The sequence below is a fragment of the Anolis carolinensis genome, chromosome 2 (genome assembly GCF_035594765.1).
Source record: "Anolis carolinensis isolate JA03-04 chromosome 2, rAnoCar3.1.pri, whole genome shotgun sequence".
Classification (NCBI taxonomy): Eukaryota; Metazoa; Chordata; class Lepidosauria; order Squamata; family Dactyloidae; genus Anolis; species Anolis carolinensis.
The window spans coordinates 268,793,710-269,082,067 of record NC_085842.1 but is presented as its reverse complement, the minus strand read 5'-3'; the positions used below and the strand labels follow the sequence as shown (position 1 = coordinate 269,082,067).

The window sequence follows — 288,358 nt, the reverse complement described above, 5'->3', positions numbered from 1 at the left end:
ACACAGAATACTATTTGAGAACACAAAAATGCTGGACCATTCTAACAACTATCATGTCAGACTACACAGAGAAGCCATTGAAATCCACAAGCATGTGGACAACTTCAACAGAAAGGAAGAAACCATGAAAATGAACAAAATCTGGCTACCAGTATTAAAAAACTCAAAAATCAGAACAGTAAATAAAAAGCAATACTCTGAAAACAGAGGATTTCCAGACATGAATCAACCTAGGGCAGTTAACGACTCTAAACAAAGGATGCCCCAGAGGCAGGAAGAAGACAGCAGATAAGCTTTTCAATGCTAATTAAAGTGATTAACTACACAACATTCACACTGACCTCTCTCACCCTAGACTTTCCACAGATATATATTAACCTCTTTGCTTAGTTTTCTCCATACCTCAGAACCTCTGAGGATGCCTGCCATAGATGTGGGCGAAACGTCAGGAGAGAATGCTTCTGGAACATGGCCACACAGCCCGAAAGACATACAACAACCCTGTGACCCTGGCCATGAAAGCCTTCGACAACATCTTGTGGCTGTTCCTCCTTCTGGTTCACCATCCAACCCACAGATTCCTAGCCACTGCAGTAGAAACCCATCAGACCACAAGGGGCTGCTGCTTAGGGCCAGGTCAGAGAACAGAAAGAACTGTACGAATCCAACCAAGCACAGCTTAAGGCCCAATTTAGAACCTACTTTATAGCAACGGGGACAGCAAAGAAGCAAATCTTTGCTGTGTCTATTACAACTGCTCAGTCTCATCAAGTTCTGGGTATTACATCCTAGACCTCAAGACTGCTGATGAAGAGCACTCAGAAAAGTCCTGTGATGCATTTCCTTTGTGAAGAAATTGCTTAAATTCCTTCTGATTCAGATTCCACGCTAAATGTAGAGTCTGAGAAGGTAACTGAGGTACATAGTGATCTGTTTTTGACATGATAATTTGGACAAGTTGCTTAGAAAGGTGAGGCCAACCAGTTATTTGTTTGACCCATGTCTATTCTGGCTAATTAAAGTTGCCTAGAGGTGACTGGTCAATTGCATGGTTGTAAATCCTTCTTTGAAAAAGGGCTGCATTCCATCCCCTCCAAAGGAAGCAATGGTAAAACCTTTGTTTTAAAAGAAAACCCTCCAAAAGTGAGTAATGGCAACGCAATTCCAGTATTACTTAGAGACATTCCAGTCTGGATTCAGGCCTGATTGGTTATGGGACACCTTAGTGCACGATCTACAGTGGATGTTGGACAGTGAGTGAGTCCCTAGTGGTTCTTCTGGATCTTTCAGCAGAATGCAATACATTTGGTCAAGGCATCCTTCTGTGTTTTCTTGCTGATTTGGGACTTGAAGGCATTGCTATGCAGTGGTTTCAGTCTTTCTTAGCTGAGCATTTCCAAAGGGTTGTTCTGTGGGACTGTTGTTCAGTCTTTGGGGCATTAGCCTTTGAGGTTCCACAGAAGTCAATACTGTCCCCTTTGCTTCATATCTAAACAAAGCCACTGGAAAAGGCCATCTTGATATTTGGCATTGGGTTCATCAATGTGCCAATGCCCAGCTCTGTTTCTTCTTTACAACGAATGCCAAGGAGGTTGTGATAGTACTCAGTTGTCTGGAAAGAAAGTTGTCCTGTAGTGAAGGACCAGATGTGAGTGAAAATGAGACTTGATCCAGACAAAACCAAAGTGATGCTGGGTAATAGAAAAATCAACCTGAGATTAGGATCACAGCCTGTTCTGGATGGAGTTCCTCTCCCTCTGAAAGGTCAGGTTCATAGCTTCAGGGTGCTATTGGCCCAGTATAGATGCACCCTGGGTTAAAATTGGAGTACTTTTAGGAAGTACTCCCCCAATCCCCAAGGCAGTATGTGGCCAATCCAAAAGAGCAAATTTCCCAAACCCTAAACATAATCTGCCTCAGATTTTTTTAAAAGTTGAAGGTTAACTCTCTTGAATTTGTTTCAAAATGCTGAAAAGGCATGCATCTTATTTATGGCTGAATAGCCTTAATTATTTATGTCCCAGGCATTTCATCAAATTTCAGTTCCACTGACATGTGTTGGAAAATAGAAGGCCAGGCCAGTGAGGTTGGGAGGAGGAACTAGGAAGGAGATGCCAGGCTTAATTTGGACAATCCATCCTGTTATATTAGCAAGCTTTCATATCCATTGTGTCACAGTGATCTTTTAGAATTAAGCATACACAAACAGACTTAATTCAGTTTGGAGGTCTTGCTGCATCAGTGTCTTTCATGTAAAATGTTAATATGACAGGGATGAAATATTAATCCAGTGGCAGATATAAGCCATAAAACCAATTTGATCCCAAAATATTAAAATAAATATGACACGATTAAAAATCTGCTAAGGAAATACAATGGTTTTCTCATAAGGATGAGTTGCTCAGGTGTATATTTAGGACTTCTTTGAAATGTCACCACTGGATGATGATGTGGTAGAGATGAAAGTATTAGTTTGATGGATGTACTTTCTGCCTCCTCATCATTTCAGACATTAATGTGCATTTTAAATGTTCCCTCAACCCAATTCTGTCTTTCGTTCTGACTTCCATCCAGCATATTTTGTGGATAATAACTAGCTCTGAGAACAATTGTTGATCTGCCAAATAAGTACCCATAAATAGAAATAAAATAGTATATATATGAGCCATTTTCATACACTGACTTGTCAATGGGGCTCCTTTCAATTTCCATCAGTTTCACAAATGCCAATGAAAATAGAGAAAGACTTAATGTAAATATCTCCGGTCTCTGGCACCTTTCCAATGAATGAAGCAGGTCACACAGGGAAGCCTCTATTTTTGTGTACCCTCAAGGCATCAAATCCCATCTGATCTTGCTTGGAAGCTAATCAGGGTCAGCCCTGGTTAGTATTTGTATGAGATACTGTTATCGAACAAAACCACCCTCATCCCTAATAAAAAGGAGACATAGTTCTACCCCCAAGGAAGACATAGTTCCCCAAGGATGGAGGGCCAAATGAACTACAATGGCCCTGTCCCTCCAGCCTCCCTCCAGCCTCCTGGAACCAGCAGCACAAGTGACTCCATAGCTCCCAATTCCCCACACATGCATGCACCCCGGCTCAGCTGTTCAGCCTACATAAACGTATAAACTCGAATTATATCTTGAGCAATCTCAACCCTTCAAGATACTCTTTCCACAATCTGCTGGACAAAGAATCTTCCTACATGCCAATGGGAGGCCATCTGCCTGCCACCCAGAACTTCCTTTTTAGGGATCTCGGCAATCCGCTGGAAAAAGGTTTAGGAAGAAACTTTGATTGCATCCCCATAGACATTTCTGGGACTTTTTCTTTGACTTCCCAGCGTGGGAAGATGTCTGAGAACCCGTCACTCATGGTCTTTGCATCCAGGACCTGGTATCTGCCTAATCCTAGCATTCATCTTCTTTGTCTTCAGCATTCCATTGCTACACACCCAGGGGTTGGCACAGCCCTTGGAGACCTCTCTGCTCCAGAGACCACCTCCTCTCATAGGAAGCCCCAGGACTTCTCTGCTCAGCTGGGAGGACATCCCCAGCCACATCATTGCCTCCTCCACCAACCAGCATGTGCACCAGCTAAGGCTTGGGAAATGCTGGCCAGCTTTTTGGCACTGGCCAACCAGGGAGATGGGAGGGAATTTTGAATTGTAGCAATGTTACTGCATGAAAACTCTCATCTATAAAATTTCCTGCTTTTTGCTTATGATTTGCACTTGTACCCTTTGAGCACCCGTTGCAGTACAAGTGTCCCTTCTGCATAGTTTGAACAAATGCTTCTTTCTTTGCCTTCAACCTGGTGAGATTCCTGATTCTTGACTTGAAATATTCACTGTTAGCGAAGCTTGCCAGGCGTCCCTCAGTATCCACGGGTCTTTGAAAAACCTCAAATTTCCGGCATCAAATCTACCAATGAATACCTGGTATTTTAGGCTACATTTCAGATGCAGACACTGACAAAACCACCTCTTAGTATTTTCTCTTGCCTAGTAAAACCTTATGAAATTCATGGGGGCACCATAAGTCAACAAGGTTCTTGAAGACATATACACATACATTAGATGGTTCCCTTTTGCCTTGCTGGTGGACTCAAAGCTGGTTAACTTTATTTGTTTGGACTAAAACTTCAAGAATCTTCCAACTGACATGGCCAGAGACCACTCTGATGGTCATTTAGGTACTTGTTTAGGTAGTATACCCCAGGCATGGGCAACCTTTGGCCCTCCAGGTGTTTTGGACTTCAACTCCCACAATTCCTAACAGCCTACCAGCTGTTAGGAATTGTGGAAGTTGAAGTCCAAAACACCTGGAGGGCCAAAGGTTGCCCATGCCTGGTATACCCCCATTGTTAAAAAATGGAACCCAAGACAGGCATTTTAAGGGACCTCCTCCTCACGAGCTTCTTAGCCTGTTGTCAATGTTAATGTAAACTTTGGGAGGGGAAAGCCAATGGCCAAAGTATGTCCATAAACAAGTTTTTAGACTAATTTATTTGGAACACCATAATCATAGATCGTATGTAAGCCCTGGATAGGGATTCTGTGGATTGCTGTTTAAACCACTATGTTTCTAAGCTATAATGAGGCAATATCTTTCCCAGTCCAATCCTTCCTATGCAAAGAGTAAGGATGAATCTGCATAGCACACCTACTGCATGACCCATGACCATCAGAGCATGGACACATCTGCAAATGTTTCCCCTGCCCTTATAGTAAAATCAAAAATCAATTGCTGGAGTGTTTTCCAGAAGAGTGAACAATTTCAACTGAATATAAGGGATTTTATGCAATTAACTCATATTTGGGTGCTCCCAGAGGCAGGAACTAAGTGGCTAAAATCAATTAAATTATCAATTCAGTTGGATATTCTCTAATACAAGGAGCAATTTAATCCTGCTGAGTTTTTAACTAAAGTCATAGACACATTTGCATTTCAGCATGAACTTACTTACAAAATTAACCATTGGTTTCTATATATAGGCAAGATTTTAGATCAGCTACTTAGGTAAGTTGGCCCTCCACATTTGCAGGTTTTGCAAATTTTATTATTTGCAGATTTGATTAATATGTTCATACTAGGAACATCTAGGTCCTCCAGGGCTATTCTATGGTCAACTTCCTGTCTTTTTAAATATCTGGTTCTCCCACTTTTGAAGGGGTCCTGTTCTCCTAATCCTTATGAAAATGGAGGGCCTACTGTAGTTAAATATAATGTACTGAAGTATATCAAGTATACAGTATTGATGTATACATCTCCTGACGTCTCCATCCTACTTTAGTATATATTGTGAGTGATAGTAGTCTCTTCCCCAATTGATCAGGGCACAGCAAATGGACATTTCCGCACCCTTCTTCCAATGATCTACAGTGTAACAATCAGAAGCAATGATGAGTAATTTCAGATAATTGCAAGAACTGTGTTCGGGTCTGGCATGCTTTGCTACTTCCAGTGAGCTAGATTCAAGGCACGAACCTGGTTTGAAGGCAACAAAAAGATGTTTGCTAAATCTAGCCAGATAGGATGTCAGTACAGAGTCTGCACTCAAAAGGAACCGACATATAGCATACAGGGAAGTGCAGAGCATTTGATCCTCTTTGACAACCATTCAAAACACCCGTGTCCTCCCCTGATTGGTCAGAAAGCTGGCCCGGTTTTGATCCAGGCTCCTGTTGGCTGGGGAATTCTCCTGACATCACTGGCTGAAGGAGGTTCCCTCCATGGCAGGAAGGAGGAACAGCTGTGGTTGGTAGGTTTAAAGTCAAAATTCGTTTAAAGATTCGCCCTCAAGAGGGGCATGAGTCCAGAAGTGTGTTAATGCCAAATGCAAACTGACCTAAAGAAACAATCCAGAAAACTTTGGGATTACTTGATGAAGCAAAGGCTGGATTTGGTCGCAGCCAGTCTGCTCCTATCAATAAAAGCCAGGAAGGTTCCTAGCACATGTAAACAGATTTGTGAGTAGGGAAGATGTTTTTACAATGAAAAAGAGTTGTAGTTCACATGCACACAATGGAAATCCCACCAATGAGGATTTGGGCTCCAGGCTTGCATACATTTGCCATCTTAGCCCATTTCCTGTCCGCAGGCATATGATTAAGTAAAACAGATTTATACATTTGCGGTTTCTGCTACACTTTCATTTGATTCCATTTCATATAGTTTATATAATTTCATAAGGGTGGATTTCATGCACAAGAGGAGATATAACTGGCCGGACTCTCCTGCAGTTGAAGCAGAACCGCACTTAGTAATTGCAAAATTGGGAAAAAGGGAAAAAATTAAATAAATTCATATTTAATTAATCTCTGTTCCTTTGTGTCTAATCAGGAGGGTGGTCAATTTTTCGATAACATCAAGATCTGTGTCACAATTCCATTTTGCACCAGAGATTGCTGGCAGGAGAGGAATAGACATGTCTGTCTGGTGGAACCCGACTGATATGGAAATATGCCTCCATTGCTCACAATGGCTACTGTTGGGTAAAGCAGGTTTAGGAGTTTTTTGTGATCATTGCAATAGTACTAAGTTCATGAATACACAGGGACCGTGAATATAAATTAGTTACAGAAGGGTAACTGTTATGCCTCTATAACACTGATAGTGAATTCCATTATCAGCTTTTATCAATTACATAAGAGATAGTGTTAAAGGACAACACTTTTCACATTTCCTGGTTCTTTATTCAATGCTTGCTTCTCTTACATTTTTACATCCTTGATTTTGTTGGTCCTTCAGGGTTGGTAAAGTCAAAACTGTATGATAACAGTGTGAAAGTTAAAACACAAGATTAAAATACTTGAAGCCGGGCCAAGTCCTTGAATTGAGCCTTCCTATTTATCACAGGAAAAGAAATATCATTAAGTGATTGTTAGGAAGCTTTCTTTTTTGTATAAAAAAAACCCTCCACCTCTGATTCAATTGTATTAGCATTATAAAATGGGATCTGTAGCATACATCAATTTTAAATCTATTTAAGACAACTTAAAATTTATACCTTTCCTTAATATCATTCCCCATCTGCATTAGTGGAATCTTAAGTAACTCTGATGTTTTTAATCCAGGTTGTAATGAAGAATATAAGTACAAACCATGCCATGTTTTAAAGATTTTATTTATAGAAAGAAAAAAATCCGTAAAAATCGGGGATGACATAAACGTTATAAAACTTGGTGGGCAAAGAGTGGTAGATGTGCCCTCCATGTGTGGCAATTTTCACCTCTCTAGCCCTAAAACTGAGGGGAAGAGGAGTCTGGGAAGGATGCCCATGTTGGCCAATGGTCCGAAATTTTTTGTTCTCTAAACCGAGAACAAAAAAGCTCATTGGAAAGGCACCTGTTTTTGGGAGAGGCACTTGAAAATGAAAACGGGGCCTTAAGAAAGAAAGAAACCAAAACAGATAGTTGATTCTATACAAATGCTCAAGACTAGTTCTTACCCACTTCATTAAATACCTTCTCTCCCAACCCCATTCCCCTTCTTTAGTTTATTATTTCTACACCAACCTTTCTTTCGTTTACTAATTTCCACATAAATCACATAAAGTGTCTCATGTTAAGAGCTTCAACATTCATTTTCTACTCATCTTCTTATCTCTGGATGGTCCATCTCTGCATAGACACAGCAAAGGTTATACAGGTGACTGGGAGAAGGCAAACTTGTAGTCCATTCAGTGAGACAGATTAGTGGATCTAGCCCACTGATTGGTGAATCTAGCCCAGTTGATTAACTTTTAGTGTCCATTTAGGCATATGAACTAAATGGATTAAAATATTAAAACGTCAGATCTGGTATTCTTGACTGCATTTTAATTATGACTTTGGAGAGGTGCCGACCTCATCATCTTCTGAATTTTTAGAAGCTATTCACTGCCTGCAGAACAGAGGGCATATCGCACTAGCTTTTTTTTTTTTTTTTAATGAAATCCAACACTGCCAGGCTTCATTATGATTCTTTGATAAGAAGGAACAGTATAAACATAGTTTGCAGTGTTTTCAATATCGGCTTTACTCTATTAAACGTGAAGCAAATGTACTATGAATGGAGAAAAGGTAGATTGTTCTGTAATCCAGAATTAATCCTACAGAAACAATGTGAGATGACGTAGTCTTGAAACTATTACAGGTATTTGCTCAAAGAAGTTTGAAAAATGATACAGGTTTTATAATAATTTAATCTTATTAAAAGAAAAAAGCAATTATTTCATCCTTAATTAAGATATCCTGTACTTGAAAAAAGCAAAAACCAATTCAAATTAATGATTTTCAAAATATTTTTCAGTAATTAAACAGACATCAGCCACGGGCATTTCAGTATTACAGGTAGCCCTTCAAATTTTCTGGAGGTAGGGGTACAAGACCCCCATGAAAGTGGAGGACAATGAATATAGAAATAGAAGTTTCCAGACTATCCTTCATTTTGGGTTTCTCTTGAACAATATAGCTTCCCTCTGTGGCTTAAGAATAACAAATTAACAATTTCATCCTGATAGCTCATTTATCATATTGGTAGCACAATTAGGATAGGATTTCATAGCAGAATTCTAGGGGCCTGGTGCCTGGAGATGCTTAAATGATATATCAAAACCTCCTAGTGATTTAGGATATGATAGGACCAGTAGTGAGCCATAAGATCCTTTAATACACTGCCAGATGCTCTAGAGACTTGCCATTTTCATTTCTATAGCATGGCTCCAGGAATCCTGGAATCCAAAGTATAATGTTTCCAAACTCTGGTTCTCAGGCTCTATCTTGACTCAAGAGGTGCCACTGGAGATTTCACTGAGATGTCAGAATCATGGACAGAACCATGGACTGTTCAGCAGTTACGTGATTGTAAACTGGAGTTATAATATTGTAGGTGCCAGTTATTTGTGTTTATGATAAATATAGTCAAATGTGTCTGTATAACCTACCTTTGAAGTCTAGAAGCATCTCAACTGAAGATGCTTTTTCAGATGAAAGCAATAGCCCCTTTCAGATGAAGTGATAAGAACTATAAACAGTTTTCTGGACCTATTAACACTCTGGGTTTGTATAAGGAAAGTAATTTGGCCATTTTAGGGTTTCTTCCTTCCTTTTCTAAGGATGCCCCAACATGACTTTTATCCTTGTTGCAGTAGCTGCACATTGGCTCAAAATTTCTGCTAAGCTGCCTGTCACAACCCCAAGATCCATTTCTTTAGGATTCATTGTCAATGCAGTCAATGCAGCCCCCACCAGTATATGTTTTTTTGACTCACTTTATATTTGGATTGTCAAATCTCATTTGTCATTTTAAGCACATTTGTAGACCTTTCAGAGCATTTTCTTGACCCTTTTGTTTTCCTCCACCTTGAATATCCTGGGGTTATCAGTTCTGCCCACTCAATTGTTTTGATTCTTAAACTCTGCCTACTCAATTGTTTTGATTCTTAAACTCTGATAATATATCTCAATGACACTATATTATAGTGGTTTTTATATTGCATTATTCTAAGATGGCCAGTCTCATTTTAATATGGGTTAATTGATTAAAGCTTCAAATAACTTGATTTTATTGTTCAAGTTGCATAGGTTTGGAACAGGGGACTTAAGCTCAACAAATATTGGTTTGGGCTTTTTTGAAAGGAAATTCTCACAAAATACATTTGTAACCACTGTAAATTGTTATTCCAATTATCCATTTTAATTAGATCACTAGAAGTCAACATTCTTTGTCAATGAATCCTCCTGATCAGAGGAGAACTGGTTCTTCTTATTTTTCTTGGGCATTTGTCCTGCTTGATGGTGGGGTCCACTTTACTGGTTTGTTGGTGCTATTTCACTCGGTTGTGCACCTAGTCAGGGTGTATGCCAGGAGACTTCAGATTGTTGTGTCCAGCCAGTGTTGCTTCGGTTGTCCTTTGGTCTCTATCCGGGCATTTTGAAATCCAGAGCAATCTTGAAAATGGACTCATCTTTACCTTCGAGGCATGATTCTCATAATTTGTCCACAATTGGAGCAATGCCAAAGCGCTGCCGGATGTCATCGTTGCGGATATAATCAAGGTGTGTGACACCAGCTGTAAATCGTAGCATCCTCATCTCTATAACATCGAAGCAACGTTCTGCTTCCTTTGTTGCAGGCTCCATTTTGGCTCCATATATTGCAGCAGGCCTTACAACAGTTCGATAGATTTTTTATTTTAGGTGATTTCACATCTTCAAAGGAGAACTGGTTGATCTAGATAATATACATCAAGCTAATTTTTCATCAAAAGCTATGTATATCATTATCAAAAAAATTCATAGAATCATAGAATAGTAGAGTTGGAAGAGACCTCATGGGCCATCCAGTCCAACCCCCTGCCAAGAAGCAGGAAATCGCATTCATAGCACCCCCGACAGATGGCCATCCAGCCTCTGTTTAAAAGCCTCCAAAGAAGGAGCCTCCACCACAGTCCGGGGGAGAGAGTTCCACTGTCGAACAGTGAGGAAGTTCTTCCTGATGTTCAGGTGGAATCTCCTTTCCTGTAGTTTGAAGCCATTGTTCCGTGTCCTAGTCTGCAGGGCAGCAGAAAACAAGCTTGCTCCCTCCTCCCTATGACTTCCCTTCACATATTTGTACATGGCTATCATGTCTCCTCTCAGCCTTCTCTTCTGCAGGCTAAACATGCCCAGTTCTTTAAGCCGCTCCTCATAGGGCTTGTCCTCCAGACCTTCGATCATTTTAGTTGCCCTCCTCTGGACGCTTTCCAGCTTGTCAACATCTCCCTTCAACTGTGGTGCCCAGAATTGGACGCAGTATTCCAGGTGTGGTCTGACCAAGGCAGAATAGAGGGGGAGCATGACTTCCCTGGATCTAGACGCTATACCCCTATTGATGCAGGCCAGAATCCCGTTGGCTTTCTTAGCAGCCGCATCACATTGCTGGCTCATGTTTAACTTGTTGTCCACAAGGACCCCAAGGTCTTTTTCACATGTACTGCTGTCAAGCCAGGTGTCCCCCATTCTGTATCTTTGCATTACATTTTTTCTGCCGAAGTGAAGTATCTTGCATTTGTCCCTGTTGAACTTCATTTTGTTAGTTTCGGCCCATCTCTCTAGTCTGTCAAGATCGTTTTGAATTCTGCTCCTTTCTTCTGGAGTGTTGGCTATCCCTCCCAGTTTGGTGTCGTCTGCAAACTTGATGATCGTGCCTTCTAACCCTTCGTCTAAGTCATTAATAAAGATGTTGAACAGAACCGGGCCCAGGACGGAGCCCTGCGGCACTCCACTCGTGACTTCTTTCCAAGATGAAGACGACGCATTGGTGAGCACCCTTTGGGTTCGTTCGCTTAGCCAATTAACGAACCAATTAACAAAATTCTACTAACTTCCAGTATATTTGAATGCTCTTAAACAATGAACATATTCCTTCATTACATAATTATGCAGAGCATCTTGCTTGCTATTTCTATTCTCATTTGGGAATGGTGGCTTAGTCTCTTCCAAAAGGTTAGTGATGTTATCACACAAGTGCTTTAAAGTGGCAACACCCCATTTCTGCTGCCTGCAGAATTCTGGGAAATGTAGTTTAGGGTGGAGCCTTTTGAATTCTCAGCTAGAGGTCCTTGCCTTCCCAAACTACATTTCCCAGAATTCTGCAAGCACAGAAATGTGGGGCTGCACACTTTAAACTCTGGTGTGATAATGTGGTAAGCCACCATTCATACAGCAGGATGCAAGAATTTTTGTTCTAGTTCATTAGATACTGAGTTAATAAGATTTTAAAGTTTGCCTAAATGCAAATATATTTGATGGTGCCTTAATCTGACAAGCACACAATTGATTTAGACCAGCAGGGACAGAAATTTAGCAAACTCTTTAGTTTTCACTAAATTTAAACAAATGGCTGTAGGGCATGGAATATATGCATTTGAAACTATTTGAGAGGACAGGGAAGTTTTTGAAGCTTGTTGACATATGCCAGAGATCCACAAGAACAGGGAATTTAAATGCAGAAAATGAAGGATATTTGAATAGAATTACCAGAAAATAAACTGCAGGACAGAAGATTTTAAAAATCACTATTTAAACTGGATACCTGTCCACAAACTTAAAATGTGTGCTGTTGTATTTACTCCTCGCATAGTAGAGTAAGAACAAAAACCCTAATGAAATGTAAAATCAATTAGAAATTAGGAAAGCTAAATTTTAGATGACATATCTCAGAATCTTCTAGGCTGCACAACCAATGTCTATGCTTGTTGAGGAATCCTGAAATTTATTCTCCACTGCAGTAGTTTTCTCATGCTGTGTAATCAAAACTCAGAAGAGAATTGAGAGAAGCAAGTTCTAGACTAGTGACGCAGCCATTTCATACAATATGAATTTCAAAGGTGGGAATGGTGCATCCCTCCAAATGTTGTTAAAATGCAATACTCAACAACTTTAGCCAGCATAACCATTGATGATGAATGCTACACATTATCATGCAGACAGACTTGCTGCCTGTATGTAAGGAGTGAGAAAGCTGTGTGAAGTTGTACAGGTAAGGTTGAACTTTAGGGGCTGATGTCCATGGGACCCATAGCCAAGAAAACCTCTAAATGACCACCCAAAAACTAAATAGTGATGTGGACTGTGGCAAATAGGACTGGCATAATCACCTGGACCATTGTTGATATGGACTTGCCCACCAAGTCTGAAACATATTGGCATAATTGCTTTTCCTTTCGCTCATAATTAAATCAAATGTTATAGTTATGCAATCCTGAGTTATAGAGTCAGGCATGTGTGCCTTCATGCTCCTTGCCATTGTAAACAGTTTCTAGTACTTTGTGGCTCCTGTAGTCTAGTAGTCAGAGATGTTTTTCAAAATATTTGGATATTTGAAGAATTAGGTGACGGGATTTATGAGGATGTCATTGGGCTACCTGAGCAGTAGAGAATAGGAAATGAAAGCAATTCAGATGTGGGGGGAAATTGCCAACCTCATGTGTGTGTGTGTGTGTGTGTGTGTGTGTATGTGTGTGTAAGCCACCAAAACATATAATTCTCCTTTAACATAAGATGGTGGCCTCAACCTGCCTTATTTTAAGATAGCTGAAGGGTCTTTTTTATTACACTGAAATTAGATTTCTGGTCAAGGGCTCCGGCCCATAATGTACCCTGGAAAAGGAAAAATGGCTCCTAGATGAGTGTTGCTCATTAAAACCATCAAATTGCACCTGAAGAATCTGGATTTTTTGCTGATAGGAGCCATAAAGGAATACTTTGATGGTTTAAATTCAGTAGAACACACAAAAGTACATTTTCAGTTTGTTACTTGATTTTTGAGAGAGTGATATCAAATAAGACCCAATGTTTGAATATTTTTTAGAGGAGTATCATGGTAGAAAACAATAGTAGCAGGGAGCACAGTGCAAGGAATTCACCTGTTCTTTGCCTCGAGGCTTTGCGTAGCAGTAGCAGCTGGTGGCTTCCATGATGGCAATGTGGTGAATTCTTTCTGAGTTTTAGCCTGGACAGATTTAAAGAGCTATCTACAACACTGAATCCATTCCCCCCAAAAGTGATTCAGTACCATGGACAGTACCTTTGAAGTTCAATCTGAGGCTCTGTGTACATGGGCCAAATAAAATGAGTGAACTTTCCAATCACTTTGCGCAGTCCAAACAATGTACTGTCAGTTTCACAGCAGAAGTGCTGTTTCCAGCCATTTAATATAGCACAAAAACCACAACTTACTTTAGAGCTTCCAGGAAGCTCCACAACAACTCCAATGTTTTTGAGGCATGGACAGCTGAATCAGACTCAATCCAGGGTGATCCAGTGTTCACGTATCCAAAAGACGCATAGCTGTGACACCAACTAGGAGCAGCTCCTTGGCAGAGACTTTTTGCAAAGTTGCTTCTGGTTGTCATACAGCTGGGCACCCTGTTGTGACCCCACCAAAAGTGATACCACCAGTAAGGCTCTGACAGGGAGGTGCTTTTGGCTGATGAAACAGTGGCAGCATCCCAAATGTGCTGTTGGCTTGGCTGACTCTCTGGAGGAGCTCTGGAGCATTTTAGCCTAGGATACTTTGGCAAGCATAGATGCAACTTTAGACTCAGAATTAATTCATCATTCACCTGACAGGCCGCCGGCTGCCACTAGTCAAAAGGGTGGAAACTGAATGTGTTGTGGCAACATGGTATGGGAATAGAAGCATTCTTCCTGTACAGAGTACAAGAGCACCAGGGTAGCTAAGGTCATGCTGTGAAAACATGAAAATCCAAGGAAAATATAGTGATCTCTTTTAAATGGCTTAGTTCAATGTTTAAAAGTCAGTGAGTCCAAATGCATAATTTCATACATACGACTAGCCATACAGAGTCCCATTGATACTGCAGTGCTTCCAGATTTGTCCCTCCCTGTACCAACAGAACAGAAGCCTTTTACACTACACAATGATCACATTTTGATTCCATTTTAATTACCATGGTTCCATTTTCTAGAATCCTTGGATATTTAGGGAAGAGGATTTAGCATTCTTAACAGAAAGCTCTAGTGGCTCCCCAGACTACAAACCCCAGGATTCCATAGCAGGCAGCCATGGTAATGAAATTGGGGTCATAGTAATATCATTGTATAATAATCAGGATTACGATTATTGGGATTATTGGGATTATTATATTTCTTACCTACCTCTCCTCGTGGCTCAAAGATGGTGTGAAATGGCCCCAGATATATCAGAGGAAGGGTTGCAAAAAGCTGTCATCTGAAAAGCAAGCAAAGCAGAGAAAATGAACTGGAGCTGAGAGACAAAACTTAGCAAAGAACAAGCTAGAAACTGGTGAAGTCAACAAAATGGATATCCGAATTCTGCAGAAATATTAGGGACAATTATAGAATGGGGCCCAAACTATAGTCAAGGTTGACATTGGATTTTTTTTACTTGCTTATTTGCCATAAGTCTACAGTGCTGTTTTTAATTTAAAAAAACAACAACATTAAATGCAAGCTAAACTTTTAGCTTGTTGAAATGTTGAAATTCTGCTTTTGCATTGGGTGTATGCCAGGCCTTTGACTGGAGTCAGGGGAAGGTTTTTATTTTTATTTTTAGGAAAGGTATTAATTCATGCTATTTTATTGGAAGTCCCACAGACAGCAAAATCAAACAGGCTCTCCTGTCAGTTACTACAGAAAGAATATGGGAAGAGAGACAGGGTCAGGGAGAAAATGGTCAGAATAGCCAGCCAATTTTGCCTAACAGTTCCTTCTTGACTTCAGAAATGACATCCAGTTCAACCAAGGTCATGAAAGTAAAGCCGACGAGAAAATCTCCTTGTCTGATCTTGTTCAGTATCATATACACATGAGTGATTCCACAGATATCAGTTTCTTAACACTGTAAACTGCTTACAAATATGCAATGAGAAAAAACTACTGTTCTCTCTTGTTTTAACTAAAAGCAGCCTTTCATTTCAATTCTCATGAATGTAATTTCTTCTTTTTGATGAAGAATGATGACAGTGGACACAAATGACTGCTTGACCATTAAATAAATAATGCTTGCCTTCCCTTCAGGGCTGTGGATAGTAGCAAATGTATATGCTCAGTTAGCCATCAAATTGCTTACCTCCAAATAACCAAACTTAATGAGTGAAAAGGACAATAATGAAATGTCCACAAAGCCAATAGACCAGAATGAGTTATAGGAAGTAAATGGAACATACAGACTTAGCCATGTCAGTGAAACACTTATCTTTTTTTAAATACACAAATAAAGGAATTGTCTTTAAAGGAAAAAGGTTGGATTTTTTCAGGGAGAGTAGAATGGATAAAATTCAAATTCCATGTAAATTATATTTTTAAATCACAGAAATAATTGAAACTTTGGACTTTAAAGGTAAAAATGTGAAGTAGTTTTCTATTTAGCATCTTCACAAATGCTAAGCAATGGGAGAGGCCAAATACATATGAAACTGAAGAAGTTACTGTTTTGAGTCACAGTTCCCAAAATCCCTAGTCACATGGCAATGGTTATGTTGGTAAAGGGTTTGGGGAATTTAGTCTTTTTCAAGCTCTGCTAGAAAAAAAACACAAAGTTGTTCCCCATGTTGGTAAAGTAAGAGCTACTTGCTTCCTTTTCCATATTTCTGAATGAAAATTCATCATAATTCTGTCTGTTGAATTGTCTACTCAGAGAACTTGGTTGTCTTGTTTGCTGTTCATACGTCAATAGATTTGTTTTCATGTGAGGTACTAAGATCTCATATTCAGTGTGTGTGTGGGGGGGGGGGGAGATGGGAGACTAGGCTTCTTGACTGGGATAACTGCAAGATGTTTTATTATCTGAAGCAAATGGGAAAATAACAAAAGCACCTCTTCCAGTCCATTTATCGAAGCAGACTGAAACAGCCATTGAACCTGGCAGCTGAATTTTAATTTTAATCTTCCAACAATTACTCATTTTAGAGAGGCAAGATAGGCCTCTCTACCTATTGGCCCTCTTCCACAAAGAGAAGGGGGAAGGCCAGTGGGCTCTTGCTACCTTTTCAACATCTTCCTCCTGAGAAGGTTGTTTTATTCTAATGATTATGCTGATCCTGTTGTTTTCCCTCACCCTTCCCCCCCCCCATTCACATGCCTATCTAACCCCAACTCATCCATGTTTAATAAAACATCATGAAGAGGAACCACATACAGTGCACAGCTTCCAGTTTTTGACGTTCTGCTCAGATTACACATGTCAGGAATGGAAGGCATGTAAGTACTGAAGGGTTGTGCCCAACATGCCTGATGTCAAACTGGGGTTCTGCAATGTGAAAATGAGTACTACTGGGAAGCCAAGTTGTTCTACATCAACTACCATGAGCAATAGTTAGACTCTGTGGAACATTGCTAGAAATATTTTAAGACAATTCCTGGTTCTCCAGATATTAGACTGCTGCTCTCAATCATCCCCTTTGACTGCAATGACTAGGTTCTCTCCAACAATATCTGGGAAGTCACATGCTTCCATGTAGACTTATAGGACAATTCAAACAGGACCAGTCTTTCTGTAATGAATAATAATTTGTTCATTGCCAGAGTTCCCTCCTTTCATAGACTAATAGAATAATAGAGTTGGAAGAGACCTTGTGGGCCGTCCAGCCCAACCCTCTGCCAAGAAGCAGGAAAATCGCACTCCAAGCACCCTTGATAGATGACCATCCAGCTTCTGTTTAAAAGCCTCCAAAGAAGGACCCTTCACCACACTCCGGGGCAGAGAGTTCCACTGCTGAACAGCTCTCACAATTAGGAAGTTCTTCCTAATGTTGTGGTCGAACCTACTTTCCTGTAGCTTAAAGCCATTGTTCTGCATCCTAGTTTCCAGGGCAGCAGAAAACTAGCTTGCTCCCTCCTCCTTATGTCTTCCCCTCACATATTTATACATGGCCATCATGTCTCCTCTCAGCCTTCTCTTCAACAGGCTAAACATGCTCAGCTCTTTAAGCCACTCCTCTTAGGACTTGTTCTCCAGACCCTTGATCATTTCAGGACACTTCTGCCTCTTTTCAACCAAGGAGAGCTATACAGGACGTCCGGAAGTAGTTTAACTCGTGTGATGAGCTCAGTGCCTCTCCATGCTTGAAAGGAGGTTGAAGTGTTCTACAACTGGAAATTTCTCAATATGATAAGGTGGTGACACCATCCACATTATATAATCCATAGTGCAGGATTATAACAGCCTGACATCCTATAGAATGCTAGGATTTGTAATTGGTTGTGGCACCTGGGTAAATATCTCACAAAACTACAAATCCACAAGTTCCATAGCACTGAGCCATGTCCGTCAATGCGGTGTCAAACTGCTATAACTGTGAGGTGTGAATGTAGCCTTAGAAGATGATACAAAATTCTCCAAGACTTTTGTTCTCAAAGAAGCACACAGAGGCTCTGTAGCAGATGGAAACTTATGGAAAGTGTGTTCCCAAGGTAGGGAGTCTGAACTTATTGCTATAAGTGAATGTGACTCACCACATTTCATGTTCAGTCTGATGTATCTTTTAAAAAGAGAGAAAATGATCTAAATATAAGTTCATTTAGACAAGCATCTCTTGTGCAGATGCTTCTAATTGCCAAGCTGGATATATATATTCCACCAGCATCTAATTAGCTGTTTAGCACTTTTACATGCAAGAAATGTAATGTTCAAGCAGATCAGTTGTTAACACTAAACAGCTAATTATCCAGTTCTGGTGAAAGCATAGAGAAGGATAACACAAACAGCTGATTAGCACAAGAAAGCTGATTATTGCTAAACCACTGTTTATTGTGTGCCCTCTCTGATCTGGAGACTCCTCTTTTATGGGCACTTTTCACTAGCCCTGTGGTTTGGGACCCAAAAATTACTGCCCTGTGCTGCATATCTTCCCATTAAAAGTCAATTTATATGTAAGGTTTTAGTTTTCTCTGCAGAACAAGGAAAAAGTTTATACAGGAGAATGATCACAGCCTTCTGCTTATTTTTATCACCTCTCCCTAAAAAGAATAGAACTCAGCTCACCAAACATCTCTGGAATTGCCTAGGACTCAGTAAGATATCGTTTCACTACAAGATAATGTAGCATTTCCTTTAAAACGATGGGGCAAAGTGGCAGGGCAATATCAGGAGGTGAGTCTAGGTTATAGACTAACAAATCACTCTGGAGAGCTGGAAGAATGTAAGGTTAATCCAAAGAATGGTGCACATGTTGTTTCATGGAGAGAATAGCAATGAATAACAGAGTATACATAACATTTTCCCCTGTGGTATCTTTGTGCATTTAATTCTGCAAAGGAGAAGAAATTTGCAAGAAAATATGGAATGTAATATCTGTAGTAAATGACAAAGTATAAGGATATTTTCTTTCCTTTGGATCATTCCTGTGATTACAATAAATCCTAGCTAGATTCTTTCTTGTACTTCTTCTGCCACCCTGGCACAGAATCATAGCTACAGAGCTTGGAAATGCATACTCTTCTGTGTTTCACAGATGAAAATCAGGACACATATGCAGGGGTGGTTCAAACGTTAGGCAGACTACACAGTTGCAGAAGGCACCATGAGTCGTAAGGGCACAGCCTGCCTGCCTCCCTCCCCCTCCCTGGCTCCCCCACCCTCTGCGGGTGCGGCCTGGCCTGCCTCCAAAAGCATGCCTCGGAAGCGAGGGGCCAGGCTCCTGCCTGGGGCAGAGGAGGCGGGAATGGCAGTGCCACCTCTTGCACCCCACCCCCTTGTCAGGAAAGGAGAGCGCGAGAAGGCAGAGGGAAGCCCCCGTGGCTGCTGCCAGGCATGCGTGGCACCCCAGGAACATGGCGAAGGAGGCAGAGGCAGCTTGAATTCCAGTGCAGTTGCTGCCTCACCGCCACTGCAGCAGCCTTCACACCGTGAGGGGAGCGCGGGAGGAAGTGCTTGGCGCCGAGGAAGAAGGAGAAGAACCAGGTGAGGAGGCTTCTTCCTCCTCCTTCTCCTCCTCCTCTTCCCCTTTCTTGGAGAAAGTGCAGGCAGTGGAAAGAGAAGCGGTGCGTTAAGGAAGGCAGGCAGGAAGAAGGCCAGGCAGCTGTTCCTCCCTCCCCCTCTCTCTGTCGGTCCCTCTCTCTCTCTTTCCATGAGGGAAGAAGCGGTGCCGTTCCTTCCCCCTCCTGCCTTGTCCTCCTCCCCACCTCTGTGCCCACCTTTCCTGCTATCAAAAGGGAGAGGAAGGGGGATCACATTCCTCTTCGGGGAGAGGCTGCTGCTTGCTGGGGGGCTTTCTCTTCATGCTCCTTTCCTTCCTCTAAAAAACCCTCTCTTCTTTCTCTTGCGTGCCTTAATATTCTGGCTTATATGGCTGTGTGCCATATAACCCAGAATATCAAGGCAGAATAACCCACAATATCTGCTTTGAATTGGGTTATCTAAGTCCACACTACCTTGGCAGCCACCTCTCCACAAAAGTCAACATCGACACTGAAATACAACACCGCCTGAGCTCGGCGAGTGCAGCATTTTTCCGTATGAAGCAGAGAGTGTTTGATGACCGGGACATCCGTAGAGAGACCAAGGTGCTTGTTTATAAAGCTATTGTCCTCCCAACCCTGCTCTATGCCTGCGAAAGGTGGACTGTGTACAGACGTCACACCAAACTCCTGGACCGTTTCCATCAGCGTTGCCTCAGGAAAATCCTGCAAATCTCTTGGGAAGTGTCAGAACCCTGGCTGCTGGGCACCAAAAACCATACACGGAGGCCAATCTCTATCTAATATCTTTATTAAGGAAATATATAAGAGCAATAAAAACAAGTGAAGAATATAGTTCAGAAGCAGACCTTTCAAATGAGGTCAAATATAGTCCAAAAATGTATTGTCCAATAATTGATATTAGAGTTCAAAGTTTTAATCCACTTCACCGAAACACATACTTTGCCAAGCAATAGTGTGGGGAAATGTCAGAGTCTTAGAGTCCAATGAAGCTTGACAACAAGGCTGGAAATAAACTTGGTTCTCGGCTAGCTCCGTGACTGGAGACAAGGCAAAACATGAAGCGTGGAGCAGGGTCCGTGGTTAAACAGCAAGGCAAGGCAAGGGCTTGAAGCTTGATCCGGGAAGCAAGGAACTGGGGTTACGAAGTCCACACACGATCTCTCTCCTGAAGCTGATCAGTTGACTCCGCAAAGAATCTCCCGTGTCAACCACCTATATTGGGTCTCGTTTCCCGCCAACAAATCTCTTTCCCTAGAGAACAAGAAATGAAACCCAACTCTGTCCAGATGCAAGACTCCTTAGATTTTCCCAAGGGAAGCAGGCCTAATCAGTCTGTTGTTTGGCTGCAATCCGCAAACTCCTCCGCTGGGCTTCTCTGACTCCTCTGTCTTTAGAATAAAATTCTTTCCTGGGAAACGGAGGGGAGTTCTGCCCAAGGCCTGTTTTACTGAATTCTTGAGGGCAAACATCAATATCCGGCAGGTGAAGAGACTCCAGCTCTTGTTGAACCGGCGAAAACCCCATGTTTTCGTCTTCATCTGTCACAATAGTACTAGGAACAGGACTACAGGGCCCATGAGGCATCACACTATCCCCTCTCCCAAGGCCCTCCTCATTCAGGGCCCGTCCCCGAGAGCCGCGGGGCCGCGGCTTGGAAGGGTAGGCCTGATGGAAGCGGCGGACCAAATCAGGGGCATGGACTGTGGAAGCGTCTTCCCAGGAGCGTTCTTCGGGGCCAAAACCCACCCAGTCAATGAGATACTGAAGGCGGCAGCGATGGAAGCGAGAATCCAAAATGTCCTGAACCTCGAACTCCTCCTCTCCGTCCACTAGAACAGGGGCGGGGGGCGGCCGGCTCGCTTCGGGACGTACACCATCCGCCGGAAGGAGCAGGGAATGGTGGAACACCGGATGAATGCGCATGGAGCGCGGAAGTTGGAATTTGAAAGTCACGGGGTTAAGTTGCGCCACCACTGGGTAGGGACCAATGAAACGGGCATCTAACTTCCGGCAGGGACGGTGGGAGGGCAAAAAACGAGTGGACAGCAGAACCCGATCTCCTACCTTGATCTCGGGGCCCGGCTGGCGATGGCTGTCAGCGTGGCGTTTGTAGTCCTCCTTGGCTTGATCCAGTTGCTGGTGCAAGAGTTCTTGTACTGCTGTGAGTTCCTGCACCCAATCCTCCGCTGCAGGGACTTCTGAGGTTTCAATGACAGAAGGAAAGAAACGTGGATGTAAACCGTAATTTGCAAAGAACGGGGTTTCTTTAGTTGAATTCTGGACACCATTGTTGTAAGCAAATTCTGATAGAGGCAATAGTGAAGCCCAATTGTCCTGTTGGTAGTTTACATAACAGCGAAGGTATTGTTCCAAAGTGGCATTGGTGCGCTCAGTTTGCCCATCTGTTTGGGGATGGTGAGCTGAAGATAAACGAGAGTCTATGCCCAATAGTTTTTGTAGTGCTTTCCAGAAACGAGAGGTGAATTGAGATCCACGGTCAGTGACCAAACTCTTGGGCAATCCATGTAGTCGAAATACATGCTGAAGGAATAAATCTGCAGTCTCTTTGGCCGTGGGGAGGCCATCGCAGGGGATGAAATGGGCCAACTTGGTAAAAAGGTCCACCACTACTAGAATCGTGGTGAATCCAAGGGAGGGTGGTAGATCAGTGATAAAATCCGCAGAGATTATCTTCCATGGGCGAGAAGGAGTGGGAAGGGGATGCAGTAGCCCTGACGGCTTCTCCCTTCGTGTCTTGGAACGCTGGCATACAGGGCAGGTATTGACATACTTCTCCACATCCTTGCGGATCTTGGGCCACCAGAAATCTCGCAGGATCAAGTGCATGGTTTTAAATAACCCAAAATGTCCTGCTGGCTTGCTGTCATGACACAGATGAAGTGCCTTTTCTCTGCCGGGGCCTGGAGGGATGTAAACATGATTCCTGTAGCATAGTAGTCCGTTCTTAAGTGAGAATGGGAAACGTAGTCCTTGGCGAATCTGTTCTTGAGCCCAGGCATCTGTCTGTTGACTGGCTCTAATTTCTTGAGTGAAAAGGGATTCTGGGTTAGAGGGAGTTGGCTCAGTTGAAGTGGATTTGATGTTTCCAACTGTGAGCGTGGCAAAGTTTTCAGGTTGCAGCAATCGAGATTCTGAGGTCTCTCTGCGTCCTGCAGCATATTCTGGTTTCCGTGACAGGGCATCTGCTTGCTTGGTCTGAGCTGGGGTCACATAATGGATCCGGAAGTCAAAACGTTCAAAGAACAAAGCCCAGCGCTGCTGCCTTTGATTTAACTTTCGTGCGGTCCTTAGATGCGCTAAATTTCGGTGATCAGTGTGAACTTCAATGGGAAATTTGGCCCCTTCTAACCAATGTATCCAATTTTTAAAAGCTGCCTTTATGGCCAAAAGTTCTTTCTCCCAAATAGTGTAATTTCTCTCTGGGGCTGTTAGTTGACGGGAGTAATAGGCACAAGGATGGAGATGTTCTCCCACTGGTTGCATGAGTACAGCCCCAATTGCCACATCGGAGGCGTCAGCCTGCACAACAAAAGGGGTTTTAGGATCAGGGTGCTGTAGAATTGGCTGGGTCGTGAATAACTGCTTTAGCTGGTGGAACCCTTTCTCTGCTTGTTCCGTCCAGTGGAAAGGCTGTTTCCCTCGGATGCAACTGGTGATTGGGTCAGACCAGCGAGCGAAGTCTGGGATGAATTTGCGGTAGTAGTTGGCAAACCCCAAGAAGGGCTGTACTTCTTTTTTGTTGGTTGGCGCCCGCCATTCCAATATTGCTGAAACTTTTGCCGGGTCCATGGAGAGCCCTAGTGGCGAGACGCGGTATCCCAGGAAGTCTACCTCTTGCAAATCAAAGGCGCATTTCTCTAACTTGGCATATAGTCCATGATCCCGCAATCGTTGTAGCACCATTCTGACGTGTTGCTCGTGTTCTGATTGTGATCTAGAAAACACCAAAAAATCGTAGAGGTATATGATCAAGAACCGATCTAGATAATCTTGGAAAATATCGTTGACAAAATGCTGGAATGTTGCGGGGGCTCCGGATAATCCATAATTCATGACTAGGGACTCGAATAATCCGAATTTGGTCTGGAAGGCGGTTTTCCATTCGTCCCCTTCTCTTATGCGAACTAGGTTGTAAGCCCCGCGGAGATCCAGTTTGGTGTAAACCTTGGCCCCTCGGAGTCGGTCCAATAGGTCTGAGATCAATGGCAATGGGTAGCGGTTCCGCTTCGTGATGTTGTTCAGTGCCCGATAGTCCACAACCAAGCGTAGGTCCCCTGACTTCTTTTTCACAAACATCACTGGGGAAGCGGCTGGGGATTGAGAGGGTCTGATGAACCCCTTGCGAAGGTTTGACTCTATAAACTCCCTGAGAGCTTCTTCCTCTGGTTCAGTCAGGGAGTAGAGATGTCCTCGCGGAATTGGGGCCCCCTCCACCAGGTCAATGGCACAATCATAGGGTCTATGTGGGGGTAGTTTCTCGGCTTCCTTTTCATTGAAAACATCCCAAAAGTCCGAGTATTTCTTGGGCAGGGTGATGATGGGTTCTGCGTCTGTGGCATGGCAGACCTTGGCTACTAGACAATGATTTTGGCAAAACCTTGAGGCGAACTGCAGTTCTCTGTTGGTCCAGGAGATGTTTGGGTCATGGAGTGTCAGCCACGGGATACCCAAAATCACGGGGAAATGGGGAACCTCGGTAACGAAGAAGGAGATTTCTTCCATGTGTTCTCTTATCCACATTCTGGTGGGCTCGGTCCATTGGCTTACTGGACCTGTCTTCAGGGGTCGGCCGTCTATGGCTTGCACCACCCGGGCGTTCTTGAAATCATGATATTGTAGTCCCAGAGAGTCAGCATAGTCTCTATCGATGAAGTTGTTTGTTGCCCCTGAGTCTATCATGGCATGGATCATGACGGGTCCTTTTTTCACTGACCACAGCGTGACCACCAGGAGAAATAGGACCCCCGTTTGCGGCTCTTGAGTGGAGTTTTTGACCGAGTTGGCGAGCCCATCTACGCCCGGTCGCTGGCTTCCCCCGCCGGCTTTGTTCCAGCTGCCTCGGCAGCCTCCGCCTCCGCGGAGGACGCCGCCGCCAGACGGGCGGCGGGCTTCTTTTTGGCTGGACATTCTCTGGCGAAGTGGCCCCCGTTTCCACAGTACCAACACAGATTCAAACGTTGGTGGCGGGCCTTTTCGGCAACATCTAGTCTGGGGCGCACGTTGCCCAACTGCATCGGCTCCTCCTCGCTTCCCATGGGGCTAGGGGCTGGTGGTGGGGATGTCCATACTGGACGCGGCTGGACACTGGCAGAAGTGGGGGGTTTTACTCCGGCTCTTCCACTCTGCCCCCGGAGCCACTGTTTTTTGTTGGCAAGCAGGACTTCGGCCCGTAAACACTGGTTGATGAGTCTTTCCAGAGTCCCTGGGGGGTCCACCTTAGAGATTTCTTCCTGCATCTCGATGTTGAGGCCCTCGCGAAACTGTCCTCTGAGGGCTATGTCGTTCCAGCCGGTGTTCTGAGCCAACACCCGGAACTCGGCTATGTACCGGGACAACGGTCTGTCCCCTTGGAAGAGGCGTCGGAGTTTATGACCGGCCGCCTCCTCGTCGTCCTCGATCCCCCAGGTTTTCCGAAGGTGATTCAAGAATTGCTGCATGGTGTTTAGATGCGTGGAACCCGCATCGTATAGTGCCGTCGCCCAAGTGGCCGCAGGCCCATCTAGGAGACTGAAGATCCACGCCACCTTGACATCTTCTTGGGGAAACTCGGCTTGGCGGGCTTCTAAGTACGCCTGACACTGGCGACGGAAAACATGAACCTTGGAGGCTTCTCCAGAAAACTTGGTTGGTAGCGCTAGGGCAGGGAGACGGGCTCCGCGTTCCTTCAAGCCCCGTATTTCTCCCTCCTGCATTCGGAGTGTGTCCCGGATCCGATTGAATTCATCTTGGGAAATGGTGTAACTGGGTGGTTGAGCTGGGGCGTCCGCTCCGGTTCCTGTAGACATTCTGGCCTTAGGTTGTTTGGTGCTTAGTTGGCGGAGTCAAACTGTCAGAACCCTGGCTGCTGGGCACCAAAAACCATACACGGAGGCCAATCTCTATCTAATATCTTTATTAAGGAAATATATAAAAGCAATAAAAACAAGTGAAGAATATAGTTCAGAAGCAGACCTTTCAAATGAGGTCAAATATAGTCCAAAAATGTATTGTCCAATAATTGATATTAGAGTTCAAAGTTTTAATCCACTTGACCAAAACACACACTTTGCCAAGCAATAGTGTGGGGAAATGTCAGAGTCTTAGAGTCCAATGAAGCTTGACAACAAGGCTGGAAATAAACTTGGTTCTTGGCTAGCTCCGTGACTGGAGACAAGGCAAAACATGAAGCGTGGAGCAGGGTCCGTGGTTAAACAGCAAGGCAAGGCAAGGGCTTGAAGCTTGATCCGGGAAGCAAGGAACTGGGGTTACGAAGTCCACACACGATCTCTCTCCTGAAGCTGATCAATTGACTCCGCAAAGAATCTCCCGTGTCAACCACCTATATTGGGTCTCGTTTCCCGCCAACAAATCTCTTTCCCTAGAGAACAAGAAACGAAACCCAACTCTGTCCAGATGCAAGACTCCTTAGATTTTCCCAAGGGAAGCAGGCCTAATCAGTCTGTTGTTTGGCTGCAATCCGCAAACTCCTCCGCTGGGCTTCTCTGACTCCTCTGTCTTTAGAATAAAATTCTTTCCTGGGAAACGGAGGGGAGTTCTGCCCAAGGCCTGTTTTACTGAATTCTTGAGGGCAAACATCAATATCCGGCAGGTGAAGAGACTCCAGCTCTTGTTGAACCGGCGAAAACCCCATGTTTTCGTCTTCATCTGTTACAATAGTACTAGGAACAGGACTACAGGGCCCATGAGGCATCACAGGAAGAGAGGCGGACAAATGTCAGCGTGCTTGAGGAAGCAAAGATCACCAGCATTGAAGCGATGCTCCTACACCATCAACTCCGCTGGACTGGCCACGTCCGAATGCCCGATCACCGTCTCCCAAAGCAGCTCCTCTACTCCGAACTCAAGAATGGGAAACGGAATGTTGGTGGGCAGGAAAAGAGATTTAAAGATGGGCTCAAAGCCAACCTTAAAAACTGTGGCATAGACACTGAGAACTGAGAAGCCCTGGCCCTTGAGCGCTCCAATTGGAGGTCAGCTGTAACCAGCAGTGCTGCGGAGTTCGAAGAGGCACGAACGGAGGGCTTAAGGGAGAAACGTGCCAAGAGGAAGGAGCATCAAGCTAACCCCGACTGGGACCACCTTCCACCTGGAAACCGATGTCCTCACTGCGGGAGAATATGTGGGTCAAGAATCGGTCTCTTCAGCCACCTAAGAACACACACCCAAGATACCAAGGTTGGAAGACTATCGTCCTCGAACGACGAGGGATCGCCTAAGTAAGTAAGTAAGTAAGTACTAAGTCCACACTGTCCTATATCCCTGTTCAATGTTTGGTGCTAAATTCACAAATATAGTAATTCCTACATAACATTACAATGTATTGAACTGCTTTTTCTATTGATTTGTTGTAAAGCATGGTATTTTGGTGCTTAATTTGTAAAATCATAATGTAATTTGATGTTTAATAGGCTTTTCCTTAATCCCTCCTTATTATTCAACATTTTCACTTATCCAATGCTTTTTTTCCCCAGTGATTGGTTTGGGGGGGGGGGATTCTGTTCGCCTACACTTGAAAATTACCTAGGGCCGGCCCTGCACATATGACCAAGCAACCTCAGAGGGTGAACAAGATTTGTTACTGATAAAGAACTCCTGAACTGTGTGAGGTTGCAATAGTTTGCTTTTGTTTGAACCATTTGGAAAAGACAACTCTCAAGCTGCTGAATTAACTAAATGCAAACTACCTTTGCACTTTGAATTCAGCTCACAGCAATTGAAATAAGTACAGGACAAGTGGGAGAAGTGGGAGAAGGGAAAAAGCAACGGAAAAAGTAGAACAATTGAGGATTAATTGAGGGCAGTTCCACACAGCCCTTTAACCCGGAAGCAATCGCATTTGAAAAACGTGATTGTTGCCGGGTTCTAGTCCAGAAAGCACATACTTTTCAGGGTGAGTGTCCACCTGCCCTGCCCGGCTTTCCAGCAGAAAACCCCTTTTAAAAGCCTTTAAAAAGGAAATTAAAGGAAATTAACTCACCTGGCCGCCATTCCCCCTTCTCTGGATATCTCCTGACGTACCAAATGATGTGCCAGAAGAAGGGGGGCCAGGAGGTATTTTCCTTCCCCTCCCCATTGCATAATTTGGTATGTACCAGGAGAACCCTAGAGAAGGGTAATTTTGGCCAAGTGAGTTATTTTCCTTGTTTTAAGGCTTTTAAGGGGGTTTGGGGAGAGGGTGGGGGCTGTCTCAGGTTTTTTGGACTTCAAGAGGCCAAGAAACATGAGACAGATGTGTAGATGGGCACTGGAAGACATGCGGCATGATCCCTGATCCCATCTGCACAGCCCACTCACCTGGACAGACATGGGTCTTCTGAAAGACCCAGGTCTTTCCAGCAGACAAATTACCTCTGTACAAAGCAAGGTTTTCCTGCTTTGTGCCAAAATAATTCATTTTCCCCTAAGACATCGTCTGGATGCTCCAAGGGAAAATGTGGGAGGGCGCACACTTTAGGTACTGTCTGGATGCACCCTGGGACTATTGCTATCAAATCAGGCTTACTGGAAGCTATGGAAATAGGATAGCCACACGAGTCCTTGAGAATTCAATTCTAAAACCTAAGGCTAGGGCTATCCGAAGAAGATTTATTATTATTATTATTATTATTATTATTATTATTATTATTATTATTATTATTATTTAATAATCCAAACATGGTTGGATGATGTTTTCTTCAAGTTTGGGACTGGGGTTGGTCTGGGAAAAGTTAAGTAGTTAAATATAAGCTGGTACAGGACTTTTAAGATACAAGTCCCACAGCACACTCATATCAAAGGAGAGGGACTATAAGCATGTCTCTCAAAAATACAAAGGGTGTATTTTTCCTAGACCAACCTCACATTCCCAAACTGAGGGAAATGTGCTCAATCAAGCTTGACATTTGTAGAGATGGGAAAGTCCTTTATCTGCCTGAAATCCTTGCCATTTGTTTTCAATCAGAGTAGTTGACGCTGGGCTGAGTGGATGAACAATCTGACTTGGGGCCCATTCACAGTATGAATAATGGTGCTGTGATTCCATCTTGAGTGCCATGGTTCCATCCTATAGAATCCTGAGATTGTTAGTTTGGAGAGGGTCATTTGGAGTTCTCAGCCAGAGAAATCTAGTGTCTCACCAGATTACAAACCAGAGGATTCCATAGAATGCAGCTGTTAAAGTGAAATTGTAGTGCAATCATTCCATAGGGTGAATTGGCCCTTGGTGTAAGACAGATGTTGAGGCTTTATCTTGCATCTGCCATTAAACAGTATAATTTGTGTAATTCATCCAGCTTCAGTACTCCATCTTCAATCTAAAGATGATCCTATTGGCCTGCCTTATATAGTTGTTGTAAGCACTGCAGTTTGATAGCGATAATGAATGTGAAGTGTCTTAAACACTCAAGTGCTATGCAAATTGTTGTTAAGAGCACAACAATAAAAAAGCAAACTAGTCCATCTGAAAGAAATTATTTATAAGAGAACCAATTGCTTCTATCATCCCTTGTTCCAGTATAATTTTCTCACCAAAACCTTAGAGCTTGTGGCCTATTGTGTTTATGTGTTTCACAAAGCTGGCATTTTAATTGGATTTTTAGAAGTAAGACTACAAAAGAAGATATTAATATAAACTCATCACATTTCGAAAAATGCATTTTCTTGAAGTTGGTGTCTATAAAATACATATTCTGAGTAAATGAAGTAGTAAGGTTTTCTGACTACTGAACATTAGGTTTATATTTCCAGCCTTGGATTATAAATCTTCTGGCAGCAGCATTCAGGAGCCAACAATGCTGACCATCACTCTGATTCTATGGCTCAGGCATATAATTTAAAATAACATGTATAGCTGAGATCCTGGATCAAACGCATCACTATATTATGAATATATGGGTTCCTGTTAAAAACCCTGTATAGAGCAGGCATGGGCAAACTTTGGCCCTCCAGATGTTTTGAACTTCAACTCTCACGATTCCTAACACTCTACCAGCTGTTAGGAATTGTGGGAGTTGAAGTCCAAAACACTTGGAGAACCAAAGTATGTCCATGCCTGCTATAGAGGCTGAAAGAACGGCCAAAATAGAGGATTTGTGATGCATAATAAGATGCTGGTAAAAGCAAAATCATTAGCACACAGAAGCAAAGAAAGTTTGAATCTGTTGCTTTGCAGAGAACTAAGAACGGTCAACATGATGAGGCTGTATTGTCAAAGGCAGTCACAGATGCAGGCAAAACATCAGGAGAAAATGCTGCTAGAACACGGGCGTACAGCCGAGAAACCACTCAACACTCCAATGATAAGAATGGCCCAGTGATAAGAAAGAATAGGGTCATCTTGTTCAGCCTTGAGAGCCAGAACATTATTAATGCACACCAGAGAAACTTTGTGGCAAAAGGTTTGACATTGATGTAGGGACTTTCAAAACCTGGCTGTGTGGACTTAATCAGTGCTGCATTGGACTACCCAGAACGTCTTTCTGCAGCCTGATCAACTTTAGAAGAGGGTCATGTATGTGAGTACTGAATGAAGTGTGTTTGAGGCCTCTTGTATTGTAGTAAATGTCTTAATAAATGTTACATACATCGTGTTTAAACACAGATCTGGTGTCTATTGAGTTTGTATTTCAGTATTCCTAAAGCTGGGACAATTGTTTGCTCTGGATAATTTAAAAGAACCAGTTACTAGGCAAAGGCCACTTTTGGTAACAACTATGATGTTGCAGTTATGCTGTAACTCCCTATATGACCCTTGAAACTCACCTTTAAAGCGAGTCAGCTGTCCCAAAAGATGGAGGTTTGATCTGTTGGAGAACAGAGTGACCAGCCCCTTCCACCAGTGAGCAACGCTGTCACAAAGAGTTGTACCATTCTTCTCCTCACAGCATCACACACTGGCAAGAGAGTAATCTCACCCATCAATGTAAGACTGTTTGAAAGATTGGAAGTCATTTATGGAGAAAGGAGATTGGTAATGAGGCAATAATTTGTGGATTTGAGTCAGACGAGGTGACTCTACTTGATTATCCATATGTAACTAAGTAGGCAGTATAGACTATGGGCCTTCTCCAACACTATGTAACATGATGGTGCAATATCGCTGCCTTGCAGCGTTTTAATTTTTGTATACTTTTTATCATGTTTTTATCATGTTTTATCATGTTTTAATTGTTTTGTTTTATAGTATATTTGTTGCTGGCCCTCGTGGCAGAATGTAAGCCGCTCTGAGTCCCCTCGGAGAGAAGGGCGGGGTATAAATGCATGTAATAAATAAATAAATAAATGACTTTTTCCTGTATTATAAATGTTATTTCCTAATAGGTTCATCATAAAAACATGAGAAAAAGTTTATTAAACTGCAAAAACTTTGTTTTTGTGGGACATCCTGCAGCACATTTTGCTATAGTTTTTCAATGAATATCTCATAGAGCCTTAACCAATTCAGCATAGTTTGTGGCAGCCACAAAAACAAAGCTTTGGAGTACAACAATTACTTTTAAAGTAAGTACCATGCAATTAAACAGGAAATAACACTTTTAAACCAGGAACATATTTGTTTAAATTTTGTTAGACAGTATAATTAAAAATAAACTGCACCCAACTGTTAAATACTTTTAATGGAAGCCCAGCTTAAATGCAAACTCTTGTCTTCCTCTCCTTACCACATGTGGCACTAGGCTGAAGAGCAAGATGGCCTGATGGTCCTCCTTTACAAAGGGACAGTTATTTTCTTTGTTTTGCTATTTCTCACCTCTAGTGATGGCCATTCTTGTTTTACATCTCTCATGCCACCTGATATATGTCAGGAAATAGCAGCCTGTAATGAAAGGATCAAGGCATTGACATATCTGGCCCATCCTCTGTTTGGATATCAGCCAGCAAGCCAACACCTTAAATCAAGAAATAGCTTCCTAAGTTCTACAGAGATACTTGCAGGAACATGTCAGCAAGAAAAGTCCAAAAGTGACAGGCTAAAACCCAGAACCTCAATCAGTGGCTGACACTGGATGAGAGACTCCCTCTTGGGCACACAGAAGACAGGGTGACTTGGAAGGTGCTGGACAGGCTGCACTCTGGCACCACAAGATGCAGAGCTAACCTTAAGAACTAGGGCCACAAAGTCGAGTCCACGACATGTGAGTGTGGAGAAGAGCAAACCACAGACCACCTACTACAATGCAGTCTGAGTCCTGCCACATGCCCAATGGAGAGCCTCCTTACAGTGACACCAGAGGGACTCCAAGTGGCCAGCTACTGGTCAAAAGACATTTAGTATCATGCCAAGTTTTTAACTTTGTGGTTACTCTATACATTATAACTGTATTCTCAATTCACTTCTGACAAGATAAACAAATAAATAAATAAATAAATCATGAGTTTATATCACATCAGCATTTGGGTTCTTGGGAATAAGAAAGAATTCTGCCTCCTTCCTCTTCCTTCAGGATCCTTCTCTCCATATGTTGGCATTTCATAAAGCTGCTACATTTTCTCGCTCTATTCAGTATATAAATGTCATTATATATGTTTAAAATAAGAGGAGATGCATGTGCATTGGTAATTAGAAAGGGTTTCGGGATATTAACTGCCAACATCTGGATAGACATATGTGATGGTGCAGTAAGATGTGTGACTGACATTGATCAGTTATCTTGGTACTGTGAGTTTATTCTCTCTTTCTTGGCAATAAAATAATGGAGTCATTGCAATCAAGACTGTGCATTTACTCCCTCTTGGAATATTTGTGGCTCAGCTAAAACATGAGAGTTTGGGAGGAAATTGCATGCTAAGTTAAATGCAGAATGTGTATTGCAGCTTTTGCTTCTTTTTGCATTGGAGCAAGCAGGTGGGGACTCCAAATGAAACTGGCCCACTGTCTATAGCTAGGGTTGGTTAAATCTTCATCTCAGTTAATGCTTTCCCTCATTACATTCACAACCACCTTTGGGCCTTCAGGTGTTTTTGACTTCAACTCCCAGAAATCCCAGCCGTCTTACCAGCTGTTAGGAATTGTGGGAGCTGAAGTTCAAAATACCTGGAGGCCTTAAGGCTGAGAACCACTGGCTTTAAAAAAGAGGTGAGACAGTTAGTGATAATTATCATTATCGTTGAAATGTAGTTATCCCTTCACATTTGTGGTTTTGCTTCTGCAGATTTGGTTATTCACAGATTTGATTTAAAATGGCCGTCTTCCTGGTATTCTTTCAGCAGCAATCTAAAACCTTTCTTTTCAGGCAGACTCTTAAATAAGTAAGTTTTTAAGATTGAGCCAAGGGGTGCTGTGTTTTATGTAGTTTTTCATTGGCTTTATTGGTTTGAATTTAATTCGATTTTAATGTTTGCATACTCTGGATTTTAATTTATATATTGTGTGATTTCTAGTGTTAGCTGCTTTGAGTCTCCTTTGGGAGAGAAGTGAGGAATCAATATATATCATCACCATCATATATTATTGCTAGGAATCTGTAGGTCATCCAGTGTGACTCTCTGGTCAGTTTACAGCAGAACTGACCACAGAGTCATGCTGGAAAATTTAGAACTCCTTAGGTGGGATGTCTCAGTTTACACCACAGCAATGTCTTTATTTGCAGTTTTTCACAGGGTCCTGTGCTCCTAATCCAGGCAAAGTTGAAGCCCTTACTGTAGTACGGTTTAGAACAGTGGTTCTTAACCTGTGAGTCCCCAGATGTTTTGGCTATCAAGTCCCAGAAATCCTAACAGCTGGTAAACTGGCTGGGATTTCTGGGACTTGTAGGCCAAAAAACCTGGGGACCCACAGGTTGAGAACCACTGGTTTAGAATAATACAGGATCTCTTTTAAAGCCTTTTTCTTAAAACATTTAATTCCAAAACTTGTGAGCATAATAAGTAAGGAGGGGGTTTATTCTAACTTTCCTCATGAGAGCATACCAGGGCATAGGGGAAACTACCAAGAAGGCCCTGCTGAGTGTCCCCACCAACCACCCCTGTAAGATTGTGGAACTAAAAGAAGAGTCTCTTCTGAGGACTTCAGAACACAGACAGGTTCATACAGGGAAGTAAAGTCTGTTGGCCTGGACCTAAGCTGCACAGCTGTATTGTTTGGTTTAAATTTAGATCTGCAGTGGACTTTTAGCCAAAAGAAGGTGAAAAGCAATGTGTGGGAGGTGACTGGTTTTTTTTTTTTTAAAGCAACACATAGACAGGTAGGTCAGTTACAATTCTGCTCTATTTCATTTTCTGCTAATTTCTGTTTAAAAACTACACAAATATGCATTTAAATTGTGTGTATTCTTTTATCTCTCTCATCTACCTATCTGTGTTTCCAATCACGCTCTCTATCTAGCAAACACATAAGTTACAAGGCAATTTAAAACAATCATAAAACCTTATCATAAAACTAAAACCCAGAGGAGTTAAAAACATTCCAAACAATGAAATCCAAGAACATTAACATGCAAATAGAAAAATAACAGAAAGCCTGACACAGGACTTCATCACACGAGAGCTGCAAGTTCGTAAAAAGCTTCTTCCTCCGTTGATTGATGGAGCCCCATGCTGCCCATCAAATGATGCACACTGACTTCCGGTGGGGCTCCATTGATGAACTGGGGCAAAAGCGTCCTATGACGCTGCACCCAGAACACAGGAGGTTTCCTGTGTTCCATTTGGAACAATGGGGCCAGCACAGGATGAAGTGTGATGGGAACTGCATCACTGCAGGCAAGGTGGGGTGCAAGGAGCCAGGGTTGCCATGCAACCCTGCCAATTCACTGTGGAGACTGGCAAATCACCTTGCGCAATCTCATCAATGTGAGAAGGTCAACAGTTTTACATGTCCAACAGAAGAGAGCACCTTTATTGATCATGAAAAGTCCACCTCAGCTCTTTTAGGAGGAAATTCCCAACAGGAAGCCCTCCTAACAGAGCAGCTGTGGCCAAGGTACCACAGCTGTAGTAGCTAGTAGTCTAGCTTTTTTAAGATGGTGGCACATAGTGCCCCCAATTATGGGAATAAATTATGAGCAGATTCATGTTGAAGGAGGTGGTTCTTTAGATATTTTGGCCCAAAATATATAAAGCTTTGTAGGTTGGGCTCAGCACCATGAATTGTGTCTTGGAAGCTACAAGCCACTGAAGTTGATCCAAGATTATTGTTATGTAATGTGCTTTACAAAAAGAAATTCGGATAAAAGTTTCTATTGCGTTCTCTTATCTTTTAGTAAATTCTAACTCATGGCAAGCCTTTCATGGGATTTTCTTGGCAAAATATATTTGCCATTGCCTTCCTTTAAATCTGAGAGAGTGCAATTTGCCCAGGATCTTTTATTGGATTTCCACAGCTATCTTAAAGTCTCATTTTGTCTTTCTTTCTAAATATCCAAATGCAAGCTTCCATTTTCTAGCAAAATCTTTGTTATTTCATCCCTGAATACCATTGGAGAACTTAGCCATATGAATATACTCGAATAATTTTCATCTCCAGTTCTTTATAAGTAACTCTTTTTCCCCTTTCCATAATTTTGCTGTTGTTAATCTCACAGCAACAAAATTGTATTGACAAATTTCAATATCTTCTTTACTAGTTCTTTCACAGACTAAATCTAAGAGACACATTTCTGGGTTTTTCTTAACCTCTTTAGTAATCATTTTGTTTGTTTCTTTAATTATCTTTTTCAAAAAAAATTGTACCAACCTACAAGTCCACCAAGCATGGAAGAATGTATCTTTCTGTATTTTGCATCTCCAATATTTCCCCTGGTGGGATATATCTGTTTTGGCTATTACCTGAGGGGTTATGTAACTTCTATAGAATATTTTGTACATATTTTCTCTAATGGATCCAGCTATTGAAAATTTAAATCCTCTTTTCCAAATATTCCCAGTTTTCCAAATCAATATTTTCCCCTAAATCTTTAGCCATGAGATCATTGCTGTTTTTAGTTTATTATCTTCTAGGTTATACTCTAAGATGTATTTGTATAGTCTGGAAATTAATCCCTCATTTCTCTTCTCCAAAATGTTCTCCAATTCCAATTTTCTTTTGGGTAATTCTACCTTATCTTTCATAAATGTATAATGTAATTGATAATAATAAAACTAATCATTTATCCCTAACTCTTCTCTCCCTTTTATTTTCCAATGCTCTTTTTCTTTGATTAGTGACTCCCTTTAGATTCTTGTTTCCTCATTAAATACTGGATTTAATGCTGCTTCCAAAGGATGCCGACATAAGGGTTTTTTGTTTTTTTTGTTCTAACCCCTCCTTGTATCTCTTCCAAATTGCTGGGAGGCTAGCTCTTATGGGATGTCTATTGAAGTCTTTATTGGCCTTATTTTTTCATACCATGAAAGCGCATGCCATCCAAATTTTAAGTTATATCCCTCAATTGAGTAAACCCACTCCTTTAGTCAGCTAAAGCCTGCAGCTTCATAGTAATACGTAAATCTGGTTTCTTGATTCCTAGTCCAACGTTCAAATTATTCTGCTCTGCTGGCTCTTGACAAAAGCCTAACCACTGCAGTTCAAACAAACAGGACACCTTGCAAGGGCAGCCACATAAAAAAGAGGCAGTAATAAGTTACAATTTGCATATTCCTTAAGAACATAGTATTGAGCTTTCCTCATCTTAAATATAGATTTGGATAAAATTTTGAGCCTAGAGCTGCAATGCAAAATTCAGAAAAGTTGTGTGCTGATCCACTTACTGGTTCAGGAATGAGAAATTAAGTCAGCTTATTTAAAAATGCAGACTGAAGAAAACCCTTTAGCATCCATCTGCATAATACACAGTCTCTCTCATGTCTCAAGATGAGAAGTACAGATCCTTTAATATAAAATCATCTAATATCTTGATGTAGGAGATAATGCTTTGTACAAAAAAGTAGTGATATATCAAGACAAAAAGTGTCGAAGGAGAGCATTTGAAAGCCAATGCAGGATAATTCAACTGTCTGGTCCAGCTCGGGAGGTGTCCGCTTAGCTTTGCCCATCAACAATAATGGAATTGAGTTCTTTGCTCTACATAATTGCTTCAAGTCATTCTCCAGGCACAGGGAAGGTAAGATTAATAAAGAACATTTGTTATAATTTTGCAACCAATTTATGTAATGGAACACATAATAAATAACCACACTGAATGCAAGCATTTATCACAGCCAATTTCTACATCTATTTGTTCACTGTGTATTAAACCGGCCACTTACATGAATAAGGCTTGCTCTCTCACTATTCCTTTTTTTCCTCAGTGTTAAATAAGGAAGGATCACTATTGTGTATGTTGTTTGTTTGAATATCTGTGATAACTAGTACTGAAGAATAATGTGCAGAGTTTGCTGGAACATAACTTCATGTATTTGGTGGCAAAAAACTCTTTCAAAGTTGAAACAAGATAGTTCTATGGTCAGTAGAAAAATGAGTCTGTTCTGTATTTTACTCTGAACTATAAAGGAACTGTCCAAAGTGTTAAATCCATTCTGTTGGTTCACCATCTTGGATAATTTCTCAAAAGCACTGATCTGAAACAAAGCAGATTCACATGCCCATTGCCACTGGGATACTGCCATTTCCTGTACACTTGTTTGCCATTTCCTGCCAAACAAGTGTGAACCTCTGGATTTGCATGTTGGAAAGGCAAGGGGATTGAATGCCAGATAAACAAATTTATTTGGAAATAGTGGTTTTAGTGAAAACACCCATAGTGCTCACCAGGTATTATATTATGAGCCTCTTTCACACACGCGCGGTACATCAGGGAATTTCATCCTAGTTGGGATGGGAGCTATGAGGTCAGAAAAAATTAAACTTCCCATTACTACTTATGTTCATTGCTTTATCTGGTGGCAGGACGTTTATGTGACAAGCAAGACATTTGGGAAGGGTTGGAGTCAATAATGTAATTGTGAGGATTTTGAATTTACGTTAATCTAAACTGTTCATTAATGGGGATATCATTCCTTGCTAATTTTGTTCTTGAAGCAACAAGTAATTTGAGGAATTTCCCTCCATTGCAATTTTCAAAGACTATTCTCTGTGACTTACTTTGCAAAATTCATGTGGGGTTTTTTTTTTGCAAAGAAAATAGAATGTTATGTGTAGCAAAAAGTTCTATGCAAAAAATAGCATTTCTGTGTAGATCAGTGGTTCTCAACCTGGGGTCCTCCAATGTTTTTGGCCTTCAATTCCCAGAAATCCTAAAAGCTGGTAAACTGGCTGTGATTTCAGGAAGTTGTAGGCCAAAAACATATGGGGAGCCCAGGTTGAAACGACTTGTGTAGATGTTTATGTGCAGAAGATACTGTATTCTGTGCAGAAAGTTCTGTAGCTTGTGGCCTAGCTGCAAAATTCACACATGGCTTTTTATGCAGAAATAACACTTTCTGTATACAAAAGGACTGAAATCTTTAGCAGATATTTTATCTTCTGATGCTACTCTCCAAAGTAATATCTGGGCTGTCAGGGGTTCAAAACAGGATGAAATTCCCCTGATGTACAGCGGGACTCTTCACTCCTGTCATAGAGCCAAATACCTTCTTCCTGTGAAGTGGTCTCTTCAGGAACAAGTATAACACCGACACAGAGCTGTTCATTCCAACTGGAAGGCTTTTCTTTCCTTAGTTGCAACAATAGTACAAACAGTACAAATACAACACAGTATTTAAAGTATGCTCAAAAAACTCTCTCTCTATCTTCACCAAATTCCTATCCTCATCAAAACATCATCAAACTAATATGGAGTTACTAGAACCTAAATACTACAGTCTCAGCACTGGCCACCACACCCAAATTACAATGACAACTGTGGTTAAGCCTGAGACACTGATACTATTATTATTTAAAGAAATGCTGTGTAACTTACAAATCCTGACATCAGCCAATGTACTAGGCTCAGAGATGTAATGATTAAAATACTTCTTCTGGCAGAAGAGCCATTAAATCAATACACACAGAGCATCATATTGGCAAGGACAACTGTTTAGAGATGTCAAAGTGCTTTGTTACAGTTTTCAAAGTCAACTCCAACTCCAATGCTCTCAGAGGGTTTTCTTGGCAAGATCTTTTCAGAGACAGTTTGCCATGGCCCTCTTGAGTGTGTGTAACTTGCCAAAAATCATGTAGTAAGTTTCCATGCTTGAGTAGAGATTTGAACCCTAGTCCTCTAGAGTCAAATCAGTACACTGACCCTTTTACTGCAATACTATACCGCATAAATGACATTTCACACACAAATATGTGGTTTTAGTCTTACTATTCAGAGCTGTACTCAAGCATCTCTTCAACTTTCTTTCCATTTTTTATATTGAGAATTATGTCTACCCTTAGGCTGCCATTAGGTCTACTGTGTTGTAGCCCAGCCTGCACCTGAGCTGTCAGGGGAGCCTGAGGTTGGGCCTGTCCAGCCTGTGATTGTCCTTGCTTCTGACTCTATGATTGATCCTGCATTTGACTTGTCAAAGGACTCTGGGTTTGGGCCTGAGATTCCTATGCAGCTAGAGTTGGAGGAAACTGCTGTCCCAAGCTAGCCAGAGTTTGGTTCGGAGGATTTTGGAAACAGGCACACAATGGTTTCAAGCCAGCAGTTAGAATTGCATTCCTTGAAGGATTTAAGGCCGGGCCTTCCTTTGCCAGATGGGCATTCTAGTGAGGATTCTAGTGATAAGGCTAATGAACTGGACAGAAAGAAAGTGATTTATCAGCAGGGAAGAGAAAGGGAGGGTTTCAGGCGCAGTAAGAGATTGTTATTGAGAAAGAGTAATGAACAGACTTCCCATGGGAAGAGGCCTTGAGCTTACTCTTAAGAAGAGCTGCTTCTGTGAAAGATTCAGAGGTGGTAACTTTGCTCATCGAGAGAGATCCCTGTTTCAAGAATCCTGTTCTTTGTTCCTGTGGATTTTCATGTCAATTTATGCAGGCTTGTGCCTTGAGTCTTGTTCCAGTCATTATTGCTGCTCTTGTGTATTTTTGAATTATCCAGTTATTGTTCCTGTGAGTTTGCAGTTTGGATTTCCTGCTCCAGTCAAGATCCTGTCTTGTGTTCCTGCATTGATCATGTTCCTTGGACTAATCTCGGTGCTTTAATTCCTGCATTCCAGTTTGATCCTGTGCCTTGGACTGATTTTGATACCTTATTAGGACTAATTTTGATATCCTGTTTGGACTCTAATCTTTTGTGTGACTTTCGTAGACTCTTGCTTCAAGATTCTCAAGTATTTTGTACCTTGTGGACTTAAGCCTTATTTCATTGACTTTGAACTCTGACTTGCTACTGCTTGCATATAATCTTCAATAAATAGCTTGCTTTGCTTATATTCTGGGGCTCCAGTGTGATTTTGAGGTGCCTCCGCAGCCTAGGTGTGCAACATACTGCCACTAGAATGACAAAATCATTTTAGATTTGACTGCTACATTTTCTGCAGATATTCAGGGTTAAATGGGTGTTCTGCTGGTACCAGAACATGTTCCAGTAGCGGCAGAACTTCCATATAACTCATAGGAACTGCAGGAATAAGGGTTGCAGTAAAATATAGAATGGGTTCTATTGGCTGTCCCTGACCTTTTTGTTCTCAAGTCAATCAAACTGAAATCCTAAGCCGATACGCATCTTATCAAAAATAGATTGTACAGGGGATATTTTTTGGCTTGAGTGAGACTTGCCAAGTAGTGTTGGATCCAAGTTGTTATATGGGTTATGGATTTGTGGTGAAAACCAGTGTTCAACTGCTTGCTCCACTAGCTAGGCCAAGGACTTTATCATAGGAAGCTGTTATACTGCAGATGTCATGTGAGCACTGATAGTAGATATTTATTGGCATGAGCACCCTCATAATCACACCTCTTTGAGTTGACACAATAGAGCTGATTCACTAAACTGAGGTTCCACAGTCATACTTCTACATACTCTCATAACCCCACCTTCCTACACTTCTGCTATGATGTATTTTTATTTTTAAGCAATTGCAGTTCCAGCAGTATTTTTTTTAAAAAAACAAACTTTAAAATAACTAAGTTTAAAAAAAAACAGCTCTAGAATAGTGAGGGGGAAAATGGGAGAGTGGGAGAGGAGGAGAATTCTGCTTCCTGACATTACTTCAGTGCCGGCATGCTGGTGCAGAAGTGGGACAGCCCGATTGTGTAATGTAGGTGTCAGACCTCTGTCAGCTGGGCACCAAGAACCATACACGGAGGCCAGTCTCTATCTAATATCTTTATTAAGGAAATATATAAAAGCAATAAAAACAAGCGAAGAATATAGTTCAGAAGCAGACCTTTCAAATGAGGTCAAATATAGTCCAAAAATGTAATGTCCAATAAATGATATTAGAGTTCAAAGTTTTAATCCACTTGACCGAAACACACACTTTTGCCAAGCAATAGTGTGGGGAAATGTCAGAGTCTTAGAAGTCCAATGAAGCTTGACAACAAGGCTGGAAATAAACTTGGTTCTTGACTAGGTCTGTGACTAGAAACAAGGCAAAACGTGAAGCGTGGAACAGGGTCCGTGGTTAAACAGCAAGGCAAGGCAGCGCTTGGATTCTTGATCCGGGAGGCAAGGAACTGGGGTTACGAAGTCCACACACGATCTTACTCCTGAAGCTGATCTGTTGACTCCGCAAAGAATCTCTCGCACCAAACACCTATATTGGGTCTCGTTTTCCCGCCAACAATCTCTTTCCCTAGAGAACGAGAAGCGAAACCCAACTCTGTCCAGATGCATGACTCCTTAGAATTTCCCAAGGGAAGCAGGCCTAATCAGCCTGTTGTTTGGCAGTGATCCGTAAACTCCTCCGATTTGCTTCTCTGACTCCTCTGTCTCTAGAGTAAGATTCTTTCCTGGGAAACGGAGGGGAGTAATGCCCAAGGCCTGTTTTACTGAATTCTAGAGGGCAAACATCAACATCCGGCAGGTGAAGGGACTCCGGCTCTTGTTGAACCGGCGAAAACCCCATGTTTTCATCTTCATCTGCCACGATAGTACTAGGAACAGGACTACAAGGCCCATGAGGCATCACAGTAGGTGACAAGAATGTTACAAGATTGGTAACTCTTTACAAGTTAATCATCATTAGAAGGCAAACCAACAGTCCTGCTTCAATGCTATTTGCCTCCTTCGAATGATGATATCCTAAGAGATGGTGCTTTGTGAAGGCCCATACAGTTAGTTTGGTGGTTTAGCACTCAGTTTTTTATGCTAGCACTCAATGTACTGCTATGCTTCACTGGTTTTCTTTAGGGTGCTCTTTGTTTTGCTTTGCTTACTTTTTCTTTGACTCATAGCAGTGGCCAATTATATAGATAAATATAGCATTCTTTCTGCCTCCCTTCTTCCATACTACCTGAAATGTAATTTCACCCCGACCTCCCGTCTATCATTCAAAGCAGTGCTGTGATTTCTTGGCCATAATCCAGGGATCTTCAACGAGAGCAGAAGGAGTAATTTCCTCCTTGCCCATAAGACACTAAATGTATTGTTGTGGGATGACAGGTCTCCAGCAATACATTATGCATTGACATAATCCCATTTCCTTGGCTCCAGCCACAGGATGGAGTGCCCTCATTTTATCGCCACATTTGATCAGTAATGTAGACAGCCAATGGAAGGAAGGAGTCTGAATTTTGTTTAGATTGAGGCAAAAGATTTAATTCTGTGAAACATTCCTACCTTAATAAAGAGCTAATAAATATTGTGTGGTTTTATTTTCAACAGTGGGGCGAAAGGGTGGGAGGAACTTAAGGGCTGCATTGGTTGCTTTGTTAAAAAAATGCATTTGTATCTCACCCAGAGTGTGTTTAAGATTGTTTGGACTATTTCTTATGTTGAGCATACTAAATGAACATAAAACAGCCCATTGAACTGGATAACCAATACAAATGCTAATTTGTTGCTGCATACATCTCTGAGGGAGAAAACATCCACAGCATATGAGCAGCTTTAGGTTGTGAAATCTAATTACAGTATAAATGTTACTGCTCTCCAAAACATTCCTCCGGGGTGGGACTGTGCCTGGCCTCCTACTGTGTGCAATCTAAAAATATCTTCCAGTTATTGACAAAAAACCAATAATGACCAAAGAAGTACCCCGGCTGTCATAATACTTTCCCTTCTATTTCCTAATAGCAGTAATGGTTTAGATATGAGTCCCAGTTCAGCAGTGTGGAAACATTTGCTGCTGTTGAAAAAACGTGTCCACTCACACTCCTACCCCCACTGGATTTAAATACAGCTGATGTATTTTGTAACTACCTGTCCAGAACAACTGAAGCTTGGCTAATGAATCTGAACATGGACATCTATCTCAGGCCCATGGGTACTTGCTTTAAAATAAGGCTACTACTATTGTCATGTGTAATAAGAAGAACGAAGAATGATTAGCAATGATCCCAAGCCAAGGATTAAGGAGATGTCTTGCTTCATGGTGCTGTTCCCTCTCATTCTTCAGAAACTGGTGTTTCGCTAGCTATCAAATATACCTCTTTGTTGAGTGAAAAAAATTGCAATTCACCGATTGTTCAGCACATTGTCCAGTGTTGAAAAATACCTACAATGTTAACAAGCAGTGGTGCCTATGACAGGGCTTCTTAATTTTTTTCCATTTGCAACTCCTATTCACTCAATAAATTTTTATGTGATCCTAGGTAGATATTAATATAAAATAGGTATAAAAATCAAACATTTACTTATAACAAATCAGTATTTGCAAAAAAATACCCATGCACCCAGAAATATTCCTACTAGGAATAACAGACACATCACTGCTGAAGCCACATGATAAACTCTTCACTTTGATGACAACTGCTGCGAGAATAGTTTATGCACGAGCCTGGAAATTGGAGGAAACACCAGAAATGGAGGAATGGATCGTGAAAGTGACAGAGGTGGCTGAGATGGACATTCTGACAGGGTATCTCCAGTCAAAAGACCCTTTCGAGTTTAGGAAAGACTGGGAACCCTTCAAAAGGTTTTTAGAAGGAAAGACTATTTCAACGTGGGGGTTTCAAATTTGACTATTATAAATTTTAATTTTCACCACTCGTTTTACCTCCTTTTGTAAAAAAAAAAGTCATGATGAAGAAAAAAAGAACTAGAGTTCACAATTGCTGGTGGCTTGTGAACAGGTTGTGAAACAGTGAAAATAAGCAGATAATTCAGGTGTATTTCAAGGGATTCTGGACCTTGTGCAAAATATTTATTTATTTATTTATTTACAGCATTTATATTCCGCCCTTCTCACCTCAAAGGGGACTCAGAATGTATCACATTACACATATAGGAAACATTAAATGCCTTTTAACATAGAACAAAGACAAGACAAACATAGGCCCCGAGCGGGCCTCGAACTCATGACCTCCTGGTCAGAGTGATTCATTGCAGCTGGTTGCAGCTGGCTTGCTCTCCAGCCTGCACCACAGCCTCGGGATAGAAAACTAACTGAGCATATTTATGGAGAAATTGTTATATTCCTGGGAATATCTGAATAAGCATGGATCCCTGGGATATCTTACTGGAGTGCTTTACTGGAAAAGCAGGGAGCTAGACTGTTTAATTGATGACCTCTGGAACAATACCGTGTTTCCCCTAAAATAAGACCTCCCCAAAGAATAAGACCTAGTAGGGGTTTGGGGGGATTGCCAAATATAAGGCCTCCCCTGAAAGTAAGACCTAGCAACTAAGAATAGGACCTTCCAGGCTGCAGCAGAGTTCCATTGGGAAGCATGGCTGCAGGACAGAAGCAGCACTCATATGCACTAGTGGAAGGGACAGAAAGTGCTTGCTTTCTGTGCCTCCATGGCTGGCCTTGCATTGTCTCCCGCCTGTCCCCCAGCTTGAAGAACTTTCCCTCGCTGCCGTTTCTTCCTTCCGAGACAAGGCTCCGTCCTGGCCATGCTCCCTTCGCTCCCAAGGCTTCTGAGGGCGAGGGAGGGTGGGAGGGAAGAAAGAGGGCTTGAACACCCTTTCCACTCCTCCTGCTCCTTCTGCTTCTTAAAGGCACAGGACGCATTGGGATTCTCCTCCCATTCTTATTCCTATGCCATGAAACTTATTATTTTATACTATTATTATTATTACCATATTATTATTATCATATTCTGTTATTATTATTATATCCCATTATTATATTATCCTATCAATATATTTATATCATATTATATTTTTTCTATTATTATATCATTATATTATTATTCTATTATATTTTCATATTATTATTATTATTATTATTATTATTATTATTATTATTATATTATTAGCATATTCTGTTATTATTATATCCTATTATTATATTATCCCAGTAATATATTGTATATCATTATATTATTATTATTATTATTATTATTATTATTATTATATTCATCATTCATAACTACATTGAAACTAGAATAGAGAGAAATCAGCGTGGAAACCTTGTGAAACCTAAACTGCAAGAGGTACCATAGATTGTTGTACATGTAAATAATGGTAGTAACAAGAAATTCTTGATAGGATTCACAGTTTGTCTGGTTATGCTGGTTTGTGATGACAACTACTTTACAGTATATAATAAATGTTCATTTTGTTGTTCAACATTAAATGTGAGCTCTTCTTCATGGAAAAATAAGACATCCCCTGAAAATAAGACCTAGTGCATCTTTGGGAGCAAAAATTAATATAAGACCCTGTCTTATTTTCGGGGAAACAGGGTAGATAGTATAATTAGAACAGGATGGACTCAACACTGGTATTTTCATTAAGACATCCTAGTCTATATATTTGTAGAAATGCTCTGACTCACTGCCTGCATATTATAATTTATTATGCTTTATTTTATTTAATAAAAGAACATTCCTAAAATAAAAAAAGTGATACAACAGACCATAGGATAATTCTTCCTGAAATGCAGGCATTTATATTCTACCATCTAAGGAAATATTTAAAAAGTATTCTTAATGTACTAAAAAGCAAAAATATACTATTCTAGGAGTAAGAACATGATTTATTACTAGCCTTAATGAAATATAGACTTATCCTAAATGCACATTATATTATTCTTCTATATCTGTTAACCAAATGATGACATACTGCTTGGAAATCCTGACTATTAGTATTACTACTACTACTACTACTACTACTATTATTACTATTATTATTTTCCAGCTGTCGTACTGGAACAACAATGATTGTTTAGTTTAACTTTAACAGTTTTTGGCAGTTCTTTCTTAGAACATTACCAATGTCAGCTGCTTCTAACCTAGCGATTTTATTCGAAGTGTTTAATGCCAGTGCTAATGCTTTTTGCTTTTGCTTTTTGGTGTGTTTCTTTGCCAAGTACTTTTGCATTTTTATATTGCCATTTGTTCAGATTTATTTTTTTATTTTTATATAAATATGGACACTTTAGCTTTGTTTTTGGTTTTTGGTTTTTTTTCTCTCTCTCTCCCTTTTTGATCCTTATTAAATCTCAGTTTTCCTACTTTCTATACAATCAAATGTTCTCTCTTTCGATGTTAATTTACTCTATCTTATAAGGTAAAACTTCAATAAAAATATATATTTTTTAAAAAGAGAGGGTCAGACCTTTTCCACTATGAGCTATAGCATATATATTAAATAGATGCTTTCTTTAACATCTGGTGATATATCTGGCTGGATAAGTATATGCATATAAAGAAAAACATATATGCTTATCAAATGTGAAAGCAACTACTGAATGATAAAATAAAAAACCAAAACCCAGACTTAGAAAACCTTTATTTCCTACAGCTTTTGCCAGGTTCCTATCATTTTTGCTGGAACACGTATTCGTGTTCTTCCCTGCCCAGCTTCTTCTCTAGGTGAACTCTTGGCACCTAGAAATCCAATTTTGCAGAGGGAATGTAAGAGCCATCAACTCCTTGAACATTTCAGATCTCTTATTTTATAACTATGCTGTGAAGTGGGTTTGGAAAAGCAAATGTTTCTGCTGAAGGAAGTGATTATAATAGGATGTCACAGAGAATTATGCTAATATAGATAAACTTGAAGTGACGTGAATCTAGTTTTATACCCAACTTTTTATACAGAAGATATAACACAATGTAGTGCACAGCAATTGCAGAATTGTACAGACACTTAGAGAAAAATTGATACATTTTCTTGCACTCAAGATATATTTCACAATCGGTTAAATTTTCAGTATGCAACTCAGTTATTATCCACTTTGGAGTCTTGTGATCCGAGTCAAACTTCCTATCTAAGCTTTGTATGGGTATCCCTTGCCTGGCTTTATTCAAGTGACAGATATTTCCCAATATTGCTCTGACTTTGTTTAGAGGAATAAGTGAGAGAAATAAATCAGAATTATGCACATGAAAATTGTTTAGAAATCAATGTTGATACAAAAATGAGAAACTTAATTTCTGATGGGGCCAGGTGAGTGACAGTTATGATCATATGTTCAGAACATGGTTTCCAGATACAATTCAGAGTGCCAATGTTCATCTATAAAATTCTAAAAATCTTTGGACACTCTACTTTGACATCTCTGTAGTAAGATCCAACTCAGATCACCTTCTCCTGGTTCTATGGCCATCAGAAATGAGGCGGTTGAACCAAAATAGGGACTTTTTGTGCTGGGTACATGGCTGTGAAAGAGTAATCTTACACACTGTAAACAGTTTACTTTTGGGATCAGTTTAGATCCATGTTGAGTTTCCTCATTTACATGGTAACCAACATTTAAGACGTTTTGATCACTTGGAATAATTTCCATGAGCACAGTAGATTTCGAAAAGGTATGTGAGGGGTGATCCTCATGCTAATCTAATTCACTGTTGGAAAACACAGTGAAAACAGCAAATGGCCATTCATGTCTTTGTGTACACCTGGGGCTGAGTTGCTTCTGCTTTAAAGAGACTTATTATTATAGATTTATTTGTACATAACAACATAGTGCACAAGCATATTATGTCCAAGTGTCTGAGATTCATCTCTGAATATCGGGCTCTTCCCAAGGGTCTAGGATATTAGAGGTATTTTCACAGAATGTGTGCAGTTCCAAAAAGTGCTGCCTTCTGCAGCATGTGGATTGATATTCTGCCCAAATTAAGGCTTTTCCAGCACTTTTCGAGGTTTCTTGGAATGCCTCCAAGAGAATTGGCACCACTGTTGTTCTCTTTTGCCACAGTCATCCAATTTCAATTTGTAAGTCCTTGTATTTTGTGATCTTTTCCAGCTCTTTGTCCTCTACTCTCCTGTCTCCTAGTACTGCTATGTCTATAATAGAGACATGTTTCTTTTCCACAACCATTTTATTTGGTGTGTTATGTGGCAGACATTTATCTGTTTGGATTCTAAAATCCCAAAATATTTTTGCTTCTTTGTTTTCTGTGGTCTTTTCTGGCTTGTGCCCATACCAGGTTTTACTGCAGAGTAAGCCATACTTCTTGCAAAGGTTCCAGTGCACCATTGCTGCTAGCTTGTTGTAACATTCAATATAATCAGTCTGGATTATATTTTTGCAACCACAAATGAGGTGCTCCACTATGTCATCACTCTCTTTACATAGACAGTACTTTGGGTCATTGTAGGATTTTCCAGTTCTTGTTTTTATTGCATTTGTTTGTAAGGCTTGTTCTTGTGCAGCAAAAATCTGGCCTTCTGTTTCCTTTTTTAAAGGTTTCCCCTTCTAAGTCACTCTCATGTTTTCTTGTTGTCAATCTTCCCTTCAATTGTTCTTAAAATACTGCCCATGGAGTGGCTTGCTTAGCCACTGCTTTTTTTGTGCTGCAAACTATTGGGTTTTATACTTTCCTTTTGATTCTTTGGCTTTTAGCATCTCACCCTTATGGACTTCTTTCAATGGCTTTCTTGAATGTATTTTTGCAGTGTCCATGCTGAAGATACTTACTGTGTTCAGTTGTGATTCAATGTTTGCTTTTGATTTTCCATAGAGCTTTAGGTCATCCATGTATAGAAGGTGTGAAATTTTCAATGAATTTCTTGCTGTTTGTTATCTTTGACCAGTTTTCTTCAGGATTATAGAGAGTGTAATCATTGCAACAATGGAGAGTAGGGGGGATAGGGAATCTCCTTGGAATATTTCCCTTTGGATGTTGACTTCCCCCATTATTTCTCAATTGACTACTAATTGTGTTTTCCAAAGGTGGGTTGCATTCTTGACCAATTTCTTGATGTTTTCACTGACTCCAATCATTTGCAGACAATGTAGCTGTGTGGCAATGAGTTGAATGCTTTCTTGTAATCAATCCAAGCTACAGTACATGCAAGTTAGTTTTTCTTCTTTTGTAATTCTCAAGGATCATTTTATCTATGAGCAGTTGGTTTTTCATTCCCCTGCTATTTTGTTTGTTTCCTTTTTGTTCAGAAGGCAACAAATTCTTCCCTTCCAGATAGTTTTGTACTACATCAGCTAATATGCTTGTAAGCAGCTTGAAGGTTGTTGGTAGGTAAGTGTTTGGCCTGTAATTGCTAGGAATAGCTCGCTTTTCTTGGTCTTTCATTATCAGCAATGTTTTGCCTGTTGTCATCAATTCTTCAATTTGGCCTGTTTGCAGTATCTGATTCAACTGTTTGGTGATTCTTTCATGCAGGTTGGTTAGTTTCTTGAGCCAAAATCCATGCAGTTCATCACTGACTGGGGCCTTGCTCGTCTGCTCATTTTTCAGCTATTTCAGTTGTTATTGCCAGGTTGTTCATGCTGTCACTGGTTAGTTCAACCTCCACATCTTTGGCCCATCTGGCATTTTGGTTGTAGCTTTTTGGGTTGTCCCAGATATTTCTCCAGAACTCGACCAGTTGTTCTCTGTTTGGCACTTCTGTGTTTCTTTTCACATCTCCACTTACTCTCTGGTAGAATCATTTCTTGTTGGGGTAAGAAAAGTTATTTCTGCTTGAATTGAGCAATTTTGCTTCAAATCTTGCAATCTTCTTTGAAACCACTGCTAGCCATTGTTTAACTACTTCCAGTGCTTCACTGAGTTTCCTCTTGTCCAGGTTGTATCTCTTATTTAGGTCTGATTTGATTTTGTCATTTTTTTAGCTTTTTCTCCTTTATGTTTTTTAGTTTGCTTGTACCTGATCGTAATTTGCTGATTTTTCCTTCCAGCATGATTTTCCACTTTGGAATACCAATTTTTGGCCTGATGAAACTTCACTCCTAGCTCTTTAGTAATCACTACTGCAGTGCTGTACATAAGCTGGTTTGTTTCATGTAGTATTATTGTCTGGATTCCAGCAATGGCCTTGTTCGCATCTCTCAATGAACTGAGCAGATCTTTCCTTGGACCACTCTTCAGTGATGGCATTAATTTGCATTGTTCATGTGCTCTGGGATCTTCTGCTTCAGTTCTTCTTGTTTTTTCGTCAATTGGGAACTTTGGTTTAGCTCCATTGATTCTGTTGCTTCATCTGTGATTACTGTTTGATCAGCAAGTCTTTGCTAGGTAATTTCTGTGTTTGGGTGTATTTCTTTCCAAATTTGGTGCATTCATAATCTCTATTCTGTGCACACGTGTATTTCCAACATTTATTAGACACTTCCATAAGCACTGCAATCTCCAGCCCTGGTTGCTCAGCTGAAGATCCTGAGTCCTATAGCCCATTTTCCGCCAAGTGCCCAGGTACTCCAGCACAAGATGTGGTCCTTATTGACCTGGGCAACAACTGATCCTGTATACAGTTTCTTTTTATTGTCATCACCAAGGTTTTTGGTCTTGAGCACATTTAGCCTGGTTCCTCATGATAGGCCTCCTCAGTTTGAGTGGCCCTCCAGCTCAGCCCTCTGACATTTTACAGCATACAAGCCCCACCACCACCACCATCACCACCACGTTAAGGTGCTTTTTATAATCTGCTTTTTCTCTCCACAAAAGATACTAAAGCAACTGCCTCAGGCAGCATACTCTGAAGGTAGTTGCACATACAAGTGACAGTTGCCTGGCAACTCTTCTATCCTGAATAAATAAGCTGTGTGGATCACCTAGTCTGTTCACTACTCACAAGGATCTGCTGTCCTTGGATGTGAGGAAAGTTATGTTGTTGCCACTGGCAGAGTAAGATTTAACTGTGATTTCTGTTTATTGAGCAGGGAAGGGAGAAGAGGAAACCTTTTTATCCTTTGCTCCCGGCAGCCAAATATCTTGAGTCAGTCCTAGGTATGGAAAATTTGAGAATGCTGGCAATTAGTTTCACTTATACCATCCAGGAGTTGCATAAGGGTGGGCATGGGCTAGAATGAAGCTTGTATAAACTCCCAGTGGCAAAGAAACAGGTGCCCTAGACAGTTTGATCATAGTGATCCAACCTTGGATAGCCTCCAATATACTGTACATGGGGATGCCTTTGAAAATGTTTCATAAACTGCTGCTAATTCAAAATGTGTTATGGGAAATATCTCCCCTTTACTGAAATGTCCTGAGTCCCTTGGGTTTTCCAGAAAGATAGTGGCATAAGGTGGCTCCCACATCATTGAAGTGAGACATCTATTCCAAGCTTGAATCCAAACTGTTTAGTTTATTTGTTTTATTTATTTTGTGTCAAAAGCATTGCATAATAAATAAGTTTAAAAGTGATGAAATAAAGGAATCACAAGCAGCTAAATAGTTTTAGACCAAAAGCAGGCAACAGCGACAGCATTGTCTGTAGCTTTAAACAACAACTCCTCCGTACATGAGGCAGGACATTGTGGGCAAGCATACATATGCAGAGTTGTTTGTTCTGCTCCACAGTCACACAAGGTGGAGGATTCCTCCAGGTAGTGCCATCTTGCCAAGTTGTCTTTTGATCTGCCCACTCCGTTTCTGAGTCTATTCAGGGACTTCCAAGTTGCCCATTCTTGGTTTGCCCCTGGAGGCAGACCCTCATGGGGGGCCATCTAGTTGGGATTGCCTGGTTTAGCTGCCCAGAAGGATACTCTTGCTGTTGCTGGAGGAACATTAAGAAGAGTGATGGTTCCCATGAAGCTTTTCCTTGATTTGAGTCTAGTGGGAGGAGGCTGATAGTCATGCAGTGGATGGCTTTTGCAATGTCTGACCTTATTTCTCTCACAGTTAGCAGCAACTTCCCGTCACACATCGGGGGGGGGGGGGGGGGGGGCAATGCCAGCTAACTTGTAGAGTTTATTAACAGGTGTAGTTTTAAGGCATCCTGTGATTATTTTGCATGTTTCATTCAGTGATTTGTCCACCTGCCTATTTATTTGTAGCTTTTTTATCTGCTGTTTATTTGTTGTAGGTGTAGTTTTAACAGTGTAAATCCAGGGAAGAATATTCCATATTGCAACATAATTGTTTTGCTGTTGTAGACAACACTTATGGGTTGTTGTTAAAATACAGTTTTGTTTACACAAATTGCCCATATAGACTACTTGATTCGGTTTGAGACCCTAGTGGGACTGATATATCTGGTGCCAGCTTCCCAACTACAGTTCTGTACCCATAAATTTAATGGTAAAAAACACACACACACCTTCCCATTGCTTTTCTTTCCAGTGCAAATTGCTGATGTGGTGCCTTCAAGGAAGACTGGAGCTGTAATGGAGTGGCAAAGGTCTGAAACTCCCTACATCTACCCCCTGCTTGCAAAAGACTGATTGAGGGAACTGCACTGAAGGCAGAACTATGCTGTTGAGGTCAGTCATAATTCTGTCCCCACCAACAGCATCATCAATTTTGGATTCTGCTAAGGTCTTCTTAAGCTCTATGAACCTTTTAAACTGTCATGTACATTTTAAATCCAGTTCGTTCTGCTCTTTTCTTAATTTTTATGACTATCTGTACCATTTTTCCTTTTTTTAAAATCACCCTAAGATAACTTCTGAGAGGAAAGAAAAGGATAAATAAGGAACAATATTAAATCTCCCATGTGCTAGGCAAACATGGTTTCCCCATATAATGAGAAACATACAAATGTTTTAAACAAACCATTGATTTTTTTATCCAGTTCCTAGTTAATCCCACATTAATGCACACTTGCTAGCACTGCCTATGACACAAATATTGTCACAGGGTTTTTTCCCTTTCCTCTCACAGATCCACAAATAAATAAAAGCAAAAGGAGAGTAGAAGGAGCAAAACGAGTGCGGCATTTTCTATCTGCTGAAGTTCGCCAGCAGCACAGTAAACATAATGGTCCAGGTTTAGTCAATGGCATGACATCCGTGATGTCAAGCGAAAAACATGTTTTGCACACATCCTGAGACACCTTATAAGATGTCACAGGCTGTGCACAGCATGTTTCTTTTGTTTTAACTGACAAGAACAAATCACTACTCCTATCTGAAAAGATGTAGCTGCCTGTTTTCTTCAAGCCCCTTTGCTTAAAGCAGATGCTACTTTGCAATGAGCGCAGACACTTGGGACCTGCAGAGAACTGAGAAGGGAAGGAAGGGGAGACAATGGATTATTTTCTAAACTTATGTTATCTTCTCCATTCCTCATCCTAAAAGAGATTGATCCGTTGAAGGCTCAATTGAGCTCAGAGATATCTTTCTCTGTCCCTGTCCAACCCCGTATTTCTTAGGAATTTTCTCACAGCTATTTGGTATTGGTGGTAAACATCATAGTCCACCTTTTTCCATGGGAAGGGGGTGGGAAATTTATGCTCTGCCAGATGTGATTGGACTCTAACTCCTATAATCCCAAGCAAGAACTGCTAGTGATATGGAAGTAGTGGTAAGACTTGGATATCATCTGGAGAGCCAACAATTGCCCATTTCTCCCTGATTCACACAATTTTCTAGTTCAGTATTCCAAACAATATATCCCGGACAAGTGCCAAAATACCAGGTTGGCACTTGTCCAGGAAACAGACATAATTGTCTCTTGCTTTATTAAATGTTTCTCAGAAAACATTTTGTTTACAAGTTCCCTGTTAAGAGACCTATAAAATACAGACCTACAGTCTGGTTTTTCTCTAGGAATTTAGAGAACTGGATTTTGTTGCCTTCCTTCCTCTGAAATAAATGATAATAGTAACAGCAGCTATAAACATTTTAAAACAATCAGGCATATATATTCAGTAAGTGAAAATATGAAGTAAAAGGTGAGATGGAAATTAGTCCCACAGCTAAAGCAAGTGAATAACATTGAATCTAAATGATCTCCCAAATCTGTTGTGTTTTCTATGAAGAATGCATATTGATCAAAAGTAACAGAGTTGTCAATGGAATGTGCAAAACAATGCAAATATTTGAATTTGCATTAGAGAGTCTGACAGTTCCAGATTTGCTTGCTGTTGATAAATAAAGTTCCAAACGCACTCAGTATAACAATGAAGATGCTTAAAATTTCCCAGTGCTTTAAATCTCAGATGTCTTGCCTGTGGTTTACACAGGTGGAACGTGGGCTGAATCCACGCCCCCCCCACCCCCAAAATAATTCCTCATATGCACAACACAGCTATTTACTAGATTAACATTTTCCCTTCTTCCTTTTTGTAGTTCAACAGATAATCAAAACCAAAGCTGTATTCTGACAAAATATTCCAAATTTAATAAATGTGTGTCTGCTCCAATTTTTAATAGATGGCAGGAGGATTGCACATGAATAATGTGTGTAATATGGTTGTTGGTTGACTTTCACATCCCAGAGAAAGAGAAGAACATCCGTTCAATTTGAAGGCAATTTCCCACCAAGATTATCTCCTCACTGGTGCAAATGTAAAACTAAGCATATTGGAGACATTAATATGAAACATTGGCAGGGGGAGAATACCCTCAGTTAAGGCACATTATGCCTCCTACCCACCAAGACATGAAAGATAACAATAGCAAAAGGAAGGGTGGATTCCTACTCTGTACTATATTCTGCAAATCTCAAAACAAAGCAGTTTGCTATTTTTACAACCATTTTTCTGCAACTATGTATTATGGAACAGTTGAGTTATTTCTACATTATTAATGCCCCAATTCTGTGATGACTCAGAATTAATTCTTTTGGACTCACCTTGAATCCACATCTCTCACTGGGTGAAGGGTGGCATTAAAGAGATGCAGATGTCATCGTGACTGAATAATTTTTGAACATGCAAGATTCTTTATAAATGAATCTAGGAATTAGTGTAGAAACCAGTCCATATCAGTGGTGGAAACTGTTCAGTCCTCCAGATGCTTTTCATATAATTCTAGCAGCCATAGCCAGTAACATCTAGCAGCCTTAGCTAACTTAATCAGTGGTGAGGGATACTAGGATCTGCAATTCAACATTTGGAAGATCACACAATTCCCACATCTGCCTACATTCATACACTGTTTTCAATTGTTTCTCCTATAGGAGTAAGCTACAGCAGCTAAAAATTAATACTCATCATCATCATCATCATCATCATTTAATTACTTATTAATTACCCTCCATCCAAGATGCTCTAGGCGATTTACAAGATAAAATTGTAAAGGATAAAAACATACATACAAATATTGATAAAATTAACATAGATCAAAAGCTCTAGTAAAGAGCCAGGTCTTGAGTGCTAGGATAAAAGGCCCTAACTCACGCATGGTTCTCATATAGGGCGGCAAGGCATCCCATAAGGCAGGGGCAGAAATAGAAAAAGCTCTGCATCTGGTCCTTTCCAAGTGCACTTCTCTAGGACCCGGTATATAAAGTAAGTCACGTTGGGATGGTCGTTGCGACCGCCAATGATGGGAGAAGGAGAGACGATCCCTAAGGTATGATGGGCCCTGGCCGTAAAGAATTTTAAAGGTCAGAACTTATATAGACCACGGTAATCAGTTGGAAGCCAATGCAAATGCTGCAGCACTGGTGTTATATGGCATTTCATGGGTGTTCTTGTGAGTAGCCTGGCTGCTGCATTCTAAACAATATGGAACTTTCGGGTCATGGACATCTGAAGGCCAACATACAGGGCGTTACAATAGTCCAGCCTAGACGTGACCGTGGCATGGATGACTGTTGCCAGAGCCTCATCAGATAGATAGGGTGCCAGTTGCCTCACTTGTCGTAGATGGAAAAAGGCCTGTTTGCTAGCAGCAGCGACCTGAGCTTCTATTGTCAGCTGTGAATCCAAAACGACATCCAAGCTCTTAACGGTAGGCGAAGGAGATAGGGCAGCACCATCAAAGGTGGGTAGCAAATGGGTCAGACCAATCAAGCGGCCATGCCAAAAAATCTCAGTCTTCGCCGGGTTCACCTTCAGTCTACTAGCACGTAGCCAGTTCAACAGAGCCTCCAGACATAAGGTGAAATTGTCTGGTATTGATGGTGCTCCAGGATCCAAGTGCAGAAGGAGTTGGGTGTCGTCCGCATATTGATAGCAATCTAGGCCGAAACTCCGAGCCAAACTAGCAAGGGGTCTAATGTAGATGTTGAAGAGAAGAGGGGAGAGAATTGCACCTTGGGGTACCCCACATAGGAGGGAAGATCTTTCAGAGACTTGATCCATATACTCCATGCATTGGCTCCGGTTTCGGAGAAATGAGTTAAACCAATTGAGGGCCTGACTGCGAACTCTGGACATTGCGAGATGGTGAATCATTAGATCGTAGTCAATGGTGTCAAACGCTGTGGTAAGGTTGAGAAGTACCAGTAGCGCTGATCCGCCGCTATCAGACTGGCGACGGAGTTCATCTGTAATGGCAACCAGGACTGTCTCCATCCCATGGCCAGGGCGGAAGCCTGACTGGAAAGGGTCCAGGCCCAGTACAGCCCGCTCTATCATCTCACCCAAGAATGGGAGGTTGGAGACAGGACGATAGTTGGCAAGGGTCATGGGATCCAAGCTAGGCTTCTTTAGCAAGGGACGAACCCTTGCCTCTTTTAGGTTGTCCGGGAAGACCCCTTGTTCAAGAAAGCCATTGATTATATTACTCAACGGATCGAGTAGACCTTCCAGGCAGCTCTTCACCAGCCAGGAGGGGCACGGATCAAGGGAACAGGTGGTTGGATCTAGCAGAGGCTACTAAGGAAGAATTGTAAGATTTTTTAGCGTCCTTGATGGCTGATTCGTAGGACCTGCGAGAAGCCTTGAAAGCGGACAGTGACACTTTGTCGGGTTTCCATCGCCACCAACGTTCCAGCCGCTTTCGTACTTGCTTCATCGTCCGTATGTCATTAGTGTACCGGGGGAGTGATTCCGGTGAGGTGAAGGAGGCGTCTGGAGGCAATCTCATCCAAGGCAGGCAACAAACTGACATTCCAGGTGTTGACTAGCTCATTGAGAGTGATGCACACAGTTCCCAGGCCCTTAAGGACATTCAAGAACCTAGCAGGTTTCATGAGTCTCCTAGACCGAGCAAAGATTGGTTTGGCAAGATGGAGAGGAGGAGATGGAATCTCAATCCGGGCCTTCAGGACAGCGTGATCAGACCAGGGAACATCAATTACCGAGGATAGAGATGTTCGTACTCCGATATTAAAAATCAAGTCTAGAGTGTGACCAGCCCGATGAGTAGGGCGAGTCTTGAGTAATGAGAGCCCCAAAGCTTCAAAGGTTGGTACTAGGTCCTTAGTCACTGATGAAGATGACAGTGCCTCGACATGTACATTAAAGTCGCCCAGAACAATACGTCTGGGAAACTTCAGGACCCAGTCCGCCACAAGATCTAATAAATTAAGCAGACTCTCTCCCAGAGACCCAGGTGTGCGGTAAACTACAAGAATGGTTAGGGATTCCCTACTAGCCAAGACTGCACCAGCACACTCAATACCGGCTATCTTTGGCGTTGGAATAACTTTGATGGTGAAATAATCACGGGCAAGTATTACTACCCCTCCACCCCTGAATGCGTAAAATCCATGGTATCTTTTAAACTACATTGTTCAGATGATTTCGTTCACAACTGCTATCAACCCTACCAAATATGGGCAGTGGTAATGGATTATAGAAGCTGTAATCCAAAACATCTGGAGACCATATATGATAGAAAATGATGCTCATTGAAGTTACCAAACTGAGGAAGTCTTTGGAAGGATGTTCTCCAGGACTGGAGAGACTATGAACATGAGTCCACACATAGGCATGCCTTTTTCCATTAGTTGGTCAATGTTTCTAAATAGATGCCTGTCATATACAATTTTGCAGCATATTTTCTTCTTATAAACAACAGGTGCAAAAGTGCTACATCAGATCCAAAGTTCTGAAAAATGTTGGGCAAGCCCAGTGATCAGTTTTAATCAGTCTTAAGATTAGTTGAAATCTATCTCCTTCACTTAGCACACAGAAGTCAACCCATATGGTTTATCCATAATAAGTAGCCATTCCTTTTTCCTTCATTCTAAAAGCCAAAACTATAATGTTGCAATCAGCAATGCTAATAATTACAGCTAAAGATGCCACCCACATTTATTTTTGCCATAACTTAATGGCAGACAAATACTGATGCTGGGAGGGGGTGGAGATGTTGGAAATTCAAATAACATTTTGAGTAGGTCTGGCAGGTCCTAAAACGCTCCTAGTTCCAACCCTACAAACCAGCACTAAGCTAAACCAAACTCTGCTTTACTCCTAGTTCAAAGAAACACATTGAAATCTCTCAGAGAACTGCTGTGAATGGAAGTGAGGGTGACCTTGTGAAAAGTCATGAACTTTGAAAAACAAGTTGAAATAATTTTTCAGAGCAGATCAAAACACTTCAGAAACATCTTACACTTGTTCTCTCAAGTGATAAATGTCTGATATCTGACTGGTGACTTCCTGTAAATTCAGGTTATCAGCAGTTCCATCAACATCAATCTGTTTACTAAATGTTAAAGCATCTCTATTAAGAACATGATTTAGCTTATTTGTAATGGATCACAAAAGCATTTTGATGAAGGTGATTATATGTCTATTGCAGTCTACGGGTGTCAGGATTTTAGCTTCTTGTTTCCTGGGCCAACTCAGAATGCAGAATAATTTTATGCTTAGGTTTTTATGACACTGTGATGTTGTTTTATCTTGTGTTGCATTGTTTTTAATCTTATTGTTTATTAGATTGTGTGTATTGTAGTGCTATATTGTTGTTCTGTGTGTGTGTGTGTGTGTGTGTGTGTGTGTGTGTGTGTGTGTGTGTAAGCCACCCCGAGTCCCTTCAGGGAGATGGTGGTGGGGTAAGAATAAAGTTATTAACTCTTGGTGACATCATAAGGACTACAGTATGTCCTGCTAACCTCAAGCTAAAATTAATTATGAGATTAAGTGACAAAAGGCAAGTTGTTGCAACATATTATTCCCTGCTTCCCTGAATAATTTCCAAAAACAAACCACTGGAATGAATATGAAATTTACTGTTTTAAAATGTTTGTTGTCACTCCACACCCCAGTCTCTGCGCTGTATATACATATTTACATATTCTCTTCTTCATTCACTCAGTTGTTTCCAACTCTTCCTGACCTCATGGACCAGTCCACGGCAGAGTTCCCTGTCGGTCGTCGCTGCCCCCAGTTCCTTCAAGGTCAAGTCAGTCACTTCAAGGATACCATCCATCCATCTTGTCTTTGGTTGGCCTCTCTTCCTTTTTCCTTCCATTTTCCCCAGCATCATGATCTTTTCCAAGCTTTCCTGTCTTCTCATGATGTGGCCAAAATACTTCAGCTTTGCCTCTAATATCCTTCCCTCCAATGAGCAGCCGGGCATTATTTCCTGGAGGATGGACTGGTTGGATCTTCTTGGGTCCAAGGCACTCTCAGGATTTTACTCCAGCACCAAAGTTCAAAAGCATCTATCTTCCTTCTCCCAGCCTTCCTTATGGTCCATATTAGTTTGATGCATATTTTTTTCAGTCTGCTAACAGGGGTATATAGGGATGCTTGTTCTGGTAAGAAACAGCTCTGTCCTCATGTTTATTTCCAGTTGGAGAACATTGTCTTTCCTCAATGAATCGGTCATAACTGTACTTACCAGTTATTGGCTACTAAATCACATTTGTTTGGTAAAAAAAAAAGTGAATTATTTATTTCTAAAGAGTAAAGTGTGCCGTGTGATCATATATGTCAAAAACTGAATTGGAAATACAGTAAGATCCCTGTAATCGCAGAACCTATATCCATGCTTTCATTTATATGCATCTGTATATCTAGACATTTGTCCAGCCCTCTGGATGATTCTATGATAGGCTTCTCCTGAAAATTCCTAGAAAGTATACCTCCCTAGGTCCTAGGCCTAAGTCCTCTAGCACAACTCTATGGTATGCTAGGACTGGATGTAAGCTATTGACCAGCGTTCAGTTATAACATGGTCTGGCTGGGAAAATAACCCACAGAAAAATGGGGTGTGAGGAAGAGGATTCAATCCATTTTCTTAATAATTCAATCAAAAGCTTACAGAATTTCTATACATCAGTTGTTAGAAATAGAGATGACATGCAGATGCTTCAGTTACTGCCAAATATCATGATTCCAGTGGATAAGATACAGAGAATCTTGGAACTTGCCTTTCAGAGTTTTTAGTTTGCCCAATTTACCAAATCAAATTATTGGAATGATAATGTGAGCTGAACGAAATTAAAATGATGTACTACCTTTTACAGTTCAGTGATTACCGGGATTATTTACCAGATCCTATTTACTATGCCACAGCAAAACTGCAAATACCATTTCAAGGGACTATAATGCTAACACAAAGCACTCGGATAATTACTGGCTAAGAGAAATGTTGGGTCAGATCCTTCTACATCACACAGAGTCTTCGGTGAAGACTACACAATATGATTCTGCTTTAACACAGCTGTGCATTCAGATGTCAAAGTAAGTCAAGAATCAGTAAATTATGTTAAAGGAGGAAACAATGGAAATGTAATAATGTATACAAGGGAGAGATAGAGAGTAAACATAGGTGATGCAGATAGCAGGAGAAAAAACGTGATGAGGTAATGGCAGCAGCAGAGACATGTGATAGCACTGGGCATCTTTAGTGTGATTCTGTTGACTTAGTGCTGAACTAAGAAGCAAGTGTGTGATGCACTCCAACAGCACAAAATCTCAACATTGATAACTACAGCAAACACTTTCCAATAAAGATTGTTTTCAGGAGATGAAATTCACTACCAATACCAATAATATACAAATGCATATTAGGAAGCTTAATGCCGTTTTTGTTGTTTTTATTGAAAATCAGTCCCAGAGAGTTGGATTCTGAACAGAGGATAAACGAGATGGGAGAACACTACTGCGACATCACAAGGGCAAAGAAACTGAAAAAGCAATCAGCAGGAGCATCCTTTCCATCCTAACACAGGCTTTTTCATTTTTATTTTATTTTAAAAAGGGTTAGGCTTTGTTACACTTATTTTTCAGTGAGGGGGGAGTCTCTAAGAGGGATGATGTCCAAGTTTGTGACAGCTGGGCACCTGACCAGCTGAGTGCTGCTTGCCTTAGTGAATTCTTCTTTATCTTCATGCCTAAAAGGCAGCTCATAAGGTTTTGTTGTCTTGTGCAGTTTCTCTAATCGCCATTTCATTACTTGCTTGAAGTGCTCTTCTGCCAGATTTTGTTTCTGTTTAAGTTCTAGTTCCAAGAGTTTTTCTTCTAGCTTAAGATGGAGCAGCAATTCCTTTTCCCACTATTGCAAAACAACAATAACGTTATTAAACAACATCAGGAGAGAATATTTCTGGAACGTGGCCATACAGCCCAGAAAACATACAACAACCCAACAATAATATTGACACAAGTTAATTCATTAGAGAGCTTAATAAATGTTTTTAAAAACATACTTGTATGTTGACTCTGCAGGAAATACAAATCCTGAAGATAGATTGAGAAAACTGAGATAGCCTGGACTAGTGGGCTACACCCTATATAGTGGTTTTGTCCTCTTAGTTGCTGCTGTGCGGGCTGCAAGTTCTTGAAATGATATTGTACTTACAAACTCCGTTTTCTCTGTTTAAAAGTATATGTCCAGCATGTTACAGTGTTAACTAACAATTGTATCATATATATCTCTATCTGTCTATCTATCTATCTATCATCTATCATCTATCTATCTATCTATCTATCTATCTATCTATCTATCTATCTATCTATAAGGGGGGGGGGGGCACAATCATCCAGCTAGCAACCAGGGTTCTTAACCATTCCAGCTAGCTAGGAGACTCAGCTGATACAGAGGAATTGTCATGCTTCCCAATATGTCAGAATGTGCTATCTGAAAGTAAAATACCAAAAGACATGAGGTCAAGAAGCAGCCAGCTTTCATGCCATCAGCATCACAAAAGGGAAGCAACACAGTCACCAGCCATGACCTAGCAAACACCACATGCATACAAATCATACACAGGTTACATAAATTTTATGCAAATTAAAATGTGTAAATCATCTGCTACCCTCTAACTCATCATGCAATTCCACAGTGGCTTTCAGTGCTGAACTTATTATTCTTCAAGCCTTTATTATTTTTCAAACCAGAAACATGTTAATGTTCAGAGAGAAAGCAAAGTTCCACTCAGAAATACATTTTATTTTGACATTATCCTGCCCAAGTTTTAAACAGAAAAAAGGCCATCCTATAGTTTTGGAATCTCATTCAACTCAAGAACATATCCAATTTAAAAAGTAACCTTTTTGAATGATAGCACAGAATTAGATAAAAGAAAATTACAGATGACAGGTACAAAAATTCAGGGGGGGGGGGTTAAAGGGAGTAACAGTGCATTTCACATTAATCCCCTCAGCACAGACTATAATTACTAATAATCTCTATTGCTCTTTCCTACACAAAAACATTTTCAATTTTACTTCATTTCCTCCCACAACTTCATTTCCTCCCACAAAGCACTAAGAGCTAGTGACTTGAATTTAACACAATAACCTCAAGTGCTAGAACAATTTGATGGCAAAGACTTTTTCTTGAAGAAATTAATGTGTAACCTGCAAACTTTAGTCAAAACTGGGAATGGCTTTTTTTCAGCTACAACTTCCAAAATTAATCAGAGCCCCCATAACCAGTTCACAAACTGGCTAGAAGATCAACCAACCGGCTTCATAAAAGACACTACAAATGGAGCAATGGGGAGACCCAAGAGAGGGAGGGTCAAAGAGGAAAAGGACAGGGCATGTACACATCCTGAGAAGTGATAAGAGGTCAGGTAGATTGTGAATTGAGAATAAGAAGGAAGAAGGGAGTAAAAGGGAAGAAAAACACCAGTCCAGTGTTGGGCAAGAAAGAAGGAGGGCAGTAGTTTTGCAAGAAAGATGTTGAAGAAGGGAAAATACCAGTAACCAGCGCTTAGCCAAAATGTATATCATGTTACTCTTGGGGTTCCCCACTGCATTATGATTTCTAATTCAAGCTCAGTTTTCAACAGAAGTATGTGTGTGAAAGTGTGTGAAATAAAGTACAATCTTTTTTTTTTTAAACAGTTTCAACTGTACAAATATTATGCAGGGACTAAAAGTGTTGCAGTATAGGAGAAGTTCGTATCTCTAGTTCTGAGCCTCAACAACATCATTATTGCATTAATGGAGGCCCTGAAGGGGTAGCCTTATGTGTAGAAACTGCAGCTCAGAGTAAAACAGAAATAATAAATGTGTTGTTTACTAAAGAAGAAGTGCAGCTTAGGTTTCGAAAAGAGGATAAAGGAGAATAGATCTGGAAATAATGGCCACATAAAAAGAAGTGATAAGGCTTTGAAGAGCAAGGACAGGGGCTTCAAATTCAGAAAAGCTGTTTGGAAGAGGTGATTCATTTTATGGGATGCCCCTGATTATATTATGGACTGGTTAATCTTAAATAATAAAATGTTCTCCTTCTAACAAAGCACTATAAGTTAACTAGTAGCTCCTGGGCATTTTTGCCAGTTGCCATTATTATCAGCTGACAGAACTTCCTTGAATGATAAAATGTATCCCAATGCACTTAGTATTTTGCTGCCTCCAGAGTCAGAACTCAATAGTGAATTGATTCTAAAAGCTTGCTTAATGTATTGAAAACAGTATATTCCTTTCATTCCCAGAACTGGTTCAATAACATCATGAATTTTAAGAACTTTTCAAAACACAGAATACTCTGGGTATTCAGAAGATGGCGAAAGAAAGTCTCAAATCCCTAGTGTTTGTGGAACAGAACCGAGTTGTGTGTGGCTATTACTATTAATAAGGATGTTGATAGCACTTTCCAATGTTTGTCTGTACCTCAGTGCTATGCCGAAGGTAAACAACTTGCCCTACACAAACCAGTGAGCTAGCTTCAAAGATGAGTGGGGATTTGAAGATTTTCTTTTTCCACAACTAAATCTCTAGCCTCAAAACATGAAAGTCTGAAAGAAAAATGCTTTAAAACATGCTAGTTTTAAAGGAGCGTACTATCTTCCATTTGATTGTTTCTAGGACTGCCAGCTTAACATCTCCAAGGGAAAAAAGACAGTGAAAGTATTCAATACAGTGGACTGGGAAGGATCGAGGGTGGCAATTACATGCTTTGGAACGCTGATTTCTGGTGAAGTCCTTTTCTGTAGCTCCCCATATTTCAAACCCTCACATCATGAATTTGTTCAAGTCTTTTGGGGCATTTCCGCACTTTTCACCCCCAGCAAATTCAATGGGCCTGGAGACTCCCGAATCAGCAGGTTACACACATACTTAAATAGCTCTGCCCTCCCCACCTGTCACTCCCCCTCCCACCCCCACCCCACAAACAAACAAAAAAACAAAGGATTTATATTTGTTGGAAGCAAATAATGAGAGGGTTTTGTGATTTTCATGCCACTTCTGTTTTTGGTCTACAATTCATATAACCTCTCTTTATTTGCTGCAGATTCTCCTTGTCTGTTTCTTTTCACTAATCGTTTTTGTCATCTTGGTCACATATGTCACAGTTTTTGTATGAGAAATATTGGAGGGTATGAAATTATTGCTTTCATGACCACTAACACCTGCTGAAATTTCCTATTTTGCACAACCTTTTAAGGGACAAGAACACTGTCTCTTAACCCTAGAGACCAGTCATTTTCCTTCCTATAGTGCCAGGGACTGGTGCCATATTTGTATTCATTGGCTACAACTGCAGCTCTCCCCTACTTCACCCAGAAACGCTTCGCAGATCAGCAGCTAATAGACTGTAGATTGGCATGAGTTCAGGGATCATCACTTTCAGTAGATCTTCTCTAAGCTAGAGGAAGATGCAAGAGCTTTCTTCCGAGCTGTTTTCAATGAAGGTCCAGGGAAGTCCTCTTGAATTAGCCCCATCTTAGACATTTGTAAAGGCAGGAGGAGGGGAGTCCAGGGAAACAAAAATTCACTACTGAACCTGAGCTCCTTGCTCTCTGCTCTAGAGCTCTTTAGCATTATTCAGCAAGAACACAGGAAAAAAATCCATTTTGGATGGTCATGGCAGAATACAGGACAGGGGCTTGAAGAAGTTACTTTTGAGAAACACAACTCCCCAAATCCTCCCCAACCATAGTGCCCACCGACCATACTGCCTGAGGAATTCTCAGAATTAAAATTCAAAAAAGTAATTCCCCCAAGCTTTATACAAGGCAACCCAATGATTTGGTTCCAGTTCTTGAAAATATACATCGAAGATATCAGGTCTTCATCAGATGGAGTCATGCCTCAGCCAATGTATAAATTAACAATATGAAAGTATATGCCCCATAACTCAGAAAAGTAATTAAAGGATTAATGAAATCTATTTGTTGATAGCACGAAACTGCAGATTTCAAATATATAACACTGCATTTGTGCAAGTAATTTTTTAATGTTTGCTCTTACCTGAATCTCAACAATTCTCCTTAGTTCCATATCTATGCGGGTAAAATAATCAGCATAGGGAGATTTGGGTATTCCAGCTTGCAAAAGTTCTTCCCTTAAGGAAAAAAGAGAGAGAAATCTATTATCCACTCTTGGAATTGCAAATTTCCAAGAAGACCCATTCTAATTGAAATGATGAATGTCTAAAGCTATCAAAATGTGCAAATAAATACCTGCAAATGTTTACAGATACCATATAGTCTGTACATAGTTTCATTACTGTTGGAGCTTTGGGGTTTTTTTTTCCCCAACCAGACAAAATACACTGCTGTTTTGCTATTTTTTTTTACAAATGTGCACTTTTGTATATGTGCTTTGAACTATATGCCTTGGTTGAACACATTCTCTAAATTGAAAGAAGCATTCTTTAACTACTATATCCTCTTGAGATGTACATTTTTCCATGTGCACTTTTCCAGTGTGCACATATTTGAATGCCTCCACATTCACCCATGAACATGTAGATTGTACAACACAAATTACAAGAAAAAAAACCCATATGTACTGATTCTTCACAGGCATCACTAAATAGGGCAGGCCTTTGGAACACTGCTGACTACCTCAGTGGGCAGGCAAAATCATAAAAGAAGAAATGGCTCTATGGCTGTCCTGATATGTAATCACCAAAGCTAGAAAGGTAAGCCTTGTTCATTCTGAGAGCCATTTAGCTTGCACACCAAATGCCCCAATTTGGCAGGGACACTCCCAATTAGCCCTCTGACTTCCCACTTTTCCAACTCCTTTTAAAATATCCTGGTTGATCTCTTCCTACATTCCTCTTTTGCCACCAGCTTCCTTCAGTTGCTGAAAACTGAGTTCAATTTGCAAAAGTAGTGTGGGCTCAACCCAAGAAGGGGAAGGGTTGAGGAGGGACAAGATTTATTCCTTCCAAGAAGACTCAGACAGAAGGAAACTACTTCAGTGTCTCCTAGCTTGTGTGTTCTTCCTCACTGGTAATGTTTGCCATCTTGACCATAAATATCCCACTTTTCATCTATGAAATGCTGGAAGAAATGCACAAAATGTCCATTATAAAGAATGAATCAAATCACCCTTTTCTCCTTCTATCTATGGGCACATTCAGTTTGCACAAGCGCGTTCAGTGAATTGGTCTCACATCCACAAATGTGAAAGTGTCTTACTTACAGGTCTGTATGCAACCCCTTGATACAAAGGAATATAATGATGATTGTACTGCTATTGCAACTGTCAGCCCTGTATTTTCAAACGAAATCATAAAGACTCCACAAACAATCTTTTTTTAAAGGCCGCTTTACCTTTTCTGTCTTGACATACAAGACAAAACAGTGGTGTAAAAATTCATCTTATCACTGTCTGATGGGCCTTCTGATCAATGTTTGTTCTGGCTCTGACTTCCCAGTTAGTTCACTGCTTTTAGTTTGTGTCACTGCTCTCTAAATTTGGTGCACTATCATTTGGGCAGAAGAAAGCATTTGAAACACTTAGAAGGATTTTCCCTCCAATGGCATTGATTTTGTAGCACCCGAAGAGCCATTGGTGGCTTGCTAAGTGTACACACAAAATCGTTTTGAAATAATTTCAAATGACCCAGTGCATCATAACCCAAGAGGCGAAACAGGGGAGAATTGCAATATTTCAAGTGAAGCAGAAAACAGACATTGTTTCTCTATTAAAACCCTCTTCTAGAGTTCCATTCAGAAGGATTCATTTTGAATGAAAGCTGAAACTTTTCCTGAAGATTCCAAGGTACAAGCCAATTGCCGATGATGATGATAGGGGATATAGCACTTGCTCTTCCATTTTAGACCAATAATATATTGGAAATCTGACTCTTGGCCACAGGAAACAGTAAAACCAGGAAGAAAATATCTCTTCTGCCTATGCCCAATATTTCTGCAATTAAACAATGGAAAGCAATGACTTTTCATCCATGTTTTCTGTGTGAAGGAAATTGTACCACACCTCTACTAATTTTTCGCTACATTTCAGCTTTGTTCAAAGCTTGGACTAGTTCTCTTTTTGACATACAACTTCTTGACTTGCTCAGGCAGAGCCCCCAGTGGCGCAATGGGTTAAAACCTTGTGATGGCAGGACTGCTGACCAAAAGGTTGGCAGTTCTAATCTGGGGAGCAGGATGAGCTCCCACCTGTCAGCTTCAGCTTCCCATGTGGGGAAATGAGAGCAGCCTCCCAGAGGATGCTAAAACATCAGGGCATCCCCTGAGCAACGTCCTTGCAGATGGCCAATTCTCTCACACCAGAAGCTCCTGACATGAAAATAATGCTCAGGCAACACACCCCAATGCAAGGTCTGGCCCTATTTATTACATAAACAAGACATGTTTTTTTTTTCGTGTCAGGAGTAACCGGAGTTGCTTCTGGAGTGAGAGAATTGGCCGTCTGCAAGGACGTTGCCCAGGGGACGCCCGGATGTTTTGATGTTTTTACCATCCTTGTGGGAGGCTTCTCTCATGTCCCCGCATGGAGCTGGAGCTGATAGAGGGAGCTCATCCACACTCTCCCCAGGTGGGATTCGAACCTGGCAGCTTTCAGGTCACCAAACCAACCTTCAAGTCACTTAGTCCACTACGCCATCTGGGGGCTCCTAACAAGACATGTTTAGAAGGAGAGAAATGATAAACCCATAAGTTCAGCCTAATGTTTTGGTTGCCCACTGCAAACAGAGAGCAATCTTTTTAAAAAGAAAGGCTTTGTTTGTTTGTTGGGGCTTTCTCCATGATTTAGAAATTTAAACCAAGTAGAGGAAGCTTTTTCTCCATTTCAAAAAGCTGCCGCTCACAGGAAAAGACAATCTAGTACCTTCCTTCACATTTCCCTTCCTTTGCCTATATTTAGGTTTTATATTTAGAAAGTCTGACTAGAGCTATTTTGTGCCCTACTTGTTTATCCTTTATGTTATTGTTTTTAATGTTCTGCAGGGAAGCAATGTGTTACTCAAGAAAATCAATCAACAATCAACCAACTATTTTCTCTGTAAAGTTTTAAAACAGTATGATAAAATGCAATAATTATATTGACAATGACTCCAAAAGTTGTGTTGTGTTGGAGTTAATTTTTGGTATCCCCATTTATATAATCAGTCAGTCAGTTAGCTAGGGACAAGAGAATCATAGAGGAGGTAAAACTGGGGGCCGGATACACATGGTGTCATGTGTTAGGGAACACCAGTTGCAATGCCATTTTGCCTGTCTCATGTGATATAGTCTTTAGTCTTCTATTTGTTTTGAATATGTACTATTTTATACTGAAAAGCTGCCATATATCACCAAAGGATTCCTGACTTCTTCCTCTGTTTGTAACCAGATTTCCCCCTACACACACTTTTGAGCTTTTTTTTTTTTTTGTATATTTGTTGTTCTTTCCCAAATACAATCACTCTAATGATCTTAATTACAATCAGTGCTGTGTATTATACTTCTAGGCTTTCTTCTCATTTCTGGATTTAGACGCTTGATTGTTTCAGCTGGACTCGTGCCTATAAATTAATGCTTCCCTGAGTCTCCCTTGATTGCTTCTTGCAACTGGATCCCACTGTATGAGGGTGCTTTTGTTATTGTTTTTTGTAATACCAAGAGATTGCTGGATTGTAATTTTTTTTAATTTCAAGCAAGGACTTCATATTGACTTCCTGCTAGGTTGGTAATTGAAGTCATTTTATTTATGTTAAAACTGTCAAATAATAACTCTTTCAATCTGTACTATAGTGCTTTGCACACACAGTATGAGGCTAATGCACATTAAACAATATGGGGGTGATGAGGCCTAACAATGCCTAATGTAAAGGGATACATGCCTCGGTACAAATATTGGGATTTTAAAAAAAGAAAAACAAACTCTACTGTTTGCTTTAAGTGGACAGAAGCAGATAGGTACAAAGCCTTGAAATCTTTAAAATTTATTTATTTTGTCAATAAGCCTTGTATAAAATGACACAAAAAGCAATAAGCCTTTGAAACATTGCCAACTTTTTCTGCCATTTCCCGCACAGTCTACCACTGGGAAATGTTATTTAGGTCGCCATACCTAACATCACTAGCACTGTCATGTCTACCTCAGCCTTAATTGCAGGTTCAAGTGCTCCCCAGCTGCACTTTAGCTATTATAGGACTCTGATTAGTCACAAGCATTCCTTCAATGGCAGTCAACTATAGATGTTTCAGCCTATTTGAAAAAGGGCAGCTCAGCTTTGCTGGCAACATAAGACACATTAAAAGAGGAATCTTGCTCTCTTGCTATCCTTTGTCATCCAATCGTTTGTGATCCATACACCGTAACTTTCATCATTCGTTTCTGAATCTTGGAGTACAGTTGCAATTGTTATTTACATAAAAATCACTACAAAGATTGCAGTGTGAACTATCACAGCATTTAACAGTGCATGCTTCACAGCATGATCCAAGTTCTAGCCAAACATTTCAAAGCTGTTTGTGATCTTCAGTGATATGAAATTGAAAATACATTTAATTTTCTATAGCCCAATGCTAAAATTCACATTCCAGAATTCTGATTGACTGAGGGCAGTTTCAGATTTGTGCATACCCTTTTTAGGACATTATAATACAAGACTGATAAAGTGCAATTATGGCAGGATTAAAGTGCCATTGGGTGGAGCTAACTGCATGGTCATGTCTCTCCTATAGTCGCATTGTGCTTGAGTTTTGATTAGATCATCTCTTTTCATTGATAGGAGAAAACCCCATCAATAAATCCAATATCGCTGTTGTACTATCCCTCTTCCTTGTGCAATTCCATTCTTCTGCTAAAGTCTTTATATTATGACGTGATGGAAAGTTTCATAATGGCAAAACTGCCATATTGTGTAGTTCTGTTAAAATGGGGGATATTAAAAACTCACAGCATGCATCCGCTGGGTGGGGCAAACGCAGGTAGGAAACCTCTGAGAAAGACCGATCGTGGGGATTCACATCAACAAAGTGCCAACATTGTGCAACTGCGGTGAGGTGTGAAAGTGATTGTTCAAATGATTGTATGTTTCTATTTACTTAAAGAACACAATCGCAATGAGACAACAGGCCGGTTTGATAAAGTTCTTATTCTAAGGGCCGGGCTGTGGTGCAGCTGGCTAGTAACCAGCTGCAATAAATCACTACTGACCGAGAGGTCATGAGTTCGAAGCCCGGGTCAGGTTAAGCCCCCGACCATTAAATAGCCCGGCTTGTTGTTGACCTATGCAGCCCTGAAAGACAGTTGCATCTGTCAATTAGGGAAATTTAGGTACGCTTTATGCGGGAGGCTAATTTAACTAATTTACAACATCATAAAACTGCCAGCAAAACACGAGGAAAGGAATGAGGAAGTACAGCCACTAGTGGACAGTGAAGCAACAGCTCCCCCTGTGGCCAGAATTGTGAAGCTGAAAAAAAATGTTAAATGCCTCTGTGTCAGTCTATATATGTTGTTTGTCTGTTGGCATTGAATGTTTGCCATACATGTGTTCATTGTAATCCGCCCTGAATCCCCTTCAGAGTGAGATGGGCGGAATATAAATACTGTAAATAAATAAATAAATAAATTTTCCAGATTTGGGTCATTGACTAGGCAAGAAGAAGACCATCCCAAATGATATAGCACCAGGGAAATGATTTTTTTTATTACAATAAGCATCCCTCAGTGCCTCATTCCTTCCTTTTCTGTCTCCCATTACCTGTGATGCCTCATGGGCCTTGTAGTCCTGTTCCTAGTACTATCGTGGCAGATGAAGATGAAAACATGGGGTTTTCGCCGGTTCAACAAGAGCCGGAGTCCCTTCACCTGCCGGATGTTGATGTTTGCCCTCAAGAATTCAGTAAAACAGGCCTTGGACAGTACTCCCCTCCGTTTCCCAGGAAGGAATCTTACTCTAGAGACAGAGGAGTTAGAGAAGCAAATCGGAGAAGTTTACGGATCGCTGCCAAACAACAGGCTGATTAGGCCTGCTTCCCTTGGGAAATTCTAAGGAGTCAAGCATCTGGACAGAGTTGGGTTTCGCTTCTTGTTCTCTAGGGAAAGAGTTCTGTTGGCGGGAAAAGGAGACCCAATATAGGTGTTTGGCGCGGGAGATTCTTTGCGGAGTCAATTGATCAGCTTCAGGAGAGAGATCGTGTGTGGACTTGGTAACCCCAGTTCCTTGCTTCCCGGATCAAGCTTTCTAGCCTTTGCCTTGCCTTGCTGTTTAACCACGGACCCTGCTCCACGCTCCACGTTTGCCTTGTTTCTAGTCACGGACCTAGCCAAGAACCAAGTTTATTTCCAGCCTTGTTGTCAAGCTTCATTGGACTCTAAGACTCTGACATTTCCCCACACTATTGCTTGGCAAAAGTGTGTGTTTCGGTCAAGTGGATTAAAACTTTGAACTCTAATATCATTTATTGGACAATACATTTTTGGACTATATTTGACCTCATTTGAAAGGTCTGCTTCTGAACTATATTCTTCACTTGTTTTTATTGCTTTTATATATTTCCTTAATAAAGATATTAGATAGAGATTGGCCTCCGTGTACGGTTATTGGTGCCCAGCAGCCAGGGGTCTGACATTACCTTGCTTACCTTCCTCTCTTTCTCCACTGTTCCAGGACAGAAAAGAATGTTCAAATAACAACAACAACAACAACAACAACAACGACAACAACTTTATTTTTATATCCCGCTCCCATCTCCCCAAGGGGACTCGGGGCAGCTTACATGGGGACAAGCCCAATATCAACATACATTAAAACACTATAATAATTTAAACCAATATAAAACAGTAAAAACAATATAAAACAGCATAAAACAACATAGAAACATATCAGGTCCTTAGAGCCTGGGCATAGTATGAAATGTGTAGGGGTGAGCTTATATGGACGCTGCGTGCGGCTCAAGGATAGTAATATAGTCACCAGCCAATCCCTCTGCAATGCCAGAAATACAGCTTAATGGTGTAATGTTAGAAAATATTGACCATTTCTGCTACCCTGTAAGCCACCTCTCCACAAAAGACAACATTGACACTGAAATACAACAACACCTGAGCTCTGTGAGTGCCGAATGTTTTCAAATGAAGAAGAGAGTGTTTGAGGATCGGGACATTCATAGGTATACCAAGGTGCTTGTTTGTAAGGCTATTGTCCTCCCAACCCTGTTATATGCCTGCGAAACGTGGACCGTCTACAGACGTCACACTCAACTCCTGGAACAATTCCACAGCATTGCCTCTGAAGAAGCCTGAAAATCTCTTGGGAAGAGTCAGAAAATCTCTTGGGAACAGACAAATGTCAGCATGCTGGAAGATGCAAAGACCACCAGCATTGAAGAGATGCTCCTACACCATCAACTCCGCTGGACTGGCCACATTGTCCAAATGTCCGATCACCATCTCCCAAAACAGTTACTATACTCCCAACTCAAGAACAGAATATGGAATGTTGGTGGAAAGGAAGAGATTTAAAAATAGGTTTAAAGCTAACCTTAAAAACTGTGACATAGACACCGAGAACTGGGAGGCATTGCCCCCTGAGCACGCCAACTGGAGATCAGCTGTGACCAGTAGTGCTGTGGAATTTGAAGAAGCACGAATGGAGGTCAAAAGGTAGAAATGTGTCAAGAGGAAGACGCATCAAGCCAACCCTGATTGGGACTGACTTCCACATGGAAACCGATGTCCTCACTGTGGAAGAACATGGGGGGTCAAGAATAAGGTTCTACAGTCACCTACATATCCACCACCAGGACACTACACCTGGAAGACAATCATACTCGGACAACAAGGGATCACCTAAGAAGAAAATTCTTTTTTGTAGTGCTAAGTAATTTTCTACCTACAATCAGAAGTGGTACATAAAGCTTGTTTAACTACAGTATAATTGTGACTACATTGTTCAAACCTTAAACATGCCAAATCCTGCCTATATCTACCTGAGCAAAGAAACTGAAGATGAACAGCTCAAGTCCTATTGATTTCAAGGGAATATAATTCCCTTCATTGGATTTTCTCCATTTGACAAAGTGCAAAAATGGAAAGCTGAAGACCTGCTTTTAAAAAGCTATATACTATTATTTTTCAAATTTCTATCACAATTTTTTTCTGATTCAGCTAGCTAGCAGACTACATTTGTGAACCATGAGTACTCACTGCTTCAGAGGGTATAAAGTCAGCAAGAATTTATATTTTCTTAAGTTTCATTTTATGGATCAAGAAGTTGCCATTGCACGTTTAGGAATACAAGATATATTGTTCTCACAGATATTTCCCTAGAGCAGCAGGTTGATGATTTACTGAAGGCTGGTGAGAATCAATTCTGGGGGCCTTGCACTCACTTTAGAGAAGACTGTTTCTTATCAAAATTGTATTCTTACTTTCTGCAACAAAACCATTTAATCTTCCTGACATGGAAACGTGGATATTTAGCCTTTGTGACTCCTAGCAAGTGTGTTTACATCTTGCAATACAATTTTTTCCTCACATTACACCAGCTGGACAAAGAAAAGAATAGGATATCTCCCATGCCAGCATAAGGTCCATGTCTTCTTGCTGCTGTGAAGTTATGGGTGCACAAAGGTGACATTATACAACTTTAAGTCACTAACTGCTACAGTAGTATAACTATGATTGCATTACATTACAAGATAATAACAATGATAACACAACTGATAAGCTATTGATGTTGTGATGGGTACCTCTGAAATCAGAGGCAGCATGTCTCTGATATGAGAACAACCATGACAGAGGATTACTGCAGTTGTACTTTGGTTCCCATAGACATCTAGCTGGTTATTATGAAAAACAATACAGGAGCTGATAAGTTCTTAGCACTGAGATCATGTAGTAATTTATACTTTCATATTACAGCCACTGTGACTTCCTCTCTGTAGTGTTTGGAACTATGATAAATGTTTTTGTGGCCCAAAGAGAGATCTCAGTGGACATGAAACATAAAACTAGTTTTTTAAAGTTTTAACTATTTGTCTTTAATAGTCCCTTGCTTAAATCTATTTTAGTATTTATATGTTTCAGGTTTTAAGTTGCATACTGTATTATTTTTGTATTGTTTAACACTTTGAGTCTATTTTAAGAGAAAAAAGTGGGAAATAATAATAATAATAATAATAATAATAATAATAATAATAACAATAATGATAATAATTAGTAATTGACAAAATCATTTTCAGTAGATTTCAGACAAAGGGCACATTGACACTGACTACTTATAGTGGATTGAAGACAGCTCAAAAATGCAGTGTATAAATTATATGTGGCACAAACCTGAGAAGAAACACAAATTAAAGCCGTAAACTAGGATAAGCAAACTCAGGGGATACTCGAAAATATGCCCTGTAATAAATCTGTGCATATAGGTGTAAACCACAGCACATGGCAAATGCAATTAAGGGGCATGTGCTCCAGTGATCTGCTTAAGCGCATTGCGGAGAGGGGTGGAGCTGAAAAACAATCTCGACTCCTCTATGGCTGTGAAGCTGCTCCTGGAACCAGGCTGAAGTCAAACACTCCTGTGTGTAGAAACACTGCCCAAACCTCAGCCCAGCTCCTGCACTCCACTTTCAAATTGCTTCCTCCTCTTTTACTTTCATCCTACATTACATGATTACATTACATGTTAAAAGGCATTGAATGTTTGCCTATATGTGTAATGTAATCTGCCCTGAGTCCCCTTTGGGTTGAGAAGGGCAGAATATAAATGCTGCAAATAAATAAATAAATAAATAATCAGTGTAGATGTGCCCAAATTTCTATAACTGATAAGGCTGTGTCAAAGTAGAAGACAATACATAGCTGGAAAACAACTTGTTACAACCAGATGGTTACCTTTGGTTAACCAAGTTCCTTGGTAATAAATGTATAACAGAAGATGCAGCTCCACTGTAGAATTAATGCAGTTTGACACCACTTTAACGACTATGGCTCAATGCTGTGGTATCATGGGAGTTGTACTTTTAAAATATCTTTAGCATTTACTTCCAAAGAGTCCTGGTGCCTCACCACGTTTTCTTCTCAATTTGCTTCTCACACGATAAATAAATAAACCAAACTACAAATCACTTCTAAGTGTAGATGCATCCTTAGTTACATTATGATTAATTTAACAAAATATATTTTCTCTTCTTTTGCAGAATAATTGTCACTTAATTACTCTCACCACCTCATCACAAAAAGCTAAAATTGGTGGCATGCACCGATTTTAGCCCAGGTCGCCCATTGAGTTGGTCAGCTTTCATCACATGACGCCATGCCGGCTCTGAGGGTGTAGGAGGGCAGAGCCGGGGCACGCAGCTGGCAGGGCAACACGAGAGAGCTCCCATGTTGCCATACATTATATGGGAGGAAGCCATGTGCACCATCTGCACTCACGTTTCCTCCAAGTGATGTGGGACGTTGGGTGCCGAATTCCCCATGCCCATCTACGAATCAGAGAACCACCACCACAGGCCATCTGATGAGGTCGTCAGAGAATGCAGCAGTCCTGCTTATTAAGCGAGCTCAATGAACATAGTTTCAGTCATATGCAAAGAAAAACAATGTTATGCAAAAATAATGTTACATGAAGGATCCAGGAATTGATTCTTCACATAATATGTGGTCCTACTGTATATGGTGATATGGGTTCATTATAATAAATGGTGGAAATATCACATGGTTCACATGTGGCTCACCATGTCAGTCTTATGCTGCAGAATGAAAATAATTTAACTTCTTTTTCTTAAAAAAAAGAAAATTTAAAAATAAAGTTACTTTATAAAAATAATGATAATGAACTACTTTCGGACCATGGAACTACAGATAAACTGTTTCAAAAATAACTTCCCAAGATCTGCCAGTGTCATTGAGATCTCTTCTCCCACTTCCTCTGCAGCCACCAAACATGGCAGGTATTTCTTTAGTTTAATTCCTTGACACATACATAACTTCAAACACTGAATGACACTGTTTTGAAATGTGTTTCTAGGGAGTAAATGTAGTAAGGTACTTTAAAAACTATTGAGTCTCTAATAAACTAGACCGCCTTCTGTTGTTATTACAGTGAAAAACTCGGGAAAGTTAAAAATATGATGAACAGTTAGTTGTTAAGAAATATGATTAGCTGACATAGACTTCATTCTGAGCACTTTTCTGATTAATGGACTAAAATGTGATAAACAAATGCTTATACAATAACCTCATTTTCAGCTTTGTTGAGCAGGAATAATAAATAATCATTCTGCAAAATAACAAAAGATGCAACTCAAATGGCACTGCTGCTTTTCAACTTCAACGCCTTTCAACAGGGACTAAAACACATGGGGATAGGTTTCTAGTACTGTTTGATAGATGATAATTTAATGCTCATATCCCTACAAGCAAGTAAAAAAATTACAGTCATCCTTCTACATTTTTGGTTTTGAGTTTTGCCGATTCGATTATTCATAGATTTGTTCTCTCTAGGAAACTCTAAGTCTTTCAGTGAAATTCAACAGTCAATTTCCAGCAGCAGTCAACCACATAGTTATGCCGGAAAACCAAAACATTCCTAGAGAGATGTTTTCTCAGGTTTAAAAAGTAGCAATTTCTTTATTTGCATTTTTTGACTTTCACAGGGATCCTGTTCCCCTAACCACAGTGAATATGGAGATCTGACTGTATATATTGTCCACATTCAACAAATATGCATACATTTGTGCTGGGGAAAGGTGAAGTAAAATTCACACCTGGAAGACAGAGAATAGCTTTAGACTTCACTGCTATGCCTTTACTGTTTAAAACCCCTCATAAAATTTAAGTGCTTTCACTTTGATCTCACATCTGTGATTAATTCAGGATATAGCTTTATGTCCTATGTGATTCACAGTATGAAACATGTAATTTCTTCTGAAGATTTGGATATTTTTTTAAAGTACAGTAGTCATTTTACTAGTTAGGATGGAGCTGGGAAGGTTCACTTAAACCCCACAAATGTTACAGGGCACAACCTGGAAATAAGAACCAAGCTGGGACATGCTCTGATAATTCCATTCAATTTTCTGTTAGTCGGCTGTTGCTTCATGGTTAGAGTTGTTATTAGTTGAAACGGAGAAAAAAATATTGTCAATATTCACTAAGGAATAAGGAATGGTTGAAAGCAAGGACCAATCTGCAAGTTCAAAGAGGCTGGAATAGCAATTACTACAGGTTCTGCATAGCTTTGGGAGTTTTTCTTTCAAAAAATCTCTCTTTTTAAAAAAGGGATACATTTGACTTCAAAAGGCAGATATATGAGTTTTTCTACTTTAATGTCGTTGCCATGCACCATCTACTTATGGCTACATTTGCATATAAATCCTATGACTACTCATGAGCAGACTTGCTGGTACCCAAGGGATTATTTGTAAATGAGTACTTTCTAGCCTGCTTTGACAGTACGAGTTTTTCCTCCTTTTTTTTATAAAGGAGGTTACAAAACAGCATCTTGAACAGAAAATTTTCTGTGGTAGATTTTCCCAAAGCAAAAAATGACACATTGGCTGCAATCCTATAACAATATACATGTGAGTAAGCCCAGTGATCTCAATAGGATTTCCTTCCAAAACTGCAAACTGTAAACATCAATGGAAACTGCTGTTGCATACATTTTCCTCACTGCCTCCTTTTTCTCTGATGATAATAATAATAATAATAATAATAATAATAATAATAATAATAATACTTTATTTGTACCCTGCCACCATCTCCCCGAAGGGACTCATAGCAGCTCACAAAAAGCACAGAATAGTGCAAAACACACAAAAGACAATAAAATACATAACAAATAAGACAATAACAAAAGAAATCCACAAAACAATAATTGCATAAAATAACATACAACCCTACCGATTAAAATCCAGCAATGCCGCAAAGCTGCAAGTATAACAGGCTGTGAACTGTCTTAGTCCATAAAGTGATAACAGAATAAATCACTAAGGCCTCAGGTTTAGTACATAAGGTGCTAATCATGGTCCAAAGGCTTGTTCAAAAAACCATTTTTTCCATTGTGTCTGGAAAGGCTGAAGAGAGGGGGCTTAGCTGATCTCCTCAGGAGGGCATTCCAAAGCCGGGGAGCCACCACCAAGAAGGCCCTCTCTCTCGTCCCCACCATTTGAGACGGAGGTGGAACCAAGAGGAAGGCCTCCCCGGCAGATCTTAAAGCTTGCAACAATTCATAAAAGGAGATACAGTCTCAAAGATAGGTAGCTAGATAACAAACCTATCAACTGATTTCTGCAATTCCCACTGAACTCTATGCAATGACATTAAAATAATGATAGAGTCAATCATTCATTATAGAATAAATATGGAATAAAAAGATCTGTTTGGCTTCCAAAGCCATTCTACCTAAAGCAATACAACTTTTGCCTGTGCCATCTACCTTTGAACTACGATTCTTTATGCGGCAATGGGAAGAGAAAGCATTAGTGATAATCCAGGCATTTTGTTTTAACTGAAACTTGTTAAGGCTGTATTGCCTATGACAATTTAGATTTTAGTCTTTCAACTTCCACAAGCCCCAGCTAGCATAACCAAGGATTTGTGATGATGGGAGTTGTAGTTCAGTGTCTGGAGAACCACATATTCCCCATCTCTTTCCTCCGCAATAGTGCTCCAGTGAGGCACAGCATTGCCACCACAGTCTTTTTATATTATAGATAAAATGAAATATGAAGATTTGGAGATTATGGACACATTCAGCTCCAACTTTGCCTTTTTCTCTAAGGGCCAAAATAGACAGCAAGTTTGTTGTACGACTGCATTTTAATATGTCAGTGATCTCTCTATTTTAAAAACAGTAGCAGTGGTGATGTACAGGGCTGGAACCTCTGATTGTGGGTGAAGAAAGGATGTTGTTATTTTTTCTTATGCTATTACTTCTATTGGCCTCAGATGCAAGTTGCCATTTATATTGGTAGAGACCCAGTTCCGAGAATACCAATATATATGGTAGGAAGTAGTACAGTGCAGAAAATATGTTGTCAAACTGACATTTTAATGTTATTGTACTGTATTAAAAATGAAGACTCTTTGCATCTCATTACATGGTTCTATTGCCTTTTGTCCTCCAAAATTTTTGAACCCTGACTTCTAGAAACTTCAGACTTTATGACCAATAGTAAGAGCTTGTTATGCAAAGCATCCAAAGGGCCAAAGATTTCCAACCCTAATATAGATTTCATTTTATACTGTCTTTTTGTCTGGTCTACTTTGCACATTTCCTGTTATAAAGAAAAATAAATTACACATAATATGCTGACAATTAAATTGTACATATTTGGAGAGGAGGGATAACCTTCTTCCAGCTATTTTCCCCTGCATAATAGTTTCAGCTATTGTCTCATGATCGTCTTTGAAACTTTTCTATATTAGACTTTCCCTTCCTTCTATGTCATTATCTACCTGAAAAGTGCTCACATGGTCTTCAAATATATCGGGTTTATTTTTTAAAAAACATATACAATTGAAATTCATAGTTTTGTTTTCCTAATAATCTGTTTGAATGCATACCTCACTCTTTTCTCATACTCCTTAAGACAAATCTTCCTATGGCTGTAATTTAAAAAGCCTTTTTGCAGACAGAAAAAATGATTTTTGCATCTGGTTTGAAGTGACACAAGAATTAATTACTCTGTGTTTGAATTAAAATGTCTTTATTCATACAATTTATGAGACTCAGGGGTGTCTATAAAGATCTTGGCCCAATATAAGATTTGGATAATACAATCCATGTTCTATGAATTATTCAAGTCATAGTTATATCCTTATATAATAAAACACCACTCAAATGGGGAGGAAGCATATCTAACGCTATATCCCTGCCCTTCCCCAAAAGTAGGAAACTTCACTTAGAGAACTGCACTGCAAGCAGTTTTCAACTGAATTATTTTCTAATTATAAAATGTACAGGATTGGTTAGGAAATTATTATTTTTGGCAGAATTATCTGGCCAGAAACAAAATTGATGATCTTTTACTGGACTCCATGTATTTGGGTGAAAGAAACTTAAATGCTTGCATATGTCCACCAACCCTACAAAAATATTTTAGTATACTTGACAAGTTAAACAATTATTCCTGTTGCATTATATGAATAAAACCAATGACAGAAGTTGAAAATGTTAATTTGAGGTCTAAATCCTTTAGAATCAGCTAATCTGCTCGTTGCTTTGACTTTGGAACTCCCTCCCAAGGGAAATTAGACAAACCCTTACATTGCCCTGCTTTTGCAGGAACTTGAAAACCTGGATGTTTCAGCTTGCATTTGATACGCCTAGTCCCTAGTTATAAATGCCCAGTCCCTAGGTTCCAAAATAATATTCTGATCTCTGCACTTAATCCAATATCCAGCCATATGATATGCTGTTTGCACTATCCCATGACCAGCCCTTTTATAGCCCGGTCATGCCTACTGTCCTATGACAATTGGTTTTGTTGAGTATTGTTTTGATTGAGTTTAACACTGCTGTTTTATATTCTTATGTTGTTATTGAATTGTGTTTTTATCTGGATTGTTATATTTAACTATGTTTTATTTTAATTATGTTTTTGCTTTGATTAATTGTGTATTGTGTCTATGGGCATTTTTCCCATATGTAAGCTGTCCTGAGTCCCTTCTGGGAGATGGTGTTGGGGTATAAAAATAAAGTTATTATTTAATATTATTGTTGTTGTTATTGTCAGGCTCTGACTTCATGCAAGACCTATCCGTGGAGCTTACCCTCGAACATTTCACAGAGGACTATCAGGGTACATATGACCCAGCAACATCAGAGTAAGGTCAAGATGACAAACATTATTAATGAGGAAAAATACACAGGTTAGGAGAGGCTGAAGCAGTTTATTTTTTCTGAGCCTATAAGGATGTTTACTTATACCGCACTTTTTCTCTCCACAATTTAAACTCAAAGCCGCTGCTGGGAACAGCAAGATTTTACCTCCTCTCTTTCCAACATAGTTCACTGAATTCAAACTAGATTTGTACTTTGAACTCAGTTTGCAGCAACTGAAGCAAGCTGAGGGCAAAGTGGGAGTAGGATGAGCCCAAGAAACAAGGGATGGCAGTGGAAACAGTTTTGACCAAAATAGACAGCCCGAAAGACATACAACAACCCTTTGACCAGATCCATTACAGAACCAGCTCAACTACTCAGACAAACCCAAAATCCAGAGATAATCTGAACTCTGGTCCAGAATCTGCTGACTTTGGTTAATATGGAGCAAAAACCACATTACAGTGGCTTTTTCCCCACATTACCCCAGATCAGCTTCATACAGCATTTGGCCACCACAGAGCTGATCCAGCCCTACACCAAAGTGTTTATTATATATGCACCCTGAGTTGCAGCAGAAGCCACGTATCCTGCCTAGTTCTATCAATTAGATTTGAAGCATATGAACTTGGGACAGATCATATGAGCAACGAGAATAGCAGAGCTCAGAAATATCAAAGACACCTGACAATCCCTGTGGTCTGAGCAAAGATATTGAAAGATATTAGGTAGGTGGTGGTGGTGATGGTGATGATGATGATGATGATGATGATGATGATGATGATACTGTATTTATATACTGCCCTATTTCCCCAAAGGGACTCAAGGAAGTAAAGACAAAAGGAAGTTGTTTTCTGAGAACATGCCTTCAAAGAAAGCTAGCTTGGTATTACACTATATTCTCAATGGTTTTATGACCATTACAAACATACAACAAGAGAGACAATTGAAGTAGAGTAGCTCATAGCAGGATGCTGGGACAAAATAAAAAAGCTTTGCAAATGCCAGCTATCATGTCAATACTGACTCCAACAGTCCAACTGATCAATAGGGAAAATAAGTACTTATTAGAAAATAATGATATCAGCAGCTAGGAATTTCACCTCATCTCTGTAGTCTCACTTGAATGTTTTTCTAAAAGTACATAATGTAACAGAAAAGTTTTATTTGTAGTTTTTAAAATTAAGTTTTAATACTGGTGGCCAGTGACAATTTTGAATAAATATTTATTCAATGTTTTCCAGTGTTTATGGAAAGAACCAAGTGTTTTTGGTTCTATTAAACAAGTAGTCTCTGTAAACAACTGATACTTGAGCAGATATATACATAATCTTAGCAAAATAGTGAGACTCCTATATGTTTTTAAAAAATAATTCACACATATTCACTGTATTTATGTACAACTTATGTGAATTTGATCAGACTTTACCGATTATATTTTTATTATATCTAACTGATGGATGCTGCTTTGAAACCTTTCTTCTTGTCCCTTTTTTAAAGTTATATTTTTCTCACCTGTGTGGAATTCTCTTTGGAGATAGAGGTGATTTATTTATTAATGGAGACTTTATTGTTAAACATAATAATTTAACATGACTACACCAGAATTTTGCTTCTTAGATATGTATTAATGTCCATCTGTTGTCTATTAGCATATTATTTTTAATGCATAGTTCAGAATTATTCAGCGAGACAGCTGTTTTAATGTTGGATGTTAGAAACCAGGAGAAATGCTTTTAATATATCACCTCAGATCTCAGCTCCGTGGGAAGGCAACTGCACAGTCACTTTCAATTTGAATTAGAGACATGCTATAAAAACGTAATTGCATTCATCCTGCTAGAAGTCTCCATTTGTGGTTTTGTCATCATATACTTTTTATTGTGCTGACATCCATTTATATATATATATCTCTTGTTCCAAAACATTTTAACTCTAGAATGTAATAGAAGTAATTTTATTTTTACCTGAAAGGGACTTCAAGCAGAAACTATGGCTTGAAATGTAAAACTAGTCTTGCTAAGTTGTTTGACTAGAGAGATAATGGTGTAGCCAGGGTTAAAATATCTGTACAGCCATTAACTCAATGAGGCAGGATCCACACTACAGAGTTTTAGAATTTTGACAACACACTAACTAACATGGCACAATGCTGTGGAATTAAGAGTTTTTTGGTTTTATGACATACTAGAAGAAGACGTTGTTTGTTTTGGGATGTGAGGTAATATCACTTAAGCTTGGTCCAGATCCATTATTGCTGTCTGGATAAGGGTGAACTGCAACATCCAGATTCCCAGGGCATTTATCCCCAAACCCTGCCAGTATTCACAGTTGGCCATGTTGGGTCTGTGTGCCAAGTTTGGTCCAGATCTGTCACTTGCTGGGTTCAGTGTTCTCTAAATACGTATGAACTAAAACTCCCAGATCCGAGATCAATCACCCCCAAACCAAGCCTATATGCACAGGTGGCCATGTTGGGTCTGTGTGCCAAGTTTGGTTCAGATCCGTCACTTGCTGGGTTCAGTATTCTCTGATTACGCATGAACTATAACTCCCAAATCCGAGATCAATCACTCCCATACCAGGCCTGTATGCACAGTTGGCCATGTTGGGTCTGTGTGCTGTTTAGTCCAGATCTGACGTCAGCTGGGTTCAGTGCTTTCTGGATGCAGGTGAACTATAACTCCCAAAATCAAGGTTAATTCCCCTAAACCCCTGCATTATGTTCAATTGGTCATGGAGCTTCTCTGCGCCAAGTGTGGTCCCGATCCATTGTTGCCGGGGATCACTGTTTCTCTGGATGCAAATGCACTACAACTCCCAAAATCAAGGTCCATCCGCATTAACTCCTGCAGTATGTTGAGTTGGTCATGAATTTGGGTCTGGTCCATTGTCGGTGGGGGTCACAGTGGGTGCAGGTGAACTACAACTCCCAGAATCAAGGTCAATTCCCACTAAGCCCTGCAGTATGCTCAGTTGGTCATAGGGTTTCTCTGTGCCAAGTTTGGTCCCATTCCATTGTCGGTGGGGGCCACAGTATCAGTGAAGGTACTGCAAGTCCCATCATCTGTGGCAAGTTTGGTCCAGATCCATTGTTGGTTGGCTTCATAGTGCTCTCTGGATGTAGGTCAAGTACGTCATGGTGAATTCTCCCCAAACCTCTCATTCAGTTTCTGATCAATTCCTCTGTTAACTGTGTGCAATAGGAAAGGGTAGGAAAGGGTTAAGGGAGAGGCAGTGGGCGGGGTTGTGCAAATTCTGGAGGAAAAACAGAACATCTGGGATGAAATTATGAAATGAAAGCTTTCACTTGGGTTGGGGGCAGAATGGTGTTTGTGGAGGACACTGGCAGGGTTTGGGCTACATGTTCATGGTGCTTACTATAACCTGAATGTCAGTGGAAGGAGGGCCATAGGTGTCTCCTGCAGTAGGAGCAGTTATAGCTGTTCGTGGAGGCAGGCAGCTGTCTGTGTAAGTGGATACCTCCTCCACATACACACATACATATTTTTCACTTTTATTATGTGTATAGATCTACCTGTCTCTGTCAGAGATCTCTAATGTCACACAGATGACAAATTCCCAAATTCCATAGAATGAAGCCATGCCAAGCTGTTATAATTCTGTATGGTCTGAAGTCATCTTGGGCTAGTTACAAGACCTCATCTTAACCTAATTCGCAAACAGGAAAACCTATGCACATTTCTTCAGAGGAAAAGTGAGATAAAAATGGGCTGTGGTGCAGGCTGTTGAGCAGCCAGCTGCAGCCAGCTGCAACAAATCACTCTGACCAAGAGGTCATGAGTTCGAGGCCAACTCGGAGCCTGCGTTTGTCTTCTGTTTGTCTTCTATGTTAAGGCATTGAATGTTTGCCTATATGTGTAGTGTGATCCGCCCTGAGTCCCTTTCGGGGTGAGAAGGGTGGAATATAAATACTGTAAATAAATAAATAAATACTTCAACATCAAATGGCTAAGTTAATTAATTATAATTAAAATCAACTATTTGTGTCAACTGTATTTTGTATCGCCTGCATCCAAACAACTACGCAATCAATTACAGCCAATCAAGGGAATTTTGGAGCTATGCATCTTGAATACTTATCCCCCCCCTCCCCCGCTGCCCTTTGAAAAGCTTCTACTGACATGGAAAGCTATTCTAAATGTGACTGTAACATAGCTGCCATTCAAAGGAATGAAGTCAAGTGCTGCATTAGGCATGCCAAGCCCTGGGGAATACTTAAAGTAGATTTTTGGAACCTAGGTATCTGAACATACTATTAAAGGTCATATATAAGGCTGGTTCAGGAAATGGACATCCTGTGGAAAATAAATCATAGTAGACAGGATCTGGTAGTCTTTTCTCTCTTGGCTACAACGTAAGGGGTTTTGAAACCCACATCTCCCTTGAGACAATTATGGAGAGCTACTGCCCACGAATTAGGCAAAGATTAGCGTAGTTTCACTTGTCCAGAAGAAGTGTTCCAATCTGCTTTAAATTTTCCAGGGGTGGGGCTGCCAGCCTCTCTTCTGGAAGGACTGTAGGGTACAACTTTGGGCCTGCCCTGATGGAGAAAACATTATTCACTGAATTCCTGCCTCCCATGCAGGACAGCCTGTATACAAAAGATTTCACCTCACTTTCTGTCTCTGTGATAATTGGCTGTTGAAAATATGGCATGTTGTGGAAACAACAATTGGTGAGAAAGCTTCAGTGGAGACATCTTTTCTCCATGATAATTTTTTCCAGGGGTAGATTTCTCTCACTTCCTGTTGTCTCACCTCCGTTCTTAACTATGAGTCTTTTGTAAGTTGGATGTTGTAACTCAAGGACTGCCTATATAGTCATATATAAGTAAACTGCTCGTATAAGTCAAGGGTAGGTTTTGGGGCCCAAATTACAGATTTTAGCCCATTCCACAAAGAGTGGAATGTAGACTCAGAGGGGCAGCCACTCCTCACCATAACTTTTTAGGCATTCAAATAGGCTAGAAGCAATGCCATGGTGAAGAGAGTAGAGTCAGTGCTTTTTAGGTTCTTCCAGGATGGACTAAACTCTTGCCTTTCACCACTCTACTCAAAGAAGATGGTTCCATTTTTGGTAAGAGTTAAGGTTCACTATTCACATTGATCCATGGATAAGTCGACCCAGATTTTTTGGGTTGGTTTTTTGACGAATTTCTGGACTTATTCATGAGTATATTCTTGTTGAATTATTGTCTGCCATGCTATTGTTCAAGAGAGGAGACTTACCAACTAAAAAGGTGGCAATGTCACTCACTGGGAGAGAAGGCAGGAAGAAACTCCACGGGATTCTGAAAGGTTTAGTGACAGATAGGCAGACGGGCCTCTTCAGATGTGAACAACATTCACAATGGCAATCTATCTAAAACTGGCTGAAAACAACTGCATATCCGTGCGAAGTGTGTTCAGATCAAATCCAAAACTGATTTTGCAATTATCATTTAGCAAAGAGAAATGTGCCTAGCAAGGTCATTAGTTACACTATGAAAATCTGTAATAGCATATGGTGAATGATTGACTATGATATCACAAAATGAGATACATTCTGTAGATCTAGGGGTAATTAACATGGCTAAACAAAAATCTGATAGGATTGTCAGACAGAGGGTTAAATTAATGACAATGCTGCCTTGGTAATTCCAGCTCAACAGATCGGACCTTAGACAAATAATTTAATTTCCTTTTAATGGATTTCCTTCATCTGCAAATGAGAGTTGCAAATGTTTATTCCCTTCTACATGATTTTTCCATGTGATTAGCAGGGTGAGGGTGTCTGTTGCTTGTTTTCAATTTTCTGAAATGTATGTACTCATCATAATTATTCTGTTTAGGCCTGTTGGCAAATAATCATTCAAATAATCATAGATTTCTTGCACACAATCCCATGCGTATTTACATCATTGAAAATCTCATTACTTATCCACTTCCAACTAACTACAACCTATATGGTCAGTGTTTTTAAATACAACTTGGAAAATCCAAGTTCAAATCCCCAGAAAATGACCCATAAAATAGTCTGACTTACATCGCAAAAGACAGTTGTGAAGATAAACTGGGGAGAGACATGTATACTGCCTTGAGCTTAGTGGAGGAAAAGCAAGATATAAAAGTAATAAATAAATACACGAAGCATGATCCTAATAAGCAAGAAATTGCTCCTCCTGAGTTAACTGGATTTTAGTCCTAGGTAAATGTGTATAGAATTGCTCCCTCAGGCTGTAATGCTACACACACTTACCTGGGTAAATAAAAAGATACCAAAGTCAACATCTAAGCTTGTCCAGCTAATGTGATTTTTAATCTGTAGCGCAAACATGCATACAGTTCACCCTTGATGATTAATTCACTAATACTTATGTATAATTCACTGTTTTGTAAAGTGTGGGGACTTCATGCAGTCACACAAGCATAAAGATTTATTTTTCAATTAATATTGTGGCAGGTTGGTGAAGTAAAATCATGATGGGAACAGGAATCTTGAGAAATACAGCACCCTGCTATTGATTAAAATTTACCTGTCAAGAAAGTGAGAGCGTTAATAATTATAGCAACTGAATCTGTCAAGATGATGATGGAGAAAGATGAAAACGTTACTTAGGAAGGATCAAGAATGGAGGATCAAGAAAATCTTTTTGTACAGGTTGCATTTTATTTACATTCAAATCGCTGCACAAAAACAATGGCACAGCCCATCTTCAGTGAGTCAGAAAATTTCAGAGAGATGACTTTGTGCACACACCCTTTTTGATGCTACTTTTTACAATACAAGCAAGCAGACCACTCATGTAAGCAGATATTTATTTTCTTTTGGACAACAACTTCTAGAAACTCACAGCCATTATGACTCCAACAGGCAGATTAACTGAGGCTTTCCAGCAGTTGTAGTCCAGTAAAGGAAATTTTCCAACTTTTGTATTTATATTTACAGTAAGTATCAGTAACCACTTCACATGCCTGCACTGCATTTACACTCAAAGCACCTATCAAACAAACTGTCAGCCAAGACAGTTGGCTGCCATGATTCAATGCTATGGAGTCTGTAGTGGAATTGTAGTTTGGTGAAGCACTATTAAAATCCCACTGATTCCATGCATGGCAGCTAAAGTGGTGTCGAACTGCATTAATATAACTACAACCTCATAAGAAGCATTACATGGATCCTTATAGAGTAGAAAAACAAGAGGATATGGAAATCAGAAGAGAGGCATGCGTTGCTTCTAATGGACTCACAGAAAAGGACAAAGTTGTGGCAGAGGTGAGAAACAGAATCCTGAAGAGTCAGTTTAATTACTTATTTAGTCTTTAAACAAGGGAACAACAGGTCAGATGAGAGATCAGGGAGCCTTAATTATCTATCTCTTATCTTTATCGTCTCCATAGTCACATACAGTTAGCCCAGCATATACATAGATTCTGCATCCATGGATTCAGCCAAACATATATAGTATTCGGCTAGACAATATTTGACTTAAAAAATCCCAGAACCAATTTTGATTTTTCCATGTGCCAAGCATTATTATTATTAGTAGTAGTATTAGTATTATTAGTATTTATACCCTGCTTTATCTCCACAAAGGGGTTTCAAAGTGGCTTGACATAAAAAAACCATTATAACAGAATTAAATACAAACAGCACCAAAAAACATTTAAAATCCATCAAAACATATTCAAAGTTAAAAACCATAGCACCCACTGACTAGATCTTAAACAACTTCATCTTTAAAAGCCTGTCTAATAAGAAGGTTTTACCCTGTCGCCGGAAGCACAGCAAGGAGGGGTACCATTCTGGCTTCCCTGGGCAAGGAGTTTCAGAGTTGAGGGAAAGCCACAAAAAAGGCCTGCTCTCTCGTTCCCACCAATCGAGCTTGAGATGGAGGTGGGACCGAGAGAAGGGCATCTCCTGAAGATCTCAGGGTCCGGACAGGTTTGTACAAGGGGATGTGGTCAGCCAAATAGCCTGGACATGAGCTGTCTAGGGCTTTATAAAGATCATAACCAGCACTTTGAATTGTGCCTAGAAAGAGACTGGCAACCAGTGGAGCTGCTGCAACAGGGGAGTTGACCGCTCTCTGTAGCCAGCCCGAGTTAGTAACCTGGCTGCCGTTGTGTAGGTATATCCTGCTGTTCTTCTTGCCCACTCACAGATCCTCAGGCTCTCTCCAACACTTGTTTGCATCGCTCATCATTTTATATAAGGGACTCCATTTTACTATGCCATTGTGTTTAACAGGACCGCAACACCCATGGATTTTGCTATCTACAGGATACTATGGAAGGTCCTGGAACCTTCCAAGATATCCACAGGGAGTGTAGAGGCACTGTTCTGGAAGTTTAGATGCACTTCCAAAACAACAAAAGTTGAGACCTAAATATTTTCTTTAGACCACATAGACCTCTTTTATTCTTCTCTTCCATAACAGTTGATTAGCACTGGAAGGAATTGTAAATATAGCTATGCTAGTCATTATTATTATTATTATTATTATTATTATTATTATTATTATTATTATTGTTGCTGCCCCACTACAATGATAAATGAATATGTAGATTAGACAACAGTTCAGATAGAGCTTGTTGCAAGATCAACTGTGTTTTGAGCTTTTCTGTTGACAGTTCTGATGTGAATTTAATTTGCTTCCACTGTGCTCCCTATAATTGATCTGCCACGAGATACAAGACTCATAATCTTTCAGGGAGATTAAGATAAATGTAAATCACTAAAATATTTTACTACAAAAATGAAATGTCAGCTCTAGGTATTTCTGCTAGAGATTAACTCTAGTTACAAATAAACAAAATACTTTGGTCCAGATTTAATTGATAGCAACACATTTCTTACAGAGTATAAAACTGATGACCACTGTTAATATTCAACTTTGAAATTTTAAAAATTTAAACCCATACTTATATCAATTAAAGGTAGAGTCCAAAAATAAGGTAGTAAGTGAGAATGGATAATAGACTCATGGATCCCTGACGGAAGCTTAGGGTGGGCACTTCTTCTCATTAAGTAAATTGTCCAGGGACCTCTTCACACGGGGCAAAATAACCCAGTTTTGCGGTTTCTAGCAGCACCTTGGGTGAAGCCTGCCAAGCATCATCAGATGCAAGACAGGCCCCACTCACATTCCTCTCGAAATGGAGGGAAGCGCCAGAAGCCTCTTCCTCCTCCACCACAGGGAGGAAAGTGTTTTTCCGCATAGCTCCAATGGAGCTACTCGCACTTTCCTCCCTTTGGCAGGCAATTTGTGTGGCCGCCCTTTCTCTCACCTGATGCAGACTGGGACAGGGTGCCAACACACCCTGTTCCATCCCCCCCATGTGATGAGGGAGGGAGGGAGGGTGCACAGTCTGTTACGAGGCACCCCAAGAGCCTTCCCTTTTGCTGGCAACTGCTGGCACAATGGCATGGAATCATGGGTTGTGTGAAAAGTTGGTTAAAAAAGAACTAGATATTTAATTTCATACTCCAAATGCATTCCTGTATATGCAAGACCCTATGAGGAGTTGCTCCAAAATCCATAAAATAGGCTTCTTCTTGAAGATGGGCCCCTCTGTACATTCTTGGATGTATCCATAGCTCATTTTCCACTAAGGGGGAAACATATGTCTCTTTTTCTCAGGAGTAGCCAGTGCACAGAGGAAGAAAAAGCTACCAGGTGGTCTAGAGATTGCTGGTACACCACACACATCCAAATGCAAGTGGGTGAGGGACCAGGAGAGATAAACGAAAATGCCATATGAGCAGTGATGTACAAAAAGCGAATTACAGTGCACTGTGAGAGCATGAAGTGAAGTGATGGAGTTGGAGAGATGGAACACGGATAGTGGAGAACAAGAAGCAATTGAGAGATGTACTATAAGGGTGCAAGATGAAGCAAGGTAGGCACTAGGAGAGACTCCTTGGTCAGGGAAGTAATGGAGCACTGTTATTTTGCAATAAATATGTCTTACAAAAGCGCTGTCGAGATTAAAAGAAAACATATAAAGTGGACTTGTGCATTCCAAGTGAATTATAAACAGCACAACACAACAATAATATTAAAGTTTTGCCTTGTACATACACTTCTAGTGCTGTTCTCATCAGATCAGTATTATTTATTTATTTGTTTGTTAATTTATTTTGTTATCTGTTTTTCAGTAAATGTACAGATCCTTGAAAACATGACAGGAAATCTTCCGAGAATTATTGTCTTCTAATTTACAGGGCAAGCTGCAGAGGAAACTAGGGATATATTGGAGTAATTGAAGTGCAAAAAAGCATAATCTGATTTCCTTCAGATAAACAAGGTAAATACTGTATTATAAAACTTATTTTTTAAAACTCAGTCTATTTTAATTATCTTTTAGCAATCTAAAGGTGGTGTATCTCCCTATTCCAAGTTCAGCACTTTAAACACTATACTGGTTGTCTTAAATTGCTATATAAAAAAGGAGATGAAAGTTTGAAACATGCAACAATTAATGTGCTAACTTGATTAGAATGCAAATCAAGGTATTTTGCATAATTAGAAATATTTGTATTATGTTAAGTACAATTTAGGCATCTGGATTTGAGATGGTAGAATATAGCAACCCTATGTGGAGGGACAAAGAAGATGGGATTTCCTATGCTTCCTACACAGACATATTTCTGTTTATCACACTGTAGTGCATTAATGTTAAAAAGTTTAAATATCTAGTGAGGAGAGGGCAGGATCTAGTGATAGAGTTCCACTTACATAGCAGTCAATTCCAGTAGAACCAAGAGGGGACAATCTTTTCTCCATGTTTCAGGTCCCTTGGGCTCCCAAAACCAACCCTGGAGAGCTGAGGACCCTTCCAGAGAAGTTTTTCAAATGATGGAAAGGCTTTTGACAGAACTGAGTAAAATTCCTCTTAGCACAATATCGGATTTAGCCCACCCCAGCTCTTTCCTATCCCAAGTCCTTGCAAAAAGGAGTGTCTTTTTGATAAGCAGAATGGAAAAAGATGACCTGCCGTTACCTAGGAGATGAAGTAGCATATGTTCAGCAGTAGTTTCTGTGACCTAAGATTCAGGAACACCTAAATCCACCAGAATACAGTAGAGCTTAACCTGTCTCAGCAAGATGCCACATGAAGGCAGTTTGGGTCATGGTATCAAAAACTGCTGAAAAAGCTGGAAAAAGAAATCCAATTTACACTTCCCCCATTCATTCATCTTCTAATGTAAAAGGGAGCAACAAAAGCCAACCTAAAATCAAAACCGAGAAGCCAGGTTGAAATAAAATGTGATTATAAGCAAGTTCCTCCAGTAATACTTGGAATTAGTCCAGTGCTGCATGCTCTGGTTGATTAGGCCAATAGTTCCCATGATAATTTTAAAAAAAGAAGGAGGAAGAGATGTAGTACCTTTAGAAATGGTTCAATAAACACATCTGATGGCAGTGGAGTAGGAGAAGACCTAAAGGTCAGAAAACCTATACAAAAAATAGTTAAGTACAAAGAGAAAAAAACACAAAGAACATGGAGGTAGTAGAGGTGAGAAATGAAAGAGCTAAATACACAGATTGAGAGGAGAACTTGAATGTTTTCAGATACAATGCCCAGAATCGACTGATCATGGTGGTTGTCCAATTTTATCTCCCCAAACTCAAGGCTATTTCTTTTCACTGTATTCATCCTGAAAAAAGAAAACTAAGGCATAAATCCAACAGAGGCACTGAATCAATTCAAACTTGTAAATCAATGCATATGAAAGCTCCATTGCTTCAGTGGCTCTTCTCTAGTTGGGATGGATAACTTGATTATGGGACCTCATCACATGATGAGCAGGAGGGGGGGGATTAGCGATGGATCATGGTAAATCTGGCAGAGGATGGGGGTGAACCCCTCAACCTGTGTCCCACAGCACCTGGATCACCCCTCACCTTATCCCATGGCTTCCCCCCATCATTATCATGGGAAGCTTCTTGTGTTGCCATCACTGCCTCCTGAGACTCTTGCACCTCTTTTCAGGCATGGAACCTCAACGGAAGTAGTTCAACATTATATGATGGGATCTAGTGAGCCCCATGCCTGAGGAGAGATGTAAGCGTCCTAGTACAGGCAGTTTTGCCCATCTGATGAGGTGGTAAATCTAAATAATCTGTGAGAAAAATGTCTGTCTCCCGATCATGGTTTCTAAATTGCTTTAGAACATTAAAATGAAAACAAAACAAAATACTACTTAAAATACAATTTATATACTAAAAACGACATGACTTATAATAACAAAGTAACCGAGACATATGTCTAAAGTAGGGTTTTTTTCGTACTATTTAAGAAAGATATGCCAATGCCTTCTTTCATCTTTTGTCAAAACCAGGTTGTTCTCCTCAAAGAATTCACCTGCACTCTCTACTGTGTTCACATCCTAAACTCTATCAAGCAAAGCATTACCAGAAATTTGAATCACTGATATCGAGCTAGATTTCGGTTAGGCAGGTCATCTTGCTCCTTTCTTGCCCCGCAGGTCCGAAGATCCTGGCAAGGGGGGGGGGGGGAGCCGCTATAAATCAAGGTTTAGCAAGAAAATCTCACCGTCCAGATGAGAAGAAAGAAGACCAAGTTGTTTTATTCAGTTTCAGCTGAAAAGATGACATCTGCAATCGTTTGTCAAGAAGTCATAACATACATTTACAGATCAACAACTTTTATAACAAAAAAATGGGAGGCGTGGATTGAATTTCATGCTACTCCTTTCCCCGCCTTCCTATGCGCTGATTGGTCCTTAAGATGGTGGTGGGAACCCTCATCCAATCAGGGGGCTCCTTACGCCTCGGTGTCCCCCACCAATCAGGGATGTGGAGGCGGGCTTATCTAGGAACAATGGACTTGCCGGGGATTGATTGAGTCATTGAGTAAATGTCCAGAAGGGGTTTCTAGACTGCTTCTTGGGGTGTAAATATACATTTTTGTCTGGCAGGCTCCCTCTGGGGTGTGTTGCAACTTGTCCATTTAATTCCTAGGTCAGGTCTCGGACATTCTTTAATATAAGACATTTTTCACAGGGATAAAGAAAAGGAACATGTAGGATATACAAATCACAAATAGGAACAATATTTTCCCTTCATTTCCTAAGCCTTTTATGGTGTGGAATTCATAAAATAAAATAAAAGTCCACAGGAGTCGAATCTGTGGCTATCTGTGTGAAGCAACCCCGCCGGGTCAAAAGGTCCGTGGGAAGGGGCACTCCAGGGATGAAGGTAGTTCATGGATGGGGGCAGGGGCTCTGGGTGGCCCCCGCATGCAGTCCGAACTTCAGCGAGCCTGCCCTTGCAGAGGAAATCGCGCCGCAATGCAAGGGAACTCCGTTTTGACAGTTTTTGACAGATTGACAATCAGCTGATCTGATTCCGAAAACCTTATCAATTTGCGAGCGGGTGGTCTCCTTTTGACGGTGAGGTGTTTTTAGAAAAGTATATGAAAGATGAACATGCTAGGATTCAAAACAAAGGAGATATGGCCAGAAATAGAAGCTGGGGGTAGCCCGTTGTTCCGTGACTCGCCCAGCGGGGGAGGAAAGGGAGGGAGGGCAGAGCCACGAGAGGGAATTCATGCTCACATGCAATAGGGGATACAAAATAGCTCTTATTTGAGATAGTTACAAAGTCCAGGGCTTAGAAAGGCACAGAGAGGAAGCAAAAGATACATTTTTTAAAGCGGTTGCTGGGGCATGTTTGCACAGTCGAATTGGTCTCAGCATGACTCCTACTGATCTGCGGAACTCATCGCTGCAGGTCAGATTAGACTAAACGCAGATGGTCGCCCGGGTCTGACCACATCACCTCCATTTCTTGGCCAAAAGCATTATCAGATCTCACTACCAACCTGTTATATTGAGTGTGCCCTACAGCAGTCATCCAAAGAGTTACACAAATATTCCCAGTTTCCTTATCTAGAGACAACTGTAGGCTGTGGGTTCCTTACTCTCTCTGCTTCACCAAACCTATTCTCATTAGGATTGAGAAGCACTAAAATGGGGAAAAATACCTGGCCCAATAGGCCTTCCAGATTGCTGTACATGCTGGAGCAGAGCTACAGCCCTGTGCTCTTTCTGTGAGACAAGATGGAACTGACAGAAAGGGATGACTTTTCCACTTAAGGTAGAGAGATTTGATTGATTAATGGAAAGTCCTGCCAGGGGTGTGACCAGGCATCCAATGAGACAACTGATTAATTGCTTTGTCCTCCACTTGCCAATATGTAAGAGACAAAATCAGCTATTAAAACTTTGTTTACAACACAAGGAAAAATATTGCTTGTGATGAGAATGAGATGGGTAATAGAATCCACTTAGGATTCAAATTTTAAAACCTGTTTTTCATCTAAAAATACAACAGAAGCTTGCTGAGGAAGAAGGGTATATTAAGATGGCATCCGGACAATAAAATATTCAAAAGCCTAATAAAGGTAAAGATAATGACTGTTTTGCAGGCTATCTAAAAGAATTATTTAGTCAACTCAACTTTAGAGTTCAAAGCCAATCTTAAAGAAATTAAAACTGATCTAACAGCTGAAGTGAAGCCTCTGGATGACAAATTAATGGCTTTATCTGAGAAAATAATAGGAGTTGAGGAAGCTGCAAATGAGGCATTAAACCTGAGCACAGCTCTAGAGAAAAAGATTAGGAAGTTGTAAGAACTTAAAAGTCTTTTGCAAAACAAGGTGGATGCTTCTGAAAAACAAAGAACAACATTTAAATATTTATTTTCGTAGCATCCCAAAAATGCAGAATCTGCTAGTGTTGGAATCTTTATGGTCAATTTGTTAAATTCAGAACATCATTTTTCAAATAAGGATTTCAAATGGGTCCTCCATAGGACTTCATAGCAGAAATTTCAATAAACTACAAGTGTGGATGTTGTTGCAAGATTATAAGCTATCAAAAAACCCACAAAAAACAATGGCCCTTCATGTTTCAAACAAATTGTCCCCATGAGATTTCAAGAGTGCTAAAACTCTAATTCAGGGGTCCCCAAACTACGGCCTGTGGGCCACATGCGGCCCATTGAAGCCATTTATCTGGCCCCCGCAGCAGCAGCTCCCTCCTCCGCTGAGGAAGGTGCGTGTGATGCGAAGGAGAAGGAAGGAAAGGCGCACGCCTTTCCCTCCTCCCTCTGTACGCACCTTTTCCACCCCCGCCACTGACAAGGAAGGTGCGTGCGGCATGAAAGAAGAAGAAAAGGTGCGTGCCTTTCCCTCCTCCCTCGCTCCAGGCACACCTTTCCCGCCGCCAAGAAAGACACATGCGTCCCTCGCCCCTCATGCACCTTTCCTGCCGCTGTCGCCAAGGAAGTCCGGCCCTCTAAGGTCTGAGGGACAGTGAACTGGCCTCCTGTTGAAAAGGTTTGGGGACCCCTGCTCTAATCTTTCAAAACTAACTTCTGAAACCATGAAAGGAGAAACAATAGAAAGATATTACACAGAAGCTACAGTAGAAAGGAGGCAGTTATCAGTTGGGCTTTCCATTTTGTCTTGTTGATCATGAAATTAAAAAAAATCATCATTGCAGTAAGAGGAGATGCAGTAGTTATCTGTGAAGCATTAGACATTACCAAAATCATGGAGAGTTAAAAAAGCAGGAATAATGAACAAACCCAGTAACAGTCCAAATACAAGGCAGTACTGGAAGACACATAAAGAAAGCGAGACCTGGGGTGTTGTGTGGTTTTCCAGGCTAGCAGCATTTTCTCCTGACATTTCACCTGCATTTGTGGATGGCATCTTCAGGAGAAAATGCTTCTAGAACACAGCCATACAGCCCAGAAACACAACACCACAGTGATTATGGCCCTAAAAGCCCTTGACAATACAACAAGAGAACTCTTGATATCTTCCTGAAACTTGGCTATTCTCAGTGTTTGACAGCCAATTATTTTGCAGCTATTTTTCTTTTTTCCTCCCACACATTGTCCCTGTCCCATGCCATTTATCAGATGATAATTTCAATTTCTTTCTTTCTTTTTTTTCTTAATATTTTCCTTTTTCATTCCAAAGTTACTTTTCTCTTTCTATGTATAATCTCTTTCACTTAAAAATTTAGTAAATGCAGTCTTGCAAAGTTCAAGAAAAATATTAAGTAAACCTAAGAACAGATTAAATATACCTAAATCTAACAACAGACAGCGGCACAAAACAGTGCAAGGAAAAGAGAAGACTTGACATTTTCTTGAAAACATTCTTGTTCGTGTTTGATACTTACAAGTAATCAGTTTGCTATTTGCATGGTTCTCTTCCTTATTTTACTTAAATAGCTGCAAATTGAGTTCAAAGTACAAAAATAGTAGCAAAGGGAAAGTGGAGAAGATGGATAGAATCTTGCCAGGAGGCAAAGGCAAAAGCAAACCTCTTTGATTTCTCTGTAGCTTCTGAGTTCTCCTCCATTAATTACATTTGCCATCTTGACTACACTTTGATGTTACCTGGCTGCACAAGTCCCAGTATTTTTCTTTGAAATACTGGATGGGATGATGGATGCCATCTTGACTGACAGAAAGACACTGAGACAGAAGGCACCAGGATATTTATCAGAGAAAGCAATAAGCCATTTGCTTAAAGTACATACTGAGTCCTGAATTCCACCCAGTAACCAATAATAGAAGTGGATTAAGATTAAACTCTGTAATGCTAGGCACAGCCATATAACCCAGAATATCAAGGCAGATAATCCACAATATTTGCGTTAAACAGGATTATCTGAGTCCACACTACCATATAATCCAGTTCAATGTGGATTTTATACAGCTGTGTAGAAGGGACCTAAATCTGTCATTCTTTGGACATATTAAAACATTATTTATCATCTTTTCCACTGAGTCACATGATTACTGAAGACAATGTGACTCACTGGAAAAGAAAATAATGATGGGAAAAGCAGAAGGCAATACAAAAACACATAAACCATATTACAGTAGATGAACTCAATCAAGAAAGTCATAGCCTTGTATTTACAAAACCTGAGCATGCCAGTTGTTGACAGTGACTCTTTGATGTCCAGATCTTGTTGGATTACAAATCCCATTAGCCATAACCAACATAAACAATAGTGAGGAATGCAAAAAAGTGCTGTTTAGCAACATGTGGAAGCTTGCATGGTTCCCACCCCAGCTGAATATATGTTTATTGTGATGCTATTGTATGGCAACAGTCAAGCAAGACAGACCTAAACTTCTATTTAGTTTGCTAAATTTATTTGACAGCCTTCCTTGGTTTTAATGTGTGTGTTCTCTTTTCCACATTTAAAATGTCGGGGGAATTCTACTCTCCCAACCCCTAACTAATATGTTGACGGCTTGAACATTTAGAATGTTAGCAAGACAGATGATGATACAAAGATACAAACCTAATCATTTGCTAAATGTAATTGGTGCATTTTAACAGCATGGAATCAATAGAAGTAATCACAACTAATGCCATTCTATAGGAAGCCTGATTTAGGTTGCCATCTTGTGGCAAACGGACACTTTTTATGAAGGGCAAGATGCAGGTGAAAGAGAAATCTTACTGCTGTTAATCAGCACTTCCAAATAGGGCTTTTATTGTGCAGTCACAATATTTCCTCATATCATGGAATGATATGGAGAGCTCAAATGACTTTGTAATTCACTTGTTATTAGCCCATGTTTCCCCATTGCTTCTTCTGTCTTTTCTGACTGCAGACAGATCCTATTAGAAACGAAAAAAGCAAAACAGCTACATAATTTTTCAGTGGTTTGGACAAGAAAATGCCCAACTGAAGCATCTTGTTAGAGAAGGTCAATAATGTGCTGGAGAGGCCTATCATTTTCATTTCAAGATGCAGAACCATTTTATGATCTGCAAAACAAGGCATCTCTGAAGCTTAAAAATCAGCAAGAGATCTGACTGAACACAACAGTGCTTACTTACAATGAAACATGTACCTGCCTGTAAAGCTACCTACTTTATATGCATTTACTCAATTCAAGAAATCAAATTTTCAGTGTGCTGGAAAGGAAGCACTCTAAAACTGAATCTTTTTTTTTAAAAAAAGAGATGTAACAGTTAAAATGACACATAGCTCATCAGTTTCATGTGCCGCATCCCTCCCCCCCCCCCCCCCCCATTTTGAGTAAATCACATTTGAAAACAATGAATGAAACAAACCCTTGGAGTAAGGAAATGTGTTTTGTATAATTATGTCTGTCTGTCTGATTCTAATGCACAAGCTTCTGCAGTATTTTACCCTAGTTATGAATGTGACCAGAAATTTAAGGGGCAACTTGAAACAGACTAGCAAAAATAGAAAGGGACCAATTTTCTAGCTGGTTGCTGCTCCATCATAACCAGGTTTGATTTAAGAATAGCGACAATACAATCAATTTGCCAAGTGCTCTACAAACTCCTTTTTGGAACATTAAACACAACATCACACAATGGGTACTAATGGTGGTAGGAGGCACCCACTCCAAAATGTCAAATGGGGTTGTGGTATCCATGAGGGGAAGGGGTAAGAGTTTCCAAAAGGCTAAGATGTGACTACTATATGGAGGAATTCTTCAAGAATCAAAGTGTTAAAAGTTCTCGAAAGTGTAACTCCACTGGGTAATCTCAAAACTTTTTAAAATATTGTATAAAATTACCTTCAAATATGTGTATAAGGTGGAGCCCCGGTGGCAAAGTGCGTTAAAGCACTGAGCTGCAGACCAAAAGGTCCCAGGTTCAAGCCCCGGGAGCGGTGTGAGCGGCCGCTGTTAGCTCCAGCTCCTGCCAACCTAGCAGTTCGAAAACATGCCAATGTGAGTAGATCAATAGGTACTGCTCCAGCGAGAAGGTAACAGTGCTCCATGCAGTCATGCCGGCCACATGACCTTGGAGGTGTCTACGGACAACGCTGGCTCTTCGGCTTAGAAATGGAGATGAGCACCACACCCCAGAGTCAGACATGACTGGACTTAACGTCAGGGGAAAACCTTTACCTATGTGTATAAGGTATATATGAAACATAAGTGAATTTTGTGTTTAGACTTGGGTCTCATCTCCAAGATATCTCATTTTGTTTGTATATGCATGTACAGGTATTTCATAATCCCAAACACTCCTGATCCCATGCATTTTGGATATTCAAACTATACTTCCCTGTGGAATTATAGTCAACATTGTATAAGATATGGCAGACAGGAAAAACATTGGTGGAGAGAACTAAAATGCAGGGGGGTTTAGGTATTTGTTTTGTGGACTTCCCAGAGAACCATTTTATGGCTTGACTACTTTAAACTCTAGTATAAATAATAAAAATTTTGCAGTGAGTGACACTGCCATTCATTTCCTAGACTTTCCACAAAAATGCTCTATTCTCTTTTCCTGGTTCTGAAAAAAGCTGAAACTTAAATCAAGTGAGCTATGTCCTTGTCCTCTTTTCAAGACCCTATAACTTTGTAAGTGGTATTGTTTGAAATCCAAGATTTAGCAATCCCAGACTGCTGGACTCAGGAAGACTCACTTTCAGGTAAGCTTATATGCTTGCACTGGACTCATTTGTTATAAAATTAGTCTAGGGACAGCAATTTTATAGATCAGTCCAATGCCATGCCCTCCAACATTTCACAGATAATAATTGTGACATGTGTGACCAAGAAACATCAGTGATATGTTCAAGATAGCCAACATTATTCATGAGGAAGAACACATAAACTAGGAGAGGTTGTGGAAGTTTGCTTTTGACTGAGATAACGAAAAAGGGCAAGACTCAGTCCTCCTCTCTCCCCACTGAGTTCCCTGAGTGAATTTGGTAGTCAGAAGCCAGTCAACCAAAGGCTTGTTCAAGGAAGGAAAAAGGGAGATTGCAATGAGGCCTAGTAATCCAATCAGATATTTACCTTTGGAATTACGTTCTTGCATGTTGGACAACATTATTCAACTGCAGTTCAATGCAGTTTAACTGAATTGAACTACATTATATGAGGCTACATTGACATAATAATGCAGTTCCAAATGGCATTATTATGCAAGGTAGATGGGTCCCAAGAAAAACACTGGGGTGTATGTGTCAGTTAAACACCTTTATAAATGTAGGAAAGGATAGTGCAAAACTTGTAGTGGAATTGGACCAAGAATAATATAACAACATCATCACTAGATCATTCCTACTTCAGTCTAGATGTACCTGACAGTTATGTTTAAACATCAGAGCCAAATAAGGCAACCAATCAGATGCATTCACCATTCATGTCTTTCTGAGAAACATAGAGCGCACTAGTATGCTATTCATTTTGGCCAGAGATAAACAGGCCTACTGTGGAAGCAACTTGATTCACAAAAACAATGGTCATATTTTTAGACTATTTATTTTGGTAGTTTTAGAAAGATGCATTTGTTAGCATGAAATTCATTTTACTCTTTGGTGATCCTTTCTAATGTTCTAATAACATTACACTCTTTTTTCAAAAGTTCTTTGATCAAGTTTTCACTGGTATTCTGCCCATTCCAAGTACCATCTAACTCCAGCTTTTCTTTGGATGAAGGTATACATCTGCAAAATCTGGTTTGAAAGCCAGATTTAGGATTCCTTCCCATCCCCAACTCAGACACAATAGTGTAGGCAATGTATAACAAAGGTTTATGATTCACTAAGTACTGTCTTCAGAAGTGCATTCAGAGAGCTTCACACATAAAATTTCCTTAGCTGGCAATGAGAATTGGATCTGACTGATAGGGAGAGATGACAGCAACTGCAGAATCTCTTCATAAAGCAATATACTTTCAGAACAGGCAAGTATACTGCCAAACAATTCAACAGAATTATTACATTTCAAGGTGAGAAAAAGCTTTATGTAGCAGTGGCATAATATACTAGGTATACATCCCACAGTATCCACATTTTAAAGCGGAGTAGGCAATATATGGCTCTCCTGATGTTGCTGACTGCAGTTTCATTATTCCTCTGTATTGGCTCTGCTATATAGAGGCTAAAGGAGGAGGCCAAATGAGGGCATTGCTCCCACATAAGAATGCTCTCAACAAAACTTTTCCCCATTCTCCAATCCCTTAATGACTTTGCTTAGTGACTTTGTATTTCTAATTGTTCAGCTAAAAGCTTAAGTTACTCCAATGCTAGAAATTTAAGAACTGAAGAAGAATTGGATTGGGGGAATTCTTGGGGTGGGACAATGTTTTCATTTTGGGGCTGCTGTAGTTACCCTCATTCATAGAGTTGAGCATAAATGTAAACCAAAAACATCTGGAGAGTCTACAGATATGAAGATCTGAAGGGGAACTGAATGGGTTAATCCCCCCTTTATTCCCTGAAGCCTTTATCTCCTGAAAAATTGATTATAGAATATTTTTGGTAGAATTAGGAAAAACTGTTTAAAACAAGGAGTTCTCATAACTACTTCCCCACATTTCTTCTAAAAATTATATAGCAGGAAACTTTTAAGTAAGTCTTTGTATAGCATCTCTTATTATGCAATTTCTGCTCTTGGCTTCCTTTTTAGGTGGTCTTTTTCTATGAATGAGAGCTTTTGTGTCTATTTGGCACCATGAAGGATTAGAGGTGAAATAACAGTCTTCATTTCACTAATGTGTATTATTTCCTCTGCTTTTTGTTGAGTTTTCTATTTTTGCCTTCTCCTTATAAATTGGCAAAGCCAAATAATCATACAATCGAAGAGTTGAAAAGATCATAAGAGCCATTTATCCAACTCCCTGCCAGGCAGGAATATACAATTCCTGAAATATACACTCATGAAACATGGAGGGTTCACCACGTTCACCAAGACAATCTATTCTACCTCTTGAACTGCTTTCACAATAAAGAAATTCTTCCAAATGTTTAGATGGAATCTATTTTCTTTGGATTTGATTCTACAGAATTACAGTTCAAGACACTGTTGCTCTTTTCCATGCATGCTTATCTTCTGAATGAACTATACTTTTAAGATATCAAGCATAATAAGTGTATGGTAAACCAAAATATTCAAATTGTCTGTAAAAATATGGATTTCCACTCTACAAGGTTTTCTAATACATGAAATCCCCAAGTTACAAACATTCAACTTACAAATGACTCATAGTTAAGAACAGTGGTGAGACAACAGGAAGTAAGATAATTTTTTTCCATTTCTTTAAAACAACTGGAAATTGTACAGTACTAGGAGAACCGCAACAGAAGGAGTGAGAAATTCAAGGGTAAACATAGTTAGGAAAATACATTCAGCAGAATTTCATCTAGTCCTTCTCCACAAAGTAAAACTAAATAGCCTTCAGAGCCCTTACTAGTGCCCAGCGTAATGTTATCTGGTGCAGCACATGGACCCTGGGGGATAAGGCCTCAAGCAATACTGGCTTCAAGAAAGTCCGTTTTCCACTCATAAGGATGGAATATTGGAAGCGGAATGGCTGTGGTAAGAAAATATTACCAGAAGTATCTTAAAGATAGGCAAACTATTCATCTACAATTAATTTGGTTGCCAAAAAAGTTAGGAAAGGTTTATCTGACGCTGTATAAACGTATTCATTAGAATATTGCAACTACACAGTTTCTAAAGGTTCATGTGATTAAAAATACTGAGCATCAGTGAATAATATCTAAGCATTGATGAGCTGGATTATTTAAAATCGACAGATTCAAAAATAAGCTTTACTGGTGCTACAGAATCCCTGCATTTTAAGTATCATTCAGAGCAGTGGGCAAAATCTCATGCACAATACATCTGGATCTTGTTACAAAAAAGATCAATGGCACTGCATATTACTTTCAATGCCGAGATTCAGAGGCACGATACGTGATTCATGCCTTTGAATCTATCTATGTATTTAAAGTAGTGTTCTTTATTAAGCAATTGCTATATGAAACATTCTGTGCCTTTACAATTAGCAGAGTAAATTAACAAAAGGACAGCTGCAAATGTCCCAAAAATTCAGCAAGGAGAAAGTATGAAAGTTAGAGCCCCTTTAGATAGAGCGTTTCTGGCACAGACAATTTAAAAGGTAATGCGGAATGTATGCTGGGGTTTGGTTCCAGTATTTCTCATGGAGACCAACATTTGTAGATGCTGAAGTCCCATTATATACAATGGTATAATAAAATGATGTACCTTAAATAAGATGACAAAATCAAGGTTTGCTTTTTTAAATTAAATTATGAATGGTTGAATCTGGAGTTGTGGAATCTGTGGATATGGAGGGCTGAATTTACTTGTTAAAGACTAAAGTGTATGAATATGTAATGCCATTCATTTTGTGAGATAACGAATATCCTCCTTCCAGTGAGCCACCGTCTTATTTCTAAGACAGTCGTAAGTGATGTCTCCAACAAAGTCCAGTAAATAATAAAACACATCACTCTATAAAATGTATTTTTCCCTCCCTCCCTTCCTATCTGTCCGTGCCGGAATGACTGGTGTGCTTAAGCACAGGGCCCCATTAGCTGGGGGGGGGGGGGGGGATATAGGCCTACTGGGCCTACCTCCTTCAGATCACAAGTAAAAGGCCCCATAACTTAATTAGCACAGGGTTTTATTTGTCCTAAATCCGGCACTCCTTTCTTCCTTCCTTAACAACATGAATTCTTTTCTTCCAAACATCTTAAGAGGAAGAGGAAGATCAGGGCTAGCCATATCAACTATAATATAAATAATACAAAATCCTGACCTATGTTAGAGGTAGGAAAAGGAGGCATATTCCAATTTCTACTAGTTTCTTCCAATTCATTAGATCAGCTAATGAAGGCATGGAAAAAATTACCGGTTATTTAACAAAGCAATATAAAATCTTTTGAGTTACTGTTGCTGACTCATTTTTAAAAATTAATCAACTTTTTTAGTCAGAGGAACTATGCTTGAGTGGTTTAGTTCATACTTCATGCGTTCATATCCACTGGAGCTATGAAATGTATATAAGCTGTAGACAATGGTAATATAAGTGCAATGTACTCAGAACAGCAAAAGGGCTTCTATTACATGGTGGTTCCTCCTGTAACATAATTATGAATAGGTTTATTTATATTCTGCCGTTTCGCCTAAGGTAGCTTATTTTTTGCTTTTATCATGTACTTTATCAGTACTTCTTCCTTACATTATATGAAACTAAACATTTACAACATATGAATCTCAAGTATATGACAAGTTATGTTTTCTTATATTTAGTAATATAAGTAATGCTTATTACTAATACCTGTTTATGGGATGAATCTTCCACAAAATGTTTCACTAGCAAAGAGATTAGCGATCAAGCATTCTCCAAAAAGCAGTTCATTTGTTTTTCTGTATAACCTCTCATACCCTGTTCCCCCTAAAATAAGACATCCCCAGAAAGTAAAACCTAGTAGAAAACCTGAATTGCTAAATATAAGGCCTCACCCAAAAGTAAGACCTAGCAAAGTTTTTGTTTGAAAGCATGACCGCTGAACAGAACACCAGAGCATGCAAGATCGATAAATATATGTACAGCTTGTTGTGCATGGAAATAGTGGTAGTAACAAGAAATTCTTGATAGGATTCACAGTTTGTCTGGTTATGCTGGTTTGTGATGACAACTACAATACAGTATATAATAAATGTTCATTTTTTTTTGTTCAATAAATGTGAATTCTTCTTCATGGAAAAATAAGACATCCCCTGAAAATAAGACCTAGAGCATCTTTGGGAGCTAAAATTAATATAAGACACTGTCTTATTTTCAGGGAAACACGGTATGTTGATTTCTGCCTTGTTTTGAACCCCTCCTGATGTTCTATATATATTTTGCTCTCCTCCAGAATTGTTTTCAGTTTCATTCTTAACAATAGCAGACATTTCACAAGCTTTGGTGTCTTTGCCATATGTAAAGGCAACTCCTATAGTAAATTACTGTTCAAAAGTAATACATTATTATTAATCCATGTTATTTTTTTAAAAAAACACACACACATTTACCATTATATTTGCATACCGCTCCAAACTTGCTTACTTTACAAAACTAAAAAAATGTGTTACTTTAAAAAAGCACAAGTGAACATTACAAGCCACTAGTCTGTAGTACAAAATGCAATCTTCTGTCATTCACATTTTGACTATCATACATGAACAAGAAGTAGCATGGGGCCCAACACAAGCCAGCACTTAAACCACATGATACTCTTCCTTTATTTAGTAAAATTTGCTATTTTAAGGGATCACATATTGGGAAAGCAAATAAAAGTTACAGTTTAACTCAAAAAGAGTAAAGTTTTCCTTCTTACGTCATATATACCATCATCAATATCTCCAAAAATCTTACCCTTCTACATTTTAAGAGGAAACGTAGGACATGTATGGCAAGGCAACAACAGCATGATCAAGAAGGTTAAAAGTATTAATGTGAAAAAATAGACAATCTAGGAGAGGCTGCAGCAGTTTGCTTTTGCCTGAGCCTACTAAGAAGAGCCCCGGTGGCAAAGTGTGTTAAAGCACTGAGCTGCTGAACTTGCAGACCAAAAGGTCCCAGGTTCAAATCCCGGGAGTGGAGTGAGCGCCCGCTGTTAGCTCCAGCTTCTGGCAACCTAGCAGTTCGAAAACATGCCAATGTGAGTATATCAATAGGTACCACTCCGGCAGGAAGATAACGGCGCTCCATGCAGTCATGCTGGCCACATGACCTTGGAGGTGTCTATGGACCACGCCGGCTCTTCAGCTTAGAAATGGAGATGAGCACCAACCCCCAGAGTCAGACATGACTGGACTTAACGTCAGGGGAAACCTTTACCTTTTACTAAGAAGAGCAAGATTCTGTCTTCACCTCCTCCCTCAATTAAGTGTAAACTCCTTTTGTACTTTTAACTCAGGGCCAGCTACATTGCCATTATAATTCAGATTGACCTGCATTATATGATCAGTTTAGGCTCATATAATTCAGTTTAATTGCACTGAATTTATATGAGTCTAACTGAACATATAATCCAGTTCAATCCACATTATAATGGCAGTGTAGATGGCGACTCAGATTGCAGTAATTGAAGTAACCTGTGGATGAAGGAGGAAAGTGGGAGGAGGAGAGAAACGGACTATTTTAAAAGCAGCTAAAAAGGTGGTATGACAGACATTAATTGGGCAGTCCCTGCTATATCAGCACAACAGAAGAGTACTAATAACTGGAGAGAAAAAATTATATATATCTAGTTACTTCCATTCAAAGAAATAAATAGGGAACATCTGGCAAGGAATGAAACATGCAAACCTAAAACAGAAGAACGGAAACAAAAGAAATAAGGTATAAGACGACTGCATTAATGAATTTGTCAGGATAATTCTCTTGTTCATAGATTAAAATTTTTATTATTAACATATGGGCGTCTCTGGCATTCCACCGAACAGTTTCCCAGCTGAACATGTTAAAAAATAGAAAATTCAGCTGTGCAGTATCTGAATAGATCACTATGACATTTTGTGCTCTTAAAAATGGTCAAAATGTCTATGTCAATATATCTATTCAAGCTTTTCATTTGTGTTCCTCAGCTCTCTTGGTCAGCTCCATGTTAGATTGATATCTTAGTTACATACATACAGACTCAAACTGGCACTCAGCTTAATAAACAATTCATTTTATACTATCAAGTGTCCTTTACCTAGAAAGTAACACAAACCAAAATTGTTTTCTCATTCCAGGATCTGTGCTAGATAAGGCATCTTGAAATATCACCTTTTGTTATTTTGTTTTCATTTCTACAGACAAAAAGCATTGTTCGGGGGGCGGGGGGGGGGGGGGAGAGAGACTCCTAATGACTGTATTTTATTTTGCCTTTTGAGAGTGCACTTTACTGTATTGGAACTAAACAAATATCCTACACTATCTGGGGGCCAAAATATGAAGAGAAAGATGGATGAGAAGGGAGCCAGTGAAGATAACCTTGGGAAATTTCCCCAATGAAACTTCAACTTTAAAATAAGAGTTTATCTTGTAAATATGGCTAAAGAGTAACTTGAATAAAAGGCTAATTTTCAGTCAATAGTTCAATATGTCTGTTAAAATTTATATGTATACATGTTTTGTTTGCTTTGTGGCTATTCTTTACAATATTTTGCTGTTATGGTTTTACAGGAACTTAATGTGTGTCTTGCTAGCCTCTTAATAAGCTCTTGTCATAGCTGTTCTTTTGAATTCTTGCCAAGGAGCATCAGGCATACCATTTGCCCTTGTGGAAATCTATTAAACTTGGGTTCTAAAGGGGAGAAAATATCTCACTGGTCCAAATGAAATTAAGTAAAGTGATAAATTTATGGTAGCTAAAGGAGTTGGCTTTTTTCTTGGTAACAACATGAACTTTGCTGGAATCAAAAATGTATTACTTTAATTTTGATAAGAACATTTGAAAGATGGTTCAATTAAGAAAAATGAGAACAAAAGAGATAATGAAAACTTTTGATCGAACAATCAGCCAGCCAAGAAAAACCAGGACAAATTCAAACAGGACTTTAAAAAAGAAACCAATGTGATTGCAAGAAAAGTATGAATAGTGTTATAAATGTTGGGAAGAACCACATTTGTCCCCCCCCCCCCCGCCTTATGTTGTCCTCTTTGTATATCTCCTGTTAAGTTTTAAATGTACTAGATCTCAGAAAGAACAGGCAAAGGAATGCTATTGCTTTTTCCTGACTTTATCATTTGAATATATTTTTATTTTAAGCAGCTCACTAGAAGCTTTGAGGCAATTGGGCTTTGTTGTCTTTTCCAATATTCCTGCTGTGGTTCTGCATGAAACTCTGATTTCTGAAGCTCTATATCCATGTTTCCCCTCAAGTTGTATTTTGCTTTGATTTTTTTTTAAAAAAACCCTCACTGAAGATGACTCTGATGGGAATTGTGGGAGTCAGGTTCAGAGTGTTCCTGCTGTGGAAGATGAGGAACAGGGAGGCTTTCCCACGGCAGGGAATGGTGTTGATGATACTGAAGCTAGCCCTAGCCAGGTGCAAACTGATTCAGGAAGGGAGGACAGCTCCCAGTCTGATAGCATACAGACAGACGCTAACGCTAACGAGCTGTCTGGCCTTGACGAAATTGAATCTTTGGATCGAGGTCGTTTGGAATTCAGGGTTCGCCGAAGTGTTAGAATAGCAAACAAGAGGAAAATCATAGGTCAAAGAAATGCTTTCATGCTATGCAAAGGGTATTTAAAAAGTGTGCTGAGAGAGAAACCTTTGTCAAAGCAACGTCTCGTTCGAGTCAAGAAACAAGCTTGTGCTTTCCCGGATTATCCTGCAGCCTTTGTGTGTTCATGTTTATGGGACTTTGTCATACTTTAATGGAACCTTGTTTTATGCCTAATGTTTTCTTGGATTATTCTTTATAGCCTCGTTCTGCAACAATCTTTTGCAACTTTACTTTTGCCTTTTAAGAACTATTTATTTCCTATTTCCTAATAAACTACAAAAGACTTCAACCTGTGACACTTTCACCTCAGTTGGGGGCAGAGCCTCCACCGGAAGTCACACAATGTCATGAAAGCATCCTAGGACACAAAATTCACCCTGTCTGATGATGTTGTAAGACAACATATAAAATAGTGAATACATTAAAAACTACAGGAAAGGGACACCCTGTAGCAATATGAATTAACAACCAAACTCTTTAGAAATTAGCTTAGCTATAACAGATGCTAATATCTATTTAGTTGTGGTGTAATCCTAAGCAATCTTATCCAGAAACAATCAAATGCAGATCTGCAACTCAAAGATTCTTAAAATACAGTACTGTCGCATCTCAGGTTAGCTTCACCTTGCTAATTACACCAGGCTGCACCGGACACTTTCCTTCCAACATGGGAGGCTTTCCATGTTGTCTTGGGTGCAATTGAGCCAGCACATGTGATGGGGAAAACATCGCCAAGAGGGAGCAGTGCAGGGCTACAGATTCACCCCGCTGCCCCTCTCTTTTCTCTCTTTTCTTTTGTTGTTGAAATATGAATGGAAGATGTGCTAAAACAGTGGTTCTCAACCTGGGGTCCCCAGATGTTTTTGGCCTTCAACTCCCAGAAATCCCAACAGCTGGTAAACTGGCTATGATTTCTGGGAGTAATGGGCCAAAAACATCTGGGGACCAACATATATACTTCTCACTATAGTTTAATTTCTGAAATCTTTATTATGATTCTGGCTCAGTGGTCACTCTCCCTAAGGTCAATGGACCAAAGTAAAATGATAGTAATAAAGAACCCATTTTACAGGGTTTATCATTTTGGACAGATTGTTTAAAGTTTGTATTAATCCCCAGAGCAGATTTAACAGACATGAAAGCCATCAATAGCCAGATTTCTAAATTATTTTGTTATGTTACAGATGGGGAGAGTGAGGTTGATAAATAAAACTCCACATTATTGGTGGAACAGCAGCAAGTGTACGTTCAACTTATCAATTCCACAAAGAATAAAATGAAGATACTGATGTTGTAACAGGCAGAAATGGAGATCCCTGGTGCAAACAGCCACAGTGTTCACCAGAAAGTAGTCAAAGGAATGCCCAGAGCGAAAGAAGAATTGGCATGGGGATCTTTTAACTGCTTGTCACTGAAAACATTATTTACTGTATAATGCATAAAACTAATGCAAGGTTGCATCTTGTATTAATGGCATGAAAGAATAGACACCACACCAAGATTTAGGCGTTATTTGACAACACTGAACTGCTTCTTGTAAGGGTATAATGTAGACTGCATAAATCCTTCAAGGACCTCTGGCATCTAGTCTCAAGGCACTGTCACTTGAGTGTGACGATGAGCTTGAAGAGATTTTGTGAATTCACTAAGCATTTTTGATCCAACAAAGAGCAATGTGTAGATTCAATGATAAGCTGGTTGGCTTTTGAGATTTGTGCAATATGTTTGTTGAGCAGCTTTGAAAGTGGTACATACCAGAGACAGATTTAACAAATGATGAACAGCTGTCTTAGGTCAAAGGTTAGCTGTCAATTTCTGCAGTGCCAAGTAAACTAAGATAATCTGGCATGAGAAAGTGGTGATGATGTAAGGTTAAGACACTGTATCCTACAAAGACAGATGTTTACCTGGGCAGGTAGCCTGCTTCACCATGGACATACAAGCTTAATGTGGTAACACTGGGTGAGCCATCTTTCTATAATGAGACTTCATAGTATGGAAAAGAAATGACAGAAGGTCTGCTAATCAAACATCTAGTATATGTTGTAACCATACAAGAAATAAGTACACACTCATCTGCTGTTACTTTTGCAACTGAGTATCAAATAAGAACGCAAGGAAAAAGTGTCCAATGTGTAGAAAATTTGGCTGATGCAGTGATGTGATCTGATTATCTGTAGGATGGCTGACTCTAAAAAAAAAATGACTACAGGATATTTCTCTCAGCAAAATACCATGAAATCAAGGTTATCCTGCAAATAAATAGCAAGGGCTGTTTCCTTTAGAGTCTATGTTTGTTAACTTTGACTTTGGCCCAAACAACATTTTTTTTCTTTTGCGTGGAAAACAACAGTACTGGGATTTATAAGACACCAAAACTGTGCTGATTACAATTTTGAGTAGAAAGAGAGAAAAAAGATTGACAGTTATCAAAACAGTATTCTGGCTGATGTGACCATAGTTCTTCTGGCTCTGAGTTTTAAGTGTTGTGGGATATACCCTTCATTCAGCATCTATAAACATTGCTATAGACAGAAGCCTTTTTCTATACATAATGGAATTCCCATGGAGATAAAAAAATATCCCCAGAAGTCACCCATGTTTTTTTATATCTGTCTGAATGAATACTACCAGTGGTGTCAGGCTAAAAATATAACCCTTCAGAAACAATATGCCACATATGCAGGAATCATTCCTCTCCTTTCCCTACATTCAGCAACACTGGCCGAATGTACAATTCTAGTACTATTATGTTGCTCCAGAGATGGCCACTGAGCTGATGGAGCCAATCAAGGGCATTGCCTCCCTTCTTCCCCTGCAGGTGATTAGCATGGATCATCTAGGAGAGGAACAGCACTTCTCTTATAACATTCAAACTTATATTTTATTCTGTAGAAAAACAAAAATAAAACACTTCTATTTGCATATTCCCATCCAGTATGGCAGTTTGTGCTTTATATAGATCTGACATTTCATAACTAGTCAATCTCCTGACATCCTGTGGGATGATGGTACAGTACATCCACAAATCACAACATAGGAAGGTTTCAGAAAATAGGATGTGTGGAATAAAAAGAGATTCTGCATTTCTATCTGGGTCATAGAGCCTAGATATGCATATAAGCCACATGTTCCTCAGGGCTTTTGTCTGGAAGGATTCAGCCTCAAACCAGTCATTAATTTTCTCCACCAAAACCATGAACTAATTTAACTTTAAGCCATTTTCTGAAAGTTTTTTTCCATCTTGATTTATGAGAAGAATGGCACCTGTTATCTTGGGAGTGAAGAATTGTTTCTTCCTCTCTCCAAATAGTATTCCAGCCTTAGCATTTCTATTCCTCCGCCCCCGCCCCGCCCCCCCTACAAAAGCAACAACAACCCTGCCATATGGAACAAAACAAACCTAGTCACCAAGTAGTTGAAATCATCAGATGAATGTTTAGTTTATTCAAGTCCCCCACCTCACCCCCTCCCCATCTAAGCTGTTTTATTACACACTCATTTTCTTTTCTGTACCAAAAATAAATGTATATGGAACAGGAAACATTAAGTGCATAGGAGAAATGTATCTAAAACTAAAAGTGAAATATCATTTACTAAGCTGCTATTGATGTAATGAAAGAAAGAAAAAGCAATCATCTCAAATTAGTTCAAATGGCTATATATTCTTAAGGCTCAGAAAGAGCCACATGAATGTTAACTGAAAAATGCTGTGAAATGAGAACAGCCAATCCTTTTTCCTGAGAAATGTTTAGTATACCATATTTTTCAGCCTGTGGTAAATGTTATCAGTTCCTAATATTAGATGCTTTATAGCTACTATTCTGGCAGACCATAGGTTGCAGGGGATTAAATTACTATGCTTAAAGTGAGAAGATAATTTGGTCCTAGGCATGCTAACTGAAGACTGTGTAAGGTTCTGTTTTTCCTACATGAGAAAAAGAAATTGAGATACACACACACCTCATATATACAGAGACAACAGGAAGTGGGAGAAATCTATCCCAAGCAAGGGAATTTCACTCCTGAAACAGTTATCATGGGGAAAGTGGGTCTCCACTGAAGCTTTCTTGCCACTCCTTGTTTCCACTTTTTCACAGGGACAGAAAGTAGGGTGAAATCTTTTGAAGAGGGGCATGGGACCGCAAAACAAATGTTACAGGAGTGTTAACCCTTCCCTATAGTATCCAAAGCATATATATACAAGAAACTTGCAAGAAAGATACATGTTTCGACTTACAAATTTAAAGAACCTATCTTGTTTTTAACTTGAAAAAAGTTATATACTTTTGCCTAATGGTTTGCAACTTCTTCATGATTCCTCCCTCCCTCTCATTTATATATTCACTATTTTCTTTCATTTCTTTCCATCCTTCCTTTCTCTTTCCTTCCTTCCTCTCATACCTTTCCCCCAGAAATCAAAATAATGGCGAAGAGAAAATCACCCATAAAACACAATTCTGAATATACTTGTCAGGTAACATGCCCCAATGAATTCACTCAATGAATGCACTTCCTATAAAAAGATACACATTGGATTACTCCCTCCCCTTGGTTGAAATTACACATTTTAAACTGTGCACACAGAGACTTCATATCATAAGTACTCAAACTACATGCTCCAAATACATCTCCCCAAAGAATTGGAAAGCCCTAAATGATATATATGTGAGAATTATATCTTTACTAGAGAAACTGAGGCAGACATAGCCTGGACACCCTACCATGTTCTCCAGCAACAAATCAGTTGGGGTTGGTGACTCTAGCAAGAATCAGTTGTATGGGTCAGGGTAGAAAGGAGACAACCACGCACAAGCAAAGCATTATGCTCTGCCAACTACCTATAAGATATCAACCATGGTCTCCTAAATACTTGAGAAATTATTGCAAGAGGAGCAGCAATAAAATTTAGGGCCCTGCCACAACTATACATGACTGTATCATTATGATTACACTTCAACTCCCACAGTCCAACCTGTGGGATTCTGGGGTTTGCAGTTTGGGGAAGGGTATTTGAAATCCTCATCCAGCGTCCTAGTGCTCCAGAAAATACAAACCCTAGAATTCTATGGGATGCAGCCATAGCAGTTATTAAAATTAATCATAATGCACTAATTGTGTGGTATGAAAGGACACCAGATATTGTTTTATTTAACACTGACATTCTGGCTTAATAATGATGGAGGACACATTGTTATGAGTCACAAGCAAGGAAATATGCATTAGTATATAAAGGTTATTCTTCAACTTAGGGTCTCTGAATTGAAACATTTATTTATTTATTTATTTATTTTTCAAACTTATATGCCGCCACTCCCCTAGGGCTCGCGGCGGCTTACAAGAACCGGCTAAAATCAACAATTTAAAAACATCTTAAAACATCTTTAAAACATCTTTAAAAATATCTTAAAAACATCCTAAAAGCACCTTTTAAAACATCTAACAGAACTCAAAGGCCTGCCGAAACAGGTGTGTCTTACATGCCCTGCGGAAAGCTGACAAGTCCCGCAAGGCACGGACTTCAGGTGGCAAGGTGTTCCAGAGAGATGGTGCCACTGCTGAAAAGGCTCTGCATCTAGTTGCTGTTAGACGCAAGGCCTTAAAACTGGGGACTTCCAACAGGTCTTGGTCTTCAGAACGGAGGGATCTCTGGGGTTTGTAGGGAGTGAGGCGGTCCCTCAGGTACATCGGCCCTAGACCATGTAAGGCCTTAAAGGTAAGTACCATCACTTTGAAAGTGATCCGGTGCTCAATTGGTAACCAGTGCAGCTGCCATAAGATTGGTGTTATGTGGCATCTCATCGGGACTCCCGCAAGGAGCCGGGCAGCTGCATTTTGCACCAATTTGAGCTTCCGTATCACCGACACAGGAAGGCCGATGTAAAGGGCATTACAGTAGTCCAGTCTCGAGATGACCGAAGCCTGGATCACCGTAGCCAGGTTGTCCCTAGACAGATAGGGGGCTAGCCGTCTAGCCTGCCGAAGATGAAAAAATGTGGTTTTGCTAACGGCAGAGACCTGGGCCTCCATCGTCAGTGAAGGGTCCAAGAGGACTCCCAGACTCTTTACTAGTGAAGACGGGCGTAGCGCTTCACCATCCAGGATTGGCAACTGGATATCCCCACTGCCCGGTCGGCCCAGCCATAGGATCTCCGTCTTTGCTGGATTCACCCTTAACCTACTGGAACGTAACCATCCAATAATGGCCTTGAGACACTGATGAAAATTGTCGGGTACAGAATCCGGTCGGCCTTCCATCTTTAACACAAGCTGAGTGTCGTCAGCATATTGATAACACTCGAGCCCGAAATCTCGGACCAACTGAGCAAGTGGTCGCATATAGATGTTAAACAACAGAGGGGAGAGAATGGCCCCTTGAGGCACCCCACAAAGTAGAGGGGACCTTTCAGAGACCAGGCCTCCCCTCTCCACTCGCTGTCCACAGTTGTAAAGAAAGGAGGCCAGCCAATTTAAAGCTGTCCCCCTGACTCCAACAACGGCAAGGCGGTGGGTCAAAAGATTATGATTGACTGTGTCAAATGCTGCAGTGAGGTCTAATAACACGAGCAACACCGACCCGCCCTGATCAAGCTGGCATCGAAGGTGATCCGTGATGGAGACCAGCACAGTCTCTGTCCCGTGTCCTGCACGAAAGCCGGACTGGAAGGGATCTAATCCGGCTGTGTTGTCTAGGAACTGTTGCAACTGCTCCGCTACTGCCCTCTCAATCACCTTGCCCAGGAACGAGAGGTTCGAAACTGGGCGATAGCTGGAGGGAACCGAACGATCTAAATCTGGTTTCTTCAGCAGGGGAGAGACCACCGCCTCTTTTAAACCCTCTGCATTGAATGAATTGTTTAGTTCCTAATAATTGTATCTATCTTTACAACTAGGGGTCAGAGCACCATTTTCAAAATTATTTAGAACATTATTTAGAGCTCTGAGTCGTTTTTTCAATTTTGGGCTCACAACCTGTGTGCTATCCAACTTGCTGAGTGGCCTATGCACAAAATGTTAACATCCACAGAAACATACGACAGTTATAAGCCACAGCATATTAAAATACAAACAGTTAACTACTCACCAGAGTGCATGTGTCATACAGGTCTTTTCAGGCTTTTGTGAAAACATTCTATATTATTCCACTGAGTAATTTTGTACCAATAAAGAAATTATAATATTCCTATTTGCAATTTAGATCCCTGTCCACCTTCTCTTAAAGGATTAGACTGAAAGCTACGTAATTGTTACATTTTTTTTTTGCCAAACAAGAAAAGATTAGGAGAAAAACATATTCAAATTATCTTCCAAAAGGTTCAGTTTAAGGAGAAGAGGAAGAATATCTACTGCAGTATTACTGGCTTTGTAGTGGGAGAAAAATGGTACATCTGCTTGCCCTAACTTAAGACCTAGTACAGTGGTTCTCAACCTGTGTTTTGGCCTACAACTCCCAGCCAGTTAACCACCTGTTAGGATTTCTGGGACTTGAAGGCCAACACATCTAAAGACCCACAGGTTGAGAACTACTGACCTAGTAGATACAGAATTTTGTCATGCTCTCCCGTTAGACAACTCCATTTTAGCTTAGGCAAGTTATCTTTATCATCTTCTCTACTTTATAGAAAGACCTTTTTTTAACAATTATTCAGACAGGAGATTTCTTGTTTAAGGTTTTTATCATTTTTCTTTAAGACTGTGTTTTTGCTTTACAGGAGAGATGTTCAGCTTAAACATCCTAGCCCTTCTCCCAGAAAATCTATTGGGACATAGAAATGATAAATAAATGTTATGTGTTTTTACAGTTTCTCTCAAGAAAAGTATTGTTGTTTTTTAATCATAGCATGGAGGTAAGGTGGTATAAGTTCCTTCAGGATCTTCAGCTGAGGAGCAGTTTCACTATGAAACTGCAGCCACAGCTCCCAGAAGGCAGGATAGTTAAAAAGAGAGAAGAAAGGAAGATGTCAAAGGAAGTGCATCTATAGAATTAATGTAGTCATACTGGCTCCTTCCCTCCTGTTGTTGAGGAAAAAGTTAAAGACATGGCTTTACACACAAGCATTCGGAGAGTAGTGTTACATGGAATCCGACTTCAGTGTAGTAGATTGGATAAGGACTATGGAAAGTCAAGCAGTGTGAGATTTAAGACTCTGCACTTTGTACATTGTAATTTGTTTTTAATGTGTTTAAACCGTTTTTGATCTGTTTATTGTATTTATATGTCTTAATTGTTGTAAATTGAGTTGCTATATTTTTATTGTGTGCGTTATACAGCATTGAATTTTTTCCATGATTTGTGAGCTGCTCTTGAGTCCCCTTCGGGGTGAGAAGGGCGGGTTATAAATATAGTAAATAAATAGTTTGACACAACTTTAACTGCCATGGTTCAGTGTGATGGCATCATGGGCACTGTAGTTTTACAAGGTCTTTACTCTTTGCTACCAAATAGTGATGATGCTTCACCAAACTACAATGAGCCATGTACACTCAAAGATAGGAGCATCCATGTGGAAAAGCCAAGCAGAAAGAAGACTCATAAATATGCCTGCCTATGTGGGTGCAATTTCCATTCAGTGTTACAGGACTTACTGTTGAGTAGACATATCTTGGATCTGGGTGCCACAGTATAGCAACAAATGCCTAAACTAGCAGAACACTTTACTTTCTGGGAATTCTTTCATCCTTTTGTTCTTCCATTAATGTTCCCTAATTTGCAGGTTACCCTATATATTTATGTCTAACTCTAGAAATATTTGGCAAAAAATCAACCCCAAAAAATTGGGTCAACTTCTGCACAGATTAATGTGAGAACTGTACCTTATCTCTAATTTTAAACCACCCCCTTCTTTGAGTAGAATGGTGGAAGGCAAAAGCCAACTCTATCCAGAGAGAACCTAAAAGATGCATCAACCCTCTCCACTATGACTCCACTTCCGGCCTTTTGGAATACATAGGCTGGGACATGGTGGCAGCCATCAGGAGCAGCTAGCCCCAAAATGACCTTGGGGTGGTCATCCACAGAATGACCTCAACTTATCCATTGGTCATATAAAAATTCATAATTTTCCCCACAAAACCTGATCCTGACTAAAACATGAGGTTGACTTAAACATGATTATATATGGTAGTTAGAAATCATATTATAAACTAGGCTAAACCATTAATGGTGATCCCACCAAAAATATGTATGTACAGATGCACTATTTCTACGGTATTAAGTGGGATTATGATACTGGGGCACTTTTGCCAATGTCAGAACCTTGGTGCTTCTCCATATGATACTAGTAGGTCAAATACTAGCAACTACTCTGCTACTTGGCAGAACCAATCCTACAGACCCCTACAGAACCAATCGAAACCATAATTATCTTCTGAAAAAACATTAATGAATGGGGGACAATTGTTCATCACTTTTTATGTTGAAAAAAGGAGGAATAAAAGAATTATTACTTATATAGTACAATCTCCCTGGTGATTCTTGCTATTCCAAATACCTAACTGTGTGCAAGCAGGATCAATACTGGTGGAACAATATAAAAGAGCAATTACTGCATTAAAAATCCACGTTAGTTAGTATTTCTTTCTTTCTTTGTAATAAAAAAGAGAAACAGCCAAGAGGAAAACTACCATCTGGTCAAGCTCTGCTTTTCACACAATGCAAGCATCCAGAGGGAGGATCTGATACTAAAATTAATCTGAGAGAGACACCGGATAGTGTACAAATTGCAAAAATAAAACTCGTCCCTCTGCTTCTTACAGCAGATTGTACAAAAAGTAAGCTGGTGCAAAACATAATCAGATTTTTATTTTTGACAACTGAAATGCTAAATAGACTGTTTATTTAACTATAGAACACTCTCTTCTGACATTGCAGAATCATCAGTGTAATATATTTCTCTGGAAGGAGCACTGCAATGTAAAGACCCATTTCCTACCTAGAGCAAGCATTGGCAACTTACAGTCTTCCAGATATTATTGGACTACAATTCTTACCACCACCACCACTATGTTTGCTAAGGTTAAGGGCTGTTGAAGTCTAGTAACATCTTGAGGGGTGGTGAGTTCCTTCTTGATTTTACCACTGCTCCAAGTTGGAGCTCTGCCAGTGCTTAAATCACTGAAGAAAGAAGTTCTAGCACCCAAAACCTTTAGTTCAGCTCTGAGCAGTGATAAAATCCAGAGTGCAGCAGGATTCAGACCTTCCCCAGTGTTTTTTAAACCCAGGGTCCAGCCGCATTAGCCTGCTTGTGTTGTATAGACGCACCAGGATAAAGCAATACCCAAATTGCATGAAATGGCAGTGTAGATGCAGCCTAAGGCACAGTTCCCCTTCCAGTAGCGGCAGGCAACAGAACCATGGAATGTCCCTACCTCCTTAACACAATAGTAGCCAAGAATAATATCTATGCTGCTGCTAACACATCATAACTGAACCCATAAAAGTTTAGTTCAACAGTCCTTGCTCCAAATCTTAGCTCAGATATGAACTCAGTAGGTGAACATGACCAAGCATCTCTCTTGCCTTGTATAGATCTAGTATGCTGACTTCATATTAGTTGTAAAAATACAAATATTTTGTGTGTATATACACACATGTGCTTCCTTTTACAATTATAGGAAGTATTAAATTGTTACTAAATATTTGCATTTATTAAGAATCAGACAGAAAAATAAGATCGACTCATGCAACTTACTAAGACTACCACCCAGCATGATTATGGTGACTGAGCAATTCAGATTTCCTGTCTATTTGTATACGCCATATAATAAGATGTTCTTATCTCAGTCTCCAACTTGTTTCTGTCTGTATACTTGATTCTCTGCTATCTGATATGGCTTGTTTCTTTGTTCAGCAACAACAACAATCTGCAAGTTCCTCTGTCCAAATTTTTTTATCTCCTCTCACACATCCACAAACATTGGGAGAGACACAAAAAGTGACAAGCTCTGCCTACTGGTCTCTGGTCAAGAGTTAAATGTGCAAGGACAATTCTCTGTATGTGTGATGGATGTTAAACAATTATTAATCTTAAACTGTAGCAGCACAGCTGGAGAGGGATGTGGGAGCTGCTGAGGAAGATAAATGAATATGACAATTTATTAAAGATACATGGTTAGTACTTGATGCTGCTGTGCTCTCTTAGCAAGAAGCAATGGATTAGCTGTGACTTTGAAAAGGGGAGACAAGTAATGGCGTGCAAAGTGCAGGAGAAGAGCCACAATATACAGAGTATTTCAGCTGGAAATGGGTAATGCTGACATGTCATTGGAATGAAGGAATACTTTGAAAAGATATTTCACTTTAGATGTGAGGAAGGTGATTGTTGTTTTTGATATTTTTAAAATAGCTGTGCTTCACAGGGAGAAAAAGAAAAAGAGTTCAGCAGAGGACAAACTCAAAGCTTAGAGATGTTTAGACTGTACTCCTACATTTGCTTTCAAGTAAATGTGTGCAGGAGCACACTGTAGGCTACATCCTGCTCACATATAACACCAAGCAAAAGCAATGAAGTCTGTGAAGGGTTAAAAAAAACTGCAATCTTGCAACCTGGAATAAACCCCATGAATTGGGCAAATGAAGACTGTAGCAGAAGCCTTCCTGATTTTAATAGAAGCCATTCAAGACACAATCGTAAACAAAATGCAATGGGAATGGCCACAATTCAGAAGAGTTCTTTACAAATGTTGTCATCTATATCTATATATATAATAAAAGTGAAATCGGAGTATGTATCAGCGTTTTGATTGGCCTGGCGGAATATGTGCTCGCGTTTTGATTGGCCTGGCGGAATATGGATCAGCTTTCTGATTGGCCGGCCGGAATATGGGCCAGCTCTGATTGGCCGCCACTTTCACAGGCCACTGGGATTGCTGAGGGAAAAACTACTACCAACTGGCTTCGTTCGGCCTACTTATCTCCTCAGAACTATGCTAGCTTTGGGACAGTTAACAGCTTTCGGCCTACACTTTGGTAATAAAAAACACCACTGCCACCACCAGGAAGGCCGGACCTGGACCAAACTTGACACACATCATCCCAAACCCATACACATCCAAAGAGGCTGGCCCCGCCCTCCCAAGCCTCAAAACAGGACGCCATTTTACCTCTTCAGCTTTTCCCTGCCTCATTGGGAAACAGCAGTCCCCTTCTACAAGGTAAGACAACAGTGTTTATAACAGACTGAAGAGAACCTCATTCTTATCTTTTAAAGGATGCCTTTTCATGCTTAGGAACATTTCTAACCCACGAACCCCCAATCCAACCCCCCCTTGATCCTTCTGCCACATATTTGCAGGCCAAGGAGGCTGGCCCCGCCCTCCCAAGCCTCAAAACAGGATGCCATTTTACCTAATTTGATGTTTAATAGGCTTTTCCTTCATCCCTCCTTATTATCCAACATATTCGCTTATCCAACATTCTGCCGGCCTGTTTATGTTGGATAAGTGAGACTCTACTGTAGCACCACATCAAGTAGGAAATAAGCTACCACTTATAAAGTGGGGAGGCAAATTTAACTAATTTACGACGTTGGAATGAGGAAGTGCTGTCACAGTGGATGATGAAGCAGCTGTTCCCCCCTGTGGCCAGAATCGAACATCCCCTCAGACAACATTATTTATTTATTTATTTATTTATTTATTTACGGTATTTATATTCCGCCCTTCTCACCCTGAAGGGGACTCAGGGGACTCACATTATATACATATATGGCTAACATTCAATGCCCATATACACACAGAACCGAGACATCATCCACTGTGACGGCACTTCCTCATTCCAACGTCATAAATTAGTTAAATTTGCCTCCCCACTTTATAAGTGGTACCTTATTTCCTACTTGATAGATGCAACTATCTTTCGGGTTGCTAGGTCAGCAACGAGTAGGGGCTATTTTTTTTAATTGACAGGTGCTCACCCCGCCACGGGATGGCCTCGAACTCATGACCTCATGGTCAGAGTGATTTACTGCAGCAAGCTGCTCACGAGCCTGCGCCACAGGATGTTGTGGATGTTGTCCTTATCTACAACCTTATGCATTTTATTAATGGGATAATTCATTAAAAAAATTAAAATCCCTTTTCAAATAACTCGGGCATCGCCAGGTACCCAACCAGGTATATAGTAATAAAAGTCAGTGTTTGTGGGTATGTATGTTTGTTTGTATGTATGTATGCGGCGGTGTATACTTCCGCCCTGGGATCTGACTCCCACAGGCCACTGCAACCCCCCATAAAAGATGCATCTGGAGCAGTTTGGACAAGGATGGACCGCGTATGAAGGAATTTGCAGTACCATCACCTGCTTTACAGACCACACAACCCTCACCAATGACAGACTAGGACCAAGCCTGGAACACAAACTCCCTATGACTTTCAACCCTGGAGAATTTGGTGAACAATGGAACATGGATGATAGGATCTGAAGTACCTTCACCCACATCCAGAGACTATTCCTAACCCCCTCAGTCATGTATCTGTACCAAAGATGGCACACACCCCCATGACTCTTCTTATATACTGCTGAGGTTTTTTGGAGGATTGACCACAAACGATGGGATTTCCAGTACCTTCACCCCATCCAGAAACTACTGCAAACCCCATCAGCCATAGATCTGCATCAATGGGCCCATTCATAATATCCAAAACAACTCAATGCCCACTACTAATAACCCGGGCACCCCAAGCTAGTATATAATATATAGAAGCTATTTCTGAAATGTGCCAGAAACTCCTTTAGGCAGCATGAAGTTAGTCATACAAACTGAGACCTATATTTGAAAACCACAATATTTTTAAATGGATTCCCTTACAGCCAGAGTTTTTGAACTGCAGTTCTCTGAAAATCCAGGCTCTGTATTTTGACAGAAAGCAGGTGTGCATCAGCATTTGGAAAACAAGATTAAATATCAAAAGCGTGGTGGGGTTTATTAGAAACATCTCTATATATCTCTATAGCCACCCTGAGTACCCTCGGGTGAGAAGGGTGGGGTAAAAATGTTGGAAATAAATAAATATAATGAATGTAACTTAGCCAGAAATTCCTAAATTCTATTGTTGTTTTTCTCTAGCAGATAGATTCAGCTACTATATCTGCATTTCAAGGAAAAATAAGTCCCAAGCATAGCCATTACATTAAACAAATTGCATATTAGTAATTTTAATGTCTAGGAATTGAAGTCAGATACTGTAAAATCAAATTGTGCAAGGAAATATGTCATTTGAGCACCTCTCTCTTTTCTTTACTGGCTTATTCTTTCTTGAGGCCTGCAGTGTTTGTAAGCTTCAAAGATGTGAACTAATGAATGACCATTCTTTTGGAAAGAAGTGAGGGGAAATGGTACATTTACATAAAACTTTATTTAATAAGCAAGTAAACTGGAGAAAGGAAGGACTATGCTTATTGGAAGAACAAATCAAGAACATACACAAGGTGAGTTTGATAGATATAGGGTTTGTCTACATTGGCTGGTTAATTTGGGGGCAGCTTACTACAAAAATGTTCCAGACACACTGTCCTGAACCTGTGTGGTTAGTTGGAGTCCAGATGATCCAACCAGGCAGAGACTGTATTGGCCCCACTGGATTGTCTCTTTACTATCCATGCTGCTATTCTCAGACAGCTATAGAAGTCCATGAGAGCTCTGGGCCATTGAGGACGCTCCATGGTGACATCAACACAGGTGCCCATGCAACCTGCTGTCCATACTGCACTGTATCCACAAGGATGCTCCAATGTCTCAAGAAAACTCCAGATAATCCCCCTCCCCACAGACCTTAAGCTATTTAACCTCATTATACCCATCAGAAGTGGATAGCCAGGATCCAGTTCACTAAGTCAGGTTATTGGGTCCATGTAGTTGAGTCCATTGCCTGAGACTCCAAAGCAACCCTGTTGTTTTGGCGCAGTGTAATCAAAAGGTCACACAGGCACCTCTACTTATTTGCGGCTTTGACTTGCATTAATCTTCACTAAAATGGTCAGAACACATAGGCTTGGGTCTGTAGGGCTGCCTGCAATACGTCAGTGGATCTGGCCATGACCTGTTTTCTTTGAAACAGGTATTACCATGCATATTGCTTTTAAAACCTTCAATATGATATGGCACTGTAGAATTGGTCTAGTATACCAAAGTCACATTGGGTTTGGATTCCAAACATAATTACTGAAGAGTTTGGTAAAGATTCTTCAGCTCTCCCACACACACTAAGAATGCAATTCTTCATTTCTCTCATAGGCCAAGTGAGTTGAAGTACCAATCTTCTTCACGATGTTAAAAAAAATAACAATGTTAAAAAATCCCAGTGGCGTAGAGGGGTAAAGCCTTGTGACTTGAAGGTTGGGTTACTGACCTGAAGGCTGCCAGGTTCAAATCCCACCCGGGGAGAGCGTGGATGAGCTCCCTCTATCAGCTCCAGCTCCATGCGGGAACATGAGAGAAGCCTCCACAAGGATGGTAAAAACATCAAAAACATCCGGGTGTCCCCTGGGCAACATCCTTGCAGACGGCCAATTCTTTCACACCAGAAGCGACTCAGGTTGCTCCTGATACGAAAAAAAAATTCAATTCTTCATTTCTCTCATAGGCCAAGTGAGTTGAAGTACAGTAGAGTCTCACTTATCCAACATAAACGGGCCGGCAGAATGTTGGATAAGCAAATATGTTGGATAATAAGGAGGGATTAAGGAAAAGCCTATTAAACATCAAATTAGGTTATGATTTTACAAATGAAGCACCAAAACATCATGTTAGACAACAAATTTGGCAGAAAAAGTAGTTCAATATGCAGTAATGCTATGTAGTAATTACTGTATTTATGAATTTAGCACCAAAATATCACGATATATTGAAAACATTGACTACAAAAATGCATTGGATAATCCAGAATGTTGGATAAGTGAGTGTTGGATAAGTGAGACTCTACTGTACCAATCTTCTTCACAATGTTAAAAAAGTTAAAATAACTTTTTAGAACAAATAAACTTCTCAGTTCCTCAGTTTGGTTTTGGTAAGCTAGCTACAGTTCTCATTTTCTTTCCATTCCTTACTATATTTAGATGCCAGGACTCTAAGGCATTCTGTCAAAATGAACATCACTGAGGGCTCAATGTGTTTACTTTGCTTGAGAATAATACACAGTTCATGTCACTCATGCTGCCTATACTGGGCAAGGCTTCAGTAGCCATCTGCCATGGGTGAAAAGTGCAGAAGCCAATTATTACTTTGTCCACCTCTCAGTCTAGACATGTTTTTCCTACCACGAGTGGCATATAGGAGCCACACTGCAACCCACTCCTATTCCCTCTGAATTAAATCAAGTCTTACTGAATCAACTGGCACATTTCTGGCAGAGAGAAAAACAACTCATTTGCAATATGTTGCTGGAGGAGAGTTCTACAGGCACCGTGGACTGATAAAAAGACAAATGGGTCCTAGAACAAAGCAGGCCTCAACTCCCAAGCACTTGGCTTCTAGGGAGACTGTCATACTTTGATGTAATATGAAGGCACATGAATCACTAGAAAAGACAATAATGCTTGGTAAGGTGGAAGGTAATTGGCAAAGATGAAGACTACATTACAGTGGGAAAGAGTCAATCAAGGAATCCATGAACTGCAATATCTGAGCAGGGCTGATGAAGACAAGATGACTTGGAAGTCTCTCATTCATAGGGTTACCATAAGTTAAAGTTAACTTGATAGTGGTTAACAACAACACAGATATATCTCCTACAATATATCTGAAAGACCTGAAGATGGGTTGAAATTAACAGTACCACTCAGATACTAATAAAGTAGTTTTGGCAAAATAACACAATTCAACAAATTCAGAAACAAAACAAAGTCTGTACAGGTCAAATGTTTGGATGATAGATTGTGTATAATAGATAATGCTATGGAGACAATTATTTGGGGAACCCAGGTTGGGATGCTAGCTAGCAGGGCTGTAATTTACCTATAACTAGACAAAAGTTCAAATCTCTTCCTTCTTTCTACTGTTCTTCAGTCTCTGCTGTCTTGGAAAGCCTTTCCAGAAAGTCAGACTGAAGAAATCTTCTGATGTCTCCATTACATGAGCACATGGGATGTTGTTGGATTCAGGGACAAATAGGCAAAATTGGATGAAAGCAACTCACTCAAGGTATCTCCGCTACCTGATTTTTGACCCTCTGGAAAGGCTTTTCAGATTGCAAGGGAGTGTAGAAAAGGAAAATAAGAGAAATCTCCCCTTGGCTAATATGAAGATCCTTCTGCCAAGAGTTTTCAGAATCCAAGTCATTGATGTTAGAGTGGTAAGAAGATGTGGTATCAACTAGTGTGAGGACATGACCCACAGGTTGTGGATTGCTCCTTCAGCCATCCTGAGAATGACAAAGAACCTGAGGTAGTACAGCTAGCAGTGAATAAGCATAGAATTGGGCCATGACAGTAACAAGGGGGATTTCCAGATACATGATATAATGGTGAGTGCAGGCCAAATTATGGTCAAAATTAAATGAATTAAGAAACCTTTTTTAAAAAACAAAAACAAAATCAAAACAATAGATTCAAGTGTAAAGACCCATTTTTGGTTTAAGAATACCTCATGCAGAGTTGGTCCAACAATGAGGCAAATTAAGCGGTCGCTTCGGGCGCAAAACATATGGGGGCGCAGTCGAGACTGCTTTTTCTGTTGATTTGTTGTAAAACATGATGTTTTGGTGCTTAATTTGTAAAATCTTGGTGCCCCTGGTGGCACAGTGTGTTAAAGCGCTGAGTTGCTGAACTTGCGGACCAGAAGATCCCAGATTCAAATCCTGGGAGCTGAATGAGCGCCCGCTGTTAGCCCCAGCTCCTGCCAACCTAGCAGTTTGAAAACATGCAAATGTCAGTAGATCAATAGGTACTGCTCCGGCGGGAAGGTAACAGCGCTCCATCCAGTCATGCCGGCCACATGACCTGGAGATGTCTATGGACAACGCCGGCTCTTCAGCTTAGAAATGGAGATGAGCACCAACCCCCAGAGTCAGACATGACTGGACTTAACGTCAGGGAAAACCTTTACCTTTTTACTTGTAAAATCTTAATGTAATTTGATGTTTAATAGGCTTTTTCCTTAATCCCTCCTTTTTATCCAACCATTTCATTTATCCAATGCTTTTATTTTTCAGTGATTGGTTTGGGGTGGGGGGCAAAATTCTGCCTACACTTGAAAAATACCTAGGGCCGGCTCTGACCTCATGGATATATCATTTTACCTCCATTTCTGGCAAAGATCTACGATTTTTTTAAGGCTAGAATGTAATTCATCAGGGAGGGCAGAAAAGCCTAGGAAGTTAATAAGTCTTTGATTTCACAGAGAAGCCAGCCAAAGACCATGAAATGCAGTAATCTCATCTCCTATTTTAGAAAGGTAATTTCCATTCTTTTTGATATTCCCAGGCATAAGAGCTGGAAATTTCAACATATATGTTACTTCTTCATTAACTCCTTATTGGAGTTCTTATGATAGCTAGACCACTGGGCCAGATCCTAATGTACTGAAAATAACTGTAATACTATTGGCTTCTCTGGGGCTCTACACAGTTTATTGGCACAGCAGGGAGAATATAAAAAGTCACTATAGTTTCTAAAAGGGGGTAAGAGAGGCAGAAGTAAATCATGAGTGTCAATAAAACTCAGTACAGGAAAACTCCTTGGACTGGTGGTGTTTCACCACCAAGGCCCCATCGACACTGACATATGTAATTCAGATTATCTGATTTGCACTAGATTATACAAAAGTGTAGAATAATATAATCCAGTTTAAAGGAGATAATCTGGATTTGATATGGCAGTGTAGATGGGGCCCCAAGAATAGTCTTTTAGAAGATAGACATTTATGTTGGAGAGCAGGAGACAGAGAACAAGAATGCATGTACAGACACAAATGCACACAAGTTCACCTCGTTCATATATTTCAATATTATTATATCTGTCTGACTCTAGGAGATAGGAATTATTATATATTTAACCGTCTCATCTCCTTCTCCTTTCTCCTCTCTTCCCTATTTTTCACTGTTTGTCTATCAACTTTTTCTTGGGGAAAAAAGCATGGGCTGTCAATAATGTTTATGGCTGGAAGAGCATTTTTTAAAGTCCTCATGTTATATCATCCTGTTTTGTCTGATGCTAAATTCTGCATCTATTTTTCATTCCATTCTTTCATAAGCCAAAGACTATAATGCAATGGAACACACAGGGTTTGTATTTCAGAGATAAACTGTGACTGAACTAGGAAGTTGTGGCTTCAGATCTTTCCTCTGTCATGTTTCGAGGATGTGGCCTTAACCATTATCATTTTGCCTTAGCCTTCCGTCTGCAATATGGGAATAAAAAGGCTGAGCTACTTTATTGTTATTGTAAGTAATCAGGGCTGGCCCTAGGTAATTTTCAAGTGTAAGCAAACAGAATTTTGGCAGCCCTCCCCCCAAACCAATCACTGAAAGATAAAAGCATTGGATTAGCGAAAATGTTGGATAATAAGGAGGGATTAAGGAAAAGCCTATTAAACATCAAATTACATTATGATTTTACAAATTAAGCACCAAAATATCATGTTTTACAACAAATCAACAGAAAAAGCAGTTAAATACATGGTAATGTTATGTAGGAATTACTATATTTGCAAATTTAGCACCAAACATTGAACTGGGATATAGGGCAGTGTGGACTCAAATAGCCCAGTTCAAAGCAGATATTGTGGGTTATTCTGCTTTGATATTCTGGGTTATATGGCTGTGTGGAAGAGCCCTGAGGGTGCTTAGGAATTAAAAGGCCACCGAAAGGGAATCTGGCCCCCAGTATTAAAAAAACCCTCTAAAATCAGGATTATCCAACACAGTCTGCCTTTTAGTAGTCAATGTATTTGTAGTCAATGTTTTCAATACATTGCAATGTTTCGGTGCTAAATTCGTAAATGCAGTCATTACTACATAATGTTACCATGTATTAAACTGCTTTTTCTGTCAATTTGTTGTAAAATATGATGTTTTGGTGCTTAATTTGTAAAATCGTAATGTAATTTGACATTTAATAGGCTTTTCCTTAATCCCTCCTTATTATCCAACATTTTTGCTTATCCAACATTCTGCTGGCCTGTTTATGTTGGATAGGTGAGACTCTACTCTGTGTGTGTGTGTGTGTGTGTGTGTGTGTGTGTGTATGCATGCATGCGCTGGTATTCCATAATCTGAAATACAAAACACCTGTAGTCCCAGCAAGCATTTCAGGATACGATAGACTCAACTTTTGAATTAAGGCCCCCTTTTACCATCTAGCATTGAGTTCTGTCCAGAAATGTTCAATATACAAGCGATATAAATAATAATAATAATAGTAATAATAATAATAATAATAATAATAACAATAATAATAATACATCACACAGTCCTAAACACTTTGGAAGTGTTCAACTTGTGATTTTGTGATGCGAAATCCAGCATATATATCTCATTTGCTGTGTCATACTATGTCTTTGTGTCATCAATAATAATAATAATGCAAAGGGAAATGAAATAAAACCACAATATTCAGGGGCAAAACTGTCAAAGGGACCACAGAAAAAATCTACCATGCCATGCCAATATCTCCAAACAGGTCAAGACCACTTAGAGAACCAATGCAAAAGGACAAATCCTTCCCTTGGGCAAATCTCCAAATTGCCCACCTGATTGGGTCAAAAATCGCCAACTGACTAGCTGAAAGAGACCCAAGTGCCATTCCAGACCTTTAAAAACACATTGCAACTGGAGAAATTTCCACTCCACTAAGCAAAACAGTTACCCATATGAAAGTAAATTGCATTCAAAGATCAGATAGCATATATTGCTGGAATCCCAACCTCTCTTATTTTGTGCAGGTCAAGAGGAGAAATGGCAGGGAAAAGGAAGGAAGAAAGGAAGGAAGGAAAGTAGAGAAGGAATAGAGGTAGAAGTGGGGTGAGGACGGGATGGCAAACAAGGAAGGAAGAAAAGAAATAAGGAAAGAGAAGGGAGGAAGGAAAAGGAACCAGAGACGAGGGAGGAAGTAAAGGAAGGAAGGGGGAGAGAAAGGAAAGAAGGAGAGAAGGAAAGGTGGGAGTGGGGAAGGTGAGACTGATAAAGGGAAATGAGAATAAAAGAGAAAGAAGGAATGGGTGAGAGAATGAAGGATAATGTGTTGTTGAAGGCTTTCATGGCCAGAATCACTGCTTGCTGTGAGTTATCTGGGTTGTCTGGCCATGTTCCAGAAGCATTCTCTCCTGTCATTTTGCCCACATTTATGGCAGGCATGCTCAGAAGTTATGAGGTCTGTTGGAAACTAGGCCAGTGGGGTTTATGTCCCTATGGAATAATAATGTCCAGGGTGGGAGAAAGAACTCTTGTCTGTTTGAGGCAAGTTTGAATGGTGCAATTGGCCAGCTTGATTAGCGTTGAATGGCCTTGCAGCTTCAAAGCCTGGCTGCTTCCTGACTGAAGGAATCCTTTGTTGAGAGGTGTTAGCTGGCCCTGACCATGTCAGACTACACATAGAAGCCACTAAAATTCACAAGCATGTGGGAAATTTCAACAGAAAGAAGGAAACCATGAAAATGAACACAATCTGGTAACCAGTATTTTTTTAAAAAAACTCTAAAATCAGGACAGTAAGTAAAGAACAACACTCAATAAACAGGGGAATTCTAGACCGTAAACAATCAGGGCCAGTTAACACCTCCCAAAATAGAGTTCCCCCAGGAATGAAGCAGCCAGACTTTGAAGCTGCAAGGCAATTCAATGCTAATCAAGCTGGCCAATGGCAACATTCATACTTGCCTCAAACAGACAAGATTTCTCTCTCCCACCCTGGACATTATTCCACAAGTATATATATAAACCCCACTTGCCTAGTTTCCAACAGACCTCACAACCTCTGAGGATGCCTGCCATAGATGTAGGGGAAATGTCAGGAGAGAATGCTTCTGGAACATGGCCAGGCAGCCTGGAAAACTCACAACAACCCAAAATCCACACTGTCTGCTTTAAAGTGGATTATCTGAGTCCAAACTGCCATATAATCCAGTTCAAAGCAGATAATCTGGATTCTCTATGGCTGTGTGGAAGGGACCAGAGAAAGTGAAGGATGTCGGAAAAGGTAAAAAAAGGATAAAGAGAAGGGGAGAGGGAAGGAAGGAGAGAAAAGCAAAGGCAAGGGGAAAGAAGAAAGGAGAGAAAGGATAAAAGGGAAAGGTAAAAGAGGGAGAAGAGAAGGAGAGAAAGAGACGGTGAGAGGGTGAGAAAGAGAGAAAAAAGAAATCACAGAAAGGTAGTGAGGGGAAAGAAAGAGAGATAGAGCTGCAGAGAAAGAAGGAAGGAAGGAAGGGAGGGAGGGAGGGAGGGAGGGAGGGAGGGAGGAAGGAAGGAAGGAAGGAAGGAAGGAAGGAAGGAAGGAAGGAAGGAAGGAAGCAAGCAAGCAAGCAAGCAAGCAAGCAAGCATCGAGAGGGAGAGAGAGTCCACCTGGAGTGCTGGCTGGCTGGCCTTCCTTCTCCTCCTCTTTCTCTGCCTCTTCCTCGGGGCTGTTCCTCCCCCTTTCCTCCCCCTCCCTCCCTCCGCCTCCAAGGCAAGGATGCATGCGCTCCCAACAGAGAGCAAAGTCAGGAGGCACTTGGGAAAGAGGTGCATTTCTTTGGGCAAAGCAGAAGAGGAGAGGGAAAGGGGGAGAGAGAAAGAGAAAGAAGGAAATAAATAGGGAAGGAAGGAAAGAGAAAGGGAGGGAGGGAGGGAGGGAGGGAGGGAGAGGGAAAGCAAAGCAGTGGCCGGTGGGGTGGCACTGCCCACCCACGTGTGGAGAGGGGGAGAAAGCGCCAAAGCGGCAACGGTCAGCTGCTGCCTGCAGCAGGTGAGAATCAGGATGCGACCCTGCGGGGAGGAGGAGGTGGGGGTGCGCATGCACATACATCCCTCCAAGGGATGCATGCACGCGCACCCCCCTCCTCCTCCCAGAGTCACGATCCACAGGTGAGGATTGTGACCCTGGGGAGAGGAGGAGGCGGGAGTGCGTGTGTGCACACGGGGGGGGCGCATGCGCACGGGAGCTCCTCAAGTGCACTCCCAAGAGAATGGCACCACAGGCAACTGCCTGGTTTGCCTTACGGGTGAACCGCCCCTATAAGTAATGCATGAGTTTTGAAACACTCAGAAGCTGTAAACATGTTAAACACTGGCTATCCATTTTTGAAAATGGATGTGTGGCAAGATTTCTCCATTCTCTTGTATGTTTCTAGTAGTTAGGTAGTCATATAGTCAAAGTGGCTTGTTTACTCAGACTATTGGCTGCTATATGCTGCTGAAGGCTTATCTTGGATGCATTCACAGAGGGTGACACATTGCACCAAGCCCACAAGAAGTGAAGTCTCACAATACCTATATACCATTGTGAAACTTGGATCTGAGATTAGGTGCTAATTCTGTGCTGGATCTCAATCAAAGACTTACGAGACAGAGCGGGGTGGGTGGGATCCTAGGTCAGTCGTGGAAACCCACTGGGTGATCTTGGGCAAGTCACATTCTTTGAGCTTCAGAGGAAAGCAAAGGCAAACTCTCTGAGAAAATCTTGCCAAGAAAATCACATGGCACGTACACCTTAAGGTTGCCATAAACTGAAACAACTTGGAAGCACACAACAACCATATGCTTCTGAGTGATCAATTTCCCTTTGATTGCCAGTTGCCTTTTCTGGGAGTTCATCTTACGGCACTGCTATTACAGATTTTCCCTTGTCGTAAGGCTTACTTTTAAACTCAGTAATGATGCGGCCATATGAAATGACAAACAGTGAAGGGTGCTTTGATGCAAATCAGTCAGGTGACTCCTTCGTCCCAGAGATCTGATCCAGATAGATTAATTTCTTTCCAAACACTTTTTACAAAGCTTTATCTGACATAGGAAGGATGGAATCAAGAAGGATTAAAAGAATATTCAGGCAAATTGCATGAGACGAGATAAGCAATATGCAAGCAGAGGAAATTGCTACCTTAAAGACAGGCGTTTGGCTTTTTTCTCTTTAAACACTGGCTCTGATTCTCGATGTGGCATCAACTGTTGCTTCTGGACAGGCACCTTTGGCAAAGGGACATCTGGACCAATTGGTGGCAAGAAATGATGGCACATGGAAGTAGCGACTCTCCATCCAATGTGCTGGGCTATGAGACCATCTCTGGTACTTGATAAAGCTTTCCATTTGGATGCAAGGAAGGGGTTTCTTGGCCCACTGGACTCAGCCTAAGGAATAAAGGGAGAGAAAAGACATTGCTGGGAACACAGAAATAACAGGACCAATCTGAGATATAATCACACTTTGGAAGAAATTATAAACAAGGCACTCTTGTGTTTATTTCTGCGCTTCATACTTCACTTTGATTTACTAATCCTGCTATAGTCAGGAAATCTGCAATGAAGGTTGTATATAAGATAATGAAAATGAGGTGACTTCGGTATAATTTCTCTTCTTTGAAACAAAAACAGACCCCTTTTGATTTGAAGTGCTAATAATTGAAATGCTAATACTATCACTCATTGTTTGTAAAATTGGTAGAAATGTTAAGGGATTTAGAACAATTCGTCACTTCCTTGAACAGGCATTTTCAAAGCAATTAGGCCAGATTTGCCTTCAAACCCCAGGTGTAACTTTGACTTTTAAAGTTTGGCATTAATTACATATCACCTTAATAACAGTTTGTGTTATACTACTTGTGCTAGTTCTTTGCACTACCACTCAGTGCTGTGGGATTATTACTGTTTCTGTATTTTCCAAACTAATGAACTATGCAAGCACCTTACCATTGATATTTACCTTTACACAGTTGCATGTGCCGACAGATTTGTTATAACTGGGAGTTGCCTGATTGATGGTAAATGAAGGAGATCCATGTGTAAAAATGAACTTATTATGTAGCAAATTAAATGAGCAGGGAAGCAATTTAGGACTATGTGGGGAAGGTGCAGGGGAGGATATCAGAATGGCTGAGTCCAGTTAACTGATCATTCCAAACTTTATGCTTCTATCTGGGGATAATTGACGTATTTATTTACTTTATTTTATTTATACCTCAGCTTTCTCCCCAAGGGTACTCAAGGTGGCTAAAACCCATACACTTTGGTCCCCATTTAAAGCAAAACGAATACATTTTTTAAAAAACTAAATAGTACTGTGTGGGTTAGGATAAAATAAAATTAAAAGGCAATAAATGAAATTAAATGCATTTTAAAACAGACAATCCACTCCTCCAAATCCAGGCTTTGGTTTGGGTATTTGGATGACACAATGGCCATGAGTCCTGCATTAAAGAAAATGGTCCTCTCTTGAAAGGACAGTTTTTTATTGGCAGGCATCTTCTATTTCGAGGGCTGCCTGAATCCATTTCAGAAATCCCCTGGAAGGGAAAGCAAGTTACGCATCAACAGTTGGCAGCTGGAAAACAAGCTGAGCAGATATATATGACATTTGACCACAGGACTGTGTGTCCATAAATGTGCGCCTAATATATAACAGAGGATTCATATGTGTTATGAACATTTGAGGTGTTCTTTGCTATAATTTAGGGGGTTATCTTTTGCCTTTTTTGGTGACATGTAAGTAGGCACCCTGTAGATAATTGGACAACTCCCTGTACATTCTTTGGACTTCCTCTTCAAGGGAAGATTGAACAAAAATGTAATAAAATAAAAATATGTTCACAAAAATAGGGAATTCTATCAACCATGCAGGGAAGTGATCGTTTTGTATCTCTTTGATGTATATATTCAGATGTACATTCTCACAAATGCACTCTTTTGAGAAGAACCCTATTTCATTGACTGAATATGTTCCTTAACATTTTAATTCTGGTGTTGTTCGAAGATATACCATTGCAACACCATAGGTCAATAGAAATGACTAGGAGGGAACATCTGCCCTGTAGAATTAATACAGCTTGAAACCAATTTAATTGCCATGGCTAAATGCAATGGAATACTGGGAACTATAGTTTAATGCTATAAAACATTTAATAGACTTTAGATACATGATACACTGATACACTGTTAAACTAAATTTAGCAGTTTTATGGTTTTTTATCTGTTGATTTTAATTATTTTTTCCATTGTGACGGATGATAGTCTCTGAGATGCCAATGAGGCATTTTCTTTTCTTGATCAAAATCTGGTTACAATCATTAATGCTATTAGATTGAAAGTATCATGTAATGCCAAAATCAGCCACCTGTTTATGCCTATTATACAATTATTCTTTCCTGAAAGTAAATCAGATGTTGAATCCTCACCATTTTGCACTGAAATATCAGTGACAACTGGGAAAATATATTGATGTTTTAAGAAACCCATTGTGAAATCAGTCAGATTTCATTTTATATGCCTATTAGTTCTTGTAACAGAACACAATGGAATAGGAGTTGCCTCTATTTTTTTAAAAAAAAACAAAATGTCAAATGTATTGATGAAAGCTGAATCAGTGTAACATGTTTATTAATGTCATTATGCAAATATGCTGTGAAGACACCCACTTTTTAATTGGCCAACTGTAATAACATTTCATTCCAGTACCTAACATTTTAAATCCTTGCTCCAGCAACTTCTGCTCAGTTATAGCTGTTGCATATTCTCTTTAAAACCAGCTTTTCAAGGTCTTAAGTGAGCTGTGTGGTTAAAAACTAAACTCATTCTTGGCTTGGACTTCTATGTTCAGCTTTTCATCTCTACAACATAATTTATATATTTTTAACAATGCAAGAGAGGAAACCCCTAAGTACTTAACAGACATGTGTCCAAAATAAAATTAAAAATTTCAATTTCTTCTACAAGACACTTCAAACCGTAAATTATGAATTGAGTCATGTCCCTTTGGATGCCTCACTGAGAAACAACAGAAGGTCATCTGGAGTGGAAAGGACTCCTTCCTAAAGGTGATGGCAAATATTCTGAGTGGAAAGTTGAGTTTCTGGTAAATGAGGGCAGAGGAAAAGGGAATGATGCAAGTTCAAAAAGTACACCAGAGTCAAGACAATTGGAAGTTGTAGACTTAACAGATTCTTAGGCCCCATCTACACTGCCATATAAAATCCAGATTATCTACTTTGAACTGGATTATATGGCAGTGTAGACTCGTATAATCCATTTGATAACCTGGATTATGGAGCCCCCAGATGGCGTAGTGGACTAAGTGACTTGAAGGTTGGGTTGCTGACCTGAAAGCTGCCAGGTTCGAATCCCACCTGGGGAGAGTGCGGATGAGCTCCCTCTATCAGCTCCAGCTCCATGCGGGGACATGAGAGAAGCCTCCCACAAGGATGGTAAAAACATCAAAACATCCGGGCGTCCCCTGGGCAATGTCCTTGCAGACGGCCAATTCTCTCACTCCAGAAGCAACTCAAGTTGCTCCTGACACGGGGAAAAAAAAACCCCGGATTATATGACAGTGTAGAAGAGGCCTTAAAGTGATGCTTCAGAATATACTTCTTAAGGGAAAGAGATATAAAATTTATTGTGGCACCCCTTCTTTAAAAATGAAATTTCAAAAGTGAAAAGAACTCATTCAATGTAATATTTCCCAGTCCAAATAAAAATAAAAGAAGTGAATTTCAAACTTTGGAGACTGTTCCTCTCCAAATGTATCAGATGCCTGATACACCTAGAGAAATAAAAATGTGTATTTGGTCAGGTGATGGAACATATTGTGTTCCTGAATTGAAAATTATTTATAATGAAAAAAGAAAAGAAAATGTGAATAAACTTCAAAACCTCTTTTGTTTGCTTAGTGATGGAGTACACTACCATCACAGTTTCTTGTCACAAAAACATTAACTGAATATATTTTATTTGATGTATATCTTGTTTATCTCACAAAATTCTGACTCAAAGAGCTTGCAAGATTAAAAATAGGTATAGATAAAATGTAAAGTAATATTGTTAAAATAAAATGTCAACATTAAAGCACACTTGAGTTAAGAGCAGTTTTAAAAGAACATTGACTTAAAATTACAATCTTCACCCACGCAAAGCCCCCCTCACTTTTATATGAGTTAGTTAATCATCAAAGCCCACATACAACATGAAAGGTGAGTGTAACACCTGGATTAGCAGTCATACTACTATCATGATGTGATTCTTAGCAAAATAGCCATATAATACTCCACATTATTTCCCTTTGTCCAATTGAGACTATGGTAACTGTTCACACATTGCCAAACCAAAATAAAGACATCATAAAAGCTATAAAAAGGCACAGATGTGCATATACCGATTTGTGCATATAAGTGTTTAAAATTGCTGTAATTAACAGAAATGTGGAAGAACACAACATAGTGGGAGAGATTGTGACCATGTGATCTTTGTGCCTATTCCATATGCTTTTCAAGTATAGGCAGTCTCCAGGTTATGAGCCAGAAAGGCTCTATAGATTTCTTCTTAAGCTGAATTTGTATGTGAGTCAGAACAGGAACATTTTAAGTGTAACTCCAGCAATATGTGCGTGTGTTTTGCTGGAGTTGTGTGTATGCATAAGCTTTAGACAGCATAGGGAAGGGTTAACACCCCTGTGGTGTTTGTTTTGTTGTCTTTACCTCTATTTGGAAGATTTTACTTCACTTTCTATCCCTGTGACAACTGGATTGGAAACAAGGATTAGTGACAAAGCTTCAGTTGAGATCCCCTTTTCCCATGAAAACTCTTTCATGAATGAATTTCCTTTCCAAGGGGTAGATTTATCTCACTCCCTGTTGTCTCACCCCTGTTCTTAACTATGAGTCATCTGTAAGTCAGATGTTTGGGAATCTGTAAGGCATCCAGCTCTCATGGTTTACTCCATACTTAAACAAGATAGTCCTTCAAACAGAAAAATCCTACAGATAGTTCTCTAATAGGACTGTTTGATAGGCTATCTCCTGTAATATGGGCCACATTAAGGACATGCACATATGTTGGGGAAAGCAGAGGCATCACAAACTTTATTTATTTTATTTATTTTCACCCTACCTTTTCCCCAATATGGGGACTCAAGGCGATAAAGGGTCCTCGTCATAAGTATGGACCATGAACTATAAGAGAAACGTTATTGTCATTTTGGTGCACAGAAAGTAGATGGAACTATTCCCAATTCCTTATGGAAAGACCAGAGCAGAATGCAACACAAAGCAAGCATGGGTCAGCCACTAAGAAAAATCCAAATGTCAACTGCTGAGCAGGATCTTGAAATCATCCAAGGCACAAGGCAGGAATGTCCTTTTTCCCCAATTCTGTTGGCAATAGTAATGGAATTATTAGCTAATGTAATAAGAGAAGAGAGTAGTATAAAAGGAATAGGAATAAAGGGAAAATATAAAATACATCTGTTTGCAGATTATACTCTTTTAACAATGGAAAACCCAATAAAACAATGGGGAAAAATTGAGGCCTATCTAACAGAATTTGGATTAATAACAGGTCTACAAATCAATTGGAATAAACCAGAAATGATGATATTTAACTATCAAGAAGAAGAGATAAAATAAAGCAGGAAGGGAAACAAAAACTAAAGAAACAATTAAATATTTAGGGATAAATATAACTAAAAAATTAAATTTTTTAGAAATAAATAATTTAACCAAATTAAGAAAGGAAATTAATATGAAATTATTAGAATACACCAAACTCAAATTATATTGGTTTGGTAGCATTAGTTAAAATGAAGATATTATCAAATTAAATTTTCAATTTGGAATGCTACCCATAGAAATTTCAGATCAAGAAATAAAAAATGGCAAGGTATGTTAAACTTGTAATGGAAACAAAAAGCTAGAATAAATAATAGCATATTGTATAAACCTCAAAAAGAAGGAGATATCGGACTTCCAAATCTCAAATTATATTTTCATTCTAATCAAATAAGATATATACAGTAGAGTCTCACTTATCCAACATAAACGGGCTGGCAGAATGTTGGATAAGCGAATGTGTTGGATAATAAGGAGGCATTAAGGAAAGGCCTATTAAACATCAAATTAGGTTATGATTTTACAAATTAAGCACCAAACATCATGTTAGACAACAAATTTGGCAGAAAAAGTAGTTCAATACGCAGTAATGCTATGTAGTAATTACTGTATTTACGAATTTAGCACCAAAATATCACGATATATTGAAAACTTTGACTAGAAAACTGCGTTGGATAATCCAGAATGTTGGATAAGCGAGTGTTGGATAAGTGAGACTCTACTGTAGTACAAAGTTTAGCAAAACAAAAGAGATTAAGAGTTGTTAGAAGAAGATGATAAAAAAATTAGAACTGAAATTAGAATACATTTCTATAGGGATAATAGGGGAAAAGGTAAAAAGAAATGGCATGATTCTTTAAATAGCCCTTTTAAAAAATATTTTGGGGATTTGGGGAAAATATTTTTTAAAAACAAATGCCAGGTATTTCACCTATAATGCCAGTTTTGAGGACAGAAAATTTCCCAGCAAACTTTTAAAAAAGAACTTGAAGCAGAATTTAATGGAAGAGGTATAATGAAAATACGAGATTTGGATCTGAAGATGGTAAATATGGAAAGGATAAAAGATCAATTAATAGGAAGATATTTAGAGTGGTATAAATACTTACAATTGGAGAAATGGTCAAGTGATAGAAGGAAAAAATATAATGGGGGTAGGGAACATACAACATTTGAGAAGGGTTAACTCAAAGGGAGGTTAAAGAAGATAATGTAATATTAAAAAGCATAGTAAGCAATATCTATAAACTATTATTAATGTACAAACAAGAACAAGACCACTTGAGGGAAATGTGGGAAGTAGATTCATGGGGGAAAGTGAATAATCAAGAATGGGCAAGGATATGAAGTATGCGATTACTAAAAAAATATGTCCATAAGAATTAAGGAAAACTATTACAAAATGGTATGGCAATGGTACCTAACCCTGGTTAGATTAAATCAGATAGATAAAAAATATTCAAATCAGTTTTGGAGAGGCTGTCAGGAAATAGACTCATATCATCATATGTGGTGGTACTGTAAAATTATACAAAAAAAATTGAGAAAGGGTATTTAAAGAAACAAGAACAATAATAAAAATAGAGATGGAGAGTACATCAAAATCAGCATTATTACTCATACATAACAATACAGTGCCTTTACAAGAGGAGAAGGAATTGGTCTAATTTGCTAACAGCAGCAAAATTCTTAGTAGCAAAAAAACTGGAAAGAAAGGAAATTCAAGTAGAAGAATGGTACAGGGAAATTCGGAACATAGCTATTAATGACAAATTAACTTGAGGTATTAAATTAAAAAGAGAATATGGAAACAAACAGGTTTTTGGAAAATATGGGAAATTTTTATTGAGTATATCTTTAATGAGGGAAAGGGGTACAAGCCAGCAACAGAAGCAATGAAATTTTGGACTTGTGAAACAAGATGATTTGTCCCTGGTGAAGGTTGCACAAAATAAGGTAAGGGGGGAATATAAGAGTAATAATAAAGAAACAAATATTTATACGTAGATAAAAGATGTGCGGGCTGTGGCGCAGGCTGGTTGGTAGCTAGCTACAATAAATCACTATGATCAAGAGATCATGTGTTCGAGGTGGAGTGAGCACCTGACCATTAAAATAAAAAATAGCCCCTGCTCGTTGTTGACCTAAGCAACCCGAAAGATAGTTGCATCTATCAAGTAGGGAATTTAGGTACCACTTATATGTGGAGAGGCTAATTTAACTAATTTATGACACCATAAAAATTGTCCAGCTGCCATTTGGAATGAGGAAGTCAGCGTCACAGTGGATTATGAAGCAGCTGCTCCCCCTGTGGCCAGAATCAAGCATACTCTCAGGAAGCTGGAGAAGGTTAAATTGCCTTTGTGTCTGTCTCTGTCTCTATGTTCATATGGCATTGAATGTTTGCCATATATGTGTACATTGTGATCTGCCCTGAGTCCCCTTCGGGGTGAGAAGGGCGGAATATAAATACTGTAAATAAATAAATAAATATTTATTTATTTATATCACTTTTACCCCGCCTTTCTCTCTGAGGAGACTCAAAGCGGCTTACAGTAAATAGGCAAAAATTCAATGCCTAAAAACAATGTAAAAACAACAATTCATATAAAACAATCTACAAAATAACAGTTCATATAAAACAGATAGCATTACAAAATAAAATCACATTATATAAAATTGTAAGAATGTCCAAGCTTAAAATCCATTCATCCAGAATCCTCAAGTCTTCGTACAGGTCATGTTCATGAGAACAAGTCCATGTTCTCATTCATTAAAAGCTTGTGTGCACAACCATGTCTTTAAGGCTTTCCTGAAGGCTAGGAGAGTTGGTATCTGCCTTATGTTGCTGGGGAGGGTGTTCCATAGCCGAGGAGCCACCATCGAGAAGGCCCTGTCCCTCGTTCCCACCAGCCTTACCTGCGAGGCTGGTGGGACCAAGAGCAGGTGTAGTATAAGTTGTAATTGAGGAAAGTTAAAAACTGATAAGAAGTGTTATTAAGGTGTGTTTGATTGGCATACTTCCCTGTCCAAGTTATTGTAAAAAGGGGAAGGGATGTATACTTATACATTTGATTGATAAATTTTTAAAAAAATGAAAAATGATATCATGGAACATTATCTGCAATAAATCTATATGCTGCTGAGCACTGTAGTTTTTCCCTGAAACTATTTCACCACCCCAGCTAAAATGCTTGTCAAGAGATCTCACAGAGAAGCATCACAATTTCATATAAGATAAAATCTACAAAGGAGCAGAAAGTCAGGTGCAGCAACAAATTTTCACACTCTAAAAAATGCAAGGAATCTTTTCAGAGAGAGAGAGAGAGAGAGAGAGAGAGAGAGAGAGAGAGAGAGAGAGAGAGAGAGGGAGAGAGAGAGAAAAGAAAACCTGTGAGTGTTTCATATTTTGTGAGGCAGATGGCAAAAAGCACTTAGATATGATTGTTCTTCTTCAATGTGCTTGCATGTGCTTTAGGATTGCCCACAGAGTGCTATCCGTATTCTCAATCTCACTGGAACCATCACTAATCAAGTAAATTTATTAGTCTATTAGGACAAAATAGCAAGTGTCTGATTTGTAGGGGTTTCCCCCTCCTCCCCTCCCTCTGTTTGATTTTAAAAGATAAACCAGCTAATTTACATGAAAATTGACCTTAATTATCCCAAGAGTCTTTTCCTCACTTAGAACTTAGTTCAGCCTCTGGTAATTCCTTGATTATGAAAACACATTAAAGAAGATATCAATCTAGCATATGAACTCCGGCAACAAAGTCAAATTAATATATTCAAATTTGTATATAAAACCATGGAATCACCTTCAGGCAATACCAGAGAAGATCCTTAGTTCCACTCCATGCAAAATGGGATTGAAATGACAACAAATTCCAAATGTGTACAAATTTGTACACTTCACCTAGCAACAGCCAATTTGGTCTGTTTCTTTTCATTTCCTCAGCTCTGGGCCTGAAAGGGATGGGATTTTTAGTTCAAACTCCTCGATTATTTTAAATTGGAGAATGAGGTGTATATGTGCCAAGTTTGGTCCAATCTATCAAGCCAGGAGCCTTTCTGGTACAAACAAATAAGCATACTTTGACTTTTATATACACGCTATATATAGATTAACATATTTATATTTGTGGCGTGATCTAGTTTTTCCATTTGTCTTGGATACTGGCCCTATCTTTAAGATGAAGGATAGGTTAAACATACTGTAAATTGGAGCCAACCCAAGAAGGCATTATTATGTGGGGATCTTTGTAATTATTACAGGACACAAAGAAAGAAAGAAAGAAAGAAAGAAAGGAAGGAAGGAAGGAAGGAAGGAAGGAAGGAAGAAAGGAAGAAAGGAAGAAAGGAAGAAAGGAAGAAAGGAAGAAAGAAAGAAAGAAAGAAAGAAAGAAAGAAAGAAAGAAAGAAAGAAAGAAAGAAAGAAAGAAAGAGAAAGAGAGAAAGAAAGAAAGAAGGAAAGAGAGAGAGGGAGGGAGGGAGGGAGGGAGGGAGGGAGCATGCCTTTGGAACATGACTGATTTTCCAGACTTTGTGAATCAAAAAAAAATCTTGAGACAGATCTGCAAGATGAAACAAATCCAAAGAAAGGTCCCCATGATACTCATAATCTTAAATTAATATTTCCTGTATATAGCCCTAAAATCCTTTTCATTTTTATCTGTATTCTGATTTATTTGCATTTATTTTTGATCATGGAGATACTCAGGTGTAAAATACAGCATGTGCCTTGTGCTACTTCTGGATGACATATCAATGTATGTATTTAAGATACCATTTTGGGGTTCATAAGAGTCATATCCTTATTTGGGTCTTGGGGACACTGCTCCATTAGGGAGCCTTCAGACTAGACTGAAACCCACTTCGGAGCAGGTTATCGAAACCCGCTCCGAAGCGGATTTAAATCCCCACGGGCTCCCAAAAGAAGCAGGCTTTCCCAAAGATTGTCCCCATTCTAGTGTGGTAACTATTCCACCCCCCACCCCCAAAATACCCCAAAAGCCTTTAAAAATAAAAAATTACTGTGTTGCCATGAGCTCTCCTGGTGCGTAAAAACAACATGCCTGAAGGTGGAGGGGATTGCTCCCCCCCCCCCCGGCATGTTATTTTTATTTTAAGGCTTTTAGGGAGGGTTGGGAAAGGGGTGGGTCCCCTTATTTTAAGTTTTATTTTATTTTAAGGCTTTTGGAGAGGGTTGGGAAAGAGGTGGGTCCTCTTTTCACTTCTCCGGGCTCATGGAGCCCGAAAAAGCGAATTGGGCTGTGGGGACAGACTACTGGGACTGTAGATGCAATCCTAGTCATCTGTGCCCACAGGACCCACACCTTATTAGATCTGGACTTTTCAAGAAGTCCCGGGTTTAATGGGGTATCTAAGTAATTCGGGACAAAGCAGGGTTTACCTCTTTTATTATTCCTCTTTTACCCGAGGTGTCATTTGGATGCCTCAGGTAAAAGTACAACAGGGCCCATATTTTGGGCCCTGTCTAAAAGGGCACTTAGACTGGTTTTGTAGCTGAGGATTGTGTAGTGCATAAAAGTAAATTTTGCAAGGCCTGCCTTCCCCAGATATTCTGGGTATTTTCCTGAAGGAGGAAAGGAAAAGGAATGGCTGAAAGAAATATGTAGCATTCATATGGGCCAAAATACAAAATATTTCATGATGAGTGGCCAACCTTCAGTGATAAACTCAATAGATAGCTCCAGCCATTCCTCATATACAGAATTGGAAGAGTCCCGTGCAAGACAGAGGTCACTTTTCCAGTTTAGCAGATATTGATATATCTGCTTAATAATCTTCAAGAGAGAAGACAAATAAATCATAAAAATAAATAGCCATCAAAGAAATTAGTGACAGGAAAGAATCCTTCTGTTTCATTAAGCAAATTAAGTTTGAAATGCTGTATTATCATGGTTTAATATCCACAAAATTTAATTACTTGAAGCAGCTTAATTTTGCTGCATAACGTGGAAGAATACACAGCCTGATTTCAATCATTTGCAGATGTCCAAAGTGAACTGACCATATTTCTTTACATCACAAGGTTTGGGAAAATGTCCTCCAGTGTGCTGAGAGAGGAGGACTCATTAATATGCTGAACACACCTATACTAGAGGAGAATAAATCACATTCAGAAAGGGCTCTTAGCTCACCAAGGGCCTTTCCAAATACCATATTTTGGATGCTGGGAAAATGAGCCTCCTAGAAAAAAAGAACTTCCTTGGAGAAAGATATGTCTGCACTCCCCTGAAGGAAATGAGTCACAAATGCTCTTTTATTGCACTATAAATGGATTATTTAGAAAGGCCCGAAGTTAAGTGGTTATGTTTTCAGCTTTTTTTTGCCTTTCATGAATTCCTGCTATTCATTCTGTGCTTCTGATCAAGTTGCAGTTATATATAAAAAATCAAGCTGCAATCAAGAGGTAATGTTACATTTCTGTGCTGAATTTTAAAGAAAGATGACGACATCATACATGTTAGCATTATTCTTGTTCTTCGTGCTGCCAGTGGTTACAAGGGAGCTCTGAAAATAAGCCACTTTGATTTAACTGGAGCTTCTGTACAAGTGAGCTTAAGATTTCAGCATGTGATAAATACTGTGGCATCAGTTTCAAATACAAAGAGTGAGTGGGGGAGGAAACAATGAACTTGACATTTTATAAATATATACAAGTGGGTGATAATCTGTCCAAATTTGCCTGTAGGCGTTTCTCTGCCCAGATTGCATAATGTGCCAAGATACACTCCAATATGGGCAGGTGTACAGAGGAGTTACACTGCTGTAGCTTTAGTTAAGCTTCTTATCAGTTCAGTTCCATTCCTCTCATTCAAGACTACATTCCAAGTGTATCTAATATTAGGTTAAGCTTTTGGGAATTTTACCTTTCAAATATTTTAGCAAAGGTAGGGCTGCTGCTTAAAAAAGGTAATACCACCCAACCCTCTAGGATTCTTGGTGTGTGACTTCTTGTTCTACAAAGAGCAACTAACAAACTGAAACAGAAATGGGGAAATGTATGGGGCGATTAATAGTATCACATCATGTTTTCTGTGTCAGGTGAGCTCTTGACATGACAGTGGGAGAAAAGGATACCTGCAAATGTTATTTTCAGCTGCTTTAACATCTACTTCCAGATTGAAATACTAGCACTAATGTGTATTTACTATCAAACATGTTCCTGATTACTATAAAAAGATAAACTGCTGCCTACATTAGTTATGCTCTTTCCCAAAGTACTTTCATTTTTAGTCTGGATTCATTTGGTGTTTCATCTTACAGACATAACTAGCTGTGCATCTATATGCATACACAAGCACACACATATTGCATATGGAATATACAGTGCAACCTGTAATATAGATTCAGTACATATATAATATAGATATTATACCAAAAATACACACAAAAGTATTGGGCAAACAGTATGGAAATTGGTTTCTTTACGAAATCAAACTTGTATATAAAACTGCCTTCTAAAATATTAATTCAGGGCAACATATTTGTTTGTTAGGAGCTGCTGACTGTCTTCTTTATTTATTGTGATTTCTCAAGTTACTCCTGACATGGAAAAAAATGTGGTATGTGCCAGCATGCACTCAGCTGGATTTCACTGATCTGCTGCTTTAAAATCTCCAAAGTGCTCAGGAATCCGACATAAAATGCAAACAATTCAGAATGGATGATTTCTGGTGCATCCTTTCCCCAAGAGGATCCCCTTAATATAGGAGTTACATAGTCTTGATAGGATGAAGCATTTCAAAGTGCATTTAAATGTTAAATATACATGAATATACACATTTGTTGTTCAAGTGATAGATTTTAGTGCACCAGAATTAAAAAATGCTTGCCATTTTTAACTGCTAAGGGTGTGTGTATAAGGGGGGGGGGGAGGAAGATAGAAGTTTGTAAATATATTGACTGAGACACAGTAGATGAGAAAGGGACTAGACAAGAACAAGACTAAAAACCAGTAAGGAATGTACTCAGGTCTCTTCCAGCAGGCCTACCCAGTCAGTTTTTAAGCATTCATTTTAAACTCATGTCCTTTGTCTAATCTCTGTTTAGTGTATTTTAGTATCTTTTATAGAAATACATTTTAATATGTGTATTTGTGGTATTTTTACAATGTTTGTGTTTTAATAATTCTGTAACCCACTTCAAGCCACAAGGAGAGGCAATAAGAAATAAAATAATAATAATATTAATAATAATAATAATAATTACCATCATCATCATTGTTGTTGTTGTCATGCTGTAGTGCCACAACATACCTATTCAGTGATCCCAAGCTTCTTCTGTGATGGCATGCCAGCACAGAAGTGACATTATGGAAATGGTTTGCCCAGCTCTCCCACTCTCTCACTCTCCCAATAATTAAAGTAAAAAAAATATTTTTCTTAGTTAATTTTTAAAAAAATAATTTTTAAAACCGAGGCCGCTACGGAACTCCAGGAGGGCAGAATGCTCTCCCTATTGAGAAGTCCAGCCCCAAGACCAAGAAGTGGTGAAGCAGAACTGTTGCGTGGCCACCAAAATCATGCAATACTTTTAATGATTATCTTGGTAAGTTGTCGGGATCACGAATGCTGCTAAAAACCGGCTTCATGCAATAAGGTCCTTGGAAAATCAGGGAAAACACTGTCAATGGCAATTGCTTACACTTTCTAAGGAGATAACTTAACAACTGATGTTTATTCATATCACTAAGCAATTTATCCAGCGTTGCCCAAATTGATGTTAATGACTTAGTTATGACTGAAACAGACATATGACCAGTAGTATCCACGATCCTATAATGGTGCGTAAAACAAAGTTTGGGTATACTGAATCATCAGAAAGCAATGGTGTCACTATCTCAGCTACCGATGTGGATAATTTTGGATTTAGAAGTATTCTGGATTTCAGAATTCCAAATAAAGAGTGTTCAACCTATACATGTTTATTTTACTCCAATAGAATTGCTTCATAAATAATATATACTATTACACCATAGTCTAGTGAAAGTCACACTATAACTGACTCCCAATTTGTACTCTTCCTTGAATCTGTGTGAGCTTGCTATTAATAGCAGAGTACTGTTGATAACGACAGTCCTCTTCAAGCCTTCTCTAATAATGTTTATTTGTGATCCTGTTCCTTCCTGTTTCCTGTATGTATGTTCTGGTATGCAGTTTCCTTTATGGTTCCTAGTATGTTATAAAAGGGGCTGCAGACCACATGATCACTACAGACAGACTGCAGACCTCAGATCACATGCTTGCTGTTTTGCTGTAAGCTATGTCCTTGCACAGAGAATTATCTCAAACATATCTGAAACTTGACCGATACGTTTTGTACCTGTGTATGCTGAACACATTAATGTTGTGAGTAAACCAAATATGTGATTTTTATCAAAGTCTACTTCATTTTTGTCTCTTGAGTGCATGATATAAAACAAGTTGTTTTATGGGGAGTATATATATATTTTGGGCACTGAAAAATACTTCTGAAGCACTGCTATTTTTATGCACTGGCAAAATCTCTGTTATTCTAACAAATCAGAAATAATAGGTTGTTCAGTCTAACAACTGAAACCATTGCCTACCATAATTATATTTGGTTGTATACCACAAGAGAAGATTCTGCTCTAAAGTGTTTTTGGCTCTTCTCTGAAAGGTCACGCTTTTCTTAAAATTATGATTTCCAAAAAGTATTTTCCAAAAGGTTATGAATGCCATTTTCCAAAAAGTACAACACATATTATTATCTCAACTCTTTGCTCTTTTCCCCATTGAAACTTATACAGCATAAACTGCATCTCTTTTCTTCATTTCACTTAGTAAATTGACCAAAGGCAAATAACCCAGAAGAGTGTGACAAGAATGCGTGGGAGGTTTGCCAGACAAATTCCCCTGTGTCCTCAGCCTAGGCTATCAAAGTGTTGCATTTTAAATTCCCTCAGCCTATTCCTCTCTCATTTAAATAAATCAAATATTCTTATCTAATTTCCTGAGATAATAAGAGTGTTTAATGTATAATTTAACTTTACTGCAGACATTGCTTATAACAAATTTATCTTTCTCACCTGTCGGAATTATAGAGCTTATTTCTGTAATTTCACCTTGCATTATGGAGAATGAAAACTACTTTTTAAGAAACAGTAATATGCTTTCCCATGGCCACATAAGTTGATCCCCACAGATGGTACACCTTTTATGGGCTAGAAAATGACATCCTTCCAGTTTTTCCTAGAAACTGTGGAGTAAAAAGGTTTTGGTTTTCTTAATCACATTAAAGTCCTCAGGTAACTAAAAGAATATGGAAGAATGTTGTGCATTCAAATAGGACCAGGATCAAAATAAGGACAAATTATTTTGGAAGTGTGCATTCAGCCTAAGACAGAATCAAGATATAGCACACAGAAAGGTGTAAGCTCATCAGGTCCACTAGCTTTGTTATTTTTAGTTGACTGATGGCATTGCTGACTTCCTCCAAACTAGGCAGTGGTGCAAGCTCATATCTGGTTTATTATTGTGAAATTTGCAAGATAACCTCATCAGCTGTGGTTAAGGAAGTTATGGTACTGCTCTTTCCAATGTAGTGCAATTGATTTTTTTTTTATCATTCAGAAGTTTGGTTCCATCTGATGAGTGTAGAGGGTGTATGCCATGATATGTTGGGCCACAGATGACCTTTGTGGCATTAAAGACTACCCATGTAGCATAGACATCTGCAAAATGTTGGATTTCTTGAGCTTTTTTATCCACGAGATGTTCTTGAGTTCTCTGGTCCTTCTCTGGAACTCAGCTTTTGAACTGGCATAATCTTTTTCTTAACAGCGCAGTTGGTGTCTCTCTGCCATATCTGGAAGGTTTTCCTTTTGTTATCAATGAACTGTTGAATCTCGTTATCATTTTCATCAAACCCGTCTTGGTATTTCTTGGTTTGGCATCCAAAGGTTTCTTCACAGGCTGTGATGATGGAGGTCTTCAGTTTATTCCAGTGTTCCTCAACATTTTCAGGGTGTTCTATAGGTAAATGATCCTTGAATGTTGTTTGCAAAAGGGCTCATTTTGAGGACACTTGAAGGGCTTGGGTGTTCATTATCTTTCTTCCTTGCAGTCTGCGTTTAAGGGTGATTTTGATGGCCATCGCGGATCAAATTAATCTGTGGTCTATGCCACGGGATAATAGTTTTGTGCAGTGAATTCCCAATCTTTCCCATCTCCTAAGGTTTTTTGAAGGCAGTTGGGATGGTAATTCGAAACAGGGAAGAGGAAAGTGAAATGTATCACTAATTATATACACAGGCAGCCTAAGAAACTCCAGAATAATTGTCATTTGGTTAAAAGCACAAAGTGGAAAGTAGATGAAATGCAAAGTGATTTGAAACACACCTTGTGATACAGTATATAGTTTGTGACATAAAATAATGTGCACTTATTTGCATGTATCTGGCAACTGAGAACTATTAAAATGGATGGGAGCTTTCTTACTGACAACAGACAAACTGTCCTACCTATATTATCTGAATTAGGAATGCTGAAAATTCATTTAACAAACCAGAATTCAACTGCAACTTGGCACCAACTTAATTTAAATGATAATTACTCAATAAGATAGCTGTGATCAAGGGAGATTCAATATTGACAGCCACACCTTTTAATGCTTTCAGCAAGCATATTACTTAGGCGATCCCTCGTAGTTCGAGGATGGTGGTCCTCCATTTCTTGGAAGATGCCTGTGCGTGATTTTTTTTTTAATGTGTGGAGGTCGGTGTCGTGAATGAGCCTTCTGGGGTAAACGATACTACTGATAGTAGCAGGAAAAAAAGAAAGACTCCTCGGGAGCAAGACTCATTTGCGGAGTTACAGAGAAAGAGGATTCGAGAGATATTTGAAGAATCAACAGATGAGGATTCATTTGAGGGTTTTGAAGGGGATGATGGGCTTGAAATGGACATTGGGGATGTGGTACGAGCAGAAGAGGATGGCATGGACTGGACACGCGCTCCAGAGGGTTGTGATGGGGAGACTGGGCTCACTGGTAGTGGGGACACTGAGGAAACATGGGGTCCTTCAGGATCAGACCCGAGGTGGTCTAATTGGAGGAGTGGGGATAGTTCCACAGCTGCGGGTAGGTCTGGGCGTCGGCAGGACGGCTCCAGCTCGGATGAGGAATGGAAGCAACCTGTGGGAAGGGCGGTGCCCGGCTCGAGTTCTGAAGACGAGTTGTAAATAAATTGAGGGCATTTGGCCATTGGGCCCTTGCGTGTGGCAAGGTGGTTGTTGGGCGCCATTGGGTTTTGTGTTCGTGTTCCTGAAGACTGACTTGGGACTGTGCAACCGACGTAAGTTTATTCCGGGTTACTTCTACGACGGAGGCTGGAACTGTGTGGGTTTTCCTTAGACTGCATTGTGATTACTGTCTGCATTAGTTCGCCTCCGTCGTTTTGGCTACTTGTGTCAACCCATTGACGAGGACTTTGCTGTGACAACTTCTCATCTTGGACCTTGGACTGGACATCGTTTTGGCATTACTCTTCGCTCCCTATTCCGGCTTGGCTTCGTTCTCAACCCTGTAACTACTCTCCGTTACCGACCGCTGGCTTCGTTCCTGACCCTGAAGTAACGCTCCGCTCCCAATTCCAGTTTGACTCCTGGTTCTGCAGTTACTCTGTTACCGACCATTGGCTTCGTTCCTGACCCTGAAGTAACGCTCTGCTCCCAATTCCAGTTTGACTCCTGGTTCTGCAGTTACGTTACGTTACTGGCCACTGGCTTGGCTTCTGACCCTGCAGTAACTCTTTGCCCTTCATTACTTTGTTTCTGGCACCGGTTTGTTTGCACTGTCTCCGGCGGCAAAGTTTGGCCCGGTTTGTGACATTGTTTGTTTTGATCCTCAAAACTCTATTTTGTAACGCAGCTGGGATTCTGTTTATTTTGGACCCTTGGGAATTCGGCCCGCAGTTTGTTTTGCCTTCTTCAAGTCATCCTGCAATTTTGAGCTGAATCTAAGCAGTTTTGTTTTAATCCGGATTAAATCTCTGGATAATCCGGATTATACTCCGGTTTGGTTTTTTGGAGTTTTTTCAATTTAAATGTCTTTTTCACACTGAAGTTCAAGTGTTGCAAGCTCCTGTGTTTGTTTTATGAGCTTTTTTGAGTTGTTTATTTATTTATTTATTTATTTACATCACTTTTACCCCGCCTTTCTCTCTGAGGAGACTCAAAGCGGCTTACAGTAAATAGGCAAAAATTCAATGCCTAAAAACAATGTAAAAACAACAATTCATATAAAACAATCTATAAAACAAAAGTTCATATAAAACAGGTACCATTACAAAATAAAATCACATTATATAAAAATTTAAGAATGTCCAAGATTAAAATCCATTCATCCAGAATCCTCAAGTCTTCATACAGGTCATGTAAAGTCCATGTTCTTATTCATTAAAAGCTTGTGTGCACAGCCATGTCTTTAAGGCTTTCCTGAAGCCTAGGAGAGTTGGTATCTGCCGTATGTTGCTGGGGAGGGTGTTCCACAGCCGAGGAGCCACCACCGAGAAGGCCCTGTCCCTCGTTCCCACCAGCCTTACCTGCGAGGCTGGTGGGACCGAGAGCAGGGCCTCCCCCGATGATCTAAGAGTTCTAGAAGGCTCATAGGGGGAAATACGTTCGGACAGGTAAGATGGGCCAGAACCATTTAGGGCTTTGTAGGTCAAAACCAGCACTTTGAATTGGGCTCGGTAGCATATCGGCAGCCAGTGGAGCTGGCTCAGCATGGGAGTAGTACGCTCCCTGTAAGCCGCTCCTGTTATTAGTCTGGCTGCCGCCCGTTGTACTAGTTGGAGCTTCCGAGCTGTCTTCAAAGGCAGCCCCACGTAGAGCGCGTTGCAGTAGTCCAAACGAGCTGTAACCAGAGCGTGGACCACCGTGGCCAAGTCAGACCTCCCAAGGAACGGGCGCAGCTGGCGCACAAGGCGGAGTTGTGCAAAGGCTCCCCTGGCCACCGCCGAGACCTGAGGTTCCAGGCTCAGCGATGAGTCCAGGAGAACCCCCAGACTGCGAACCTGTGTCTTCAAGGGGAGTGCGACCCCATCCAACACAGGCTGTAACCCTATTCCCTGTTCAGCCTTGCGACTGACCAGGAGGACCTCTGTCTTGTCTGGATTAAATTTCAATTTGTTCACCCTCATCCAGTCCGACACACTAGCCAGACACCGGTTCAGGACCTGAACAGCCTCCTTAGTGACAGGTGGGAAGGAGTGACAGAGCTGGACATCATCTGCATACAGATGACACCGGACCCCGAAACTCCGGATGATCTCTCCCAGTGGCTTCATGTATATGTTAAACAACATGGGGGACAGTATTGACCCCTGCGGGACCCCACAAGTCAATGGTTGTGGGGCCGAGCAGGTGTCCCCCAATGACACCATCTGGGAACGACCCTCCAGGAAGGACCGGAGCCACTGCAGAACAGTACCCCCGAGACCCATCCCAGCAAGGCGCCCCAGAAGGATACCGTGATCGACGGTATCGAAGGCCGCTGAGAGGTCCAGCAGAACCAGCAGGGACACACTCCCCCTGTCCAGTTCCCGGCGTAAATCATCGACTAAGGCGACCAAGGCTGTCTCGGTACCATGTCCCAGCCTGAAGCCAGACTGCGCCGGATCCAGAAAATCAGTATCTACCAAGAATGCCTGGAGTTGGGCAGCCACCACACGTTCCACGACCTTGCCCAAAAAGGGGAGATTGGAAATAGGCCGATAGTTCTCCAATTGAGTGGGGTCCAGTGATGGCTTCTTCAACAGCGGTTTGATCACAGCCAATTTAAGGCTCGCTGGAAATATGCCTTCCCGAAGGGAGGCATTCACCACCACCTTCACCCACTCGGCCAATCCCCCTCTGGCTTCTCTCACCAGCCAGGATGGGCAGGGGTCTAGGATGCATGTGGTCACCCTCACCTCTCCAAGCACCTTGTCCACATCCTCGGGCTGAACCAATTGAAACGAATCCATCAAAATAGGACAAGCAGGTGCACTTGTTACATCCTCGGAGACTGCCGTTAATATGGTGTCAAATCCAGAGCGGATCAAAGCGACTTTGTCCGCAAAGAACTGAGCAAATGCTTCAAAGCGGGCTGCCGAGTTGTCAGGGATCCCGTCTTGAGGGATGGGATATAACAAACCTCTGACAACTCGGAACAGCTCCGCCGGACGGTTCTGTGCGGACGCAATATTAGCTGCAAAGAAAGAGTTCTTTGCAGCGTCTATTGCCGCGGCATAAGCCTTAAGATAAGAGCCCAGCCGTGTTCGGTTTGACACGTTCGGTTTTGAACGCCACACGCGCTCTAGTCCCCTCTTCTTTCGCTTCATCGCTGCCAACTCCTCAGTAAACCAAGGAGATGGTTTAGCTCGGGTACTCGAGAGGGGACATTCCGGAGCGATCGTGTCTATTGCCCTAGTCATCTCCCGATTCCAGAGAACGACAAGGGCATCGACAGAATCACCAGCCGAGGTGGCGGGAAACTCCCCAAGAGCCATCAGGAAACCGTCCGGATCCATGAGCCTCCTGGGGCGGACCATTTTAATGGGTCCTCCACCCCTGCGGAGGTTAGGGGGCGCAGCAAGTCTAAACCTGATCAGGTGATGGTCGGTCCATGGCAACGGAGCGATGGTAAGCTCCTCCACACCTCCATTTTCCTCTCATCCCTGACAGAAAACCAAGTCAAGCGTGTGCCCAGCTCTGTGGGTGGGACCAGATACTCGTTGGGACAGCCCCATGGTTGCCATGGAGGCCATGAAGTCCTGAGCCATGCCTGAAAGGTTGGTCTCGGCATGGACATTGAAGTCCCCCAGCACAATGAGCTGTTGAGACTCCAAATGCCAGGCCAGAGACCACCCCCGCTACCTCAGGCAGGGAGACTGTAGTGCAGCGGGGTGGTCGGTACACTAGCAGAATCCCCAGTCTGTCCCGGTCACCTACCCTCAGGTGGACACATTCGAACAAGGTTGACTGTGGGATGGGGCACCTGGTCAGGGGGATGGACTCCCTATAGATTACTGCGACACCACCTCCCCTCCCTCCAGATCTTGGTTGGTGCTGCACGGTGTAACCTGGTGGACAAAGCTGGGTGAGGTTGACACCCCCAGCCTCATCCAGCCAGGTCTCCGTTATGCACGCCAGGTCTGCCTGTTCATCCAGGATAAGATCCTGGATGATAGCAGTTTTTCCATTGACAGACCTGGTGTTCAACAGCACCACCTTTAACCTGGAGAGACCGCCAGCCTGGGCACCCAAGTTTACCATATCAGGAGGCCGTTTTAAATCTATAAGAACTCTTTTTTTTCCCCTAGGCCAAATTAATTTATGCCTCCCTTTCCCGTATCTCCCCCTCCCCTGAATTACTTCTATGGGGACTCCTCGGCTGTTAGATGGCCACCCTCTCGCCACATGGTCCATCATTCTGTTAGTATCAGCTTTTAAATCAGGGCACGGATCTAGTATTTGCTGCGTCGTACCTCTCCCTCCTTTCAGGTTAATTAAAATTCTCTCCTTCCCCTTCTTCACCTTGGGGGCAGCGCAGGTCTTATATGCCAGAAGGCTTTGTAACTTTCTCCCTTCTAGTCTCCCAAATGTTAAAGTGCTATGTGCTAAGGTGGCGGGAGCTAAATTAAAATCATTGGGGTAACGGAGGCTTGACTGGAGGTTAAGAAGTATCAAGCTTACTGTTAAAACGATCGCAGCCTCTAGTACAGTGCCCGCATGCATCACTAAAATCTGTACTTTGTACTATTTGTGTTGTTTTTAAGGTCACTTCTTGCACTAATTACCCACCGAACCTTCCCGCCCCCTAAATGACCCCTCCCTGCTCCCCACTATTACCCTAATTGTGCACTAACCCAACAGCTGATGTTAATTATAATAGCAACTATACAGTTTATCTCTAAAGTGCATTAGTGCTTATTATTCCGAACAATAGATGCTGTAGTGTTCTTTACTCAATCCAGGAATAGTTCATCGAGCCAGTTCTAATTAATAGGGGATTTGTGATATAATATAAGAGGTAGCACGTTAAAGTTCTGTTCCATAAAGTGCAACAGTCAGATCTTGTCTATTAAGTGCTTAGTAGAGATGGCTATGTTCTTGAGGTCCAGTGTTCTTAAGCTAGTGGGACGCTTTGGTCAAAGTGCATAGCAGATAATTCATATGGCCTGCCAATACTGACGCCACCAGAGCCTCCAGGTGCACGTAACTTCCGGGCGTCTCAGAACCACTGGTCACGGCGTCCTTATCAGACCCAGGCGGCACAAGATTTAACAGTTGCTGCCCAGTCTCTCCCAGAGCACCCAGGAACAATAGCCACACGTTACAAGCACCTCTGACCTTAACCCGGTGATTCAGTGTGAGGAAAGGCTGAATGAGAATTAAAGAACCAACAGCAGGCAGGGAGATGCAGCAATGCTCCTCTCAGCTTTATACACCTGGCAGAGGCGAGGTCTTAAAGCACCAACAGCAGGCAGGGAGATGCAGCAATGCTCCTCTCAGCTGTATATACCTGGCAGAGGCGAGGTCTTAAAACACCAACAGCAGGCAGAGAGTTGCAGCAATGCTCCTCTCAGCTTTATATACCTGGCAGAGGCGAGGTCTTAAAGCACCAACAGCAGGCAGGGAGATGCAGCAATGCTCCTCTCAGCTGTATATACCTGGCAGAGGCGAGGCCTTAAAGCACCAACATCAGGCAGAGAGATGCAGCAATGTTCCTCTCAGCTTTATATACCTGGCAGAGGCGAGGTCTTAAAGCACCAACAGCAGGCAGAGAGATGCAGCAATGTTCCTCTCAGCGTTATATACCTGGCAGAGGCGAGGTCTTAAAGCACCAACAGCAGGCAGAGAGTTGCAGCAATGTTCCTCTCAGCTTTATATACCTGGCAGAGGCGAGGCCTTAAAGCACCAACAGCAGGTAGAGAGTTGCAGCAATGTTCCTCTCAGCTTTATATACCTGGCAGAGGCGAGGTCTTAAAGCACCAACAGCAGGCAGAGAGATGCAGCAATGTTCCTCTCAGCTTTATATACCTGGCAGAGGCGAGGCCTTAAAGCACCAACAGCAGGCAGAGAGTTGCAGCAATGTTCCTCTCAGCTTTATATACCTGGCAGAGGCGAGGTCTTAAAGCACCAACAGCAGGCAGAGAGTTTATGCAATAAACTGTATTTCCATCCATTGGCTGGCGTCTGACCTTGACAGTCGGTGCACGGCCGGTCAACACACAGTCTTCACAGATTGAGGTCCCAGCAGTGGTGTGATTAACACAATGAGAGTGGCTTCTCAGTCTGTTGCAACCTTCTTCTGCCTTCACAGCCATTGTAACATGTACTATGTTATCCTCCGCCTGCTCCGCCGTTGAGGTCTTTGGGTCTTCAGATTGTTCTTGGTCTGGATCCTCCCCTGTGGCCACTCCTGGGAGTGCATGACTCCAGTGGTTGTACCCTCAGGTTCATTAGAACACGCAAGCCCCCTCACCACGTCAAGGTGACAATCCATCGAGGGGGAGCAAGCATATGGAGTGGGCTGGAAGGAAGTTCCCACTGGGGAAAGAGGTGACATTGGAGAGGACTTAGAAAAACACCTCCCCTCATCAAGTCTTCAGGCAGGATGGCAAAGCTTTGTGCGAAGATGCCTATCCATGCAGTAGACATAAAGAGACAAGTCAATATAAAAAGCAGTAATAATAATATTTAAGTGCTGGCCCATATGAAAATCCATCCATCATTTAGATTTACAAAAAGAATGTCGGTATTTTTAAAATGCTAAATGGTCCAGGTTCAACAAAACAGCATTACTGAATATCTAATGATGCAGCACAATGCTAAATATATCACCAGTATTTCTTAAACTCCTAGTTTTAAAAATAACATGGTTTTGCTTTGACAGATAGCAAAGCAGATAAAGTTAACTTGAAACCTTGTCTCATCTATGTTACTGCTTCTATAAGAAAGTTAACCACTTCTTTTTCAGTTCTAAAAAAAAAATCTGGTTAATGATACAACTCATATATGAAGAATGACTTCAATTAGCTAGCTACAAGATTTCACACCTACCTCAGCTACTTTTACAGCATTCAGGACTCGGGTCTCCTTTTCAATGCCTTTTTGTTGCTGTAAAGCTCTCCAGGCAGCATTCCTCAATCCTTCTTGATTCACATGCCCAGAAAGTTCATTCCGCAGCAGAACTAGATTGTAGATCACACCATAACGAATAACCCAGAATGGGTCATGATCTGAAGATAATATTTTAGTATGCCATTAGTATTAAATTTTTCCTATTCATACTGCAAGACATGTTTTGTTGGATCAAACTGATACTCATATGACCTTTTTGCTTTGAACTATGGCTAGTTGGTGCTGTTCCAGGCTTGGGCCTAATTTAAACAAGACACTGCCATTTAAAAGGGGGTGAAAAGCACTTGCTAATGGAAGTGTACCAAGTATTGTTATGATGAAGGTTATTATTGTTATTTATACCCTGCTTTTTCTCTCCACAAGGAGACTCAAAGTGGCTTGACATTTAACAATTTAAAGTCAACAAATCTACAAACATTACAACAACAATGGTATTAAAATTCAGTTAAAATCCATAAACATACTCAAAGCTAAAAAGTATCTGTCGTGTTAAAAAGGCATTTAGTACTATGTATACTGGATCATCTACATGCATAGTTAGTGTTGTAGTTGGGCCAGGGGGCAATAATACTACTACTAGAACTACTAGCAGGAGGAAAAGGGCTAATGGTGAGTAGGTGTTTCATGAGGAACAGCAAGCAAAGCGGGTCCGGGAAATACTTATGGCTCCTTCTGAGGATGAAACGTTTGAAGGGTTCTCTAGTGATGAGGAGTCAATGCTGGAAGAAGATGGGTTAACAGAGAGTAGAGGAACTAAAAGATCAACTCGGGAGCAAGAGTCAGATGAGGAAAGGGAAAGGCAGAAGATCCAGGATCTACTCACTGCTCCCACGGAAGATGAAACATTTGAGGGTTTTTCTGGGAATGATGGGTCTGGGAGTGAGATGGAAAGTGCTGCAGATTGGACTCAAGTAAATGTGTGTGCAGAGCCAGTTCCTGGGAATGCATCAGGGGATTGGCAAACTACTGATACACCAGGGACATGGGGAGATCTAAGTCTTGAATAAAGATGGAGGGACTGGAGGGATGATGGACGAGGTTCATGTATGAGATCAAGATCAGCTGTGGATAATGATGACAGGGCGGAGGCCTCATCATCGTCGGATAACGATGTGTAAGTTAAAAGTGGAGTTGGAAGTACAGACTCCTTGCAGAAGGCAAGGTGTCGTTTTGGACATTGGGTTGTCGCTGCCTGTTCTCCTGTTGGGCTTGGGTCCTGGCTGTACAGCTTCATGTTCCTGGATTCAGTTTGGCTCTTGACGACGGCATCGCTCATTCTTGGCTTGGCCTTTGCTGGCTTCCCCTTCGGCTCCTGAATTCGGTTTGGCTCTTTACGACGGCATCGCTCGTTCCTGGCTTGGTGTTCGCTGGCTTCCCCTTCGGCTCCTGAATTCGGTTTGGCTCCTGACAACGGCATCGCTACTCCCAGTTGGCTCTCCTTTTGGTTCCTGAATTTGGCTTGGCTCCTGACGATGGCATCGCTACTCCCAGTTGGTTCTCCTTTTGGTTCCTGAATTTCGGCTTGGCTCTTGACAGCGACATTGCTACTCCCGGTTGGCTTTCCTTTGGTTCCTGGATTCGGCCTGGCTTTTGGACAACGACGTCGCCTGCTCTCGCTACGGGTGTGCGTTTGGCCCTCTCCTGGCTTTCTGTGCTGTAGTTGGGCGTGACAATTGTTTCAGTGAACTTTTGGCTGAAGTTTAGCTGGATTATCAGACAAGATAATCCGTATTATTTTCTGTTCCCGTATTTTTGCCTTTCTTGAAGCAAAGACATTTACTTTTACCAGGAACACTGAAGTTAAGTGTTCCTAGGTTCAGAATATCATTTAATAAACGTTTGTTGTCTTTACTCCGTGTGTGTGGCCTTTTAAGAGGTATCTGTGTCCTGACAGTTAGCATCTCCCATCTGTTTGAAAAAAGAGTTCTCTATCTACTAATGTTGAACACAAATGTCTAATATTTGAGATATGTGACTTCTATGGAAAATCTACATAGGTAAACCTCCCTGCATTTTTGTTGCAGAAGAAATAGTTAATGCCTGTTCCTTCAATGGCTTATTCCCCATTAGAAGTTTAGTCTGGAATTGATATCCCTTTTCCTCTTACTTTTTATAGACAATCCAGATGACAATTTTATCAGTTTGCATTAAACTCTTAGAATCATAGGAAGGAATTCCCCTTTCCCACATTCTAGGGGAGGAGGTTTCGCCTACCCTATACTGTTCAAAGAAGACAACTTGGGAAGGTGCAGGTTTTAAATAGGCCATATCAGAAAACAGAAAGGGATTTAATTTTGGTGTACACCCAAGGCACCTCTTTTGTGTGTAAGCCAAGAACGGAAACCCTCACCTGTGGTTCAAATAACCAAGGTGAAGGTGAATGGAAATGGCCTAGAAATGAGAGAGTCTGGCCTCAATAAATCTTTGGGGCAGAATTCTCCATCATGTTTCCTATTGGTCGCCCAGGGTTATTTCAGGCGGAGACACAGGTGTTTTGCCGAAATTTGCTGAGGGGTAGGTCCGAGACGGCCACTATCTCGACTTTATCCACACCAAGTTCATGCCACACTTTAGAATTATCTGTAAGTTACAAAGTTTAATTAGGTGACATTAATAAAAGTTGCCCATGGTTTAACCCATACCTGTTGTGTTATCTCTTTATTTCGGTGGTTGGGCAGCAACTGTCTCTGACTCATAACTTGTCATAAAGTAATTCATGAATAGAGAGGCATTCACTGCTCTTTTTAACCCATCATCCAATGCCACCCACTAACCCCAGCTGCTTTATAAGCCAGAAAGGATCAGTCACACAAGTTCAAATATCCTATTCATGTCCATGGGATGCACAAATTGAAGGGTATCCATTGTTACTGGACAAATAGAAGTATTATCAACTACAGTCCCTCATTTGAAACAGATATAAGAGATGCTTCTTTTTTGCAGTGTTGTGCAAACTATTAACTATCAACTGTTGCGTGGTTGATATACTCCTATTTGAGGTCAAATGATAATAGATCTTGGAACAGCTGATGTACAAATCTGGACACATGCAATACTGTCATAAACATGTTTTTGCTTTGTTTGTTTTTTCTGTCAGAAGTGCCAGAAAGTGCGTGATTCTATGAACTCTAGCCACTATCCTGTCAGACATTGTCTGAGTTTTCCACCAATTTCTAGTCACTGTTTAATCACTAGCGCCTTGTCAGTGAACCAAACATTTCATTTGGATCAGTTCTGTGACTGAGGACACTAAGAAACCATTGTATCTCCTGTTTTCAAAGAGGTGTTCTTTATTTACTGTCCTGATTTTAGAGTTTTTTAAATTCCGAGGGCCAGATTCCCTTTCAGTGGCCTTTTAATTCCTATGGATTCCTAAGGACCCTCAGGGCTCTTCCACATAGCCATATAACCCAGAATATCAAAGCAGAATAACCCACAATATCTGCTTTGAACTGGGTTATCTGAGTCCACACTGCCCTATATCCCAGTTCAATGTTTGGTGCTAAATTTGCAAATATAGTAATTCCTACATAACATTACCATGTATTGAACTGCTTTTTCTATCGATTTGTTGTAAACCATGATATTTTGGTGCTTAATTTTTAAAATCATAATGTAATTTAATGTTTAATAGGCTTTTCCTTAATCCATCCTTATTATCCAAGATTTTCGCTTATCCAACGCTTTTATTTTTCAGTGATTGGTTTGGGGGAGGGTGCCAAAATTCTGTTCGCTTACACTTGAAAATTACCTTGGGCCGGCCCTGCTCCCTTCTGTCTTGTATCATGTTACCTTGGCATTAACTACATTCCCTACATGCCTTCCTAATTAGAACAGGGACTATGGGAAACACTGAGGAAATATTAGTCATCTCTTTAGAGGTCTGTGTTCTTCTAATACAGAGCGTTTCCTGAAATGGAGCTTTGCATACTTAGTTCTTATGAATGTCAAAGGCAATTTAGCATGCTGTGTCGCTAGAAGGACAATAGAATTCTCCTCACTGTGTTGAATCAGGTAGTTAAATACTTTGAAAAAGTAACCATTCAGACTGCAATCTTGTGAGCATTTACCTAGCAGTAAGTCCTATTGAGCTCATTGGGGATTACTTTGAAAGTATACAGGCCTAGAATTTCATTACATATCATTGTTATAGGTGGTAGAAGAGAAATAGAACAATTGTGATGTTTTTGGCTCTCAACACTAAGAACATTTAATATTTAACAAACTGGCTCTTTTGCATAAATGTACAAAAATGTAAATAACCAGCATGTGTAAATGATTATGTACTGGTTATGATCTATATTTTTACAAGTGTTAAAAGCATGCTGCCTTTTGAACTACTGGACATTCATGTTATTGCTGTGGCCTCAAGTTGACTCCAACTTATGGTAACCCTATCATAGTTTTCTTGGAAAGATTTATTCAGCTGAGGCTTACCTTTGCCTGTCTATTCGACTGAGAAAGTATGATTTCACCAAGATCATCCAGAGGGTTTCTATGGCTGAGTGGAAATTCAAATCCTTGTCTCCTGTATCCCTACATCAAAACATTATATTGCAATACTCCAAATATGGAAGTCACTTCTGAATGTGACTTCTGGTTTCTAATAAAGCAATTTTTATTTACTTTAGATGCCGGGGGGGGGGGGGGGGGGGGACAAGTGGTGGTTTATCATTTTTTTCAAACATATTTGGTTTGTTAAGGGCAAAAATCTGACTGAAACAATTTAAGGAGCACAAGAGCTTTGGGATGGTCCTAGAGAAGCTGGAGTAGCCAAGAAACACTGCTGGGAGAGAATCACATGAAGCCTACAAGTCATTCCCTAACCCTGCTTTTATACAAGTACCGAAGTTGAGCCTTGTTGGATCTGAGTAAATATTTAGCCCATAACCCAATTTCCCATAGAGGCCAACTATGTATCTGCATGAAGAGCATGTAGGTGATGTGTCTCTTCTGTTATTGCTTCCCAGAAATTGATGTTGATCAACATGGTGCCTGCCTCTGATCCTGGAGGTTCTATGAAGCTGCCATGACTTATAGACATTCATAGTCATATCCATCATGCTCTTCTCCTTCCAATGACAGTCATCACATCTTGTGGCAATAAATGCCATAAATTAGTGGCTAGAATCCTGACAAAGCCTAAAGGAAATATGAATTTTGTCTCATGCAAGTGTATCCTTGTCACAAGTAGATTGTGGGTGAAGAGGTCAAGACTGCAATTCCAAGCATAATTATTAGAGGGAAAGATCAATTGAATTCCATGGGGATTAGTAAAAAAAAAAAAAAAGCTCAGGCTACACAGCACAACAGCAATTCTTTATACACCAACTAAAATCATTCAGTCATTGCCAAGTAAAATGCACAAGATCAGGCTGTAAGGATGCAAGCTATAGGTACCTACTTGAAAATAGGTCATCATGAAAATCAACCAATTTTTTAGTAAATAATGATAGGCTCAGGCTGCTCACAAACTGAAAACCATGAATATTTATCTTGTTTGTGGGTCACAATCACGGTAGCCTGCTTTTAATAGATGGTATTCAATCGATGTATTAGCTAAGCAGTTACTTTAACCCTATCATTGTCATCTAGAATTTTTAACCGTGACTGGTGTCTGAAGCTAGACTAGAGATGTCATAAATTTTGCAAATCACATTTATGATTGTTGCACTAATACAATGACCACAAATGCTCCCCAAAACCACCTTAGATGTCAGTCAGCTGCACCAACAAAAGGGGTTCTGAAGCATTGGAAGTAATATGATGAAAGTTTTTTTTTTCCGTGTCAGGAGCAACTTGAGTCACTTCTGGAGTGATGAAAGATGATGTTCCAGCTCCCTCTTGCCAGCAAGTTGCAGTGCGACAAGGCCTGCAGGAAGGACCTGTAAGGGATCCTGCCACTGTTTTTTGTACTGCAGCTCTCTAGTAGGAGCAGAGCCCTGGAATTTCTCTGGCTGGGACAGCTGCCTGCCTTCTAAGGTGAGTTTGGGTAGGGGGTCAAATGGGGAGACAGATCACAGCTACTTCAACATAGATCCGTCTTCCCAGGCAAAATCTTGGCTTGTATGTTTTATGTTGTTTTTAAAAGATGTTGGTAGTTTAATTCTATTTTAATGTTGATCTTTTCCTTGTTTTGACTGCATTGTATTTTAATTTGTCAGGAGTTCCAGTTTTGGGGAAAAGGTGGGGTACAAATAAAGTTAACAACTTTTAAAAATTTAAAAGATGTTGTGATGTACTTTTTAAAAAAACAACAACACAGCGAAAAGAAAACACAGTGAGACTAATAATTATAGAAATTTTTAAAGTATAACGATTAATTAGATAAGACTGGATGGGTGCATGTTGAGCATCTGAATGAACAAATGGCACCACACAGTTCTGGCACACAACCTAAATTACTTTCATACAGATTGAAATGATTTAGGACACTAAGGAATGAAAATTTAAGTGCTAAAATTACCTCTAAACAGTGAGAAATGTAAGATGATGGCACAAAGGGGGACACCCACCTATCTATTTGGCTATGGTGTTCACAGTACTGTAGCTATCTGAAAGTGATGTCAGGCTCTCCACCTCCCAAAAGATTCAGAGATAAAGTACATGCAATAGATTGGCAGGACAACATCAATGAATGGGCAGAAGGGGAGTTACATTTACACTCACAGCATGATGGTGAGTCATAAGCAAAATGCCAATACGAAGATGCAATCAAGTGTACTTGAAAGGCTTTTTGAAAAACTCAAGCACGGATCTTCCTTTTAAAACAGAAAACAAATCTCAAGAGAATTTATTGAACCAACCTCGCATGTTCTTAATTAGATAGAAAGAAGTAGTTACAGTGTAAAATGTGATGTCTGAAAGATTCACCAAATGCTTGTTTGCAACTCAATGCACATCCTCCAGATCACAGCTCAGGAATTATAAGTTAAAAATAATGTTGTTACTCGTAACTTTTGGAGCTAGTGAGGATACAATGAGATCAAACTTCAAAAGTAATGCAATACACAAAGTTGAAATCACCATATTTGTAATTCCATAATTGCATCTAAAATATTTAAAGTTTCCATAGCTGCAATTTTCATTCACGGGTCATTGACTAAGCAACATCAAGATTTCATAGAGGCTCTTGTAATGTTCCAACAAAATGTATTACATGTCTTATTTCTTTGTTATGCTGTATGATATTCTATTCTATTTAAGAACAATTTTCTATCTAATGTAACATTGTATTGTACTTTATTTCATCTTTTAATCCATCTCTTCTTATCTTGCTTCTGACCCTTTCCTTTGTGTACCCTGGCCCTCTATATGCTTAACACTTTTAGATAACTCAAGATTGGAAAGATGATAAAATAAGTCTGCCTCTCATTTTCTCAAGTAATTTCACATAGCATAATACAGCCTCTGAAATCCTTCAACAACACAGCTGTATATGAGTAAGAAGAAACAGACTAGAATATTTTTAGCACTTATCTGTCAGGTCTAAATTTGAATATGAGAGATGCCCTTGGTACAAGCAAATTAGCCGGCAAAATTAGAAATTAGTCTGTCTGTTCTCAAGTATGCTATGAGAGAAAGGTATTCAAATGCATTTTCAAGGGAAATGAAGCTAGAGCTTAGTAAGCTGAGAAACATGCATCATTTTTGGGGAGGATTATCATGGGGTAACTGCACACTGCATTTCTTGGGAGCAGTAAACTTGCAAGACAGATAAAAATGACTTCTTGTCTTCATATTTCTACATCACAGAATACAATTCATTTCACTTTGGGGATTCAATTTCCCTGAAATGACCAAACTTTTGGCAAGGGCAGGGGAAGATTAGGACAAAGATTAATGGTATAAAAAGCATGAGAAAAACATAAAACAGTAATTATGAATGAAATTGTCTAAAAAGTGGTGGAGAAAATACTTCATATACAAACAACTTCTGATTTAACTTTTGTCTAAATCTCTATTTGGTGAACTACTAGTTAGGGCAAACACACCAAAATCACTGAACATAAACACAACCTACCTTGAAACCCATAATATAAAGGGCATAACCTACAGACTCAGCCAGTTACATGCTAGCCACTTTTAAAATAAAAGTCAAATGAGTCTTTTCCAACTGAGTTAAGCTATGATACATGTAGGGTCTAAATACTGTAAAGGCATCAGACCCTGTCTGATCTTAGAACAGAGTTAGCACTGGGTACTACTTGAATGGAGGCTCACCAACAAATACCAAGTGCTGTCAGCTATATATTCAGAGTAAGGAACAAGCAAAAACACCTCTGAACATTTCTTGGCCTAAGAAAAAACAAAAAAAATTCATAGGTTTCCAATACCTTAAACATTAGCTTGATGGCACACAGACTCACACATGATATTTTATTCCTGAATAAAAATATTAGTGTTGAGATGAGGGTTTGGAAAGAATGAAGAAACTCTGCTTACAAAGACAAGCAGATGGTAATATGGTAGGGCTGTCATAAAAAGTAGATAGTAATCTAATAATCACAGCTAGACATTCTGGGAGAATCTATTATAAAACAACTCATCCAGGTTCCAAGTAACATTGAAAGACTCACTTCTTTTCTGATTTGTCTGACCTAGTGGCAGCTATCAAAAATATTCCTTTCACTCTAGTGAAAGAAATATGCCCTTGGCAGCTCAGCAAGTAACTATGTTGGAGGTGGATGGTGGGATGTAAAAAGTCACAGCAACAAAAAGCATTTTTAAAAGAACAGAAGTTAAAGAATGATCCATTAGGTATTCAGAAAGCCTGAAAAGGGAAATTAGTCTTTTGATATTCTAATTATCTCCTTGCCTCGCCCATCATCTATTATCTTGTTAATTGAGCAACCACACAGAAACTAGAATGCATTTGCTAATTCTGCAGGTGGTTTACCTCTCCAATCAGCTCAAATGTCAGCACAGGACAGAAAATGTACCAAATACATTTTCAATAGAAAACCCTTCATTCACACACAGACCCATTTTAAAATCAAAGGGTGGCATTTTTAACAAGCCCACCTGATTTTTACTCCTTTGGAAGCATGAGGGACAGGTAATTGGGCTCTTATCAGAAAGGTAAACAGTCTTCAGAAAGAATTAGATTTATGATCCCTGTCACTCCAGTAATTTAACTGATAGCAAAAAGGTGGTAGAAAGTAAAATAGGACAAAGGAAATATTCACTCATACATTTTATGGCTGAACAGATACAAACAATTGAACTTGATTGCTAAATATATGTAATTTTTGGCATGAACTGATTGTTTATATCAGGTTAATTATTTAAACTAAAGTTGTGATATAGCATATATAGTTCAGCATCTCTTATCTGGAATTCTTAAATCTGAAATATTCCAAAATTGGAAATTGTACACTGTACACTGAACTATCAGAAAGCAAGGTGTCACTGTCCCAGCCACCTATGTAGACAATGTCTACATGGTGCCTGGGACAGTGACACTTTGCTTTCTGATGGTTCAGGGCACAGAAGCTTTGTTTCATGCATAAAATAATTCTAAAATATTGTATTAAATTACCTTCAGGTTGTGTGTATAAGATGTATAGGAAACATAAATGAATATTTTGTTTGGGTTTGGGTCCTATCTTCAAGGTATCTGATTATGTATGTAATTACAAGTATTCCAAAATTCAAAAAAGTCTCAAATTAAATACACTTCTGATCCCAAGCATTTTAAAAGGATAATGAAAACTCAACTTGTGCTTTTAAAGTGCTTGTGAATTGTTACTTAGAACTATTGCAACATTCTAAGCTCAAGTTTTGTAAGTTCATTTTTCCCAACAGCTTTCAAAAATCAAAGAGGAACTGCAAAGATACATTTTATGTCTGGTCCTACTCCCTCACCTGGAAATGGGAAACAGAAAACGCAGTAGGACTAGCCCTGAGTCAACAACGCACCACAAGGCTTCTAAACAACTGAAAATTGATGAACTCTTCGGGGAAGGAACTGTGAGTATATCTGACTTAAACACCCTGTTTGAAACTACAACTGACAACAATGCTACTCCCTTAATTCTTCATGATAAAGCTAACGAGCCTCTATCAGTAGCCTCTGACAACAACTTGGCTGCATATCATGAAGGAGTATCCTTGGAGTCAATTGAAACAAATGTAGTGGAAGAGAACCCCCTCTTTACCGAGATAAGACAACATACAGGGCAAACAATCTCCACAGACTTTGTGATGAACCAATGCCTTTTTACAGCCCACACTGTTGTTTCTATCTTCGAAAGGATAGAAAAAATAGTAGGACAGTTGGAGCTTCTCAAAATTGCTGTTGACCACTTCACTCAGTAAAGTATACCTTTAAAAGAAAGTTCAGCTAAGGATAACAGCAGGTGGGCCAGAGAGGAGGATAATAATGTGCACCAAAACACCTCTGAATTACCTACTAAGGAGCTACAAATGCATAAAGGCAATAGGATCTTACAAGCAAATCAAACAATGCTGCAAATTGCGCACATTGGAATAAATAAGGGCAAATGGAATTCATTTAGAGCAATCAGAACTTCTTTGAGCTAGCTATTAAACATACATCCACATAGTATCGATATGCTTACAGTGGAATGGCTTCCCAGAGTGTCAGCTCACGACAGGATTCTCATATCGTTTGAGCAGATGACAATTCCCAGCATGCTGATGAAGATGAAGCTCTTTCTGTCCAGTTTTCAAATAACACCAACAAGGGTGTTTCGAGATTCAAGCATCACCCCTTTGATAATTCCTTTGCACAACAGTAATTGTTTGAGAAATCCCAAAGAAACACTTCGCAAGAACATGCTGCAGTCCAGCCCAGCCAAAACCCTTAGTACACTAACAGAGAAGCAGCCTCAGGGCCTAAGTAGGCCATCCTGCAAAGAACAACAAGACATTGCTTGTAGATTGGACCACCTTAAGAACATGATGTTTACTATCAGGGACATGGCTGTACCATTAATAGACTTAGTTCCCTCTGTTGAAGCCCCACATGCTACGAGGGATTTGGCTGGGGGCTCTGCTGATGCGTTACTAGCAATGAACGAGGACGACATCACAACTATAAGTCCAATGCACCCCCTGATGCCTATGAGGGAAAATCAGATACCTTCAACACACGAATTGCTACCCAACCAAAAAGCTCCTGCTCAGACTGAACTTCTGGAGATCGGTAATGTCTCAGACCCATTTACACCAGCGTGACAATTACACCTGCTATCCTGGAATATAATGGGATGGACAAATAAGTTCCATGATGCAGATTTTGCAATTTATCTGCAACAATTTAAAATTATTTGTTTGCAAGAGACATGGGCCACTGAAACAAACCCTCCTTCTCTCCATGGTTTCAGTGCATATTCAGTTCCAGCTGTGAAAACGAGCTCTAAAGGCCGTGGTAGCGGAGGCCTTGCCATTTTCATTTCAGTTGATCTGCATGTGGACATTCAAAGTTTGGATAGTTCCCTACCGCAATATATACAGGTCCTCCTCATTAAGAGCACGTTCTTTGGTTGTGTAATCTGTATAAATGTCTATTTTCCACCTAGATTAGCAAAAAATGGAGATCCCAATAATGTTTGGATCAGGCTATCTGAAACCCTTACCTGTTTGGAATGCCAATATCCCTCCACAAAGCTCCTTTTGTGTGGAGATTTTAATGCTAGAATTGAGGTGGATATGAAACAAGGGGAAGGCACTAACTTTGGGCAAGATGGCCAAGTCACATCTGCTGACAGGGTTTCTCAAGACACAATTAGAAACAAGTCAGGTCTGAGTTTCTTAGAGGTCCTATCCTTGCATCAATTGCATTGCCTCAATGGAACCCAGCATGATATAACTCAAAGTGCCTATACCTATGTCACCAACAGGGGAGCTAGTACTATCGATTATATAGCAGTTTCTGCCAACCTGCTACCTGATATTCAAAGATTTGCAATTAATAATAGGGTTGAGAGCGATCATTTTCCTTTGTCTCTCATATTTAACTTTGAAACATCACCTCCAGCACAATCCTCCCAAAATTCCCAAAATCTAAATGGAATCCATGTTGGAGAACGAAGAATAAGGTGGTCAGTCAACTTAGGCAACTCCATTCTACACATATTGGAGAGCAATCCCTATAGACTTCACCGACAATACATCCTAGACTCTAACACAGACATTTTACATGCCTATCAATCCATCATTCAAAATCTCAGACCCAAACTGGTCTGTAATAAACAACTAAACCCCAGTAAGGTGGGAATTAACAGATGTCTGGTTACTGATTTTTTCCTCGATCACTACTTTATGCACACATTCACACACTTGCCCATGTACAGGTGCAAAGATCTTGACATAAATGCAGGGGAAAGCTCTTGCAGCTAGAATTTAATAACCTCTCCACAGGAGCCCTGCTATTGTTGCTGTGATTGATGAGACACTGATAATGGATGAGAGACTTGTCATCTTTAGTAAAAATTTGAAAACTGAACTCTTCAAAGTAATGGCAAGGCAAGCATTTGGCTAGGTGATGGAAATTCTGACAGGCTTTATTTCAGTTCCACTGCATATATATATATATATTTGGCAACAGATAAATAGACACAAGGAGGAAAAAAAGAACCAGGATACAAGCAACATAGTGTCCTGGGTTGTGGTCTTGTAAGAGTTTTTTAGCTAGTCAGGGTTAGAAGGGGTCAAAAATTAATAGGAGCTGCTTAGAGAAAAACCAAGAAGCAGTGGGTCAATTACTCTTCTTTATTAATCCCCCTGAGTCCCCCTGGGGAGATAAGGCAAGTTACAAACAATTAATAATCATTACAGAGTATCCACCTTAGTATTTAGAATTTTTGAAGACTTGCATGCGTGGCACTGTCCATAGAAGTTATAATGACCACTCAAGTTCATTTATTAATAAAGGCATATTACTAAGTTACTGTCCATAAACTATCTTCAGTAAATAAGGAAGAACAATGTCATTGCAAACCTCCTGGTAAATATTTCCGTTCACACAAACGCAGCTGTAGACTCGAGCTCCTTTCAATTTGCAAGATACAACTAAGTAAATCAAACTCATCTCTAGCTAAAGTTGGTGTGTTTTAACTCCGTTCTAAACTAGCCTCATAAACAGGGCTGTCATTCAAAATAATGAGCAGCCAGTTCTTGTTTCAGGCCTTCCCTCCCTCTGACCCTCTCGCCTCTCCATCCTTCTTCCTCATCCCCTTCACTAGTCCTTTTAACCTGTTTTCTAACAATGTTCACAACCAGTTCTGGCAAACTGGTTACAAATTGGCTGAATTATACCACTGCTTATAAATGCATCTGATCTTATCCTCTAGAATAATGACAATATTTTTGTGAACAATGGTAAGGCCGCAGGAGTACCTTATCCTTTCATGAAATCAGTTCTGTGATCCTCCCTCCCTTGGAAGTTCCCTTTTCTTTCTCCTGTCACTGTGAAGATATTTTATCAATTTGCACTCCTCAAATTTGATGGTGCCATAAGTGAAATTGACAAAGTCCCTAGTCAATTCTCTGATGGCCTTCTAGTGTGAGATTTTTTTTATTTTATTTTTTGCATGAGGCAGAAGCATTAGCAGTAGTTATTTTTAAAAGAAAGAGAAGGCCATGCAGCATCACATACATTCTTTTTAAAAAGCAAGGCTGCCTTTTTTGCATCAATAATGTCACTCCATTGTCTTTGAGAGGGAAGATACAATACAGATGTCACTGCCGGAGGATGCTAAATAATAAGTGATAGAGGAAGATGCTGGAGGGGAAATGTTTTTGTAGCCTCAATCCTGAACCGAGTTTAATCTACTGACACCTCAAAAATTAAAAGAAGACACTCCTCGATCCAATTTGAAGGAGTGGGCACTAATACTTTGCATGTATGACAGCAGTGATAGTCTTCAACATCAAGCATACTAAAATTTGCCTTGACATTTTTGGCAGATGTAACCGATATTTGGAATGACCATACAAGGTGCATATGCCTGGCTACTGCCTATTAGAAGGTAAATAATGGTTAACAACAGGATTTGTGCATAGTATAGTTCTTATTAAGATGAAGACAAAAGGATGAAAGTTCATTTCCGCTTCTACAGACAAGATGGATTGGAACACAACAAAAAATGAAAATGGATTAAGAGAGAGATGGTGATGAATAGGCAGGCAGATGATACATAGAGAGATGCACAGTCAAATCTTATGTACAAACTATGACTATAATTGGAGACTTCTGATCTGGTATGTGTGGTACATGCCTTAGTTACATCCCCTTTGACTACTATATCATGCTCTACAAGGGGCTGCCTCTAAGGAATGTTCAAAATCTTCAACAACTACAAAGAGCTGCAGTCAGAGTGTTAAGTGGGCTGATTACAAGGGCCATACAACTCCTCTGCTACAACAGCTACACAGTTTGTAGAATGGGCTGAATGTATTGTATTATTTTAAACTGTGTGATTTTAATTTGCTTTTTATCTTTCTATCTACATTTTATCCTTTCAAGTGTAGATTTAAGTTGTTTTAATATTGCAAACAGTTTGATTCAATTTTAATGTCACTTCCAGTAAATTTTAAGTGTATTGTCCATTTTTAAATTGAAACTCATATTGAGCCCCAATTTTGGGGAGAAAAGTAATAAATAATGTATTACTACTACTACTACTACTACTACTACTACTATTACTACTATTCATCTGCATAATGCCCTGAATCAAGCATACAAGAGGAAAATAAATATGACTGCTAGAATACTTATGGAAACAACTGCATAAATTAATGTTCACTTCACAGCTTTTACTTGATCTGCTCCTATAAAACGTTTCCCAAAACCTAGTTAGGACACAAATAAAAAAAATAATGTTTACTACTGAGACAGAAACATAGTGTCTGATAATTTCAGGAAAGTCTCTTAAATCCTAAACCACATCACCATCACCATCATTTATTTTAAGAAGTCCAATACTATCTTTAAAAGACAGACTTCCCAAAGAGTTATATGGGACATATCAAGTAAACTGACTTTACAGTGAAATCTAGAAAACAGAATTGGAAGGCTGTGAGTAGCTCAACTGCTGATATCAGAAAGGTGAGATGTGAGTAACTTAACAGCACATATCAGCAAGAAAAAAATGTCTCTAATTCATGGACCTAACAGAGTGGGTGTCCACTGAAATGGGCTTAGAAATATTTAGCAGCAGTAGATCAGCTTGAATGCTCCAATGAAATTTGAGAGATAGTCAGTACAGTCTTATTGATTTCTGTGCAAGTAACAAAGAGCTGGTAATTTATCCAAAATTGATTTCCTCTGTTCAACTTGGTTTCAGAATGTTGGCTAAAAAATCTATCCTGGTCACAGAAAATGCCTATGCATTACTATGGAGGTGGCACATTTCCAGTATAATGATTGGACTTTTCGTGTTCACAGGACATACAGATATTGTGTTTGCAAGGAAACACAGCACTGCTGTCTTCCTGCATTTGACCATGCCTATAATCAAGGGGGGCATGCCTGAGAGGTGTCAGGCCATATGGATTCTGGAGTAAAGGGAACTAGCTACATCATCTGCTAGCAAATCCTGTCAAATCATACTTTATTGAACACTGAAGAAAGGGGACTTAATTTCAGCACATGCTACCAAGCACCAATCAACCGATCAACTATTAAGAAAGTCTGAAATGATTTCTAAGGGTACTTATCTATTATGTCACAAAAATGGTGGATGAAATTTGACGGACTCTTCCATTTTTAATTTACTCAGTTCATCCATATCTCTTCCATGCCATCCTTGGCTTAGCCTCTCCATCCACATCCAAAGCTAAATTTCAATACATTTGTTTGACTGTACTTCTTACTTGGTGAGGGTTTTTAATTTTCCTCCTTTTATTGCTAGTCTTCTATTCTTATCTCTCCCTTACATCCTTATTTCTCTGTTGACTCTCTACACTGTTAAAATTTAATGGTAATTTCCTTGGAACAATGACTAACACATATGGTCAGGACATTACCAAAAAGCAGAGCAAATGAACAGTTTTCCTTGAAAGGTTTTCACAAGAGATTGATGCACTTCTTGTTTGCTTGCATTTCAGAACACAAAAGGGCTTTGAAGGGCATTTAAAATTCCAGAAATGTCCCACAAGTATACTGATATGCAATTACATGGAAGACCTCAAGCTATGGCTGCTGAAGCATGCAGAAATTGCATAATGCCAGACAGTTATTAAAAGAGCCATAGGGAACCTCACCTTGCCTTTGTGCCAGAGTCAATTTTAAGGACCCTAAATAAAAGAAACAATATGGCTACAGTCCTGCTTCCTTTTATTTGACATAGGAATGTCAAAACCTTTCAGAGATGTTTCCATGGTTTCAACGGCCCACATATCCGTTAGCGCACAGCTGTCAACTGGAAATAATCGTGTACACCATGTAAATTACCAAAACGTACCTTAATGTTTTAGTAATGAATATCCCAGTTATTGAGTAAACCACTATTGGTTCATACATAGTATTACAGGAAAGATTAATTCTAATATTTTCAACTAAGACTTTAAGGATGACCTCACGCATGCCACCAGGATCACCACAGATCCTGTCAACTTTGGTTGTGCCCACCCAGGGGGCATAGAGAACTGCCACCTCGTGCCCTGCACCATCCTGGTTTCTCCCCAACCTCATCATACAGGGGGAAGCCTCAGGAAGCTAGCTCAGCCCATTTTTCTCTATGGAAGGATGGGAAGCCTCCCGTCATATGCTGACTATTTTTCAGTGGCAGCAGGGTCTTTTTGGCACTTTTGACACAGAGCTGCCCCAGAAGTACTTTTTTGGTATGATGGGAGCTGGAAGGCTCCATGACGAAACTGCAAAAAAAAAATGCCACCGCAGATATTTAGCCCGTGTTAAGAGGTCCTAAAACAAGTATATTATCACAGAGACAGATGGGTTGGTGATAACATTGTAGTGAATCTGAACTTCAACTTCAGGCTAAACTCCAATGTTTCTGGCATCTTAGTAATGTATATAAGGACAAGTACCACCAGGCATGGTTATTTGTCTTAAAACCACAGTTGTTGAAGGGATAATCTTTCAACTTGCTGCTTGGCACAATCGTGACTCCTTTATCAGGAGTGTCTAAAAGACAATAGCGCTTAGATTGCTAAACATGTACCTGCTAATAATTGTTTGTTGTTTCTAAACATTCTGCATTTCTCAAACTGCTTTGAGCTACTTCTTTCAGGGAAGGATAATTTCAGTCATGTTAAATAAGGGCTTCTGCAGATAAGGTACTATGTAGGGAGATATTTGTTGCTGAAGTTCTTAAGGCATTTTTAAAAAGCAAATCATATTTCTTTTGTAGCAAAACTATTCCTCTGCCAATTTCTTTCACCAGCTGCAATATTTAAGTCTCACCTTCAGGTGGGCTGATTTTTAACTCCAAGACATGTTAGAACAGTATGTTCCCTTTTCTTCTCCCATTTTTAAAATTATTTCTTTAGTTTGAAGTCATAATGGCTGGGTGAAATTGCAATTCTGCATGATAAACTGTACACTGGGTAGCGGGACTACTTCAGCAAAAAATAAAAAATAAAAAAACTTTGGCAGAACCTAATACAGATCTCAAAAATTGTTACAAGCATCTCCCAAAAAGAATGGAACTGACAGACACAGAAGTGATTGAAACAAGCAAATCCAAAGGAGATATATGTCATATTTCTTTAGTCTTTAGTGAGGGAGTTCTTAAATGAATACACAAAACCAACACTTCAAACTAAATCCAGAAATGGAGCAGGAGTCAGTGCAGAAGGCAAGGTACTGTCGTTATATAGTGTGTTTCAAAATCAGGGACCCAGTGTCAAAGTAGTATATTTTACAATGTCAACAAGTTTAAAGTTATACAAAAAGTTACAAATGGTTTGATAAGTTACCATATTGAAGCCATTTTAAGCCAGAAACAAATTCAAACAATTACCTTACAAATGGGAAATCTTTTTGAAACACCCTGTATTATGATAAATAGTCCAGTTGCCTTTCTTTAGTTCTCCAAAATGTATAATAGGCAGAACAATGTATTACATGCTGCAATAATCAAAAGTGGTGTTTACCAGAATACAAATAACTGTTCAAGGCTACCTTTGTCTGGGCAATGTTGTATTAACCTGAAGCCATAAAAAGGATTCCAAGTGACTAGTCTAGTGACAGTAATGGATCCAATATTATACCCAGATTATAAACCTGATCCTTTATGGGGAAGTTCCCTTTCAGAACAAAAGGGAAAATTATTTACAAGACAAACCACCTATAAACAGTATCTCAGACTTGGAGTCATCAGATCAACTCATTGATCCTGATTTACCTTTCTCAAGCCTAGTTTAGATCACCAATAGTTTCCTCATCTTTTAAAAAAGGAATGGCATCTACATTTCTCTCAGAAATCCCAATTTAGGTTGCTGAAAGAAAGGGAAAAAACTCTCTTTTCCATAGCAATCCAAAAGCACACACTTCCCCTTTGACAATCTTGAGTGGAATCAAGTCAGACTGGATCTACACTACCATATAATCCAGTTTCAGGATGCCCTGAGCTGAATTACATAGCGGCGGGAACTCATCCAATCCAGTTTGATGTAGTTAATCTGCATCCTGAAACTGGGTTATATGGCAGTGTAGATCCAGCCTGATGGGGCTGAGGTTGCAGCTTTCCATCCTGGTCTAGCAATCTTGAGCCTCACCATCCCGATGTGTGTGCATATGCAGGCACACAACTGCACACAAATGTGCACTGCCTGACACTGTATGAGGAAGGATATCAAGGCCCAAATGGTTCTGCACTCTAGAAAGAAATACACCAAATACACTAACCACTGGTGATCACCTTAACCTACTCAATGCAAACATTTGGGGGTAAATTTTAAAACCAGAGATTTGTATCCAAACCATAAACAGTACGTTCAATCAACAGGCTGTTGGTTTGATCCAGCAGGGCTTTTTAAAAATATATATATATTTTATTGAAGTTTTACCTTATAAGATAGAGTAAATTAACATCAAAAGAGTGAGAACATTTGATTGTATAGAAAGTAGGAAAACTGTGATTAAAAAAGGATCAAAAAGGGAGAGAGAGAGAAAAAAAACCAAAAAACCAAAAACAAAGCTAAAGTGTCCATGTTATGATTGAGCCTCATGGCTCTGTGACTGACAGACGTGGGCGTAAGACTCCTCGAGAGTCAGATACTCTCGAGGAGCGAGAAAGAAAAAGACTGCGAGACATTTTTGCAGCACCATCTGACGAAGAGTCTTTTGAGGGGTTTACGGAGAGAATGGAGGAGGGGCTGGTTAGCTCGGAGGAGGATGAGATGGATTGGACTCGGGTAAGGGAGGAATTGGGTGCCACTGGTCATGATGGGATAGAAGATGAATGGGGACCTTCAGGATTAGACCCATGGCTTAGCTGGAGGGATGGGACGGGATCCACAGCTGGAGATGCTGTGGGGCGTAGTCAGAGGAGTTCCAGCTCTGATGAGGAAAGTGATGAGGAAACGCCCGGGTTAAGGAGGACAGCTGACAGTGATGAGGATTTGTAACTGGCATAAAATGGGGCTTGGGAGCAATTGCAAATTGCGTTGGGCAAGGTAATCTGGACGAACGCTTGGGATCTGTGTGGGACGCTTTCCTGAAGACTGGTGTGTTTTCCTGTGCTGAGACGTAAGTTGTTTTGGAATTCAGGGTCAGACGGCGGGAGGAATTGTGTGGGCATTTGTTTGTGCAAACCTGTGCTTACTCTTATTAGCTTGACCTTCCGTCGTCTTCTTGACGGACGCCATCTCCTGTTTTGAAAACTCGGACTGAACTGACCACGGCTTGTCTTCCCCCCTTCTTGGACTTGGAATCTACAAACGTCTGCTTCTGGCTTTGATCTACGGAAAGGAACTGGGTCTACTCTACTGCTACAATCCTTGGCTGATCTGTTCGTGTTGGAAATCCTGTCTGCTGTGTGTGTGGGAGCGACGCAAGTTACTCTAAGCACAGTGTTGGCAGCAGAGAGGAATCTGCTGCCAATTAGTTGCATTCTTTTGTATCTTTTGTTCCTCGGCTTTTGTTTTGTTTATCCCCAGGCTGAAGCAAGCAGTTTGTTTTTACCCGGATTAAACTCCGGTTTAATCCGGTTTATCTTTTGAACGTTTTTCCTTGCCCCTTTTTGCTCCTAAAGGCTAATACTGCCTGGCCCTTGTATTTTACGGGCATTTTTGAGTTCTGTAATCCAATAAACTCTGTTATCTTGAACCTTGTGGCGTTCTGTCCTTGACAGATTGCCCAACGCCATAAAAAGTTTATTGCAGCAATAAACCCGTCAGGAAGACGATGGAGGAGTTAAGGGCCAAATTTGACCAATTACAAACGGCTTTTACCGTCAGCCAAGCAGCTCATGCTGTGAAAGGACATGTTTTGACTCCTGAACGCTTTGACGGAACCAGGTGCAAGTTGCCAACCTTTTTGGCACAAGTGGAGCTTTATTTTTCCCAGCTCAGTGCTCATGCTTTTCCTACAGACACTAGCAAGGTGGCATTTATTTTGAGTTTGTTGACCGGTCCCGCAGGACAATGGGCCACTAATTTAATTTTGGGAAATGACCCAGTCAAGGACAATTTGAATAATTTCAAAAAGTTATTAACTGACACTTTTGGGGATCCTCTCCGCACGGAGAATGCTGGGTGGGCTCTGTATCGGTTGAAACAGGGAAAGGGGACTGTTTTGGATTACTTAAATAAGTTTAACTTGTATCGCCACCAGCTGGATTGGGGGGAAAATGCATTCATGCTTTTATTTACTGCCGGGTTAAGTGATATGCTCCAGGATGAATTAGCACGCTTGGAGCCGGCTGAAAATTGGGACGCCTTAGTAGCTAAGGTGCTGCGTTTAGACGCAAGGTTCGAGGCTCGTAAACACTCGAAAGCAATGTGTGCGCCACCCATGCATATTACCAGGGCACCTGTGGTGATGGGGGAAGAGCCTATGGAGCTTGGGGTCTTTAAAAAGCTGTCTACAGAGGAAAGGAGCCGTAGGAGGCAGCTGGGGTTGTGTTTGTACTGTGGGAATGCGGGGCATTTTGCCAAAAACTGTAATGTGAAACCTTCTCAGCTTTCGGGAAAAGGCCAGCCCTAGTGCGACGTGAGTCCAACGCACTAGGGCTCCTCAAGCAGTCAACTGAGGGGAGGAAGCATGTTTTCGTACCCATTACATTATCTGTTGGGGGAAGGGAACTTGTTTCTACTTTGGCACTGCTGGACTCAGGGGCTACGGTCTCTTATGTAGATATTGAGTTTGCTAAGAAGCATGGCATTCCTAGAGTGCGCAAGGCATGCGACGTGTGGGTGGAAGGAGCAGATGGGAGACTGCTGGAGACTGGGGTGGTTAACCATGAAACCTCAGCAGTAATGTGGGAGGTGCAGGGAGTAACGGGAACGTTTGTGTGGGATATTACGAGTTTGCCTAGATATGATGTGATCCTGGGGATGGATTGGCTAGCTGTAGTAAACCCACAAGTAGATTGGGCGACACGTAAAGTGACCTTAAAGAGGCAGGATTGTTGCACTCTGAATGTTACTCAATCTGATATGGAGGGAGTGCCTGCTGAGTATGGGGAGTTCTCTGATGTATTTTGTAAAAGAGAAGCGGACAAATTACCACCGCACAGGCCATATGATTGCGCTATCAAGTTAGCAGAAGGTGCGAAATTGCCAGCAGGAAGGCTGTATGCCTTGACTGTACCGGAAAGGCAAGCTTTGAGGGAGTTTCTAGATGAAAATTTAGCCAAGGGGTTTATTCGCCCATCTAGCTCTCCAACTGCGGCACCAGTATTCTTTGTAGCCAAAAAGACTGGGGAACTTAGGCTGGTCTGCGACTATCGGATCCTAAACAAATACACCATTCGGGATAGGTACCCGCTACCTTTAATCTCGGAACTATTATCAAGGGTGCAAGGGGCTAAGGTTTTTACCAAGCTTGACCTGCGGGGGGCATATAACTTAATCCGTATACGGGAAGGGGATGAATGGAAGACGGCATTTAACACGTGTTTCGGATGCCACGAGTTCCGAGTCATGCCTTTCGGACTTTGCAACGCTCCTGCGGTCTTCCAGAGGTTCATGAACGATGTGTTCAGGGACCTAATTGACCAATTTTTAGTGATTTATTTGGATGATATCTTGATTTTTTCTAAGGACGAGAAAGAACATCGTCAACATGTCAAGCAGGTTCTGCACCGTCTGCGGGCTAATGGGCTTTTCGCCAAGGCTTCCAAGTGCGTCTTTCATGTGCCTGAAGTGGAGTTCCTAGGTCATGTAGTGTCAGGTAGGGAACTTAAAATGGATCCACATAAGGTCGACGCCGTTAACTCATGGCAGGAGCTAAAGACTAAGAAGGATGTACAAAGGTTCTTAGGTTTCGCTAATTACTACCGGGAGTTTATTCCGAATTTTGCAAAGCTCACGGTACCTTTGACGCAGCTCCTGCGTAAGAAACAGCCATTTGTGTGGGGGCGGGAAGCTCACGATGCGTTTCTACAACTTAAGTCTAGTTTTCAATCGGACAACATACTGACACATCCTGATGTTGACAAACCGTTCGTGGTAGAAGCGGACGCTTCTAGCTACGCGTTGGGGGCTGTATTGTCTCAGAAGGATTCCTCAGGGACCTTGCGTCCCTGTGGTTTTTACTCGCGGCAACTAACACCCTTCGAGCAGAACTATACCATATGGGAGAAGGAGTTGTTGGCGATTAAGGTGGCGTTTGAGGTGTGGCGGCACTGGCTTGAAGGGGCACGGCACCAGATCGTGGTCAGATCTGATCACAAGAATTTAGAGCACTTACAAACAGCAAAGAAGTTAAACCAGCGTCAAATCCGATGGGCTTTGTTTTTCTCCAGGTTTAACTTCAAGGTGCAGTTCGTGGAGGGGAAGGCAAACTTGCGGGCCGATGCTTTATCCCGCAAGCCGGAGTTTAAGACCAATGAGCAGGTAGTATGTCAGACCATCTTGCCTACTGCCTCTCTATGTGTTGTAGACAATGAGCTCGGGTTACATGACCAGATCCTTGAGGCTCAGAGGGATGATGTGTGGACTCAGGAGCAACTGATGTTGCTATCAGCAGGTAACCGTACAATACTGCCGCATCTACAAGATCAAGACGGAGTATTGGTACGCAGGGGGCAGGTCTACGTACCAGTGGGGGCCCTCAGGTTGGAGGTGATTAGAGCCCACCATGACGAACCCATGGCTGGGCACTTTGGCAGGTTCAAGACCGTACAGCTTATCACCAGGAGCTACTGGTGGCCAAAGATGCGGCAAGACATTCTGCGCTTTTGTGACAGCTGCGCTGTTTGCCAGCAGAGTAAGACGCCTGTTGGGCGCCCTAGAGGGTTGTTGTCGTCTCTACCTGTTCCGGAGAGGCCATGGCAAATCATTTCCATGGATTTTATTTCAGATTTGCCTAAGTCTGGGGGTTATACTTGTATCTGGGTGGTGGTGGATTTATTTAGCAAACTGGCTCATTTTATTCCTTGTTCAACCATTCCGGCGGCCCCTACGTTGGCCTTACTATTTACTAAGCACATCTATCGTTTGCACGGAGCACCCGAGGTGATTATTTCAGATAGGGCTCCGCAATTTGTGTCACGCTTTTGGAAACATTTCCATGAGTGCTTAGGGACTAAGTTAAACATTTCTTCAGCCTTTCATCCGCAGACGGATGGACAGTCGGAACGGGTTAATGGGCTCTTAGAGCAGTATTTGCGTTGTTTTTGTTTAGATCAACCCACGGCTTGGGTAAAGTGGTTACCGGTGGCGGAGTTCGCTTACAATAATGCGGTGCACACGTCTAGTCAGCATACGCCATTTGAGCTAACTTATGGTTTTCACCCACGGGGAGGTGTGGCGCCGTCGACCAATGTGGTCTCTTCGGACCCTGTGTACCGCTCTTCGGAAATGGCTGCATTGCATGATGTTGCCCGTCGCTTACTGTTGGAAGCTAAGGCAACGCAAAAGACTCAGGCTGACCGCCACAGGCAGGCAGGGGAGGAGTTGGAAGAAGGGGATTTGGTGTGGTTATCTTCCAAACATATTAAACAGGCTGGGGGAAAGTTTGCGCCGCGATATTTGGGTCCCTTTCCTATCGTTAAAAAGATTTCTTCCGTTGCGTTTCGTTTGCGTTTACCGTCTAGTTTAAAGGTCCATCCAGTCTTTCATCGTTCGCTGTTGAAACTAGATACCTCTAGTCGTCGTGGTGCTATAGCGGAGGGTATCACTGCCACTTCTCCGCCATCGGGGGAGGAGGCCTTTGTGAGAGGGGATAGTGTTATGATTGAGCCTCATGGCTCTGTTACTGACAGACGTGGGCGTAAGACTCCTCGAGAGTCAGATACTCTCGAGGAGCGAGAAAGAAAAAGACTGCGAGACATTTTTGCAGCACCATCTGACGAAGAGTCTTTTGAGGGGTTTACGGAGAGAATGGAGGAGGGGCTGGTTAGCTCGGAGGAGGATGAGATGGATTGGACTCGGGTAAGGGAGGAATTGGGTGCCACTGGTCATGATGGGATAGAAGATGAATGGGGACCTTCAGGATTAGACCCATGGCTTAGCTGGAGGGATGGGACGGGATCCACAGCTGGAGATGCTGTGGGGCGTAGTCAGAGGTGTTCCAGCTCTGATGAGGAAAGTGATGAGGAAACGCCCGGGTTAAGGAGGACAGCTGACAGTGATGAGGATTTGTAACTGGCATAAAATGGGGCTTGGGAGCAATTGCAAATTGCGTTGGGCAAGGTAATCTGGACGAACGCTTGGGATCTGTGTGGGACGCTTTCCTGAAGACTGGTGTGTTTTCCTGTGCTGAGACGTAAGTTGTTTTGGAATTCAGGGTCAGACGGCGGGAGGAATTGTGTGGGCAATTGTTTGTGCAAACCTGTGCTTACTCTTATTAGCTTGACCTTCCGTCGTCTTCTTGACGGACGCCATCTCCTGTTTTGAAAACTCGGACTGAACTGACCACGGCTTGTCTTCCCCCCTTCTTGGACTTGGAATCTACAAACGTCTGCTTCTGGCTTTGATCTACGGAAAGGAACTGGGTCTACTCTACTGCTACAATCCTTGGCTGATCTGTTCGTGTTGGAAATCCTGTCTGCTGTGTGTGTGGGAGCGACGCAAGTTACTCTAAGCACAGTGTTGGCAGCAGAGAGGAATCTGCTGCCAATTAGTTGCATTCTTTTGTATCTTTTGTTCCTCGGCTTTTGTTTTGTTTATCCCCAGGCTGAAGCAAGCAGTTTGTTTTTACCCGGATTAAACTCCGGTTTAATCCGGTTTATCTTTTGAACGTTTTTCCTTGCCCCTTTTTGCTCCTAAAGGCTAATACTGCCTGGCCCTTGTATTTTACGGGCATTTTTGAGTTCTGTAATCCAATAAACTCTGTTATCTTGAACCTTGTGGCGTTCTGTCCTTGACAGTCCATATTTATATATACATAAATACATATATATAAATATATATATATATATACACACACACATATATATATACATATATATACACATACACATACACACATACATATACAAAAATCTGAACAAATGGCAATATAAAAATGCAAAAGTACTTGGTAAAGAAACACACCAAAAAGCAAAAGCAAAAAAGCATTAGACACTTTGAGTAGAATCTCTAGATTAGAAGCAGCTGACATTTGTAATGTTCTAACAAAGAACTGCCAAAAACTGTTAAAGTTAAACTAAACAATCATTGTTGTTCCAGTACAACCGTTGGAAAATATAGTAATAATAATAATAATAATAATAATAATAAAAATAATAATAATAATATAGTAGTAGTAGTAGTAATACTAATAGTCAGGATTTCCAAGCAGTATGTCATCATTTGGTTAACAGAGAGATATAGAAGAATAACATTACGTGCATTTATGATAAGTCTATATTTCATTAAGGCTAGTAATGAATCATGTTCTTACTCCTAGCCACTAGCAGATGTGAACTCTAGTTCTTTTTTTTCTTCATCGTGACTTTTTTTTTTTAACTTTTGAAGGGCTCCCAGTCTTTCCTAAACTCAGAAGGGTCTTTTGACTGGAGATACCCCAGCAGGGCTTTTCTTGTGTTCTATGTCTTACCTATAAGCTATACATTAAAGTCAATTGAACTGTGCAACAGAAGATGAAGTGTCCCCTGAACTATCTCTCGTTATCAACAGAATATAAAAATGGCTTTTCCTCTGGTGGTGTCAAGCCTTGTGAATTTTCTCTTCTGTCTCTCTCTATTCTTTCTTCTCTCTTTTTCTCTGCGTTTAAGATTTGGTAAGTTTGAAGAAATGTGAAAGGCATATATTTTCTGTTTCAGTATCCAGCTGTCTCAACATCTTGACTTTTTAAATTATTATGATGTTTATGCTCAGCCCTGGCTAATTAATTAGTAGTTGCTATACTACTATGGACAACGGGATGAGCTATAAATATTCCTTTAATTTAATTATATGCACACATGTATATGAAAAATGGTACTTTAAGAATATGTCTCCATAAGAAGATATAGGCACAAAATGTAGAAGCAAATTTGCTTCTTTGGTACTTACAGTTATCAGGGGAAGAGCAGTAGCAAAGAAGATCAAGAAGACTTGCTCCTCTTAATCCTTTGTCATTTTTACGTTCCCTGATGCAATCACAGAATCCAAGAAAAGCAGTTTTTTGCAAATCTGCACTAAGGCCTTGTAAAGAAATTTCTTTCAGTATACTGGTATATATGTATGCCACTTGCCACTGCCAACAGGAGAAGTCTTCCTTGTCGCTCGTTTGCTACAGAAAAAGAAATCAACAAGTAATCAAATATGTACCAAGCCAGTAGTCATATTACATTCCCAAGAAAGAAACTAGATATCTACAAACATGATTGAGAGCTGCTTAAGTTGCATATCATGCTGCGCTGTAATAGCAGTATACTCCACTATAATTGTCATTCCAAAATCCTTTAGAATCCTGGGGTTTGCAGTTTGGGGAAAGGCTTTTAGAACTGGGTTGTTGTATGTCTTTCGGACTGTGTGGCCATGTTCCAGAAGCATTCTCTCCTGACGTTTCGCCCACATCTATGGCAGGCATCCTCAGAGGTTGTGAGGTATGGAGAAAACTAAGAAAAGAGGTTAATATATATCTGTGGAAAGACTAGGGTGAGAGAGGTCAGTATGAATGTTGTGTAGTTAATCACTTTAATTAGCATTGAAAAGCTTATCTGCTGTCTTCTTCCTGCCTCTGGGGCATCCTTTGTTTAGAGTCGTTAACTGCCCTTGGTTGATTCATGTCTGGAAATCCTCTGTTTTCAGAGTATTGCTTTTTATTTACTGTTCTGATTTTTGAGTTTTGTAATACTGGTAGCCAGATTTTGTTCATTTTCATGGTTTCTTCCTTTCTGTTGAAGTTGTCCACATGCTTGTGGATTTCAATGGCTTCTCTGTGTAGTCTGACATGATAGTTGTTAGAATGGTCCAGCATTTTTGTGTTCTCAAATAGTATTCTGTGTCCAGGCTGGTTCATCAAATGCTCTGCTATGGCTGATTTCTCTGGTTGAATTAGTCTGCAGTGCCTTTCATGTTCTTCCAGAGGCAGGAAGAAGACAGCAGATAAGCTTTTCAATGCTAATTAAAGTGATTAACTACACAACATTCATACTGACCTCTCTCACCCTAGTCTTTCCACAGATATATATTAACCTCTTTTCTTAGTTTTCTCCATACCTCACAACCTCTGAGGATGCCTGCCATAGATGTGGGCGAAACGTCAGGAGAGAATGCTTCTGGAACATGGCCACACAGCCCGAAAGACATACAACAACCCTGTGATCCCGGCCATGGAAGCCTTCGACAACGCTTTTAGAACTGTTGGCCAGAGAACTCTTGGGCCTCATTAAACTGCAAATCCCAGGATGCTGCCATATCAGTTAAAGTGGAATATAGCATTATAACAGTGTAGTATGACAACAATATATATTAGTTCATCCAGCCTGAATTCCCTCAAAGAGAACAAGTGCAACTTTCCACAGTGCAAAGTAAATTTTGTATTTTGCTATACAAAATAGAGTGCAAGTTCAAGTTAAGAATCGAAAATTGCTAAGGTACCACTGAATTGTGGTATATGAGCATTCAAATATCATATAGCAAGCTTATTCACACATTCTGTTTTTATAATAATCTTCTAACTTAACTATTGGGAAACAGCCTACATTTTTAGATTACATTGAGCATGCTGACTGTGAATTGGAGTGAATCTGCACTGCCATATAATGCAGTTTGGACTGCATCGTAAGGTCAATGAAGACCAATGTAATGCAGTTTGAACTGCACTGAACTACATTATATGGGTCTATATTGACCATAATGCAATTCAAACTGCATTAAACACATGGCAATATAGATCCAGCCTCGTAAACAAAATAGTGGATTTTCCCAATTTCTGGTCCGATTCAGAACTAAATCATATTGTGTTCAGTATGGCTTATTCTCAAGTAATCCATACTCTACTGAGTTGTAGAAATCATTACTTACCCACCATTCATAAGAGTTGTGAGCCACAAATGAGTTGAATACAGCACAGAAATAAAATGAAATAAATTTCAAGTTTGTTCAGTGGAAATAATCAATCTGTTTGCTCAGTATTCCAATTTGGAATACTGAAATAAGCATGAACTTGGGGACAAACAGTAAAGCAAATAAGCAGATCATTTCCTTCCAATTTAGTGTTTTCAATGAACAATTTGCCATCCAATTACATAATTACTCTGGCCTTTACCTGCTTACAAAGAAGTATGGAGCTTGAAATAAAATCTTTCATTAAATCCATTAAAACTTTCAAGCAAGACATACTCAATTTGGCAGCCTCTCCAAGAACCATCAAGCCCAGTACAGATTCCAACCTACACATTTCAGAACAAAAAAGACAACTGTTATACCAGTATATACATTTATCTATATAGAAATGTACAGCAACACATAAAGTAATCCCCTATCATTTATTCCAATTATAGACTTATTCAGGTGTCCTAAAGTCTGAAAAAGGTAAATTTATGTGGAGGCAAAAGTCTGTTTTTGCATCCCTTCTGCTGTCATTTTTCTCAGCCTCTATATGTGAAGTCCAACTTTCTGAAAACAAAACCTTCTTTACAGATGCATAATTTTCGAGCGCCAGAAGAGCTCTTCAGAGAAGCCTGCACTGTTGGCAGACCCCTCAGGTACGTTGGGGAGGGGGTGGGCAGGGGGCTGGTTGACCCAGGAGGGCCCTTAGAAAGAAGAGGGATATTTTAGAAATAGCAGAATGAACTCTGTGTAAATAAATGAAAAAATGGTTCCAGTAGGTTTCACTGACAAACATGAAGACAATGGATGTGTGGTTTAGTTTTGCTTTTGCCAAAGAGCTGAAAAATATAAGAAGCTTACAAATGGTTAGATAGTGTGCCCCCTTCTTGTAAAAGGTCTTAAACCATCCAACCAACCCAAAAAGAGCAATGGTCTAATTCTAAGAGAATTTGGTGCATCATTTAATGTATTTAAGGGAATATAACAATAGTGCAATGCAATTTCATTTGATGCTTTGCCTTTCTTGGTTGTAACAGAGTTAACCAATTATGTGTCAGATGCTTTACAAGAAGAGGAGTTAATGTCTCCTAATGCTCATGGCCTAATCATTGAAAAAGACAATAATAGCTCCTCATTAGAAAAAAAAAACTGGACCAACCCTATTTGCATCTTGTTAAAGTACACACTGTATCAGCATATTTGAACTGAACTGAAAATGGCAGTATGACACCCATGTAGTTATCTCGAAGAGTTTGCCTTGGTGCCTGGACCTTTCCTCATAAACTGGAGATCCTTCCATAAGGAAGATACAGACTTTTTCTTGTGTTAAAAGAAAAGACAGGAAGATAACAGGAAGATAACACAAACCAAACTGACATGTAAGGATCCTGATCAAATTGGAGAACTGGAGTGTAAATCATGTATTTGCTTTATGCAGCGCCAATATTAAAATCATTCCACTGGCTGCCAAGAGGTTCCAGACAAAATGTTGCTTATTACCTTTAAAGCCCTACGTGGTTTGTATGCTGGTATCCTATGGGATTGCCGTCTCCTCCCATCTAATTTGCCCTGTATACTCAGGTGCTCTGGAGGACATTTACTTCATCCGGTGAGGAGTAGAGTGGCAACTGTCACCCAGCAGACTTTATCTTCAGCCAAACCTAGACTGTGGAATGACCTGTCTGAAGACTTTTTTGGCAGGCCTATCCAGGTAGTTTTTTTCATTGTAAATTTTAAATTATGGAATGTTTTAAAATGTACTGGTTTTGTATGTTCTTTTAAACTGATGTTATGTGTTTTACCTGGTTTATGTGTTTTTGACTGATGTTTTGTTTGGAATTTTAATCTGATCCATAGGGAGTAATAGGTAAGAAATGTTGTTGTTATTGTTATCATCACTATCATCATTATTTTGATGCAACATAATATTCCAACTGTGGGGTTCCCATTGTTCAGTGAGGTTGATTAGAATGCCAACAAGGGCATTTGCACATTTTTTTAGACTTCATGGCACATGAACAGAGCTGGGAAACTTCTCCATTAGTGGAAAACAAAGACATAGCTGAGATCCCTTTTTCCCTATGTAGCCACAAAGGGGAAAAATGCTAATAATATCTAGTGCTGAACTATATATTATTAGCCGTAATAATAGTTATGTAACTTCTGTTTTCAGGGTAAGACCATGGGTCATCTTTCAGGCAAAATGTGACATCAGTCATGTACTCCAAAGGTCCAATCTGGACTACAGAGGAAGTGCTCCATCAATGACAGTTAAGTTAATCATGTTTAGTTCCTTCTCTGCAGCCTGAGAATGGAGAATATTTTAATCAAATTATTGAAGAGTCCTTTGTTGCAGCAGGGGGGGATATCCTTATTTGGCACCAGACTTTTAAAAAATCCTTCCAGATATAAATGTTTTTCTCTACCATTTATTAATTTACCATTCTAATAAGTGCCTCTATATTTTATTTTGCACCATCTCCTAAGGAACAAAGCACTGATAGAACACCCTAGCGAAGTATATAAAAAGAAAGGGACTAATTATCATAAAGTATAGTTCAACAACTGATGACAACATATCTGAAAATAAAAGAACGTCTTAGGTTGCATTAACAGTGCACAACTCATAAAATTGTTGGACAGTCTTGGGATTGGGACCTTTTTTACTAAATGTTTGCTAAGTATTAAACCTTACAACAAAGAACAGCCTTATTGAGCAAGGGGAGCACTCTATAACATAATGATTCTTTAAGAGTGCAGATTATATATTGCCAGCAGGAAGGAAAACATGTGATCTTAAACATCATTAGTTCTCTTTAGCAAGCTCTTTATATTCCTCATCCGCTTACTGTCATTTTTTAAATAGCAAAGACTACAACCTTTGAAACATTGAGGTAAAACCAGAAGTGTGGTTTCATTTAGTGAACTTAGCATTTTCACACTATTATAGCTGAAAAGCAAATGTAAGTTTGGCTTCACTGACAGAAAAGAAGAAAAGGAAAATAAGGGCACCGTTTATGCTCAAACACTCTCCCTAAGGACTTAGCACTTACTGAAAGACAGTAAAGCAAAAAGAGGAAGAAGGCGGGAGAAGGAAATCATGGAGTGGAATGGTTATATTTCTGCAATAGTTCATTTTATATATTTAACAAAAACCCATTGTATTATGCTGCATCTACTATTGAGTTCACTGATTCTGATAAAAAGATCTCTGTTAATAATCTAAAAACTTCTGGGATGCCCTTGGGTGCTAGATCCTGAAAGCACCCATTCATAGGTAGACATCTTATATTCCTTATACTGCAGAAACATTAGCAGAATCATTGTCATAAGTGTATGAAAGAATTAGCCAGGGTTTTTTCTAGCAGAATAACAGAGACTACATATAAAAAATAAAGTGGCAAAGAACAGAAATAAATTAGTGGGAGTTCTCACCCTTTCCAAGCTAACAATTAATTCCCTAATAGTAAAAATAAATTCAGCTTTAATTTTTAGCTATATAAAAAAACATTGCTACCTTTCAAAAAATGAATAGGTGAATGCAGGATAAACAATGTGCACAGAGTGATCATCCACAATGATGAGGATGACTGCAGTTGTGAGATGCAATCACAGCTGGGAGAATGGGGGCAACAATGAAATCAGCAGTTATTAATACAAGAAAAGTGAGTCTGTCCATGAGCAAGATGTCACTCAAAATGCATAACATTCAACATTTGGCAGATGCAATCTGAAACATGTGTAACCAAGCAACATCGGAATGTGGTTAATATGAACAAACACACAAGTTAGGAGAGGCTGCAATGGTTTGCTGTTTCTTAAATCTACTAGGAACTACTTTTGGACTTTGGTCTCAACTTGAAGCAACAGAAATATACTAAGGACAAATGTGGAAAGTGGGGAAAAGAGAAAGAGATAGAGGCATTTTAGAAGCAGCTTTAAAGGCAGGAAAATAGAGGATTAATTGGGACTATATGTTCCTGCCAAATCTGAAGAGTTGGAGGATATGTGAAAAATCATACCAGAATTATAAGTTTTATGAGGGAGCCCACCCATATTTCCATAATCTTAATCCTGATCATTGTACTTCTCCTCATCTGAATCTGTATACAGTGGTGGTGCAACCCTTTCTTAATTTGTTGACTCCGAACAAAAATCCTGGAGCTTCCTTTCAGAGTTTGTGGTCCACTACATCAGTTTCTTGCACATAGACTATGAATATATTACTACATATATTTAATGCATTACTCCAAATAACACATGACACTTTGAAAAGTAGCTTCTCTTAAAAAAAATGTGTACAAGTATTGTTTTAAGTCAGGACAATTTATAATTTCAGGATATCTAGAATTACAGGAACAAATTTAATAGACCTTTTCTGTGTCTTGATGCATCAGTGCATGAGAGTTAATTACTGTGCAGTTGTATGAACATTGTGGCATTGTACTAGCATGGTATCAGGAATATTAAATATATTACCACAAGTGTTTAAGATCTGAGTGTACATTCCTGTTATGTTTGGGATTTTGCTTTATGTCCAACTACTCAACTTATTATTTGACAAGTATGCTCATATTTTTAACAGAGCTAACCTAGATTTATGTTAATTGAGCTTGAAAATAAGGAAAGGAATTTGTATTTCTTAGGAAATTAGCTGGTTAGATTTACCATGATGTCCTCCAAATGCAAATCAGTATTTCACACATTGTAAATTAGACAAATGCACATGTTGGAACACTGATGTAAAAGAAGCATCTGCTGTCCATCCCATCCTATATTCTCTTTTTTCTGCATTTGACAATGAGCATAAAAACAAATGACCACTCACAGCATGGCTCCTACTTTAAATGTCCACTATAGTACATTTAAGCATGTGGAAAGATATTCACTAGTTTTTCTGACTTCCCCAGTCACTCACTTGAGATGAAACTGCGTGACTTGCCAGTCATCCAGTGGACGACCAGTAAGTTCATAGACTGAATTATCATTCTTCCATGTTACTGAACATAACAAGATAAGCTAACACGTGAAGACAACTTTGCTTACTTTTGTCTATTATTCTGATTAGGCCTTACCCAAGCTGAACATCAGCAGACCTCCAAAAGACCTTTGTCCGATTTTATTCATTTAACTTTTTTTTTTAATTTTTAGAAAGCTACTTTTTTTTCCAGTAAGTGTCTTCACAGCAAAACAGCTTGAAATTAGGTATACAGCAGACCTCTAACAAGCACAATCCACAATTACAGCCTGTTGAAGCTTCAATTAGCAGAAGCTATCAAGAATACAGTTCTAGTGTAAAATTAATTATAGGCATTCAAAATTAGTTTGAATTACAATTTACATATAAAGAGCACCCAGAACTGAAGCCAAGTGCATGTCCCAGATGGATGTCACCCTTCACTGCAGCTGTTTAGCTAGGTGAAAATTACTGCATTTTGAAAGGCTGAAATTAAGTTGCTATCAATAAGAGGCATAATTTAATATAGGTAAACTGTTCAAATGTATGTTATGTGCTTTCAGCCAAAAGAATTTATTGATAAACTGAAGTAATACAAAGTGCATAAATTGCTTCTCCTTATGGCACAGAATATAAAAATTCTTTTGACAGGCAACTTTGGGGTGATTAACATTTAGGCATAAAGGTTATTAAACATATCAATACAAAGGTTATTTCCATAAAGATTACATCAAATTATAAGGTTGTCCTTACCAGTCTTTCTGATGAAGCTGTTCCTTATAGAATAGTACATGCCTGAGCACTTCATCTATTTTGGAGCAGCTGTTGTGTACACAAACCCAAGCAAGAAGGCTGTGCCAGAGAAATGGCTTAATTTTGAACTGCTTTTGTTCAGGGTTTAATTCAGCTGCACTGTCAATACTCATGGGTGACTAGGAAAAATAAATTAAATCAATTAATAAGATCTTGTGAATACAAAGTTAATTGGTAATTTTCAGCATAGACTTGCATCTCATTTTTTTCTATCATAATATTTAACTCAGTAAGCACTATATTTTCATGCTGAATACATGCAATTCTCACAATACATTGAGTTTTTTTAAGGATGCAGGATTCAGTCACAAGAATAAAAGTGGGTGGGGTGGGGGTGCTTGAAGAAAACTTTTTGCTTTTTATTGTGGTTGGCTTTATTGTGCTACATCAGAATACAAAATTATTATTATAGACATTGTTGTGCCCTCAAATCTCATTTGATAAACAGTCGCACAAAAGATGTTTTGAATAAACACCTCAACGAGTCACTGAAGTTAAGTGGCTACATGGTATAGATGCATACAAGGTCTTGGACTCAGAAATTGTAGCCCATTAAACAATTGTCTTTTGTAATCTGAAAGATGTGCCCATGATCCTTTGCAATACTGCAAGGACTCAAGAAACAAAGCTTTTAAAACATAATTTGCTTCTTTCTTTCCATGAAAGATAGTGTACTCCACACACCTACTTCAATTACATAACAACTGAATATCTGTAAAATACAGACAATGTCCGACATTGATGTTGCATTTCTGGTGCAGTTTCCACAGACACATGCCGGAGGAGGGTAATATATCCTCCCTTCTGCAGACCCTCACAGATCCCATGCCTTAAAAAGCTATTCCAGGGGACTGGTGTTCAGTGCCAGAAATACTATATAGGAGAAGAGAGGTACAAATGATGGATTTAGGCCGGTAGTTCCAACATCACACTTTCATTGTCATTCCAACATCATGTTTTGCTATTCCCTTCTCTATTTTTCAGGAGGGAAATGTGAACCAAAGCTACAGCTGCAGTGTTTCAATCAGGCAGCAAAATCAAATTGTATAAATTTCACTGCTGGGTCTAGTCAACAGACAGTTATGCCAGTGATAGGTATTCATGTTATCTTCCCCAGAGAAAAGAATGGCGGATGCTGTGGGGTTTTTCCTCTTTAGTCAGTGCTTTCATTTACTCAGTGATGTTTTTTATTCAGTGATACTGCAATTCTGACTTGCAATTCAGCTCTCTTATGAAAATTTGAATTTTTTACATGTGCTTTCACCTAAGGAGCCAATGTATGACAATTGTAGTTTTCTTCAGATGTGAATATTTTTATGATCCTGGAATGTGTTTTCCAAGGGAAAACCTTTAAGCGGTAAATCAGACCTTGCTAGAAGATATATTTATGAAAAGTATAGTTGTTTTTCCATTATTCTTCAAATCTTTCAAACAAGAGGTATTTAAAAAGAGAATGGGGAACCTTAAGCTTAAAGAAAAATAAGGTTGGAATGATATCCTGCCCCTGTTCTCCAGCAAGAAAATTTGGTCTACAGAGAAATCCTTGCCATGTATCTCAAAACATGGGCACACTAATGGACCTTTTGTTTGTTTTGTGCCTTTGCTTCTGTTCAAAGTAGGTTTTGTTCTTTAATTCTCTAGAAAAATGTTCATATTTGTATCCTCAGCACAACCATGCATGATCCCCACAAACAAATTCTGAACATGTCCATATTAGACTTGTACTCCCATCTCTGAAATGGTGGACCGTTACAACTTGATGTGAGAGAGCTGCTGTGATTTCAGAACTCAAGGAACTGATTATATACTTTCAAAAGTTAAGTAACATAATATTTTGCTTTCATTATTGAACTATGTAACTATTTGAAACAAGATATAGACAAAAGGAAGGAGCCTTTAATAGAGTTCTATATATCTGGCTTCCCTGGGACTATTAAAGTCCACTGAACAGAATTAGACTTCCTTCCCAACAAGTACAAATCACTTGGATGGGACTAGTAAAGATGATCTAAGCATACACAAAAATACATTGAAGTTCTGTCTGCAGATGCTGCTGCTGGACAAATCTAAACTGGACAAAAGATGTGTATGTGTCTGGTATATTGCTGATATTTCACCATTTAAATTCACTTTCCACATGATGTAACAAAACAGGAATAAAAACCAACCATTCACATTATCTCTTGCTAATATCAGTAGGTTTCTCTAGCACTATAAGCAACGACTTAAACTAGTTCAGCAGCATGCATTTTCATTTATGCAGGTTCTCCCATAGCTTCAATCAGTGATATTGTTTTTATCCCCTTACGTTCATGATATGTAGCTTCATTTTCAAATTCCCCTCACTTCTCATTCCCCCGAGTCACATATCAACTATATATTATGGTACATTTCTTTCATGTATATGGTATCTGAATGCTGCCCTGTTCCAGTCCTTCATCTTATTTAACCCTTCTTCTCCCTTTCTTTTTCAAAACGGTGAGAATTTAACATGTGCTTCTATGAGATTGCTCTACAGTGTTCCTTTTCTTTCACAAGGAAGAAACTGACTGTTACAATTGGGCTTTTATCTGTATGCTGATGAAATCTCCATAGACAAATTCAATATACTTGATTTTGAGTAGGCACTCCCATTAAGACTAAGACTGAAATTGCAATCTTTACTCGCATCCATCAGTGAATCCCACTGAAGTAAAGGGGAGCTCCTTCTGACTAAGCACTCCCACATATAATAAATAATAGGCATGAGCGAATTCCTCGGAATCGTTGTAAATCAGAATAAAATCAGATCTATTCCGATTTTTGAACAGGGTTCCAATGCGCATTAGCGCGTCAGAATTAACCCCCAATTTCAAAGTGTTGGAGCCCATTCATTTAATGGGCTCGTAATTTAGATTGGATATATGAGAAAGCATTTTTGAAACAACCAAACTTGTTTGCAGGGAGGAGCAGCCTAGCCTGGGCTTGCCTCCGTGCCCAATTGGTATTGATGTTCATGTAAGGGGAGAGGTTTGGACATCCTCCTTTAAAAGCGTCTGCTGCATGCCACGAGGCTCATTCTAGCTTGGAAGTTGGAGCGAGGAGGGTGGTCTTTTGCTGCTTGTGTCTGCATGCCTGGCCTATTGTTGGAGGGGGACCTAGAGGCACTGGGGCAGCCATTGAAAAAAAGGAGTCAAATCAAATCAAATTCTTTACCAAGAAGAGAAGGCATTTTGGGGGTGGGGTGGGAAAGGGGTTGTTTTTTGTTTTAAAAATCTAAAATAAAGGAGTAAAAGAAGAAGCATTTATTTTTTTGAGACAAAAGTGGGGGTTGGTAGTTTGGGGAGGGGAAAGGGGTTATTTTAAAAATCTGACACATTTTTTTCTAAAATCAAGGAGCAAGAAAAAGCATTTATTTTTTGAGACAAAAGTGGAGGGGTTTGAAGTTTGGGGAGGGAAAATGGGTTGTTTTATTTTAAAAATCTGACGCCTTTGTCCTGCTCAAAGCACTGTGTGTCCCATCATTTCCAGAAACCCTCTCTGCTGGTGGTGTACTGCCCTCCTTGCATCTGGGGAGAGACAGTAAACGTTACATAGCTGAATCCTTCTCTGGGTTCAAGCCTAGGTCAGATCATCTGACTTCTGGCCAAGTCATTGCCCGTACTTCACGAGGCAGCAAGAAAGGGAGGAGGCCAGCCAGCCACCAGTGACATGAAACTGTGGGGGGGGGGGGTGGGGGTGGAGGTGGTGATTCAGCCACCTGTTCAACTGCAGAAATTAGACCCTCCCCGACCCCAAGGCAGTCATCCGTTCTAGCAGCCACCACTGACCTAACACAGGAATGTGGTGATGTTGATGTCTTGGAGCCTGTGGTGGGAGCCAACCAAGAAATTGTTTGCCTCCCCCCCCCCACTCTTCTCTCATCTGGATTTCCTGATGATTTGGGAAGCTGGAGAAAAGGGTACACATGTCCATACGGTCATCACATGGGAGTATAAGAAAGCTTATACGAATTGGAAAAGAGTCCAGAAAAGGGAACTCCAGAAATGGTTCCATGATATGAAAAGAATAGGGATAGATTCCTACACTACTAGAAAGAAAGCAATTAAACATGTTTCTTTTACTCAACACTAACAATATGCACTCATAAAATGAAAATAAAATGAAAGAATCAGGTCAGGTAAACCCTGCATAAGTAAACAAAAACATTTTGAGTCTTCTTGAGGCTACTTAAAAGCTTCTTCAAAAATGCATCTAGGGATGTGTTTTTCTTCCACTTTTCTTATGATTTCCATTTTGCTAGCAAAACTACAGAGCTTTGCAGACTTATCTGATGTTCTCTTTTGTCTATATATTTGCTATTCATGCATGGACAGTAAGGGACTGGTAAGTAAAAGGACTTTATAAAAAGGAAGTTCTTTGCCAGAGGTTTTGTTAAGTAGGTTATTTTAGTATTTCATCTCTTCCATACCATTCGTGGTGTACTATATAGGAAACAGGGTGGCTGGATGAGATTATGGTGCAATATTTAATCAGCGTAGAAAGTAAGGCACAAGTAAGTGTACATCGGGTTGCCTCTTTTGTGAACTAGGGGCTAGCAGTGGTATAATTTCTTTGCTTTGCAGGAATAGCTTTAACCATAACCTTCTGCTTTAAAATAATTGTTTAACTACTGTATCTGTGGAAATTGATTGTAAGCTGCTTTAGTTATGATTTTTATTAAAATGACACTAAAATAACATTTTATTGTTATTATTACTATTTTGTTCTCATTCTTTTTAAAATATATTTTTATTGAAATTTTTTCAGTAAAATAGAGGCAGAACGGGGAATGGGCAAGACTCGGGCAGTGGAGGGTTCAAGGGAATTGAGAGAAGGCAGAGGGAAGAGCAAGGGAGGGAAAAGGTAATAGTAGTAATAATATGATAAAAAGGTGTAGACTTCCAATCCTCTTCATCGTGTTTTGTTGTCTATGTATCTCCTTTATTTCATTATTCTTTCACTCCTTGAATTTTTTGTAGTCCTCAGGGTAGGTTGGTTCATTATTCCTTCTATTTTGTATTAATATCCTCAATTTTCTTGTTTCATATAGTCCATCAGTAAGGTCCAGTCTGTCAGCTTTTTAGGTTTGTTTTGTCCTTTTGCTAGTGTTTGTGTCAAATTGTCCATGCTCATTAATTCTATCATTTTTATTAGCCATTCCTTCCGAGTTGGGGTTACTTTTGTCCTCCAATGTCTTGCATATACAATTCTGGCCACAGTTGTTCGATAGTTAAATAGGATGTCTTTGTTTCTCTCTAACTCTATGTCAATAATCCCCAATAAGAAGTATTCGGGTTTCATTTGCATTTTTTTCTGTAAGATCTTCTGGATGATTTAATGTACTGTATTTCTTGCCAATTTGCAGCTCCACCACATATGGAAAAATGTACCTATTTCCTTTTCATATTTCCAGCATTTAGAGTTCAATTTTTTATTGCATTTAGCTAATTTCCTTGGGGTGATATACCATTGGTACATCAATTTAAACCAATTCTCTCTTACGTCATATAAGTATATTGCAATTTAGTATTCCATATCTTCTCCCATTCCTCCAAGCCAATTGTGTGTCTCACATTTACTGCCCATTTGTTGCTCTCATTCTTGTTGTTCTATATGTTTCCAAGTTGATTCCACTTTATGGAAGCCCTAAAGCAAATGTATCATGGGGTTTTCTTGGAAATATTTGTTCAGAGGAGGTTTGTCTTTGCCTCTGGGTCTGAGAGAATGTGACTTGCCCAAGGTCACTAACTGGGTTTCCATGGTCAAGCAAGGATAAGGACTTGCAGAGTCTGATACAACATCAAAGCACAATACTGCCAATATTGTTTTTATTTTATTTTAATAAAGCATTGTGAATAAGAAATGGGAAGAATGGAGACTCTTTCCTCCTTTCATCAAAACAATTACATACAAGTGAAGCACCTTTGAAAATGATATTATAATTCCTAACTTGATTTATTCACTCTGAAGAATAGTTATCTACTCAAGTGATGACATAAAAAGAGTGCCTTTATCATAATAGCGATGTCTACTAGATAACATCCCGGAGGGGGAGAGGTGTCTTTTAAAAATAGGTTATTTTGGATTGATGCAAGGCCTGCTCACTATTGTCTAAAACCAACTGTTTCAGAGAAGTACAGCAGTTCAGAAGGTCGAGACATTCATGTTGTACTAGTTGAATGAAAAGAGTAAAAATGCTTAGCATAAAAAGAAAAGTATTCTCGAAGCCAGCTCAGTCTGGAGTTTTTACATGCAGCAAGTAAATTATAGATGATACCCACCTACACGTTTCAGCGGCACATTGCAGTCTCGCCTTACGTGCCTATTTTTATTTTCTTTATTTCAACAACTGCCATTCTTCAGCATAGCTATGAATCTCTCCATAAAAAGTAACAAAGCATAAAAAGATTTCAGAAGCATTACAGAGGAGACAGCTAAAAATATCACGATGGTGATTCAATTACTATTAATGGAGCTTAGTCTTCGTAATATATTTAATTGAGCTATGCAATAAATTATTCCACAAGGTTTTCTAAATTGAGGAATATATCTCTATAGCACCCTCTAGCAAACCAGGATGAGTGAAAGATTTCTAACAGGAGCCCTGGGTGATTTAAAACAAAAATCAATTCCAGTTCATATCCTACCCCATGAGATTTGCTTTCCAGCTCAATGTGAAAGATGCAGTAAAGATATTACAGTCCCTAAATTGCATTAATCACACTGGGGCCAAAGGACAACCTAAGAGGCTGAATAACAGGAGATTGTAGAGCAGAAACCAGTCCATTAACATTCATGTTTTGTTCTCTGAATAACCATCCTGTTATTATTAACATTAGACTCTAGAAAGGTTGAGCGTGATTTTTAATTGAAAGTATTTATTAACTACTTTTCTGTCCATTAGCATCTCCAGAATGATGAACATTACATGCAATAAAACATTATTTATAAATAAATTAATAAATTATATTAAAAATCAATGGCCAAATGAAATAATGCAGTCTTAACATCCCACTGAGCTTCCAAACAAGGATCCATCTCAGGCAAACCAGCTTGGTTTCCCTTGAAAGGCAATTTCAAAGTCAAAGTGCTGCTACAAAGAAAGCCCTGCCTCATGTAGTCACCAATACATCATCTCGAGAAGGTAGGATATACAACAGAGGCTTCTGATGATAACCTATTCAAGGCAAGCTCATAAATGAAAAAGAAATCTCTGCGATCTTCTGTCCCAAGACATTTTGACAAATGAAAAGGATATTTACCAAGTCTGGTTCCTGCATTTTCATCACTGGCTACCTTACTACATGACCAATCTAACCATTCCATCAATTCAATCACTCTTGTTTTTGTTTGTATTGCTTGTTTTATAAAATCCAAAACTGGGAAATGAATGGAATACAGTTCAAATATAGGGGGCCTTTCACAGTACCTTTATCTCAGTTCAAAATGGCGGGTGGCCAAAAAACGTCCCCTGAAAACACAGAAGAAATTGCTACAAAGCACTAAAGATGTGAGATTTTCAGTTGCAGGAATATCCCAGTTCTGGCCAGGAAAAGTGGATATTCAAATCTCTGTATGTCCCTACACTCATAATAAGGGTGAAAACTTTATCCTGGCAAGAGAAGCTTCATCCTCCACACATTTAATGAAGCTTGTCACACACAAACAAAGATTTTGCCATGTAATCAACTTTCCCCATGTTTTTATAAAAGCAATGAGGAGCAGACATATATAACCCAGGAACATCACCCTGTTGTTCCCAGGCACAAGCACAAGTACATGACCAAACCTGTCTGGACAAGTTGGCCATGCAGCCTCTGAATGGTAATAATAATGACAAAGTTCTGTTCCTGGCTTAAAAGTGTCAGTTCCTGTTTAATAGTGTCATCCTGACTTTGAAAATAATGGTCCTACTACACTTAATTAAATGCATGGTGGATGAAGTTCCTCTTGCCAGAACAAATTTTTACTCTCTAATCAACTGTTGCCATCTTTTCAGGATAAAAGCAATGAGGAACAGATATGTATGACCCAGGAGCAAAACTCGTACAAACAATGTGCATATTTACATCTGCATATTTAAAGCTTTTAAAAAAATTTCAGGTGGACGTCCCGCGGTGGCCATCTTGTGGGCTTTGAAATCCTTTAATGAAGCAGCAAGTCTGGACATCACAGATCAGCCCCATAACTGATCAAGAGGACCTCTGCCTTGTCTGGGTTAAGCTTCAGCTTGTTAGCCCTCATCCAGTCCATCACAGCGGCCAAGCACTGACCCAGGATCCAGGAGGCTTCCTTGGAGTTAGGTGGAAAAGAGTAATAGAGCTGAGTGTCATCTGCATAGAGATGGCACCGAACTCCAATATTCCAGATGACCTCGCCCAGAGGTTTCATGTAGATGTTGAATAGCATGGGGGAAAGCATGGAACCTTGAAGGACCCCACAGGTCAATGGCCAGGGGTCTGAGCAGGTGTCCCCCAGCTTCACCAACTGGGTGTGACCCTCCAGGAAAAAGCAGAGCCACTGAAGAGCTGTGCCCCAGAAGGATACCAAGGTCAATGGTATCGAAAGCCACTGAGATATCCAAGAAAATCAAAAAGGACACAATCCCCCTGTCTAGTTCTCTGTGGAGGTAATTCGCCAAGGCGAACAAAGTCGTTTCCATACCGCGATCAAGCCTGAAGCAATGGATCTAGATAATCGGTTTCTTCCAAGAACCCTTGGCGCAGAGAAGACACTTAATAGACACTTAATTTCATTTGTTATTGAGAGAACAATGAAAATGTTAGGGGAGAAGCCACATGTGGCCTTCATTTAAACAGTCCATCCTCCACAAATTTACCTAGACATGGGGTTTAAATTACTATCGTCACATCTTACGGCAGTGAATTATGTAATTTAGTTCTGAAGTGGCAAGGCGAGAACACATGTTTTCTATGCAAAAAATGACAGTTTTAATACTTAAAGGAGTAATGTGAAAGACATCTGCCAGAGATGTCAATTGGAATATACCATAAACACACGACCATACACACTAAATGGATAAAGCATCTGTCCAGGAATAAAATCCTAATGTATTTTTTCCAAGGTAATTTATTTTGACATGGAAAAAAAATTCAGAGCATGCCATACAATGAAGAAGCCAGGCTTGCTCATCTTGGTGAAAAGAAGACAGAGGTGTGGCATAAGTACACTTTTTAAATACCTCAGGGAATGTCACAGAGAATAGAATAGAATAGCTTTATTGTAATTGTACAACAAAATTAAATTATTTCCCCAGCACACATCACAGAAACAGCACACTCATCCCTCCACACTCCAACCACCACCTCTCAGCCTCCAATGCAAAATCATGGAGTTCAATATAGTTACTGCTCTAGGATAAAAGCTATCTCTGTTTCTTGGTCCTTGTCTTTGTCACCCTGTACCACATGCCAGACAGTTATAATTCAAAAAGAAAATGCTGGGTGAGATGGATCCTTAAGAGTGTTCTGAGCTTTCTTAAGGCTGTGAGACTTATAAAGTTCTTCCAAAGAGGGGAGAGGGCAACCAATGATTCTCTGTGCAGTAGTGGTGACGTTTTGGAATGCCTTCCTATCTGCCACTGTACAGTTACCAAACCATGTACAAATACAGTAGGCTAGGACACTCTCTATACACAGAGGTAGAAAGCCACTAGTAGTAGACAGTCACCAGTGGTTTTTTATTCAGCTGTTGGTTCCTTAGAAGTCTCAGATAGTACAATCTCTGCTGGAGCCTCTTAACCAATTATGCTGTATGGGTGTCCAAGGTCAGATCCTCCTTAACAGTGACATCCAGGAACATAAAACTGGCCACCCACTCCACTTGGTCTTCATTTATGACCAAGGGTTGAATTTCTGATCTGTTCTTTCTGTAATCCACTATGAGCTCCTTTGTCTTATTGATGTTAAGAACTAGATTATTTGTCCCTGAACCATGAGAGCCAACCCACCTCATCCTGATAGGCAGACTCATCCCCTTCAGAGATAAGCCCCACCACCGTTGTATCATCTGCAAATTTGCTGTGGTGGACAGGGGTATAATCTTATGTGTATAAAATGTAAAGCAGATGATTCAACACACAGCCCTATGGCATCCCAATGTTGAGAATGAGAGCTGGCGAGGTATGATTACCTAATTTAACCCTCTGGGAACATCCAGACAAAAAGTCCATCATCCAGGAACAGATTATGACAATCCAAGATCCATGAGTTTAGACACCAGTCTATGTGGGAGGATTGTGTTAAATGTGGAACTAAAGTCTGCAAAAAGTATCCTCACATAGTTCCCTTGTCGTTCCAGATGGGTCAGAGCAATGTGGAGCATGATGGTTATGGCATCCTCTGTCGATCTGTTAGCTCTCTATGCAAACTGATGTTTGTTCAATGTATGTAGAAGGCAAGAAATGATATGCCTGCAGACGAGTTTTTCAAGACACTGATGATGGAAGTGAGTGCTACTGGTCTGTAGTCTTCAAAATTATCAGTCGGGAACTCTTTTGGTAACAGAACAATGATGAAGGCCTTCAAACGAGATGGAATAATAGACTGAGATAAAGACTAATTGAAAATCACAGTAATAACACTGGCCAATTGGTCAGCATAGTCTTTAAGCATCCGGCAAGAAATACCATCCGGTCCAGCGGCCTTCATAGGATTGCAGCCCTCAAAACATGCCTTACCTCATGTTCCTCCACAGTGAGGTGGGAGCTGCAATTGTCTAATGGCTGAATTCCAGCTACCTCTGGTGGACTTACTTCAAAGCAGGTGAAAAAGTGATTCAATTTTTCTGCCAATGAGGCGTCCCCTTCAGCAGCAATGTCATTGTTTGATTTACATTTAGTAATTTGTTGAATCCCCTGCCATACCTGCCTCGCAAGGAGAAAGGATAGGCCTGTTCTCTGCTGCCCCAGCAGGTCTAATGTAGATCTTGACTTTGAAAAGACCCTCTTGGTTTGGCAAAGGAAGCAATTATCTAGTGTGGTGACAAGGTCTCCATCTTGAGACATCTTTAAAAAGAAGCTGCACTCACAGGGGTTTAGACTCAATGGCTCATGAGGCCCCTTCCATCTCTATGATTCTGTAACATTGCAGAGAATGTTAGATAAAGTGCCCTAGCAGAGAGTAAGATGGGCAGAAGTCACCCTTTACCACTCAGGGCAATTTTGAGGTCCTTACCACAGTATAGCTGTCATCATGAAAAGCAACTACACTCAGCACCAGGTAAGCATGTAGCTGCCGACTGGTTAGCAGACTATGTTTCCATCAGCAACATTATCAAAATTCATCAAAGCAGCAATGAGGATGTTCCTCCTAGCAAACCACCCAAAGAGCCACTGCTGATCATTGCTTAAGCAACTATTATTTTCCTGGTTTGGTGCTTAAAATTTAAATTCCATTTCCATCTCCTATTCCATCATGGTCTTTGATAATTCACTTGTCTCTCCGTCTTCTTACTTGCCATTCTAAACAAATGTTGCAGCTAATATGTTCTTAGGGACTTCATCAGATTACGCTGGGAAGTGTTCAGAAGAAAAGAGTTCAGTCTAACTCCATTTCATAATAAAATGGAGTTTTTCCCTACCTTTTAATCACACTGTTTAGTGCACTCAGTTGTCTTGCGTATTTTTCAATGAAGAGGTTTCCACACTGCAGACATTTGGCTCCGCCCACCATCCCTCTCGGTGCTTTTTGGTAGTTCACCTCCCACAATTCCCAACAGCAGGGAGGGAGGGAGAGAAAAAGGATGGAAGGGAACCCTATTTGGAACGGCAACAACAGGGGCTCTAGTGGTGTTTTGGACTAAAACTCCCACAATTCCAAACAGCAGAGAGGGAGGGAGAGAAAAGGGATGGGGGGTGAAACCCATTTGGAACTGCAACAGCAGGGACCCTGGTGGCGTTTTCGACTGCAACTCCCACAATTCCCAACAGCAGGGTGGGAGAGAAAGGCAATGGCACTGGCCCTCCCAACACAGGACACAGACAGGAAGGAAGGAATAAAAGCACCCTAAAAGGCTATTTTATTTTTTTGCAAAGTAGAAGCATTATTAGGTAGCTTACAACCAAACCTTTTTGCTTGGGGAGCAAAAAGAAATTGCCCAAAAAAGTTTATTTTGACTCTTCCCCGAATTTCTCTTCCCACAAACTGGGTGATCCTAACCTGAGAGCAACGAGTGCTACTTCATTAGAAATTTGGCAAAACATCCGGAATTTTGAGAAAAATCCATTTCCTCACCTCTTCCTGATACAGGGTTGTTGTATGTTTTCCGGGCTGTATGGCCATGTTCTAGAAGTATTCTCTCCTGACGTTTCGCCCACATCTATGGCAGGCATCCTCAGAGGTTGTGAGGTATGGAAAAACTAAGCAAGGAATGTTTATATATATCTGTGGGAAGTCCAGGGTGAGGGAAGAACTCTTGCCAGCGTAAATGTTCCAGTTAATCACGTATCTTCCTGATATGTTAGGAAAAAATGCTGCCTTTAACGTTTAAAAGACTCAAAAACTGCACTTTAACCAAAATGAATGTGGTGAACCCAGTGGAATACCAGATTTTAAGTGTAGAACTCAGTGGAATTTAAGTTATGTGATGAAGTGGTAAGACAATTGTTCTCAACCTTTGCCACACTCTCCCCATGTTTTAGATATCAGCTCTTGGAATCCCTTACCTTTCACAACCAGGTGTGGCTAGGATCTGTAGAACAAAACATCAAGAGGAGCAAAGGCCAAGAGCAGAATTGTACGTCAGAACTCTGGCATCACTTCTGCTTCTGTTCAGTTTGAGGACTTGAGCAAGTCACCGGCCTCTATCTAATCCAGCCATTTTCCTATCTTTGTTTGCTTCTAGCACCTGGTATACTGAGTCATACTAATTATGACAGCTAGACTGTTGTTTGCAGTGCAATACAACAGATAATGTAATATATGAGTGGAGTTTGGGGTTTTGCAAACTAAATAATATATACTAGATCTTTTAGTGAACTTTTGGCAATCTTACCAGTTAACTTATCTTGAACATTCTGCATTGCTAACCATATTCATTTGATCAACACAATACTGTTCAACGTATCATACAACATTCAGTTACGTGTTACCTACTGTGCCATCAAATTCCTTCTGCTCTTCTTCTAAATCTTCATGAGGTGTTATAGATGATTCAGAAAGGATCACTCTTTCACAGATAGTTTCTCCAGCCTTCAACATGAAATTCACCATGAAAAGGATATTTGGGTAATGTCGGTAGCAGGCTTCGCAAGCTGCTAGTGCTATGGCACACGGACACAAACAAACCAAAATAAATGTGTGCAATTTCCCTACATTTTGTCCTGGTGGTCTTTTACTAAATGTGATGCGATAGTCTTCACTATTTCACTAAAAAGCACTTTAGCAAAGCTTTTCCAGAGCAGATTTATAAATATTGTGTGACCCCTTGTGGTGCCTCAAAATATGGCAGGTAAAATTCTAAGAACAGAGCTACACTTATGAATAAATAAATTTGAGTTTCCTTTCTATAAAATTCATAATTTTTGCAGGCACAAATATGTTCCATCCCATATTTGCATAAGTTTTCTTTTTTTAAGCTCCACAGAAAGTAATACATTTTATACAACATTTCCCTCTTTATTTTGTGCTTCTACGTGTACCATGTGTATTTTTTTATATTAACAAAAAATATAAAAAATGGAAAATGAAGGAAACCCTATAAGATATTCAGCCTTCACATAGAATCTAGAAGTGTGAATTAATTCAACCCACATTGCAAACCAACGATGTTCTCCTCCAGTCCCACATAAAAACATTTTCTGTGATAGCCACATTCTGGATTACCTGCAATTTATGTGCTACTTTAGAAGAAATAAAGTCTGCTACAAAAGTATCAGCTAACAGTGAACCAGAAACCATCTTTATACAAAATTGGATTTCTTTGTACCTTTGGATTAAATTTGGTAGCATGCACTCGGTAACCCATCTATTTCCATAAAAGGAATAGGTTCATTTTTAAAAGGAAAATATTTTCTATGTCCTAATACTATTTAATAATATTTGAAGGCTTGAGACACATCTGATTCAATTATAAATGTTGTTTTTTGTTGTTGTTTTTTCGTGTCAGGAGCAACCGGAGTTGCTTCTGGAGTGAGAGAATTGGCCGTCTGCAAGGATGTTGCCCAGGGGACGCCCGGATGTTTTGATGTTTTACCATCCTTGTGGGAGGCTTCTCTCATGTCCCCGCATGGAGCTGGAGCTGATAGAGGAAGCTCATCCGCGCTCTCCCCGGGTGGGATTCGAACCTGGCAGCTTTCAGGTCAGCAACCCAACCTTCAAGTTGGCTTTTATCCCCTAGGCCACCATCTGCATTTTAGTAATGTCTCATTCTTGTAAAATACTGTAATCATTATAGCATTTTACCAGAATGAAATGACTCTGCCATCAATAATTTGACAAAGTCAACCTAAATCTGAAATATTTTTTTAATATGAAGTTTCTCTATTGAAATTAATATATTATTTCAGGGGAAAGTTTCCAAGGATAGCATTGTTTTTTAATCACTTGTGGATCACTTTTTCAATATGCATATTTATGCATGTTACAGTATTATAGTATTTCCTGGGGATGACATTCAGGGAGATACCTTTTTTGAAGTTTTCTTAATATGTTTTCTATCTCAAACTGCTGCGGGTGAATCTTATGGAATGGAAGCCAAACAAATATAATATCAACAGTATTTTCATTTGTCTGATTTCCTCGTTCCTTGTATGAATCTGTGGCCATGACAACCAGTAACAGTGGCAAGACTGCAATACCTCTGCAGCCTCACCAAACCCGGCAAGTGCTTGCTGAGTCACAACATACAGTTAACATGGATGCTGAAAAGTCTGACATGTGCTAGGAAGAGATTTGGCCTGGAATTAATTCATTAGAAATTCTAGTATTGTGGGTGACTGCTGAACTTATTTTTCTCAAATTTGTTTTTCTCAAATTTCTGAACTTATTTTTCTGTACTCACATCGCATACATGAAGAGTCAGACTGAATATCAGAACTAGACCTGGGGGAAAATCTTCTAGGATTTTGCAATAGCAGATCAGTCCCTTTGTTGAAATAGCCTCTTCCTACTTGAAACGTATGCTAGGTCATGGCAGCGTGACAAAGCCTTCAGGGGCAATTCACATTAATCAAACTACATTTACTGCATTTAGAGTTTGGAATTGGTTCTCTGGATCAAACCATTTGTTTCGAACTCACTAAACTGATTTATAATTTAAGGTCTATTAACAGTAATTAATGATCTTCCACAGTACTGAAGGCCAGCCAGACTTTATAATGAATTTTTTCTGGCAGTTCCTGTTTATGTAGTTTGGTTAAGATACATTAACATGGCATTCTCTGATAAACAGCGCTGGTGCCTCACTAAACTACAAATCCCAGGATTTCAGAGCATTGAGTCATGTCAGCTAAAGTGGTGTCAAACCACATTAATTCTACAGTGTAGATAATTTATTTATTTATTTATTTATTTATCTGCCATATTTATATCCCGCCTTTCCCTATCCCAAGGGGGACTCAAGGCAGGTTACAAACAACATTTATACAGTGCATTGGGCATAAAACACAGACATGAAATGGAATTATAAAAAATAAAACAGACATAAAACATAATTAAAATATATTTCAATATGAGACACATCATCCAAAGGCAAGGTCTAAAGCCATTCCAAAATCCATTGCACAATTTCCAGGTTAAAAAAAATTGCACTGTGCTGTTTATCAAAGGCCTGGTCCCAAAGCCAAGTTTTTATTCTTTCCTAAAGGTTAGGAGGGGGCTGATCTAATATCAAGTCCCTTCGGGGAGATGGGGCGGGGTATACAATTATTATTATTATTATTATTATTATTATTATTATTATTATTATATCGCTAGACAAACCCCTAATGTACCCATGCAATGTTTACCTAAATGTGATTTATCTTTTAAGAGACTTTAATAAAGACAGGCCTTCCTATATATCAAAATAGTAGTCAAAATGACTGAAATTATTAGCACAATTATTCATTTTTCAAATACAAAGTGGTAATGGAGAGAAGGAACAATTTTTTTCTATAGAAAAGAAATTTTCAAAATTCTCATTTACCCTGTTTCCCCTAAAATAAGACATCCCCAAAAAATAAGACCTAGTAGAGGTTTTGCTGAATTGCTAAATATAAGGCCTCCCCCGAAAGTAAGACCTAGCAAAGTTTTTGTTTGGAAGCCGGCCCGCCAAACAGAACACCAGAGCATCCAGGATCAGTAAATGTACGTACCGTAGAGTGTTGTACATGGAAATAATGGTAGTAACAAGAAATTCTTGATAGGATTCGCAGTTTGTCTGGTTATGCTGGTTTGTGATGACAACTACTTTACAGTATATAATAAACATTCTTTTTTTTTTTTGTTCGACAATAAATGTGAATTATTCTTCATGGAAAAATAAGACAGCCCCTGAAAATAAGACCTAGCAAATCTTTGGGAGCAAAAATTAATATAAGACACTGTCTTATTTTCGGGAAAACACGGTAGTTTGCCAATTGGAAGGAAATCACAGTGAAATGTCCACCCCTTCTCCTTCTCCTTCTCTCCTCCCACTGGAGGTTATCCCACCAAAGAATGCCTGCTGACCATAACCAGCATAAAAGCTGAACTGGACTTTCACAGTGGAAACTGTGGCATAACAGGAGCTGGGGAGGCAGGGGGGATATTAACACATTTTGTGTTAATAAAAATGTTTTTCAAATCAACTCTCATAGGATATCAACAGAAGAGGGGTGATGTCAACCGATAAGCCCCAACTGAAAGCACTATTATTTTGATATAATTGTGATTTTATTTCTTTGGGTAATAAAGTCCTTACTTACTACACTGCAAATCTGGTAGAAGTACAGGAGTACAAAGTACAATATGAGTATACTTTCTCTTTTCTGATAGAGTTTTGGAGTAACATTACTGGAGTGAACACAGTAAATGATACAGTAAATAATTTATATTTCCCAGAGCATCATAAATATAGAGAGATAGTTAAACAGAAAAAAAACAATGTACCTTTTAAGCCAGTATGAAGCCTAAATTTCTGTTCTTCAGAAAAATTCTGACAATCAAAGAAATGTACCAGAAGAAGTCTTAAAAGCACCAAAAATCCAAGCTGTCAAAAGATCACAGAGATATTAATTGGAATCATATAATTTCCATCCATTTTGGAGGGCTGTTCACAAAATGTTTTCACTTTCAGTAAATACTGGGATTTTGCTTCCGTCGTGTACCACGGCCCTTCCACACAGCCAAATAATCCAGAATGCTTTGAACCAGGTTCACTCTGCCATAAATCCCAGTTCAAAGCAGATAATGTGGGATTTTATTGAGCTGTGTGGAAGGGACCAGGTGTTTACTTCTCCCTTGCATTGCAGTTCCCTTAACACTTATTTGGGGCCTTTCTCACTAAAAATTATTACTAGAAAACCTAACAAGAAGTCAAATTAATTATGGAATGTTTCAGAGTGGAAAACAGACCATAATCCATTTCAGAGATCTTAAGTAACTTAATAAGCCTTATAATGACCAACCGTGAACCTGGTGATTACTTAGTAAATCACAATGCATTGAGTAAATCACAACGTATTTGGTTCATTAACATATCTGCTGAATCAGATGAACAGGATAGTGGAAAAGAGTTAAATCAATAAATCTTCAGAAAAATAATAATCTCTAGTAATAACTGAAGTGAACTCAGTAAGGTAACAAGACAAGAACATTCTCAGAGCTTATATTAGAATTTGAGATATCAAAGTGCCTAGGACCAATATCTTGCTTTTCTTGGCAATAAGTCAGAGTACTGTAAAAGATTCAATACAATACACAAAGGATTACAATATGGCCTGAGCAAAAATACATGAGTAAAAAAAAAAGTATATTTACAAGACAGACAAAAGCAACACATCCATTAATAATGGAACTGGTCAATCATTTGCCAGGTATCTGTGATACAAAAGTATTGCTTCCAGAAAACTATGCAGGAATTATCTTTGAGATATTTGAGTCTTTTTTCGTCCATTCTTTCATTATTTTGATTAAGTTACTATTGTCTTGGCAAACAGGCTAATAAATTCTTTTGTAGGCCACTAATGTTTGGGTGAAAATTCTCTCCTTATGAAAGGAAATCCGTGTGAAGATTGTTTCTGCTTTGTAATAACTGAGACAGAGGCAATCTTCTTGTTTGTTTGAAGGAGTATTAGCCATCGTAAGTTGTATCAAATTTGTTAATTTCATACTTAGACACGTGAAAGAGAGAAAGCAGAGTTTGCTGGAAACAAGACTGAGAAAGCACGGAATTCTGGGAAATGTAGTTTGGGAAGGTGAGATGCCCTATGCCAAAGAATTCAAAAGACCCTGCCTAAAACTACGTTGCCCAGAATTCTGCCCGGCATCAAAAAGCTCCAATTCCAGGATAGGGGAAAGATTTGTCCCTCCGTAGCAGCAGTCAGCCAGAGTTCCAATAAATTGTTGAACCTGCAAAGAGGAGGACTGACTGATACTTCTAGTAAGTAAATCTCTGTTGTATCCCAGCCACAGGCTGGCCACGTTCAAGATGATGACACTGAAGGGGACTTTGGTTTCCAAGATGGAACAGAAGAGGATTCTGGTCTTGGGATTTTGCAGCAGTCTGAGTCTCCTGTTAGAGACATGCAGTTTCACTTTGAGCAGGATGACCTGCTGGCCCCAGAAGAGTCAGATAACGGTCAAGCTGATATTCTTCCTTTGGGAGTTTTTGAGGAGGATTCGACAGTTGTGAGAAATAATGAGGAGGGAACTGGAGAACTGAGAAATAATGAAGGAACCGGGGCAACTGAAAACCAGGTGAGAGATAACAGTGGCCCTGAGCTGTCCAGGCAAGACCGTTTGTCTTGGCGGGGCTCTGAGCTTCGCAGAAGTGACCGTTTGGCGCGCAAAAGAGAACTTTCGAAAGAATCAAGCTGTGGAAAAAGAAACGCCTTCCTGGGTTGCTATTAAAAGAAGTCTGTGCAGACCATGCCCTTTGTCAGAGCAATTCATCGCTTCATCTTTGTGCATGTTTCCCTTGCCAGCGTTTGGAGCCTAGGGCCTTGTTTTGTGCTTTCTAAGGACTACACTTTGCCTCTGGGATTACTTTGTATTCTTGGACCCTGTTTCCTGCTTCCTATGGATTAATACCTTGTTTGGTGAATTACTTATATTTTTGGACCTTGTGTTTTTGGATCCTATGGACTAAGACCTTGTGCTCTGAACTTCATGCTTTGGATTCTATGGACTAAGACCTTGTGCTTTGAACTTCATGGACTAACTCTGTGCTTTATGGATTATTGCTATTACTTTGCCTTTTGAACCAATGGACCTTGCCTTTTGATCTGATGCATTATTGATTCCTTTTACCTTTGGACACTTTTTCTACAACATTGAATTATCTTTTGATTGCTTGCTTTATCTATATTCTGCTTTGCTTTAATAAAGACTTTAAAAGACTATATGTGTGTTGACTGGGTATTCTAGCAAGGTGAACTTAGCCTGAGGTGCGACAATCTCTGCGCTGGGCTGGGGAAAATCCCTAAATGGAAGTTCTATTGGTAAATATGAGGGTCATTCAATTAGATAGCTGTTGTGGCTTTTTTAAACATTTTAGTCAAGACTTTTTAAAATTTCCTAAAATCAGTAGATGTATGAATATTTCTAAAAATTGAGGGCAATGATCCCCTGTTATCTTGTGTTATTGTATAGAAAATTCAAGGAGATAGCTCCTGTAGTTTTTACAAACAAGATGCTGTTTATAAAAACTTTGAAAATTCCCGAAACATCAGTGGATAAGTGAAACCTTCTGAAACTTGACAGGCTAACAGTGGTAAATGTGTTCTATCATTGTAGCAAGTTTCTGTAAAAATGAGGGAAAAGGAGCTCCTGAAGTTTCCCCACTTGGGCAATTACTATAATGAAAAAGTAACAAAATTTTGTTACTCCCATTGTAGTATAAAATTTTTATCTCATGATACTTTAGAAACACTTTAGAAATGAAACACCGGTGCCCCCTAATTTTGTAATGAGTTTTGAAACATTTATTTCATCCATCGCAGAGCCCTAATATGACCTGAACTTCACCTGCAATTTCTATGTACAGAATGCATTTTTGGAGGAATGTCAGGGGATTGAAATTTTTGTAGAAGGTCTAACTTAAACATGGCAAGAATGGAAATATCCACATCTAAGGTGACATCCTTGGGCTACGAGGGTCACAAAATCCAATCTGAAACATTGTTGCTTCATAGCAGTTCCAGATTCAACCAGTGTGCTGACACCACTCTGATCCTGAATCGCATCAGCAGCAAGAGTGGAGTCCTGATTGTCTAGTTGGTTTTTCTTTGCCATTTTTTATCACCACAACTGTGGCTACTGAGCTTCAGAGAGCTTCTGGTTCTCTCTAGGAATCCTTGCTATTATAAACAAAGGTACCCATGGGACGTGGAGAAGGAAGGGGGGAAATGAGGGGGTGATTTCCCTCTCCCCCTCCAAGTTGCACAGGCACCTTTGCTGACATTTGAAAAACTACTCATTGAATGCCAGGAGCTCAGTGAGCCCTGTGGCTGCTGTTGCAGTAACAAAAATGACAACATGCCATTCTTCTTTCCCCTTGCTGTAGACTGCAGTAAAAACAGGGTGGCAGCACTGGCCCATGTGAACATCAGAACAAGCCCTACTGTTCACACACACCTCAAAGTACAAAACTGCTTTGGAAGTTCAGGGAAGTTCTGGAACATTCCTTAACTTTATCGAAAACCAGGAAAATTATACTAACCCTGTATTAAGGACTGTATGTCCCTGTACATCATGTAAATGCCCAGGAGCAACTTCTTGCCAAAGTTGGGGTATCTGTACCATTAAGGTGGGCCCTTGAAAGTTCTTAAGATATATACTTGCATTAAAAATGTTATTTTGTGGATTTTTTAAAAAATGGTCAAATCTCCATCACAGATTTGAAGACCTCTAGTTAGACATGAATTTCAACTAATTACTTTTTTGTAACTTAGGATATGATACCTGAATAAAGTACAGTTGTTCATGCATAGAAATATCAACAAAGAGTTCAATGCAGCCCCGTTCTTCATTGTGTGCATTGAAATAACTTTGCCAAGGGAAAGGAGACTAGATGGGGATACATGCACGGCCCTCTTATTCTTTGTAATGGTCCAGTGTTGCTACTCTTTGCACATATATAAACACACACCAAGTTTGGAAAGAGAATAACCGACTTCTATCAATTCCAGCTCATTGATTACAATGAGATAAGCATCTTTATCCAAACCACTCCTGGGACTATTAGTGACCAGACTCCATGACTCTTCAGACTCAAAAAGGGAAATTATTGCAGATAAGATAAAAAAGGTGTTGCTTGAAAGAGCCTTATGAATGGTGAGAAAGAGATAGATGACTGGGATTCAGGGTGAAACTATTAAATAATGATGTACTAGACAATCCTTCAATTATCCTTCAGGTATTATTCAGTTTTTAGAAGTACAGTAATTCTCTCATCTGGACATTCTCATTTACATGGCTTCAATTTCATCCCCTCTCTTGGATGCATAAATCTCTTGCTACTACTTTAAGATTATGTGACCTAACATAATACATTTTGGCTAATGATAATTCATATGGGAATATAAAGAGGTGATATAATTTGAATAGTAAAAAATTACACAAAAATGATCACTAACATTATTAGCTAACCATATGCACTGGAATAAAAAATATACAATTCCTTTTGAGTATTTTAGAACATCTCATTAAAAGATCACCTGAAAGTATATTTAACAAAATATGTATTTATAGACTTCTCAAAGCCAATGAATCCAGGGAGATAAAAATTGAGGATGGAACTAGCTATAAAGACAACATGAAGCCAAAAAAATGCATCACTTTTATTTGAACATTTTGTTGAAAATTATTTTGTATAATAAAGTCTGGACAATATAGACTTCAGCTCTAATAACCCACCCACACAGCAAAACAAAACAAAAAAATAATAGCGCTTGAGAGGCGGCAGCAGTCAGTCTGCAGTTATTATTTGAAGTAAACTATGAAGTCACAGCATCATTGTATATTGAAGAATGAAATGTTTTTGCCAATAATGTCAACATTTGCTGTTATTTTTCCCTCAGTCAAATGATTAGCAAACTTTATGCACTGGTTAATATTACACACAGGGTGGTATGTAATATTACATACAAAAGAGTATGGGATAATCAATGCAATCATGCCATTATATTCCCTCTCCTCTCAATAATAACTGAATTATATTTAAGAGAGATTAATTTAAATGGCAAACATGAATAAGATGTACATCTGTATAGTGCATACAAAATGGGCCGTGGGACAAGAAGAGCTTACTGTGAAATAACTGTGGCGCTGACCCTATCATCCGGAAGTGTGAGGCAGCAAGTGCTCAAGGCAACGGTGGCAGCCTCTCCACTCCCGCCTTTCAACTCCTTTCTGCAGAAGAACAAACTCTCTGTGTTACAAAGCCCACCCAACATTCCTTAAACTACCAGTCCTGCCTGAAGTGCTGGACTGGAGGCTATCCCCTCACAAGAAGTATGTCCTTTCAAGAATGATTCAAAGGCTAGGCCTTTGTCCAGTGTATCTCTGAACATGGAATGTTTCATTGTACACCAGGCAGTAAAAGATATTTGGCAACCCTAACCAACCAATATGGTTCAGGAATCATTTCTCTAGTATCTAAAACTGGGGAAATGGGTAAGTGATATAAGTAAGTGATATAAGAAAAAGGTATAATGGGGATTGAGGATATATGAAAATAGAAAAGATGATGACTCAAAGGGAGATTAAAGAAGAGAATGTAACATTAAAAGGTACAGTAAACGATATCTATAAACTATTATTAGTGGACAAACAGGAACAAGTTCATTTGAAGGAAGTATGGAAAATAGACTTGGGGGGGAAAGTGAATAATCAAGAATGGGCAAGAATATGGAATGTGAGATTACTAAAAATATGTCCATAAGAATTAAGGAATATTAATATAAAACAGTAAGGAGGTGGTACCTAACTCCCATTAAATTAAATCAAATTGATTTTAAAAAAATACTCGAATCAGTGGCTGTCAGGAAATGGGGTCACATCTTCCAATGTGGTGGTCATGTAGAATTATACAAAAATTTTGGGAAAGGATATTTAAAGAAATAAGAGCAATAATAAAAATAGAGATAGAGACTACACCAAAATCAGCATTATTACTCATACATTACAATACAATTCCTTCACAAGAGGAGAAATAATTGATATCTAATTTGATAACATAGCAAAATTGCTAGTAGCAAAAAAAACTGGAAAGAAAAAAGGGAAATTCAATTTGGAAAATAGCTATTAATGACAAGCTAACTAGAAATATTAAAATTAAAAAGGGAATTTGGAAAATATGGGGAAAATTTATTGAGTATATCTTTAATGAGGGAAAGGGGGTACAAGCCAGCAACAGAAGCAATGAAATTTTGGACTTGTGAAACAAGATGAGTTGGTTGGTCCTTGTGAAGGGAGCACAAAATAAGGGGAAGGGGAAGAGGGGGGAAAGGCATAACAACAACAATAACAACAGCAACAACAATAATAAACATATAATAAGTATAATATAATTATACATATAATTATGTATAAGTAAATAAAAGGTGTGTGGTAGAGGTATGTAGTACAAGTTGCAATGGAAAGTTAAAAACTGATAAGAAATATGCTTAAAGATGTGTTTGATTTTTTTTTCTTTTACTGACAGATTGTATACAATACGGCATACTCCCTTGCCTAAGATATTGTAAAAACAGAAAAGAATGTGTACTTATACATTTTGACTGATAAATTTATAAATAAAAATATTTTTAAAAATTATAAAAAGGACCCATTTCTATCTGGATTAGTCTGACCATTCCCCCTTAGCTGGGGATATTAAGATAGGCTATTATGGGTCATCCATCTCATTTGCTGTATTACCTCTTATTGCTAGACCTTGTAGATGATTGAACTGTACTGTATGGTAGTCTTGGTGGTCAAAAGACAACCAGCAATTTCTTCTTCTAAGAATGATGATGATAATGATAATAATATTGTTATTCACCTCTCTTTGCAGCTTGAGGTGGGGCAAAACATGATTAAAACAGACAGAAAAAACGCAACACTAAAATGCATATACCAAAATACATACAACCAAGACCATAATGGTGAGTAGTGCCTTTTCTCTTTTACGGTATTGATTTTAGTTTTGCAATATATCATCTGTTCCACAATGGGAAACATATACAATGTGTTGATCACAGGTACAATTTTCACTACCTATTTCATGCTTAAGAGGAAGGTGTTTGTAACCTAGGTGGAATTTAGTCTACTGCTGCATCACCACAACTGAAAAACAGCATCAGATTCAGCTTCCAGCGGTGAGATAAGGTACTCCTGGTATAAACCCACCTTCAGAGGGGTTCATTTATGAATATGTTTAACAGTGGTTCTCAACCTGTGGGTCCCAAGATGTTTTGGCCTTCAACTCCCAGAAATCCTAACTGCTGGTAAAGTGACTGAGATTTCTGGGAGTTGTAGGCCAAAACACCTAGGGACCTACAGGTTGGGAACCACATGTTAAGAACCACTGATGTATAAGGAACCAATGTGCATATTACAATACCATTGACATTTACTATCAAGGTACAACATACCTTGGAGAACTTGATTTCACATGAGAAGAGATATGGTTTTTTGACTGCATCATAACAGAGTTTATACAATATGGACTCTGAGATAAAAAATAAAATTGGGATATGATCTGTAGCAACAGGAGCATGGTCCAAGGAAATTAAGAGAATTTCAAGAGCTTCTGAAATAAAAAAAAATGTAAACCATAAAAACAAATTCATACAAAGTGCTTACTGTGCAGTGCACAGCCTTAATATTGCATTCAGTCATCATCACACCTGCAACACAATGCTTGCCAAGTTATGAACAAATAAAACAAATGTTACATCAATTTTTCCCAGATTCTTTGCCTTTTCTGATTATCACTTTGATGAAGAAGCAATTAAGGCTTGTCTCTTTCATAATTCTATTCAACAGTTGCTGAAATGTTTATGATAGATGATGAATTAAATCTTATTGCATAATAAAGCCATCTAAATTAATGAAATTAAACAGGCTTCTAGGAATATGCAATGTACACTGATTATTGAGGCAATCTATAACATTTGTTTTCTTGCCAGTATGTGCTTAGTTCACTGTTTTTTTCATATAGATATTTTTTCATAATTGCTAATTAGTACAAAGCACAGTCAATTATATGAGGCAGTAGGAGAATCCCCATTACAAAGAAGACATTACTTCTGTTATTTCAATAGTTGTAAAAAGGGGTGATGGTGAAACTTGCTTATCAAGGCTCTCTTTTATTTGGCATGTAAGCAAGAGAGATCTTTTGACTTCTCATGGTTTCCACACTTGACTAGTGGGGGAAAATCTTCAGTCCCACATATGTCCAATCACTAACTCATGGGAAGGCAACAAGTAAAATACAGAGTCTGAAAGGATGTAATCCGAAGCTGAATTCATGAAGTAATTGTATGTCTAAAGGCATAAAGCTTAGACATGGGGTGAAGCTTTAAAAATCCTTCAGGCGCATGGAGGATGAGGCCAACAATAGCTACTAGTCAAAATGGCGGTGTGCTTTCCATATCAGTTGCTGATGAATGAAAGAATCAGGGTATATTTGCATTCATGACTTCTAGCAAGCTTCACATGGACCACCATTATGTAAACAGAATGTTAGATTAGATCTTTCTTTGGTCTCATAAAACATGTTTTTTTTATGTTCCTGTCTTTAAATTCTGTGTTCCATGCCTACATATCCAAGGCTGCAACTCCAGGTTAGGAAAAAGCCAAAAGGTGATTTTCATCAACTTCCTCTATTGTGAAGGCTGCCATACTTGCTACCACATGCTATTTTGTCACTCTGGTTTAGGACTGCAATTGGACACTTTCTGCGTAGATAACATCAAACTTCAATTTTTCAAGGAAGCTTCAAACTTTCAAAATATTCCGGTGTGCCTATGAGTAAGTAGTCCCACCAGATACTCAATTGTTTACAAGACATTATCAGTTATTGCACTTTATCATTGCTTCTCACCTTTTAGATTTTTAGTGTTTTACTGAGACTGCTCCCCGCCCGTATCCCTGATCATCCGCAAACCACCCAGGAGCCCTATTCAAAGTTCTATACAAATTTGTCCTCTAAATATTCAGTTATTATTACTGTCTAGGTTTTAATTTGCTGTTGATGTGTTTTATGTTGTCTTATGTTATTACTATGTTTTAATTTTATTGATCTGTGTTTTTAACTTATGTTGGTTGGGCTTGTTCCCCATGTGAGCCGCCCCGAGTCCCTTCAGGGAGATGGAGCCAGGATACAAAAATAAAGTTATTAAAATGAGTCTTTGCAGAGCATTGGCTATGATTGCAGTCACAGAGCTTACCTGATGGTTGCAGGAGTGCTTCCCACTAATGAATGTCCTAAAACATTAGAGGGCAACTTCTACAGTTGCAGGAATAATTTTGCTCTCTCCAAACCTTGAATGGCCATACTCTCGCAACCTCCTTCCAAAAGCAAAATGAAAAAGGGCACCCACAGAACTTTTTGAGAGGAATGCAATTTGTCATTTTTATGCAATTGTCAGTACCACAGCCCTCTTTTATGCCAAAAGGACTTTTAAAAATAGGAATAATCATTTGCTTCTCCAAAAAGGCTATATAAAAAGTCAATTATCCCAAAACTGGATTCCACCTTGTCTTTAACTGGGGAGGAAGGGAGCAGGAGAGCTGCAAATGCCTATGGCCTGCAATTTGCCCAGTCATATCCTACACTAATAGCAATACAGGCTGAGAAAGCCTAAGATCTGAGAATCACAGTTATGTATACAATTACAGAGTTTTACCTTCATAGCAGGTTATAACCTCCTTATAGTAGTTAGAATTTTACTACTACTTAAAATAATGGGGTTGTTAATTCAGTCCCATAGTATCTAATTAAGAAAATTAATGCTGAATTTTTTTTTAAAGAAGTAGGTATCCTTTTTTAAAGTGAGGTGTATACATCTTTGTTAGCCTTTCCTTATTTTTTTATCGGAACAATTTGCTATGAATGATCAGAAGAAACATTTTTTATTAATGTTGATGGTTAAGTATTTCTCGTTTGTTGCAAAAAAACACTTTTAAAAGGCAGTCTGTAACTGTTGTCTGACTAACGGTACCTTTAAACCAAACATGGTAATTATATCAGGCAAAATTATATTATAACAATAAGAAAAAAAATTGCCATGCTATCAACATTTCTGGAAATCTTACAACTCTGATTCTGCTATCTGAATTTTTGAGGGCAATGGTGACATTTTTTGCTTAGCTGTCCCTGCAAACTTTATTTGCTATTGAGTTTTCATTATAACTGATCAACACAGATATTTGTTACAAATAAAAGGTTTAAACTAAACTAAACTAAAGCTTTCCTGAAGTTTTCACTAGAAAAGAAACCAGATACTATTTAGTGTTGGACAACGTTTCATTTCTAAATATCCTTATAAATACTACAGTGTTTATTGGTATTAACCTCAGTTTCTAATATATAGAAAGGCTAACCAACATGTAGTGAATCCCAAATGGAAACATGCATATCTTTGGCTTCTACGGAACAAGTCAACCACTGTATATTGTAGATTTACAAATGCCCAATTTATCTCCCAAATCCTGCTTCATGAGCCTGGCATGGTAATTAATTTTAATTAATTTAATCATTAGAAATAATAAAATTTAAAAGTATCTTTGTTTTTCTTGTCATTTCCCCTTCAGGGTATTCTTTGCTTTTGAAGTTGAAATACTGTTAGCTTTTTAAGTTTTGTACTTTCAAAATGTAAGGTTCTGAGATTGGGAGGAAATTGATGTCTAGTTAAGATCAGTAACCCCAAAGTGATGTCACCAAAGTTGTGTCTACTCCAGAGTAGCAGGATTGGAGGGGAAAGCCTAGTATCCCTAAAGTTGTGTCTAGTTAAGATCAGTGCTTCAGGTCTACTCCAGAGTAGCAGTATTGGAGGGGAAAGCCCTGCATCCCAAAAGTGGTGTCTACTTTAGACCAGTGGAGGGAAAAACCCAGTATTTCCAAAGTTTTTTTCTCCCAAGGTTTTTTTTTTTTTTTTAATGGGGTGCGTGGGAACTGCACTTGCTCAAAAATGATTTTGGGGGAAAAAACAAGAAAGAACAACTTTTGATGGGATCAGAGAAATGATATGATTTACTTACTAATGCAACAGGACATAACAGCACAGTAATATGACGCCTCCCCCCAACGTGGAATAACATCCTTAGACTATTGCCATGGCAGTATATATACTAAATCACCTAATGAAGATTAGATGTCCTTTACTGTACTTTTAATCTTTGAACCTTCCTGTCCTACTCACAATCCAAGATGAGCTAATCTACTAAGAACACTGATTGTTATATTGGGCTGCATCCAAAGGCTTCCTCCTAGGAACATAAGGACCTTTGATACAACAGAAGCTCCAGTAAACAGAAAGGAGGAGGTGATTTTAGCTCATGACCTCACAGTTCTTCCTACATTATTCTGGATTTGCTGAACCTGGCTGGTACCCAAACCCACTGGAGCAGTTTTTCACTATTATTAAAGGGTTTTATCCCCTCCAATTCTTTAAATGTACCTACCATGCTATTTTATTCATAGAAATAAATGAGGAAATTTAAAACATATCTTTATTCATGGCAAATTACTTCACAGGTTCAAATGGCATTTTTAAATTACACTCAATTTATTCTAGTTTCAGAAAGAGCACATAATGAAAAGATAATCTTCAAGAAGAATGCTAAATATACATGGGTTTGTAATTGAAAAACTTAAAATAAGTATCCAAATGTAAGGTTCTAGGCAGGGCATCAATTTCACTATGTTCCTGAAAATTGGAAGAAGTGATTGCCCACTCCAAGCTTAAAAGCATGTAGACTTCAGTACAAACATGACACACATCTTGCAAAATAACCCTGACCTTCCACAATTTGGTCATCTGTAGAGAGCTAAGACATCACTCAGAGTCGAGGCCAGCACTATGAGTAACTCTCAAAAGTATCAAAACTACACTATAAATAGCAAAGCAAACCTAAGAGATGTCTCCAGTTCTGTCCCCTAACCAAAGATTGAATTTCATCATTCATCTGACGTTAGCTGGTGTCAAAGCTGGTCCCTCCAAATATTTCATATTTATTACAGCAAAAATGTCTTTGAGGAAAGAGGTTAATGTTCTTCCAAATGGGAATAATTTTTCATAGATTGACTTAGGAGGAACACATAACAAAATAGAATTTTTAAAGGACATATCTTCATTTGGAAGGAGCATACCTTCATTGATTTCTCCTTTACATTGCGATAACATAATAGCTTCAGTCCATGCTAATGGAAGATCCACATACTTCCCACAACCTAATGTAGTAAGACCTGATCGTCTCTGTTGGGAAAACAAAGAAGGAAAAAGCAGGGGAGGAAAATTCAGATTTAGAATATTCTTTCAATATTCAATTTACTTGCATACTGTAGAATATGTGTGTGTTTGAGGACTCCATTATTAGTAGTTTACGGATGCAAGAAACAATAGCTGGAGCTAACTTGGTAACAAGATGTAATCCTGCAAATTAATATTGAATAAAAAGATAACTATTTTGGCTATAATTATACTGCTACAACCATTTGAGCTACCTTACAGCAAAAGCAATTAATCTTGAGTAATATAAATGACTTGTGTAGAACCAATTTATAAAAAGGGGTCCAAACCAAATCAACCAAGCCCACCAAAATATTCCAGGAAAGGGAGCTGTGTAGCCTTCCAGATGTTGATGCCCTGCAACATCCAGCAGCCCTAGCTGATATATTAAAAGATGAGGAATGCAGTGAATTGAAATTTTAAAAGCATTTGGAGCATTTAATTCTACAGTTGTATTCTACAAGAATCTCTCATTCACTTTTTACACTTACATTTAGTTGGAGTCACAGGTAGTATTCCTACATTCTATGAATTCCATAATGTTAATGTGGATTTGCATACATGAAATAAATTATCATATGCCAAATGAACATTTGTCATTCCCTTGTATTCTTACATACTTTTTGTAGGTTATTTCCTATTCCTGGCCTGCTAGAAGAATAGGACGTATATTACATAGTAAGTCTTTGCATATGACACTTATTACCAACCTGTAGTTCTTTTTATGAAACTAGAATTTAAGCCTGATAAGGCTGAAAACAAAACAACACACCATAATCACAGCTGCTTGGCAATATCTCATTCATTTTCAGTAAGTAAGTACAATTCATTTTATGGCTGTCTGCTCTGTACAAACTTTAAAGCCTTTTCTTTCACATTTTTTGCTTCCACTAGTTAAACAATACAATACTCACCCCAAGAACTCTTTGATTTCCTATTGCAGGATTTTAGCTTTCAGTATAAGCAAAGGCATATACTTTAAAAAATTTACAAAAAGGAAAAAAAAAGATAAAACAAGGAAAAGAGAGGTGAGGGCAGGAGGGGAGATAGTGTGATAGGATAGAGGAATGTAAGGGGAATAGTAAAAGGGATATACTTTATTGAAACAATCCTTTTTGTTTCATTATGGTAAATTTTATTGCAGCAAAGAATTTCATCCAATATTATCTGCTACATCATTTCATTTCAGTCCAAATCTGCACTGATAAAATAAATAAGTAATGTTTAGGAAATTACTACCAAATTTCAGAATTTGTAAATGGATACTATAGTAAGGAAATTTCTCAATTCTCCATTTTAATTTTCTACTTTGTTTCAAGTGGTTGTCACTTGATTAAATAAATGTAGGTTAATGGTGTGAATTATGAAATTAATTCATTAAATTTGCATTTGACTAAAAGCAGGTATTCAAAAAAAGACAGTCATATTCCATTTTTAGAACATTAACAAGCTGTAATGACTTCTTTAAAATTGGAGTATAGTACTGCTGTATTCATCTGTCATTCTCCAATCAAGAGTTTAAGCTAATTAGTTTGTTCATATTTGCAGAAAGAGGGGGCTGTGAATATATCTTTAGTACTTCCACTGCTTCTCTTTCCTGCTACAATAAATTTCAAGTCTCTTTCATTCCCTGCTGCTCATTCCCTGCTGCCAAATGAGAAGGAAAACAATTATGTTGGGTGAATGGAGAAAAGGTACTTTTAAACTGATTTAGCTTTTTCAAAAATTTAGCACTCATCCAGTTAGGTGCGCAATTTTAGTCCCCTCAAAGTCTTGGTTCATTGCATTGCCATTTAAAAAAAAAACAAATTGGAATTGGGTCCAAGAAGAGTAGAAATGCTGGTAGTTTGTCAAGAGTTGGATCAGTCCATTTGTGTGGACAACTAGAGGTAGTGTGGACATAATAAAGATAATAACAACAACAACAACAACAACTTTATTCTTCTATCACGCCTCATCTCCCTGAAGGGACTCAGGGCGGCTTACATGGAGACCAAGCCCAGTAATGCAACAACAAAATACAACAACATTCAAATGGCAGCAGGGAATTAGCATTAATTCATTAAATTTCATTAATTCATTAAATTTGCATTTGACTAAAAGCAGGTATTCAAAAAAAGACAGTCATATTCCATTTTTAGAACATTAACAAGCTGTAATTACTTCTTTAAAAACTGGAGTACAGTACTGCTGTATTCATCTGTCATTCTCCAATCAAGTTTATAATGAATTAGTACATAAAAACATATAAAAATCATAAAAGCATAAAGTCAACAACAACCGATAACAACAACATACAGTAAATAAAATAGGTTTGCTTAATTTGTCAATGAATGCCACACCATAATGAATTTTATACTTTATAATGTGTAATCTTAATTTGTGAAATAGTCATTATCACCAATAGTGGAAAAAAGAGAAGTTATCCACCTCACTATTATATGCACAGAATATAGTGTCAGTTATAAAATCTTATAATTATATTCGCTAATCTATTTTTCTTGCCAAATTAACAAGGGAAAGAATGCAGCAGACTTCAGAGAAAAACCCATATTGAACATAATATGCAAACAGATTGAGCTTGCCAAAAAGTTATCATCTTTTCATCTGGACAGAAGGAGAAGTAATTCTAGTCCTAGAACATTCCTCATTATATTGACTGAATTTGTTTAGTGAAGTGTGATATAATTGCTTTTAAACTACTTTTTTGTAATACTCTGTTCCAATATGTTATCTTCTTTAATAAGAACTACTCAGAATGCAGAGCAATATAAAATTTAGATACAAATAGCATATTTTTAAAAGCACAATAATGTTGTTCTGTACTTTAATGTTACTTTTAAAAGTAAATAACGATCATCTTGAAATTAGAAATGTTTACATTCATTCTTACTGCTAAACACTACAGCAGACATTTAAGCTGAACAGATGGTCTTTATGAGTGTCACTTTAAAAAACTGCTGTAACTCTTGTGAATACAAACCTTGCATCTAGCAAGCATTTTTTTAGCCAGTTCTATGTATTTCTCTTCTCTTTCTGTTTTTAGTGAGTCATTGAAATCCTGAATGAATTCTTCTGTAAGTTCCAATGGGTTTCTAAAAAAGGTTTCAATAAAGAATATCAGTTTAATTTACGTTATATATACATAGAATCAAAATTTGAAGTAGGATAACAATAAAAAGCTATTTAAATTTAAGGCATATGAATTAATGTGCAGTGTAAAATGTTGTTTCATGTCCTTAATTTACCAAATGTTGAGAGTAAACACCTCACTTTTGCTACAACTTTGATACACATTATAATTAACTCTTTGGAGGAGAGGTAAATGGATCATTCATAAAGCAAAGGGGACATTTTTCCCTTGAGGTCCTGGCTCCATGACATCATCACCAAGAAGTCCCTGTTATATACAGGGTATTTCCTTGTATAACTGAACATGCACAGCGCTTAAAACCAGATCTAAACAGTCTGCAGAACTGGAAAGGGGGAATCTAAAATGCCCATGCACTTCTGTAATCCGTTCCCAGATCTCTTCCAAGTCTTTGCAAATGAGAAAAAAAAACAATATAGGTGAGTGATCACAGCATCAAAACCACAAGAGTATGACACTGGAAACAGGGATGGAACAAGAGAGTCTACAAGACCAAATTGATTACCTATATGGGTCAAGAACAGCATTAATGTTATGATGCTCAAAAAGCTGCTGGACTGGGGGGAAACCAATAAGCACCATGAAGATAGGGAGAGCGGCATCAATGGGGGGAAACCAGATCTCTCAAGGTGCATCTTTTACTACAAAAGCCTGCCTAATCTAGACATTTATCATACAGGTGGTACTATAAATTTTCCACTTTTGAAATTAGGCAAAAGTATGTTGGGGAGAAGACATTTACATCTGTAATTAGTTCTCCAGAGAAGATCATCTACTGCCAAATTTGACAACTGCTGTTTTGTTTATTGAGGCTTCCAATGTGTTTAACTCTATTTGATATCAGCTAATTGTTGTGTTGATATAATAAAAAAATCTTTCTTCTGTACTTTGTTTCTGTGAAAGCCATGGCTGAATGGTCTGCTATATTCTTTTTTTAATAATTATGTTATTTTGTCAAATGGAAGGACATAGCCATCTGGAAAAACTGCTAAAGAGCCATACAGTAGAGTCTCACTTATCCAAGCTAAACGGGCCGGCAGAAGCTTGGATAAGCGAATATCTTGGATAATAAGGAGGGATTAAGGAAAAGCCTATTAAACATCAAATTAGGTTATGATTTTACAAATTAAGCACCAAAACATGTTATACAACAAATTTGACAGAAAAAGTAGTTCAATACGCCGTAATGTTATGTTGTAATTACTGTATTTATGAATTTAGCATCAAAATATCATGATATATTGAAAACATTGACTACAAAAATGGCTTGGATTATCCAGAAGCTTGGATAAGCGAGTCTTGGATAAGTGAGACTCTACTGTAGTTAAATTGTTTTCCTGACTCTTAGAATGCTACGATGCAGGGTACATATTTGATGCTGCATTTCCTTAAGACAAATAAAAGTCCCAAGGCAGTCTCATCCTCTCATTTATTACTAGTATGCATATTATATTAACTGTGGTCTTATCAGTTTTTGACAGGTATTTTTTCCAACCTCTGATACATTATTTTTAAAAATCAACAAATCATCCATAGTCTTATGTATAGCTTTTGGAAGGCTTATTTATTTATATTGTATATACACTAGTCTGAACACACACTATAGAATGTTTATCATAAAATAAACCCTATTTTAACCAACAACTAAATAGTTGCAGAAAAGGCAACCTATGAGCCCATACTGAATCTCAGGACCAAACGCTATGCCTCTGAGGACGTTGAAAGCATGCCATTTGTCACCAAGTCTATAAAAAAAACCAGTTTTCTAACAGTGTTAACTATATTATTTTAATCATTGCAGAAGGAGAAGAGTAATTACAGTGCTCTTAAAATTATTATGAGAGTTGCAGCAGCAGTCAATGCAAATATATTGATGATTAAATACTGCTCTTAAGATTAATCATAGTACTGTTTTCAAGGTAATGATACTCCAACATTAAATACAATTATTTGTAAGAAATAACTAATAAAAGTTTTAGAATTGCACCAACATATATTGTAGCAAGCTAGAATTGTTTGTATCTTCCCAGAGCATTTAATCAGCTTATACACAGTACATGCCAACGTGCATCTGTGTAAAAATGTACAAGCATTTTTATATGTGTAAATTGTATCAGCATCAATTCCATTCCAGTGCCAAGAAAAAAACATATTAGATGCAATCCATATTGTAGAATTAATGCAATTAATACCACTTTAACTGCCATTGTTCAATTATATGGAATCGTGTGACTTGCCATTTTACAAGATCTTTAGCCCTCTCTGTCAAAGGGTGCCTCACCAAGCAGCCCAGGATTCCACAGCATTGGGCCATAGCAGTTAAACCACATGAGTTCTTCATCATAGATGCACCCAGCTTTTAGGTTCTAATGATTTCATCCAATTTGTTCATTGAATGATTTTAAAATCTATACACTTGGTTCAAATTGTTATTATTTAACATGTTTTAGACTGTTTAATTTTTTATTGTTTGCAATTTTAAATTGATTTTAGTGTAAACCACTATGCAATATTTGAAACTGAGCAGAATATTAAATAAGTAAATAGGCCAAAAATTAATGATAACTGCAATTGTGAGATAAATTAATGAATCATAGAGTTGGAAGAGACTACATGGACCATCCAGTGCAACCCCCTGCCATGCAGGAAAAAACAAAATAAAAGTACTAAAGATAGATGGCCATCCAGCATCTGTTTAAAAACTTCCAAAGAACTTCCACTATGCTCTGAAGAAGAAAATTCCACTGTTGAACAGCTCTTATTGTCAGGAGGCTCTTCCTAATGTTCAGGTGAAATCTCCTTTCCTGCAACCTGAACCCATTGCTCTGAATCCTAGTGCCCTTCCACACAGCTATATAACCTAGAATATCAAGGCAGAAAATCCCAAAATATCTGCTTTGAACTAGGTTACCTGAGTCCACACTGTCATATATTCCAGTTCAAAACAGATAATATGGTATTTATTCAACTGTGTGGAAGGGGCTCTAGTTTCCAGGACAGCAGGAAACAAGCCTGCTCCCTCAAATATTTAAACATAGGTATCATGTCTCCTCTCAACTTCTCTTCTGCAGGCTAACCATACCGTGCTCATTAAGCCACTACTCATAGGACATGGCTTCCAGATAATCACATAAGCTTAAAGGAAAAAGTATTTGACTGATTTATCCATCCTGTCTCGTTTTTTGTCTCCTTCATTTTGTTATTCTTCCAGCCCAAATGAATATTAAGAATCTCTAATGTCTACATTTCCCCAACTACTTTCTGTTAAATACTTCTAGTCTCTAATAAGCTTTCTCTTACAAAGTCTTCAGTTCCAGCTATCTGTCATAATAAGGCATAAGTACAGTCAGGAACAGTGTAGTTACAATGAGTTCTTTCCAAGTGCTGTCCAGATACATTATATAACAATACACTTCTATACTTTTACTTAAACTTACTTTTGCTTCTTTTTCTTATTCACATTCTCTTTCAGATATCTGGCCAAAAGTCTCCGCTGAATCTTACGATGATCATCACTGGACACAAGGCCAAATATGGGTGCTACTGGCACTTTTATAATAGGCATGCTGTTCTAAAATAAATCTTGGGGCAGGGACAGATCACAAAATGTCATAGCAATATGGAAATTATATCTTAAATCGGCTAATTTTACAGAGAAAGCTACAACTTACAAATATACATACAAATTTGAACTGTTGTGCTCATACACAAAAAATACAAAAATATGCATATAAGTTGAGTATCCCTTATTTGAAATGATTGGAACTAAAGGGGCATTGAATTTTGGGTTTATGAATACCTGTATCTGCATAGACAGTGTTCCCTCACTTATTGCTGGGGTTAGGTTCCAGGACCACCCACAATAAGTGAAAATCTGCAAAGTAGGGACGCTATATTTATTTTAATATTTATACATTATTTTAATATGTATACACTATTCTAAGTCTTTAGCAACCAATCGTGTGTTGATAAATCGCCTCCTTCTCTTCCTGTTGCCACTTGGGCTCCTTTTCTCTCCCTTTGGCTTCTCCTTCCTCCCTTCCTTAGGCTGTAAATTGTAATTTTTATGATTTATAATAGTCTTTTAGAGTTTATTGAAAAAACGCAAAACAGCAAATCTGCGAAAAGTGAACCGCAAAGTAGTGAGGGAACACTGTACATAAAAAGATATCTTGGGGATGGGACCAAAGTCTAAACGTAGAATTAATTTATCTTTCATATACACCTTATAAGGAGCCCCGGTGGCAAAGTGTGTTAAAGCACTGAGCTGCTGAACTTGCAGACCGAAAGGTCCCAGGTTCAAATTCCGGGAGTGGAGTGAGCGCCCGCTGTTAGCTCCAGCTTCTGCCAACCTAGCAGTTCGAAAACATGCCAATGTGAGTAGATCAATAGGTACCGCTCCGGTGGGAAGGTAACGGTATTCCATGCAGTCATGCCGGCCACATGACCTTGGAGGTGTCTACGGACAACGCCAGCTCTTTGGCTTAGAAATGGAGATGAGCACCAACCCCCAAAGTCAGACATGACTGGACTTAACGTCAGGGGAAACCTTTACCAATACACCTTATACACATATTCTGAAGGTAATTTGATATAATATTTGTAATGATTTTGTGCAAATTACAGTTGATGTAGTTTGAACTAACAGAAAGCAAGGTGTTACTATCTTAGCCACCCATGTGAATAATTTTGGATCTTGGAGTATTTTGGATTTTGGAATTCCAGATAATGAATGCTCAATCTGTGCATGTGGCATATACATATATCCAAGCAAAAATAAGACATTTAGATGGAAAATAGTCTTGAGCATTTACTCTCAATAGTTTCACTTGGAAAACTATATTCCTTCTAGATCAGGTCAATGAATAACAATAAGCTCCACATAAGCCCATAACAGAATAATGAAGTATAATTACAATACAGTTTAAGTTTATTGATGTATATCCCAATCCACCACACAGTTAAGTAAGAGCACTTGGTTTCAAGCCTACTTATCTCGTTTATTTTATTTCCACTACTTCAACTTAACTAGTATTGATCAGACTGTTATGGAGCCATTCTCCAATATAATACTTTTAAAGGTAGATTAAAATGTATTGAATCAAATTTTATTAATGATCAAAATAGGTTGGCCACAACAGTGTTGCAGAATTAAAATATCTGCAAAACAGAATTAAATAATGAAAGATAAATAAAATGTGTAACATACCATTTTTTAAATCTATATTTCAGTTAATAACTGTAAGAAAAGATGAAGTGATAAGTATTTCAAGGCAAAATGTGGAAATATGGCTTGCCCAAATGACATTTTTAGTCTCCTTCAGTAACCTTTGAAGGACATTAAGGTTTAAAGTTCTAAGCGAACTTTTGTGGCATGTGCTGTCTAGCCACATTTTGAAATCAGCTTGAAACTGCATTAAATAGGCTGTGTAAATGAGACCATGATCAAAACTGACCAAAATATCAAGTAAAATGATGACTTTGAATCACACAATAGCACAACTCCACATGTTTATTTATTTCATTTTTATAAATATTTGTATCCAGCCTTGTATCTCATGATCTCAGGTTCCTTCTTCAAGTTACAGTTCACCTCTATTGTAGTAATAAGTTGTCATTGTTAAGGCATCTTCATAACAACAAATAAGCTGGGGCAAATTTGATCACATTACTCTGCAATACACTGAAATGCAATTTTTCAAAGAAGTTTTCTGAAAACAGGCAAAAGTTGTGTGCTTTGATATGATGATATTGTGTCAAAGCAGGACAACTTTAGCAAGCCTGGTTAACAAAACTAGGCATTCAAGCACTACATTTTCCACCAGATCTTATCTACCATCTATCTTCATCCACTACTAATAAGGAAATGGAAATGAAAATACCTACTGAAAGGGCAAGTAGATTACACTTGGTTTCTGAAAAGATCATCTGATTACTATTATTTTTGCAGTTGTTATGATGAATCATCACTCTATGTTAATTCCAAATACATCTACATTCTTTATTCCTTATAAAATGCTTCTGTAGTTTAGTAATTCATATTTTTAATCAGGTTTGAGGTCCCAGTCAGCCAAATCTTTGCACTTCTGACAAAAACATAATAAAATGAACAACTGTCACATTGTTTCATATGCAAACCTCATTCAATTCTGTCTTCTAGCTCCTGCAAAGATCTTGTGTCTTCCTCCTTGATTAGAACTTCTACAAAATCTGAATAACAGAAAAGAATATTTTAAAGATAAAGCATGTGTTTTCTGATTAGCATCCTAATTCAGACAGTTATTAATAATTTCAATACAACTGTCATAGCTATTGTCCTTTGGCATTTTCCCCACCAAGAATCACACTCAGCTTATCTTTTTATTGCCATAGTAGGACAAGAATACCAGATCTGGAAAAGGTCAAATGGTGTTTGCAACCTTACAGACACTTTCCTTATTGAAAAGGCTATAGAAGATTCTAAAAGAGATTCAGAAAAAGATAAATGGGTGAAATATGTTTCCCAGAATTCCCAACCACAGAAATTTTGAATGTCAAAGTCCAAAGTAAATGTCTAAAGCTTTGGGCACAGATAACAAAAAATGGAGGGTAGAGAGACAAAAGCTCTAAGAAACAGACAAAACCTAACTTGTTTGTACCCAAGCGTTGCCTAATATATATATGTGTGTGTGTGTGTGTGTGTGTGTGTGTGTTTTACTATGGAGTAAACAACAAAACCACTGAACCAAACCACACCAAATTTGGCCACAAAAGACATAGTCATCCAAAATATGTCTTTCAATTTTAAAAAAAAACCTAGAAAAAAAGTCCAAATTACAGAGGATGAGGAAGGGGCCTCAAGATTCCATAACACTGAGACATGGCAGATAGAGTGATGTCACATTGCATTAATTCTGGAGTGTAAATGCATCATAAGGACCCATCAACATGGGCCAGAAACACTCAACCAGACCAGAAGTCACTCATGGACATCCACACAATGTTCAGGGACTTCGAATTTGACTTTCTATGAGCAGAGGTTCCATTTCTATGGCCATTCCGTGCACTTTATTACCATTAGTTTCTCCCATCCCTAGTCACTGAAGAATATGCATTTTCAGATTTCCATTTCCCCTTAAAATGGCCCATGTCCTATGGTGCTTGACTACTGATTGGGATTACTTTTTATGTTTTAAGTTATTTTAACTTTTGTAAGATATGTTATTATGAGAGGGACGTGGGTTTAGAAAAGAATTTTCAAAGATACTTGTAATGACTACAAGTCCCATATGTTTTGATTGACCTAAGTTGCAAAAGGCCTATGTTTGAGGAAGGCCTGCACTTGAGAGAAAATGCTGATGTTTGGGAAAAGAGTTGTTCCAGAGAAAAAAAGTTACTTTCAAATAATAACAATACATCAAGTCAGAACCGGCTCCCATACGATTTCTAGCGTATACTTGCAACAAGTCAGGGTCAGTAACATGAAAGCACCATTGTCTAAAAGCATAGAAAACCAATGGGATTGCATGGTGGTTAAGATGCTTGTGACGTAGACAACATTAGACAAATGGGGTAAATGATCTTTGTAAGCCAATAAGGATATGCTTGCTAATTTCTGTTGAGGTGATAAAAACCCTTGCAACCATTTCAGAAATTCGGACAAATCCTTTGATTGCATGTATGCATGTATTTGTCACATTGCTATGGCCACGCAATAAATAGTTATTTTGCAGTTTGAAGATCCAACTATTTGTGGTGTCTTTCCTCGCCCTCTCCACAGAAAAAGGGCCTCCTGCTTTTGACTTTGGATTAAGAGGAGTATTTTTTTACATCTTTTACATCTTTGCCCCTTCAATTATACTGTGATTTTATTGTGTTACTGTTTTTATTGATGTAATACTGTTTTGGGCTTGTCTCAGTGTAAGCCGCTCCAAGTCCTTCGAGAGATGGAGCGGGGTATAAATAAATAATAATAATAATAATTATTATTATTACTATTGAGGTTGGGGAATGCTCCACAGCCCTCCATTTTAGGGGTGATGTGGACACCTAGACCAGTTCTAATTTCAACTGATCCAGGTGTCCTCACAAGTCAGTGTCACTTTCTGCATAGATAGTAAGTGATCTGCCTGTTGAACAGAAGCAAGATGGCATCCCACCCAACTGCACTACTTCAAATATCAAAATTTACTGATAGAGGAAAAGTCTATATTCAAAAATTCCTATTGAGAGGAACATGAATAATCTTTCTCCAACTCCAGAATCCCTATTCTTCTTCTTAAACATGTCTAAACATACACTGCTGAAACTATCTAGTGAAGAAAGAAAAAGATAAGTCATTTAGAGAAGGAAGGTGGTTATAGAAAAATATGAAGATAACGATGCATGTTGTTCAAAATGAAGAATAGTGGCTCTGTTCTGTAGAACCTATGCAGGGAACAAGTTTTATCACAATTTAGACACAAGCAAGATGTTTCCCCTTCTAATTAAAGCATGGGAATAAGAAGTATCTAGCACCCTTCACAATATTTTGAATAACCCAACAGAAGACTTCCCGTGCTTTGCAAAGTGCTCCATCTACTGTGCATTTGTAGTTAAGACCTTACTTCCTTGCAATAACTTGTATGAAATAAATCTGTAAATTATAAGGAGAGTGCCACTGCAATGTTTGTTTTAAAATGCATTTTAAATAGTATTGTTTTAACAGTATTTTAACCTAAACCATTTAATTGTGTGTGTTTTTTAAAATTTTTGTATTCACTTTGTTTTAAATTGATCAGTGTGTGTGTGGACCTTGGGTCCCCTTGGGGAGAAAGGCGGGGTCTAAATAAAATAAATAATAATGATGATTCATTCTAGACAAAAAAAGTCAGATCATTCCATTAGAAATCCATCTGATTTTCTTTACAGTAAACTATGTTGAATAGATGCTGCTTCTAATGACACTGCAGTAAAGGAGAAAGCAGTCCATGCTAAATTGCTTCTGTTAAATATCTATTTATAATCGTAATGACAGTCCTAAGTATTACTATTTTCAATGGCATCATTAGGATTGATGTTGCCCAGTACAATAACTCATTGTGGCATCCCCATGGACCCCTTCCTGTACACACCAGACCACAATACTGTAGCTAAAATATGAGAAAAAAAATTAACAAAATCAGCCATTATAAAAAAAACCCAGCAACAACAAAAACAGTGCATGCTTATAGAGCATACAGGTTAAACCACATCATTCAATGAATAATCGTAACTGATTAATGATAACAGGTCTGACAGAAAAACATGTGCATTAGAAGATTGAAAAAGTAAGTCTGCATAGTTTTAACCTTGTTGGGTATATTGTCAAAGGTCAGATGCCAACTGAGAGCAAAATATATTCCATTATGCATTATTCCAGCTTCCATCACCACAAGTTAAAAATCAACTTACCTTTTGCACAATTAATGAGATTAAAACGTAATACCAGCACACCTGAAGACTTCGCAGCAGAGGTAACTCTTTTCAGAGACCAGTTTAAGGAGAGAGGTTATCCTACAGGAATTATAAACACTGCCATTAGGAAGATAGACACCATAGATAGAAGAAATTTACTAAGAGACGCAGTAAAGAAACACAATGACCGTATTACCTGGCCCTTAACTTTGACTCAGTTTACTCCAAAAGTTCATAGTATAATTAAGAAACATTGGCACCTTATTAGAGATATCCCTGGATGCAAATACTTACCTATGTTAGCTAATAAACGCTCAAGAAATCTTAAGGATATGCTAATAAGCTCTGATTTAACAACACCTACCATTAAGAAATCTAACCTTAGAGGCCACTCAAACTGTGGACATTGTCAATGCTGCACACAGTCTCTCAGAACTAAACAATTTTTACATCCTACTCTAAAAATCCATATACAACTACGAAGTTTTACTACATGTATCACTGACCAGGTCATTTATGTAATACAGTGTCCCTGTCAGCTCCTTTATGCAGGCATGACCTCCAGATCATTAAAGATTAGAATACTTGAACACCGCTCACGCATCAAAAATAAATCATCTGAGTCCACCCTCTATTCACATTTTTTAGAGAAAGCTCACTCATATACAAGTTTTAGATTCTGTGCCTTAGAAAGGATCACCATAAAACCTCATGGTGATGTAAAAAGGGTTCTACTCCAGAGAGAAGCTTTCTGGATTTCCAAATTACAAACTATGCATCCACATGGTCTGAATGATAAATTAGATCTTTCTTGTTACCTGTGAATTAGCTTTGCAATTAGCTCACAATCCTTAAAAGGGAGTAACCCTTATCAGTTAATTTGCTCGCTCTTGGAAAATGAGAGAGTTGCTATCCTGAGCTGGAATTACAGCAGAGCCACTACCTCTAATAGTGAAAGTAAGTTTTTCTTGCAAATATCTTTAAAATTTATTTCATGCTACTGGGTGCTGGTAACAGCAAATCTATTATGTTGTCTCCTTATATACAGTTTGTAAAAATCTTCAGAAGACTATACTAGAAGCAACTAAACCTGAAGAAGGGACACCCATCCTGAAACAAGGACATAGAATACCCCGGGAACCCTTGTTGTTTTGTTTTTGCTCTCTTTAAACGCACATTCTGAGGAATCTTTCTTGCTTGGGACTTTGATGAATGTTTTAAAGGGTAAAACCCTCATTCATAAAGATTATCATTTGTGCTCCTTCTTCAACCAAGCTTCAAGACTTACATCTGCATGAAACAACACTGAATATTAAGTGTTAACCTCAGTTTATGAACTCTTTCATTTGTTGCTTTGGAAAATATATAAACATGAATGCAATGTTTACTATAATGCTGTGAAATAGTCAATATTTGGTTTAAATCTTATGTGCCTTTGTTAATTATACGTTTGCTACTTCAGTTCTATTATATACTGTCTATATAATCCGGATTAACCAGAGATATAATTCGGATTTAACATAAAGTACTTGAACTCAGCCCAAAGACACAAAACGGGCTTAAAATGGCAAAACAAACAAAGGTAAATCACCGCAAAGCCCCAAAACCTTCCCCAAAACCCAGGAGTACAGCAGCGATTCCAGACTGAGGCAAAAACCCAAACCGGGTTAAAAAGCTCTTCGCCGAAAGCGAAGAACTGGAAAACGCTGAGGAGTTAGCGGCAAGCTGCTGCAGAGACGGAAGCCAGGCCAGGAGCCAAAGGAGCGTAGCATTGTAGCAAAGTCGAGCCGATCAGAAGTCGGGTTAAAGGAACAGCGTCAGGGTCGGGAACGAAGCCAGCAGTCAGCAACGGTAGACAGCCACAGAGATGAGAACGATGCCAAGCCGAGTTTGGGAGTGAAGAGATAAACCAAGTCGAGATTCAGTCCAAGGTCCAAAGGATGAAGTCGTCACAAAAAGGTCCACATCAAGAGATGGCACAAAAAGCCAAGACAACGAAAACAAACAGCAGATCTGTTGCAAAGTCCCACACCAGTCTTCAGAAACACGTACAGGAAACCCAATGGCGCCCAGCAACACCTTGCCACACGCAAAGAATAGTGGCCAAAAATCCCCAATTTATTTAGGTTTCCTTGGACGTCCAAACTTCCAACGCCCTAGGGTTAGGTGTCCCAAACTCCACATCAGAATCAACATCATCCTGCCCACACCCAACTCTGTCCACACCTGTGGAACTACCCTCATTCCTCCAGGCAGACCATGTGAGATCTGCTTCTGAAGATACCAAAGCCTCTCCAGCATCCACAGCCTCAATGGACCCAGATTCCTCCCCAAGATCCTCCGGAGCCCGTGCCCAATCTATGCCAACTTCCTCTGTCACCACTGGTTCCTCAGCATCCATTTCCAGCTCAAGATCCCCTCCCAAGTCCCCACATGAATCCTCCTCGGAAGACTCCCCATCAATCTCCCCAATTCTCTTTCTGTGTAAATCTTCCAGCAAGCCCTCCTCGTGAGGGTTCTTCCTTCCTCTCCTGATCTCTCCATTATCACTCACAGCCTCAGAAGACTCATTCACAATATATATTGACATACAGGTGGGATATTTTTTTACAAAAAAAGTACATTTTCTACTGAAACATCACACAAAATATTTATAGACCATCTTTTCAGTCCCACCCCCATTTACTTATATTGCCGGCCACTTTGTGAGTTTATAGAAGATACAAGATTTGAACTAAGGATTTTCTAACTCAGGCCACCCCTGCATTGACCATTTGATGCAGTTTCAAATGAGTATTGAAGAAAGTGGTTTTGCTGTAGAGATGAATACATAAGAAATCCTGGAATCCAATTGAGGCTTGGATATGATTACATGAATCACAGAGCCCTGATGCACGTTAAGGATTTTTTTTTCAAGCACTTTTGGGGGAGTTTATTGTTTGGCCACCGCAATTTGTAGCTGGTTTCAAACTGCATTAAATAGTCAATATACAGTAGATGTAACCTTAGCTACTTGCATTGGGATTGTTTTTTTATATTGCTGAAAAATAATGTGTACGTGCAAAACAAAAGCCGGTGGCGAATTTATAACTAAACTAAAATATAGTTTTTAATTGACTTTGGTATTGTTTTTTGTTTTATTGATTTTGTTACTGTTTTATTGAATTTGTTTTGGGGCAATGGAATTTTGTCAACTGTTGTAAGCCTCCCTGAGTCCCTACGGGCGAGAAGGGTGAGGTGAAAATGATGTAAAAAAAATCAAGTGAGTAGTTTCAAAAATAACAAATGTTTGGAGATGAAACAATGTTGTGCCATCAAGTGTCCGTACTACAAATTATTTCAAAAACATCAAACCCATATTTAGCCCAGCAGACTTGCAATAATAGATGGTTAGCTCTACTTACACAAAATGTGAACAGACCAGGACAATGTGAAAGGAAATATTAGCAATAGTGTTGGTGTGGTGGACCTCAATCAACATTAAGAACCAAATTATCTCCCCTTGCAAACTAAGTTAGTTTTAATTTACTTAGTGATAATGTATTGCTGGAAAGATTAATCTCATTTTGCACTAAACTCATCAACAAGTCCTCCTGTGCAGATCCCTTAGATACGAATCAGACTGGAACAAAAAGGCTTTTAGTAGAGGTTAAACTCAATAGAGGTAGAGTCAACATGCCTTTAAAAATGAAATTATTCTAAAGCTGGAATAATACTATATTTCTTCTAACACGATGTAAAAGAGAAGAATCCATGAAGTTGCAATCGTAGAATTGAGGAATTGTTTTGGGAAAGGGCCCCCAAACATGGTGAGGTTTACTAATGAGTAGACATGTATAGGATTTCATTGTAAATTATTTGCCCAAGCTCTACATCATAATTAATAACCAACCTGCAACAGCAACAACAACAATAATAAAACTGTATTTATATTCAACCCTCTCTCCCCAAGGGGACTCTGCTCTGTTATTTGTCCTTTAAGGGCCAAAATGTTCAGCTTTTAAAGATAAATCTGAGGAAATGTCACAAGCAATCCCTATTCCAAACGATCTATATATCCACTCTAACAACCACTCTAACAACTACAATGTCAGACTACACAGAGAAGCCATTGAAATCCACAAGCATGTGGACAATTTCAACAGAAAGGAAACCATGAAAATGAACAAAATCTGGCTACCAGTATTTAAAAAAAATTCTAAAACCAGGACAGTAAATAAAGAACAACACTCAAAAACAGGGGAATTCCAGACAAGAAACAATCGGGGCCTGCTAATCATCTCGCAACAAAGGATTCCGTCAAGCAGGAAGCAGCCAGGCTTTGAATCTACAAGGCCATTAAATGCAAATTGTGGTGGCTAATTACAACATTCACACTTCCCTCCAACAGGCAAGAGTTATTTCTCCCACCCTGGACCTTCCACTGATATACAGTATAAACCCCACTTGCCTAGTTTCCAACAGATCTCACAACCTCTGACAAGGTCTGCCATAGATGTGGGCCAAACATCAGGAGAAAATGCTTCTGGAACATGGCCAGACAGCCCAGAAAACTCACAGCAACCCAGATCTATATATAATTTGACGCATTCTAATTGCCCAACATAAAGGTATTAAAAGCATTATATTTGTTGTTACAATTCAAAGGTTTCATTGGAATATTTCAGATGCTAGCAGCACAATCCCCAACAGGATATTTATTCGAAAGGACATTCCACTATGTTCCATTGAGTTTTCCCCCTAATAAATATATGTACAAAACTCAAACACAACTCAGCTATGAAGCAGAGGGAATCAGCCACCTCAGAGAGGTAATCTTTCAGGATCTGGCAGTGAAATGTTTTGTTATTATGGACACAGGAACACTGTAGAATTAAGGCTGTTTGAAACCACTTTAACTGCCATGGCTCAATGATACGGAGTCGTGGAAGCTGTAGCTTTACAAGTCCTTTAGTCTAGGCATGGGCAAACTTCGGTCCTCCAGGTGTTTTGGACTTCAACTCCCACAATTCCTAACAGCCTACCGGCTGTTAGGAATTGTGGGAGTTGAAGTCCAAAACACCTGGAGGACCGAAGTTTGCCCATGCCTGCTTTAGCCTTTTCGGCCACAGAGTGCTAGTGCCTCATCAAACTACAAACAAGGTGATTCCACAGCATTGAGCCCTGGCAGTTAAATTGGTGTCAAACTGCCTGAATTCTACAGTGTGGATGCAAGCTGAGCCGACACCATGACCTCCCCACCCCTTCCCCCGGCTGCTGAATAAAAGAAAGTTTCCTGAAGAAAGAAAATAGAAAGGGCAGCAGCCTTCCTCCTCGCCTCACCCTCCTTCAGCACCAGTCCTCCGCCTTGTATTCAAGCGCGGATGAGATGGTTGTCATGGAAACGGCCAGGCCCAGGCGCCACCAAGACAGCGCAGGGCAGAGGAGGAGGAAGGCCACTGCTGCCCTGTCTAGCCTTCGCAGGCATCCTCAAACTGCATCCCTCTAGCAGTTTGGGCCTCCAACTCCCAGAAGCCCTCGCCAGCTTGTTCAGTGGGCAGGAATTCTGGGAGTTGGAGGCCCAAACAGCTAGAGGGATGCAGTTTGAGGATGCCTGGCCTTTTGTATATTTCTTGAGGGTTGAGCAGGCAATGCTGCAGCCAAGGAAAGTGGTAAAGTAGGTCGCTATATTACGCATCCCATCCCTTTAAATAATATGTTTATTAACATTCGAGCCAAGCATGGACAAACTTTGGCCCTCCAGGTGCTTTGGACTTCAACTCCCACAATTCCTAACAGTCTGTAGGAGTTGAAATACAAAACACCTGGAGGGCCGAGGTTTGCCCATCCCTGATCCAAGACCCATCATATGACAACCTCTTTCTTAGCCGGAGCAAAAAGGCACCAGGCCTTAATTTGGCAGGCAGTGAATCCGAGAGGGAATGAAATCATAGAAGGGGAAACCAGAAGTTGCTCAGGACCTCAGGCAGATTTGTGTCCCCTTCGTCCATCATTTGAAAGTAAAGGTGGGAATCTTCCAGTCCTGAAAAATAAAGGGTGCATCTACCTACATTGTAGAATTAATGAGATTGGACACCACCTTAATAATAATAATTTTATTTTTATACCCCGCCTCTATCTCCCCAAAAGGGGACTCAGGGCGGCTTACATGGGGCCAAGCCCGAGTAAAAACAATAGCAATATAAAACACAACAATAGACAAAAGACATGCACAATTATAAAAATTTAAACATTAGCCATTAAAAACAAATGACAAGAACTAATAAAAACATGGATTAAAACGGAGAGGTTGTAAAAGTAGATTGGTTAAGGTGCACCATATAAATATTGTAAACACGAGATGACTGTGAAAGTGCTGCAAATTCTTGGAAGTGCAAATTGGGATGGGAATAGACCCTGTGTCTTTATCAAGCTGACATAGGTAAAAAGTGCAAACCGGTACAGGAATGGTCACAGATACAGATTGCTATGGGGATGAGCAATCTTTAACTAAAGGCCTGAGTAAAGAGCCAGGTTTTCAAGCTCTTTCTGAATGCTACCAGGGTGGGGGCTTAACTGCCTTGGCTCAATGTTGTGGAATCCTGAGAGTTGTAGTTCGGTGAGGCAAAGGCTTGCAAAAATGCAACTCCAGGATTCCACAGAAGAGCCAAAGCAATTAAAGTGATGTCAAACTGCATTAATTCAACAGTGTGGATGCCCCAGTAGTGAATTTTCCAAGATCTTCACCCCATGGATACCAAAATGCATGGATGCTCAAGTCCCATTATATACAGTGGAGCAGTAAAGTGGTGCCCATTATATAAAATAAGCAAGTCAAGACCGTCTTCTGCCAACAGGCATTTGGGAAAGGGGAAGAGGCACTGGGGAGGTTTGGGGCACTATGGGAAGGATATGAGTTTTAAAGGCAATTTATTGTATTTTAATTCTGTTTTTTTACCACAGTTACTATTTAATTTTTTAAACTTTTGTATTGAACTTTTTAAAGTTGTCTAGTGTGGATTGTTACCTGCCTTGAATCCCAAAAGGGAGGAAGACGGGGAATAAATAAAGTTAATAATATCAAAATCAAGGTTTGCTTTTAGATATATGAGAAACTTTCCATAGTCATGGATTCAACCATATATTTATTTCAAACAGTTGATGAATCCATGAATACAAAAACCTTCTCATTTCCTCTTCTGTTTTCATCCTGAGGTAGACGATGAACATTAGGAAGGTGTGAAAATAACAAAAAATTGCAAAAAATAAAAGTGAGCATGGAATAAAATGAAATAAAAATGTCAGCAGGGAGAGGGGAGAGTGGTTATACTATCAGTGAGGGATAGTACAGGCAATCCCCGAGTTACAAACATCCAATTTACAAACTACAGTAGAGTCTCACTTATCCAACATTGCTTATCCAACATTCTGGATTATCCAACGCATTTTTGTAGTCAATGTTTTCAATACATCATGATATTTTGGTGCTAAATTCGTAAATACAGTAATTACAACATAACATTACCGCTTATTGAACTACTTTTTCTGTCAAATTTGTTGTAAAGCATGTTTTGGTGCTTAATTTGTAAAATCATAATTTAATTTAATGTTTAATAGGCTTTTTCTTAATCGCTCCTTATTATCCAACATATTTGCTTATCCAACGTTCTGCCGGCCCGTTTACGTTGGATAAGCAAGACTCTACTGTACTTAAGAACAGGCAACCACAGGAAAAAAGAAATCCTTTAAATTGCAGTGCCCAGAATTGAACACTGTGGTTCCAGGTGTGGTCTGACCAAGCCAGAATAGAGGAGTAGCATGACTTCCCTGGATCTAGACACTAGATTCCTATTTATGCAGGTCAAAATCCCATTGGCTTTTTTTGCCGCCGCATCACATTGTTGGCTCATGTTTGCCTTCCTGTCCACAAGGACTCCAAGATCGTCAGGAGAGAATACTTCTGGAACATGGCCACACAGCCTGAAAGACATACAACAACCCTGTGATCCCGGCCATGAAAGCCTTCGACAACACTCCAAGATCTTTTTCACAGGCGTCCCCCATTCTGTATTTTTGCATTTATTTATTTATTTATGACTAAATGGTGTATCTTGCATTTGTCACTGTTGAACTTAATTTTGTTAGTTTTGGCCAATCATCTTTCTAATCTTTTAAAGATCGTTTCGAATTCTGGAGTATTGGCCATCCCTCCCAATTTTGGTGTCGTCTGCCAACTTGATGATCATGCCTTCTAACCCTTCATCTAGGTCATTAATAAAGATGCTGAACAGAATCAGGCCCTGGACGGAACCCTGCGGCACTCCATTCGTCACTTCACGGTGTGAGACTACAATTCCCATTATTCCACAGGACTGAACCATAGCAGTTAAAGCAGGCATGGGCAAACTTGGGGCCTCTAGGTGTTTTGGACTTCAACTCCCACAATTCCTAACAGCCTACCGGCTGTTAGGAATTGTGGGAGTTGAAGTCCAAAACACCTAGAGGCCCCAAGTTTGCCCATGCCTGAGTTAAAGCGATGCCAAGCTGCATTAAACCCCAAAGAAAAGGCTCTCCCTCTCTCGAAGGCTGGACTACGTCATGTGACCAGCCTCAGCTCCCGTTTGTCTTCCGGCCGGGCGGTTCCTTCCGGTCGGCACCCGGAAGCTGAGCCTCAGAAGTGGTGTTTGTGTCTCAGGCCTTCCTTCCTTCCTTGGAGGGCGGTTGAGGGCCTGAGCGATGCATCCGCGGCGCCCCGAGGGCTTCGACGGGCTGGGCTTCCGGGGCGGCCGGGAGGAGCCGGGCCTGGGCCACTGGGTCAGCACCCCGCCCGACATCCCCGGCAGCCGCAACCTCCACTGGGGCGAGAAGACCCCGCAGCTCGTGGCCGGGACCCCGCTGGGCGCCTCCGGGCTCGGCGAAGACCCCTCTGGCGGAGGGCCCAACGCCAGCACCGGTGAGAGGACATGAGTAACACTTGACACCACTCCAGCTACCACGCCTCAAGGCCATGGAGTCGTGGGAGTTGTAGTTTTGTAAGGTCTTTAGCTTTCTCTGTCTAAGAATGCTAGTGCCATGGCAGTTAACAGTGCTGTCAAGCTGCATTGAATCTACCCTGGAGTTCCAGTGCATTTCTAGGCTGCATCAATAGGAGTGTAGCGTCCACATCGAGGGAAGTCGTTGTCCCACCCAATGCTCCTTCAGTCAGAACTTCCCTTGAATCCATTGTCAACTGTGTTATTGAAGGCTTTATTTATATTTACCTTATCTCTACCCCGAAGGGAACTCAAGACAGCTTAGATATGACCAGAATCACTGGATTGCTGTATGTTTTCAGGGCAGTATGGCCATGTTCCAGAAGCATTCTCTCCTGCCGTTTCTCCCACGTCTATGGCAGGCATTCTCAGAGGTTGTGAGGTATGTTGGAAACTAGGCAAGTGAGGTCTATATATCTGGAAGGTCCAGGGTGGAAGAATGAGCTCTTGTCTGTTGAAGTGTGAATGTTGCAATTAATCACCTTTATTAGCATTGCAAAAGCCTTGCAGCTTCAAATCAGCCAGGCTCTGAAATGGCAAAACCTTTCAATGCTAATCAGGGTGATTAATTACAACATTCACATTTCAACAGACAAGAGTTCTTTCTCCCACCCTGGACCTGCCACTGATAAACCTCACTTGCTTAGTTTCCAACAAACCTCACAACCTCTGAGGATGCTTGCCATAGATGTGAGCAAAACGTCAGGAGAGAATGCTTCTGAAACATGGCCATACAGCCCTGAAAACACACAACAACCTGTGTCAACTTCTGGGCATCACAATTCAAGAAGGATAGTGACAAGCTGGAACAGGCATGGGCAAACTTCAGCCTTCCAGGTGTTTTGGACCTGTTAGGAATTGTGGAAGTTGAAGTCCAAAACACCCAGAGGGCCGAAGTTTGCCCTTGCCTGAGCTGGAAGGTGCCCAGAAGAGGGTGGCCAAAACGGTCTAAGGTTTGGAAACAAAGCCCTGTAAAGAACAGCTAAAGGGTTAGGTATGTTTAGCTTCTAAAAAAGAAGGCTGAAAGGGGATGTGATAGCCATGTTTAAATATTTGAAGAGGTGTCATATTGAAAATGGACCAACTTTATTTTTGCTGCTCCAGCAATGGGTTGCAGAAAAGAGATTTCATATAAACATTAGGAAGAGCTCCCTGATGGTATGAGCCAATCCGCAGTGAAATATGCTGTCATAGGATATGATGGAGGGTCCTTCCAGACAGGCCCTATATCCCAGGATCTGATCCCAGGTTTTCTGCTTTAAACTGGATTATATGAGTCCGTACTGTCAGATAATCTGGGATAAACAGAAAACCTTGGATCAGGTCCTGTACGGAAGGGCCCAGAGTCTACTTCTATGGAGGTTTTAAGCAGAGGCTGAATGGCCATCTGTCAAGGGTGTTTTGATTGTGTCTTCCTGCATGTCCCTTGAGGATCCCTTCCAATTCAATAGGGGAATCATATTAATTAGTTTAGAGGCTGGATGGCCATATGTCAGGAGAGTTTTGATAGTGCCCTTCTGCCTGGAAGAAGGGGGTTGGACTAGATGGCCCTTGCAGATCCTCTCCAACTCTAGGATTCGATGAAAATGTAGAATTGGCTAGTATTGGTTTCTATTGATTAATATTTATTTACAGTATTTATACCCCGCCCTTTTCACCCCTAAGGGGACTCAGAGTGGCTTTAATATGAGATACATTCAATAAGATAGCTGATTTTTAAAAATCTTTTTTGTCAAAACTTTTTTTTAAAATCCTGAAATCAGTAGAATCAATGAATATTTCTGAAAGTTGGCGGGAATGATCCCCTGTTATCTTGTGTCATTGTATACACAATTCAAGGAGATAACTCTTGCGTTTAATTGTTTATAAAAATTTGAAAATTTCCCAAAATGTGTGTATAAGTGATGGGCTGACTTGATGGGCTAACAGTGGTAAATGTGTTCTACCATTGTAGCAAGTTTCACCCCAATAGCTGTAAAGATGAGGAAGAAAGGAGCCACTGAAGTCTCCCCAATTACAGTAATTATGCACAATTACTATACCAAAAAATAATTTCATTAATCTCTTTATAGTAACGAAATTTTCTCTAACTTTACTTTAGGAACACTTTGGAAACGAAACATCAGTGCCCCCTAATTTTGTAATGACTTTTGAAACTTTTTTTATCAAACGCACATGCCTAATGTATAACTCTAGAAATTCTAGTTTAAAAAATCAACTCCCGTAAAACTGGGTCAACTCATTCATGGATCAGATTGAGTACTGTATCTTAAATCTTATAAAAAATAACCACCCTCTCTTCTGAATGGTGGAAGGCAGGAGCTTAGTTCATCTCAGGAGAACTTAAAAGAAGCACACGCACCCCTCTACTCTCTGCCATGAATCTTCTTCTAGATTTTTAAATGTCTGGACAGGAAAATGCTGGTGGTTGCTGGTCCCAAAGCTCTCTATGAAATGATTCTCAACTTATCCACAGATCATATCAAATACATTTTTGTCCTGTGCTCTCAACTTATACATTAGATCAACATCCTTAAGTATATAGAGTGGATCTAGTGCTAACTTTTCATTTCCACCACTGAGGATGTAAGTGGTGGAAAAAAAATCTTGCAAGAAGAACACACTATGCTCATGCACATGTAAGCACAAAATCCTTGTTTTGTTTTTGCTACAGGTGCAGACAAAGTACATATTCTTCAAGAGATTTACATAAATTAGTACTTTATATATGTATTTGTCCCTTGTATTTATGCCACTACCAAGTTAATCATATCTTGATTTTATGCTTTTTCATATTAAAGTTATAGGTCAGTTAGATCAGTTGTATTGGTAGCCGCTGTCTTTTTTTTTTTCCTTAAAAGTAAATGTAAGCAAATTGTTTGTTTGCCTTTCAGAACAGTTGAATCGGTTTGCAGGATTTGGAATTGGTCTGGCAAGGTAAGAGCTCTGTGCTGTTCCCAGACAAGTTATTTAAAAATGCAAGAGTGTTTCTTTTCCAATAGATGTATTGCTGTTTGTATGTTAAGTAGGTGTATACAATGAAAGGGTTTTATATTATCATTAAGATTGAAACAGCTTGTTCCCACTCTCATAAATATGTTTTTTTTCCGGATTGTTTGGAACAGTTTACACACAACACAGCAATAATATAAATACAGCAGTTTTTAAAATAATCCACAAAATGCTAACTTTAAATCCACAGAAACAAATATTAAAGAAATTTAAGAAGTATGTAGTCTTCATGAGAACAAAGAAAAAAATTGTTTCAATGTGTACTGGTAAGCGGCTCCATGATTCAAAAGCAGCCCATGTAAAAAAGCTCCACTGCTTTACTGCAAACTGTAAGCTGTCAGTTTTTATACTTATTGAAAAGATGGCAAGGTCTGCTGACTAATGCCATGTTTAAAAATTGAAATTTGAGTCAAGAGCAAATTTGCAGCCTAATCAAGTTAAGCTTATGCCATAATACATTTGCAAGACTGCTTGTTGTTCATAACTGAATACCACTCACCCTTCTGCAAAGAACCGTTAACAATCTCAAACACAGGTCACTTAGGTGTTACTGTTAAAACTTTCAGTATGCTATCAGCTTCCGGGATCTGGTCCATATCAGGGAAGCCTAGCTGAATGAAATAGATCTATCCCAGTTTTGGCTGGCTGGGTATACAATGCAAACATGAGGAAGGGGGAGGGTCCATTTCCCTCACAAGGAGGCAGGTCAATTCAAGTGCCGCATTTGAATTTTTGTACTTGGACCAGAAAGATGCATTAGAAATTCCCCTCCTACCATCTACCCTTATTGAAACTAAGGATTTCAAAGTACCCTTCATAATTGTGCATCTATAGATTCAGTAGATTGAGCAGGGCATCTCAGCCTGTTCTTTTCAACTGACTGTGAGACTAGAAGCATGAATTTGAAATTGTCCCTTGTAATTCTATTCGCTGATTAAACTACTACAAAACATTGCTTGGGGAACTAACTGCCTTTGAGGAGGACATGAACCCTTCTGCTAATACAGAATATGACATGTCTACAAGATGTCTATTTTGGTTTTACAGATGTAGTTAGAGCCAATATATTGAATAGCATGGTTATAAAAATAAGACCTGTATATTTTAAAATCCAGGGTGTTTCAAAATATGGACCCAATTTCAAAACTATATTTCATGATGGCAACATGTTGTAATGGGCTGGATGGGGGGCGGGGGATTGAAACTGAATCCAGACAAAACAGAGGTGTTTACCATCAAGGGTCCTAATCTGGGGATGGAGGTGTGTCAACCAGTTCTGCCCAGTTGGATGCAACAGTCAGGAGTACTTACTATCAGCTTCGGCTGCTCTGCCAGCTGCACCCCTTCCTCGATTTGGAAGACCTGAAGATGGTAGTGCACTCACTGGTAACCTCAAGGTTGGACTTCTGCAATGCACTTAACATTGGGCTACCCTTTTACCAAGTTCAGAAACTTCCAACTGGTTCAAAATACCGCAGCCAGATTGATTACAGGAACATCTAGGAGTGAGCATATTACACCTATCCTAAAGTTACTCCACTGGCTGCCAAGGTACAAGGTGATGGTTTTGACCTTTAAAGCCCTATATGGTTTGGATCCAAGTTAACTAAAGAATTGCCTTCTCCCATACAATCCGCCCCACACACTTCAGTCTTCTGGGGGGCGTCTGCTCCAACCAGCCAAAACCTGACTGGCAACCACCACCCAGAGGACATTTTCATCAGCTGCCCCAAGGCTGTGGAACAAACTGCTGGTAGAGCTCTGACAGTTAAATAAGCTGTCACAATTTAAGACAAGTGAAAATCTGTCTCTTTAGCAGGCCAACCTAGACCATCTTTAAACATAAACATGAATTTTAATGCATGTCTATTGTTTAATCTTTTTTGTCTGTTTTAGTATGTATTTCATAGAGATACATTGTGGTATGTAACTTTTATGGAGTTACATTTTAGTGTGTGTATTTGTAATGTTTTTGCTGTGTTTATGTATTGTAATTATTTTGTAACTCACCATGAAGAGAGGTAGTAATAATAATTAGTATTATTATTACACAAAAAGTTACAAACATTTGAATGAGTTATTAAGTTATTATCATCAAGTTTTACCAAAAAATTTGAGTCAGAAACAAAAATAATTCCCACAATAGAGATTATCTCATTAGGCCTTAGGTTGCAGAGTTGTCACCTTTCGAATTACTGAGGTTAGGGGCTGTTTGAATCTATGCCCTACCCTTTCAAGGGGTAAGAGTTTCATTCATGCACTGTTTTTGGTAGCAGAGATAGCACAATTTCAAATTGGGTCAATCTTTTTGAAAAATCCTGGCATAGTTTAAAGTGTACATTATTATTGTCCATTACATTTATATCACAATACTGTATCATAGAAATCTTTATGATATCCTTTCATTTTGAGGATTTTTTTTGGCAAACCAAGCAACAAACTCAAGAGTAGTTATGGGCCAGAGCAAAGATTTTACAGTTCTGACTTCTTTCCAGGAGGACCTGGGGAAACAAACCAACATACACACATCTTACAGCCTTACCTGTGGGGTTGTCACTTACTGGTTAGACAGTTGCTGTTCTAATTGCCACTCTTTAAAGTTTCCATGGTGATCAAGGACAGAATAGCCCCTCCCACTGAAAATGTGCTGCCTGGCAACCAGAGCATGCAGTGCTGCATTCTTGATCTTTAGAGGTCTGAACATCACCAGGGTAGTTGTGTAATCTACAGCTCTTGTTTTCCCCCTGTGGCACAGGTGACTGATGAAGTCTTGGAGGCGAATAATTATGTAAGATTTCTTCACTCCAGGCAATGAATGTTGTCCGGTGGCCTATGTATAAGGATTTGTGTAGCTCAGACATCCTCAAGCTCTGGCCCTCCAGCTATTTGGGCCTCCAACTCCCAAACGCCCTCACCAACTTGTTCACTTGTCAGGAATTCTGGGAGTTGGAAGCCCAAACAGCTGGAGGGGGTGGAATTTGAGGGTGCCTGGTGTAGCCTATGTGCTCTACACAGAAGGCAGATAGTTCCAGTAGTCACCGTTTTCTTTCAAATTAAACCCAAAGCTGTTTTTTTTCCAAACATTGGCCTTGTGTACAAAATGTGGTGAAAGTTTTTGTCAGACTTTGGCTTTTGAGCTGTTACAGTGTCAAACCAATATCTTGAGAGATGGGTCTGTCACAGTTTGAAGATTTAAGTAGACTTGCAATCCACCCCGTTGAATTTCTCATTCTTCCCTATAATAAAGGTTCCAGGAGTTATCTCTGTTTTAAGGGGCTACACGGCCTTCACTTTTAGCTAGTGTGCTCCACTATCCACTCTGGTTTCCTTTAATTCAGTATCATATGTCATAGACTTGACCAGACATGGTTACCCGTATTGGACCAGCTTTCTTCCACTGATTAGCATCGCTGGCTGATGGTGGCTTCACTTTCACTAGATTGGCTCAGGCCTCTGAAAAATAAGTGCTTCATCCAGGAGTTCTTCTTATCTACATTGCCGCTTGGTAGTAACAGAGAAGTAGCATAGGCAGTGAGTGGCTTTGTAGACTTCAAGACATGAAAAAAATGTCTTTCTTGGAGGTTTGGATACTGCCATGCATGTACTAGTATCTTCCCATTGCAACTGCTACAATATTTTTTTCTTGAAAGTGAATTAGAAACTCCATCTAGTACAGGATTCTATAGCTTGACACTTGATTTTAAAAACCAGAAATAGAGTGAAATAGAATGTAGATAACACTTGCCTAGCTCCAGTGGCTATCTGTTTCTTTCTATATCTTACTGATGGTAATCTCTAAAGTGCAAGCATATATTCTCACTTCTTGCCACATCTTGATATTTGAGTGACATATGTAGTTTGTATTCTGGCTTTTTTCCAAATAAAATCTGTTAAAATTTGGAACAGAGACTTTACCACTGTTAGCATCACCATTCCATACTTCATTTTCATAGCAGAACTATATAGCCTTCCTGATCTGCTTGTATAGAGTATATTACTTATTTTACTATTTATCTTTTTTCTTGTTTTTATGGTGGCTCAGCAGGTTAAACACCCTTGAGACTGAGCACGTCCTCAGACCACTCTCCAAATACCTGCAAAATGTCTATTTTCAAAAATCTCAACCTTCATGCTGTTAGGTTTGTTAGGGCAATACCCTTTTTTTAAACTAGGAACTGACCAAGAGCCACTTTTTTGCTTGGGAAGCAACCCCCTCTGGCCCAGAATGGGCCACTCCCCTCGAAATGAAGCAAACATTCACCTGGAGGTCATGGGAATAGATGTGTGTACAAGAGGAAATACCAACACTGCTAGCAACCACAGGATTGAGTGTCCTGGGGCCTTTGGGAGCACCACATCCAGGTCACACTTTGCCCACCTCTGAAATAAATCTTGTTAATGCTGCAGTACCAACACCATAGAGCTTTCCTTCTGTCCCATTCCCCTACATTCATTGGAGCTGCTTTCTCTAGAGGATTTTTCAGGAGTCTTGATATTTCTGAGGTGCACAGGAGCTCAATGTGGAAGAGACATTACCCCCTTCTGATTCTGGTAGTGGAAGTAGTTGTAACCTGTACACTGTGGATCCTTATATTTGGATATATCAGTATTACTTTTATTCCTGCATGTATAAATCACCAATTTTAAATGACGTTTTGTGGTGTTTAACTCCCTTTTTTTAGTCTAATATATTTTGTATCTATGTTATTTTTATAAGTGGTTTCACTTGCTTAAGCAGGGAACAATTCATAAATTAGTAGTAAAACAACATGTGAATTAACAGAATAGAGTGCTTTCAACAATAAGCTCAGTAGTAATGGTTTCATTCTTAGAATGTGCAAAAGAATCTGATAAACAACCACATAGATTCAAAGTGGAGGAGCATTTTAATCAAAGTTGTAAAACTAGCCAGAGTTATGGAGCTCATTAAAAACGCGAGTATGTGATGATACCAGTTTGAAAAACATCCGTATTTAAAACATTATTTTTCCAAAGTTTGTTTACAGAGAATGTGTTGGCTCATCCTTGCATCGTTCTGCGTCGGCAGTGTCAGGTAAATAGTCTGAGTCCTTGATGCAAATGTGCTTGTTTGTTCCTTTTACAATGTAGTCTTTTTTTTCCTTAGGAGTAGACATTCTAACTTTAAATGGGACTTCCAAGTAAACAAGCATGGGATTGAGATGTTAGTATTAAATTAAATGTCGCCTAAAATACTAGTGTTCATAGAATTACACAAAGTAAGAGTTGGAAGAAACCACATGAGCCATCTAGTCCAACACCCATCCATGCAGGATGCAGGAAAAGCACAATCAAAGTACCCCTGGCAGATGGCAGAACTCTAGTGAACACTATAATGTATACCAGTACAAATACAGCTATCCATTTTATAATTGCATGTATTTGTTTTTACAGGTGAATTATCATGCCAAGAATTATCATCTCACGCCATTTACAATAATCAATATTATGTATAGCATCAATAAGACCCAGGTTAGTATTTGATGTCAGGTTGCACACATTTTTCTTAGCCAAAACCTGTAAAATCTAAAATATTCAGAAGTGAATTCTGAAAATCTGTTAATTATGCATAGCTTTAAAAGTAATGCTTTTCCTATAATTTGTCAGTGTAAAAATGTTGTTATAAACATTTACATGTAGTGTTGTGTAACAGCAACATGTTAACTATATGATTAATCAACCTCTGTATTTCCTCATCCTTTAATTCCAGGGACCCAGAGCTCTTTGGAAAGGAATGGGAAGTACTTTCATTGTTCAGGGCATAACTCTTGGAGCGGAAGGCATTATCAGTGAATTCACCCCCTTGCCAAGGTATTGCCATTTTTTAATCTCAGTCTTGTATTGTGCATTATTTGTATAGCGAGTGTGTGTCTTGGTAGTACTCTCAGATGTTTGCCTGGGGTGATTGTTGTTGTTTTATCAAGGTGCAATATCAGAACAATCTTTTCCATTTGTGTAAAATACTTGTCATAGTTATTGGCATATTGAGGTTTTCTCTATAATAATTTGCATTTACCTATATTAAGAGCTTTATGAATGTGTTGTTCCACTATTTCTCAAAAGCTCTATATACAGGCCAGTCGGGTAAGAATTAATGGTACTCTGTTATGATAATCCATGCTTGTTCTGATGATTAAGTATTATTCATGTCACCTTTCAATGTAGGATGTGCTTTTGTATCTCCTACTTAATCTGCTAGTGTTCTTTACTAATTATACAGTTATATTTTCTCCAGGGTTTTTTTTTATCATTCTCAGTACTGATTTGAGTTAGTCATTTACTATTTCAAAAAACACTGAGAACAAACCAAGATTTCTTTGACCTGAAAAGAGAAAGGAGCAATCCTCTTTATGATGATGTCTCATACTTCCCATTCCTGCCTATCCATTAGTAGCCTTACATGTTTATAGCTATCAACACCTTTAGATAACTGTTTCATTCCAATCAGCATTTCAAATACATTTCTCTGTGCACAAGTTATTCTAATATTCACCAAGACCTTGGATTAATAAAGTACTTCCATTTCTATAATAAGAAGATCTATGACTTCAAGAGTAGACTGTCAGACTGTTGCTTCAATTACGCTGTGTAACATAATTTTTGTTCCTGGGTTATAAATGTAATTTCCTAACTGGTTCTATCATAAAAACATGGGAAAAGTTTATTAAATGGCATCCTGCAGCACATTTTGCTATAGTTTTTGTTTGTAAAAATAAGTTTTTATTTTGTTTTCCAAAAGAAGAGGGAAATTAACTCATGTAAGTTACAGAGCCATGTTAATTGAATGAGTCTGTTGTATCATCAAAGACATAGAGGGGGTGGGACATATTCTTTAGTATAGGCAGGAAGTGAAGTAAAAGAAAGGAAAAGTTCCAACTATGACATCTTCTTTAACAAGAGTAACAGATTATCCTTCAGGATCTGCACTTATTTCTTTTATCTTCTTATATTGTCCCTTCTTCTCTTTTCTTCCAACTCTTCATAGTATTCCTTTCTCCTTATTTTATCCATTAACTAATTCAAACTATTTTGTCTACCCTTGACAAAATATTCATATCTTAAAGTTAATTTCTTTTTTTAGTAGATTAGTAATATACATGTCAATATGTATTATAATTATCTATCATTCACGTAGGATCTAGACATAATAGATATTTATAGTATCGACCTTTTTGAAGATGTACACTTTTCTACTTGAACTCAGAAGTATTAACTCATCCATTTTCTCTAAGACAGTAGTTCTCAACCTGTGGGTCCCCAGATGTTTTGGCCTTCAACTCCCAGAAATCCTGACAGCTGTTAAACTGGAAAACACCTGGCTTGACAGCAGTACATGTGAAAAAGATCTTGGAGTCCTCGTGGACAACAAGTTAAACATGAGCCTACAATGTGATGCAACATCTAAAAAAGCCAATGGGATTTTGGCCTGCATCAATAGAAGTCTAGCGTCTAGATCCAGGGAAGTCATGCTACCCCTCTATTCTACCTTGGTCAGACCACACCTGGAATACGGTGTCCATTTCTGGGCACCGCAGTTGAAGGGAAATGTTGACAAGCTGGGCTGTGTCCAGAGGAGGGTGACTAAAATGATCAAGGGTCTGAAGAACAAGTCTTATGAGGAGTGGCTTAAAGAGCTGGGCATGTTTAGCCTGCAGAAGAGAAGGCTGAGAGGAGACATGATAGCCATAAATATGTGAGGGGAAGTCATAGGGATGAGGGAGCAAGCTTGTTTTCTGCTGCCCTGGAGAGTAGGCTGCCGAACAATGGCTTCAAACTACAGGAAAGGAGATTCCACCTGAACATTAGGAAGAACTTCCTAACTGTGGGAGCTGTTCTGCAGTTGAACTCTGCCCCAGACTGTGGTGGAGGCTCCTTTGTTGGAGGCTTTTAAGCAGAGTCTGGATGGTCATCTGTCAGAGGTCCTTTGAATGCGATTTTCCTGTTTCTTGGCAGAGGGTTGGACTGCATGGCCCATGAGGTTTCTTCCAACATTATGATTCTATGATTCTGTCCCTATTTCTTTACATTCTGACTACACTATAGATGAAGGAGGACATTGAGAATGGTTGTTTATAAAATCATGGCATTTTTGATGTATCAGAATTAGCAGAAGCCACTGAGGAGTAGGCAATATTTGTCATGTACACCTTTTCTTATATGGTAATTATTACCCAAAAGCAATTTGTTGTCACTGATCAAAATACACTCTGCCTCATGCAGAGGGCAGAAGTGAGCAAGAGGTGTGCCTTCATTAATTCTGCATGGTATGAGCAGAAATGCTGTGGAGCATGCTAGAAGCTCAAGGGAGGAAATCACCCACCAATTATTTTAAGTTCTCTTAACTGTGTGATTATGACATACATATGTACCTGGCATTGCAATTCTTTTGAAAATTTATTGCTTCATTTATTTAAAAGTGAGCTTGGATCAATACATTTCCCTTTCAACTTTACAAAAGATGTTACTGAGAAGAAAGCCTTGTGAAAGAGAAGTAAACATGAATATCTATATGTGGATGGCAGTTGAGGAAGCCAAAAATTAGACCATGATGTAGTGGAAATGAAGATCTAATATATTTTATAAACATTTGTGTGTGAGAGAGAGAGAGTGTGAAAATTTGTATATGGATGTAATTGTATCTTTTCATTGTTGATTGGAATTTTTCCTCCCTCATGGGCTAGCATGGCTATATTTTTATTTTTCCCAGTGATATAAATGTGGACTGCAACTCTCCTTTTTAGCAGTTTGAAATACCAGTTTCTGTACCATTGAAGGCCAAGATTAGCGATAGCAATGTCTCTGTAGTTAGATTGAAAACAATTTGACCTTGTGTAGCTTAGCTGTTGTCATTGCTTAATAGATTGTCTTCTATCCAGTGTGAACACATTTCTGTTCCAATTAAGTTGAGCCGTTTAAACTTCCGGATAAATCAGAGCTGATTATTGAATGCATCCTTCAAGGTTCTTGAAAGAAACTGCTTTAAAATGCTTGTTATCTTGGCAGCAAGAGTCATGCATCAAGTAGTGGTAGATAACAAACCAAGAGTAAAATGTATTTAGGTTTTTTTAAAAAAAAAAAAAAAGAGTCAAGGGATAGGCCTTCCTATTTTTTTCTTTAAAAACAACTAAACTTCCAAATGCAAATGTCAATTATTTAAAGCTTTTATAGCTATGGTTGCTTTTTAGAGTTGTCAATATTAAGACCTGGATTACATCAAAGAATAAGAATTAAAGTAGCAATTGAAATACAGATAGTCAATTTGAAGTTACTTGGGGAACAAAAAATCACAAAATGCTATTTATTGAGAGGGAAAGAAATGAAGAAATGATGCATTTCTGTGTGTTTTACGATTGTGTGCAAAAAAAATCACTAAGTTGGTCTAATAGTTCACTTAAATTATGTTTAAAGAAATTCTGGTTGGAAGTTTTACACTTCTTTAAAATACTTAATTGCTTTTACATTATTGAACAATGAAATACTATTCTAGAATTATGCTGAAATTTCTTCCCCCGTATTATTGTATTTATTATTTATTTATTTACAGCATTTATATGCCACCCTTCTCACCCGAGGGGACTCAGGGCAGCTCACAGAGATTGGCAAAATTTAATGCCCAAAACATAATTATAAAATCAGCACAATACATATAAATCAATTAATAATACTATTTAAAATGCATTATAAAACTTAAAACATATATATAATTAAATCCATTCTCAACTTGTTTTGAGGAGCTATCCATTTTTGTAGGCTGTACTTGCAGTGTATTAAAATAGTTAGCAATAACATCAGCATTATTTGAAACCACTTTTAGAAATTACATAGGTACCAATGTTATACATGAAGTAAGCTTGGTCTTGGTATCAATCAATCAAGACTTTGTTACGGTCCATGACACAAACTCCCTAGGGAGGCAGTCATTTTAAGTGCTGCAGCTCAGAACCTAGGAACACTGTAAGTTATTGTAGTGTTAGAGTCCAAGAGCAGCAGGGTGGTATAAAATATTCTGGTGCGCCTTGGGTATTTAAGAATCCATGAAGTAATGAAATTAGTTCTAATGTCTCTGTAGAACATGCATTGAGGGAGCACGTGTTCAGTTGTTTCTGTGTGTCCGGATTCACATGGGCATAATTTCTCCTTGAAGGTGGTCTTCCGATACCTCCCCTCCAATACAGCCAATGGGAGGGCATGGCATCTTGTCTGGGTGAAAGCCTGAGACTAAGCCAAGGATCTCATTAAGCAACGGATCCTTGATATAGAGCGCCAGTCGGACTTAGCCTGCGCCCACTTTAGTGTTAGTGAAGCTAACAGCCCCCATGGCATACTTAACAAACCTGGAGGTGCCCAAACACCAAAGGGCTTTCACCCTGGTCTTAGTACAGATTTCCTTTACCAAAAGCTCTAAAACTGACATTTAAAGTTAGACCTAAAAAGACCCCTGATAATATCTTCTATTCACTCCTCTACTATTGTGCAATTATCTGAAAATAGTCAAGACACTTCCTGACAGAAAAGTGAAGAGGAGATGGAAATGTATCAGGAGTGGCTCAGCCCAATGTACACAAAGTGTCATTGGTCCTGTCAAATGTACATGCCTACTTAGTTTATGCATGGTTCCTTTGTTGTAAGTGTAAAGTACTGACTAGTGTATATACTTGGATTGATATTATTGAAAAGTCATGGATATTTGCTCCTTTAATTTTCCAGAGAGCTTTCATATAAATGGAGTCCCAAGCAAATTGGAGAACATCTTGTGCTGAAAGGGTAGGCACTAATTTCTTATTACTGAAACTTGTCATTACATCTTTTGATAATAGGGACAGATGAAACAGGCAAAAGAAATTATTATCAGGTTATATAACAGGAATGTATTGTTTGCCTAAAACCTGAAATGTATCAGTTTTAAAGTGAGCTAGAGTTTTAAGTCAATGTACCTTTACATACTGACATCTGATATTTCTGTCTTGCTTTGGTTATTTTCTTACATAGACTACTGTTTGCACTGATAATGGAGACAAGGACTTTGAGCAGAATTCTTGTTAGCAGGTCTCACAGAAACATCATACATTTCCAATGATTAATATAATACACTTTGCATTGCTTAATACACACATAGTGATACTGAGAAGTATTGCAGTAAGAATCACTAACTACTAAATTATTCATTCATGTGAAAGGATAATTTTACATTAGGAGGATTTCAGGAGTACCTCAATAGTGTTCAGGAAGTGCCATCCCAAGTCCAATCCAAGCCATAAAAACCTAAGCCAATTTAACGATCATTAGGTAAATAGGATTATATTAATAGCCTCAGCTTAATGGGATTGTTCATTGGGCTATTTGAAACTGTAACAAAAGGAAATGTGGGGGGTTTTTTCTCCAGAATTTTAACTGTTCTTATTCTTCTAGGTTGACTTACATGATTGCAATGCCTTTTTATTCAGCAAGTCTGATTGAAACTGTGCAGGTAAGTTTTAAATGCTTTTACCTGCCATATCAACTTATTACTGAAGAAATCTTAGCTGAAGGAAACCTAGAAACTTCCTTTTATCTACGAGGGCTATCCAGAAAGTACATTACATTTTGGAATTAAAATGAAGTATAGGAGAAAACATTTACCATATGCAGTTGAAAGTCACACCCAAATACCACATCTCATGTAGTTGCCATTCAAATCTTGGCACTTACCATAGCGATGAAGGAACTTTGCAACTCCTCCCCCACTAAATTCTGCCGCTTGTCCTCAATCAGCCAGTCACCCCTCCCGCAGCTGCGTTGCCAGTCACACCCCCATTGTTGGAAACAAGTGATTCAGGAAGCAAGTGGCAGAATTTAGTGGGGGAGGAGTTGCAAACTTCCTTCATTTTTAATTCCAAAACATAATGTACTTTCTGGATAACCCTCGTAGTAATCTGATCTGATCTTTGACATTGTTCCTTTATTTATATTGCTCCTTGGGAAAAAGGGATCCTACAGGATCAGAAATGTGAACCATGGGGTCCTGCATATATTCTTGGACTGCATCTTCCAGGATTCCTCACTTTTGTAAAGGCTGCTGGGATTTTGCTTTTGGAAATATCTGGATGCCTGCATGATTTCCTACCCCTGTTCCAGATGTAAAACATGATCACATTTCTTATCACTAGTTCTTGACTCACTTCTACAGAGATCCAGATAATATCTATTTCTAACTTTGTGCAAATCTAGAAAGTGGTGAGACTTTGGAACTAGTAAAAGCATTCCCCAAATATATAGGATAAACTTCCCCTCAAAAATTGTGCTTGCGTATTTCAGAGCAATATTTTGTTCAATTATGTGACTTCAGGCCACTTGGTGGTGCACTTGTCACTTGCAGGGTTTGTTGGTTTGGGTTTCATTACAAGATAGAAGAAAGAAAGGTGATTTGAGTCATGATAGAGTATGAGTCACATAGATAAAATAATGACTCTCTCTTTGATGTCATGATTTTTAAATATTTCTAAAGTTTCTGCCTGCAAATTTACTCTTGGGGTTTTTTTTTTTAGATTAATAGTAAAAACTTGTGTATGTGTGTTCCCTTAGCTGCATTTTTTCTTAATAGCAATAGCAATAAAATGGGAATGAAACTATCAATCTTGTTCATGAATATAAGAATGCCTTTTAATATCTATTGAGAAGTACTTAAAAGTAGAAATAGAAACCAGCATTCCCCAAAACTATGTAGTCTAATTAGACATAAAATCTAATACCTAGATCCTGTTGGTAATTTCATCTAGAGAAGACCAATTCAATTGAGATTTCCATCAATGACTAAACAACATATCACTTCCCTTCATGGGGGGGTTGGGTGGCATTGAGGAAAAAATAATATCCATACTCTCAAAAGAGGGGCATCTTTTGTACTTTGTGTGTGTTTTGTTTTGTTTTTTTGTAAAAAAAAAAAAAAAAAAGAAATCCTGGAAAAATATCTTTTTAGTTGATGAACTGAAAAAAATGTTCAGAAACCACATACCCTGTTTCCTTGAAAATAAGACAGTGTCTTATATTAATTTTTGCCCCCAAAGATGCGCTAGGTCTTATTTCAGGGGGTGTCTTAGTTTTCCATGAAGAAGAATTTATTGTTGAACAAAAAATGAACATTTATTGTCTACTGTAAGGAGCCCCGGTGGTGAAGTGTGTTAAAGCACTGAGCTGCTGAACTTGCAGACCGAAAGGTCCCAGGTTCAAACCCCGGGAGCGGCATGAGCGTCCGCTATTAGCTCCAGCTTCTGCCAACCTAGCAGTTCGAAAACATGCCAATGTGAGTAGATCAATAGGTAACGGCGCTCCATGCAGTCATGCCAGCCACATGACCTTGGAGGTGTCTACAGATAACACCAGCTCTTCAGCTTAGAAATGGAGATGAGCACCAGCCCCCAGAGTCAGACATGACTGGACTTAACATCAGGGGAAACCTTTACCTATTATATACTGTACCGTAGTTGTCATCACAAACCAGCATAACCAGACAAACTGTGAATCAAGAATTTCTTGTTACTACCATTATTTTCATGTACAACAATCTATGGTACATACATTTACTAATCTTGCATGCTCCGGGGTTCTGTTCAGCCAGCATGCTTCCAAACAAAAACTTTGCTGGGTCTTACTTTCAGGGGAGGCCTTATATTTAGCAATTCAACAAAACCTCTACTAGGTCTTATTTTCACGGGATGTCTTATTTTCGGGGAAACAGGGTAATCCAGGTGGAACTGCCACTAAGAGACAGGAACTTGGCCTTCTATGCAGCCTCATACATCAGATAGGAAACTACATTTGTGCAACTGTTTGTATCAAAAATAGTCTACCATACATGTACGGGGCAGTTGTCACAAATGCCAAAATGTTTTGGCTGACACCTCAAGGTGGGAAAGCTTTCCTTCTCTCCAAAGTTAAATACTTTTTTCCCTGACAGGCTTTAGAAAAATGACTGTTTCTATAGAAAGGTTTTTAAGATCATTCTGTTCTGTTTCATTGCTTGTGGTTTAATGGTGTGTAATTTTATTGATAAATTACATTTTAGAAATAATGATGTATATATCTTCACTAATATGAGTGTTTGTGTGACACACAATTACATTTTGTAAGCCATTTCAGCTCCCAGGTCTGGAAGAAATGTGGGCAATAAATCAATAAAGGACTGGGAATTGGTGCAAAACCACTGGAGGCCCAAAGATTTCTCCCACACTGAATGTAACACCCTTTGCCTCTTTGGCTACTATTAGACTGTGGTTGGACCCTTTATTCTTGGCTCAGGGACTCATCAGGAAGGAGAGGTCCTCTTGATTTACCCTTGAGGTTAATTTCCAGAAAGTAAGTGAGGAAAGTTGATTAATTGCAGAGGACTATAACATATCCTAACAACGGATTGAACTCAATGCCCACTAGATTGCACAACAGAAAGACCAGCTTTCTGGTTGATATCATCTACAAAAGGCACACTGACTAATGTCATGATATGAAATACCTTGTGGCAATTTTTGTTAGGCAAATATTGTTTTGCTCATATTGAAAAGCATTAAAATTGGTTACACTTTTCCATCACTTGAAAGGTTTTATTCGGATGCTTCCATTAACATTCATACTAATTGAATTTAATAAAAATAAAGTTAATAAGAATTTGTTGCAACATTTTTTTAAAGGGACTCTTAGTCAAGGCAGTATTGCATTTTCTTTCAGAGTGAAATCATTCGGGATAATACTGGCATTTTGGATTGCCTGAAAGAGGGCATCGGCAGAGCACTGGGCTTTGGGGTGCCCCATAGCAAGCGACTTCTCCCTCTCCTGGCATTGACCTTTCCAACAGTTCTGCATGGAGTGCTGCATTATATTATTAGTTCTGCTGTACAGAAGTTAGTCCTCTTTTTTCTCAAGAAGGAGAATTCCCACAACCTGGCAACTGACAACTCCAGTTCAGTCCAAAGCATGCTGGATGCTTACTTTCCAGAACTTATTGCTAGCTTTGCAGCCAGCCTTTGTGCCGATGTCATTCTCTACCCATTGGAGACAGTTTTGCACCGCCTCCACATTCAAGGGACACGCACCATCATTGACAATACGGACCTTGGGTATGAAGTTCTTCCCATCAATACTCAGTATGAAGGAATGAGAGACTGTATCAATACCATAAAGCAGGAAGAAGGAGTACTGGGATTTTACAAAGGGTTTGGGGCTGTCGTTGTGCAGTACACATTACATGTTGCTATACTGCAGTTCACTAAAATTCTTTATTCCACACTGCTTCAGAACGTTTCTTAAAAAACTAGTGAATGTGGCCATCTGACAGGCCACACGTTCAGAAGACAGGTGAGCAAGTAAATTCTAAGAAATTAGGATCCATTGTGATGGTTTTTATTTTTACTGCTTAGAATGTTCCTTTGTAAATACAGATGTATGTTCCTTAATGTAATGTATACAAAACTTGATCAAGGGGAAAATAAAAACATGAAAGCCAAAACAGGGCTTTTACTAAGAATGTAAATAAACTATTTGAAAATACACTACTGTGTAGAGGGTATGATTTTCAGACTGTTGATGAACTTAGACACAATCCTAATGGCAATTTCTAGTTCATGAATTCTGTCTGAAATCAATGGTAGCTGTGCTCTTGTCTGTAACATCTCTCAGAGACTTGCACTTTAAGGATTGTGCCTTTGTTTCTGTCTATAGTTTGAAATAGAAATTAATTGGATGTATTGGAAGGCTCACAAAACCCAATGAACTTTGACAATTCTGTTTTATCTGTAATTGCTGTAACGATTAAAATCCTCATATTTCTCAAGATCATTGCTTTGGTTAAGAATTTGAATGTAAAAGACAAAAGGCATTTCTGCTCATAGTTTCGCAAACTGGATTAGTTTACATGCTTGACATGGATTTGCTCACATCTTTCTGATAAAAGATAATATGATACAACAACAAATCTAAAGAAAGAGCCTCAGATTGAATTTGTACTGCTTGATTACCTAAATCTAGAATACCAGTAAATATGAGACTTCAAGATGGAAATACACAAGGTACGGTTAACTACTACTCCAGAATAGTTGCCAGAAGAATACTTAAATGTTAAGTTCTTCTGAACAAATACCTCCTAAATGAGGTGTCTTGTATTTCCACAAAATGCCTTACAGATTTTTGTGCACACATCCACTAATCATGGCTCTGAATGGTTTTCAAAAATCACTCCACATGGTTTTTAATGTTTCAGATCTCATAAAAATCTAGCTTAATTTGTGGTCTTTATATTTTCTTGCCCAGCAGTCTGAATTGCCCTCACTTGTGGTTTTAAGCATGTAAACCATGCTGAACTGTTCTTCTGGAACAGTTGCTCATCACTATAAGATGTAACACTGAATTTGATTATGTAATTTTATTTCCTTCCCCAAATGTCAAGATTTGGCTTTGTGAAAACAAATTCCAAAAATTAAATGTTTTATTTTTGCTTTATGTCAAGGCTTGATCTAATGAAGATGTCTAGAAAGATTATTTTTTAGCAATGGAATAGCATGCTAAAGAAAAACATTTCAAAAAATATCTTGTTTCTCTCATAGATTAATGTGTGTTGTAAGAGACTTGGTATATATGTGTGAATCTAGTAAATTAATGTTCAAATTCAGGGTTTGTGTTATATACGTATTTATTTACTAGATGCAGCTGTTAAGAGCCCAGTGAACAATTCTGACGCACAAAGAATGACCTATAAAAGAACAGTGCAATAATTTTGAACTGTCCACATGAATTTATTGGATTTTATAACTAAGGATACAAGAGGACTTCAGCTGTGATAAATCTGGAGTACTTTGAAGTGCTTCAGAAGAAATTTGGGACAGGTTTTGCTTTTTAGCATATGTTGTGGATGTAACATTTTCATAATACTTCTCTAGAGGTTATTGAATATGAGAATACCTTTAAAGGGCTGGTGCAGTCTTTTCATTCTAAATAAAACTATTAAAACCTTGCCCTGTTATGAGCCCTTGAGTCCCTATAATAGGAGTCATTTGTTTCACTGAATCTCTAAAGGAGAATTAAAGTTGATACAGGTGCCATTTTGACGAATCAGGAAAGTAGTAGTAGTAACAAAATAATAGTATTTTTTACCCATCTCTCCTCGGGGCTCGTATGGTACGGTGAAGCGATTTTGAGAGCAATTTCACATTTTATAAAATAGAAGTATTCATTTGAGAGCTATCTTTTGAGAGCTAACTAGTTGGGGAAACGTTTCAAGAGTGTGTTACAATCTTGCAACATTTATTACTGCTATTTATCACAAGAACAGCATGCAAATACAAGTGGTGTCATCTCCTTAATAAATTATAATGAAAGGTTGAAATAATTAGCCCATGATTCAGTTGCTTATATTTTTATAAGCCAAATTGAATTGTGTTGAAATAAGCAGCAGCTGGACTTCTTCCTGTTAGGTCTTGGCACACAGCTGGAAGAGGCAAGAAAAAGAAATATCCAGAATTATCTGTAAAATGGAACAGTTGGAAATGTGGTATTTTAGAAAGGGTTTTCCAATTTTAGTACCATATATATTAATGTATAAATTGACCAAAATCCATAATCCCCCCCCCCCAGACATGCTCATGTTTGGGGGTCCAAATTATGGATTTCGATGTGACTGATGTTGAGGGTCATTTTGCTGAGAGGGGAAAGTGCCAGGGTATCAGGTTCCTAATGCACCATTGCCAGGGTGTCAGGTTCCTAACATACCAGTTCTATGAAAATAATAATAATAACAATAACAATAATAATAATAACAATAATAATAATAATAATAAATTTTATTTCTTGCCATCCTCACGGCTTGACGCACAGTGTTCCCTCACTTATTGTGGGGGTTATGTTCCAGGACCACCCGCAATAAGTGAAAATCCGTGAAGTCGGAACACTATATTTATTTTAATATTTATACCTTATATTTAGTAGTTAGGTGACCTTTCTCTCCTTTGCAAGCCCATTTTGCACTGTAGTTGTTTTAGTTTGGTAAGGCAGGCAGCAATTTGGCAGAGAAGGCTGTAAACCTGCAACTCCCAGGCCAGTGAAGCCTTCCCAAAAGAGGAGGCGGGGCAAGAGCACATGTGAGAAAGACAGGCGCCGCCACGGCCTAGTCCTCTGTGAGTTGCTTTGTGTTGTTTAATTGGTTAGTTTGATTGATAGATACCACTTTTGATTGGATAGCATTAATGTCCAAGGCATTCTGAAAGTGCCTTGGACCACAAAAAAAACCACGAAACAGTGAGGGAGCGAAAAGTGAATGAGGGAACACTGTATTTCAAAGGATTCACATAGCCAACACAGAAATGATGGTGATACCAAAACATTTATTTTGGACTAAAATGTTTCCCTGTGGCCACATATATAAGGCTTATTCATTAATTATACCCGAGGATGATACATCACATTAATGTGATCTGATTACTTCCTTTCCTGCAAAGAAATATCTCATTGCAGGCAACATTGCATCCACCAGGAACCATCCAGCTGAGCTGTTTTGAACGGTAAAAGGGTTGTTGAATCCCATCCCACAAGATGGGATCCCTGACAATTTGGCAGTTCGCTGTGCTCGGTTCTTTGTGGATAAAGTTGTTCTGATCCATTCTGACCTGGACACCACATTAATGGCAGTCTCTGAAGATGTAGCGCAAGCATCTGCTTGTCCGATTTTAATGGATTCATTTCAATTTGTACAACCCGAGAATGTGGACAAGATCCTTGGAGAGGTGAGGGGGTTTGGCAGAGTGGGTAAAGGTAGTGGTTAATGCATCCTTACAAGAAGGCAAAATTCCAGCAGGCCTAAAGGAGGCCATCATAAACTGCTGTTGAAAACACCATAACTGGATCCCACTCAATTGAACAACTTTCGGCCAGTTTTCAATCTCCCCCTATCGGGAAAAGTCTTGAAACAGCTGATTGCCTCGCAACTCCAGGTGTTCTTGGATAAAACAGACTATCGGGATCTGTGGCAGTCTGTCTTTAGACTGGGCCATGGAACTGAAACAGCATTGGTCTTAGTGGATGATCTATGCAGAGAACTAGACAGGGGGAGTATGTCCCTGTTGGTTTTCTTGGATCTCTCAGCGGCCTTCAGTACCATAGACCACGGTATCCTGGGATGCCTCGCAGGAATGGGGCTTTGAGGCACTGATTTGCAGTGGCTCCGGTCCTTCCTGGAGAATCACTCTCAGAAGGTGTTGGGGGATGCCTGCTTGACCCCACAGTCCTTGTCTCGCAGGGTTCAGTACTGTACCCCATGTTGTTTAACATTTTTTTTATTCCTTTGCAACATTTATATCCCAAAGGGGACTCAGGGTGGCTTACAAGTTATATGTACATACATATATACAAACATTTACATGAAGCTGCTGGGGGAGATCATTCAGAGCTTTGGAGTTCAATGCCATCTGTACGCAGGTGACATCCAACTCTATTACTCCTTTCCACCTGCTGCTAAGGAGGCTGTTCAGGCCCTGAACCAGTGCTTGGCAGCTGTGATGGTCTGGATGAAGGCAAACAAGTTGAAATTGAATCCAGACAAGACAGAGGTACTCCTGGTCAGTTGAAAGGCCGAACAGGGCATAGGGTTACAGCCTGTGCTGGACGGGGTTACACTCCCCCTGACACAGGTTTGCAGCTTGGGAGTCCTGGATTCATCACTGAGCCTGGAACCCCAGGTTTCGATGACCAGGGGAGCTTGTGCACCAGCTGCGCCTGTACCTTAGGAAGTCAGACTTGGCCACGGTGGTCCACACTCTTATCACATCTCAAATAGGCTGCCTTTGAAGACTGTTCAGAAGCTTCTAGTAGTTCAAAGGGTGGCAGCCAGGTTGCTCAATGGAGTGACGTACAGGGAGCATAACGACCCCCCCCCCCCCGCTACGTCAGGTCCACTAGCTGCCAGTTTGCTACCAAGTACAATTCAGAGTGCTGACGTTAGCCTATGAAGCTTTAAACAGCTCTGGTCCAACTTACCTGTCAGAATGTATTTTTCCTTATGAACCAGTTAGAACTGAGAGTTAAGATCAACGGGGGAGGCCCTGCTCTCGATCCCACCTCTATCACAAGGGTGACTGGTGGGGATGAGAGACAGGGCCTTCTTAGTGGTGGCCCCTCGGTTATGGAACTCCCTCCTCAGAGATATCAGACTGGCCCCCTTTCTCCTGGCTTTTAGGAAACAAGTGAATACCTGGCTCTGGAATCAGGCGTTTGGGTAATGCAATGTGGAATCAGCACAATGTAGCACACAAATGTCGACTTGGGACTGGGCATCATGTTTTAACAGTTTATTGTATTTATATGTTTTATGGTTTTATCATTATATGATGTAATGTATTCTATTTTGTTATTTGTTGAATGTGCGGCATTAAATATTGCCATATTGTAAGTCGCTCTGAGTCCACTGCGGAGTGAGAGGGGGGGGGGGATAAATAAATATAGTAAATAAATAAATTTCCCGTACCTTGGGGCAATTAACCTTTATTGCATCCCAATAAACTCTGTAGTTCCTGCTATTCGATCTGTTCACATCCACTGCCTAACCAAGTCTCAATTTGTCACTGCAATGACTTAACCAAAAGGACTTGTAGTTCTTACGGTTATGACACATTGCCACCTCAGTTGTTCAGCTGCCCTGGCCACCACTGCAATTTTTCCAGCCAGGCATTCACAAAGGGTAGAAACAGCACTGCAGCGAGATCTGTCATGATGGGTGAAGTTCCTGCGTTTTGTTATTCCACTCAGAGAAGGAGATGTTTTCTTTTGTGAAAAGAATTAAGGTGCAGTATTTGCACTGGGCCATAAGGAAGGGTGAGCGAAGGAAGATAGATGCTTTTGAACTTTGGTGCTGCAGGAAAATTCTGAGAGTGCCTTGGACCGCAAGAAGATCCAACCAGTCCATCCTCTAGGAAGTAATGCCCGGCTGCTCACTGGAGGGAAGGATATTAGAGGCAAATATAAAGTATTTTGGCCACATCATGAGAAGACAGGAAACCTTGGAAAAGATCATGATGCTGGGGAAAATGGAAGGAAAAAGGAAGAGAGGCCGACTAAGGGCAAGATGGATGGATGGGATCCTTGAAGTGACTGGCTTGACCTTGAAGGAATTGGGGGCGGCAACGGCCGACAGGAAGCTCTGATGTGGACTGGTCCATGAGGTCACGAAGAGTCGGAAACCACTGAATGAATAAAGAAGAAGAAGAAATTTGCATTGACCCATGAGTAAGTCGACTCAGTGTTTGGAGGTCAATTTTTTGACTAAATTTTCTAGACTTCAACATTAATCACATTCCTAATATGTGAGTGAATGTGAACATCAACTGCTGAAATTTTTCAGTAGGGAAGGATAGATCTAATCAACTTTCTTTAGCCAAAACTTAACCTGAAAATACAAATATTCTTTTAACTGTTGGTAACCTTCACTCTCATTTAAATACATCTTCTGGAGGTGAGATCCTTCCTAGGTATATTGGTTTAATGAGGTAACATGAAGTGGCAGCATTGTGACTCATTCACAGTTCACACCAAGTTGTGATTTTAATTGTCCATAATTTCTCACAGTAAAGCTATAGCAAGACCACTTTAAGCAGAGCATAAATCAGTTGGCGAGGGAGCGGGATGTCTGAAATGTAGACCCAGAAAGGCGAATCTAAATAAATTCAGGCCTCCAGGGCTAAATGAACTACATTCAAGAGTTTTTAAATAACTGGCAGAAGTAATTTCAGAACCACTGGCAATCATCTTTGAGAATTCCTGGAAAGCAGAAGTTCCAGGAGATTAGAAAAATGAAAATAAGGTCCCCATCATCAAAAAATGGGGGGAGGGGGACCCAAACAATTACCACTCAGTCAGCTTGGCACTTATACCAAGAAAGATTTTTAAAGAGATGATCTGTAACTACCTATCACTTCATCACACGGGGGAATTTTTTTCCCTTTGAAGCACTTGGGGGGGGGGGGGGGCTGCCAAGTGTCATCACATGACGCTCAGAAGGCCCTGCTCCATTTAGCCTCCAAGTGTCAAGGAAGCATTGCAAGACGCTTCTTCGGCAACTACGAAAATGTAAGTGGGTTTTGGGTAGCTCCAACCGAGTTATTTGTATTTTTGGATCCTTTCCCCCATCTGATGGGGACAGGGGGCCAACACACTTGTCCCATTGTCCTTATCTGATGGGGGAAGAAGGGACGGTGCGCACCCCCTGCGACTGTTGGCAAAACAGCACGGCCCCAGGAGATGTGTGAAGAGGTCCTTAGAAAGAAATGCAATACTAACACAAAACCAACATGGATTTCTCAAAAACAAATCATGGCAGACCAATCTCCCCGCTTCTCTCTTTGGATAGTTGCCTGCTTGGTAAAAGAAGGGAATACTATACAGTGGATTTCGTCAGGCCTTCTCCTAGATCCCTCATGATATCCTTCTAAATATGGTAGTAAAATCTGGGATAAACAATGTTACTCTTAGATTATTGGTTACTGATTATTTGGCCGAACTCAAGGATGCTTACCAATGTATTCCCCTCATCCTGGAGCGAGATAACTAATTTTTCTGTCTTGGGCCAAGTGCTATTCAACATCTTTATCAATGGCTTTAATGACAGAATAGAAGGCATGATTATGAAATTAGCAGATACCAAATTAGGTTTTTCCTTAATAAGCTAATACCCCAGAAGACAGGATTAGAATCCAAAATAACCTTAGCAGGTTAGAGCTATGCCAAAACTAATGAAATGAATCTCAACAGGGAGAAATGTAAAGTGTATTCTTAGGCGGGAAAAATCTAATCCAAGCTATATAATTGGAGACATCTGGCTTGAAAGGTACATGTGAAAGCCCATGTACGATGTGCCCAGCTTACCTGTCTGAATGTATCTCCCTCTCTTGGTCCTGCCACCTTCGCAGGTGCAGTTGGTGGGGTTGAGAGACAGGGTCTTCTCATTGGTGGCCCCTCGGTTGTGGAACTCCCTAGTGAAATCAAATCAGCCCCCTCCCTCTTGACCTTCAGGAAAAAAACTGAAGACATGGATGTGGGACCAAGCTTTTGGATAAAAATCTTCAGGGCAATAATGTGAATACAGAATGGTGCAATAATAACTGGCACAACCTTGATTTATGATATTAGATTGTGTGGTTTTAAAAGAGATGTTTGATATATTTTCACAGTTAGTTTTTCATTTATAGAGCTATTTGCTAATGTATGTTTGTATGGCATTGAATTGTTGCCAATATATATGTGAGCCACTCTAAGTCCCCTTTGTCACTAGATAAAATGAAATATGAATGTGTGGGTATGAATAAACTGAATGGAAGATGAATGAATGAGAGCTAAATTTTGAAGACGCCATTCAAAAATACTAAGGCCTGCAATTACTAACTACAGTAAAATCTCACTTATCCAACATTCTGGATTATCCAATGCATTTTTGTAGTCAATGTTTTCAATGCATTGTGATATTTTGGTGCTAAATTCGTAAATACAGTAACTACATAGCATTACTGTGTAATGAACTACTTTTTCTGTCAAATTTGTTGTATAACATGATGTTTTGGTGCTTAATTTGTAAAATCATAACCTATTTTGATGTTTAATAGGCTTTTTCTTAATCTCTCCTTATTGTCCAACATATTCACTTATCCAACATTCTGCCGGCCTGTTTATGTTGGATAAGTGAGACTCTACTGTACCTGCTTGCTGGAATTATAATTAAAACCTGTTAATGAGGCCTGAAATATTTACCTGCCTGGAAAATTGTGATAAGAACTGTGACTGATAAGAGAAATGTTTACATCAAGTTAAGGAAATTTTTACAACTGTTAAGAAGGAAGTCAACACAAGGCCAACACTAATCAAGAAAAGTCAACATCTGGTCCAGGAAACTGAGATAGAGCCAGGATGGAAGATGTCTATCATTCATTTACAACTGTGGGACATCAGTAAAATATTGCTATATAAGTGACCTTATGAGAATCCAGAAAGTGCGACAGACAGCAATGCTGTTCACCCGTCATGCTCAGTGGAAATGGTGTATGGGAAAGTGGCTGATTTGCAGGGAAGCAACCTGGTCACTGGGCCTCCTTTTCTCATGGAAAGAGGAAGGAGTGCATTTTGGAGTCATGATACATCTTGCAGGGAGTCGGTTCTGCTGTATAGAAACAGAGGTCTGATCCTTGGCTGATCCTAAGAACATTAGGGGAAAAGGGGATATATTTTGGAGTTTTGGCGTTTTGACGTTTTGGAACTACGGTATGTGTTGGCAGGCTGCAGGGGAAAATAGGGCCTGGCCTAAGCAGGTGCTTCTCCAAGGAGAGAGAAAGGATATGGTAATATTTGGATGCATGATGAATGCATGTAGATGTGTGTGAATGCTGAGTGAAAATGTAAACCCCCCCTTTGTTTGTTTGTTTGCTAATGTAACTGTAGATTGTTTGTGAATCCAATGTAGTTACATAGAATCTATATGTCTGTATGTCTAAATGTTGTTCTGTAAAAGTTCTGACACACCTCTCACACTGAAATTGCAATAAAAAGAACATATGCTTTAAAGTTATTGAAAAGTTATTCGTAACACCTTCGGGGTGAAAAGGGCGGGGTACAAATATGGCAAATAAACCAGTAAAGGGATCTAGGAGTCTCCGTAGGCCACAAACTGATCATGAGTCGAAGGTGTAAAATGATACATTAAAAGCCAATGTGATTCCAGGCTGTATAATAGGAGTATAGAAGAATAATAGTACCACTCTATTCCATGCTGGTCAGACCTCAGCTGGAATACTATGTCCAGTTCTGGGCACCAGAATTCAAGATGGATATTTATTGACAAGATGGAAACCTATGAGGAGCAACACAGAAAACTTGTAGTCGGTATGTTTAACTTAGAGAAGAGAAAGTTAAGAGGGGACATGATAGCTATGTTTAAATACAGTATTTGAAAGGGTGTCATACTGAAGATAGAGCAAACTTGTGCTAGAGATAGAGAGTAGTGTTACAGCATGTAAACATCTATTGGTGTGTGTGTGAACAGGAAAATGCAATGCACCAAGCTGCTTGGTTGGGTCACACCGAGGGAGCTAACGGATCCTGGGAGTTTTGGCAATAGTTACAGTTTCTGTTGGAGCTCAGGTTTGGAAAGGAGCTTAACAAGAGGGGTATTGCTCCTGGGCTGCTGGAGGAAGAGATTTTACATGAACATCTAAAGACCTATTTGAATCTCTCTTAAAAGGACATTGTGTGAGACAATGCAACTGCGCATATTAATGTATATATGTTGCTCTTCATTCTGAGGAGTAAACTTCTTATTTACAGTTCATCTGTGTGGCATAGCTTTCTTCTGGCAAGACAGTTTATGGATTGGTCAAACGTGAACTACGCGTGATTTTCATTCTGCTAGCAACTAGAACACAGGGAAAAAAATTAAAATTGCAGGAAAATATGGAAAGAACTTCCTGACAATATTTACTGTTCACCAGTGGAGTATGCTGCCTCGCAGCATGGTTTTTAAACAGAGGCTGGATAGCCATCTGTCCAGAGTGCTTTGGTTGTATTTTCCTGCATGGCTGGGGATTAGACTGGGTGGTCTTTGTGGTCTCTTCCAACTCTATAATTCAATTGGAAATTTAAATGGGAACTCAGATGACAAACCTGAATGTCATTACTTCCTGTTGCCACTGTTTGGAGGGATATAAAAACTAACATACTTGTATTATTACAGCATATTAAGGAAAGGCCTAATTTATTTCAGCATAAATGAATGTGACATTTACAATCTTATCAGAATAATGTTGATAAATATTGGGAGTGAGAGTGTGAATCATCTTTTTTATCGAACTGTAGGCTGTTACAAAGCTCAGCGACCTTTTCTTGTCTTCCTTTTGCTTTCTTACCTTTGTATTTAATCTCCTACCTAGGGACAAAATGCTGGCAAAACTTGCTCAGTAGAATGTAATAAAACAATAACTTGTCAAAAAATCCTGTCCTTTTATTGGAATACAGACAAATTGAATTGGCTGCTCGCTGGGACTCTCCCCTTTCCTGTCATTACATTTTCTTTCTTTACCTTAATCAGTTACAAAGTAGTAAAAGACTGTCAATATGTCTTCTGAAATTTTATTTACTCTTCTTCAGAAAAAGAAAGTATCATGTCGAATACTGTAATATGAAAGTCTGCTTTCCAGGTTCTTCTTTGAATCTATTCTTGAAGAATTTTACGGTCGGATGATTGATACATATGGATTGCAGTGACGAATGATCTCTGGGGTCAATAACTTACTGAATCATTTCCTGAATTGTTCACTTGTAGCCACATGGATACTTAGGATTCCAAGAATGAAAGTAGGTGGCACTCTTTCTAAACTACACAGTTTCCTCTGAAATAATGGCACCTGTCCAAACTGCTGGTGATGTCACTAGGGTGTGGGGGTGTAAACAAAATTGGATGGGATCAAACTGTCTGTCTATAAAACAGTTCAGTAGAAATTTATTTTTCCCTGAAATAGTTTCTAATAGATTATAAACACAAAATCACTTTTCATTAGCCCGGTTTACATTTATTGTAACAATATACTGTATTTCACAGCATAATAATTGAACTTTTCTGCCCCTTTTGAGGGGGGAAGGGGGTGACTGTTATTCAGAGAAAATGTTTTTGCTGCCACAGGGCTTCCCTTGGCTGCCAGCCCAGCACGCCTGCCAGTGAGAGTTATGAGCCCCCCTCTGCTGCCACCAGTCAAGGGAGGCCTCATAGCACTCATTGACAGGTGCACAGGAAGACTGTTCGGAAGCTTCAAATAGTCCAATGAGAGGCAGCCAGGTTAATAACCGGGGTGGCGTACAGGGAGCACGCAATTCCCATGTTGTGCCAGTTCCACTGGTTGTCAGTTAGCTACCGAGCACAATTCAAGTGCTGGCTTTGGCTACAAAGCTCTAATTACAAAATACTTGTAATTCTTGAAGAAAGGGTCCATAAAAGTGTCACACAAGAATAAAGTCCAAATAAGGTATCAAAATTAGTCCAAGGAACAGGATCAAAACTGGGACAAAGGAAGCAAGGCACCAAGATTAGTCCAAGGAATAGGATCAAAAACTGGAACAAAAGACAGGGTCTTTGACTGGAGCAGGAAACCCAAACTGCAAAGCTATCAGGAACAAATACTTGACAATCCAAAATCCTCAGGAGCAAAACAAGAACTGGTACAAGTCTCAAGATGCAAGGCAACAGGAACTTCAAAAACTAGAACAAAACTGAAGATGCAAGGCTACATGAGAGGCTGGATGGGAAAAGCGGAAGGAATTGTCTTACACGGTTCCCTCCCATTTTCTCCTGTCTCCAAGGATGGCCAGCCATTCCACATGCTTACCATGTCCCATCCCTTGCCCCCCCCATCTTTCCTGCACTTTACTCCACCTTTCTCTATCCGGAGTCGATTGACACCTGACCCCTGACAGATGTCTTCAGGCTCCATTTCCATGTGCTTGGGAGAGAGTAGAATCCCAGAGGAAGTGCCCTTACATTGTCTGGTAGCCTAAAGGGGACTCCCGTGGGGCTCCGTTTCCCAAGCGCATGGAAACGGAGCCTGAAGATCATGGGATGAAGTCCTAAGAAGCAAGTGCAAAAATACTTTGCACTCAGTTAACTCAGGGCAAAAAAAGAGGGAAGGCGCTGAATTTTATTCTGAACAGGAAGCTTGGGCAAAATCTGTCTTAATTTGTGTGTCTTTCCTCAGTTGCTGTCTTGACCATTCTGGTTTACTTGGCCAAACAGATCCTGTAAGTGCTGGGGGAGTCTAGACCAATGTTTAAAGAATTAAGTCTTTTCCCCATTATGTATAGTAGGGCATAAAATGCAATCTCTGTGAAGACCCAGAAATTTGGACCTCTTTAGTATTTGGCACTAGAACTTAGACAACTGACTCACTTTTTATTGGAATACACAGCAATTGCTGAGCAAACACAGTATGATCAAATGTATTCTTATGAAGTTTGGTCTCTAAGGAAGGAAAAGTTCAAAAAGTAAAAGGCGAGAGGAAAAGATGAATGAATAAAAAAAATAGATACAGCACTTTCTAATAGTGAATGATTAAAATATCAGAACATAAGAAGGACATGGAAATAAGCAATTGTGTCACAAGCCTTCTTTTCCCTTTCAAAATGTAAGAGGCTATTCATACTGTGGGAAACAAAGTGACTGCTGTTTATCAAAAGTGAAGTACATGGGGGGGCTGTTGGGGTGGGGGACAAATGCATCAAAGCTTTTTATCAATGATTTAGAACAATGTTTCTCAAACTCTGCTCCTCCAGGTGTTTTGGACTTCAGATCCCAAAAATCCCAGCCAGATTACCAGCTGTTAGGAATTGTGGGAGCTGAAGTCCAAAACACTTGGAGGAGCAGAATTTGAGAAACACTGATCTAAAAGATGGAGTGGAAGCTTTATCAAGCTTGCAGATGACACAAAATAGAGAGTGAATGATTGGCTAACTCATTGGAAATAGGAACAAAATGCAAAAGGACTTAGATAAATTAGAAAATTGGGCAGAAATTAATAAAATGTAATTCAATAGAGAAAAATGTATAATTTCTATGTTTAGACCACAAATGCACAGGTATAGGATGGGTAATACATGGCTCAGAAGTACAACATGTGAAAAAGACCTTGTATTTTTGTTGCTTATAAATTGAACAAATATGTCAAATGCTATTTTAGCCTTTATTAATAAAATCATGGTTTCCAAGTCTAGGGAAGTAATAAGCACAATGGAGGACCTTCTTACAGTGACATAAAGAGGCAATCGAAGTGATCAACTTCTGGACAATGGAAATCTATATATAAATGTAATATGCGTTTTACTATGGAGTAAACAACAAACCACTGAACCACATCACACCAAATTTGGCCACAAAAGACATAGTCATCCAAAATATGTCTTTCAATTTAAAAAACCTAGAAAAATAGTCCAAATTACAGAGGATGAGGAAGAGCCTTTCTCCCCCTGCCAGATAGAAAGGTACTTGACTTGCTACGGGACTTTTCAAGCGGATTTGCAGTGCTTTGTTTCTGCTGTTGCTTCATGGACAAACTTTGATTTCTAAAGGAAGCTATTGAGCTTCACTTGTGGATTACAAATTGGACATTGATAAACTCTTTCTGAATTGCAATAGACCAGGGGTCCCCAAACTAAGGCCCGGGGGCCGGATGCGGCCCTCCAAGGTCATTTACCGGGCCCCCGCCCTCAGTTTTATAATATAATATTTTATATCAGTTTTAATAATATAATATATTGTATATACATATAATATTGATAATAATCTTATGTTATACAATATAATACTAATAGTAATACCATATAATAATATTAATTATATATTACATATTATATAATAGTATAGTGGTATAGTTCAATATAATAATATATAATGCTAATATTGTGTTATGCTAATAATATAATATATTGTATGTACATACAGCTGCTTTGAGTCCCCTTCGGGGTGAGAAGGGTGGGATATAAATGTAGTAAATAAATGCAGTAAATAAATAATTAATTTTAGACTTAGGCTCGGCCAAAGTCTGACATGACTTGAAGGCACACAACAACAACAACAACAATCCTAATTAACTTGACTATCTCATTGGCCAGTAGCAGGCCCACACTTTCCATTGAAATCCTAATAGGTTTATGTTGGTTAAAATTGTTTTCATTTTTAAATATTGTATTCTTTTGTTGTTGTTGTTGTTGCACTACAAATAAGACATGTGCAGTATGCATAGGAATTTGTTTGTATTTTTTTTTCAAATGATAATTCGGCCCCTCAACAGTCTGAAGGATTGTGGACCGGCCCTCTGCTTCAAAAGTTTGGGGACCCCTGCAATAGACTATATATTATGGACTATTTCTTACTCTGACTTTCCACCTTAAATGCGCATAGATATATATATATTCTGCTTCAATAAACAGCTTGTGTGTTATATTGGCTCCGGTCTGGTTTTCAGGTGCTTGCACTGCCTTGGAGTGCAACAAAATGATTCTCATAAGCCACAGCATGGCCGGACAAAGCTAGTTTAGTATAATGCCAAGTTTTTAATTTTGTTTGTGGTTCTTCTATACATTATATACATTATAACTGTGTTCTCAGTTTGCTTCTGACATGATAAATAAATCTGTGTGTTTTAAAATATAATAGAAAAAAAACATAAATCCATCAGTTGTGCCCTGGGGAAAAGAGGGTATCATATTGACGATGATGATGACAATACAAACCTTCAAAGTTTCAATTCATCGGCAAAATCTTAAAATTATGTGTAAAAAAATGTGATGATAGAGTCAAAAATTACATTTTTTCTGTAATGTTTTCAGTTAAGAAAATATTTTCTTAAGAGATTATTATTCTTAGACTAGGAATACACAGAGATGTTCGCCCTTGCCTTCCTCTACAATATAGCTTACAGCACTTGGCAATCTGAATTCAAAGTACTAACCAGGCCTAATTCTACTTAATTTCTGAGATCAGTCTTTATCTGATGCCTTATCTTATCTGATGTCTCAAGTGGTATCCTGTTGTGGTCATCACTGAAAATTAATCAGACTGCCTCCGATGAACACATCATTTGAGGGGGGGGGGGTCTGAATACATCAGTTCCTATGTTGTAGATATATGTATGTGCTAGTCGCATGAATTGGAAAAGCTTCATAGTTTCTTTTTAAAGCAAAATACTGTCCCTAGCATTCCTTCACCACTACTCTTGTTTCTGAGTGGATGCGGTCTTAGAGCAGTAGTTCAAAAAGTAAATTTTTAATGCTTGGTGAAAATGAATGAGATTTTCCTGCTTCTTGCAGGGGGTTGGACTGGATGGCCCGCGAGGTCTCTTCCAACTCTACGATTCTATGATTCTATGATTCTACACTATCCATGGTAAAAGAATCAATAAAACTGTGTATTGAGTCCCAGCTCCATGTTTTACTATTCTTTTTATGTATCCTTTCACTGGCACTATTTTCAACACAGTTGGTATGTAAGGAGAGAAGAGAGGTATTCCTGGATGCATGAAGACTTCTTAAGTAAATAATTAAAAAAACTGATTAATGGCCTTTCATGACCAAAGCACAAAAGAATGGAGAAAACAAGCTGTTTTCCCCACAAAAATCCAACTCAGTCCCAAGTGACAACAGTTGCCTATGATTATAGTCACCATGATACAGAATATCAGTAATTTTTTTGCTTGGAGCATAATTGCCAAATTACTCAAAATAGAAACAGGGGTTTTGACATATCTGTTATGTTCACACAAGGAAAGAATGTCTAATCTTTGCAACACCAAGCGTATTGAGACCTTGGCTCTCCCATAATGGATGACTGGCTCTTATTAGTGTGAGGCATCTTTCCCAGAATTCATGTGTTACACATCTGTATGAGGGCAATTCTTTTCAATCATAGGAAATGAGGAAGCACGTAATAGGAATACACGTAAGAAAATTCCCAACATTGGAACAGAAGGAAGTTATCAAAAGGCAGAGATAGGACCAGCAAATCCAGAAAAGTAACCTTTTTATAAGATTTTAGCTATTGTTCTAAGATGTTTTTATTCAGTGTTAAATTTATAATAAGTGTTATATTTGTATGGGTCATTTAAGTTTCATTTTCAGTTATTTTGTCTGTTATTAAGCTTAAAGTTAGGTTGCTTTTATATTGCTTAATGTGTTCTGTCTTGGTATAATTTGTTTATATGTTTTTTTTCTATTTTTGGCATTGAATGTTTGCCATACATGTTGGAAACCGCTCTGAGTCCCTCCAGGGAGATAGGGCAGTCTACAAATGTATTATTATTATTATTATTATTATTATTATTATTATTATTATTATTATTATTATTATTATTAGGGTTATTATTATTATTATTATTATTATTATTATTATTATTATTATTATTATTAAGATTTATGCAGGCAACTGTCCTCTGCCTTACCTCACTGTTTTCCATCACCTCATTTTTTTTAAAAGTCTACCTCAACATATTTTGAGATTGCTCCTCCATAATACTTTACTGTGATCAAAGCCTACACTGTAGAATTAATGTAGTTTTATAATGCTATCTGCTATAACTTAGTGCTATGGAATCCTGGGAGTAGTATTTTTCAACCTCTTTTGCCATCTCTGTGAAAGAGTGCTGGTGCCTTACCAAACTAGAAATCCCATGATTCCATAGTATTGAGCTATGACAGTTAAACTGCATTAATCCAACAGTGTAGATGCACTTCAAGAAACTGAAGCTATTATCGAACACATAACCTATCCCAAGAGATTTATAACTTTCTAAAGGACATTCAGCCTGAATGAAATAAAGCAGTGTCCTTCCTGTTATATGAAGTCCTTACCATCCTGCGAGGGATCAGCAGTAGCCAAACCCTCCCTGGGACCATCTCCCCATTTATATATGTTGTTTTTTTTAATTAAAAGTAATAAATATGAGCTGATTCTTACTTGCACATATTTTGATGGATCAAGCCCAAATACTAGGAGCCTCCCTCAGGGGTTAACTTAGTATTAACCCTTCCTTAAATAAAATATATCTTTCCCTTTATTACAGTGTATCTTCCCTTGTGCTCTGCCTAACGCTTTTACTCCTTCGCTCTGCCCCACTCTATATCTTTTTTCACTCTGATCAGATGCACCTTCACTGATTCTGATATGTACATGTGCACAGAAGGTAAAACACAAAAGGAAAAAGAATAATATAGCAACCTCTTTAATGCATAACCTGATAAGTCACCATTCCTTGGACCCTCACTTTCCTCTTTCATTGCTTTGACTATACATTTTTTTATTTTACTTTATTCTCAAATATATTGAATATAAGGCAAATAACTGTGAACTTTTAACCCCTACCCAACCCAGGGCTGGGACAATGGCCCAGGAATGTCTCCTAACACCTCAGGCCAGGGGTGTGGTGGAGACAATTATCACTTGGACAATATTTACCAGCAGCAGACCTGAGGGACTCAAGATTATTGCCTGGGATCCCTCCTCCTGTGAGACCCAAGCCACCAGCTGTTCAGTACACCAAACAAAGAGACTGTGATTAGTCTACTGTCCCAATAGACAAGGGACAATTCCTTTGTTTGCCCAGGATGGGAACAGACAATGAAGATCAGCACCTTTTGTCCACAGGATCTGAGGCATCATATTTTCATAATCCTGTCACTTGCCCTCCTAATATGAACATTGCTTCCTGGGGACTCCTCTCCGCCCAAAGAGATACTCCCAGCAGCTGATTGGTGGCCTCTGGGCTTCCCCACCCAGCAGGGAGGGGATCCCCAGCTGCATCATCAGGGCCAGCACCAATCCCAGAGTGAGACGGCTTGAGCCTGCTCCCTGACCAATCAGGAACGCAGGCGGCGCTTGCCGGCTCCTGGCACCCAATCAGAAACAAAGGAGGGAAAAATCAAACTTAGACAATGTTAACACATGAGACTTTTACTAAATAAAAATTGTTGCTTTTCACAGTACATTTATTATTACTGAAGAAGTAAGGCCTTAATACATCTTGGCATCTATTGTTGTGCATTGCATCCCTTCTGCAAATTGAATAAATCCTCTGTTGTTTGCCTTCAACTGGCAAGTCTTAACTTCTTTCAGGAACGTTGGTAGTTAGCTGGTCTTACCAGGCACTGACTCTCGGTATCTGCAGTCTTTAAAATTCTAAATTTTGACCTCAAAGCTATACAGATCATTGTTGCTGCTATTGTGTTCCTTCAAGGCAAAATCATAAAAAAACAGAGATAGATAGGACTCCAAAAGCCATCTAACTCAACCCTTTGCCAGTGCAGGGAATGCCAGTGCTAAAGCTTCCCTAACAGATTACCTTCAAATCCCAATTTAAACAACTCTTAACAAAGGAGATCCTTATTTCAATTTATTTCCACACACTGAACAATTATAACACTTTGCTGCCTTTTCAATTGCCCTGACTGCATCTTATGGGGCCCTGTGATTTATAATTTAGTGGGGGACTAGAACTCTCTGGCGGAGAATTTCAAATACTTAATGAAACAACAAATCATGGAATTCCATAGTATGGAGCCATGGCAACTGAAGAAGTAGGGCCTTAATACTGCGATATGAAGAAAACCATAGTCTACTCCTATCCAACTCCTGCTATATTTCAGGAATTCCCATTTCTAACAGACCTTTAAAGAAGAAGGTTTTTAAGATCAATTCAGGGGGTGCTGTTTTTTTTTTAACCTTTGAATATGTTTTAATGGTTTTTAACTGGGATTTTTTAAAATACTGTTTACATTTAATCCTGTTTTAATGTTTGCATATTTGTATATTTTAAATTGCATGCTGATGCTTTTATGTTAAGCTACTTTGAGTCTCCTTTGGGAGAGATAAAGTGGGGTATAAATAAATATACTATAATAATATACTATATAAAATAATAATAATAATAATAATAATAATAATAATAATAATAATAATAATAATCCCTTGATAAATAGCTCTTACCATTAGGATGGCCTTTCTAATTGGAATCTCCTTTCTTATATTTGAATCTGTAGGACCTGCTCCATTTTCACTATGACAGCTCTTCAGACATTTGTCGATGGCTATCACATGACCACTCAGTCTTCCCCAAGTTAAATATGGTTTTAGTCACTTTCTTTTGAATGTTCTAGCTTGCTGATAACCTTATTAAAACTGATGCACAGAACTGGACACAGATCTTGTTGGCGTAAAATAAGAGTGAAAGATTCAGCTGCCTGATGATCTCGTTTAATGAGCCTATTAATTGAAAATAGCTAACATCTTACTCATAACCTGTATTGTTTTTCTGAGTTCCATAATTTATGTTTTGCTAGAAACATTTTGTGCTGCTCAGATAGACCTCAGATGGGGATTACCATGAACACATTAGATAGGTTTTTGTCAGCACAACTCTGAAATTCTATAAAATCCTGATGCCTCAAATAACCTTATCCTTCTTGATTAATGCTGTGCGTAGGCTACACTGGAAGCAGTCCTCGGGCTTGGTGGATCCTTTGACCCAAGTTATTATTTGCTCTCACTTTTCCTCCCTGTTCAGTTACAGGATTGATCCTAGCTTTGTGTCACACCTGGTTAAGTTGAGGATGGTAGGATAGTCCTACAGGATTTTTAGAAAACCATAAATGAAAGGGGTCAGTAAAGAAATGTTTGGGGAGGGTGATGAACTCCTGGGGAAAAAGGATTAAACAACCTGTCATTGACCAGTCTTCACTGAGAGCCCTAACCATCTATGGGGAATATTAGTAACTCATCCCTCTAACTCTGATGTTCTTTGGTGACCCCCTGAAGCCCCCCTCACGACCCCCCAGGGGTCCTGACCCCCAGGTTGAGAAATACTGGGAGTTCTGTGTGCCAAGTTTGATTCAATTTCATTGTTGGTGGAATTCAGAATGCTCTTTGATTGAAGGGTAACTATAAATCCCAGCAACTCCAGCTCCCAAATGACAAAATCAATCTCCCCCCAACCACACCAGTATTCAAATTTGGGCGTATCGGGTATTTGTGCCAAATTTGGTCCAGTGAATGAAAATACATCTTGCATATCAGATATTTACATTATGATTCATAACAGTAGCAAAATAACAGTTATGAAGTAGCAACGAAAATAATTTTATGGTTGGGGGTCACCACAACATGAGAACTGTATTAAGGAGTCACGGTATTATTGAGAACAACTGCTCTAACAAATTCATGTTTTATGATGAAGTCATCCAGTTTGCTGAATGAAGAAAGGAAAAACTAAGACTGGATCTATGCTGCCCTATATCCCAGGATCTGATTCCAGATTATCTACTTATCCCAGATTATTTGACAGTGAAGATTCATATAATCCAATTCAAAGCAGATAATCTGGGATAAGATCCTGAAATATAGGGCAATGTAGCTCCAGCCTAAGTGTTAACTTTCTGAAATACGCACAGATGACCACATTAATCTATTGCATTAAAGGACAGGAGAGATATCTGCAAAGCAAAGTAAATTGTTTATTTCTGGCAGCTATGGCATGTTGATTTTATTTTCCCTTCAACACTCACTAGACTCCGAGTGAGATATTTTTCCTTCAAGAGTTACTACCACCAGACATCTTTTTTCTTCCTGATCTGAGGGCAAAAGCAGAATGTGTTTGTTTCCTATGATTGGAAGCAAAACAAGATGCAGAGAGCAGCAGTAAGAAAGTAGGGATGGCAAAGTTCTACAGCCCTAGAGGTCTGATTCAAAAGATCTGCAACCACTCCTTCTTTTGTTTAGTTAAAGTAATCCTAATAAGAGCATATTGACGCCATCCAGCTGCAAGGAAAGCTGTGAAACAGATTCTCCATATAATGTGAGTACTTCTAATTTTTTTAAAAATAGCAAACTTAAAGAAGTAGAGGCTGCAATATATCTAATGAAGTAATAGAACCATTCTATTCTGCTCTGGTCAGACCTCACCTGGAATATTGTGTCCAGTTCTGGGCATCACAATTCAGGAAAGATACTGACAAGATGGTATGTATGCAAAGGAGGGTGATCCAAATGGTAAAAGGTTTGGAAGCCAAGCCCTATGAGGAGAGATTTAGGAAACTGGGTATATTTAGCCTGGAGAGAGGTGGTTAAGGGGAGACATGATGATAATTTTTAAATATTTGTAAGGATGTCATCCTATAGAGAAAATAGGCTTGTTTTCTGGTGTATTAGTGACTAAGACACAGAGCAATGGATTCAAATTATAGCCAGCCCTCCACATTCACTGTGGTTATGAACACAGGACCACGGTGAAAGTGAAAAACTTGCAAATAAAGCAATTGTTGGGTTTTCCGGGCAAAAAGTAGCAAAGAAATTGCTATTTTTACCTCTCTAGGAAGTTCTCAGTCTTCCAACATGATTCTGTAGTCAACATCCACTGGAAGTTGACCATAAAATTGCATTGGAGAACGTAGAAACTTCTAGAGAGATGTTCTTTCTACAGATCTCTATTTTCTCCAGCATAATAGGAGTAACCTCATCGCATTAGAGCACTGGTTCTCAATCTGTGGGTCCCCTGTAGGTATTTTAGCCTACAATTCCCCAAAATCCCTGTCAGTTTACCAGCTGTTAGGATTTCTGGGAGTTGAAGGCCAAAGCATCTGGGGACCCACAGGTTGAGAACCACTGCAATAGAGCATAAGGTAAAGGTAAAGGTTTCCCCTGACGTTAAGTCCAGTCGTGACCGACTCTGGGAGTTGGTGCTCATCTCCATTTCTAAGCCGAAGAGTTGGTGTTGTCCATAGGCATCTCCAAGGTCATGTGGCCGGCATGACTGCATGGAGCGCCGTTACCTTCCCGCCGGAGTGGTACCTATTGATCTACTCACATTGGCATGTTTTCGAACTGCTAGGTTGGCAGGAGCTGGAGCTAACAGTGGCCGCTCACGCCGCTCCCGGGGTTTGAACCTGGGACCTTTCGGTCTCCAGCTCAGTGCTTTAACACACTTCACCACCGGATCCACTTTAAATCCACTTTCTGCATCCTGCAGAATTCTGGGGCATGTAGTTTAGAGAGGGGTCTTTAAACTACTTAGCCAGGCAGGTCCTGGACCTCACTAAACTACAAACACCAGAATTCTGCAGGAGGCAGAAACCAGATTTAAAGTGGATCCATGCTCTGGTGTGACAATGCTGTAAGTTGACCATAGTCAGTCTAAAGGACTTAAAGAGATAATTTTAATCAAATTCATGAACACTCAAATCTGCAAAGTCAAAACCACACATGTGGAGGTATGACTGTATAGAAAAATAGATTATCCTGTCCATTTATTCTTTTGCTAGGAACCAACCTGGTTTTCCAGTATGGAATCCAGTATGACATTGTTGGTAAAAGATACCAGATATTATAGGATGATGAGCTGATATTTGAACCCTTGATGTTGTGGATAGCATTATTATGACAGTAGAGTCTCACTTATCCACCATAAACGGGCCGGCGGAACATTGGATAAGCAAAAATGTTGGATAATAAGGAGGAATTAAGGAAAAGCCTATTAAACGTCAAATTACATTTTGATTTTACAAATTAAGCATCAAAACATCATGATTTCCAAAAAAATCAACAGAAGAAATAGTTCAGTACACAGTAACGTTATGTAGTAATTACTGTATTTATGAATTTAGCACCAAAACATCACAATGTATTGAAAACACTGAAACAAGACCCCACTAACAAAATCACCAGAAAAACGAACACTCTAATCAAGAACTCCTCCATTAACTTTGACATACGCCAACAGCTGTGCAAATCAGAAGCCCTCCCACCCAGGCTTTACGGACTCCCCAAAATCCACAAGGACTCCATCCCACTCAGACCCATTGTAAGTGCCATTGGATCGCCGACTTACAACCTGGCAAAATTTCTGGCTACACAGCTACAAACCCACATTGGGCTCACTGCACATTATATCAAGGACTCTACACACTTTATAGAAAAGATCAGCAACCTCAATCTAAGCACCAAGGACATCCTGATCAGCTTTGATGTGGTGTCCCTTTTTACCAAAGTCCCAGTAGCTGACACCCTCACACTAATCAAACAAAACTTCCCAGAAGACATCACAGCCCTGTTTCACCATTGCCTCACCACTAGCTACTTTCAGTGGGACACTGGATTCTATGAACAGAAGGATGGAGTGGCCATGGGGAGCCCTCTCAGCCCAGTAGTAGCAAATTTCTATATGGAATACTTTGAAAAACAGGCCCTAGAAACAGCACCAAAAAAGCCAACTGTTTGGTTCAGATACGTAGATGACACCTTCACAATTTGGAGCCATGGAGAGGAAGAACTCAGCAAGTTCCTGGACCATCTTAACAGCATCCACCCAAACATCCAATTCACCATGGAAAAAGAAAAGGAAGGAAAACTGCCATTTCTAGATGTTCTGGTCATCCGCAAATCAACAATTGGGCCACACAGTTTACAGAAAACCTACACACACAGATAGATACCTTCATAAAAACTCCAACCATCACCCAAGTCAAAAAAGGAGCACAATCAAAGCCCTGACAGACCGTGCACAAAGAATCTGCGAACCTCACCTCCTCCAAGGTGAACTCAACCACCTAAACTGGGCTCTACAAGCCAATGGATACTCCACCACAGACATCAGAAGAGCTGCAAGGCCAAGAACAAGCCATGAGAGTCAAGACAAAGATCCACCCAGAGGAAAGGTGTCCTTACCATACATCAAGGGGACTACTGACCGCATAGGGAAGCTGATGAAGAAGCACAACCTACAAACTATCTACAGACCCACGAAGAAAATCCAACAAATGCTACGGTCAGCGAAGGACAAGAGGGATCCTCTCTCTTCTGCAGGAGTCTACCGGATACCATGCAGCTGTGGACAAGTCTACATAGGGACCACCAAACGCAGCGCCCAAACAAGAGTCAAAGAACATGAAAGGCACTGCAGACTAATTCAACCAGAGAAATCAGCCATAGCAGAGCATTTGATGAACCAGCCTGGACACAGAATACTATTTGAGAACACAAAAATGCTGGACCATTCTAACAACTATCATGTCAGACTACACAGAGAAGCCATTGAAATCCACAAGCATGTGGACAACTTCAACAGAAAGGAAGAAACCATGAAAATGAACAAAATCTGGCTACCAGTATTACAAAACTCAAAAATCAGAACAGTAAATAAAAAGCAATACTCTGAAAACAGAGGGTTTCCAGACATGAATCAACCAAGGGCAGTTAACGACTCTAAACAAAGGATGCCCCAGAGGCAGGAAGAAGACAGCAGATAAGCTTTTCAATGCTAATTTAAGTGATTAACTACACTACATTCATACTGACCTCTCTCACCCTAGACTTTCCACAGATATATATTAACCTCTTTGCTTAGTTTTCTCCATACCTCACAACCTCTGAGGATGCCTGCCATAGATGTGGGCGAAACGTCAGGAGAGAATGCTTCTGGAACATGGCCACACAGCCCGAAAGACATACAACAACCCTATTGAAAACATTGACTACAAAAACACTGGCTACTGACAAATTGACTACAAATAAAATGAACATACAGTAACAACATTGTCGGAAGTTAAATCCATAAAAAGTTCAGTCCTTCCTGCCTAGAGAAACAGCTGTGGACCGGGCAGGAGGCAGACTGCGTTGGATAATCCAGAACGTTGGATAAGCAAAGGTAGGATAAGCGAGACTCTACTTTACTTGCAATAACATTAGTAGAGTATATCTGTCGATGTAGATATCTGGGCTCTCCACAGAGTTTGGTAGCCTTGTTTTTAGTAACAGAATTTAGAGTTAGCCTGTGTAGCTACAGGTTGTGATGGAATGAGGAAAGGCTTGAAATTTGTCCAAGTGGAATTACGCAAATTCTCCTGCAGTATCTTAGAGATATATTTTTCATAATTAAAGTCTACTTCATCAAATGCTACTCCCCAGATGATCTGTCCAGCAAATACGTGAATTCCCTGCTTTCAATGAATTAAGACTGATATCTGGCAAGTAGTAATAATATCTTCTAGAGGTGAGATCAGGGTTCCACATTCCAAAACCAGGGCAGCCCATTTATTTGATCCATTAACATGCTACACAGGTATTATCTTGCCAGCTCCAGTAGTGTCCTGGAAACCTATTTGATAACTATTTGGACCAGATAGCCATAGTTGTTTATGTATCCGATGTACAAAATATATTTGGGTTTCCCAATTTAATTTGGATATGTGTCAGTATCCAATGTAATAGAACCGAAAAAGTACTGAAAATGCCCAGAGTTTCAGTTCAAAAATATTTCTTTATTGCTTTAAGATGAGCAAATATATCAACAGCTTTTGAAATATATGGTGGATGTACATCTATTCTCTGTCAAAAGGACAGCCAGCTTTGAAATTGTGTCTTATGTTGCAGAAATCATAAGCCTTTATTTACTTCAGTTTTGAAAATGATCTTTTCTGTTGTGGCCAATATAGAAAGAAAGAGCATTGAACTCTAAGTATCCTGGAATTTTTCTTGGCAAAAAAGGTGGGGGAGAGTTGAGGGGGTGAACTGTTACAATAATTGTCAGATTCTAAGCAGTTTATATTTCTTTTATTTATTTATTTTGAAAAAAGAACAGAACAAGAGTAATTAGCTTGAAAGCCTGTCCAATACTTGTTTGCTAAACCATTTTGATGAACTAATCCTCAGTGTTACTGCTCAACATCAGTAATATTGTGAAGAGAAAAATGCATGTGTAGAAAAGAGGATGTACAACATCTTTAGCTCCAGGAGATGGATGGAATCAAATAAGAATAAAAACTAGATATAGCTAAGAAGAAGAAGAAAAGATATGTCTTGCAGGGGGCAATACATTGCAATGCCCTTCTAAAATGTCATTTAGACTTCAATATTGTACACCTTTACTCTGCTACCGTATAAGCTCTAGTGCAGGCATTGGCAAATGTTGGCCCTCCAGGTGTTTTCGACTTCAACTTCCACAATTCCTAACAGCTGGTAAGCTGGCTGGGATTTCTGGGAGTTGAAATCCAAAACACCTGGAGGGCCAAAATTTGGCCATGTCAGCTCTAGGGACTTACTTCTGAGTGTATATGGTTGCATTTCTTAATCAGCGACCTCATCAGACGGGGCTGAATTTGGCAGCAAAGAGCAGTTCACCTTCCCTTTTGCCACGGAGCCCCCTGGCTCCCATCCCACAATGCACAGCTACTTCCACTGGGGCTTCATGGTAAAAGGGAAGGTGAACCAGTGTATGCCACTGTGGTGGCAACACAGGAGGCATCTCGTGTTGCATTGGGATCAATGGGGGAAGCCGGGCAGCAGACGCTTCTCCCTATGGGATGGGGCCTGGGGTAAGTGGGGTGACACAGGGCATGGGGTAACAGGTTCCCTACACCTACCGGGA

General features: G+C 39.5%; 3 protein-coding genes and 1 long non-coding RNA gene across 8 annotated transcripts; 3 read left to right on the top strand and 1 right to left on the bottom strand.

Moving 5' to 3' along the window:
• Positions 1-60,622: 60,622 nt before the first annotated feature.
• tmem232 (transmembrane protein 232) lies at positions 60,623-228,819 on the bottom strand. The gene is made up of 13 exons (XM_016994846.2): positions 228,411-228,819; positions 224,806-224,917; positions 221,684-221,789; positions 216,960-217,117; positions 209,272-209,371; positions 205,297-205,463; positions 192,101-192,279; positions 186,608-186,731; positions 184,405-184,624; positions 157,723-157,901; positions 133,135-133,382; positions 65,249-65,342; positions 60,623-61,097 (listed from the first exon to the last, which is right to left on the bottom strand). The coding sequence occupies exons 1-13, from the start codon at positions 228,536-228,538 to the stop codon at positions 60,822-60,824; spliced, it is 2,091 nt and encodes a 696-aa protein (XP_016850335.1). The 5' UTR covers positions 228,539-228,819; the 3' UTR covers positions 60,623-60,821.
• On the top strand, positions 146,548-174,096 carry LOC107983049 (uncharacterized). Of its 3 annotated transcripts, XR_010003501.1 has the most exons (4): positions 146,548-148,002; positions 163,596-163,785; positions 167,611-167,775; positions 173,881-174,096. XR_010003501.1 is itself a non-coding variant. In XM_062972203.1 (3 exons), exon 3 carries the CDS (start codon positions 169,033-169,035, stop codon positions 170,167-170,169), a length of 1,137 nt encoding a protein of 378 aa, XP_062828273.1. In that variant the 5' UTR covers positions 146,548-148,002; positions 163,596-163,785; positions 167,611-169,032; the 3' UTR covers positions 170,170-173,874. The 3 variants fall into 3 exon arrangements, 2 of the variants coding, with proteins under 2 accessions (XP_062828273.1, XP_062828274.1); XM_062972203.1 differs by lacking the exon at positions 173,881-174,096 and having other exon boundaries at positions 167,611-173,874; XM_062972204.1 differs by lacking the exons at positions 146,548-148,002; positions 173,881-174,096 and having other exon boundaries at positions 163,583-163,785; positions 167,611-173,874.
• Positions 186,722-190,882, top strand: LOC134296682 (uncharacterized). The gene is made up of 2 exons (XR_010003502.1): positions 186,722-187,046; positions 187,972-190,882. It is a non-coding gene; the product is annotated as an uncharacterized LOC134296682 (long non-coding RNA).
• Positions 228,820-242,870: 14,051 nt separating the features above from the next.
• Positions 242,871-263,403, top strand: slc25a46 (solute carrier family 25 member 46). Of its 3 annotated transcripts, XM_003223006.4 has the most exons (8): positions 243,002-243,319; positions 246,293-246,335; positions 251,406-251,463; positions 251,823-251,900; positions 252,139-252,239; positions 257,136-257,192; positions 257,838-257,895; positions 261,126-263,403. In XM_003223006.4, the coding sequence occupies exons 1-8, from the start codon at positions 243,103-243,105 to the stop codon at positions 261,702-261,704; spliced, it is 1,191 nt and encodes a 396-aa protein (XP_003223054.1). In that variant the 5' UTR covers positions 243,002-243,102; the 3' UTR covers positions 261,705-263,403. The 3 variants fall into 3 exon arrangements, with proteins under 3 accessions (XP_062828271.1, XP_003223054.1, XP_062828272.1); XM_062972201.1 differs by lacking the exon at positions 251,406-251,463 and having other exon boundaries at positions 242,871-243,319; XM_062972202.1 differs by lacking the exons at positions 243,002-243,319; positions 246,293-246,335 and adding an exon at positions 246,376-249,198.
• The last annotated feature ends 24,955 nt before the right edge of the window (positions 263,404-288,358 follow it).

What these genes read in the sequence shown, in the direction of transcription:
- LOC107983049 (XM_062972203.1), top strand. Translation starts at nt 169,033, where the DNA reads ATGGGATGGACAAATAAGTTCCATGATGCAGATTTTGCAATTTATCTG.
- tmem232 (XM_016994846.2), bottom strand. Translation starts at nt 228,538, where the DNA reads ATGCCTATTATAAAAGTGCCAGTAGCACCCATATTTGGCCTTGTGTCC. An exon ending in AAATGCTTGCTAGATGCAAG is followed by an intron (nt 221,790 to 224,805) that starts GTTTGTATTCAC and finishes TTTTCCCAACAG; the next exon opens with AGACGATCAGGTCTTACTAC. An exon ending in GCTTCATACTGGCTTAAAAG is followed by an intron (nt 205,464 to 209,271) that starts GTACATTGTTTT and finishes CGTGTGCCATAG; the next exon opens with CACTAGCAGCTTGCGAAGCC.
- slc25a46 (XM_062972201.1), top strand. Translation starts at nt 242,886, where the DNA reads ATGCCTGAGTTAAAGCGATGCCAAGCTGCATTAAACCCCAAAGAAAAG. An exon ending in AGGGCCCAACGCCAGCACCG is followed by an intron (nt 243,320 to 246,292) that starts GTGAGAGGACAT and finishes TTTGCCTTTCAG; the next exon opens with AACAGTTGAATCGGTTTGCA. An exon ending in GAACATCTTGTGCTGAAAGG is followed by an intron (nt 257,193 to 257,837) that starts GTAGGCACTAAT and finishes TTATTCTTCTAG; the next exon opens with GTTGACTTACATGATTGCAA.